We start from the raw sequence: 288,358 nt of genomic DNA on the forward strand, positions 1-288,358 counted from the left end.
AGAAGTACTTTCTTTTATTTATTTTAAACCTCCTGCCTATTAATTTTGTTGGGTGACCCATTGTTCTTGTGCTATGTGAAAGGGTAAATAACACTTCCTTATTCACTTTCTCCACATCATTCATGATTTTATAGACCTCTAGCATATCCCCCCCCCTCAGTCATCTAATTTCCAAGCTTCACAGTCCCAGACTTTTAAATCAGTCCTCATATCCTTAATCAGGTTTGTTGCCCTTCTCTGTATCTTTTTCTAATAGTTCCAAATGTTCTGTTAGCTTTTTTTGACGGCTGCACATTGAGTGGATATTTTCAAAGGACTATCCACAATGATGCCAAGATCTGTCTTGAGTGGTAGCAGCTAATTTAGGCCCCTTCATTTTGTATGTACAGTTGGGATTATGTTTTCTAATGTGCATTACTTTGCATCTATCAGCATTGAATTTCATCTGCCCTTTCATTACCCATTCCCATGGTTTTGTGAGATCCCTTCGAAACAGGGCTTTGGAGCTGTGGTCCGGCTCCGCTCCAGCTCGAGGCAAAAACCTGCAGCTCCACTGCTTCGGAGCTGCTCCGCGCTCCAGTTCCAGGCTGTGCTCCAAAGCCCTGCTTCAAAACTTTTCGCAGTCTGCTTTGGACTTAACTATCTCGAATAAGTTTGTATTATATGCAAATTTTGCCACCTCACTATTTACCCCCTTTCCAGATCTCATATGAATTTGTTGAACCACAGTATAGATCCCAGGGGATACTGCAGTTTACCTCTCTCCATTCTGAAAGTGACCATTTATTCCTAACATTTGTTTCCTATCTTTTAACTAATTACTGATCCAAGAGAGGACCTTCCCTCTTATCCCATGACTGCTTACTTTCCATAAGAGCCTTTGAGGGACTTTGACAAAGTTTTCTGAAAGTCCAAGTACACAATATCCACTGAATCGCTTGTAGTTGCCAGGATTGCCTCTTGAGCCTTTTTAAAAAAAAATGGTGTTACATTAGCTGTTCTCCAGTTATTTGGTACAGAGGTTGATTTAAGTGATAGGTTATTTACCGTAGTTGGTAGTTCTACAGTTTCATTATGGTCACTATTACTGAGCGTTTCAGAGATATACACCACTTGGACCCTTGCTTATATTCCCCTTAGGACTAAATCAAGAATTGTTCTCCCCTTGTGGGTTCCAGGACTAGCTGCTCCAAGAAGCAGTCATTATTGGTGTCTAGAAAACTTATATCTGCATCCGATCCTGAGTTGACATGTTACCCAGTCAATATGGGGATAGTTGAAATCGCCCATTATTGAGTGTTCTGTTTTTATAGCCTCTCTAATCTCCCTGAGAATTTCACAGTCACTATCACGGCCAGGTGATTGATAGTATATTCCAACTGTTATACTCTTATTCAAGGATAGAATTTCTATCCATAGAGATTCTATGGTACAGTATGATACATCTAAGATTTTTACTATATTTGACTCTATGCTTTCTTTCACACATTGTGCTGGTGAAGGAATGGCACTATCTACTCTGTCATTCCTATCCTGGGAATCCAATCCTATTCCTATCATTTTTTTATCCTGGTTTGTGTCCTTATTACACCCATTTTCTGTGATATCCTCATTGAATACTAGGCACTCAAGTTCACCCATCTTAGTATTTAGACTTCTAGCATTTGTATACAAGAACTTATAAAAATGTCAGGTTTCAGAGTAGCAGCCATGTTAGTCTGTATCCACAAAAAGAAAAGGCGTGCTTGTGGCACCTAAGAGACTAACAAATTTATTTGAGCATAAGCTTTCGTGAGCAACAGCTGTAGCTCACGAAAGCTTATGCTCAAATAAATTTGTTAGTCTCTAAGGTGCCACAAGCATGCCTTTTCTTTTTATAAAAATGTGTCACCTTTTAGTTGTCTGCCTTCATCTGATGTAATTGAATGGGACTTTTTTCATTTGACCCTTTCTCTTCAGTTCCTACCTGTACTTTATCAATTTCTATTCTCTCCTCTTTTCTAGGATATAGAGAATCCCCATTTATAGACTCTCCCCTCCGGGATGTCTGTCTGAACTATGTGCTGTTTCATACCTGTTGACTTTCCCCCACCCCTTTGTTTAAAACTCCTCTACCACCCTTTTAATTTTACATGCTGACAATCTGGTTCCATTTTGGTTTGTCCTATCCTTCCTGCATAAGCTCCTTCATTCCCAAAAGGTTCCCCAGTTCCCGATTAAACCTAAAATCCCTGTCCCTACACCATCATCTCACCCACACATTGAGACCCTGCAGTTCCGCCTGTATGACTGCCTTGCTTGTGGAACTGGAAGCTTTTCAGAGAATGCTACCATGGAGGTCCTGGACTTCTTAATCTCTTACCTAGCAGCCTATAATTGGCCTCTTTACCTCTCTCCTACCTTTCTCTGTTGTTGGTACCTATATGTACCACCACCAGCAGCTTCTCCCCAGCACTACCCAGAAGTCTGTCTAGATGTTGAGAGATCTGCAGCCTTTGCACCAGGCAGGCAATTCATCATTTGGTTCACCTGGTCATCAGAAACCCAGCTGCTATTATTATTATTATTATTTATTATTTATTTATTATTATGTCGTCTTCTTCTTCTGCTTCCCTGTCTCTTCCTAATAACTGGGTTTCCCTCCCCTGGAGAGGTATCCTCAGTGTGAGAGGAGGGCCCAACTATGGAATTGTTTCCCTCTACTCCAGTTTGAAGTTTTCCTTCCCCGAGACTTTCATTCTCCTCAACAGCACAGAAACTGTCAGACCAGGAATGGTACCACTCTGCTGTGTCCCTGAATGTCCCTATGCACCTCTGTCTCCATTAGCTCCTTCAGTTCTGCCACTCTGGTCTCAAGAGCCTGCACTCGGGCTCTGAGGGCCAGGAGTTCCTTATACTGAATGCACACATATGCCACCTGCCAACAAGGCAGGTAATACATGCTGCATTCAGTGCAATAAACTGGATAGTCCTCACTCTGCTGCTGGACTTCTGCCTGCATTCTTTTCACTTCTGGAGCTTTTGGGGTTTTTTTGGGGGGTGTTTATTGGCTTAACTTTAGAGAATGTTAGTGTATCTGGTTCTCACACTTCCTCTCTTAAAGTCCTTTGCAAAGCTCCTCTGGTCACTTAGAAGCTGGCTTTCTTAAACTACCTGTTCTTCCTGACTAGCCTCGCTCCCTAGTTAATGGATTAGGGATCAAAGTCTCATTAAGAAATTCTCAGGCTTGTCTAGCAGGCCCCCAGGCTCAGCACATGCCCCTCACCAACAACCACACTATATACTACTGTCAAGCAGCAAGCACACAACAGACAGACGACAAACTCACCCCAAGAGTCATATAGCTGCCCCTTCTTCACCACCTGAAGAATCCCTCACAAAACTCCCTTGTCTGCTGCTTCTGTTCCTGCATAGCTTTACACCTGCTGTATACTTGTGTACAGTCACCACGACTGTAGTAATTGCATATGAAAATACAGATTCAAAAGAAGATTTACATTTTGGACCTCATTTTAAAAATCAGATTACTTTATTTCTTTTAGATCAGACATAATGCTGCAATAACTTAATAAATTAGGCAAAAGAACTCACCATAAAACTGATAAATAATAATGCTGTACTCATAAATGAGGGTTTATTTTTCTGATCTTTGAGGTGCAACTTCATAAAATGAAGTATTGTCTTTTTTATCTGAAAAGCTTGGGATTCTTTCCTATGCAGAGCTTGTTAGTTAATTATATGAACAAAGTCATAGCCAAGGTGATTTTTGTACCGGAGTCCAACATATCAGGATTGTTAAGTGATGGGAATATAGGAGAAACCTAGAACCGGACTAGACTAACACATTTGTTGCGACATTCACAGTCACTCAAGCTTCAGACTTGAGTAGTGTTTAGCATCCTGCGTGGAACCTCTTCACTGGACTCAGGTTTACCATCGGCAGAGTAAAAAGAGGAATTTTGGATCTGGACTGCTTCAAAAGACCTTATTGAAGTGTCTTGGTGTTGCTCTTAGAAATTGGTAAAAACAGGGAACAATTAAAACAAGAACAATGAAGAAATACATATAAACGGTGTACAAACTCTGTTACTGAGCTTTCACTGAATAGTGTCTTACTGTGAGAGGGGTAAGGTATAGGCTAAGGAGCTTCACAGCATCTTAACTCTTCAGAACTTAATTAATTTGCAGATGGAAACACTTGAAAAAGCATTTCCACAGAGTTTTGGTGGTTTATTGCCTCAGTGAGGGTTTCTGACTACTGAGCCTCTGGGATGGTGCAACTCCTGACCCACCCAACTTCCAGCTATTGGATACACCCACTTTAAGAATATAAGAACAGCCATACTGGGTCAGACCAACGGTTCGTCTAGCCCAGTATCCTGTCTTTTGACAGCGGCTAGTGCCAGATGATGCAGAGGGAATGAACAGAGGGCAATTTATTGAGTGATCCATCTCCTGTCATCCAGTCCCAGCTTCTGGAAGTCTGAGGTTTAGGGACACTCAGAACAAGGGGTTGCATCCCTGACCATTTTGGCTAATAGATGATCTGCATATTGTATTGTCAATTTGACATCTGCTGGTTTCTGACTGCTTCTTTAATGTGAAGGCAGGTGGAGGCTGTCCATACTGTGTTGTGGCCAGAGTTAGGAAGGACCTGGGATAGAAGCAAGAGTAGCTCTGAGTTGAGACGAGGGGTTAGCAGCTGAGAAGATGTAAGCAGGAAGTGTGAGGCTGAGTTGCTAGATGGTGGGTAGGTAGGGATGTTTCTGTGCTCATTGAAAATCGTGGTGTATCTAGTGTGAGGAGAGGAGTCGTCTTTATTTTGAGAGGGATTAGAAGTGAGGAAAGAGGCAAGTAATTTGCACAGCAAAAGCTCATTCTTGCTGCCACGTAGTAGGAAATCTCTTAGTGTAATAACTTTCACAGTATAGAAAGCCGGTTAGTACTGGGAAGTGGCATGTAGGGAAGATATATTTTGCAGGATTAGAGAAGTTATTAGTGAGAGAGAACCAAAATCCATTTTAAATGGATGAAATGTATAACTTACTCATGAGAGGTTTCAGAGTAGCAGCCCTGTTAGTCTGTATCCGTAAAAAGAACAGGAGTACTTGTGGCACCTTAGAGACTAACAAATTTATTTGAGCATAAGCTTTTGTGGACTACAGCCCATTTAATCAGATCTTGACTCCAAACAAAGAGGCCCTGAAACTTATCCATAGCTCTTAAAGGAAGACTCAGAGTGGAGAGTACAAAAACCTAACTCTTAAGGTCCTGGTTAATGAGGAAATCGGAAGGGGCTTATGTGCACAAGAAATAGTTGTGGTCAATAGTTATACTGGTATAACTATTTCTGACAAGCTGTGAAACAACAGCAGCTTCACAGGAAAGACTCAACATTTTTTGCTAATTTCAAAGCAAATAACACCTAATTTTTTTTTTTTTTTAGAATTTATTTTTTGTCTGGAGCATTTCCAGGGGAATGAATCACCGACAGGAGTTAATAGCTTATGACTTCTCTTTGGGCCAGCAGTTCTGCCAGTTAGTCATTAATCTTTTCCAAGTAAATAGCCGTTCGGTGAGTCTACATGTGGAAACTCTTCCGTCTGAGTCCGTATTGAACCATGGGCAGTGACATGGTGCACATTGTCAGCACTTACACCATTATTTATAATTATTTATTAAGGGGGGAATGTGCTACCGGAATAGCTGATATTTAGCTCAGATGAGGTATATTAAATTGGGATTTTGCATGCTTCTGGTCGCTAAAGAAGGCTGCACAAATGTAGCAGTGTCATCAACATCAGTATCCTGGCCACCTTCCAGGTAAGGAAGTTATTTTTCTGCTGACCAAATAACACCTCCATCCAGTTTTAATTTGGTAAAGTATCCCTCACTTCCTGTTCTTTAGGATGCTGTGTACTTTTCAACTGGTGTTGTATTACTCCTGAGGTGGCTGCATATCTGTACTGCGTGAAGTGGTCCCTGTATACTGTTTGTAACAGTTTTAAATTGCTTTGGGATATCTTTGGATAAAAGAAGCTACACGTGGCAAATGTAAGTCACTGAGTTCATGAGTCTTTAATATTAATTAAAATATGGGTAAAATTTTCAAAAGTGCTAAGGGCTAGATTTTAAAAGATATTTAGGTACCTAAAGATGCTGAGAATCCCACTAGATGTCTTTAGATCTTTAGATCTTGCATCTTTAGATCTCTAAATACCTTTACAAATCTGATCTTAAATGATTTAAGAGCCTAAATCACATTTTAAAAGTGATGTAGGCACCTAGGAGCTGAAGTCTCATTTAAAGTCAGTGGCCCTAAATCACTTATGAAAATGCAACTTAGTCATTCCTAGTCATTTAGGAGCTTTTGAAGATTTTACTCCCTGTCCTTCACTTAACTGACTGCTTTTACAACAAGGATTAAGGTTATTTATCCAATGCTAAATGAAAGATCTCACTTGCTACTACTGTGCCGTACTCAATAATATAATTATTCTTCGAATGGCATACATCTGAGAGATTACTGAAAATTACAGTTGGCAAATAACTATTAATAGAAATTAGGTTATAGTGTCTAGCTTCCCCCGCATTTTCTAAATAACCTTTTCTGAAATCCTGAACCTATCCTTATGCTGTGAATGGGTTGATTTCTTCTACTTAAAGTTTCACTGGTGATTTTTCTCCCTCCCTTCCCCCACCGGTTGGGTGGCTGCCATTTGAAAAGATATCTTCAAGCAAAGAACACTCATTAACTCTGCTATAGGTATGGGAAGCTGTGCAGAAAGGCTAACATTTTCTTACAGATCTAAAAAAAATTTAGAACGAGTAAAAGTCTGGAGGAGAAAAAGCCTATTCATTGAATAGTCTTTCCTTTTTAGACCCAGTGACTTTTTAGTCTGGCTCTGACTTGAAAAGTTATATTTAAAAACAAAACAAAACAGCTGCTAGGCAGAATATTTAAATATTGCCCAAAGTGATGCCTGGCAGCTGTAACTGAATACTATTTCAAATGTTAAATGCCCAGTGTGTGGGTTTTTTTGTTTTTGTTTTGTTTAGATCCTCCCCAGATAAGAAAAATAACACGGGTCAAGAAGCAATGCCTTACAATTAGGGTTGGACAGATGAGATTTTATTGGTAAATGCCAATAAACGTTGATTTCACCATACATGCACAAACTATTTCCATAGATAGCTGAAATTTACAGATAGACAAAATAAGAAAAATGCTGCCTGAGAGCATACTAGAGTTTGATTTCACACTATTTACATTGTATATTTTGACAATGATGTGGACAATTTTGTGTTTTTAATGGTTATAAGGCTTTAACTTTTTGAATCTCAGTGTCTACTGTCACTAAATAATTGACACCCCACCATAATTTCCCACAACTGTGAAAATTGAAATACATAAATGCTTAAAACCCATAATTTTGCACAACTCTGAAAATTTAAATTGATAAAAATAGAAAAAATAATTTCAATGTCAACATTTCATTTTTTTTTTAATTCTGCCAAGTCTATTTACAATGAACAGCTCATGTGAAACAACAATATTTTAGGTTTGGAAGATTGTCTATGAGTGTGTAAATGAGAAATTCCTTTGAAGCTCTTGTGGTGCTACATAAACACACTTTTTTAATTTATTTTTTGGGGGGGAGGCTTTTGCAAAAACCTAAGGAAAGGCCTCCATGTTGTTAATGAGTCAGTTGACCTGTAAACTCCGTATGCTGCTTGCAGTTAAATAGGAAACCCTCCGCTTCATTGTTCTGTGTAATTGGTAGCACTGAGAAATCTCCCAAACATCTAATATTATGCAAGAGAGCTTGATCAGTTTGCGTGTAGCCTTACACACACACTCTGCTGCAGCTGCGCCACTGTAAGCTCTCTAATGTAGCCCTCTCAGAGCAATGGGATGGAGCTCTCTTGTCCACTTAACTACTATAGCCCCTGCGAACTGCAGCAGGAGAAGCTCTCCTGCCAACGTAGTCAACACTGTCGCTTATGTCGGTGTAATTTATGTTGCTCGGGGGGTGGTTTATTCACCCCTCTGAGTGATATAAGTTATGCTGACATAAACTGTAGTGTAGACATAGCCTCTGTGAATGCTATGCCAGGCATAACCAAGATGTGCATTCACAACCTGATATTGTGGTGGTTTTTGAAGCATTCATATTCTGGGAAGGATTTAAAAAAGATAGGGGAGAATATAATGGCCTATGTTTTCACATCACTGGCAGTAGTGCTGATTTTCTGCCTTATTTTCTTCATGTTTTTCCCCCTTGATTTATACCACAGTTTTTAATTGTGTATACTTGCCTCAGAGTATTCTGCTGTTAGAAATTCACTGTATTATATATGCAGAGCCAAAGCTTGTCCCATGGACTCTTATCCTTGACTTCAATAAGACCAGTATTTGGGCCAGATTTTATATTTTTATTACTTATACAGACACTTCATGCTGGCGTATGTGTGCATGCACCAGGAGATACACTTAAAATGTTCACACATCAGAGTACAAAGTAGATGTGCATAAATTGAACGAGAACATATTTGTCCCCCTTCTGTATCTTTCTGTTTCCTTGCAGAACCATTGCTGTTCAATAGTATTTCTGTTCAGCTGAATGGGTATCATTAGTTTATCAGTGTAGGTTACTAATAGGTCTAATTAAATGTACCAACAAAAGGATAACTGAACATTGCAGTTGACAATCTCCATCTTTGGATTTCTTCACATTTTAAAAATTTGATAGTTTGTTTAATTTTGTAATAAAACTGTAATGAATAATGCTTATTATATAATGCACAGTGGCAGTTTTTACTACATCCTTTGTACAGGATGTTGCTGTGTACTGTCTTCCTTTCTTGCACTTGCCCAGTTTTGCCTGCTGGTGTGCAGAATAGGACAGGAGTGGGTTCTAATCTGTCCTCGTTCCAGGACTGTGGTGTCTAGCACAGCTGTTAATGCTCTCATCCCCTCCAGTCCTTGCTAAACATGGTTCTGAGCCAAATCCAATGGCAGTCAATAGAAAGGCTCCCTAGAATCCCTTGAAAGGTCAGGCACTGGGAACCTGAGGCTTCAGATTGTGCCTGGGGCCTGTGAAGAGATAAAATGGGTGGAAGAATTCCTTGTATTCCAGGGTCGAAAGTACGTAGGAGTTTAGCACTTTTTTTTTTACCTACAAATTATATGCAGATAAGAGTGTCTACTTTTCACCTTCTCATGAGGGAGCTGAAAATATAAATGCACAATTTTAAACGAGTCCTTCTCTATAAATCCCTATAATTATGCACCAGATGCAGATTATATAAATGTTGACGGTATCTTGGTATTTGGCAGTAGTTATAGACTTTATTTAATGAGGCATAAATGTGACTTTGATTCAAAGAGCTGGAATATCATAGTAATAAGCTAAAATGGTGGTGGTGTAAATGTGATCTTCATGTGCTAGCCATAATCCAAATATAGGTGCTTTAAATAGTCTTGATTTCTTGTTAACTGATACGTGAAACAGTGAGTGAGGTAATATCTTTTATTGGACCAACTTTTATTGGTGAGAGACAAGTTTTTGAGCTTACATAGAGCTCTTCTTTAGGTCTGGGAAATGTCAGTGTCACAGCTATTACATGGTGGAACAGGTTGTTTAGCATATGTAGTTAACACATTTCAAGGAATCATTCAAGGTGAAGTGACCTATTAACACGTTCTCCAGATATAGGTGGGGGAAAACCTGGGGTGGGGTGGTTAGTGTGCTATAGATTGTTATAGTAAGACATAAATCCAGTTTCTCTAGTCACTCCATGAGTCTTAGTGTCTAACAAAGTTATGAATTTAAGCTCCCAGGCTTGTTTTCAGAAAGTGTTGTGCAGGTTTCTTTTGAGGATGGGGATAGAGAGGTCAGATAGAGTGATCACTTTGTGAGAAGTTTTCATCGACACATGATATGGTGCTTGTCTTTTATCATTTTTCTGTGCGAATTCCTTTGAGAGTAGAGTTTCACCCACGTGGTTGTTGCTGGGGCATTTAGTGCACTGAATGTGGTACACATGTTGTGATAGGCATGTGTAGGATCCATGGATCTTGAAAGGTGTGTTGGGGGCCGGGGTGTTGATCACCATAGCAGTGGAGATATGTTTACAGGTTTTGCATACATTGTTCTGGCAGGGTCTGGTGCCACTTGTAGTTGGTATGTCCTGGTCTGTGGGGAATTTGCTTCTGATTATGAGCTTGGATATGTTGGGGGGTTGTTTAACGGGCAGAAGAGGGGGTTTAGGAAAGCTTTGTTTCAGGATGTGGTCCCCATTGAGAATGGGTTGTAATTGTTTGATAATGCCTTGTATGAGTTTCGGTGTGGGCTGGTATGTGACAAGCGAGGAGTGTGCGGTCAAAAGCCATCTTATTTCTATATTGAAGCAAGTTCTGTTGGGGTATTTGGGTGGCCCATTTCATGATGTGATCCACTTCTCTGGTGGAGTGTCCTTGTTTGGTGAAGGTGGCTTTAATTTGTTTTAGGTGTATATCCTGGACTTTCTCCTTTGAGCTTATTATGTGGTATCTGAGTGCCTGGCTGTAGACAACAGATTTCTTGGGGTGGTTCCTGGATCTGTGAAGGTAGGTGAGGTGATCTGCGGGTTTCTTTTTTATAGTTGTCTATAAGGCTCCATTGCTGAAGCTGATTGTGGTGTCCAGGATGCTGGTGTGGGAGTGCTCCACAGAGAGTTTAATGGATGGGTGGTGGAAATCCCATGAGAGAGTTTACGTCATCTGTCTAGAGGAGGAAAATATCATCAATGTATCTAAGGTATATCATTGATTTTTATGATGCATTTGTCCAGAAATTCTTCAAGGTTACCCAAGAAGAGGTTTGCATATTGAGGAGCCATCCTGGTACCCAGGGCTGTTTCCATGGTTTGGACAAAGTGTTTGCAGTTGAATGAGCGATTGCTATGGGTGAGGATGAAATTAATGGATTTGGCAATGTTGATGAAATATATGAACCACTTATGAACCACTTATGCTAGACAATTTGTTCCACCTTGCATTTAGCAGTGATGCTCTGAGTAAGTTTTCTAGACCTGAAGAAGAGCTCTGTGTAAGCTCAAAAGCTTGTCTCTCTCTCCAACAGAAGCTGGTCCAATAATAGATATTACCTCACCCACCGTACCCCTCTAATTATCCTGGGACCAATATGGCTACAACAACACGGCATATGTGAAATTGTAAGAGGTTTTCAGGTTTGAGCATAAGCTTTCGTGAGCTACAGCTCACTTCATCGGATGTGAGTTAGTCTCTACGGTGCCACTAGTACTCCTTTTCTTGTTAGATTATAGATATTCAAGCCTGTCTGTAAAGGCCTGTACTCTAAGAATTTAGATGTATTCTTATCACTTAGCTAGTTATAGAGGTATAAAAGAGAGAATCAAAATCACTATCTGCTGGTGTAAGGGCCTTCTCTTACTGTGACAGTCTGAGGCCCTGTTCTTAGGCTAAGATCTTTGGATAAGCTGCAAAGGCAGCCATAAGCTGGGAAGGGAACGGTCACATCCTCACATTCCAAACTAGTCACATTGAAATAAGGTGATATTGGGCTGTTAGGCACTATCAGGACAGGATTGAATTCCTGTCACCTCCAGAGAAAGGGAAGAACCTAGAGGATGTAAAAGGAAACTTAGTTTGATAGCATCCTGTCTGACAAGAACTCACTTATCAATAGTTGGGATGTGAAATGCTCATTTCTGTGGTGTTCTATCATTGTAGTCCCCATTTCCCTATTGTTTATCTGTATAATCTCTGTGGTTCTGTGATTGTTTCTGTCTGCTGTATAATTAATTTTGCTGGGTGTAAACTAATTAAGGTGGTGGGATATAATTGGTTAAATAATCATGTTACAATGTGTTAGGATTGGTTAGTTAAATTTCAGTAAAATGATTGGTTAAGGTATAGCTAAGCAGAACTCAAGTTTTACTATGTAGTTTGCAGTCAATCAGGAAGTAAGGGGGGAATGGGAACAGGGAATGGAGGTGGGGAAATTGGAATCATGTTTTGCTGGTGGGGGGAAAGGGAACAGGGACACAGATAAGGCTCTGTGGTGTCAGAGCTGGGAAGGGGGACACTAAGGAAGGAAACTGGAATTATGCTTGCTGGAACTTCACCCCAATAAACACCAAATTGTTTGTACCTTCGGACTTCGGGTATTGTTGCTCTCTGTTCGTGCAAGAAGGACCAGGAAAGTAAACGGGTGAAGGAATAAGCCCCTAACTGTTACCATGCATCATTCATGTCAGTTTCACCTGTCTCTGGGAAGGGGACTGGGGAAATGTTCTGTCAGAAACCATCAGGCTGTCCTTGCCCCCAAATAATAGCTGTAGCAGTCACTTTTGCTTTCTCAAACAAGTTAGGGTTTTAATAATTCTCTTTTATAGTCACCTTACTATCCTAAAGAAAGAGGAAACATCCAACTGCCTCACTTGGGATCTTAGAGAGGAAAGCTTCTGTAAATGTTAGCTCCAAAAAGAGATTTCATACTGTGTTCTTAAAAACCACTTTCCCCACAGAGGATATAAATTACTTTCTAAGGGCCTGTACCTATGCCAAGTGAAGTCAAGAGTAAACTCCTGTTGACTTCAGTGCATGCAGGACTGGGCTCCAAGTTTCCACCTTGAGGTATATCACTAAATGTGTGACTTGTAACCATTTAGTTTTATCAGACTCCCAATAGTATCTTGTCAGTTACACACTGTGAGGTTGAAGTTGACAGTTAAAGTGGGAACAGACTGACATGCAAAAATTTTAATTTCCATTTGCTCTGTTTGATCCAACATAATTAAGCTATTTGTACAGTACCCAAAGAGTACTAGATATTCTGACAAAATCCAGGCGTAGAAAAATCTCTCACTCTAAGCTCAAAGCCAAAATGGCCATAGCATTACTTCTTAAATTCAGAATCTAGCTCATCAACTTTTATTTAAATTGTTATTTTTTATCCAGTTCTTCAAAAAGCTTTGGATTAGGTGCTTAAAGTCAATGGTGGTCTGTTTTACATTAAGAGAGAGTATTTGCTCAGTTTAGTTTTACACTGAGTAAAAGCACGGCAGGATTGTTTGCTCCTATGATTTGATTGTTACTTGAAACAGAATTGTTTGCTGTATATCTTAAATTCCCTTAAAGCTGGACTGCTTTTTGAAGTTGGACTTCTGTTTTGCTCAAAATCTGCTTACCCCAAGGAGAGAAATGGAATTAATTGGTTATTATTTTGTTGTGTGCAAATCTTCACCTTGATGCAGAGTTGTTAGTTGCAAGGTTAAAAATCTTCTGAAACGGGATTGTCTATTTTAGTTTCTTTTGTTCCTTACCCTCTCATAAGGCAATCAAATCCAAATTTCTGAGTCTGTTTTGATGTGCTCATTCTACTCCAAATTTGGCCTCTGTGCTCTACCGTATTTTCAGTTGCTGCCTCCATGACATCATGTAACCTGCACAATATCACTAGTATGTGTACATATTGTTTAGACTGTAAAAGACTTTTTGTGCATTTTGTGTTACTCGTTATGAGAAAGACACTGTGTAAGAATGGCCATACTGGTTCAGACCAATTGTCTATCTAGCCCAGTATCCTGTCTTCCAGCAGTGGCCAATGCCAGGTGCCCCAGAGTGAGTGAACAGAACAGGGCAATTTATTGAATGGTCCAGTCTCGGCTTCTGGCAGTCCGAGGTTTAGATTATGGTTAGGCTGCTGGTCTGCTGAAACCACTGCGCCTCATGCTGAGCAATATTGTCTCACTGTTTCCTCGTACTGCTGTCTGTCTGCATCAGCCCATTGCCTAATGTCTGATACTTAGATTGTAAGCTCTTTAGGGGCAAGAACCATCTTTTTGTTCTGTGTCAGCACAGTGCCTGGCACCATAGGGTTTTGGTCCATGATTGGGGCTCCCAGATGCTATGATAAAAAACAACAACCCCCCCACCATCACCAGCATATCTACTAATTTTGGGTGCCCAATTTGAGACAAGCAGGACCTGACTTTTCATTATATAGCACTGTGTTCAAAGCACATCTCCCCTTGACTTCAGTTGCAGCTCTGAGTGCTCAGCAGCTCTGCAAATCAGATCCCAAGGTATCTGTGACCCAGAGGCGGCTTGTTGCCAACTGGGAAAGGGTTTACTGTTCTTTCCAAGCAATGCCTGGCTCAGAGCTGACAAACTCATGACATCTAATACGTTGCTACCATGGTATGTAGGGCAGCATGTGAGGTTTCTACTGAAAAATTGTAACTTATCAATACTCACAGAATATCATGGTTGGAAGGGACCTCAGGAGGTCATGTAGTCCATCCGCTTGCTCAAAGCAAGACCAATCTCCAATTTTTGTCCCAGATCCCTAAATGGCCCCCTCAAGGATTGAGCTCACAACCCTGGGTTTAGCAGGCCAATGCTCAAACCACTGAGCTATCCCTCTCCCCTAATCATTGTGAGATGTATGTATGAGTAGCTATACTGAAAATAGAAAAGGAGTACTTGTGGCACCTTAGAGACTAACCAATTACATGGCTGCTACTCTGTATACTGAAAATTATGCCTTTATGGCCTAGAAGGGAAAGTGAGTCCTCAAAGAATGTGTCTCAGTGGTGGCTCAGTACAGCGGGAGGGAGTTGTCACCCCTCCTAGGCTAGCTGATTGTGTAATGTATTGCTCAATTGTCCACCTGTTCACCAACGCAGAAAAGTCAATGGAAAACAATCAAAGACAAACTATAAATATTGAAACCACTTGGAAGGAATTATGTGATAGTGAGGGGATCACCCTGTCTGTGAATAAAGACAAAAGACTGATTCAGTATATCACAGGTTGGAGAAAGACACACCGGAACCATTCACTGAGGAGGTACCTTGATGAGCAGGGATGATTCAAGAAAGTCTGGGCCCTAGATCCTTGGGGCTAGCAAGCACTGCAAAAGACTGAACTTTGGGGTGAGAATCTACTTCCTTAGATAAGAAAAGTAACTATTAGTAAGCATAGGCTATAGTTTGCATTTTATGGTTTTTGTTTTGTATGCAACCACTTTTCTTTACTCTCACTTGTTTCCATTTGACAGGTTTCAGAGTAGCAGCCGTGTTAGTTGTGCTGGAAATGGCCCAACTTGATGATCATACACATTGTAAGGAAAGTGATCACTTTAGATAAGCTATTGTCAGCAGGAGAGTGGGGTGGGGGGGAGAAAACCTTTTGAAGTGATAAACACCCATTTTGTCATGGTCTGTGTGTATAAAAACATCCTCACTGCATTTTCCACTTTTATGCATCCGATGAAGTGAGCTGTAGCTCACGAAAGCTTATGCTCAAATAAATTGGTTAGTCTCTAAGGTACCACAAGTACTCCTTTTCTTTTTGTTTCCATTTGAATCTCTATTCTTAAATAAATTTTGTTTTACTATAATTGAATGCAAGTGCTGTGTGTGTGATAGGAGTGGTGGTCTAAGGAAAAACTGGGAAACTGAGGTATACTGTTCCTATGAGAACAGGATCTGGGATTTCTGTGGGTATCCAGTGATCAGGGGCTGGACACCACAGAGGGATACTTTGAGGGGACCTAGGGACTGCAGTGCTTCTATTATTGACCTGCATGGCTGGCATAACCCAGAGGAGAGTGCTTGAGTGGCTGACAGGTTGGTTGTGTTAGGGAGCTAACACCCAAGTGGCAGAGGAAAGATTCCTTCTGCTGGAGGCAGGTGGCAACAAGGTGACTCTCTGCCCTGGGTGCCCTGAGAAAGTGTCACAGTATCAAGTTGGGCACCAGAAAATAAGGAACACATCGTTGTTAGGAAGGCAAGGCTGTATAGTGACCCTAAGTGATAATATTTCCCAAGGGTTTCCACCTGCTACCGCCTGATCCAAGACAACAAGGAGTCTGGTGGCACCTTAAAGACTAACAGATTTATTTGACCATAAGCTTTTGTGGGTAAATATCTCACTTCTTCAGATTCTTTTTACCCACAAAAGCTTATGCTCAAATAAATTTGTTAGTTTTTAAGGTGCCACTGGACTCCTTGTTTTTTTTTTTGTGGATACAGACTAACATGGCTACCTCCTGATACTTGATCCAAGACAGACTATGAAGTCTTGGCAGGTAATAAACAGTTCTTTATTGAAGAAGTGAGGTTACAAAACACTGGAGCTCTGCTGATCAGAGTCAGAGTGGGGTAACCTGTCCAACAGAACTCCAACAAGCTACCAAAAGAGTACAACTTTTATTTACAGCTATTTGACAATCAACAAAGATCCATGTGTCTATTAGACAAACAATCATTACTGTCATTGGCTAATCGGTTCCTTTTGCATGAATCATGGTCTGCATTTCATGTAACCACAGCTTTGCTGCGCTGTCTTCCATTACTGCCAAATTCACAAACTGTGGTTAGCATAAAGGTTGCCTTACTCAGTTTATGTTGGTGGTGTGCCAAGTGGTTTTGGCACACTGCCTACTCCTGGGATAAGGACAGTAGTTCTCAAACTTTTGTACTGGTGACTCCTTTCACATAGCAAACCTTTGAGAGTGACCCCCCCTTATAAATTAAAAACACTTTTAAAAAATATATTTAACACCATTATAAATGCTGGATGCAAAGTGAGATTTGGGGTGGAGGCTGACAGCTCATGACCCCCCCATGTATTAACCTTGTGACCCCCTGAGGGGCCCCGACCCCCAGTTTGAGAACCCCTGGATAAGGATGTCCTCCTGCACTTGCATGGACCTGTTAAGATCACCCAGAAAACAATTTCTCTTACAGTCTCTAAGTCAGAGGTGGGCAAACTACGGCCTGCGGTCCACATCCAGCCTGCGGGACCGTCCTGCCCGGCCCCTGAGCTCCTGGCCCGGGAGGCTAGCCCCCAGCGCCTCCCCTGATGTCCCCCAACCCCCGCAGTTACGCCGCTGTGTGGGCAGCGCTCTGAGCAGCGGGGCTGCCTGCTTATGCAGGGCAGCGCATCTGGCTCTGGCCAGGTGGCGCGACGGCCACACATGCTGCTCTGAGCGACATGGTAAGCGGGCTAGGGGGCTGGATAAGGGGCAGGGAGTCCCGGGGGGCAGTCAGGGCACAGGGAACGGGGCGGTTGGATGGGGCGGAGGTTCGGTGGGGGGCGGTCAGGGGACGGGGAACAGGGGGCGGTGGGATAGGGCAGAGGTTTGGATGGGGCGGTCAGGGGATAGGGAGCAGGGGGGGTTGGATGGGTCGGGGGTTTCGAGGGGACAGGCAGGGGTGGGAAGTGGGAGGGGCAGATAGGGGGTAGGGGCCAGGCTGTTTGGGGAGGCACAGCCTTCCCTATCCGGCCCTCCATGCAGTTTTGCATCCCGATGTGTCCCTTGGGCCAAAAAGTTTGCCCACCCCTGCTCTAAGCTGCAGTTACTTCTCTGACCACATCCTGCAGCTGAATTCTTATCAGCCCAACCTACAACCATTAGTGACCACCTTTGAAAAGTTTGATTTAAGTCAGTTGTCTAGGATTACACAAGAACTCTGTGGCAGAGGCAGGGATAGAATCCAATTCTTCAAGGCAATATGCAGCTGCATAACCATGAGACCATCCTTTATCTTCCTGTGATTCTCAGCCTCATTCATTACGTATCTTCCAATGTCCGCCACTAATGAGGAAGGGGGTCCTACAGACAACAGTAGCCTTTGGTACACAACCCCAGAGCAGGTCCATCCTGTGAACCAAATGAGGCAGGAGTCCGGGGGGGGGGGGGACAGGAAATAGTATGTGATCATGTAATTCAATACTGTATCATAATGTGTACACACAAGGCAGCCAAACTAAGGTTGCACAAGCTACCTTTTATTTTGACATATTCTAACTTTTGAGTGTTTGCAATCTTGAGCTGATCTTTAACACAGTTTTTGTGTGTATTTTCTTAGATTTTTAAAAATTTAAAATCAAATTCCGTCATGTAGAATGAAGAGAAAATTTATATATAAATATAATATAACTCTGATTTCCCATCTTTCTAGCTGTGGCAGTATCCTAAGTGCCTGAATGGCACAATTACCATGAAATGTGGACTCTGTTGTTTGAAAGCCCTTCAGTAAAGAAGGAAAAAATGCCATGGTTGTGAAAAATTCCTTAACTCCCTTTTCCCCTCTCCCCCCCCCCCCCCCCCCTTAAAACACACACACTTCACTTTTTTGGAAGGTTGATAACCAAACTTCTCATATGGGTCACTTTCATGTATAGTTTAAGTTACTGGTGTAATATTGAAGGACACAAGTCTTCATTGTTATATTCTATACTGGTTAGTGACTTTTGATATTCTCTACCTGTACTGTTACTGAGGGAGAGAATTGGTCTTCCACTTTTAGCTAGTTCTTTCTGAAGACAAAAATTTGGCAGCCTCTGGGTGAGTGTTTATAGGGAAGTGGAATAGGGAGCAGTGCACCTACATAAGAAACAAGCTGAATATAGATATGGTACTCCTTTGCTGAACTTAATACATAACAGGAGACAACATGGCAAGTGTCTGCCCATCAGGTTTGTGTAATAAATGTGAAGTCAGGGCCTCAGCTGTGATCAAATTGTAGGATGGAGGTAACCTTATTTATTACTGACCTTACATTAAACAGCTTAAAATGAAAAGATACCGATCTGTCAGATATCATGAGCGCTGAAGAAGAGAAGCCAAGACAAAAACTAGGGAACTGATGCTAAGGGCTTGTTTGCATGCAGACTTTGTGCACAGCTATAGGTCAAAAATGAACCTTTTAATGCATAGTAGCATTTCTGTGAAAACTGTAAACTCCTTTGTCTTCACTAGGATTCTAACTTGTTAAGAAAGCACCATTTTTTCCTGGTGAAGCCACTGAAGACACAGCCCTTGTGTTGGTACAGTTTGCAATGGGCCTCTAATCATTGTGGGGGCTCCAGGTGCTTCTATAATGCAAAATAAATGTGCTGAATTGGAAATCCATCAACAACATGAACTGCTTTACAAATCTATCCTTTAATTACCTAAATCTAGTTATTTTTCTAGTCTTTTCTGATATCCATAAAACTTTTTAAAAAAAGCACTGGTTCCTTTTTTTTTTAAAGCCATGTTTTCTGTTAGTTTATCCTCAGTTCACATCAACATTCACATGTCACTACTCCTTGAATGGTGTTTGACTGACTAATTTCTCCTCAACTGGAATGACATCCCTTTCACTAAAATAGCTGTGCACTGCTCAAGAAGACTGTTTTTTCAGATCAGTGGTCTTTCAGAGTCCTTTGCTGTTTCTAGTTTTATATGCTACCACTGGGTCATCTAAATTCTCAGGAAGGTAAAGACTTCCACTTCAAGTAATAGCTTGCACTGAAACAGCACTTCTCATCTTCAAAGTGCCTTACAAACATTAACCAGGTAGTACACTCATGATGTACAGATCTATATTTCAATTAGCCTTGATTTCACTCACCTGTTTCTTTGGTTTTGTATTTTTGGAGCCAATAAAAATATGGTTAAGCTCAAATTGTATGTATCTGTCTCCCCGCTCCCAAAAACTTGAGGCTTAGACACTTTTCTCTGGTGGATATTTAGACATCGTATGTGATCTCAACTTCATACAAATCTTGCATATTTTGTGCTTACCTTTCTTCATTCAGACTTTCACAGACACTTAGGCATTCCACTTGTGAATCAAATTCTTTGCCTTTTGAGGTGTTGAGAAGAACGTTCTCCACACTCCCCAACCCCTTTATCTCTGACTTGGATAATGTAAACGTAGCATAAAATGGTGTACAAGCCAGGGATCTTCAATGTCTAGACAAAGTCCTTAGGGGCCTGAAGTCTGAGTCAGTGTTGGATGCTCCAGGGACACACATCTGGCTGCGAGTGTAGTGTGCAATGAGGTAAATTTCAATATAAAATGATTGATTGAAAGTCAGGTCTTTAGTTGGCATACCTCAAGAGGGCTGGGAATTCCCCCCCTCCGGCCCCCCTCATTTAGCATTCTGCAAGGGCTTCTTGGTGTTTTGATAAGGAGTAGAACTACAACATTTTAATATCGGCCTAATGTTCTTACAGTATATCTTACAGTGGTGGTAACCTGGAAACTTTAGTTGTGTGTGCTTTCTTATTTGTTTGGTGACTGCATTTGATTTTTCTTTTTAATTGTAACTCTGAAATTAAAAAAAAAAAAGAGATTATCCTACCCAAGACTATTTCTTTTGAGATTCAAGAAAGAGCTCATGAAAATGGCTGGTTTGTTCTGATGTATCCATAAGATTTCTAATGAATCATTTATCAAATACTACTGAATTATTTCTAGTATTCAGTTCAGACCAAAAAATAACCACCATAAATCTTATAAGCAAGGGAAAAATGTATTCTTTCACACTGGAGGACAACATTGGGATAGGTTTCAGAGTAACAGCCGTGTTAGTCTGTATTCGCAAAAAGAAAAGGAGTACTTGTGGCACCTTAGAGACTAACCAATTTATTTGAGCATGAGCTTTCCTGAGAAGTGAGCTGTAGCTCACGAAAGCTCATGCTCAAATAAATTGGTTAGTCTCTAAGGTGCCACAAGTACTCCTTTTCTTTTTGCGAACATTGGGATAAACACAGTCGTGTTGTGTTTCCAGCTTAGTCTTTTTCTTTTCTTCTCAGGAGGATTCAGTGTACTGCCATTTTTAGATTCCTCTCTGCAACAAGCTGTCTGTATCTGAAAAACCCACCCTGTTATCAGGTGGTGCTCCTGTTGGAAAATGTAAGATGTGTCTTGCTGATTCACTGTCACAGGTGGCTTGTTGATTCACCTGGGAGATGGGATTGGCTGTCTAGGGAGCGAGAGAGGACCAAGCGTTGGACTAAACAATTCTTATTTAAAATCCTTTTCCCCCAGCTGCCTTTTGTTTCACTTTGAAATCATTCTGAACACACAACCAAACCCCAGAGAAGGGTTAAATTCTGAAAGATTGTAACTTACGGTGTCTCTGTTTTGAGCAAGGGTACTTCTTTCAGTGCTTTAAATGAAATCTGTCTTTCCCCTTGCTTATGTTCAGATGGGCACTCTGCCCAGAATTTTACTGCTTTCGTACTACTTTGACTTACTGTTATTTAGCTGATATAACAGTACTATACGTTGCTTTTTACAGTTTTGACCCTACAGTACCAGTTAAGGGGGAAAATATAGTATAATATTATTAGTTTCTTATATTTGTCAGATATGACCTATGAACAACTAAAGCTGTAGGACCTATGCTTACAGATAGAGTTCTCTGCCACAACATCTTGTGAAGGGGTTTACAATACTGTATAATTTTCTTGGGTGGGTTTGGAACCTGACTTACAGACTTGTCCCATCACACCCACATTTTTTCATGTGGATTGGCACTATTTTTCTCGGCTATTGGCTGCTCTGCAAAACCTGAGGGTTAAACTGATCTTGGATGAGCAAGCGATGTAAAATGCCCCACATCTCAGTACACACCAAACCCCAACATTGTGTAAAAGTTACATAGGTACAAATAGTCATTTGCATGCCCAGAAAAGGGCTTGAATTGCAGTGGTGTAGCCAGGCAATATTTTCAGATGCTTCCGGGGTGCTGGAGTTGTTGTGGAATCTTAGTCAGGTCAGACTAAGCATGACTCAGCTAGGCAAAAGTTCTTAAATAGAAGCCATTCATCATGTGTCCTATAGCCTGAGTCCCCCTCCAATACACGCCAAGCAGATACATGCTGAGCCATGGCAATAGCCACAGAGGGCAGCATCTTAATTCAGTGAAGGACTGGCTGTATGTTACCAGTTTGGCTTGTTGGGAAATATGCCTAGAAGGTAAAAACTGCAGATAAATGGTTGAGGTTCTAATGCATATATTTTTATCAAAGCTGTGGCTGAGGGGTGTAGAATAATAAACAGGGCCCATTGGAGGTGCAGGGGCTATGCAACATACGACTCACTCTTTTAGGGAGGTAAGAGTTGGCAGGCAGTACAGACCACTGTGGTGCTTAGTGTGCTGTTACTTATAATACCCAACATAGATAAAGAATGGGGAGATGAGGTGGTGGTTACAGTCGCAGACTGCAGTTACTGCCATTTTAAGATGTGACATTCACCTGAGATGCTGCCTGCCTCCACAGTCTCTCTCACTATGGAAAGGAGTTTCCAAGGAAAATCATCTCATTTAGTAGCTCGGTTTTTATCAAAACAAGCAGAGAAGGTAAATCAAGAAATAGAGCTGCATATCTTCCATATGAATTTGGTAGTTATGTTAGAATCAGAGACAAAGTAAGCAGAAACCTACAGAGGATAGTAAGACCTAAGGACTGAATTGTGGGGGACTCTGTAGAGGAGAGGCCTCCAACATGAGAGCCATTGCATAGACAGGAAGGAAACAAAGACACAATATAATTGTGAATACAAATACTGTCAGGATGACATTTTTATTAAAATGCTTGGCCTTAAGGTGGCTACACTTTTTTTTGGCTGATGAGCAAATTATTTTAATGATGTCATACAAAAGTAGGATTATTCATGTCTATCACAGTAATTTTGCTATCTCTTGCTTTACCTACTGCATCAAGGCTGCCGGTTTGTTTTAAAGTCTAAATATCTAAGTTAAACTTTCAAACTTAACTGAGAGTCTAATTTGCCCTGCAGTACCTTGTTGGAGGTGGTGATACATGATAAGGAAAGACCCCAGCATGATCATCAGATCCATGGATAAAGTTTGCAAGGGCTGGAAATTAGGGAAAAAATAGTTTTCATTAATAAACTAAGAACATTTCATATGGATTCTATTAAATCAATGAACACAAGGTCCGACTATTCCAGGTTTACAATCACTCTTCAGAATAGAACTATACTTTAAACAAAACCAAATCAAGATATAATTTTTTAAACTAACACTCTTTCCTGTGAATTTTCAACATTGATTTTTATGAGAGAAGTTGTATTGGGCTTCAGTATCCAAACACACTTTCATCTGGAATGCCAGTGTAACTGAGCAGATCAGCAGAATTACATTGCTAAATGTGCACTTTGAAATCAATACAACACAAAAGGTTTTTGGCTAGCATAATAATGATTTTTCTTAAAATGCCTATTTGATGTACCATTACAGTTTAGTAATAATTTGACCTACACAAGTGTTGGTCAATTGGAGTTTCTATAATGGTGCTATAAAAATTACCCAATTATTGTAAATGAGGAATAAACTATATATGGCACTTAAAAGAAAATAATGTTTTTCTTAATTCCCTGATACTCTACATGCACAAATAGTGTTCTAATAGTTTCACTCTTGGAGCTTTAATTTAATATATTTTAACAACCCTTTGATCTTTGACATCTTGGGACTGAATATATTGAAAAATGGTTTATAAGCTCTTTTTTGCATGAATGAAAACCAATAGAGCATATTTACAAAAGAATAATTCTTGTGGTTCTAATCACTTCTGCATGAGTGTGCAAATTTGAGTTTATCATGTATGTCTTTGTTATGAACACATTCTTACTGAAATGAGAAACTCAAGAACAGCGGCACGTTAATTACATCTTATTTTTGAGAATGGATAGAAGTAATGTATACTTAGTGTATTGAGCATGGCACAAGTAAATACAGAGTTATTGAAATTAGAGATGACAAAGACCCCTTAGGTCATCTAAGCCCCTGCCAGAGGTTATTTCCTACTTTTTTAATGAAGAATACTTTGAAACTGGTGTATGAATATTAACCCGTAATTGTTTTCTAGTGTCTGTCAGGGCTGGAATGTGGGCAGCTAGGCTTATAGTGTGTGTGGGGTAGTTTCCCACACCAACTGGGGTTCAGAATCCCAAGGTAAGGAACTAAAAGTCAGATATCAGGAAATAAGGAGGTCAAGATCTGGAGACAAGGGCTGTTAGCACTGGGTGAGTAGTCCTAAGCAGGGTGGAGCTCAGTTCTATAGATAAATTCCTGTTCCTTCCTGTAGTTTAAGTAGGGGAAGCAGCAATCAGGGCGCCAGTGTTTCACCAATAGGGGCCCAGTGGTGGAGATCCCTGTCTGAGCTGGACTTGAAGGAGTCCCAGTTCTAGCTGATGCCAGCAAGCTGTTGGATAGATGGTTAGAGTGGGATGACACCCTTGGTCCGGGGTTCAAGAATTGTGGGCCATGACATTGTCTTGACCAGTCACTTTTAAATATAGTATGCAGTGTTGTAGCTGTGTTGATCACAGAATATTACCTCACTCATCTCTCTAATTTTAAAGGTTGTTCTATATTCTGTAAACACCTGGGACCAGATCTTCAGCTGGTGAAAATTAGCATACCTCAATGGCTTTAGTGGAGCTTTGTTCAATTATACCACGTGGGAATTAGGCCATGTTGTCTACTGCTGCTGGGAAGCAAGGAGCTCTCAAGCTTTCATGAGACACAAAACAAGTTATATATTTCAGTTGTCTAAATGAAGATTTATTAGTTAAACAGTCCCAGGAAATTAGTCTCTAGATTTATGCTGGCATCTGGGATTGGTATTTAGCATATTTAAATAACATTGCATGTGCAGTGTCAGTTTCTGCCACTCTCATTCATGCTGAGTAGTACCTTTGTGAGTAGACCTGTTAAAATATAACAGGCCATTCTTAAGGTAAGAAATCAGTAGGACTACTTGTCAATTAAGGTGCTACTCAACATGAGTAAAGGTGCTGGAATCTGTCCCTTAATTACATGCTATACATAGGTTTTGGGATGTACAACAATATCATTGTGGAGAATGGGTGCTAGTAAGCTTTTTCATGTATTTCTTTTGACAATCTCATCTTCCCAGTTTGTTGCCAAAAGCAAGTTACTGTGCTGTTATCTCCACTGACAGCCTCCATTACTCTCAAAGATTCTTGTGAGGAAGAAAAGAAAAATATTTAACAACTTATTTTAGCCAATAATGAAACTGCATTTCTAGTTAATAAGCTGGTGCAGATGGCCTGTTTTCCTCTCCATCTAGCAGTGTAATGCATCACAAAGGAATTTAATGGAACTGAGACAAGAAAGCACCTGCCATCTTCAAAAATATCAGATGTAAATATAGCCTGTAATATAGTAATTGGGGCAGAATATTTTTTCTGCTGCTCCGTAAAATGGGAGACTTTTTGAAAGAGATTTTATGCAATGTAAATGTTATGAATTTATTATTCCCCATCTGCAATAAATATTTAATGTGTTGGGATAGCAAATATTGGATATTGGTTATAGCTGAGTCCATTGTTTTAAGCCTGATTATTTCTAATATATCAGGCAAAGCTCTTCCACTGTGTAGTGAATAATTCCATATATCTGTGAAATATGAGAGACTTGTCCTCATCTTCACAGATCTTCATGTCTGTCCCTTGCCTACATTTTGGCTCTCGTTTCCTCCTGCTTCCCCCTCAAGCTCTGTGCAGTCTCTAGTATGCTCTACTTAATGCTTCCTTTGTCTCCACCTCTTTAGATTGGGACAGTGCCTTCTTTCACAGCTGTCACTATACCGGGAATAGCCGCCTCTTTGCTTGAAGTGAAGCATCCTCCTTAATATTCCTCCTTAAAACACACTGATTTTGGTTCTTTGCATGATCACTAATTTCTGCTTAGTTACTACCTACACTTGCGGCCCAGTCTTTATTTAAAAAATAAATAAGATGAACTTAGTACAAAAATTTAAATGAAGGATCTGAGTTCTGTGGGAAAATGATGGTCTTCCAAGAATCCTTACCTTTTTTTCTTTTGTTTTCTTTTTTCTTCTCCCTTCCTTTAGCTACATCAGTCTGTTCATTCTTTGGTTTCATCTGGCTAATTAAAATGGCAAGCTCCTCAGGTGCAGGGAACTTCTCATTTTTAACATGTTTGTTAAGCATTGTGCATATCTCGGTCTGTGCATCTCAGTCTAAAGAAAATAAATCTAGTTAGTTTAAGAAAGAAAAGTTTCAGAGGTGACTGGATCACAGTCTACAAGTACTTTCGTAGGGAACAGACTTCTGAGAGTAGAGAGCTTTTTCATTTAGAAGATAAAGGCATAACAAGAGCCAATGGCTGGAAGACGAAGCTAGACTTTCAGGCTAAAAATAAGATGCTGTTTTAATAGTGAGAGTTATTAACCATCACAACAACTTACCTAGGGATGTCGTGGATTCTCTGTTGCTTGAAGTCTTTAAATCAAGACTCGATATCTTTCTACAGATAAGCTGTAGCTCAACCAGAAGTTATAGGCTTAATGCGGGAATCACTGAGTGAAAATTTTATGGTGTGTTATACAGGTGATCAGACTAGATGATTTGATCTTTAAATCTACAAATCTGACAGCCATCATAGTTTAAGAAGTAGCAGAAGATCAGGATGAAGGAGTCTTATAAAATGTTAAATCTTGAAGAAATGTGGCTAAAATATCTTTGGATGGATGCAGAGTATGAATTTAAATTTACTTTTGTCATATTCATGTAAAATAATTGTGTGTGTGGGTGTCATAAATATAAAGGGAAGGGTAAACACCTTTAAATCCCTCCTGGCCAGAGGGAAAAACCCTTTCACCTGTAAAGGGTTAAGAAGCTAAGATAACCTTGCTGGCACCTGACCAAAATGACCAACGAGGAGACAAGATACTTTCAAAGCTGGGGGGGGGGGGGGAACGGGACAAAGGGTTGTCTCTGTCTGTGTGTTGCTTTTGCCGGGACCAGAGCAGGAATGCAGGTCAGAACTCCTGTAAAGAGTTAGTAAGCAATCTAGTTAGATATGTGTTAGATTCTGTTTTGTTTAAATGGCTGATAAAATAAGTTGTGCTGAATGGAATGTATATTCCTGTTTTTGTGTCTTTTTGTAACTTAAGGTTTTGCCTAGAGGGATTCTCTGTGTTTTGAATCTGATTACCCTGTAAGGTATATACCATCCTCATTTTACAGAGGTGATTCTTTTACCTTTTCTTCAATTAAAATTCTTCTTTTAAGAACCTGATTGCTTTTTCATTACTCTTAAGATCCAAGGGTTTGTGTTTGTGTTCACCTATGCAAATTGGTGAGGATTTTTATCAAGTCTTCCCCAGGAAAGGGAGTGTAGGGCTTGGGGGGGATTTTAGGGGAAGCTCCAAGTGGACTCTTTCCCTGTTGTTTTTGTTAGACGCTCGGTGGCGGCAGCAATAAGGTACAGGGACAAAAGGTAAAATAGTTTGTACCTTGGGGAAGTTTTAACCTAAGCTGGTAAAAATAAGATTAGGGGGTTTTTCATGCAGGTCCCCACATCTGTATCCTAGAGTTCAGAGTGGGGAAGGAACCTTGCCAGTGGGTGATTCAATATTTGGGAACACTGGTTCCCTGAAGCATCAGACAATGTTACTATATAAAATATATAAAGTTCTCTGCACTTAATGTTCTCTAATTCTCTCTCATCCCCATGGTCACTGACACAAAGCAAAAGGGAATGTGGGCAGTCATATTGGCAAAGTGTAAGGGCAGATACTTGCGTGGCTTATAATTGCCTTTGTAACAGTGCTCTGCTTCAGAGTTTTGAGAACTCTGCCCCCTATGCTTGCAAAGTAGTGTTCTATCCCATATGAAATACATCGCTTTCAGTTTTCAGAGTAGCAGCTGTGTTAGTCTGTATCCGCAAAAACAAAAGGAGGACTTGTGACACCTTAGAGACTAACAAATTTATTTGAGCATAAGCTTTCGTGAGCTACAGCTCATACATGCCTCTGATAAAATGAGCTGTAGCTTACAAAAGCTTATGCTCAAATAAATTTGTTAGTCTCTAAGGTGCCACAAGTCCTCCTTTTCTTTTTACCACTTGCAGTGAATGCTGGAATGTGTGAGTGGAAACTTTGCTTTCTAGGGCCCACACAAGGCTTATGCACTAAACAAGTCCCATTTAAGACTTCAAAACAGGTCTTAAGTGGTGCATAAGCCTCTGCTCATGGTGTAAACTGGGCCCTGTGTGTACAAAACTGATTTGCTTGAATGTTTTTGGACAGCAAGCTCAAAAGGGCATTAGTTTGGCCTCAGTGAACACTCTGAGAATATTCTGTCACTGTTCACCTAGGTCTACTCAAGTATGCAGAATTCAGTGGAACAGACTTTGCAGGTATTTTTGTGAGGCCAAGAAGAAAACATGAAATAGTTAAGAACTGAATCCATAATGAATGTCATATATATTTCTACATTTATATAGTAAAAAGACAGGTAATGATGCAAATATGGAAATAACTTTTTTAGGGCTCAGTCCTTGCAGTCCTTTTACGTGTATACAACTCCCACTGAAGTCCAGGAGAAATTTGTATGTGATGACTATAGGACTGTGCTCTTACATTTTATTGTGATTTAGTAACCCTCCATGTATTCGCAAAAAGAAAAGGAGTACTTGTGGCACCTTAGAGACTAACCAATTTATTTGAGCATAAGCTTTCGTGAGCTACAGCTCACTTCATCAGATACATCGGATACGAAAGCTTATGCTCAAATAAATTTGTTAGTCTCTAAGGTGCCACAAGTACTCCTTTTCTTTTTGCGAACTAACACGGCTGTTACTCTGAAACCTCCATGTATTGTAACCCTAGTTCTCATTTAAGGTGTGCACACAACCTTCAATCTTCCCTTGCAAACCTCTACTACAATTTGTAATTAGAAATGTGAGAATGTCAAAAGATTCTCAGTTAATAATAATTCCTAGCTTTTATACAGCACTTTTCATCAGAAGATCTCAAAGTACTTTACAAAGGAAGTCAGTATTGTCCCCATCTTACAGATGGGGAAACCAAGGTTCGTCCAGAGCAATGAAGTGACTTGCTTAAGCTCACCTAGGAGGCTTGTGGCAAAGCCAAGAGTAGAACTTGGCTCTCCTGAGTCCTATGTAGTGTCCTAGTCATTAGGCCACTCTGCCTCTTAGTATAGGTATGGTTTACACAGGCACCCAAAAGTCTTGGATAACTATGAACCTGGGGGATCCCCATTCCACTTCCCTTTAGCTCCTCTTACAAGTGCTTTCCAACCATGAAAGGTCATGATTTTCCCTTCCTTTTATCAGGAACTTCAGGGTACATCTTGTGTTTCCTCTTTCCACTGAATAACCATTTTAGAGTTTCACTGAGGGCCACATTGTTCTCATCCCTGTCTAGTTGTGGATTTAAGGATTTCAGTTTGTTGAGCATAAGGTGAGTGAGATGCCAGATGAGGTAATAACCATTCCAATGGGTCCCATTGATCTCAGCCGCATATAAAAGGACTCTTTAATTTCTCTGCAGGTTACATTCCCAAGTGGCCCATGCTGATGCACATATTTGTGCTTGCAACATCCTTTCCCCTAATGCCTTAAGGGAGCTCCCAATGTTAGAACTTATGAAATTCCCCTTTTCCTAACTTGATATAAGATCTACAAGCTCATAGTGCACGTCTGAGGAAACTATGGAGTACCTTTAGATTTTAAAATGCTGAAATCCTTCTGGTTCCATGTTTTAAGCTGTCTAAACTAGTTAGAGAGAGAGAGAGAGTGTGTGTATGTACACACTCTGAATGATAACTACATACTGTAGGCATGAAAGACTGAATCTCAGTTCTCTTGCTCTGAATGTACAGTTGGGAGCAGATTAACTTTAACTATATCATTTTAGTCCAGATCCACCGTCATCTGCAGTTAAATATTCAATGAAAAGAAATGCATGTCAGTAGGAACTAAAACAAGCTATCTCTGAGCTATAAGAATGATTTTAACAAACCAGAAATGTGTACATTTTCCATAGCCTTATCACTCATTGGTATCTTGTTCAATTTTCTTAAAACTTTCAATGGACCCTTTAGGCTGAGACTATGTATGAGAAATTTCAGCCTGAAAGCAATCTTGTCCAAGTTAAAAGGGGTGAAAAATAGTGCTAAGAATGGAATGTCTCTTGCAGAATATTAACCATGACTCTGGACTGTAATTACCTTTAATTGATGAGAGTGCAGAATTTCTGTTTTGGAAACATCTTTAGACTTCAAAGTTATCACCCAATTAAGTTGAGTCCTCTGGTGCTATATTATTTGCTGTGCAGGGAGAGAAACAAACAAGGCAGGATTCATTGATTTAAAGGATAAAGGCTGTTTGGAAATGCAAAGGATAGAAATAGTTTTAAAATGAAAATTTATAGCTCACATTTGGTGTTATGTCACAGCCATTAGGAGGGGGAACTCTTGGGAGTGTCGGGCCACAGGTAGGACAGATGTAGGGACTACATCTGTGCTAATTTTTTTTTGTCTGAAACTTCTTTTAGCAAAATATGCAGATTTGGGCTGACCAAAACACTCAACACATTGTGTGTTGATCTTGGCATGTTTTGATACAAACGTGTTTTGTTTTTTTAATTATCAACATGAGCCATTCAACATTTCTGAAACAAAATGTTTGTTTTTCAGGCTAGAGTTGCAAGGAAACTTGGGCACCATTCGCAAAACTGAGGAGGTGCTTTCATGCATATAGATCCAATAGTTTAGTGGTTAGTAGATGTGCCTAGAATATGGCAGATGCAGGTTCAAATCCTAGGTCTTTTACTTCTAATTTTTGATAATTGCCAGTGAACTGAAAAATGAATTAATTGCACAGCTCTAATAGGGGATCTGTTTTAATAGGTGGTGAGCAGCCAGGACTCCAGCTGAAGTGAATGGGAGCTGTAGCTGCTTGATACAGCATGGGCCTGATATTCAGAAGTATTCCAAAGCCCTGACATGGGGCTACATCTGGTGGCTGATTTTGGATGGGGAACTGGCCCATTCCTGCCACCACTGGGGAAGTTGGTTCCAGAAGTTGCCTGAAGCAGTCTTTGTACTCAGGGATCACAAAGACGGTCATTGTGCCAGGCTCAGGAGTTGAGAAGTTAGAGAATGATTCTTGTGCCCATCTAACTCACCACCCATTTCACACCTGTGCAGGTATGGGAAAAGCTGAGTTATTGAAGTCTACGGCATAGTACACAGAAAGCAACAGAAGGACTTTTAACATACATAAAAGTTATCACAAATATTTTATGGAAAATCAAATTTAAAGAAAACTAAATACTTAATAGGTACAAATATACATAGATTTTCAGGCTGAGAGGTACCATTATAATCACTTAATCTGGCCTCCTGCATAGGTCAGATCATAGAATTTCATGCAATGAAGATGCAGGTCATAGAATTTGGTGCAATACTATCTTCATTAAGTTCAATAACTTCTGGTTGAATTAGAACATATCTTTCAGAAAGACATCCCACTTGATTTAGAGACTTCAGGTGATAGCAAGGCAGAATCTCTGTTGCTATCTGGCAGTGGACAGTGAATGTAAGTGGATTCTGACCACAAATGGTAAACCAAAAATTACTCTGATAAAGGGCAAATCCCTGTTGGCATAAAGCCAGGTCTTGCAGTTCTTTGAATCCTCTCCAATTTTTCAACGTTCTTTTAAAAGTGTGAACTGGACATGGTATTTCAGTAATAGTCTCACCAATACTGTATGCCTAAGTAAAACCACCACTCTACTAATCAACATTGCTCTGCTTGCTTTTGCCCTTTTAGCCAGTCGATTGCAGTAGAAGCTAGTTATCTATGGTGACCACTATTATATTCTTTTCAGAGTTGCTGCTTTCCATGATATATTCTACCATCCTGTTAGCATATTATACATGTCTTTTGTTCCCAACTGTACAACTTTGCATTTGGCTGTATTAAAGGATATATTTGATTGCACCCAGCTTACCAAGTGATCCAGCTGGCTCTGTATGAGTGACTTGTCCTTGTTGTTTACAACAACCAAATTAAAACTTTTAAAGAAAACATAATACAGAGGATGCTTTGGAATCTTTGAATAGAGGTTCCTATAAAAGTGCAACATGTTGTTTTTACAAATATTCATAGTTATTAAACAGCTCCCTAATAGATATAAAAGTAGAAAGGGTCAGTTAATAACAATTTTTTTTGTCCATAATGTTCTTAAAATAGGAACAGTAAAATGGGAATGTTCAGGGTCAATATACTCTATTATGCTTTCAGATAGTCAAAAAAAAAAAAAAAGGAATACAGAATATAATAAAATAAGCCAGGTCCTGAAGTCTTTACATCAGCATAACACCTATTGATTTCACTGATTGTTTTGCTGGAGAAGAACTAGTCTTATTAGGATTTAGGCTATTAATAATACAATAGAAAATCTGATCTATTCTGTTCTTAAGAACAGAATCTTTTGCAACTTAAATTTTGATTTTATGTGAACCTCTGCTGACCACATCATAGAGGCAATAAAATATTGAACCAAATTCCGTCTCTCTTTTCACACATATGGATGTCAGAAAACCTGGAGAATGTGTCTCTGTGAGGCAGGAGGGCCTGGGGGAAATGGGCAGTTGTTGTGTGTGGAAGATGTGGTCCAGGATCCTCTGCAGCCTAGTTACCCCACTCTGCAGGGCTTCTGCAACAGAAATCACAAAGGGCACAATGATGTAGGATTACTGTGGATAGTGGTGTACATACATGTGGCTTCCACAGCCTAGTTGTGGACCCTGTGCAAAGCTGCCAAACAATAGTTTTCTGCTCTCAAATGGAACAGATCATGTAATTGGTCCTTTCTTTGAGCACAAACACCTGTTTTGGGGAGAGTTAATCTACTTGCCAGAATCTGATTATATTGAAATTATTTGGGAACCTTTCCAATATGTCTGTCTCCATTCCTGTTTGATTTATTCTTACAGAGGATCCTAAATATTTCTTCCCCAGGTTTCCTCTGTTTTATTAGTATGGTGATTGAATTGATGGATATATCTTAAGCTTCTTAGTATTTTACACAAAGCCATGGTCTTAACAAAATCATTACAGCTAATGGAACTGGTCTGCATTTCAGTCTTTCTTATTTTGTGATCATAAAGTTTCTCTCACTAAATGTGCACGATGTATAGTATACAGAAATAGTCACCAATCAGTCTCTTTTCTGAACTGAGATCTGTCTTGGATACTGACATTGGGAAAAACAAAGGTGGATGGTTTCATAAATTTGTTGACCTTTCTATATGCCACAGTTGTCTCTGTAGATGAAGCAGTGGGTTGTATTTGTTCGTGCTCAATACACTGTTTATTACTCTAGATATGTTTTACTAAATTAACACTTTAAGTATTTAATTGCCTCTGAAATGGTTCAATCACCCAGATACATCAGAGGATCTATTGTGAAGTTTATTCTCAGCTAATGTTTATTCTCAGATTATAATGACTGGTTTGTGAAACATTTGTCACTTGTTCAGAAGAAAGGAAAAATCTTCTTTTGATAGGGTGGATAATTGACTGAATCATTGAGGTATCTCATTATTAGATGATGTAGGAAAGACATTGGGCTAAATTCATCTATGGCAGAAGTGAGAGAAATGTCACTGAAATCAAAGGAGATGAGCACTCTTACATCAGAGCTGAATTTGTCCCAGAAAGCAGAAGTGACACAGGTCTTTCAGACAAATGAAAAGTGTTTTTTGAAATGTCTTGGTTTACAACATCATGATTTCATACTAATACTCCAAAGCATCTAATGTTTGGGTTAATGTTTGATACTCACTCTGTGAGGCAGATGTTAAACTATTTAATCTTTAGAGTGCTCATACATTTAATTATGTGGTATCATCCCGCCATGGCACGCACATATATCCGGGATCATCCAATAATCTAGCTCTTTTTTTTATAGCATTTTTTTCCAATAGGCTTTCTTGGTCTCAGATTATCTGAACCCAGTATATTGTCCTTCATAGTTTCCCTGGCCACCATTGTTTCTTGAAACTTTTCTTGAAATATTTTGAGTTGGCAAAAGCAACATTAGATCCAGCAACTGAAGTGACTTTCTGATTTAAGGACAGTCGCCTTGTGTCCTTTAGTACACAGACACTTTGGTTTGACATTGGGTCAGAACAATGGTACTGTTCTCTCTTTGCAGAAGAAGGACAGAGGAAAAAGGCTTACCCTCTGTAATAGCATTGAACTACATAATGGAATTAGTGGAATGCATCCGATGAAGTGAGCTGTAGCTCACAAAAGCTTATGCGCAAATAAATAAATTTGTTAGTCTCTAAGGTGCCACAAGTACTCCTTTTTCTTTTTGTGAATACAGACTAACACGGCTGCTACTCTGAAACCAGTTAATACACAGTAGTGCATGGATTTTTCTTTGTTATGCAAAAGTTTTAAAGAAATCTTCTGGGGACTTGATCCAGCAATTAAGAAATAACAAGTGATGGTATTCTTAAATTTTGGGCTCACCAGGTAACTAATTTATAATGTATATGCATAGTCTCTACAGTACATGTGTGCTAGTAGGGATTCCCTTTGTACTTGAGGCCACTGCAGTGCCTCATCAGTCATATCACAACTGTTGAGTTAATACAACTCCCTTACAAGCACCAGAACTGGCTACTTTGAGGAGAAGAATGGCTAAGGAGCCATGAATGAATGGCTTTCTCACTGCATGTGTGACAATTTATAATGGTGCTCCAGCATATAAGGGATGATTAGATTCCTGCCTGCCACGTGACTGATCTGGCCAAGATTCTAAAGACAGAGGAAGCTGGGGCAAAGGAGGCTCCCCCAAAATAGGGTGACCATCCGTCTCGTTAATAAGCCCTATTGCAGGTGTCCCGCCTTCTTTTTAAAAAGCGGGAAAATTGCCCTGTATTTTCTGCTCCCCCTGCTGGTCTGTCAGTGGTCAGTCAGCGCAGCTCCAGCCGTGTCTTGTTTGTGGCTGGTGAGTGAGTGTGGGCAGGCGGTGGCTCATTAATGAGAACACATGGTGGTCTCAGGCCGGGTGGAAAGGCAGGAAGATGACACCTCAGGTAGGACGACAGGCAGCCCCATGTGTGAGGGGCAAGGGGTGTGTGTCACCCCTCACCATGTGAAACCTTAAGCAGGAGTTCTCAACTGGGGTCTGCAAACGCTTTCAGGGGGGTCACTGGGTACCCATGCTGAAACCTAGAGCCTGAGCCCCAGTGTCCCGTGTGGCTGCAGTCCTGATTCTCAGCACCCTCTGTGGGGCTGAAGCTGGAGACTTGGGACTGAAGCCCGCATCCCTGGTGCCTGCCGCAGGGCTGAAGCTAGAGCCGCGGGGAGGCTGAAGCCCCTGATTCCCAGCAACTGCCGCAGAGCTGAATCTGGAGCCGTAGGGGGAGGGGGACTGAAGCCCTGATTCCTAGCGCCCGCCATGGGGCTGAAGCCGGAGCCACGGGGCTGAATGCCCGAGCCCTGGCAACCTCTGTGAGGCTGAAGGCAGGAGCTGCGGGGCTGAATCTTGGATCCTTGGTGCTCTCCAAGGGGCAGAAGCCCCCTGAACAGAGTTGGGGGGCACCAGGAATGTTACCACCCCAAAGTGCAGTGCACATGAAGGGGTATCCCAGGGGCAGTTCCACACCCTCCACACATCCTTCTCTCTCTCTGCCCTCTGGCCAGTTTGGTGGCGGGAAGCTGGAGCAGGGCAGTGCCATGGAGCAGACAGCCATGGTGTTCCCTCCTCTCCTTAAAGAAGTATGGGCTGGATGAATGGACTGTAAGGTGGATAGAAAGCTGGCTAGATTGTCGGGCTCAATGGGTAGTGATCAATGCCTCCATGTCTAGTTGGCAGCCGGTATCAAGTGGAGTGCCCCAGGGGTCGGTCCTGGGGCCGGTTTTGTTCAATATCTTCATAAATGATCTGGAGGATGGTGTGGATTGCACCCTCAGCAAGTTTGCAGATGACACTAAACTAGGAGGAGAGGTAGATACGCTGGAGGGTAGGGATAGGATACAGAGGGACCTAGACAAATTGGAGGGTTGGGCTAAAAGAAATCTGATGAGGTTCAACAAGGACAAGTGCAGAGTCCTGCACTTAGGATGGAAGAATCCCATGCACCGCTACAGACCAAATGGCTCGGCAGCAGTTCTGCAGAAAAGGACCTAGGCGTTACAGTGGACGAGAAGTTGGATATGAGTCAATAGTGTGCCCTTGTTGCCAAGAAGGCCAATGGCATTTTGGGATGTATAAGTAGGGGCATTGCCAGCAGATTGAGGGATGTGATCGTTCCCCCCTGTTCGACATTGGTGAGGCCTCATCTGGAGTACTGTGTCCAGTTTTGGGCCCCACACTACAAGAAGGATGTGGAAAAATTGGAAAGAGTCCAGTGGAGGGCAACAAAAATGATTAGGGGACTGGAACACATGAGTTATGAGGAGAGGCTGAGGGAACTGGGGATGTTTAGTCTATGGAAGAGAAGAATGAGGGGGGATTTGATAGCTGCTTTCAACTACCTGAAGGGGGGTTCCAAAAAGGATGGCTCTAGACTGTTCTCAGTGGTAGCAGATGACAGAACAAGGAGTAATGGTCTCAAGTTGCAGTGGGGGAGATCTAGGTTGGATATTAGGAAAAACTTTTTCACTATGAGGGTGGTGAAACACTGGAATGTGTTACCTAGGGAGGTGGTAGAATCTCCTTCCCTAGAAGTTTTTAAGGTCAGGCTTGACAAAGCCCTGCCTGGGATGATTTAGTCGGGGATCGGTCTTGCTTTGAGCAGGGGGTTGGACTAGTTGACCTCCTGAGGTCCCTTCCAACCCTGATATTCTATGATTCTATGATTTCTCTCCTGCTGGCTGCTCCTCAGCTCCCAGCCCCCTTTTCTCATGAAGCCAGTGAGAGCCATCAGGATGGGGCTGATAGAGCCCTCAGAACAGGGACTGCATCCTGAGCTACCCCATGCCCACACACAGCCCCTAGCTACCCCCTCACTTCACCCTGAGCTACCCCCATGCCTGCACACGGCCCCCAGCTACCCCCCTCCCTGCACCCTGAGCTACCTTCTGCTCCCACACAGCCCCCAGCTACCCTCTTCCCTGCACCCTGAGCTGTTTTCAAACTTTTTGATCTGAACCCCCACCCACCTTTGAGTTATAATTTTTGGTTGTGCCTCCCTCCCGTCACAACCGAGACAGGCTGGGTGGCCTTCTGCAGCAAGTCAGGGGTGAAGGTAGCACTCCCTCCCCGGACCCGCCATGTAGAGATGGCTTGAGCCCTGCTGGCCCCTGCCCCCCCAAAATAGAAGTCAAACTACGCCTATGCCTGAGGCTGCCCCCCGGACCTCTGAGGCCGCTGGGCTCTGGAGTTTTATAGCACGTTGGCGGGGAGGGTACTGCATAGTTCTGATAGATTGCTGTTGAATACGAGCAATTTTACAAGGTGTCCCATATTCACCATAGGGAAATATGGTCACGCTACCCCAATGGGTGTATCTGCTTTCCCCTCAGCTGGAAAGGCTGGTAGCTAGTCCCTGTAGTCTGAAATGATTTGTTCTGTTTTTCAGTTTGTTTTTGGAAATCAAGCCAGCCCTGCGGAAAGGGATGTGAAGTGACTTTTATTTTTTCCTTCCCCAGGTGGTGAGTCTGCTCTCCAGCCAACTCTGTGTTTAGGGTCTAGAGAGCCACTAAAGCATCTAAACATTTTCCTGTTTCTTACTGTACTAAGATTCCAGTATTTGTTCCAAATAAGGGCTCAGTGTTGCAGATACTTATGCATGTGAGTAATTTACATGTTGGAGTGGTCCCACTGAACATGTGCATAAAGTTGATCTTGTGTTTGCAGGATCAGACCTTAAAAGAGCAAAGTGAAGTTTTTTACATGCATTATGATTCTGCATGGCATGTTTGGCATGACAAGCAATTCAAAGTTGCCAAAATGTAAAAAGAGTTTCCTCTGGTATTTGTCAGAGGTAGGTAAAGTCTAACTGGGTTGGGGCTTCATCCTGGGTTTGGGGTTTTATCCTTTGTGGCAGTTTGTCAATTCCTGATCTGGTGACAAATTGTTAAATAGCATGATGCAGTGCTTAACTTGTCAGGCTTGAGCCTTGGTACCTCTAGGATTGGCAGTTCAAAGCCCTGGCACTTCTGGGCTTTCCACGTCCGTTATGAATGTTAAAAAAGAAAAGAAAAGAAAGTGCTTGAGCCCTGGCACCTCTTCCATTACAAATTAAGCACTGGCGTGATGCTATCTCTCCGGTCTCTCTGCTTTCCCTCAGGATTATACCATAATTTTCTTTGCTGCTGTTGCTTTAAAAGTTTACCATGACTCTTGATAACCTGAGGAATTATCTTTCTCTCACTTGTGGCCACTAATTTGTATTTTGTTGAGAATGCTCTGGTTTTGAAATTTTTTGCATTTCATAATTTGTCTCCAATATATGATTGTGTGTATGTACATACTGTATCCACGAATATACACCCTTACGTATGTTAATGTGGTATATGCTTAGAACTTGGTCCTTTGAGTTCTAACATGGTCTAGTATGTGACCCAGTTATTAATAAATAATAATAATAATAATAATGAAGGTCCTAGCTTTACTTTCTACAACAGAGGAATACGTTTAGAGCATCATTGGTGGCAGCAGCTCCCACCTCCCACTTTTGAACTGTTGCCCATATTGGCCAGATGGCATCCCTAATTTGAGAGGGAGCCTTGCTGGAACTTTGGATCAGGGCGGTGAGTTTGAGAGGAGAATTCATTTATGTGTTTAGTATATCAGCTGGCATCCTGCTGTCTGCACCTGCTGTATCCTGTACTAGACATGATCACTAAGTCCCCAGGCAGGTCCAGCCCTCAATCAGGAAGTGAGGATAGCATCACTAAACAGAAGGCTTAAAATAACACACACTATGGATGAGTCAGTTTAAGGGGATTAAATACTTTACAAAGTTGTGTATGCAAAAATACCCATAAAACTCGGAACTTGGACAGTCGTATGGATTGGTGTTGTTTTGCCCTGGTAAGTGATGCTGAGTGTGAGAGGCAATGAGTTGAGTATGGAACATTAGTGAGAGAGGAAACCAATAGCATTCATTTGCTGCTTGTGTCGTAAGGATGGGGGGACAGATCGCCAGCTGGTGTAAATTGTCATAGCTCTGCTGTTGAGGTATGACATTTACACCAGCTGAGGATCTGTCCCATTGTCTGCTCAAAAGCTGTACAGCTCTATTCACAAGAGCCAAGCATTATGGACATAATTCTTATTCTTTTTGGACTGTGACTACTGAAGTCTTAATAGTATTGGAAAACAGTGATACTCCATATTCATTGCAACCAACTTCTTCAGTTGCTTCCTCTAAACTTTCTCTCAGTGTTGAAAAGTAGCAATTCTGGTCTCATGAAAGTAGAGCAGAAAAAGTTCACTAAACACTATCAGCTTATTAGATGGTAATTGTAACTACCCCCACCTCTGTTTCTGAAAACAAGTATCGCCTCTCTTGGATATAACTATTAGATGAAATTATAAAAGTGACTTAAAATTTGCACTCTGCTGTTCACCGCTATTACTCAGAACTTCACTGTGGCCGCAAAGATAATTCAGATCCTCTTGCTCTAAAAGACTAATCCTGCACTTGGTTCTGCAGCCATCAGTGCTCTGTTGGCAACAGAACTGGTCTGGCCCAAGGTCTCAGGCAGGGTCTGAGTGGGTGAGTGCATACCCCCTGTGACATGGAGTTTAGCTTTGAAGAGAGAAGGACATGCGCAGGCTGGAGAAGGGATGTTTTGAAGATCAGCTGCAAAACAAATGCTTCTCTTTTTATTCCTCCTACTTGGGTCTGATGGGGGAAAGGTGTCTGGAAGTCTTCCCTTATTCATCTGCTTAGTGCCTACCTCAGTTACTGAGTCTAAGAAGCAGACCGAGAATATATCTGTAGTGCAGAGACCCCCATAAATATCATTTAGTTGTTTGAAGTATAGAGGTTGACACACAGCTGAGAAGTTCTGATTCCATGTCCATGCATACTAGCCATTTCATGACAGTACTTACGCTAACTCCTCCAACATTTATTTAGAACATTCACTGCAGCTGGGATTTTAAATAACAAGCACATATTGTAGGCAGACAGGATGTTCCTGTGCACTGTATGTAGGCACTGATTTTCCTAATGGAAAACACGGAGAAGCCTTCTACAGAATATTTCTAGGAAATCTAAAATAGCTTCCAACAGGTTAGATCCTTTTCATAAAGGGAATGATGATTAAGACCGGAATTGGAAATATTCATAGATTGCAAGGCCAGAAGGGACCACTGTGATCATCTAGTCTGACCTCCTGTATAACACAGGCCATAGAACTTCCCAAAAATAAGTCCTAGACCAGATCTTTTAGAAAACTGTCAGTGATAAAGAATCCGCCACAATCCTTGGTAAATTGTTCCAAGGGTTAACTATTCTCACCATTAAAAATGTATGCTTTATTTCCAGTCTGGATTTGTCTGGCTTGAACTTCCAGCCATTGGAGTGTTATACCTTTCTCTGCAAGATTGAAGAATCCATTATTAAATATTTATTCCCCTTCTAGGTATTTATAGACTGTAAGGAAGACATCTCTTAACCTTCTCTTTGTTAAGCAAAATAGATTGAGCTCCTTGAGTCTCACCATATAATTGGGTAATAATATTTAGTGGTTTTTATAATGCTTCATATATTTAAAGTATTTGTATTAACATTAACAACATGCCTGTGAAGGAGGCGGGTGAATAATGTTAACTTCAACTTTGTCTGTTTTCCCATCTGTAAAATGCAGTGACTTGTCTAAGTCACACAGTGAGTCAGGGCACAGCCTAAATACAAATCCAGATCCACTTGACTCCCAAATCTATGCATGTTTCCTTCAGACCACAAAATAATAATAAAAGCACTTGACATCTTAAATATACTGCACAAACTGTTTGCTATAAGAACCATTTGGGGAGAAATTACTGAATACATTATCAAACAACAATGTTGGGCCAATGTTGGGAGGTTTTTCTTTTATCTGCTCTGAGTGTTTGTATTTTCTTAACTTTGTAATACTCCTTACCCTTGATATGTCCCATCCTTCCCATCAATGACATCTTTGCATCCTCCTGAAATGCTTTTAAATGGCATATTATTATTTTCAATTTTTTGCTTATTTATAGTGGCCCCACTTTAATATTTTTTATTGGCTATGACAAAGCACTCCCTAGGTCAATAAGTACCAGTGATTTTGGGGAAATATAACTTACAAAAAGGTCGAGAGCTTGCTAGTTACAGCTACGATAATAAATATCCTTTGATTTAAAACACTTGAAAAGATACTGTGAACTTTGATACAGACATCTATTATGAATCTTAAAATAGTGTTTAATTTGTGCAAATGTCAACTTCTAAAAAAGTTCTTAAATGTGTTACATTATCCAATTAGCTTACATTTTAAGTGACAGCAGAATGCAATTACCATACATCTAAGGTTTCCTCTTAAAAAAAATTCAGCTTTAAGCAACTGAAATGAAGATGATCCAGTGTAAACCAATTAAGGTATGTGTCTTTTTGGATTGCCTTGCCTTAGAATCCAATTTAATAGATCCAATTTAAGCAAAATCCAATTTGAGACATTTGTTGGTCTGCAAACTTCTGGCAAAAGAATGTGGATTATTGAGCAAAGAGACTTTCTAATTTTCATATTGATTCTCAGTCATTGACAATCTAATTTTAAAACCAGCAAAGACTGTGTTTCTTACCTCACACAGTACTTATAGTTAGAGATACGGATTGAGAATTAACTTTGAGAGGATAAAATATGCTGTACAACAATTTTACTAATGAGATGATTTATATTTGCATTCAATAAAGTACAAAACAAAGAATGCTATATTCCTTTATTAGGATTACTGGAATAGCGGTGCAATTTTCAAAATTTAGTCAACTAAAGTAATTAGGATATATTATCTTTCTCAAACCCCACTCAGCCACCCACACATACATAATGGCTGAGTTAAGACTGGAGTTGTTGGGAAAGGGGTTTTTCCTTCTCTAGTGTAGGAAATTTTGGCTGGGCATAAGGACCGTATTCTGCTCTGACTTACTTCCATCAAAGCTCTGACTTCTTGTGAACTTTTCTGAGGATAATTAGGGGGAAAGCAATGGTGGTACACTGCTGTGTGCTAAAAGGTAGAAAAAAATTGTCTGAAAGGTTTGCAGAAAGAAATATCTATTTCCTGAGCAAAATTAATTCTACCACCTTCTCTTAATCACAATTTCTTTTGTGTGTATCACATTCCTCTCCACTCTCTGAAATCCATCTGAGAATAGCTTTCTGATTTGATATAATAGGAATGGTAGTAAAGGCTGTTACTTGAGGAATTTGCCATCTGATTCTTAGATCGGGGTGGGCAAACTACAGCTTGTGAGCCATTTTAAGCTGGCTCCCGAGCTCCCACTGGGGAGTGGGGTCTGGGGCTTGCCCCGCTCCAGCTGGGGAGCAGGGTCAGGGACCGCTCCACGCAGCTCCCAGAAGCAGCGGCATGGCCCCCTCCGGCACTCCAATGGGAGTTGCAGGGACGGTGCCTGCGGACAGGGCAGTGTGCATTGCACCTCCGCATAGGAGCCAGAGAAGGGTCATGCTGCTGTTTCTGGGAGCCGCTTGAGATAAGTGCTGCTGGGAACCTGCACCCCTGAGCCTCTCCCCATGTCCCAGCCCTGATCCCACTACCACCCTCCAAACTCCCACCCCACCCCACCCCAGCGCCCGCACCCCCAGTCGGAGTCTGCACCCCTTCCCGCACCCCTGCCCTAGCCCTGATCCCCACCCTGCCCTCCGAACCCCTCAGTCCCAGCCCAGAGCACCCTCCTACACCCCAAACTCCTCATCCCCAGCTCCACCCCAGAGCCCTCACCCCCCAGCTGAAGCCCTCAACACACCCCACTCCCCAGCCTGGAGCCCCCTCCCAAACCCTGATCTCCTCATTTCTAGCCTGACCCTGGAGCTTGCACCCCCAACCAGAGCCCTCACCCCCTCCCACACTCCACCCCCAATTTTGTGAGCATTCATGGCCCGCCATACAATTTCTATTTGAAGATATGGCCCTCGGGCCAAAAAATTTGCCCACCCATCTTGGATGGTGGAAACCTGTTAGTATTAGCAGTGCTAACTTGCCTAAAATGATAAACTTCTATTCTCTCAGGTCATGAGAAGAATGCGTTTTCACACTTTTGTTACAGAATATTTTAGCTGCTACTGGAATGCTTATTCCAAGCTGATCTTTACTAATCAGAGTTACTCACTTTATACTTGCATTGTAGGATGTGTACTCTACAATAATCATACAGCTAACTGCCACTGTCACATGAAAGTCTCTATATAGGGTATATGTGATGGTGTGATAGAAAAGTTCTTGTCACTTGTTTAGGATGCCACAATATTCATTTTATAAATCTATATTTGTATTCAGATTTAAATTTTATTGGTGAGATTTTTCAGAAGCGCCCAAGTGAGTTAGGAACACAAGTCTTATTGTGGTTTCCCAGTATCATGTTCCTTGGTGATCCCTGTTGGGTCCTGAGATATTGCATAAAGTAGTGAAATTTCTCTGCATGGAAAAAGCTATAATTGGCCCTGGGCTGAATCATGATCATCCTGGGCCTAGGGCAGATATAGCCTGTGTGAAGAACAGAGGCAATTTCGCAACTGGGAGAGAGGGATAAAACATTTCACTGGCACGTCAGTTGAAATAATGGTATGACTGTAGTTTCTTATCCGTAAAATGGAGAAAATACTTCCTTTCTTTCACCCTTTGTTTCTTGTCTTATATAAGGTTATAAGGCTTTCAGGGCTTATATGAAAAACCCTAATGGGCCCTGATCTTGGTTGGGGTCTTAAGTCACTACTGTAATACAAATAACTATGAATATTTCTTTCTTCACTCTGTTCCTCTTGCTCTTCTTTTCTTTCCATTCCTTCAGCAACCACCTTCTTATGTATTTTCTTTCCATTGTTAACACGTCAAAAGAATAAAGAAAAGTGAACATGAGAAAAATAAATACATCATAAAGGAACATGGAAAAACGATTTGCTTGGTATATTATTGAACAGTACTAACATTAAAAAGATCTCATTTTAGTGAAAGATTTGTTGAGTTCATTACATTTTCTCCTCCTGCTTTGAGTAACTTCACTAAAGTCTGGGTAATGGGGGAAGAAACTGTTTTTCTTCCGGCATATTTTTGTTCTAGCATGTATTCTGTTTGCTGCAATCCAACAAAAGGTATGCACAAATATTGCTAATTTGCACAGCTAAGTTCCCCGCTTGCAAAGGAGCAGCAAAACTATCTCGCTTCAGGGATGGTGGCACAGCTTGGATATACCAATGGGCCCATTGCTGTTGGTGCCCACAGACTGTCATTGGAGAAGGGCATATTAAGCAAAGGGGCTATGACAATATACTATACCTGGTAATTATCATCAGTGGGGTTGTGTTTATATTTTCAGCACTTTTGTGTTCATGTCCATCAATGGCCTTTTCAACAACACATGCCAGGCTTTCTGCAGCGGCTATACCAGATGAAGTGATTCGTGGCCAGCTCTCTGAGGAATACTATCACTAAAGTATCTCCCGTTGGAGTGTTTGACACAGGACCTACGCTACATGCGAAGTTCATGTTACCCTGCTTCAATGGCTGGAGAAACTTGTCTTATCTAAATCCCCACTGTGTACAATAACTCAATGTTAAAAGATGCAACACAAAGGGGTAGAATGCAAGACATGCTCACTTTTTACCTAGTTGCTCTTTGCAACATGTTCATCCAACAGCTTTTCTTTAGCTGGAGCTGCAGTTGTGATTTTACACTCCAACACAGAACGTGGAGTGACAATTATGTCATGCAATGCAAAGGTTTTGGGATAAGCAGTGGTGGGAGATTTTGCATTTGCCATTCCTACACATTCACACATTTATCATCAAACCTTTAGCTGATCTTGTCCTTTACACTTATTACAGAACTTCAGAGTTACAAACTGTCCACACACCTAATTTGGAACCGTAAGTATGTAGTCAGGCAGCAGCAGAGACCCTTCCCCCCCACCAAAAGCAAATACAGTGCAGTACTGTGTTGAATGTTAAACTACTAAAAAAGAAAGGGAACATTTAAAAAAACGATTTGACATACTAAGGAAACTGTTTCTGTGCTTGTTTCATTTAAATTAAGATGGTTAAAAGCAGCATTTTTCTTCTGCACAGTAAAGTTTCAAAACTGTATTAAGTCCATGTTCAGTGGTAAACTTTTGAAAGAACCACAGTAATGTTTTGTTTAGAGTTATGGACACCCTCCATTCCCGAGGTGTTCGTAACTGAGGTTCTGTTGTATTTTCTGACCAATTTACACCAGAATAACTCCGCATAGAATTTAGACCCTATGTTATCTACATGACCAGAGAGAATTAATTAAGTTACTTGTCCTAGTATCTTATAGTATTATGACAGAGCAGGGAACAGAACTTGAATTTTTTGATGTTATAGAACTAGAGTTTGCTGACATTTTTTGGTTGGAGAGTTTTCCACTGGAAAAAATTGTTTGGCAAAATCAAAATGTTCAATAGGAACATATTGATTTAACTGAATTTTTTTATGGAACTTAACAGGTAGCCAAAATTTTTTATAAAAATATTTTTCATACTAATATTCAAACCTTTATATATTGTGGTAAACCCAGGACAAATAGCTACAAAAGGGGGGTGGTAATTAGTCCCAAGGGATTAAAAGGCCCCTCCCTATCCACTGAGGAGGGAGAACCCCGGGCCATAAAGTTCAGCTGGAAAAGGGGTTCAGCTAACTCCAACTACTTGGGACCTTTTTAAACCCTCCCCTGGGTAGTAGAAGGGGAAGAGTGAGGGAGTGAGAGGAGCAGGGAAGTTGCCAGTAGGCTGTTTGCAGCAAGACACCAGACCTTCCCAGTAGGGAGGCTGCACTTGCTCCCCAGAAGGGAAGGAAAACAAGCACAAGGGACTGACTGAGGAGAGGAGTAGCAGGACCCTGTGCCACCTATAAGGATTCACCTTGCCCCAAACCTGTGTCTCCAAGGCGAAACAGGACTGAGCCTACTGAGGCGAACAAGGTATTTTGCCACAATATAGAAAAATGTCTCACTTTTTAATCTGTCATTATGCCAACATTTTTTGATAGTCTTTCCCTCATGAAGAATGTTCAGGTATCTTTAATAATAAAAGCAATATGTTCCTTAAATATAATGCTCTACATATTTTGGATTTTACCAATGGAAATATTGCTTTTTTTATTATTAAAGATATCTCAACACTCTTTATAAGGGAAAGTAAGATAGGTAGAGGTACAATGTAAAACATTTTGATGTTATCAAATCAACATTTTCTTTGAATTTCTGTTCCACTCTAAATTTTCAAAATTTAGACTCTTTGTTTCAATTCAGAATGAAAACGAATTTCCATTCCACAAGAAATTCTGAGATTTACAAATTTGTTTTTCCAAACAGTTCTATGAAGACCTATGTTTCCTCTATTCAGAAATTATTTTTATAAAATCTACATGCTCATTTGTGTTGTCTGGAACCTGACTCTACCTATCCTTCCTTTACATACCATTGGTAGGCCCCATTTAAAGCTACATTGATTTTTGGCATCATTTGTCACGCTACCAGGCACAACATTTTCAAACCGAAATGTGATTTTTCAGATTAACCATGTCACTTTAAAGTTGGCATTTTGTGACTCTCTTGCAGCCTTAATGTTCTGAGTGTAGTTTCTTATGGATATAACAAGTGGTGTATGTGTATACACAGTGGCACAAATGCTCATAAAATGTAGCCAGACTCTCGTCCTTTATATTTAATACCATTTTCATAATCCTACACCACAGCAATTCCTCTTTTCTTTCAGATTTGTAGGCATACCACTTTCAAAACTTGATGCACAAGGGGAAATTATGAATCACCAGATATTCACTGTGATCTTTGCCCCAGACTAAATAGATTAAAGGTATTCTACTTGACATAGATACATTTATTAGTTTGAGTGTAACACAAAGCTCTTTTTAAGTGGCATCTAATCACTTCCCTCCCCGCCCCGTTTTTTTTTTTTTTAGCAGAAATACCTCTAAGGGAACTCATGTCAACCTCTCAAGAAATACATTTTCCCATTTTTTTTTTAACAGCACCAAATTGTACTTAGGGCATAGATACAGAATTATCTGTGATTTGATTTAAAATTCTAATTTTTCACTTGATACTTTAGTGCAATCTTTAAAAAAATCCTGTTGTGCTCTTGAGCATTTAAAATAATGCCTTCACTTATGAAAAATGCCTGGCATTAGGGAGCAAATGGCATCTCAGCGAGGTCTTAATCAGAGCAAACATTTCAGATTTTCTCTGGCTCTTCAGAGATTTATTTATATATATATAAAAAAAGCCAGCCTGTTAAGAAGTAGAGTCGATAAGGGAAATTTTTCAGTTTGTTCTGTAACAAATGCACTGTTGATAGAGAGAAATGAAAACCGTAAACTTAGAAAATGAACCCCAATATTTGAAGATTATTTTTGTACTATGCTTTATATGAAGTGGCAGGCAGAGAGCTGCATGAATACATCCTGTAACTTGGGAACTATAAGCAACAGATTCACTCAGTAAGGGGCAGATCTTCAACTTGTGTAAGGTGTTAACGAAGCTAGGACAACTTATGCTAGCTAAAGATCTGCTCCAGGGCCCTGAACCCGCAATGAGCTCTGCATGGGCAATCCCTGGCACCTGTGGGGAACCTCTCTGAAGTCAGGCACCAGGTAGGCATTTAGTCTGCCTGTACAGGTTTGCTGAAGGATCAGAAGATAGTTCCCCATGTTCCTTGAAGCTCACTGGGGCCAAAAATTCTCAACCCTGCATACCTGGCTCCCTTTCATCATCCCCCCTTCAAAGCTTTTTATGGACTATTTCTCCTCAATAGCCTTTATGATGTTGCTATAGTCCATGAAAATGGTGTTTGCTGTAAAAGTGACTCACTCCCTTATCAAGTTGCCCATTCTTTTCATGAAAAGGTCTAAAAGGAATTAATGAGTAGAACTAGGTGCAAAAACAAAGGCAGAAAATATGCCTGATTTTCAAAGGCTCCTTTGAAATTGTTGCATTTATGTATTTTTTTTCATATTTTGAAGAAATGTGAACAAGACTTGTGCAGTGTGTGCTTGTGATGTACCACCATGGGCATAGTGGATTGAATGCAAGGTTGGAATCAAGCCATGAACTCTTCAGGAGTCTGAAGTATTTAGCTGTATTTTCATTAAAATAGAACACCACTAGGTATTAGGAATTCAGGAATTCATGCTGGCATAGCGCACTCAATCACTGCCAACCAGAAGTTCTTGCTGGTTAATATAGGCCTGATCCTCAGTGCCCTGAAGTCCATGGGAGTCTGGATTTTTTGAGTGCTTGCTTTCACAGCCTTTCCACTACACTAGTAGTTTGCATTTAATTTCCTGTATTCTTTTATGAAGAAGATAACAAGAGATAATTAGCTTGCACAACTTACAACATTCTTTGACTTTTCCACAAGAGCTTCTAAGTTCCTTTTTCTGTAGATGTTTGTCTTGCACATTTTACAAACTTGGGCCTCCGTCATACAAAGGGATTTGCACATGTACACTTTTAATTTAAAGTCAATAGACAATTTTCAGGAGTGAAAGACTGCAATGCAGATGAATCCCCTTGCAAACTAGAGGTGATGGCTGGCTTATCAAGTGTCAGTTCTTTGAGCCATCAAGTGTGAAAGTTGTCTGCTGCAACCTGAAAATGCTCTGTGCATGTGTGCAGACCTACTAAAGTGCTCACTGGTAGACCTAACAAAATGACTTTGTATGTTAGGTACAGCTCTTTCATAGCAAACAAAGGCACTACTCCTGGTGAGTTCTTTGTCCTGGATACACCAGGCAAGAAAACAAGATGCAAGGGATGTGATTTAATTAGGTTGCAACTTTATTATTTTAACTCATCTGTGAACTATCAAGCAATAATTAAGTGCAGGTCATGATTCCTTCCTTGATTGTTTCCACCTGGTCAACCCTACACAACTGGTTCCTCCTTGTGGTGCTAGACATTAGGAGTTCCTATCCCATTCCTCAGCATCTTTAGGGGGTGCCTTCCCCAAGTGCACTTCTAATCCAGTTTTTATCAGGGAACGAGACCCTCTAGGGAATGAGTACTTGCCCTGGACACCTGCTAAGTTGCAATAATTTAAACCTAATTTCCTGACCTATCTAACAGACTCCCTGAGTTGCTGTGGGGAAGGTAGAAAAACCCACCCCACCTTATCACTTTCAGGTGACAGGTTCGTGTCCCAAGATCAGGCCCAGTATTATTCAAATTATTATATAGTTGGTAACCTCGATGTGCACAGCTGCCACATTCAACTATAGGAACTTTTCTATATTTAGCATAGTCACAAAAATGCCAACTCAAGTAGACAGAGGTACTGCAGAATGCAAACCCATATACTCTCACCATCCCTTGCAGAACAACCTCTGAATTGTGGGATATAAGACACCCCTTAAAGAACCACTGCTCCTTTCCCCCACCAGTTCAGACAAATTTGTCTTTGAGGTTGCATGAGGTGCAATAGCCATGCTAAATTTCAAACTGCAGCTGGGTTTTTTGTTGTTTTTTTTGCTGTAGCTCTGAAATGTATAGTTATAATTTAAAATGGGAAAACATGTTCCTTTCATCCCTTGCTGAATTAATGGGCTGAAGGGACGTTGAACATATTTATTCAAAAATAGCCATCCACCAGATTCTCAGATGTTGTAATTCAGCATATCTCCACTTACTTTTATGGAGCTATGTTGATTTACACCAGCTGAGGATTTGGCCCTAAGTATGAAAAAATTCAGCCTAATTGGGTATGAAAACTGTTTTGCAATGTTTTTTATAGCAGGACCTGCCACAGTCCTGCCACAGTGGGGGAAAAATACTGTCAACAATATAGAAAAAGAAACAGTGTATAGGCATTATCTGCGGAAGCACTGAAAGATAAAAGGTGCCGTTGAAAGGATTTTACCATTTTGTGTAGCTTGAGACCCAGGTTTTACATCTAAACAAATAACGAGGCAAGGAAACTGACAACCTAGGCTGGTAAAAAACAAACAATTATGCAACACTAGACTATGATTGCCTTTTCTTACATCAGGTATAATTTCCTCAAAAGATCTTGTGGAGGTGTGTGAAGCATAGGGTATGTCTACACTACAGAATAAGGTCGAATTTATAGAAGTCGTTTTTTAGAAATCGGTTTTATATATTCGAGTGTGTGTGTCCTCACAGAAAATGCTCTAAGTGCATTAAGTGCATTAACTCGGCAGAGCGCTTCCACAGTACCGAGGCTAGAGTTGACTTCTGGAGCGTTGCACTGTGGGTAGCTATCCCACAGTTCCCGCAGTCTCCGCTGCCCATTGGAATTCTGGGTTGAGATCCCAATGCCTGATGGGGCTAAAACATTGTCGCGGGTGGTTCTGGGTACATATCGTCAGGCCCCCGTTCCCTCCCTCCCTCCCTCCCTCCGTGAAAGCAAGGGCAGACAATCGTTTCGCGCCTCTTTTCCTGAGTTACCTGTGCAGACGCCATACCATGGCAAGCATGGAGCCCGCTCAGGTAACTGTCACCCTATGACTCCTGGGTGCTGGCAGATGCGGTACGGCATTGCTACACAGTAGCAGCAACCCCTTGCCTTGTGGCAGCAGACGGTACAGTACGACCATCATCGTCATGTCCGAGGTGCTCCTGGCCACGTCGGCTGGGAGCGCCTGGACAGACATGGGCGCAGGGACTAAATTTGGAGTGACTTGACCAGGTCATTCTCTTTAGTCCTGCAGTCAGTCCTATTGAACCGTCTTATGGTGAGCAGGCAGGCAATATGGATTGCTAGCAGTCGTACTGTACCATCTTCTGCCAGGCAGGCAAGAGATGAGGATTGCTAGCAGTCCTACTGTACCATCTTCTGCCGAGCAGCCATGAGATGTGGATGGCATGCAGTCCTTCTGCACCGTCTGCTGCCAGCCAAAGATCTAAAAGATAGATGGAGTGGATCAAAACAAGAAATAAACCAGATTTGTTTTGTACTTATTTGCTTCCCCCCCTCCCCTGTCTAGGGGACTCATTCCTCTAGGTCACACTGCAGTCACTCACAGAGAAGGTGCAGCGAGGTAAATCTAGCCATGTATCAATCAGAGGCCAGGCTAACCCCCCTTCCAATAAGAACAATAACTTAGGTGCACCATTTCTTATTGGAACCCTCCGTGAAGTCCTGCCTGAAATACTCCTTGATGTAAAGACACCCCCTTTGTTGATTTTAGCTCCCTGAAGCCAACCCTGTAAGCCGTGTCGTCAGTCGCCCCTCCCTCCGTCAGAGCAACGGCAGACAATCGTTCCACGCCTTTTTTCTGTGCGGACGCCATACCAAGGCAAGCATGGAGGCCGCTCAGCTCACTTTGGCAATTAGGAGCACATTAAACACCACACGCATTATCCAGCAGTATATGCAGCACCGGCGCCTGGCAAAGCGATACTGGGCGAGGAGGCGACGTCAGCGCGGTCACGTGAGTGATCAGGACATGGACACAGATTTCTCTGAAAGCATGGGCCCTGCCAATGCATGCATCATGGTGCTAATGGGGCAGGTTCATGCTGTGGAACGCTGATTCTGGGCTCGGGAAACAAGCACAGACTGGTGGGACCGCATAGTGTTGCAGGTCTGGGACGATTCCCAGTGGCTGCGAAACTTTCGCATGCATAAGGGCACTTTCATGGAACTTTGACTTGCTTTCCCCTGCCCTGAGGCGCATGAATACCAAGATGAGAGCAGCCCTCACAGTTGAGAAGCGAGTGGCGATAGCCCTGTGGAAGCTTGCAACGCCAGACAGCTACCGGTCAGTTGGGAATCAATTTGGAATGTGCAAATCTACTGTGGGGGCTGCTGTGATGCAAGTAGCCCACGCAATCAAAGATCTGCTGATATCAAGGGTAGTGACCCTGGGAAATGTGCAGGTCATAGTGGATGGCTTTGCTGCAATGGGATTCCCTAACTGTGGTGGGGCCAGAGACGGAACCCATATCCCTATCTTGGCACCGGAGCACCAAGCCGCCGAGTACATAAACCACAAGGGGTACTTTTCGATAGTGCTGCAAGCTCTGGTGGATCACAAGGGACGTTTCACCAACATCAACATGGGATGGCCGGGCAAGGTACATGACGCTCGCATCTTCAGGAACTCTGGTCTGTTTCAAAAGCTGCAGGAAGGGACTTTATTCCCAGACCAGAAAATAACTGTTGGGGACGTTGAAATGCCTATATGTATCCTTGGGGAACCAGCCTACCCCTTAATGCCATGGCTCATGAAGCCGTACACAGGCAGCCTGGACAGTAGTCAGGAGCTGTTCAACTACAGGCTGAGCAAGTGCAGAATGGTGGTAGAATGTGCATTTGGACGTTTAAAGGCGCGCTGGCGCAGTTTACTGACTCGCTTAGACCTCAGCGAAACCAGTATTGCCACTGTTATTACTGCTTGCTGTGTGCTCCACAATATCTGTGAGAGTAAGGGGGAGACGTTTTTGGTTGAGGCAAATCGCCTGGCTGCTGGTTACGCGCAGCCAGACATCAGGGCGGTTAGAAGAGCACAGGAGGGCGCAGTACGCATCAGAGAAGCTTTGAAAACCAGTTTCATGACTGGCCAGGCTACGGTGTGAAAGTTCTGTTTGTTTCTCCTTGATGGAAACCTCCCACCCCTTGGTTCACTCTACTTCCCTGTAAGCTAACCACCCTCCCCTCCTCCCGTCAATCACCGCTTGCAGAGGCAATAAAGTCATTGTTGCTTCACATTCATGCATTCTTTATTCATTCATCACACAAATAGGGGGATGACTACCAAGGTAGCCCAGGAGGGGTGGTGGAGGAGGGAAGGAAAATGCCACACAGCACTTTAAAAGTTTACAACTTTAAAATTTATTGAATGACAGCCTTCTCTTTTTTGGGCAATCCTCTGTGGTGGGGTGGCTGGTTGGCCGGAGGCCCCCCCACCGCGTTCTTGGGCGTCTGGGTGTGGAGGCTATGGAACTTGGGGAGGAGGGCGGTTGGTTACTCAGGGGCTGCAGTGGCAGTCTGTGCTCCAGCTGCCTTTGCTGCAGCTCAACCATACACTGGAGCATACTGGTTTGGTCCTCCAGCAGCCTCAGCATTGAATCCTGCCTCCTCTCATCACGCTGCCGCCACATTTGAGCTTCAGCCCTCTCTTCAGCCTGCCACTTACTCTCTTCAGCCCGCCACCTCTCCTCCCGGTCATTTTGTGCTTTCCTGCACTTTGACATTATTTGCCTCCACGCATTCGTCTGTGCTCTGTCAGTGTGGGAGGACAGCATGGGCTCGGAGAACATCTCATCGCGAGTGCGTTTTTTTTTCTTTCTAAGCTTCACTAGCCTCTGGGAAGGAGAAGATCCTGTGATCATTGAAACACATGCAGCTGGTGGAGAAAAAAAAAGGGACAGCGGTATTTAAAAAGACACATTTTATAAAACAGTGGCTACACTTTTTCAGGGTAATCCTTGCTGTTAACATTACATACATAGCACATGTGCTTTCGTTACAAGGTCGCATTTTGCCTCCCCCCACCACGTGGCTACCCCCTCAACCCTCCCCCCTCCCTGTGGCTAACAGCGGGGAACATTTCTGTTAAGCCACAGGCAAACAGCCCAGCAGGAATGGGCTCCTCTGAGTGTCCTCTGAAGAAAAGCACTCTATTTCAACCAGGTGACCATGAATTATATCTCACTCTCCGGAGGATAACACAGAGAGATAAAGAACGGATGTTGTTTGAATGCCAGCAAACGTACACTGCAATGCTTTGTTCTGCAATGATTCCCGAGTACGTGTTACTGGCCTGGAGTGGTAAAGTGTCCTACCATTAAGGACACAATAAGGCTGCCCTCCCCAGAAACCTTTTGCAAAGGCTTTAGGAGTACATCTAGGAGAACCGCGAATGCCAGGGCAAAGTAATCCTTTCACATGCTTGCTTTTAAACCATGTATAGCATTTTAAAAGGTACACTCACCAGAGGTCCCTTCTCCGCCTGCTGGGTCCAGGAGGCAGCCTTGGGTGGGTTCGGGCTCCAGGTCCAGGGTGAGAAACAGTTCCTGGCTGTCGGGAAAACCGGTTTCTCCGCTTGCTTGCTGTGAGCTATCTACAACCTCATCATCATCATCTTCTTCTTCGTCCCCAAAACCTGCTTCCGTATTGCCTCCATCTCCATTGAAGGAGTCAAACAACACGGCTGGGGTAGTGGTGGCTGAACCCCCTAAAATGGAATGCAGCTCATCATAGAAGCGGCATGTTTGGGGCTCTGACCCGGAGCGGCCGTTCGCCTCTCTGGTTTTCTGGTAGGCTTGCCTCAGCTCCTTCAGTTTTACGCGGCACTGCTTCGGGTCCCTGTTATGGCCTCTGTCCTTCATGCCCTGGGAGGTTTTGGCATTTCAAAAACTGGAACGGAGTTCTGATAGCACGGATTCCTCTCCCCAAACAGCGATCAGATCCCGTACCTCCCGTTCGGTCCATGCTGGAGCTCTTTTGCGATTCTGGGACTCCATCATGGTCACCTGTGCTGATGATCTCTGCATGGTCAACTGCAGCTTGCCACACTGGCCAAACAGGAAATGAGATTTAAAAGTTCGTGGTTCTTTTCCTGTCTACCTGGCCAGTGCATCTGAGTTGAGAGTGCTGTCCAGAGCGGTCACAATGGAGCACTCTGGGATAGCTCCCGGAGGCCAATACCATCGAATTGTGTCCACAGTACCCCAAATTCGAGCTGGCAATGTCGATTTAAGCGCTAATCCACTTGTCAGGGTTGGAGTAAAGAAATCGATTTTAAGAGCCCTTTAAGTCAAAATAAAGGGCTTCATTGTGTGGACGGGTGCAGGTTTACATCGATTTAACGGTGCTAAATTCGACCTAAAGTCCTAGTGTAGACCAGGGCATAGTGACAGTCCTCTGAAGAGACTTGCCCCTACAAAAGAGTAACCTTACCATGACTAAGGTCATTACTAAGTATCTCTTAAATTTAGATACAATAGTTAACTTTGCTTAATTACAAACCATTTCCTTTTCAAGTCTAGCCTATGAATTAGTTTACAGCTAAATATAACAAAGTGTGTGTGAAGAAATATTATTCAGAGGGACTCAAAGAAAAGTTAGAATTGGTAATACATTGATCTCCAGAATTCTGACCAGTTTGTTTCTGAAATAGTTTGAAGAATTCTCTGAATCAGAGAAACTTTCGCAGTTTACAGGCCACACTCATTTTTCTGTTCCAAACAGGACTTGTAGTGGACCTCTGATTGCAAGCTCAACTGTCTGTGGTGGCTTCATAATAAGGTGAAAAGCTGGAGTGGGTGGAAAAGGCATAATTCAGTGAAACAACTGTCAAAGGGTTGCGCAGACTAACTCTGAAGCTACTTGTGTGCTACACTGCTCAGCTCTGCAGCAGCCCGCTCAGTGGGACGATGGAGGCATTTCAGTTGTGGCAGGTGGGTCTGTAAACTCTGTGGATTCACTATTCTTCCCCTCTCATGCACGGATGCATCCGATGAAGTGAGCTGTAGCTCACGAAAGCTCATGCTCTAATAAATTGGTTAGTCTCTAAGGTGCCACAAGTACTCCTTTTCTTTTTGCGAATACAGACTAACACGGCTGTTCCTCTGAAACCTGTCATTATGCAAGGACAAAAAGTGTAACTAGTTTTTGTTTTGACTATACTATTCCAGAAGTCAGCACAACCTTAGAGACATCCTTCACCAATTGTAGATCGGACAGCATGTTAGCTAAGCATCCACAAGTTCATTTTGTCCATGTTCTCTGGGAATATGAATCTACCTCACACGTTGGCCAGCACTTGCGTGAGTGCCACTGCATGTTTGAGTTGCTTTCATTCACCACAACTTCTACCTCATTCCACTGGCTGCAGTTTGTGTTGTATCTTATTTGTTAAAGACTAAGTATCTTGCGGCAGTAATGTGAGAAGTTAGCTCATAAACTCATTTTCATCCATTACAACTCCGCTTTCCAGGACGGATAGTATGTGACAGTGGAGTAAAGATACGATGGCCGGAGCTGCATCCTTGTTCTCTGCAATACTTTAAACCTCCTTGTTTGTAATAATTTATTTGATGGTTCTGTAGAGAAGGAATTGTGCTTTTGTTCAGGATATATGTGCCCACCTGAGACCGTTTCCCACTGGATACTTCTAAATAACTACTAAAATTTTAAATGATCTGAGTCTCCTTTCCCCTGGGCAATGAAGGCAGAATATTAGAGAGAAATTCTGATGCATGGATTCTTCCTTTCACCTGTGGCGGTCCAACATATTGTTGGTTCTACTAAAAAGTTAAGTGCCTACTAAGAGAACTGCAGAGGATAATATTTTTAACATATAGTATGTGATGGGACAAGTCTCTCCTTGTGAATTAATTGCCTGTTTTATTTGTCTGTCTGACTTGAGGCTTGCAGAGAGTGGTACTGGGATGAGGAGAGAGAGAAATCTGCCATCCGTATAAAGGCCAAGGAACATGAACACATGCCATGCTCTCATCGTATCAAGTGCCAGGACAAGTCTTCAGGCCTGGAAAATGGCTACCTGAAGTATGTGTCCCACTGTCTCAGATTCCCCTGCCAGTTTTTACTAATCCTATTGTTAATGCTTGGCTTTTAATTCTGTACTAGCTTTCAGACAAAGTGAGGAGTGGTGATATTTTAAATGATTAAGTAAAGGAGCAGGCTGGTGTGCAAGATCCCAATCGTGAGGAATGGGGGGTTTAAGTGGGGAAAGCAGGAAAGTGGGGGAAACAAATTTGAAATGTTCTTCCAGGGTCATAAATCTGTCTGGGATTTGGCAACTCAGGCTCTTCACCAATCTCTGCTTTTGCCTTGCCATCTGTGTGCGGCATGTATGCTCCTCCTTGTTCTCAACCTGCAGTGAACCACTTCCTGAATTCTGTTACCTTGTGTGCTGCTGTGGTCTCATGCATCCTGTAGTGTAAATCGCCCTTAGCAGACTGCTTAAAAGCAAGCAGTGACAGAGCATGAATAATAGGAAAAAAGATCTCAGTACTAATGCTCCTTGAGCCATTTCCCCATCATTTACCTCCTTTACCATCTCTGTGTTGGGCATACAGCTTATTGTACCTAAAGCTTGCCTCTGTTTTTTAAACTGAAAGGAAAGGTAGTTCAAAATTTCATCTTAGTAAATTATTTGTGCATTCCCGCTGTTGGTTAGCAACACTTGAAAATTGATGATGCAGTTTATAATAACTCCTAGGTACATATTAATGAATTTTCCTCAACATTTTTAATATAACATTGATTCTTTTACACTGTAAACCCTTTGTATAGACTAAGTTACATTAAAATATTGTAGGATTTAGTTTATAACGTGTAGGTAAGAATGTACTGCCAAGGCGCACACAGCCAAAGCTTCAGAAAGTAGGTGAAACTTTTTCTGTGGCTCTTCATGCTGTCAGTAAAACTAAAATATTTGATGAAAAACATTGAAAGTGTCGCAAAGAACTGATACAAGGCAGAAAACCTGATTGCAGGTTGCTTAGAAACTGATTATAGGGTTGTTAGGTTTAAACCAGAGGATTTTGGAGTGCCGCTTCATGAATCACATTGTTAGACAACAAGGTTTATCACTGCTTTAGTAAGTTCACACTTATTTCCAATTTCAGGTACTGTATGACACAGAAGAATAGTTTGTAGTATAACATTATTCCCCACAGGAAAAATAATTCCTTATACTATCAGAATCATGTAAGACTCACTTTCCTCAAACACTGAGATTTCAGTAAGGAGGATTCTGAAATTCCACTTAAATTATTTTCTTAGTCAAGTTATAAGTTTAAACTAAATTGTTTTGGAAAATAAAGAATTGTGGGAATTGTGTTCTTGTGGATCCATAGGAAGAAGGCATAATCTTGGAAGTAAGGCTTAATTAGAACTAGAATAGTTATGTAAGACAACGGTGAGCCATGTGTTCTTAGCTGTGTATCTGGTGAATCTGATCTCTACACTATGAAATTAGGTTGATTTTATAGAAGTCGATCTTTAGAAAGCGATTTTATACAGTCAATTTGTGTATGTCCTCACTAAGAGCATTAAGTCGGCAGAGTGAGTCCTCAATACCGTGGCTAGCATCGACTCATGGAGCAGTGCACTGTGGGTAGCTATCCCACAGTCTCCACTGCCCATTGGAATTCTGGATTAAGCTCCCAATGCCTGATGGGGCAAAAACATCATCGGAGGCGGTTTTTGGGTATATACTGTCAGTCTCCCCTCCTTCCCTTCCTCTGTGAAAGCAACGGCAGAAAATCATTGTGTGCCTTTTTTCCTGGGTTAACTATGCAGACGCCATAGCATGGCAAGCATGGAGCCCGCTCAGCTCAGCTCACTGCTGCTGTTGTGAGCATTGTAAACACCTTGCGCATTATCCTGCAGTATGTGCAGAACCTGGCTAAGAGACGCCAGCACGAGGATGATTGGGAGGAGGACATGGACACAGATGTTCCTGAATGCACGGGATGTGGCAATTGGGACATCATGGCAGCAGTGGGGCTGGTTGATACAGTGGAACACTGATTCTGGGCCCAGCAAACAAGCACAGACTGGTGGGACTGCATAGTGTTGCAGGTATGGGATGAATCCCAGTGGCTGCAAAACTTTCGCATGCATAAGGCCACTTTCCTGGAACTTTGTGAGTTGCTTTCCCCCACCCTGAAGCGCAGGAATACCAAGATGAGAGCTGCCCTGACAGTTGAGAAGCGAGTGGCAATCACCCTGTGGAAGCTTGCAACGCCCGACTGCTACTCGTCAGTCGGGAATCAGTTTGGAGTGGGCAAATCTACTGTGGGGGCTGCTGTGATCCAAGTAGCTAATGCAATCACTGACCTTCTGCTATCAAGGGCAGTGACTCTGGGAAATGTGCAGGTCATAGTGGATGGCTTTGTTGCAATGGGTTTCCCTAACTGTGGTGGGGCGATAGACAGAACGCATATCCCTATCTTGGCACCGGACCACCTTGGCAGCCACTACATAAACTGCAAGGGGTACTTCTCAAGGGTGCTGCAAGCACTGGTGGATCGTAAGAGACGTTTCACTGACATCAACGTGAGATGGCTGGGAAAGGTGCATGATGCTCACATCTTTAGGAACTCTGGGCTGTTTGAGCAGCTGCAAGAAGGGACTTACTTCCCAGACCAGAAAATTACCATTGGGGATGTTGAAATGCCAATAGTTATCCTTGGGGACCCAGCCTACCCCTTGCTCCCATGGCTCATAAAGCCATACACAGGCAGCCTGGACAGTAGTCAGGAGCAGTTCAACTGTAGCTGAGCAAGTGCAGAATGGTGGTAGAATGTGCCTTTGGACATTTAAAAGCTCACTGGTGCTGTTTGCGGACTAGGTTAGACCTCAGCGAAACCAATATTCCCACTGTTATTACTGCTTGCTCCATAATATCTGTGGGAGTAAAGGGGAGGTATTTATGGCGGGGTGGGAGGTTGAGGCAAATCTCCTAGTGGCTGATTTTGAGCAGCCAGACACTAAGGCGATCAGAAGAGCACAGCTAGGCACACTGCGCATCAGAGAGACTTTGAAAACCAGTTTCATGACTGGCCAGGCTACTGTGTGACAGTTGTGTGTGTTTCTCCTTGATGCAAACCCGCCCCCTTTGTTGATTTTAATTCCCTGTAAGCCAACCAAACTCCCCCCTTTGATCACAGCTGGCAAAGGAAATAAAGTCACTATTGTTTTGAAACCATGCATTCTTTCTTTATTAATTAAAAAAAAAAAACTGACAAGGTAGCCTGGGTGGGGTGGAAGAGGAGGGAAGGAAAAGACTACATTGCTTATCAAATCAAAACTGTTTGAATGACAGCCTTCTGTTGCTTGGGCCATCCTCTGGATTGGAGTGGCTTGGTGCCCAGAGCCTCCCCTTGGGTTCTTGGGCATCTGGGTGAGGAGGATATGGAACTTGGGGAGGAGGGCAGGCGGTTATATAGTGGGTGCAGCAGTGGTCTGTGCTCTTGTTGGCTTTCCTGCAGCTCCACCAGATGCCTCATCATGTCCATTTGCTCCCCCATAAGCCTCAGCATCACCTCCTGCCTCTTCTCATAGCGCTAATTTAATGCTTTCCTGGCCTCTGCCACTGAATGCCTCCATGCATTAAGCTGTGCCCTGTCAGTGTGGGAGGACTGCATGAGCTCGAAAAACATGTCATTGTAAGTGAGGTTTTTTTGCCTTCTAATCTGCACTAACCTCACGGACAGAGATGAGAGGGGGAGCATAGAAACATTTGCACCTGAGGGGGGATAAAAAGGGAGAGTAAAATTTAAGATGATACATTTCTGAGAACAAAAGGGAGATTCTTTCACAATGAATCAAGCAATTCACAGGAGACAGCACATGTGCTTCAGGTACAAGGTCGCATTTTGCCTTTTATATTGAGCACCTGCCAGTATGGTGATACATCACACACAGCTGTGCAACAGAATTCGGTTTCCAGGCAGCCATAGTAAGCCAAAGGGTACGAGGTGTTGGCTTCTTACGCCTTCATAACATGTGGGAATGGTTTCAAACTGCAGTGCCATCCTTTCCCATAGCAAGCAATGCCGGTTGGGTTTCACATTTAAAAGGAGGGGCTGCGGTTTTCAGGTGGATGTGCAGCACACACCTCCCCCCACCCCACCATCTGGCTATTCTCTGGGATGATCCCTTTTAGCCAAGCGCAAACAGCTCAGCATGAACGGGGTCCTTTTACTGTTCCCTTACAAAAATTCCCCTATTTCAACCAGGTGACCATGAATGATATCACTCTCCTGAGGCTAACACAGAAAGATAAAGACCGAACATTGCTTGAATGCCACCAAAACCGAGGACCATTTGCTGCCATGCTTTGTGCTGCAATAGTTCCAGACTACTTGCGACTGGCTTGGTGTAGTAAAGTGTCCTACTGTGGAGGACGAAATAAGGCAGCCCTCGTCAGAAACCTTCTGCAAAGGCTTTCAGAGTACCTCCAGGAGAACTTCATGGATATGTCCCAGGAGGATACCCGCTCCATCCCCAGACACGTTAACAGACTTTTCCAGTAGCTGTACTGGCTGCGAATGCATCCCAATTCTTCAGGGCAAATCAAACATTAAACACTATATTGCTTTTAAACCCTGTACTGTAGTTACAAATGTGCACTCACAAGAGGTGCCTTCTCCAGCTTCAGGGTCCGGGATCCTGCCTTGGGAGGTATTGGCTCCAGGGTGATGAAAAGGTCCTGACTGCCGGGGAGAACGGATTCACTGCTTGCCTGCTGTGCATTCGTCTTCTCCTCCTCCTCCTCCCTGTCGCGTGAGACTCCCCCCTTGCAGGTGCCAATGGACAGTGGAGGGGTAGTGGTAGGGTCCCCTCCTAGATTGCCAGGCAGCTGATCATAGAAGTGGCATGTATGGGGCTCTGACCCTGAGCAACTGTTTGCCTCCCCTGTCTTTTGGTAGGCTTGCCTGAGCTCCTTAACTTTCACACAGCACTGCTGTGTGTCCCTGTTGTAACCTCTCTCCACCATGCCCTGTGTGATTTTGGCATATATATTAGCATTTCTTCTTTTTGATTGGAGTTCAGCCTGCACAGATTCTTTTCCCCATACACCAATCAGATCCAGTGTCTCCTGTTCGCTCCATGCTGGAGCTCGTTCGCGATTCTGGGGGGACTGTATTGTCACCTGTGCTGCTGAGCTCGCCACGCTGACCAAACAGGAAATGAAATTCAAAATTTCCCAGGGCTTTTCCTGTGTATCTGGCTAGTGCATTGGAGTTGAAAGTGCTGTCCAGAGCGGTCACATTGGAGCACTCTGGGATAGCTCCCGAAGGCCAATACTGTCGAATTGTGTTTGCACAACCCCAAATTTGACCCAGCAAGGTCGATTTTTAGTGCTACTCTCCTCACCTCGATTTTAAGAGTCCTTTAAGTTGACAGAATGGGGTTGGTTGTGTAGACGCATTCATTATAAAATCGACCTAACACAGCTCAATTTGACCGAACCCCATAGTGTAGACCAGGGCTGAATCTAGACTTCCAACTGGTTCTTCCTAGCATGTGGTCTGCTCTTAAAGGCACAGTACATACTCCAAATATCTTCCCTTTCCAGCGAAAGGGGTCCTTAACAATTTAACATAGATACCCAATGTTTCTCTACACATATCATAGCATAACATACACAGGTTTCAGAGTAACAGCCGTGTTAGTCTGTATTCGCAAAAAGAAAAGGAGTACTTGTGGCACCTTAGAGACTAACCAATTTATTTGAGCATAAGCTTTCGTGAGCTACAGCTCACTTCATCGGATGCATATACTCCTTTTCTTATAACATACACAGCGTTGTTAGCAGTCTTTCAGGTGCTCTGTGCAGCCTATTAGATCTACAAGGCACCACTTCAGTCCTTGTGCTACCTCAGGGGTTCTCAAACTTCATTGCACCGTGACTCCCTTCTGAGAATAAAAATTACTACATGATTCCCAGGACAGGGGACTGAAGCCTGAGCCCACCGGTGCACTGCTGCCCTGGGCATAGGTGCTGACTTCATGGGTGCTGCGGGGCTGGAGCACCCACGGGGAAAAATTAGTGGGTGCTCCGCACTCACCAGCAGCCAAACTCCCTCTACCCCCTCCTCTCCCGAGCGTGTCACGTCCCCGCTCCTCCTGCTCCCAGCACTTCCTGCCTGCTGCCTAACAGCTGTTTGGCGGTGCTTAGGACTTTTGGGGAGGAGTGGGGACATGGGATGCTTGTGGGAGGAGGTGGTGAAGAGGTGGGGTGTGGACTTGGGGGAGTGGGGTGGAATTGGGGCGGGGCCAGGAGTGGTGAGGAGGAGGTGAGCAGCCCTCAGTGGTGAAAGAATGCATTAAGGACTATTTAAAAAAGCTGGACATGCACAAGTGTATGGGTCTGGATGCAATGCATCCTAGGGTGCAGAGGGAGTTGGCTGATGTGATTGCAGAGCCATTGGCCATTATCTTTGAAAACTCGTGGCGACTGGGGAAGGTCCCACATGATCGGGAAAAGGAAAATATAGTGTGCATCTTTAAAAAAGGAAAGAAGGAGAATCTGGGGAACTACAGACAGGTCAGTCTCACCTCAGTCCCTGGAAAAATCATGGACCAGGTCCTCAAGGAATCCATTGGAGGAGAGGAATGTGATCAGGAACAGTCAACATGGATTCACCAAGGGCAAATCATGCCTGACCAACCTGATTGCCTTCTATGATGAGATAACTGGCTCTGTGGATGTGGGGAAAGCAGTGGACGTGATCTCTCTTGACTTTAGCAAAGCTTTTGATACGGTCTCCTACAGTATTCTTGCCAGCAAATTAAAGAAATATGGATTGGATGAATGGACTGTAAGGTGGCTAGAAAGCTGGCTAGATCATTGGGCTCTCAATGGGTAGTGATCGATGGCTCAATATCTAGTTGGCAGCTGGTATGAAACGTAGTGCCCCAGGGGTCAGTCCTGGGGCCGGTTTTGTTCAGCATCTCCATTAATGACCTGGATGATGGGATGGATTGCACCCTCCGCAAGTTTGCGGATGACACTAAGCTGCGGGGAGAGGTAGATACACTGGAGGGTAGGGATAGGGTCCAGAGTGACCTAGACAAATTGGAGGATTGGGCCAAAAGAAATCTGATGACGTTCAACAAAAACAAGTTCAGAGTCCTGCACTTAGGATGGAAGAATCCCATGCATTGCTACAGGCTGGGGACCAACTGGCTAAGCGGCAGTTCTGCAGAAAAAGACCTAGGGGTTACAGTGGACGAGAAGCTGGATATGGGTCAACAGTGTGCCCTTGTTGCCAATGCCAAGAAGGTTAACATTAAGGCTGCATTAATAAGAACATTGCCAGCAGATTGAGGGAAGTGATTATTCCCCTCTATTCGGCACTTGTGAGGCCACATCTGGAGTATTGTGTCCAGTTTTGGGGCCCCCTACTACAGAAAGGATGTGGGCAAATTGGAGAGACAGTCCAGCGGAGGGCAACAAAAATGATTAGGGAGCTAGGGCACATGATTTATGAGGAGAGGCTGAGGGAACTGGGCTTATTTAGTCTGCAGAAAAGTGAGGGGGGATTTGATAGCAGCCTTCAACTACCTGAAGGGGGGGGGTCCAAAGAGGATGGAGCTAAGCTGTTCTCAGTGGTGGCAGATGACAGAACAAAGAGCATTGGTCTCAAGTTGTGGTTTTTCCTAATATCCAACCTAGACCTCCCCCACTATTTCACTAGGAGGGTGGTGAAGCACTGGAATGGGTTACCTAGGGAGGTGATGGAATCTTTATCCTTAGCGGTTTTTAAGGCCCGGCTTGACAAAGCTCTGGCTGGGATGATTTAGTTGGGCTTGGTCCTGCTTTGAGCAGGGGGTTGGACTAGATGACCTCCTGAGGTCTCTTTCAACCCTAATCTTCTATGATTGAGGATACCTGATACTCGAAGTTACATGCTTAAACCCACACTCTCTCTCGCAAATTTTCAAACTGCAGACCATTATCAAAAGTGATAACTTCAGGGATTCCATGCATGGAAAGTATGGATTTCATGTGCATTATCACTTGTTTCGATGTGGTATTTTCTAAAACAACTTCTGGATAATGAGAATAATAATCCAAAATCAAAACATATCTTTACCTGCATATGTAAATAAATCTATACCAACTTGAGACCACGGCCTTAACTGTTCATTGTTTATCAGCACAGGTTCTTTTTTCTGTTTACTTTGGTATTTTTGACATGTTTCACACATTTTAATAGTTTTCTCTATCTCATTTGCAGCCAATACAGTATCTCTCTGGCTCTGCATTTACATTTCTCAATTCTCAAGTGTCCTTCATGTATTCTTGTGAGCATGTCAATTTGTAACAATTTGCCCCTTCTTTGCAATTGATATCAGAGACTTATGGTCTGTTTCTGCAACAATTGGTCTTCCATAAATGAACACATGGAGTTTTTATTTACAACCATACACTAGGGCTAAAGTTTTGTTTTCAGTTTGGGTTTAGTGGCTTTCTGTTTTTATAAGAACCCTGGATGTTTATACTGTCGGTCTGGAATGATCATCATATTTTTGTAGGAATGTTGCCGCTATGCCTTCTTTGGAGGCATCCGTGGACAATTTGGTCGGTCTCCTGCTGTCAAAATACCTTAGGACAGGGGCTCTGAGTCATTTGTTTTTATTAATAATAATAGGTTTTATTAATAATAAACAGAAAAAGAGTTATTGAATTGTTAAAAGACCATATACATTACAAATAATTGCAAAGTCCTTAGATCAGATTAGTAGCATTGATGATGAGTTTGCTGGTTTGCACAAAAGTCTCTCTGGAGTGATGCCAACAGGTCAGAATCCAAAGGGCATCTTAGATGTAGGTTTGTTAGTCTTTCCATGCATTTTCCAGGGTATTCCAAGTAACTACTTGGAACATCTCAGTCACATGTCTTAAACTGTCCCTGTTTAAAGTTCAGCAAACTAGAGATGGTAGGATGAGGCCTGATCATGAAAGGGACTTAGCATCTACAAGCTACTTTGGTTACATTGTGTACCTATATCCTGTTAGAAATTTACCAAACACATTTAGCATCTCCCTTAACTCATATTAGTACAAATGAATGGGTTAATGATTGCTGGTCTACCTACACCTTTTTGATATTCACATACAAGTGAAATGTCCTGATTATGATTACAGTGCCTCTTGTTAAGTTGTTACGGGCCATACGCAGGCTAGCTTGTTTGCCAGCCTCACAGTTATAGCGTGTGTTCTGCTAGGATCAATACATACCCCTCATTTAGTTAACCTTTCTCCCATGTAGGTAATTTCTCTAAGCCCAAGTTTATATCTATCTATCTTTAGGTGTAGACCTACAGCTCTAGGCCTATCCAGTGCTGTCTTTAACCTGTAATTATGTTCCCTTATTATGCTGCCCCAGATGAAAGTATCATCTATATGCAGTGTTGTGCCTTCAATTCCCTCAAATAATTTACTGCACCGTTCTATGGAAGACTTCTGGAGCAGACTTTAGACCAAATGATAATCTGAGAAAGCAATATCTTCCATATGGAGTAATAAAAGTAAATAATTTGGAGCTCCTCTCTACTAAGGCATTCTGCCAGAATCCAGATGATTCATTTAAATTAGTAAAATACTTGCACCAGCCATATCCCCCAAAATGTTTTCCTTGTTAGGTAACTGAAAGTGTTCCCTTTTGATATATTTGTTAAACTCCTTAGGATCTAGGTGTAATCTCAGTGTTCCATCCTATTTTTCTACTATTATTATTAAGTTCACCCATTCTGTAGGTTGTTCTTCTAATGTCTTTTACTAAATGATCCAGTTCTTTGAGCTTTTATTCCTCATACTTAGAGGAATCGTTCTAGGGACTTGAATGACAGGACAATTTGACTCTGTTAGTTCAATTCTATATTCAGGTGTTAGTTTTCCTGTACTCTCAAAAACATTCTGATACTGTTCCTCTATGCCTGTGTCCCTTATCCCTGGTACCACCTGTACTCTTTGGTCTTGGCATGGTTTTTACACCCAAAATAGGTGCTTTATTTTCTTAACTATTGCATAGTTTATTAATTCTTTTTGATAGTTTACCTTCACTTCTAGTACACATGTACCTTGAGTGGAAATGAGTTCTCCATTATAAGCTTTCAGTTTAACCTGTTTGCTCACCATTTTCCCTGTTTTTTCTTAAACTTTTTGATAATATCTGAAACAACATTTACCTGAGCACCAGTGTCTAATTCATAGGTTATAGGAGTCCAATCAGTCTCCAAATAAATTGTCCATTCATCTGTCTCCTCCTCTTCAGATACAATTCCTAAATAGAACTCCTCTTCTGTGTTGCTCTGTGCTCTTTACCTGGATTACTGAATTAGCACGCATGCTTTGCTTTTTGTTCTGTAGTTGATCCTGGTTGCAGATGTTGGCAAAATGATTGTATTTCTTACAAATATTACAGTGCTTACCAGAACTGGACATTGATGAGGTCTGTGTTTGTGTCAAACTCTTATGCAAACTTTGAAGTTGAGCTTTGCTTTTTTCATGCTTGTCTGTGGTTTTTGTTTTGCACTGACTTACTGCTTGCCATTTTTCTCTTTTTTGTCACTCTGTAGAAAGTGGCAGTGACTTGTTTTCCTTTCATTATTTTTATTCTGTTCAGAGTGATTTCTGCTGCTGAACAGTCTTACTGTTTTATCCAAAGTGAGATCCATATCTTCCAATTGTCTCTTTTGTAGCTTTCAATCTCTGATTTCAATTACAATTTGATCCCTTATAATTGACTCTAACTGTCCATGATTGCAGGTTTGGCTCATTTTAGCTTTTGCACTTTTAGGAATTTTTCAAAGGATTCTCCTTCCTTTTGTCTTCTAAGGTTAAATTTATACCATTCAAATGTACTCTTTTTCAAATATGTATTTAAGGTATGCAATACTCTTCAAATTTCTGCAAAATTGTTTCATAATTTGCAATATTTGCATGCTATTAAATAAATCCACTGCAACATTTAAGAAAATTGTTATCTTTCTCATGAAAGCCAGCTGCTGGTGTGTGTGTACACACACACACACACACACACACACACACACACACACACACTACCTTGCGGCTTTTAGTTGCTCCGTCTCCAAGATGACTTATTCATCACAAAAAGAAAAGGAGTACTTGTGGCACCTTAGAGACTAACCAATTTATCTGAGCATAAACTTTCGTGAGCTACAGCTCACTTCATCGGATGCGTACTGTGGAAAGTACACATCTTTTTATACACACAAACCATGAAAAAATGGGTGTTTACCACTACAAAATGTTTTCTCTCCCCCCACCCAACTCTCCTGCTGGTAATAGCTTATCTAAAGTGATCACTCCTCTTACAATGTGTATGATCATCAAGTTGGGCCATTTCTAGCACGAATCCAGGTTTCCGCCCCCCCCCCCAACCCACTCTCCTGCTGGCAATAGCTTATCTAAAGTGATCACTCTCCTTACGATGTGTATGATAATCAAGCTGGGCCATTTCTAGCACAACTAACATGGCTGCTACTCTGAAACCTGTCAAATGGAAACAAGTGAGAGTAAAGAAAAGTGGTTGCATACAAAATAAAAACCATAAAATGCCAACTATAGCCTATGCTTACTAATAGTTACTTTTCTTATCTAAGGAAGTAGATTTATTGAAAAAATATAGAATGTTTGTTCGGATCAGTGCTTCTGTTTTGATGACAAACGTTTGTGTATTTTGCCCAGCGCTACTCGTAATGTGAAAAACTGCAAGTGCTTCAGATAGTCGTGTATTTTGCACGTTTAGTGCACTTACTAAAGGACTGATGCTAAATGCAGACTAGCTGGGTTAGAGATAATTATAAGAAACAGAGCAGTCATTCACAAGAACAACTCTGACCCAAAACTCTTACTGAGCAATCAAGAAAAATTGTTTTGAGAGACAATTTGAAATTGCTTTTATGGTTCGTATTTGAGTATGTATTAGACTACAAAGCCCTTTCTGAATTTTGGCAGGAGTCTTTGCTGCTGTCTTTCAGAAAAGCAGTTCATTGACAAAAACACTTCATGACTGACTTCACAGTTCATGTGCAGCTTTAACTTTTAATTAAGTATATACCCCCCAAAGTTTTTGACATCCCAAGACAATATTTTTTTTAAGGTCTTGTTTACTTTATTTAAAGTAAGAGTCTAGGGAGTCCAGAAAATGTGTGTCCCAGTTTCCTTTTTCTTTCATCTTGGTTTGTGTAATGAAGGATAAACCATAAGGTATACTGTATGTACTGGAATACTTGCTGTGTATAATTATGAAGCTAGTGCATGCAAAAAGAATAGCTGTAGTCAGCATATTAGTCAAACCAACTATCTGCACAAAATAGTCGTGACCGTGTGCTTAGCAGGTACTCTTCAGATGCTGCTCAGTGACGTTAGAGGTAACATTCCTCTCACTTTATGAAATAAGTCATTTAAAAATGTGCAACAGTGCTGAGGCTTTGGAGAATTTACAGTTGTCTTTGAAGCACATAAAGGTTGCTTGTGATGCAGTTAGATGGGTTTATGAGTATCTCACTGAATGTTGTACAATCTTTTTTTCTTTGTACTATTTTCTTAGCCCTAAAGTAGTGGATTATGCATAGAAAATGTCCTGGTACTGCCACAATAAATAGATCAACTGAAAGGACACCTTTTGCCTAAGGTGTTTTTAAAACTGTGAATATGAAGTTGGATGATGAATTGAATAAGGTACTTCAAAGGATAGATATACAGTATCTGAATATGAAAAAGCATAAGTGCATGAGAGCATGTCATAGCAATATGTAGTGCTGGCTGCTCAAGGTGATAAAGCAATTTACTATTGTCCTTGCCACCAACAGACTATGTCAAATCTGGGTCTGATGCAGCTTTATTGGAGTATCTGTACAGTATAATATTTTGCAGTATGTATCAGTTGATATAAACCAAAGATAAATTTTTGGTTTTTAACTTCAACAAGTAAATCTATTCTTTTGATTTATTTTTGACAGAGGAGTTGCTGCTTTTGATTTTTTTTTTGGTTGATGTTTTTTTGGTTGACGTTTCTGAAAGGTATCAAGCTGAATGTTGATCCCAATTACGATTCATTTGTAGTTAGACCATATAGTGAAAGTGTTGTTTATGGGGACAGAATTTAAGATAAGTTGAAAACAATGTGAGTTTTGCCTGAGTACAGAATGAGCTAAAACAGAGTCAAGACTTCAGCCTTTGACTCCTGTATTTTAGCTGTGGACTAAAATGGTTCTTGCACATCTAAATTCTGACCAGGCTGGAATAGATCAATCAAACATGTTAAATATAGGCTCTAAATAAAAGTAAGCATACACTAGATAACATAAGACTTTTAAAATGTAAGTTTATAACACTCCAGCATTAGATACATTATATTGACAGGCAGGGCAGTAGCCAGGATTTTCAGGGTGAAGAGTAGAGGAATGGCTCTTTGCAGCAGACCCTACCTTGTCCTGGGATGACACATAATCTGCAGCCCCAGCAATCCCAGTCACACAGAGAACCTAACACTTCTCACCTTGTCTTTGACCCCCTGCCCCAACCCATAGGTATAATTGCCCCCCTCTTGTTTTTTCACACACACCTTTGTCTCTCATTCCTCTTTCCTTTTCACTATTTCTTCTAGTCTCTGCTTCCCCTCTGTTTAGCTCCCATTTTGTTCCTTTCCTTCTTTGTCCTGTTTCTGTGCTTCCCCCCCCTCCGCCCCCCATTCCATCCCTACTGTTGGTGTTCCCATCTCTTACCAGGTGTGGCTCAGGGCTATGGAATTTGTTCAATAGCAAGAGGGAGTGGGCCTGATTTTCCTGTCACTTATGCCATCAGTGTAACTCCATTGATTTCAGTGGAATTACTCCTGATTTACCAGTGTGTGAGAAGAGAATCAGGACTGTTATGTTCTTGGTAAATGGGAGCTGCTGCCGGCTAAAAATGCTGATACAATTATGCTGGAACTGGAACTCTAAACCTGATACAATCTCAAAATCTTTGCTACTGATTTTGCTATATTTTTTCAGGTCAGAATGGGAACGATAACACATTGTAAGTAAAATAGACTAGGAAAGAATATCCTGAGTCTACACATACTTCCTTCTCCTTCCCCCCCCCCTCCCAAAACTGTCTTTTGGGTGATCAGAAATAAGGATAATATAGTAGGTAATTAACTTTCACTGTCTGATCTTGTATGTATTATGAATTTAACAGTAGAAAAATGCAGTGGACCACATGGCTATATAATTGGTGGGAGTAGAAAAATTGAATAATTCTCTGAATATGCTTAGATCCTAGAACTTAAAGTTACAAGAGAGCATTTTCAGCTCTTCATTGTGGAAGGGAAAGTAGAAGACTTAGTGAAATATTTAGAGCCACTGTTCTGAACACATCTAGTAAACTTTGTCAAAAATCCCTGGGCAAGAACAGTTCTCTGTACATCTCATTTGGCAGCAGGGGTGTGTGCAGGAATTTAAATTTCACTGCTTTTGGAGGGGCTCTGTGCCTCTTCTGTTTGTTGCCGGGGGGGGGGGCGGCTGTGCACCTGCTTGCCCCTCTTGTGCATGCCCCTATTTGGCAGAAACTGTTTTCTGTGGTTTATCTTTTGACATCTCTAATGTACTAAGGTAATCAAGATGTTTAAAGGAAAATGCTTTTTTACCACTTATTCTGGTTTGGGAGAAAGCTAGAGAGTTAAAAAAAAATTGGAAAATGACACACAGCAACATTGGAGCTAAAATATCTGGGATATTAATGCCATTTTTAAATCATCAGTGGAAAATACTCAATAGGGATTGGTGTTAAATTTCAAAAATTCACAGGAATGGTTATGCACATTTACAAATTCTAGACACAAGTGCCCACAGTAACTGCATAAACTGATCCTGATTTACTTGACCTCCCAAAATTCAAACTAAAATCAGCTGAAGTTTTGGGTGGTTAAGAAATGCAGAATCAGGTTCTTAAGGAGTTACTACAGGCTGAATGGCTGTGGGATAATCTGATAGTTTTTATGATGCATTATTTTGATCAAAACAAACTAGTAAACCTGACCGATGCAAATTAGACAGCATACTGCTTTATTGTGGGATGGTGGTACACCAAAATTGCTTTTGCTTTGAGCAATAAATCAGACTGAAAATGTACAGCTATCTTCCAGCAGTATTTGTCGCATATAGGACACGTTTAGCAGACAAGGAGGCTAGTATGGAATATGACATAGAAGCATAAATGCAGGTGGTTAATGAAAATCAAACATTCTCTACTCACTAAATATAGAAGTTGATACAGAAACCTAAGGATGCAGAACTACAAGGGAGGATACTAGGGGAATGGCCAAAGACAAAGGCAGGTGCTTTATCCCTGATTCATCATTGATATCTTCATGATGAATTAACGTTTGTTGGTTTAATAGTTAAAATGGAAAATGAGTGCTTCCAGACAATATGAGGAAAGAAATGTTTTGTCAGGTTCATAAAGAAGATTGAAGTATGCAATAATGCAAAAACGGAGTGTGAGGAATCCTTCACTAGCCTTGTATAAGCACAGTTTGCTGACATAGCTGTGATCTGTTCGTGGTGTCAAATATGTTGGTCACGATAGCCAAAGGAGCCATAGTCCTCAATAAAAGACTGTAAACAGAAAGACCTTCACAAAATGTACAGATTAACCATTTTTACTTAGGAGATAAATACTTTTTACGTTGTGGTGGTAGCTGTGTGTGGCTGTTTTGAGTTGTCTTCTACAGGACTGACTGAGACAGTGATTTATTATTTGAAATCTCTCTGCAAAACTTGGAAACCTCAGACAATGGTACAAAATTTAAAGCTTCCCCAAAACACTTGGAATTTGAGCATGATACATAGATGCCAAAATCTCTCATGTCAAAAGGGTTAGCAGAATCTTCTGTTCAAAATGTCAGATATGCTCAAGAAAGCAGAAGATAAACAGGATCCTTCTTTGACTGTATCTGCAGTAGAAAGTTACCTGAGAGGCTAATCTGGAATAGACAACCCACTAATGAGTAGATATATGAAAACAATATTGTCATTTGCAACTGGATTATTTAAACGAAACAACTGTCCCTATTAATAAAGATGACAGGAAAGCTATTATAAAGTAACAATGAAGCTTTCCCTTTCTGAATGTGACAAGGAGGAAAAAAGGAAAACCAAATTCTGGTCAAAGAGAAAAATGCTCCCATATAATACAACTGCATAGTGGACATGTTTTTGGAAGAAACAGGATAATTATCTTGAAGATTCCAGAAAAATGAGAAGCACTCAGCTGAATATCGCCACATACAATAAATAATAACACCATTAGCAAATGATATGGACACTGCACCATAAGAAAAAGACAGCTGGTGTGAAAGATGAAAAGACCAAGCAAGTACTCTTTGTAACCAGCAGCAACAGTCAAGTAAAGACCTTTCAAATATAGTGATTTATTGTGTTAATGAGTGCAACATAGAAAGATCACTGCCTTTGGTTTTATACAATTAGTTTCCTATTGGTTTATAATTCTGACACCATTCCCTGCGCAAAGTAGCACCGGGTTCCACAAGTTGTCCCATTGGTTTTAGTGGGTCTATTTGCTGAAAAAGGCATAAATCAATGTCAGTAAGGGTATCCAGTCTGGCCTGATGTTTGTAGAAGTGTAGTGTTTGGTGATCGCTGCAGCCCTAAGAGACAGTCTTTGTGGTGGATTTAACCCCAGCTTAGCAGGTAAATAACAGAATGCTATTTTAACTCTTGCGTTCACCTCTTTCCACAGCTGCCTGGCTGTTGGACAGTCCTGTAGCACACTACAGTGCTAACAAACATCAGAGGATAAGGCCTTCACATTGCGCAACCTCTGTGGTGTCCAGTACAAACCAAGCACATGATTTTACAAAAACTGGAAGAGAAGGCTTATGCTCAGAATAGAGCAGTGGTGTTTGGAGCTGTCTGTGTTAGCAGCCAAATTAAAAATAGCTTCTCACCGTAAAGAGCAGTTATAAGAATTTTGAAGAAATTTGGATACCGTTTCTAGATACATTTGGATAAAAATGTTGAGCTGGCTCAAGGAATGCCAGACCTCCATTCCACCTAATCCTCTCCTCTTTTTTTATCTCTCCCCTCCGCCCCCCCCCCCACCCCAAACATCAATTCCACCAAGACCCTCCTCCACTAATCCTGGTCCTCTCCTTGCCTCCTCTTCCTATTCATGTATGTCTTCTCCTATTTTATTGCTCTTAATACCACCATAGCATGTTATGTCTAGGTAGTATTGTTTAGTTTTGTATTTTCTGGTCTTGCAGCTTTCACGAGTTGTAAAACGGCATAATTTCACAATTTTTTTGGAGATCCTGTGAAGTGTGTGTTTTTTGGAAACGCACATGCTGCAAGCCTTTTCTTTTTTTTGAACTTTTCATTGTTTCTTTATGAAAATCAATAAACATTTAATCATACAGAAGTGTAGTGTTCAAAATGTTTATGTGTGTGTATATGTGTGTGTATACATACACATGCACACAGACATACTCACATAATTTGTTACAGGTAGTATTAGAGGAGGTTATGGTTCAATTTGCTACGAATAATATTGATTACAAATGTACCCCTTTTAACAATTGATTGAACTGACCCTGATTCCTGCGAATGTATTTGTATTGGTTGAACAGTTTAGAAGAATAATTTTCTGCCTATGGATCATTCATGAACTGTTTGGTTTTTCTGTTCATTATCTGTGTTGTGATTGGATACCCGAGTCATGTGCTATTATATCATTCATCCTTTCAGTGAGCAGAGACTTCTAAACAGGAGAAGAAGAGTGAAGGGAATAGCAAATACTGAAAAGCAAACTTTTGACAAATTTTCAGTCTACTTATCGGACTTGGTGCTTTTATTTATGAAAATAGTCATAAATCAGGCTTAGTTTGTTTTGCTTTTTACTGTGTAACCACCTCTCCTCATATATAAATCATAGTCATCAGTGTAGTTAAGTAATAATGCCACTCCAGAAATTAATGTAGTTCTGTTAAAAATATTAGACTAATTTTCCAGGGAAAGATGTATTAAGCATTATAAAACAATTTTCTATTATGTTAGTACACAAGCTACCTCTGCTAGTCACAAAGTTCCTTTACTTATTATGTAACCTTAATGCTATATAATAAGAATGACCAATTAGCAATTTCCTGAACATAACAGGGCCCCTTTTTCATATCTAGATGATGTGCTATTTTTGCAGAAAGGGAACATACAGCATAAAATGGTGTTCTGACTATTGGAAGCAATGAAGTACATCTTTAATTTTCATGAGCATCTGAACATCTCTATATTTATAGTGGAACTTCCTTGATTCCCTAAAGGCTCAAAACATCAAGAGAGAACCATATGTATCTTTCATAATGTATACAAAATAATTCGCTTGAACCGGAGACCCCTACCATGGCATGTTTCTTTGTAGCCGCTGAAAAATGTGGCTTACAGAGAGTTACTGATTTTGTTTGGAAAGTCAGCATACAGATACTTTGTTTTATTTTTATAGCCTAGGTTGACTTGCCTGGAGACTTTTTTTTCCATTTGGTCAAATATTCATCTGTTTTCTTGTCTATTTATATTTGAGCATATGCAGAAAATCTAATTGAGACATTCCAAGCAACAGTAGAACAATACACTTCAGCCAACAGTGAAGTTAGATGTGAATAAACTCTTGTTTCCTAGAATTTATCTTTTCTTCGACTGTTGCGAGGAAATCCACAATTTCTTTTCATAGGGTACAAACTAAATTTCATTTTCTCAAACTTTTTAATTTCTTTCCATTCACCCATTGTCCATGACCTGATTAGTAAATTTTTATTAAGCATCTTTGAGGGGACAAACTCCGTTCTCTTCTATATTTGGCTGATGTCTGAAAATTAAGCTCTGTCTGCCCTGGGTATTTGTCTAGCATTCAGCTTAACTGAATATTTTACCCTTCCTTCTCCTTCCATATAAATCTATCTGTTTCTCTACTTCTGTTACTACTCCTCTTCCCTAGCCTTGGAGGAGAGGGTAATGCCTGCTGGCTCTTTCTTCACTTCCTCTCCCTTTGCCTCAAGATAGGGCATTGAGAGGTCTCCAGAGAAGGGCTGTACTATATGTGAGGCAGTTGCAGGTGATGGCATTGGTAATAATTCTGTAGATTATGGAGATCTTCCACCCCCATGTTGCTAATGAATAGAAAAGAGCAAGAACATGGTCAGATCAGATCACTTGTTGGATTTAGAAATCTTTGTTCTTTGCCTCACTTTTCCCTGATCCTAAAAAAGTTTTGGGCGCAATGAAACCAAATATCGCTATTTTGCACTGAAAGGATTCCTGGTTGCATACAAATTATCAATTATCTTTTGGTTCATCTTAATTTATGCACTTATTTTATAGCTGTTTCCTGCAGTATCCTTGAGAAACCTTATTGAATTAAGTTTAAGTATCTTTGGTGTCCATTATATTATATGAATGGTTTATGTATTATTGTGAGCCAGGATTGTAGGTAACATCTAAAGGGTAGGAGATGTGACCTATGTGAGACCAGGGTCACATATGGAACAATGTGGACTTTATTGGAACAATATGGTATACAAGAATGGACTCTTGGAACAAAATGTGCTAAGTGGTTTTCCTAAGGAATACTTACAGAGAATTTGTGTTCACCTCCCCTTATCTCTAATTATGCAAAAAAAACAGCCTTTTGCCCGTATGCATTGAGGAATGACCCATTGTCTGAGGATCACCTGTTACATGAGGCCAAAATCAAAGGCCCAAGCTGTGTAAAGGAAAGATTGAATTATTCATGGTTGTTCTGAATTTGAGACAGTTATACTACAGAGAAAAAACAGTTGTGGATTTTGGAGGACTGACACCCACCAGAGCATGAGTTTGGAGTTGGGGGTGATCTCTTAGCTTTTAGCATGAATGTAGGTTGTTATTATTATTATTATTACTACTACTACTATTATACTTTCTCTGTAATGCTTTCACCTTAAGAAAAGATATGTTTGCTTATAAAGAACCTGTGTTGTAACTTACAACTCCAGGCAATTATGCTGTGTATAGCCTTCTGAGAGAAAGCAGTCTGATTTGCAGGGGATTGTGCAGTTCTGGAAAAACCCTGGTCAGGAGGGAGAGACGTGCAGGTCTCTGCCCAAGGGAAGAGGCCCCAGCGCCCCCTCCCTCCTGTGTAGTTTCAGCTGACCACTGAAACTGACAGAGCAGTGCTAAGGACTGGTAACTATAAGATCCAGCTGCAGAACCTTTGGGGGCAGTGTGTGGAAGCATATGCTGATTTTAATGCTTAAATTGTACTCTCTGTAAACGTGGCATATTGCCTTATCCCCTTGAAAAAGATTGTGTGCATCTTATAAGACTAACAGTGATGCAATTCAATCTGCACCAGTCTTTCTGACATAAATCAAAACCCAGTGGTTCCTTGGGGGGGTCAGTGATGAGTTATTTGTTTTGAGCAGTCAAAACACTCCATGTGGCTCTCACACTCAACTTCAACACTGAGGTTCAGTGAAGGGTCTTGATGTGGTTCCACAGACAGTGTGGGATTTTAATCTTGTGTTTGGTGGGTTCTGCAAGTTATCATGCAATGGGTTCCTTGTGTTTGCATTGACATGGTGAGAAAGCGAGATGTCTGGGCAGCTCTTCTAATATATAGAGGCTGGATGTGTGACAGGACCAGGAGCCAGTCAACTGGAGTCAGTTTGAATGTCCCTGACACTCTGTGCATGGTGTTATTCAGTTGAGTATCAAGGAGTTTAGTGTGACTGCTAAGAGACCTGGCACACAGTATTCAGCTGTTGAATATACCAAGGTAATTCTTGTGGTTCATAGGGTCCAAGGACTCGAGCCCCATGATGTTCTGGCCAGTTTCTTGATAAGCGCGACACGAGACCTGACCTTATCATGGGTGTTCTCAAGGTGTTGTCAAAAGGTTGAACTCTGGTCCAGTGTAACTCTGAGATACTTTGGGTGAGCCTCATGGTTGGTCAGTGAAGCTACCTGGTCACAGAAGTTCCTCTTTGGGTGAAATCCTGCTTGCTCTGCTGAGAGGATGTCTTCAATAATGTCAGACAGATGGTGGAGCAGTGCCCATTCCAGGAACTTGCTGGTGGTTGAGAGGAGAGAGATGGGGTGGTAGCTGGCTGCATCCTCTGGGAGTTTTCCAGGCTTCAGTAAGGCAACCACTGTTGCTTGTTGTCAGCTTGTTGGCCCTTCTCCAGTTCTATGCATGGTGGTAAAAAGTGCCACGGCCATCCCCAACCCCATCTCCCCACATTCTTGAAAAACTCAGAAGGGATCTTATCAACCCCTGCAGCTTTCCAGCTTTTTGTTTTATTCCTAAATAGAAACCATTATCAAGGAGAAAGGATGTTTTTCTGGTTAAGGCAGTAGACTTAGGAATAAGGTTCAGGAAATCAGGGTTCAGCTCCCTGCTCAGCCACAAACTTCCTGTGTGACCTTGGGCACTTATTCACTCTGGGCCTCAATTCCCAATATGTAAAATGGTCCTTGCCTGTCTTGTAGTGGAATGCTTTTTCTGTCAGGAAATGCCAGTTCATCTAAATAATAACATTGTGCAATAAGGTGTCTATTTTGACAAAATTTAAATGAGAATCAGGCAGACCTCTTGCTCACCTACCTGCTTCCCCAGTTCCTGGCCCCTTGGTATCCCTGCTGCATAGCCAGGGTTCCCGGAGAGCATGTTTTGATTCGGAAGCACCAAAATGTTTTGGTAGGAAGAGCATTTTGATGATTCTGAAACAAAATATTCCAGGCCTATGAAAACTTTGGATTTTTGTCCCAATGTGGGATGAAATTTATTTTGAAAAACTCAGTTTTTCATGGACCTAGAAGTTTGTTTCCTGGCCATATCTGTCATGTCTATTTAGAGTATAATCTCTTTGTAGAGGAGATTCTTTTGCTATATGCACAATACCTGGCCCAATGGGGCCACAATCTCAATTGGTTTCCATAGGCACTACTGTAATACAAATAAATACTTATGCCCCTTTGGTCCAAACAGCCAAAATTCAGGGCTTTGCAGGATTGTTTCAATAGATGAGGAATCAGTGATGTGAATAGGTATATTTTTGGTTTAACATTGTTTAATTACAAAAATGTGCACAAAGTCCTGTTTCCCTGAACACATTAAAAAGAAACAGCAGGCAGTTTGCTTGCTTAGAAATCCCTAAGTCTGCCACTCCAGCAAGCTGTGCGCCCAAGAAGCTCGCTCTCTCTGTACAACCCCTGAGTCATGTTCATAATTCCTTCTGGCTTTCTCTCACCAACTCTCACAGCCATCCTACTAGCTAGTAACCGTTCTGCTAACCTCTGTATTTGCAACTAATGAAATTTCTCAGTCCCCATAGCTTAGCTCTGACTTACCATGTGCCTAGGGCTGTCTCACCATTGTCTGCAGCTGTTTTTACTACATAAAGGGGCTTGATACTTGCGTCTGTGAGACTGAAAGAGTTCTTGATGCAACTATTGGCTATAATGAGGTCTGTGATGGTCTTTGAATCCAAGATTCACTTGCTGGCAGCCATCAGCCTCTTTAAACATAGTAATAAATCAGGGAAGTAGGTGGAGGCTAGGAGAGCAACCTTCTTACAACTGTCCACCTTTCATGCAAGCAGTTCTATTTGCAAACTTCAGACAGCTGCTGCCCACAATTGTATTTTTAATAATTTACCATATCTAACAGGGAGGGAAAACAATCAGGAAATAGATTTCTGAGACAGGCTCAGGTCCACAGAGAGGATCCTGCTGTTGCTCCTGATTCTGAAGGGGATGATTCTTTGTCCTCACCTCTTGGAGGTGATGAGAATGCTGCCAGAGACAGAGTGAAGGTGAGAGGGAGCGGATGAAGTGGGACAACAATTCCAGTGCTCTTGCTAATTCTGACTTTCACATGTGAAAGGAGATAGCTTATAGGGAATTATGGTGCTAGATGGAAAGTTTTTTTTCTTTTTATTGACATTAAGGTTGTCTCTGCATTTCTCAAGTCGCTCAGGGGATGCCATCTTGCATGTTTTGGCCAGCTGTGAAGTTACAACAGTTCACTTTGCTTCGGATACCTACTACTCTATTGACTAAATATAGGTTAGGTGAGTGGCAGCTGCTCAAACTGTATCGGGAGGCAACTTGGACAGAGGTAACAACTATGTCTGGCAGCATTCCACGTTCTATATAGGTGTTTTCAATAATTCATACAGTGCAGTTAATCTGTGGGGGGAAAAAGACTCGAGTGAAAATATTGTAGCTATTCTGTGTGTGTTGGCATCAGGGAATGTCAGTGTGGTGCAGCTAGTGTGTAGTTGTGAATTCCACATAATTATTTTAATAATTTATATTCTCATCTGTTTCATAGTCTGGAAACTTACTTTTTTCAAATTTCTGCAAAATTGCTTTCCAGGCAATCTGATTTTCCATCTGAAAGATATTTTATGTTTATGTATTGATGTTTTCACTCAAAATTGGACCTATTTTTGACTTTAAATAAAAGTCTTGAAATTTTGGTTTTCCCCTCCAAAACTAGACCATTTTAAAAACAAAATGAGAATCTTGATTTTTGAGATGTTCAACTTTAATTTCAGATTTTTTGCACATTTCTAATATATCAGCACTAACATTGCATACATTCTAATTAACCATAAGCACGTACTTAAACCCATCCCTGTTCCACCCCCTGATTATGTGCTTTGCTGAATCAGTGCCCTAAACAACAACCAAATACTGAAAATCTGCCTAATTTCTGCTAGAGACTTCTGCTTGAGGAACTTCTTATGCTCCTTCCAGCAGTGTCTGTTTCTCTGAAACATACTGTGAAACATGTCTGTGGTTTGTTTCTAAGCACTGTAAATGTACTTTGTGCTTTGTACAGGAACCCTAACCAACAGGAAAGTTTTTTCAAAAGCCCTGCCAATGGCAAAAGGCGCATAGTTCAGATACCTGAAATAGAAATATTATTAGTATTAGTGAACCCTGTGCATTTACATAAACAGCCATTTCTCTTATTGAAATTAATTTTAGTGTGAACTCGATGTCCACATATAATGTCTACTGAGTAGCCTTCGTGTCAGTGAAGGTTGTGATCGCATCTGATCTCAGAAACTAAGCAGTGGGACTTGTTAATAATTAGGGCTCCGTGTCTGTCACAGAGGTCGCAGAAGTCACGGATTCTGTGACCTCCATGACTTCTGCAGCGGCCAGTTAGTGTGGCTGACCCCAGGGCTGCACAAGCAGCTGGCCCTGTGGACAGCCACACTGGCTGCTGCCAGAGTGGCCCTGGGGCCTGTCCACACCGGTCACTGCTTGGGCGGCCCCTGGCAGCAGTCCCCAGTGCGGACGGCCCCTGGTTGCGCCCCCCACCTGCAGAAGCCCCTCCCCCCAACAGCATCCCCCACAGCAGCTGCTGAGTATCTCTGGGGCAGATCTGTCTTATTGCTATTGATTAACTTCTGGGGCAAAAGAGGAGCACTTCCTTTGCTGTGTTGTATTGTGCTGGGCACTTGCCATCAAGTTTGTTAAGGCTCTGGGCTGGAAGCTGTGTTTTGGAACCTGGGCTTGGTTGCTGACTGTCTGGGCTAGGTTGTCCTGCATTTAGATGTGTTAGTGCCTGTTTTCTGTCAAGGGGTCCTTTTAAAGTGAGAGCAGTGCAGCTTGTGATTGGATAGAAGTCACTGAGTGAGAGGGTTGCGTCATCCATTCCAGCTATATGTGGGGCATGGATTTTAAAAAGCACACAGCTTTTCATTGGCTGGTGTCATAAATATAAAGGGAAGGGTAAACCCCTTTGAAATCCCTCCTGGCCAGGGGAAAGCTCCTCTCACCTGTAAAGGGTTAAGAAGCTAAAGGAAACCTCGCTGGCACCTGACCAAAATGACCAATGAGGAGACAAGATACTTTCAAAAGCTGGGAGGAGGGAGAGAAACAAAGGGTCTGTGTGTCTGTCTATATGCTGGTTTCTGCCAGGGACAGAACAGGAATGGAGTCTTAGAACTTTTAGTAAGTAATCTAGCTAGGTATGTGTTAGATTATGATTTCTTTAAATGGCTGAGAAAAGAATTGTGCTGAATAGAATAACTATTTCTGTCTGTGTATCTTTTTTGTAACTTAAGGTTTTGCCTAGAGGGGTTCTCTATGTTTTTGAATCTAATTACCCTGTAAGGTATCTACCATCCTGATTTTACAGGGGGGATTTCTTCATTTCTATTTACTTCTATTTTTATTAAAAGTCTTCTTGTAAGAAACTGAATGCTTTTTCATTGTTCTCAGATCCAAGGGTTTGGGTCTGTGGTCACCTATGCAAATTGGTGAGGCTTTTTATCCAACATTTCCCAGGAAAGGGGGGGTGCAAGTGTTGGGAGGATTGTTCATTGTTCTTAAGATCCAAGGGTCTGGGTCTGTAGTCACCTAGGCAAATTGGTGAGGCTTTTTACCAAACCTTGTCCAGGAAGTGGGGTGCAAGGTTTTGGGAAGTATTTTGGGGGGAAGGACGCGTCCAAACAGCTCTTCCCCAGTAACCAGTATTAGTTTGGTGGTGGTAGCGGCCAGTCCAAGGACAACGGGTGGAATATTTTGTACCTTGGGGAAGTTTTGACCTAAGCTGGTAAAGATAAGCTTAGGAGGTTTTTCATGCAGGTCCCCACATCTGTACCCTAGAGTTCAGAGTGGGGGAGGAACCTTGACAGCTGGTAAGGCTTGTGGCTGGTGAGACAAAGGAACATAAGAACGGCCATACTCGGTCAGACCAAAGGTCCATCTAGCCCAGCATCCTGTCTTCTGATAGTGGCCAATGCCAGGGGCCCCAGAGGGAATGAACAGAACAGGTAATCATCAAGTGATCCATCTCCTGTCACCCATTCCCAGCTTCTGGCAAACAGTGATGCTGAGGACACGATCTCTGCCCATCCTGGCTAATAGCCATTGATGGATCTAGCCTCCATTAATTGAGTTCTTTTTTTGAACCCTATTATAGTCTCGGTCTTCACAACATCCTCTGGCAAAGAATTCCAGAGGTTGACTGTGCATTGTGTGAAGAAATACTGCCTTTTGTTTGTTTTAAACCTGCTGCCTATTCATTTCATTTGGTGACCCCTAGTTCTTGTGTTATGAGGAGTAAATAACACTTCCTTATTTGCTTTCTCCACATCAGTCATGATTATATAGACATCTATTATACCCCCCCCAGTTGTCTCTTTTTCAAGTTGAAAAGTCCCAATCTTATTAAGCACGCCTCATACAGAAGCCATTCCCTACCTCTTAATAATTTTTGTTGCCCTTTTTTGAACCTTTTCCAATTCCAATATATCTATCTTTCTGAGATGGGGCGACCACATCTGCATGCAGTATTCAAGATGTGGGCGTATGGATTGATGTAGAGGCAATATGCTATTTTGTCTTATTCTCTTTCCCTTTCTTAATGATTCCCAACATTCTGTCCACTTTTTCAATTGCCACTGCACATTGAGAGGATGTTTTCAGAGAACTGTCCACAGTGACACCAAGATCTCTCTCTTGCGTGGTAACAGTTAATTTAGACCCCATCATTTTATGTGTGTAGTTGGGATTATGTTTTCCAGTGCATTACTTTGCATTTATCACCATTGAATTTCATCTGCCATTTTGTTGCCCAGTCACCCAGTAGTTTTGTGAGATCCCACGCCAGACAGGCACCCTGACCCTGAAGCCTTCCACCCAGGCCCTGGTCTTGATTTTGCAGGAAATTTTGCCTGTATATCCCTGCTGATGAAAGCCAGGCATGGGGAACCCACAGGTGAACAGGTGTCTATTGGTGGAATCCTTCAGGAAGTAGGTAAGAGAGCTGTAGGAGGAGGTGGCTCATCTGTGTAGCATCCAGGAGTGTGAGGACTTCATGGACAGGACACACATGGAGACATCTGGGTTGACTGCAGATGACTACATCAGCACCAGAGGAGGAAGGAGAACTGGACGCTCTGCAAGGAGGATATTGGCCGTTGGTCAACGTGGGCAGTAGACTATGCTCCCTCCCTCTAGGTCCCCCCTCCACCAAGGTGAAGAACCAGTACACTGTACTGGTAACAGGAGGTGAGGAGCGGACCCCAAAACTGGGAGGCTCATGGTCACCACACATGAGAGGAGGAGATGTAGAGTGCTGGTGGCCAGGAACTCCCTTCTGAAGGGAACAGAGGCATCCATCTGCTGAACTGTATGACATCAGGAACTGTGCTGCCTGCCTGGATTTGGCATCTGAAACATTATGAAAAGGTTGCTGAGGTTCATCTGTGCCTCTGACCACTACCCTACGCTGCTCATCCACATAGGCACTAATGATACTGCCAGGTCTGACCGTGAGCAGGTGAGCTGTGACTAGAGGGCACTCAGAGTGAGAGTGAAGGGCTCAGAAAGTGTTCTCATCCATCCTCCCAGTTGAGGGTAAGGGCCCAGGTGGGGATACATGCATCCTGAAGATGAATGCATGACACTGCAGATGGGGTCAATGGGAGGGCTTTGGCATTCCTTGTGGGATGCTGTTCTTGGAAGAAAGTCTGTTGGGAAGAAGTGTGATCTACTTGAACAAGAAGGGGAAGAGTACCTTTGCACACTGACTCACCAATTTAGCAAGGAGGGCTTTAAACTAGGTTCAAAGGCAGCAGGTGACAGCCTACAGATGAGTATTAAAAAGACGAACTTGAGAGAGGGTTAGATTTGGGGGGATATGAAAAATTACAGTAGGGTCAAAGGAGCAAAAAGAGGGAAATGATTGGGGAAATAAACAGGAAGAACTGAAAGTATTAGTACAGAAGCTAAATTATGATTTAATTGGCATCATAGAGACATGGTAGGATAAATCTCATTACTGGAATACTGATATAGAGAGGTATAGCTTGATCAGGAATGACAAGCAGGGTAACCAGGGAGGAGCTGTTGCATTATACATCAAGAATATATACATTTGTTCTGAGGGCTAGAAGGAGGTGAGAGAGAGACGAGTTGAGAGCTTCTGGGTAAAGAAAAAAGATGTAAATAATAGGGCTGATGTCATGGTAGCGGTCTATCAGAAAGCACCAAATCAGGAAGAGGAGGTGGATGAGGCATTTCTAGAACAAATAACAGAAATATGCAAAACGTAGGACCTGGTCATAATGGCGAACTTTAACTACCTAGACATCTGTTGGAAAAGTAATACAGAAAAACACAAAATTTCCAAAAAGTTTTGGGAATGTATTGGGGACAAAATTCTTGTTTCAGAAAGTAAAGGAAGTAACCTGGGGGACAGCCATTTTAGACTTGATTCTGATCAAAAGGAAGGAATTGTAAGCAAATCTGCAAGCAGAAGGCAATTTGGGTGAAAGTGATAATGAAATGACAGATTTCATGTTTCTAAGAAAAGGAAGGAGTGAGAGCAGCAGAATAAGGACAATAGAATCCAAAGAAGCAGGCTTTAGCAAACTCAGAGAACTGGTAGGTAAGGTGTAATGGGAAAAAAATCGAAGGCAAAAAGGAGTTTAGGAGAGCTGGCAGTTTCTCAAGGAGACAATTTTAAAGGCACAACTACTAGGCCCAACTTTCCCAATGGGAAAGAAAGATAGGATGAATAGTTATGGTTCCATCAGGAGTTCTTTAATGACCTAAAAATCAAAAGGAATCCTTCAAAAAGTGGAAACACGGACAAACTGCTAAGGCTGAATACAAAAGAGTAGCACAAGCATGTAAGAACGAAATCAGAAAGGCTAATACACAAAATGAAATACACCTATGAAGAACACAAAAGGCAATAATAGAAGATTCTTTAAATACATTCGGAGCAAGAGACAGATGCAGGAAAGTGTAGGTGCTCTACCTAGTGGTAAAGGAGAGCTAATAACTAATTACATCAAGAAAGCTGAGGTGTTCAATGCCTATTTTGCTTTAGTACTAACTGAAAAGGTTGATAGTGTGCTGAGTATCTGGTCAATATTAACAACAATTCGGAAGAACAGGATAAAGAACATGTAGATAGATATAGTCAGCAGGGACTGAGGAAATTAACCCTAGGGTACTTAAGGAACTGTTAGTAATCTCAGAACTGTTAGCACTTATCGTCAAGAACTCATGGAGGATGCAAACATAGTACTTATCTTTAGAAAGCAGAACGAAGCGGACCTGGGGAATTAGACCAGTCAGCCTAAGTTCATTACTTAGAAAGATACTGGAACGATTTATTAAATAATCAGTTTGTAATCACTTGGAAGGTAATGGGATCATAAGGAATAGTCAGCATGGGTTTATTAAGAGCAAATCATGCCAACCCAACCTAATTTCCTTCTTTGACAGGGTTACTAGTCTAGATAGGGGGAAAGCAGTAGATGTAATATATGCTGAAAAAGGGCTCTGTGAAGCTCAAAAGGTTGTCCGTTCCATCAACAGAAATTGGTCCAATAAAAGCTATTACCTCATCTACCTTCTATCTTTTAAATATCACATGACATTTTTCAAAATGGAATTATTTTAGCCCCACATTGGCCAAATTCTAGTCTGAATAAACAATTTTTGGCTTATCTAATACCCCCTGGCTTTTATTTATTTTTTTCTAAACTGTTTCATAGGGTTCTCTGCTTCCTGTCTTGTGTCCAGAATCTTCCCTCTGATACAGTATGTGTTTTCAGCTTAACTGAAGTCAAAGGGAGTGGAGTGTATGCATATTATTACTGTACACTCTTAAATAGTTGCAATATCCAATTAGTTGTGGATGTACTTCAGTAGTGGGTGAAGACGTTCTATGTGTCCAATCCTATGAAGCACTGAATGCCTCAAAGTTGCTGAGAAGCTTCCCTAACCTGAAGAATAGCTCCTTGAGAAAGAGGTGGTGTGCTTGTGACGCTGGCAGACCAGGTGCCAGTTCAAGCCAAGATCCCAGGCCTCACTGAACAGTGACGAAGGCATAGCTGGAAACCAGTCTGGCTTGCCTGGGTGTTAGTATAGTTTAAAATAGGTATTAGACTTGTAATGATGTGTTATAAGATGCTGCATGTATTATTCCTACTTATATCATCTGTATCCCATGTTATAAGGTAATGTTGAAATATTTGCTCTGTAACAATAAAAATGTTTGCTAAGACTGTAAATCCCCCACAGTCAGGGGAGAAGCATTACCATGTGTGAAATACACATTTACCACACAATGTGTTATCTTCTGCCCATCAGGAAGGACTCTTGAATCCAAGGGAGCCATCATGGAACACAGACTTTGTTGATAGCTTCCCCAAAAGTCCTGAAGAGGGTATGTGCCTAGGCCCTTGTCCCTTGGCAACTTGAACACAGGGAGAAGGGAATAAAAATGCATGTTAAGGAGAACTTCTTATTCCTTAGTTACTTGAAATCTGTGGGGTGAGGATTTCTAAGCATAAGCAAGGAGTCCCCAACTGTATAGCTTGGGTTAGCCCTAAAGGATAGACAGTCTGCGTAATGTAGAAATTATTACCTTTTGAAACCTGACTGTAATTCATTTGTGTGGGTATGCTTACCTGCTTTAAGCTTGTAAATAACGTTTTTTTTCTTTTTCCTAGTTATTAAATCCTTAGTTTACTATGGGATTGGTTACAAGTGTTGTCTTTGTGAGATCTGAGATGCAAACTGACCTGGGGTAAGTGACTGGCCCTTTGGGACTGGGAGTAACCTGAATATTTTGTGATCTTTGGTGTAAAGTGACCATTTATCACAAAGTCAAGTTGCCTGGATAGCAAGATAGATTTGATTGCCCAAGAGGATTGTCCGTGACTCCATGACTGTTTATAATGCCTGAAGAGTTTGTACTTGTTACTCAGTTGATGAAATTGAAGTATAGGACTCACAACCAGTTTGGGGGTTGTGCCCTGTTGCTTAACAGTCTGCCCTCCGGTTGGTATTCTCACCAGAGAGCATGACAGTGCTGTCTTTGTGTTCACCTCTTTACAAGTTTGTAAGTTGACAGAGTGTATAATTTGTTTAAATCAGGCTATTACAGTTTCATGTCACTTTCAAAAACACTATCTTACTTCCCAACAGTCAGTAATCTTTATTCATGGAAAAAGTGAAGAAATCTGTTCACAATGAGTTGTCCAGGGTGTATTTGCTTTTTATAATGTTAGCATTTTTTTTAAACCTCAGGTTGTGCCAATTTTCTCTTTCCTTGTTAAAGCCGTGTCCAGTGTAACTGACTCGGTCTCATGCTGAGTAAGTTAAATGCAGTTGCTGTTTTCAAACTCATACAGCTTATTCAGAAATTGAATAAATCATGAACTGTCAAGGTAGAGACAAGCTTGGCCCTTTCTGAAATTTCTCACTCTTGACCCCATTTTTAGAGACATCCCTTCTTCACAAGTTAACAAGTAAAATCTATTCAGGGACAAACTATTGGGAGTCTCTGTGTGTAAAGGTTTTGACAGGAAGTAGTAGAAGATGCATTTGAAAGGATCATTGAAAGGTCAGAACAATTTTTTTAAAGAAACAAAATAAAAGCATGAATTTTATGTGGGAATTGTCTTTGCAAAGTGCACATGGAAAACAAAACAAGGTTAAATTGATTTACAGCTTGATTTCAATGTATTGAATGTGAAAAAAATGAACATCTAAATAAACCATCATTCTTAATTGTCCCTGTGAAGTCCTATTTTCTATGGGACTACTCACACTTGAGTGTTTGCAGGGTTGGGCCCTAAATGGATAATTCAAGAATACACTCTGCGACCGAGAGGATCATTATAGCTTAGAAAGAATTTTTTGTTTTCTTTGTTTTGTGGCTTTTTTTAGTGGTTTCTGGCAGCTTTTATTGATATAAAAGCTGATGATTACGTGATTTCAGAGTGGCTTTGAATTAAACTGATTTGTGCCTGATGGTTGGTACCCTTTAAATATGTTATGTAAATCTTGTTGGTTTATAGTCACATCAACTTGTACTGTGATCGATCACTATGTAGGGTTTGGTCTAGTCAGTATTTGAATAGGGGACCTGTTCACTCCATACCAGCCTTGAAAGGGTTAATGAGGCTGAGAAGGGGGCCAGTTAACTTGATAGGCTGGATAAGCAACCCCTGATTGGGAATAGAGCCCAGCTGAGAAGGAACAGGTGGGGCTATGATAAAGCCAGCAACTTGGCAGCAGAAGGTGGCTGCAGAATGGAGTCCTTCAGTAACTCTCTAGCTGTAGAGAGGGAAAGAGGGGAATAGAATCCCTGGCCCTGTGGGAAGGGCATACCCAGAGGAAGGTGAAGAGAGAGCTTGAGAGAGACTAAATAGGAGCAACCCAGGGAAACAGCAGCTACGTTTGGGGTCAGTGCAGACCTTGGCTGCTGATTGTAGGGTTCCTAGGCTGGAACCCAGAGCAATGGGCAGGCTCAGATTCCCCTACCAGCCACTGGAGAAGTGGCACAGACCAGACAGTAGCAAAAGATGGCTAGGATGGTCGTCCAAGGGGACTTTAATACCTTGAAAGGGGAAGACTATAGTGACTTGGCTGGAGGGCTGAATCATGAAGGAGTACCCCAAGTTTCAGAGAATGAGAGACCACAGATGAAGAAAGGGGCATTGAACCTGAGTGGAGCTGATCTATAGATGCAGCCATAAGGAGGTGCTCCTGCAGTGAGTGTATTCCATGACAGGACCACAACTGGAGGCCTATGTGCTGCAGAAAGCACATACCATGTGATGTAAAACAGTAACAGGCATGATCTGGGGTTCATAGAAGCTTATAGGGATCCCCTGGGTCTGAAGTCTACATAATAGCATACCAAAAGGTGGCATGTTAGAGGTCTACCAACGGTCAGTAATACACCGCCCCTTCTAATTATTGTGAGATGTATGTACAGAGAAAATTAAGGAGTTTTAGGTATTTATTCTAAAAATTATGTTCTTAAGGTATGTCTGTTAAGACAGGTCATCAGAATGTAATAAATAGGTTCTGTTCAGGTTGGGTAGGAGACACAAATCTCCCTGCTAATCATTGTGTATTGTGCATCTTACAATGTAAGTCTATTTGTATACGGAGCCACAGGTTAAGATTGCCAAGTCAACAAGAGATCACAAACTCTGCAGGAAGAAACACAACAGAGGGATGTCCTGTTTCTGTTGGAAAGGTCTTGTTGTTTGATATTTACTGAAAGAACTGCTTTAGGTGTATCACAGAGGACCTGGTTTATCTTGTCACCTTTTTACATCAAATGCTACATTTTCACACAATGTAGTATCCCTATAGTTATAGCCCATTGTAAATGGTGATATATCAGCTGTTACTTGGAGTCTACTGGACTCCTTTAAGACATCTTCCAGTTGCTTCCAACATCCATGAGATAGTTGTGGCATCTGAGAAATCTTGGAATATTTATGACCAGCAATTGTGGCATTCCCTTTATGCCATTTTCTTTCTTTTAGTTTGGGATTTTCAAAAAATCTTAGAGGTGTAAAGCACCTTATATACCATTGAAATGCAGTGGGGTTGGGTTTCTTCCTTACAGCATCTTCGAAAAGTCCATTTGAGCTTGCATACTTTGGACACAGTTTAACATGCTCATAGCCCCAGTGCTTTAGAAAAGCTTTGCATTCTGTATTTGTGTTTATTGCAGGCTATACAGGAACATACTTGATCGGGAATGCTATGTCCTAGGAAGAAAGATGGTTCTTGTTCTTGGTACCTGACTTAAAAAAAGTGCACACAGTTACTCTGTGCAACATCCTATATCTGTTGCATTATACGCCTGCTTCCCGTCCACCACCTGGTTTGTTTCATCCATGTGTCTTTTTTTAAGATTGTAAGCTGGCTGGGGAAGGGGGTGTCCTTTACTATGTTTGTGAAAGCCTTGCATAATGGGACCTCAGCCTGGTTTAGGTCTTCAGGCTATATCAGAATATAAATGATAGATAATTAGAGCTGTTTTTTCTGAAAACGTTGACTGGCTTGAACATTTAAATTTGAATTTGGGGGGGGGGGGGCGATTTCAATCAGCTCTATAAGGGTTTGTCTGTGCAGCATTTTGGAGTGAGCCTCCCAGCCTGGTTGACAGACTTGAGCTAGTGGGGTTATGCTAGTTGTCTGGGCTGAATTGTGAGCAGCCTGTTGGCATCGAGTGAGGTGCTCAGTACCTGGCCTGAAGAGTTGAAGATCAGTCTGGGGCCAGGCCAGGTCAGGTCAAAACTGCAGAGTGAGTCTGTTGCCAACTTGAGAGCGAGGTAAGAATCTGAGTCAGACTGGGCTGGGGTCTTGCAATAGGGTCAGCAATTGTCCTAAGCCAAAAACAGCAAATGAACCTCAGCCTAGCTCCCAACCCTGACCTTCAAGGGTATGGGATCCAGGTGAGTTGTGATGAGCAGGGTCTGAGGCAGATGCACTCCAGAAGTCTGTATTGCCCAGACGTCTCCCAGAAATAGCTTCCTGATTTATATGGAAAGTATCAGCCAATCGGGGAATCAGAGAGGGTTGCTGCTTATGCCCCTCAGAGTGAGACTTCCTGCAAGGCTTAGCCTCTCAGTACTTCCTGGTGGCAATCCTCCTTGGGCCCCTGGTGATGATGAGGAAGTGTCACCTGCCTCAGACCCTGCAGTTACCAGTTGTAGGGTTCTTCTGCTAGTACTTTAAAAGTAGATGTATCGACAGCACTTTGAAGTTGTAGCTTGCCAGGGGGTTGGACTTTAAAGCCCAAGCTCCAGCCCGGGCTGCAACTTCAAAGCACTGTTTACAGAACTATTTTTAGAGCACTATTGGGAGCCCCACTCACCCAAGTCTGTTGACTTGGGCTGTGTGCACATGCCCTAACTGGTAAAAAAAAAACAAAAACAAAAACAAAAACAAAACAAAACAAAAAAAATCAACAAAGGTTTTGGGGCTGTGGAAGATCATAAAAATGGTCATCCTTCTTCTCCCCCCCCTTATAAAACATGAATGTTTGAAAAAAACTGAACCAATTTGAATAAAAATAATTAAGAAAGGTTGGTTGATGCAATTCTCCAGAGTTTTTTCTGGTATTTGATGAGGATCCAATTGCTTTTGTGACTGTTCTGCTCTATACATTTGATACACTTGAACGTATCAAATCCAGGTCAGCACACTGTGTGTTTAGACCAAGCTAGTAAAATATTTTGGTGGCTCTTCTCTTGCATGAGTCTATTTAGACTCAGATAAGCTTCAAGATTGTGGCATATGATTCCTTTTCTCAGTTTAACAGGTTTGTTTGGAACAAAATAATGCAGTACAATGGCTTTCTTTTGCAGTCTCTGTCTCATGCCATTTAGTATGTGATCCTCTGATTGCACAAATTCCTCTTGCTAATTTGTTCTCTCAATAAAGTATTATCATTCATACTAGATACCAAAATAATTGCATATCTAAAGGGTGGTATTTCTTAAAATGGGAGTTACTTTTCACTTTGCAGTACACCTCTCTTCAATAGTGCACTTACAACCAGAGCAGCTTGTGTCTGACTAGATAATTGGACTTTTTCAGCATCATGCATGCATATATATCTGATGATAGAAATGCCATCAAAAGAACTGACCCACAAGATCAGGAAAATCATTTTATCCTTTCCTATAATGATATTTTGCTTTTCCATTTACTCACTGTGAAAGATTACCAATCTTTCCAACAGAAGAGATGGTTGTAGAAAATAACATTGGATTGAGAGATCATGAGTTGGTTCAGGTTAAGTGGAAAAATAATCAAAAACAGGTCAATAACTAAGATTTCTTATTTCAAAAGGACAGACTTTGAGAAACTAAGGGAACTAGTTAGTGAAGATTACTGGATTGAAAAGCTCAGTGACTCAAATGTGGAGAAGGTTGGAATTTCTTTATCTTAAAGGTGCAAAAACTATCTGGAATTTGCATCCCTGGAAGGGGAAAGAACTTGTAGGGAAGGGGTCCATATCTAACTAGATGAATAACCACTTTAAAAAGGATATTAAGAGCAAGCAGAGAGCCTACAAGGAATGGAAGATGGATTGATCAGCAAAGAAAACTGTCTTGAAGGTGAGAAAATGAAAGGATAAAGTAAGGTTTGCAAAAAAAAAAAGTCAAGTTGAATTAGACTTTCCAAAGGAAAGTAAAAGAGAGAATAAAAAGTTCTTTAGACATACAAATAAGAGAACAAGAAAGGAAGTGGGGGTAACTATTTAGTGATCATGGGATAGGGATTAAGAATAACTTAATTATGTCCCCAAAACTAAATGAATACTTTGCTTCAATTTTCAATAAGAATGATAACATAACGTGGAGGACCAGGCAGGATGGATAATGGGACTAAGTGTCTAGAAATGGAACTTACCACATTTGAGGTGAAAGTGAAGTGCAGAGTTTAATGAGCTCAAGTCGGGGGTCCAGATAGTTTCCCCACAGGAATCATAGAATATCAGGGTTGGAAGGGACCTCAGGAGGTCATCTAGTCCAACCCCCTGCTCAAAGCAGGACCAATCCCCAATTAAATCATCCCAGCCAGGGCTTTGTCAAGCCTGACCTTAAAAACTTCTAAGGAAGGAGATTCTACCACCTCCCTAGGTAACACATTCCAGTGTTTCACCACCCTCCTAGTGAAAAAGGTTTTCCTAATATCCAACCTAAACCTCCCCCACTGCAACTTGAGACCATTACTCCTTGTTCTGTCCTTTTCTACCACTGAGAATAGTCAAGAACCATCCTCTCTTGAACCATCTCTCAGGTAGTTGAAAGCAGCTATCAAATCGCCTCTCATTCTTCTCTTCTGCAGACTAAACAATCCCAGTTCCCTCAGCCTCTCCTCATAAGTCATGTGTTCCAGACCCAAGAATAATGAAAGAACTGGCTTATGAAATTGCAGATCTGGTAGAATCATAGAATCATTGACTTTAAGGTCAGAAGGGACCATTATGATCATCTAGTCTGACCTCCTGCACAATGCAGGCCACAGAATCTCACCCACCCACTCCTGTAACAAACCCCTAACTTAGTCTGAGCTACTGAAGTCCTCAAATCATGGTTTAAAGACTTCAAGATGCAGAGAATCCTCCAACAAGTGACCCATGCTCCATGCTGCAGAGGAAGGCGAAAAAACCCCCAGGACCTCTGCCAATCTGCCCTGGAGGAAAATTCCTTCCTGACCTCAAATATGGCAATCAGCTAGACCCTGAGCATGTGGGCAAGACTCACCAGCCAGACACCCAGGAAAGAATTCTCTGTATTAACTCAGATCCCACCCCATCTAACATCCCATCGCAGGCCATTGGGCATATCTATCGCTAATAGTTGAAGATCAATTAATTGCCAAAATTAGCCTATCCCATCATATCATCTCTTCCATAAACTTATCAAGCTTAGTCTTGAAGCCAGATATGTCTTTCCCCCCCACTGCTTCCCTTGGAATTATGTTCCAGAACTTCACTTCTCTGATGGTTAGAAACCTTCATCTAATTTCAAGTCCAAACTTCCTGGTGGCCAGTTTATATCCATTTGTTCTTGTGTCCACATTGGTACTGAGCTTAAATAATTCTTCTCCCTCTGTGGTATTTATCCCTCTGATATATTTATAGAGAGCAATCATACCTCCTCTCAGCCTTCTTTTGGTTAGGCTAAACAAGCCAAGCTCTTTGAATCTCCTTTCATTAGACAGGTTTTCCATTCCTCGGATCATCTTAGTAGCCGTTCTCTGTACCTGTTCCAGTTTGAATTCATCTTTCTTAAACATGGGAAACCAGAACTGCACACAATATTCCAGATGAGGTCTCACCAGTGCCTTGTATAACAGTACTAACACCTCCTTATCTCTACTGGAAATACCTCACCTGATGGATCCCAAGACCTCATTAGCTTTTTTCATGGCCATATCACACTGGCGGCTCCTAGTCAACCTGTGATCAACCAATACTCCGAGGTCCTTCTCTTCCTCTGTTACTTCCAAGTGATGCGTCCCCAGTTTATAACAAAAATTCTTATTAATCCCTAAATGCATGACCTTGCACTTTTCACTATTAAATTTCATCCTAATACTATTACTCCAGTTTACAAGGTCATCCAGATCTTCCTGTATCATATCCCAGTCCTCCTCTGTATTGGCAATACTTCCCAGCTTTGTGTCATCCGCAAAGTTTATTAGCACGTTCCTGCTTTTTGTGCCAAGGTCAGTATACAAAGATTAAATAAGATTGGTCCCAAAACCGATCCCTGAGGAACTCCACTAGTAACCTCCTTCCAGCCTGACAGTTCACCTTTCAGTGTGACCCATTGTAATCTCTCCTTTAACCAGTTCCTTATCCACCTTTCAATGTTCATATTGATCCCCATTTTTTCCAATTTAGCTAATAATTCCCCAGGTGGAACCATAGCAAATGCCTTACTGAAATTGAGGTACATTAGATCCACTGCATTTCCTTTGTCTAAAAAAATCTGGTACCTTCTCAAAAAAGATCAAGTTGGTTTGACACAATTTACCTTTTGAAAACCATGTTGTATTTTGTCCCAGTTACCATTGACCACAATGTCCTTAACTACTTTCTCCTTCAAAATGTTTTCCAAGACCTTGCATACTACAGATGTCAAACTAACAGGCCTGTAGTTACCCGGATCACCTTTTCCCCCCTTTCTTAAAAATAGGAACCATACTAGCAATTCTCCAGTCATACGGTACAAACTCTGAGTTTACAGATTCATTAAGAATTTTTGCTAATGGGCTTGCAATTTCATGTGCCAGTTCCTTTAATATTCTTGGATGAAGATTATCTGGGCCCCCCAATTTAGTCCCATTAAGCTGTTCAAGTTTGGCTTCTACCTCGGATTTGGAAATATCTACCTCCATATCCTCGTTCCCATTTGTCGTCCTACCATTATCCCTAAGCTCCTCATTAGCCTCATTAAAGACTGAGGTAAAGTATTTGTTTAGATATTGGGTCATGCCTAGATTATCCTTAACCTCCACTCCATCCTCAGTGTTTAGCGGTCCCACTTCTTTCTTTGTTTTCTTCTTATTTATATGGCTATAGAACCTTTTACTATTGGTTTTAATTCCCTTTGCAAGGTCCAAATCTACATGGCTTTTGGCCTTTCTCACTTTATCCTTACATGTTCTGACCTAAATAAGGTAGCTTCCTTGCTAATCCCTCCTATCTTCCACTCCTTGTAAACTTGCTGCATTTTCTTAATCACCTCTCTGAGGTGCTTGCTCATCCAGCTTGGTTTACAACTCCTGCCTATGAATTTTCCCCCCTCTCTTGGGATGCAGGCTTCTGATAGTTTTTGCAACTTTGACTTGAAGTAATTCCAGGCCTCCTCCGCCTTTAGATCCACAAGTTTTTTAGTCCAATCCACTTCCCTAACTAATTTCCTTAATTTTTTAAAGTTAGCTCTTTTGAAATAAAAAACCCTAGTCACAGATCTGTTTTTGTTTATCCTTCCATTTAGTCTGATGTGAATTCGTTCATGATCGCTCGAACCAAGGTTGTCCCCTACAACCATTTCTTCTATGAGATCATCACTACTCTCCAAAACCAAATCTAAAATGGCATCCCCTCTTGTTGGTTCAGCGACTACCTGGTGAAGGAATCCATCAGCTATTGCATCCAGGAAAATCTGAGCTCTATGATTGTTACTAGCACTTGTCCTCCAGTCTATATCTGGGAAGTTAGTCTCCCCTGATCACACAATTCCCATTAGTATTTACTTCATTAAAAACATTAAAGAGGTCTCTATCCATATCCAGATCAGATCCTGGCGGTCTATAGCACACTCCAAGCACTATCCCAGGGAAGGCTCTAGTAGCTTTCTTCCTCAATGTGATTTTTGCCCAGACAGACTCTGTCTCATCCATTCCATCACTTCTTATTTCTTTACAGTCTACCTCATGATTGATGTACAATGCTACTCCACCACCTTTGCCTTTTTTTCTCTCTTTCCTAAACAGCACGTACCCTTCAATACCTGTAGTCCAGTCATGACTACTACTCCACCATGTTTGTGTTATCCCTATAATACCTGGTTTCACTTCCTGCACCAGTAGCTCTAGTTCCTCCATTTTGTTACCTAGGCTCCTCGCATTAGTGAACAAACATCTTAATTTTTGCTGTTTGGCCTCACTCACATTCTTTACCTGATTAGGCACAGACATTCTACCACCAGTATCACCTGTTAGGCTGGTATGTACACTACTCTTCCTCCTTATGTCCATTCTCCTACCCACAGCTGTATACTTTCTTACTTCGTTTTCTTCCCTCTCAATGTTAAAATCCGGTGTGGAGATTACCTGGACATCTCCCAACCATGTTCCCCAGATTCCTAGTTTAAAGCTCTCTTGATCAGTTGTGCCATTCTCCATTCGAGAAGTCTATTTCCCTCCTTACTCAGGCGAAGTCCATCTTGAGAGAACAGTCCTCTGTCCATGAATGCTTCCCAGTGGCCATACATCCCAAAGCCCTCCTTATCGCACCAGTGCCTGAGCCATCTGTTGAGCATCATAATCTTGTCACACCTTTGTTGCCCTTCTCTAGGAACAGGCAGAATCCCACTGAAGATCACCTGAGCCTCGATTTCCTTAAGTGGTATCCTGGTAGCAAGGATAGTTATTAAATCTATCAAATCAGCAAAGATATATTTGCTATTCTCCAGTCCTACAGTAGTACCTATATTTAAGAAAGGGGGGGGGGGGAATGATCCAGATGACTACAGATCCAACAGTAGTATGTAGAGATTTAGAACAAATTTTGAAGGGAAAAATGAAGACATGGAAAATGGGATAAAATGCAACCTGGGTTTACCAACAGTAGATCGTGCCAGACTAACCGAATATCTTTCTTTGATAAGATAAATGATTTATCATACAAGGAATATGTGGTAGAGTTATTCTATCTGGACTTCAGTCAAGTATTTGACATGGTACCACATGGGAAATTATTAGCTGAGCTGGAAAAGATGGAGATTATTACAAGAATTGTAAGGTGTGCTAGGAACTGGCTAAGAGGAAAAAGAGAACTATCAGGCTGGAGGGAGGTTCTTACTGGAATTCCTCAGGGCTCAGTCTTGGGACTGATTTAATTTTAATATTGTCATTAATCACTTTAGTACAAAAAGTAGAAGTATGTTAATGAAATCTGCTGATGGGACAAAGTTGGGAGGCATTGTCAATACACGGAGGATCAGAATATTAAACAAGAAGAGTGTGATAACTTTGAGGACTGGAGTAATAGAAATGAAATGAAATTTAATAGTACAAAATGCAAGGTCATGGGCTTAGAAACTAATAAAAAGAATTCCTACTATTTGCTGCGGGTGCATCTGTTGGAGTTGATAGAGGACGACCAGAAAGACCTAGGGGTATTAGTTGATTTGTAGAATGTCTGAACCACCAACATGATGTGGCTACGAAAAGGCTGATGTATCAAGTGAGGTATTTCCACTAGGTAATACTGTATTAATGGTATTGTACAAGGCACTGATAAAACCTTGTTTGAAATACTGCTACAATTCTGGTCACCCATGTTCAAGCAAGAGGAATTGAAACTGGTACAGGTACAGAGAAGGGTTATAGGATCATATGGGAAATGAAGAGCCTTTCTTATAAGAGGAGATTGAAATAATTTGGCTTGTTTAGTCTAGCCAAATGAAAGCTGAGAGAGGATATGATTACTTTCTATTAATGCATTATGGCAGGAGACTCCAGGGAGAGAGAAGAGCTATTTAAGCTAAAGGACAATTCTGGCACAAGAACAAATGGGTATAAATTGGTCATGAATAAATTTAGGCTGGAAATTAGGAGAGAGGTTAGATACTGGAATAGTGTTGCAATCTGAGTAATAGGGGCAAACAACCTAACTATTTTTTTTGATAAATTGCTGAAGAGGATAATATGGGAGGATTGTCTGTGACAGCAGAGGATGGGACTTGGTGTTTCAGGAGATCCCTTTTAATCCTATGCCTGAGTTTCTATCTTATTGTGGATTGGTATATTGATTTGTTAATTTATTTTTTAATGAATTACTGTTTTTCTTGCTTGCTTGTCCAATAAGGTCTAAGATGGTCATCACAGGGAAAAGAAGAGCTTAAAAGTCTCACATCTCATGAAAAACTTGAAAAACTATGCTCTTTAAAGTCCATTATGTTTCTCTGTAATTTTGTTTCTTTTTCTCATTTGTTGCTAGACATTTGCATGAAAGCAAGATCTTCATTAAGAGTTCATCTTTCCTTGCTATTTATTCCTCTGTTGAAGTTGTTTGTACTTTCGAGGACTTAACGGTCTAAGGGCCGATTCTTTCACTGTAGTACCTTTAATATGCAAGCAATCTCATTGTAATAAATAGGACTGCACACCGAATAAAGCACTGAGCAGAGGTTAGAGGGGAGAATCTGACCTCAAGAGACTTGTACTCAGTCGATAATTTCAGTATATCCATAAGGCGTTTGTCAGATTCCTTAATATCTCAAGTTATTTTGCTAGCAAGAATTACATAAATTCACATTTGATAATTGCAGCTTGCAGATATCAACATCACCATTCCAGTGGTTTGGAGATAAGCATTCACCCAGAGAAAATTGTCTAAAATTGCAGTCAGCTTGGAAAAGCACTAGGAGAGCACAGCTCTTTTAAACCTTTTTTATGAAGTATACAAGTTACGAAACTATATAGATTTGACAATGAAAGCAGTACGAATGGCGTACAGTAGCTGCTGTAAACTACCGGCAGTTAATTTTTCTGATGTACTCTGTTTTTTCACTTTAATATGTAGCTATTGTCTCAGGTACAGTAGTTTTCAACATTTCTGGTTTTACTGTTTAACTCTTCTTCACTTTTAAGGCGTTCTTCTGACAAGTTGGCCAGTAGATGTCCCTCTAATAAAACTTGTTTTCATATTTTCTTTTATTAGGGCAAAGCAGAGAGTGATTTTTAGAGTGATATTCTCCCATCTAACTGAGAATCTGGTGAGAAGAGAGCCTTGTCATTATAACAGCCCTTTTACACAGTAAAAAAATCTGTTCCAACAGAGGGAGTCGGAATGCCTTTACATTTTCTTCCTCTGTATTTATAGTAGAGAGGAAACTTGTTTCCTTAACTGTATTTAATTTCAGTATGATTTTATCTTTGGAAATGCAAAGTATTTGCATGTAAACTGTAATATGGAGCAAATAGACAGCAGAGGTGACTTTGTTTCATTCTCTGCAATACTTTTGTGTTAATTTTCCCTTTTATGTGAAGTTCTCTCCTTCAGTATTCCTATAGAGAAATTAAAAGAACTTGATTAAGGATTATAAAAGTATTGATTACTGCTGGCATACTGAAAGTATGCACAGTATTTTTACAAGCACTAGAAAATATGCTGTAGGGAACAATACTGTACAGGTATAAGGATGGAAATGTAAACTTGACATATCAAGTAAGTCTTTTGCATCTCAGGTTTTCTGTGATTCCATTATGTTCTACTATATTTTTAGAGTCTTGGTCAGGTCCTCTGCAGGACCTGTAGCTCCACCAAGTCATCTTTTGAAGGATCTGGCCTTTGGTCTTTTAACATTATAATAAGCTAGATTCACAGGCTATCAATCTAGATATTTATTTTTAAAATGATTTTCTTTCCAGAATTCTAGATAAATTGGTTCAGGTTTTTTGCATTAGAGCTTGAGGAAAACATGCAGTTCTCAAAGTTTCAAAGGCATGTTGATAACCTGTTGGCCAAAAATAGCTTAATTACCATACAAATTGTTTTGAAAACTGGTAGTAAAAAGAGGGAAGAAATTTTGTTGGTATTTAAAGTAACCTGAAATACTTTCTATTTTTTTTAGATAGCACTGTGTATGCACGTTGCCTGGTATTCTCATTATTTCTTCCACACAATAACCTAGCAACATTCAATATTACACATTTCAGCTCCACTTATACTTCCTTGATAGTAATGGCTGGGGAGGTTAGTTCTTTCATAGGACCTCATTTTAGCTATTTTATAGCTTTCTGGACAAAATGCCCACTAAACAAAACACCCTGTGCTTATGCCAACATTTTTATTATTTTCAGGGATGTTTGATAGCACTGAGTTAATCAACATGAACGAAAGGTTATATTGCTGACTATAAAGAAGTTCCCAATACACATGCTGTGTCCCAGGTTAATGGGGAGCTCCTTAAACTGAGGTGGCTACGTTTAACATTGAGGTACACACATTTTGAGCTTTGATCATGTCTGCTTTATATGGTCATTTACACCGTATGGGAGGTCCAGTGATATGGTGTTAACCAGGGATTTGAGATGGGGATTCAGTTCCCTGCTTGGCCACAGACTTTGTGTGACCTTGTATATGACACTTACTCTCTCTGTACCATCTGTAAAATGGGGATAATAATGCATCTCTACCTTGCAGGGATGTGTGTTAGGAGAAACACATTAAATATTGTGTGATGCTCATATACTATGGTATTGGGGATGATAACTTAGACTAGCAGCACTGACTAATTTCAGAGTCCCAGCATGCTCTGTTCTCAGTGTAAGAGTTGGGATGGATTTTCTGGGAGTGATCTTGTCTTTAATTGTTCCAGTGTCCTGGTCAGGATTCTGGAAAGGGTTATCCTTAGGAAAGTACAAGTCACATGTGCTTGTTTCACTTAGGTAGTCTGGAGCACAATCCAGGTCCCATGCAAGTCAACCGGAGTCTCTCCATTGAGTTTGATGGGAGTTGAATCAGGCCCATAGTCCCCTCTCATTGCTCTGCTTCTTCCTCCTCTCTGTCAGAGGTGGTTGATTTTGCTGCTGTCACACCAGCTCTCAGGAGCTGTCTGTGTCTGATTTCCTCTCCCATTTTGAAATGTAGCTCAGTGCCCAGTTTGCTTATAGTTAGTAAAACTGTCAGCCAGCTCCCCATACAGGCACTTTAATAACAGCTCTTCATGCTCTCAGGCCCCCTCTTCGCATGTTCTCATTGTAAAATTCCATTGTTGTAACTGCTGTGCAAATCACTTGCAGTGAACAATTTATTTAACATATTTAGCCTCTCTCTTGAATTCTCTGTGAATATCTTATGATTTTCTGAAATGTATTCCTCATTGAAAATTATTCCTGGGATCACACTTGGTCTGCAGGTCTTTATGTGAACAGTTAATTGCAAGGGTTCAATATTTAAGCGGTGAGAGTTAGTTTTGGTTAGATACATAGGTCATGTGGTATTTTCTGTTCCCTGACTGGATAAGTATAAGGCTTGAAGTTAGTTTTTGGATAGAAAACCTCATATTTGAAATCAAAATTTTCTCTGAGTATTAAAATACTCTTGGCACGTTAGAGACTAACAAATTTATTTGAGCATAAGTCACGAAAGCTTGTGCTCAAATAAATTTGTTAGTCTCTAAGGTGCCACAAGTCCTCCTTTTCTTTTTGCGGGTACAGACTAACACAGCTGCTGAAACTGCTCTGAAACTTAAAATACTCTGTTTCTGCAAACATCTATGCCACTTAATTAATTTGCTAGAATATTTATTTTGAGAGCAGAAGAGGCACATACGCAATTGAAGTGAATAAACAGATGATTTTTTTCCCTACAGGTGCTAAGCATTCACACTTCCTATTGACTTCAGTTAGAGCTGCGTGTGTTGCTATAGAAAAAAGAGCTTTTATATTTGTAAGGTATTTGCCCAGCTCTAAATGAGAAGCAGCTGCACTAAATACTACATGATAAAAGTAAGACATAATGACAGGCATTGCTATCTGCAGCAGTTAAGGTTGCCTTACACTTTTCCCAGATAAGACCCTATTTTCAGTTGCTTATAGGTCTGCCAAAAGTAATCCATTTGGGCTGAAATTGTCCATGCTACGTGTGTGTTTTAGGCTTATTATTTTTCTTGTAAAGTTTCAACTAAAAAGGTTAAGCCATGTCCAAGACAGATTTGGAAAAAAATGTTTTGCACATATTAAAATAAACACCCTTACAGTTGTTTCATTGAGAAGCGTTAGCATTTCCGTGCTTTGGAGCAGGCACTTTAAATTGGGAAGGGGGATTGTCCTTGTATCAGGAATGTGCCTTTTTCTTTCCCTGTGAAAAGTTTTCCAAATGTGGCCAACTTGTGAGTTTTTGAATCATTTCAATTTGCACATGCTCAGTAGAGACCTATTTCTTTGACTTTGGGACAGGCCACTTTTGGATAACATCCACTTTGGCCTGTAGGGGACTGATAGTTCCTTGATCCACCTGGTGTCCAAGGTAAGTCACTCTGTTTAGGCCTATTTGACACTTCTTAGCCTTAACAGTCAGTCCTGCCTTCCTTATGCGCTCAAAGACTTTTTGCAGATGTTCCAGGTGTTCTGCCCAGGAATCCGAAAATATGGCCACATCGTCAAGGTAGGCGACTGCATATTCTCCTGATCCCTCTAGGAGACCATCTACAAGTCTTTGGAAGGTGTGGGGGGTGCATTTTGCAGCCCGAAAGGGAGTACATTAAATTCATACAGCCCGAGATGTGTGGTGAAGGCTGACCTTTCCTTGGCGGATTCATCTAGCGGTACCTGCCAGTACCCCTTGGTTAAGTCCAAGGTAGAGATGAACTCGGCCCATCCCAGTTTCTCTAATGGTTCATATGTGCATGGCATTGGATAGTTGTCTGGGCGAGTTACAGCATTTAGCTTACGGTAGTCCACACAAAAACATATCTCCCCATCTGGTTTGGGAACTAGAACCACTGGAGATGCTCATGCACTGCCAGAGGGGCAGATTACACCCATCGGTAACATATCCTGGATCTCCCGTTCTATAGCAGTTTTAGCTTGAGGAGACACCCGGTAAGGTTGGACTTTAATTGGGTGAACATTACCTGTATCAGTGGAGTGGTATGCCCGTTCAGTCAGTCCTGGGGTGGCTGAGAACATCGGCGCGTAGCTAGCGCACAGCTCCTTGATCTGCTATCGCTGCATACGCCCAAGGGTCTTGGAGAAGTTCACCTCTTCCACACCACCAGCACTTTTCCCTTCATAGTGGACACCTTCAAGCCACTCAGCGTCGTCTCCTCCCTGGGCTGTAAACTGACAAACCTTTAATTCTCTGGAATAAAAGGGCTTTAGAGAATTTATATGGTACACCTTAGGCTTTCGGTTGGAGGTGGGGAATGTTATGAGATAATTAACAGCTCCCAGGCGCTCCTGGACCGTGAATGGCCCTTCCCACGATGCTTCCATTTTATGGGCCTGGAGCGCCTCTAATACCATGACCTGGTCCCCTACTTTGAAGGAACGCTCTCTGACATGTTTATCATACCAGGCTTTTTGCTCTTTTCGAGCATCCTGTAAGTTTTCTTTAGCAAGGGCTAAAGAGGTTCGGAGGGTGTTTTGTAGGTTGGTTAAAAAGTCCAGAATATTAGTTCCTGGAGAAGGTGTAAATCCCTCCCATTGCTGCTTCACCAACTGCAATGTCCCCTTAACCTCATGGCCATATACAAGTTCAAATGGTGAAAACCCTAAACTGGGATGTGGTACAGCTCTGTAGGCAAAGAGCAACTGCTGCAACACTAGGTCCCAATCACTGGAGTGCTCATTCACGAATTTACGTATCATGGCCCCCAAAGTTCTATTAAACTTCTTCACCATGCCATTTGTTTGGTGGTAAGGAGTGGCAACCAAGTGACTTACCCCATGAGCTTCCCAAAGGCTTTCCATAGTTCCTGCCAGGAAATTAGTTCCTGCATCTGTGAGGATGTTGGAGGGCCAACCTACCCTGGCAAAAATGTCTGCGAGTGCTTGGCACACACTTTTAGCCCTGGTGTTGCTTAGAGCTACTGCTTCCGGCCATCGGGTGGCAAAATCCATGAAAGTCAGTATGTACTGCTTTCCTCTGGGTGTCTTTTTCGGAAAAGGACCCAAAATATCCACAGCTACTTGCTGAAATGAAACTTCAGTGATGGGGAGTGGCTAGAGAGGGGCTTTGACCTGGTCTTGGGGTTTTCCCACTCTTTGGCATACTTCACAAGACCGGACATAGGTAGAAACATCCTTGCCCATTCCCTCCCAGTGGAATGACCCCCCCAACTGGTCTTTGGTCCTGTTCACCCCAGCATGGCCACTGGGATGATCGTGGGCTAAGCTCAAGAGCTTGGCCCAGTATTTAGTTGGAACTACCAACTGTCTCTGAGGATGCCAGTCTTCCTGGTGTCCACCAGAAAGAGTTTCCTTGTATAAAAGTCCTCTTTTTACAACAAACCTGGATCGATTAGAAGAGCTGAGAGGCGGTGGTTTGCTCCGTGCTGCCGTCCAAGCTCTCTGGAGGCTTTCATCTGCTTCCTGTTCTGTCTGGAACTGTTCCCTTGATGCTGGAGACATCAGTTCCTCATTGGATTGTTGACCTTTGCTTGGTCCCTCTGGAAGCGATGTAGGGGATGGGGCTGTTTCCGTTGACTGTGAACCGCTCTCTGCTGGGACACTATGTTGGGGTTCAGGCTCCAGCTGAGCCTCTTGTGTAGGGTTATGGGCTGCTCCTGGTTCAGGTTCGGTGGGGCCCTCTGGTGTAGAGGTTGCAAGTACTGGATTCAGTGCTGGCAATGGGTCTGATGCTGGTTGTTCCGTTGGTTCCGGTTCTGGGACTGGTTCCGTCTGGGTCTCTGGGACTGGATCCACTACTGCTGTTGCAGACATTAGCCTGGGGTCTGGGTCCATCACCTCTGACCGGGTCCTGGTAGAAGTTTCCGGAACAGAGCTAGGCGTGACGGCTTGTTTAGCCTGGCTGCGGGTGACTATTCCCACCCTCTTGGCCCGCTTCACATGATTGGCCAACTCTTCCCCCAACAGCACGGGGATGGGATAATCATCATAGACTGCAAAAGTCCACGTTCCTGACCAGCCCTGGTACTGGACAGGCAACTTGGCTGTAGGCAAATTGAAAGAGTTGGACTTGAAGGGTTGAATCGTCACTTGGATCTCTGGGTTGATTAAATTGGGGTCCACTAAGGAAGCATGGATAGCTGACACTTGTGCTCCGGTGTCCCTCCACGCGGTGACCTTCTTCCCGCCCACACTCAGTTTCCCTCCGCTCCAAGGGTATCTGGGAGGTATCTGGGCCTGCGGATCTCTGGTGAGATTCCGGTGCAATGAACTGTAATCTGTTGGGGTTCTTGGGGCAGTTGTCCTTTACATGCCCCAGCTCATTACATTTAAAACATCGTCCAGCTGACGGGTCACTGGGGTGAGGCGGGTTGCTGGAGAACAGGGTGGTGGGACGATAAGGTGTCTGGAGGGTTCTTTGGGAGGTAGGTGGGGCCTTGGGCGGCCCCTGGTAATAGGGTGTGGTCTGGGGTTGTCCCTTCTGGTCTCCGCTCCAACTGCTACCAGTTTTTTTCATCTCTGCCACCTCTACCCATCTGGCTCCAATCTCTCCTGCCTCGATTACAGTTTTGGGCTTCCCATCTAGGATGTATCTTTCTATTTCCTCAGGAGCACCCTCTAAGAATTGTTCCATTTGCATTAGGAAGGGCAAATTTAGTGGAGATTCAACACTTGCTCCTGATATCCAGGCATCCCAATGTTTCACAATGTGGTAGGCATGTCGGGTAAATGACATGTCTGGTTTCCACCTTAGGGCTTTGAACCTCCGACGAGAATGCTCGGGTGTTATCCCCCATTCTGACTCTCGCCTTGGATTTAAACAGTTCATACTTGTTCATGTGTTCTTTAGGCATTTCAGCTGCCATCTCAGCTAAGGGTCCACTGAGCTGCGGCCTCAGCTCTACCATGTATTGGTCGGTAGAGATGCTGTACCCAAGGCAGGCCCTTTCGAAGTTTTCTAAGAAGGCCTCAGTATCATCACCTGCCTTGTAGGTGGGGAACTTTCTGGAATGGAAAGTGGTACCTGGAGATGGATTGCTAAGGTTTGTTGGTATATTCTGCTGAGTCTTTACCTTCTCCATCTCCAGTTCATGCTTCCTCTTTTTCCTTCTCCTCCTCCACATGCTTCCTTGCCTCCATTTCCCTCTTGTGGGCAGCCTCCTGTACCTCTTTCTCCAGCCACATGAGTTCTATCTGTCTTTCATGTTCCTTTTGTTTTTCATCAGCCTGAAATCAGGCTAATTCCAGCTTTTGTTGAGCCATGGAGTCTGTCATCCTAACCTCTCTGTTTTTAACTAACTTTACACCTGAGGTTTAGAAATAAAACAAACAAAACTTGGCTTGTAAAATTTTGTTGTGCTGGAATAGGATACCTATTCTCTGATAAAAGAAAAGGAGTACTTGTGGCACCTTAGAGACTAACCAATTTATCTGAGCATAAGCTTTCGTGAGCTACAGCTCACTTCATCGGATGCACCCGATGAAGTGAGCTGTAGCTCACGAAAGCTTATGCTCAAATAAATTGGTTTGTCTCTAAGGTGCCACAAGTACTCCTTTTCTTTTTGTGAATACAGACTAACACGGCTGTTACTCTGAAACCTATTCTCTGATAGTGATTGTCAGCCCACAGAAAAAGACAATTACCTTTTGTCTCTGCTCTGGCCCCAAATCAAAGCAAAAAACCTCCAGCTACTTGGAAACCTGCTTTCCAGCAGCCCAAAGGAAAAAAAAGTTTCCTTTTCAAATCTGTGCTCCTTGTGAAAAAAAAAATCAAAATCCTAAAAAAAAAAAAAACCAAACCAACCCCTGCCACTTTTGTCTCCAGGCAAATGGGTAGAACACCCCCTATTTACTTTTAGGGGAAAAAGACCCTCAGGTTTGTGAAGACTGTGAATTTCCCTGCAGGAGGTTAACTACTCTGCCTCCAGGCAAAGAAAACCTGCAATTCACAAAGATAATCCCCTTTTGTCTCTGCTCTGGCCCCAAAGCAGAGAAAAAACTAGCTGCTTTCAGTTGGACCTCCTTTCCAGCAACCCCAAAGGAAAAAAAAAATATTTCTTTTAAAATCTGTTTTTCTGGTTCAAAAAAAATCTCAAAAAATTGATCTCAGGAGGATTTCAGGTTAATCCCACCACTCTGCCACCATGTCAAGGTTCCTTCCCCACTCTGAACTCTAGGGTACAGATGGGGGGACCTGCATGAAAACCTCCTAAGCTTACTTTTACCAGCTTAGGTTAAAACTTCCCCAAGGTACAAACTATTTTACCCTTGGACTTCCACTGCCACCACCAAACTTTATCTGGGTTTCTGAAAAAACATATTTTGGAAATGTCTTTCCTCCCAAAATCCTCCCAAGCCTTGCACCCCACTTCCTGGGGAAGGTTTGGTAAAAATCCTCACCAATTTGCATAGGTGACCACAGACCCAAACCCTTGGATTTAAAAAAGGGAAGAAGGAGGATCCTGGGAACTACAGGCCAGTCAGCCTCACCTCAGTCCCTGGAAAAATCATGGAGCAGGTCCTCAAAGAATCAATCCTGAAGCACTTGCATGAGAGGAAAGTGATCAGGAACAGCCAGCATGGATTCACCAAGGGAAGGTCATGCCTGACTAATCTAATCATCTTTTATGATGAGATTACTGGTTCTGTGGATGAAGGGAAAGCAGTGGATGTATTGTTTCTTGACTTTAGCAAAGCTTTTGACATGGTCTCCCACAGTATTCTTGTCAGCAAGTTAAGGAAGTATGGGCTGGAAGAATGCACTATAAGGTGGGTAGAAAGCTGGCTAGATTGTCGGGCTCAACGGGTAGTTATCAATGGCTCCATGTCTAGTTGGCAGCCGGTATCAAGTGGAGTGCCCCAAGGGTCGGTCCTGGGGCCGGTTTTGTTCAATATCTTCATAAATGATCTGGAGGCTGGTGTGGATTGCACTCTCAGCAAATTTGCGGATGATACTAAACTGGGAGGAGTGGTAGATACGCTGGAGGGGAGGGATAGGATACAGAAGGACCTAGACAAATTGGAGGATTGGGCCAAAAGAAATCTGATGAGGTTCAATAAGGATAAGTGCAGGGTCCTGCACTTAGGACGGAAGAACCCAATGCACAGCTACAGACTAGGGACCGAATGGCTAGGCAGCAGTTCTGCGGAAAAGGACCTAGGGGTGACAGTGGACGAGAAGCTGGATATGAGTCAGCAGTGTGCCCTTGTTGCCAAGAAGGCCAATGGCATTTTGGGATGTATAAGTAGGGGCATAGCGAGCAGATCGAGGGACGTGATCGTTCCCCTCTATTCGACATTGGTGAGGCCTCATCTGGAGTACTGTGTCCAGTTTTGGGCCCCACACTTCAAGAAGGATGTGGATAAATTGGAGAGAGTCCAGCGAAGGGCAACAAAAATGATTAGGGGTCTGGAACACATGAGTTATGAGGAGAGGCTGAGGGAGCTGGGATTGTTTAGCCTGCAGAAGAGAAGAATGAGGGGGGATTTGATAGCTGCTTTCAACTACCTGAAAGGGGGTTCCAAAGAGGATGGCTCTAGACTGTTCTCAATGGTATCAGATGACAGAACGAGGAGTAATGGTCTCAAGCTGCAGTGGGGGAGGTTTAGATTGGATATTAGGAAAAACTTTTTCACTAAGAGGGTGGTGAAACACTGGAATGCGTTACCTAGGGAGGTGGTAGAATCTCCTTCCTTAGAGGTTTTTAAGGTCAGGCTTGACAGAGCCCTGGCTGGGATGATTTAACTGGGAATTGGTCCTGCTTCAAGCAGGGGGTTGGACTAGATGACCTTCTGGGGTCCCTTCCAACCCTTATATTCTATGATTCTATGATCTTAAGAACAATGAAAAAAATTTAGTTTCCTTACAAGAAGACTTTTAATAGAAGTAAAAAAAGAATCACCTCTGTAAAATCAAGATGGTGAATACCTTACAGGGTAATTAGATTCAAAACATAGAGAATCCCTCTAGGCAAAACCTTAAGTTACAAAAAAGACACACAGACAGATATATTTATTCTATTCAGCACAGCTATTTTCTCAGCCATTTAAAGAAATCTTAATCTAACACATAACTAGCTAGATTACTTACTAAGTTCTAAGACTCCATTCCTGTTCTGTCCCCGCCAAAAGCATCACACAGACAGACACAGATCCCTTGTTTTTCTCCCTCCTCCCAGCTTTTGAAAGTATCTTGTCTCCTCATTGGTCATTTTGGTCAGGTGCCAGCGAGGTTACCTTATGCTTCTTAACCCTTTACAGGTGAGAGGATTTTTTCCTCTGGCCAGGAGGGACTTTAAAGGGGTTTACCCTTCCCTTTATATTTATGACACCATCCATTAGAAAATAAGAGCTTTCGATTGCTACCACATACTCTAAGGTTACATGGTAGCGATCCATAGATCTAGAACTTCCAACTCTGCTAATATCCCATGTGAGGAGTCAGTTTTGTTCCTCATAATGAAAGGGTTTTTTTTTCAATTTCTTTAAAGTAGAAAATTTCATTGAAACCCCCCCACTGCAATAAAAGAATGTTAAGGCTGCTAAATGAAGCACTTAAGTCAACCTTAATTTGCCCCCTTGCATATCTGCATTATGAAACATTCTTAAATTACATGATTTCATATTTTTTCCATAGGACCCTTGCCTCATTCAGTGCACAGGACAGACTGCTCTGGGAATGAATTGGGGGTTGTGTAGTGAAGGAGGATTGTTTGTGGGACCCTTGCCTCATTGGTTGCAGAAGTTGGAGGGTGTGTGATGAATCAGGCAGTGAACTGGAGAAAGAGAGGATGGTTTCATGGTTAAGGCAGTTGAATTCTACCCTGGCTAATTGGATCTATCCCTTCTTTGCCACAGAGTTCCTATGTCATGATGGGCAAGTCACTTAAATCAAACTTTTCACAGGTGGCCCCTGTGTATACCCCATTTTCTGGTTGCCCAACGTAAGTCACTTGTGTTCTCATTTGCAGGTGCTGGCCACTCTCAACTTCAGCTGAGGTCAATAGGAGCTGTGCCCTGAGCTTATAAAGTGCTATAAAACGCTACCTACTCTGAAAAATCAGAGTATCTTAAATTGGGCACCCAAAATTTATTGATACTTTTGACAATTGACTTTAATTTTGTGCCTCAGTTCCCTATATGTACAATGAAGATAATACTGCCTCACTTCATCAGGGTGTTGTGAAGATAATTCTTCACAAACATTAATGGAATTAGGATACTACAACGAGTGTAGCTGGGCAGGAAGATGCTGAGGCAATGTTTTATTATAAAATTTTGTAAAATGTAATAAAAATATTATAAACATTATTACACTCCCTCTTCCTACAACTCAGCTTTCCTCTTTGTGGAAGCACAGGTCAGTATTGTCTTTCAGATAGTGTCAGACAGAGTTAAACCTCAGGGCTATTGGATGTAAAATCAATAGATGTCAGTCAACTTCAAGGACAGAAAGAACCAAACAGTTTTAGTACGAACAAACATTTTTAATGCACACAAATATTGTAAATGGTATGAAACATTATCCATAGTCTTGCAAATATTATTTACAACTTTAAAATGGCTGTTAGACAGTAAATCTACTGGTGGTCCTTATACAGAGTCCCCTCCACCATCAGTGTTGCTGTTACATATATTCAGAGAAGGTTCACCATAATATCTACACTTCTGTACTTTTGTATGCACACAAACATATCACCCTCTGATCTTCTCTTAGAGATGACTTCTCAGTCTTTATAGAGTGTCCATAATATGTAGTGTGTGTCACCTGAACTCTGTAGAGCTTGAGAAGAACAGCAGCCTCTCCGTTCTTTTCCAAACATTTCAGAGACCTGTCAGCAAACAATCTGGGGATTTCCACACCTTGCAGCATTCTTGCCCTTGAGTAAATAGCTGACTAGTCTTAGTTGGCGGTGAAAGAGAAATTTGTAGCCTGTATCCAAGTGGTACAGGGATTGGGATAAGCATATAAAATATCCATTCTCTGGATTTCTACAAGGCTCTCGCTCTACAGAGCACTGTCATTCCCCCATAAATTCAGCAAAGGCAAGCAAGCGTTCACAAACCCTGCTCTCACTAAGTGCCTGTTCTAACAGACAGAATCCCATTTCAGAACAGTTAGCTGAAAGCTAACTGAAAGTTCACATACTCTGTAGCCTCTACAGGTGACAACTGCTATTCCTCTAGGCCCATAAAATACACTGCGGTAGACCAAGTATTTTCCTAATAATGGGCTTCTCCCGAAGTAAAGCTCTCACCTGTAAAGTGATAAAGGGACTGGGACCCAGCCCTCATGGCAGACATCTCTGGATCCTGTGTCAATCAACTACTAAGTCCACAGACCTGTCTGTAGTTCCAGTGTTTTTGACCACCTCTTCCCCTCTCCCAAGCACTGATTGGCTCAGCTTTTGGAGGGTGACCTGCTTGGTTGATTGTCCACAATGAAAACTTCCTATACAGCTTCAAAAACACTTACTGAGCATGTCCAGCAACTTCCACACCCTACTTCTGAATGTTTCTAGGCCCTTTTAGCTCAATTGCCCTGCCCTCTCCATGTGTGCAGACTGAAAGTTCCAACTAAAATCTATGCATTAAGGTTGCCTGGGTAATAATTTCAGCATTTCCTAGTTTTAGAGTTCTTGATTTGGCAAACTTAATATTCTTCTTTTCTTGGCTGTAATATTACAGAAACGTCAATTAAAATGTCTCTTTTGTAAAAGTAATGCTACTATACAACTCTGAGTTGCAGCAGTTCATGAAATATATGCAGTAGATATTTACATCGCTCTGCAGCACATGGTCAATAAGAGACTCAAATGTGAAATTCTCATGATTTTCTGTGAACTTTGACTGCTTTTTGAGATGAAATGGATAGTGCATAAACCAGGATGTAATGGGAAGACTATTTATTGGGTATCCATGGTACTGTAAAACTTTTTTGCACTGAACATCAGAACATTTTTCACAATGGACTCTAAAGACTCTGCAGCCTAGCAGAAAGTGAGGTATGATTTTGGAATTGCATCTTTCTGCTGGTTAAGCACTGAGGCTGTTTGTCCAGAGGGGGAAGGAGAGAGAGAAGGAGAGAGAGAAGTTTGCAGTTAATCTCTGTATGTGGGCAGCTAAAGACGTGATGCAAGAGGGAACAATGTGAATTTAACGTTCAGAAGCAAGAGCCACTGAAATCTAGTGCTGTGTTCAGGGATGGTTCCAGGGGTGGACAAGCCAAGTGCCTGAGTTAATACTTCAGACTAAGTTGCTTTCTAGAAACTGGGTAGTGGAGTTGGACTGTGATGCCTGAAAACAGGGATTGCCTGCATTCTAATTGGCCACCTTTATTTCAGGACTGGTTTATATGTAAATAACATAAATTACTTAGTATATAACCAAACTACACATTGATTTCTCATCTAGCATGAAGCTGACCTGCAAGTCCCTGTCCATCTGTTCTTGCCTGGCAGAGGGGTGATGCTGCTGTCAAAGTTAGATACCAGTATCAGAATAAGGGGCACCAGTATGTAAAAAAAAAAGAGGATACGCTCAAACTACAAGATAACTAATGTTTCTATACTTGGTACCCCACTCAGTAGTTGTTTGTAGAGCTACCTCTTCAATGGAATTCTTCTGACCTCTAGAGAATGAATGTGAAGGTGTGACATAGTGATGAAGAGCAACATATGAATCAAGGATTGGTGGTACAAGGAAAGTTTTTGGGATGCTTGGCCACCTGGGAGACATTCACAGAAAGAAGACTCTTCACAACTGATAGACTCCATCTGCGTACCTGGGGTATTAACCTTCTGGGATCAAGACAGACATGTTTGGTAAGAAAGGCTTTACATTAGGAAATGGTACGAAAAGGTTGGGATAGATTTGTGTAATCTCCACAACTAGTTTTAATACATAGGAGGAGGAAAATCAGGTAAGAGGATATAATAAGGGATGAAGGAACACTAGAGGGTAGGATTATTGACAGCAAAAGCAGTATGCCTAATCTAGCTAGGAAACTGTGAGGTCAGAGAGAAGCAACTGACCTATTTGTATACTAAATATGGAGGAGCTAGAACTAATGGTGCAGGATATGAAACTGGGTATTACAGGGATAACAGAAATATGGTGGAATAGCAATCATGACTTAAATACAGGTATTGAAGGGCATGCCTACCCTGTCCTTGGTCTTCCTCTTGCTTCTACTATATCACTCTTTATGTCCCTATCTAGTTTAATCTCATGTTGTGCCTTTCTAGTTTTGCCCTTACATACTTGGGGTTTGTGTTTTTGGTGGGGTATTCATCCTTAATAATTTGACCTAGTTTACTCCCTTTCTATGACTGAGTTTCAGATCACTGAAGATCTCCTGGTTAAGCCAGGGTGATCTATTACCATACTTCCTATCTGTATTAAGCATTGGGTTAGCTTGCCTTTAATAATGTCTCTTAAAAAAAAAAAACCACCTCTCCTGAACCCTTTTTCCCCCCTTAGACTTGCTTCCCAGGGATTTTACCTCCAATTCTGAGTTTTCCAAAGTTTACCTTCTTGAAGTCCACTGATTGTATTTTACTGTTTTCCTTCCTACCATTCCTTAGGATTATGAATCAATCATTACATGATCACTTTCACTCAAGCTAACTTCCACCTTCACATTCCCAACCAGTTCCTCAAAGTTGTCTCCATGTATTCAAAGAATTTGTTGGATAATCTGTGCCCTGCTGTACTATTTTCCCAGCAGATGCTTGGGTAGTTGAAGTCCCGCATCACTACCAAGTCCTGTACTTTGGATGATATTGTTAATTTTACAAAAGCCTCATCCACCTCTTCTTCCTCATTAGGTGGTCTATACAAGGCCATCACCTATCATGACATAACCCTTGTTTTTTACTCCTTTTATCATTACCCAGAGACTGTCAACATGTCTGACTCCCACTTCTATCTCAACCTCAGTGCAAATGTATACATCTTGGATATACAAGGCAACACCTCCTACCTTTTTTTCTCAAGCCTATCCTTCCACACCAATATAATATATTACATGCCATATTTTAGGTATATCTCATGACAATGAGTTAGGTAAAGTGAGTATGTCAGGCCTGACAACAGTTGTTCACACAGAATAGTGAACCACCAATGGTACTCTGTGTCACACCAGTCTCCCTGAATTGATCACATTAAGGTATTTGAGTTTTGCTTTTACCGCAGCTGTGGTAATTTCCATTTCTATAAACTCATTCCCATTAGCTATCCTGCCTTGTTTCCCCGTGTTCTACATCATCTTTATTGAAAGCAGAGGCAAAGTATTCATTTAATTATGAGCCATACTTAGATTATCCTATATTATCATCCATACTTAGATTAATCTCTAAAATATCTTCACTGTATAGTGACCCCACTTCTTTTCCTGTTCTCTTTATTTATATGGCTAAAGAATATTTTACTACTTGTTTTAATTTCCTTTGTAAAATCTAACTCATCTTAACTTTTTTTTTGGCAAGTCTCACTTTATCACTTCATCTTCTGAATTCCACAATGTAACTGTCTTTGCTGATCAGTCCCTTCTTCCATACCGTTTGTTTCCAATCTATAGCAGAGAAGTTAAAGTCTCCCATAATGATACAATTCCCAGTACTATTTATCTCTATAATAATAAAAAGAGCTCTAATCAGACCAAAATCCAACCCTGGAGGCCTATAGCAGATCCTTAACACTACTCCATTAAACCTTTCCAAGCATGATTTTGACCCAAACCAATTCTGTTTTATCCATGGTAGAGTGTAAAGAAATAGAAAATATCAAATTATTTATGTAGAACACTACCTCATAACTTTTACCTTTATTTCGATTTCTCCTGAACAATTCATGCCCTTCAGTACCTGTGTTTTCTTTGTCTCGGGGAGACTGTGCTTATGCATTGCTCACTGAAAACATTTTAATAACACAATTCAAAAACATATCCATATTACCCATCTTGAGTGAGTGAGTGAGTTATTACTTGTTCAGTCATAGAATCATAGAAATGTAGAACTGGAAGGGGTCTTGATAAGTCATTTAGTCCAGTCCCCTACATTGAGGCAGAACTAAGTATTATCTAGACCAGTGGTTCTCAACCTATTTACCATTGTGGGCCACATATGCAGCTCTCTATGTGTTATGTGTGAAGTCATCCTGTCTCATGAAGCCGGGTCAATGAACTTTGAGAGACACTTTTCAAAAGTTTAATGGACTATAAAGAAAGATGGAAGATAGTTTAAGAGTTCTCTGCCCCTAGGAAGACAAGAGAAACCAGCACCTTGTACTTCTGCGGAAGGTCTTGACTGATGGATGTAAGCCATGGCTTGAAAGATGAAGGGATTGGTAAGACATGCATCTTGAACCTAGACTGTAAGTTGTTAAGTCTTAGCTACTAGAAATGGTATTTTACTTTTATTTGCCTTTATCCATTTTTGTCTTTATCCCATATACTTGAACTCAGTTAAAATCTCTTTTTGTTAATAAACTTGTTTTACTTTTGATCTAAACCAACCCAATGCTGTGCTTGAATTGAAACAATTGTTAACTCTAGTTAAAGAAATAAGTTGTGCTTTTGTCCTTTAAAGGAGCAAGAAATCTTATTACTTCTGAGTGTTCCAGATGGTTTAGGGGAAATTCAAGCCTGGCAGTGTGTTGGGGTCACCTTGCAAATAGCATCCAAGGGTGGTGGAGACCAGGGTAGTGTGTTGTGTTGTAGGCAGGCTGCTGGGGTCACAGTGCTGAACCAGGGCTGCACAACATGCAAATGCTCAGGGAAGTGCATGCTTGTCTGGGCTGAGAGTCATAGCAGCAGAGCATTTAAGACACCCAGGGTAGAGGACAGGTGGGGACACAACCTCTCACTGGTCTGGGTTGAACCCCAAAACATCATAATGAGATAATCTCCATCACAGAATAATGAAAGAACTGGCACATGAAATTGCAGGTCCAGTAGCAAGGATTTTTAATCTATCAAATCAGCAGTGGACAAGGGAATAGCAAATGTAGTACCTATAATAAGAGGGGGTAAAAATGATACAGACAACTACAGACCCATTAGTCCAAACACAATAATATGCAGAGAATTAGAACAAATTTTAAAGGAAAAAAATAGAAACATGGAAGTAAATGGAAACTGGGATAAAATGCAACATAGATTTGCCAAAGGAGGACTGTGCCAGACTAACATGATATCTTTCTTAGATAAAATAGCTGGTTTCTTAGATTAAACCTACTGCATTTCTCTTGTCTATCTGGGCTTCAGTAAAGCATTTGACATGGTATCACATGGGAAATTACTAGATGATCTGGAAAAGACAGCTAGGGAATCAGTACAAGAATTGTTAAGTGGCTAAGGAACTGGCTAAAGGGGAGACAAACAACAGATTGTGCTGAAAGGAGATCTGTCAGGCTGGAGGGAGATTACTAGTGGAGTTCCTCAAGGCTCAGTCTTGGGACTGATTGGTTTTAATATTTTCATTCAGTATGGTCATGACACTGGTACAAAAAGTAGTAGTGTGCTAATTAAATTTGCTAATGAGACAAAGTTGGGAGTCCTTGTCAATACACAGGAGGTTTGGAACATTATACAGGAAGAATTGGATGACACTGAGGATTAGAGTACTAGAAATGAGATGAAATGTAAGAAGAAACTGCATGGTCATGCACTGTTAGAAATTCTTATTAGTCTCTCATATGCTGAGGATGTATCAGCTGGAAGTGACAGAGGAAGAGGAGAAAGTTGTAGTGGTTGATTGCAAGATGACTGAGTCAGGTGTATCAGGTGAGGTATTTCCAGTAGAGAGAGGGGTAGTATTACTACCATGGTACAGAGCACTGCTAAGACCTCATTTGGAATACTGTGTATATCTCTGGTCATCGATGTTCAAGAAAGGAATTCAAGCTGGAACAGGTACAGAGAAGGGCTAACTAGGGTGAGGAGGGGAATTAAGAGCTTATTTTATGAGAGACTAAAAATTTGGATTGTTTAGTCTTTAAAAAAAGATACTGAGAGGGGATACGATTGGTCTCTATAAAATACATCAGGGGAGTAAAACCCAGGGAAGGAGAAAAGCTATTTAAGCTAAATGACAATATTGGCAAAAGAACAAATGGGTAAAAACTGGCCAATGAATAAATTCAGGCTGGAAATCGGAAGAAGGCTTCCAGCCATCAGAAGAGTGAAGTTGTAGAATCAACTCTGAGTAGGAGTAGAGGGAGCAAACAACTTTAACTAATTTTTAGGTGAAGTTTGATAAGTTTATTAATGGGGTTATATGATGAGGTTTCAGGTAATAGCAGGGGACTAGATTTTATGGCCCAGGAGGTCCATTCCACTCCTATGTTCCTATACCTCACCTTACACTTGCAGGAGAATTAGGCAAGGCCTAACCTCCCTGACTTTTGTGCTCAATGAGGACCTCTAAACCCTTCCAGAGTACTACTATTCTGGGACACGCTCTAGGATAAAGCAGTGCTTGCTGTAGCAACATGGATTCAGAGTACACAACTTTGAATGCCAGTGCACTACAGCTTTACTTAAATAAAATGAAATCAACAAGAGCTAAAAACTGGCTTATTTTCTCACTCAGACAGTGACAATAAATATCTGAGTTGCTTTATAGTATTTAAAAGGTAGAGTGAAATGAGGAAGAATGCGGTCTTGTGGAACTGAGTTGTATACAAAATACACTGGGTTATATGCACATTGAAATCCTGTGGACCATTGATACTAAAGCACTACGAACATGGCCACCAGTTCTTTATACTGTGATAATTGAATGTCAAAAAGCTGGTAAAAATTACAGGAAACATCAGAAAGCAACATTCCTCAGACCAGAAGCAGAGAGTCATTGTCTGACCCTTGTTTAACTTACAATCAATACTTGAGATTTTAAATGATGGAAAATTGATGGTGAAATCATTCTTTCCAACAATTTATGGAATAATGTCAGTATGGATTTATTTACAAAAGTATTTGAATCTAGAAAGACTTTATTTAGCAGAGATTCTTCAAATGCTTTCTATTGGAAAGGCTGAGTCTTTGGGCAATAGATAAATGATGGCATGACCAGAGAAACCAGGGAAGCAGGTACCAGACATTTGAGAACAGCTAGCAGGGCATCAGACAAAGGGACTATGAAACAAAAGTAAATGTGGAGTTCAAAAATAAAAACAAAACCTAAAATACCCTGAGGTCTGCTCACCACAAAAATCTCATTTTATTCTTTTGACACAGACTAGAGCAAGACACAGATGATAGTCCATCAGCAATTTATAAATGGGACGTAATGTTTTATGTTATAAGCTGATTCTTTGGACTATGTACATACAAGAATATTTTCCAAGAAATATTTCCCTGAGAACAAATCAGGTCATTATGAGAAATCTCTGACAGTGGGCTCTTGTCATATATTAGTTACTGTTGCACTAATTATTGTATGGACTTGTTTCTTGTGCAGGAACAGTCATAGGTGTTGTGGGTAGGAGGATGGAATTTATCCCTTCAAAGGCAAGGGATGGTGGCTTCAGTACAGCCCTTGCACACCTGCTATTTCAGTCTAGAGCTGGTCAATTTTTTATTTAATGGATTAGATGAATAGCCACTGCCCATTTGCAGACTTATGCAGAGGGTTTGGACCATTGAATCTGCACAATTGGGGATCCAGTGTTTCCTTTCCAGTCTGGGTGTCTTTCTTGGCCTTTTCAACACTGACATGCAGGGAATGCACAGACCTCAAATGTGGCTTCCCCACCTGTGAAGGGCTCGTGTGATGCCTTGCTCCAGTCCCTCTGTGCTTGGATATGAACTTCACCCTCAAATTTTTCAGAATTGAGACAATCCCTCAGGGTAGGGAGATGGATTCAGAAGGGGGAATATCCAGGATTAGGTATTGAGGAGGAAAATTGGGAAAAGGAGCCAGAGCTACTTGAGTTACAATATTGGATTAGTTTTAAAATATAGACAATGTAAGAGAACTAACAGGTAACACAAGAGTAATGATTAAATTATGTTTTTTTGCTTTAGGCTAAGGACAAGGTGAAAGGAAACACTTTTGCCCTCCCCTTGTGATAATAGCTCATATTAGCATACAGGCTTTTTCTAATATTTAAAATTTTATATTTCAAATGGGTTTCCTCTTGATGAACTTCAATGTAACTTTTCCTCTATCGAGGCTTAGATTTCAGAAGATAATTATCTGACCTATTGCCCTGTTGCAACAGAGGAATGTTGCTGTAATTGCCTTGTTTGCAAGAATAAAATAATTGGTCTTTAGACTGGCAGAGGAGAAGGTAGAGATAATTAAATGTATCGTAAGTTTGAATTTTTATTTTGCTGATGGATAAATGTTTGAGCTACTGGCTTTGTTGTGCTAGGGTTTTCCCATTAGCTATTTTTATAGGTGGTTTTATATTGATTTTCCCATTAACTGGTGACATAATGTCTTTTTAAACACTTAGACTTTAAGAAGGGACCATCATGATCATGTAGTCTGACCTCCTGCAAATTGCAGGTGACAGAACCTCACCCACCCACTCCTGTAAGAGACCCATAGGACCGATAAGACTGCGCTGGTGCTTCAGAAGTGGGCCTTATGTGTCTGGATTTTTTATTTTGGGGGCTGGGGTTAGGCACATGGAAAATACTGAATATATTAAAATTGATGATTTAAATAACACTTTTTCAGCTCACTAATGATCTAGTTTTCTAAACTGATACTCGCTAACGATGACCTAATTGATTGACTGAGTTATGTGGCTACAAGATAGTCCTCATGCCTGATTTGTCCAGTCCTTGGAGGAAGGTGCAAAGTGGAACAGGTGAAATTCATAAACCGTAAGAATCAAGGGTAAAGCTGAAAAGCTTCTCTTTTTGGATCAACAATCCACCTGAAGGAAGACAGACATTCCAGGGTCTCCAAGACCATTCACCTTAGGGAAAGGAAGTCACAGCGTCAAAGAACAGGCCTTTCCTGCCTTTGACCAATCTTCTTGTGCCTGAACAATGACTACTACTACGAAATGGTGTGCCAGCAGAACATCACCATCTGGCTCGTTGATTGCAGCGCCAATGCCTACAGTACAACAGTTCAGAAGACTGCAAGAGCTGAAAAGTTTGCAATTCCCCTCGTACTGTCAGTGACCAGGCCATGGGAGGCTCATGCCCAGTGTTTAGTGGAAATCAGGTCTAAAGCAGGAATTGGTAGTTGGGAATTACAGTCCATGGTCAGAACAGCAGTCAGAGGCCAGATGCCAGAGCCAAGGATCAGAGTTGAAGTCAGAAGTGAAGAATTGGAGCGAGGCTCAGGTCCAGGTCCTGGAGTAAGGCAGGGGCAAGATTCGGTCCAAAGCAGGAACAGGGTAAGAGCAAGGCTGGGAACAAGCAAGCGCAGCAGCTATCACAGCCAAAGGCAAATTATTTGAACAGTCACTGAATTGGTGCTGCAGTTGCTGGGCTTAAGAACTGATCTGTTTATTCTTCCAACCAATCAGGCAGTGGTGCCAATCAGGGAGCCTACTTTAGGCCAGCTGCATTTGTTAGGCTGCCCAGAGACTGGCTCTGCTGCAAGTCCTGATTCCATCACCCATCCATGAAACACTCCGGAACACTCCTGCACCAGCATCAACTTCCCAGTCACAGGGATCAGCTTCAGCAATGGAACCCTATAAATGACTATATAGAAACCCCCCCACCCCACAGATCTCCCCACTTACTCCACAGATCCAGCAGCCACCCCAGATGCAGTAAGAAATCTGTTACCTACAGCCAGGTACTCAGATACCACAGAATTTTCTCCGAAGAGAAAGTCCCGGAGAGACACCTAAATATACTTAAAACCACTCTCACTTAACAAGGACACTCCACCATAGAAGTAGATCACATCATGGAATGGTCCACCCAAATATCCAGGAGAACCTGTTTCAATACAGGGGGAAAAAACCCTATTGATCACACACCCTTAGCTGTCCCCTACCACCCCACACTCAAACCCATATGGGACATCATCAAACAGTTACAACCCATACTTGATGGGGGCCACATCCTGAAAGAATCTTTCCTCCTCTTTTGGCCTTCAGACAACCACTGAAATCTGAATCATAGAAATATACAGCTAATCATTTATACATGGAAAATGCAGTTAATACATCAAAATAAAATGCAATAAACGATTATAGTAACTGGAAATGTAGCTATACAGCTGAATATTATTGGAGGGTTAGTTCAATATCAAAACCAACATTATAGATAGCTGTACTCACCTGATCAGTCAGAAATCTCATTGAATTTACAATGAATAGGATAGTACCTGTATTGCTAAGAGTGGCTATCTTATTTGACAGAGACCAATGCTATATGTGGCTTAGCTGTCAAACTGTAATCTATGTAACGTTAACCTGAGGTGTAATTAACACATTTTATTGATTCTAAGGACAGTGATTTACACTGTTATAAGGATTGATCTAGGCAAAGCTACTTTTGATTATTTCTGAATGATCATTACTTTCTTAGGGAAAGATTCTGTGACACAGACATGTTGTATAATCAAATCTAAGTGATCGAAACCTCTCTCTCTCTCTCTGGTTATATTCTTTCTTGCTTTCATGAAGAAAAAATATTTAAAAAAAAAGTTTAAAACAATCATTTTGGGTTTCTGTAATCACATTTGTTAGGAGGAGGCTGTGCTCTGCAAAACCCACAACTCCTGCTTCCTGGAAGAACTGCCGTCGTGTATTTAAGACTCAATCCCACAAGCATTCTAAACATCAGTGGAAGCTGGATTGGGCCCTGTGTCAGTGAAGGTTTTGGTCCTGCAATGTGGTGTCCAAGGCTGGATCTCTGCACCCATTTGGACTCCGTCAGAAATCAAAAAGGCTCTGCATGGACACAGGGTGTGCCCATCCCCCATGCATCATATTGGAAGATCAGGGCCTAAAGAAAATGCTCTCACTCAGATTATTTTAAGTAAGAAAATCTATTCAAAGTCATTTCATTTCACAGCTCCTACAATTAAACTTTTAACCCCCATATTGTGTTTGAACTTTTACAAGCAAGTAAACAAACACAGAAAATAAATAATACCAGATAAAATAAAACAGATCTTCCTACCTTTATAGTAAAAAGGCTTTCCAGCTATACATTATTTTTAAGATCCTGTTAAACAGTTTGGGCTTATCTATGCTCTCTAATTATGGCTAAAACAAATAATTACTTTTAAAAGGACCTTCAAGGTCAAGAGTTTAAAATATCTGTATACTCAGAAGTACTCTTTATCCCACATAAATCCTTTGCATTTTTATGGGCATTGTAATATGCATTGAAAGGAGACTAAAGCCTTTCATAATTTGAAGAATCTACATTTTGATGATACAAAATAAAGGCCCAAATTCTGCTCTAAAGTACACTAGTATAATCCCAGTGACATAAATGTATTTTCACTGGGTAGTGAAGAAGAGGATTTGGCACATAATCTTTAATTAAAGTTGACTGATCCTTCACCCTTAATTCCAATTAATTTCAGTTTAGCTAAAATCTTCCTTTAATTGGTAGGCTGCATTCTGTTCCAGCTCAATGATGGATTATGATTTTGGTGTTTTGGGCTGACACCATATGTGTTACTCCTCCCCCCTTCCTGGCATCCTATTTCCGCCAAGGACAAGAAGTAAAAATCTGTCTTCATCAATGCTACATATTATACGAGGTCTGAAGTGGGTAAACAGGCAAATCTTTAAGAACACATTGAACATAGTGTCCTGGGGATCGGGGAATCATGCAGTGGCTCATAAGAACAGCCATACTGGGTCAGACCAAAGGTCCATTTAGCCCAGTATCCTGTCTTCTGACAGTGGCCAGTGCCAGATGCCCCAGAGGGAGTGAGCAGAACAGGTAACCATCAAGTGATCCAGCTTTTGGCAGACAGAGGCATCCCTGCAAATCCTGGCTAATAGTCATTGATGGACCTATGCTCCATGCATTTATGGTTCTTTTTTGAACCCTGTTATAGTCTTGGCCTTCACAACATCCTCTTCCAAGGAGTTCCACAGGTTAACTGTGTATTGTGTGGGAAAAAATACTTCCTTTTGTTTGTTTTAAATCTGTTGACTATTAATTTCATTTGGTGGCCCCTAGTTCTTGTGTGAGAAGGAGTAAATAACACTTCCTTATTTACTTTCTCCACACCAATCATGATTTTATAGACCTCTATCATATCTCCCCTTAGTTGTCTCTTTTCCAAGCTGAAAAGTGCCAGTCTTATTAATCTGTCCTTGTACAGCAGCCGCTCCATACCCTAATAATTTTTGTTTCCCTTTTCTGCACCTTTTCCAATTCCATATATCTTTTTTGAGATGGAGAAACCACATCTGCACACAGTATTCAAGATATGGGGGTATCATGGATTTATATAGAGGCAATATATTTTCTGTCTTATTATCTATCCCTTAATGATGCCCAACATTCTGTTCGCTTTTTTGACTGCTGCTGCACATTGAGTGGATGTTTTCAGAGAACTATCCACAATGACTCCAAGATCTTTCTTGAGTGGTAACAGCTAATTTAGACCCCATCATTTTATATGTATAGTTGGGATTATATTTTCTAATGTGCAATTACTTTGCATCTATCAACATTGAATTTCATCTGCCATTTTGTTGCCCGGTCACCCAGTTTTGAGATCCACAGTCAAATAAATGATGGAGTCAACCAAAATGAAAAGGAAGCATCCTTTTTCAGTTTCCTTTCTCTTGATACTTACTCTCATTCACTGGTGTCTTGTGTGTTGGCCCATATGGCTTGTGTGTTAATATATCACTGCATCAGCTGTCTAGTGCTGTGAGAGGTGTTATTCCATTCCATCATGCTGCAAAATTTGTTGGACCTAGAGTTGTAATTTCTGCCAAATTTGCTGGAGTATCTTGTAACTTATAGACAACTTCTATTTCTTGAATAATTTCAAAGTAGCAGCCGTGTTAGTCTGTATTCACAAAAAGAAAAGGAGTACTTGTGGCACCTTAAGAGACTAACCAATTTATTTGAGCATAAGTTTTGTGAGCTACAGCTCACTTCCTCAGATGCATAAAGTGGAAAATACAGTGAGGAGATTTATATACACACAGACCATGAAAAAATGGGTGTTTATTATACACATTGTAAGGAAAATGATCACTTAAGATGAGCTATTACCAGCAGGAGAGTGGGGTGGGAGGAGAGAAAACCTTTTGAAGTGATAATCAAGGTGGGCCATTTCCAGCACATTTCCAGGAGTTAACAAGAACGTCTGAGGAACAGTGAGGGGAGGAATAAACAAGGGGAAATAGTTTTAGTTTGTATAATGACTCAACCACTCCCAGTCTCTATTCAAGCTTAAGTTAATTGTATCCAATTTGCAAATTAATTCCAATTCAGCAGTCTCTCGTTGGAGTCTGTTTTTGAAGTTTTTTGTTGAAGAATCGTCACTTTTAGGTCAGAAATCGAGTGACCAGAGAGATTGAAGTGTTCTCCAACTGGTTTATGAATGTTATAATTCTTGACATCTGATTTGTGTCCATCTATTCTTTTACATAGAGACTGTCCAGTTTGACCAATGTACATGGCAGAGGGGCATTGCTGGCACATAATGGCATATATCACATTGGTAGATGTGCAGGTGAATGAGCCTCTGATAGTGTGGCTGGTGTGATTAGGTCCTATGATGATGTCCCCTGAATAGATATGTGGGCACAGTTGGCAACAGGCTTTGTTGCAAAGATAGGTTCCTGGGTTAGTGGTTCTGTTGTGTGGTTGCTGGTGAGTATTTGCTTCAGGTTGGGAGGCTGTCTGTAGGCAAGGACTGGCCTGTCTCCCAAGATTTGTGAGAGTGATGGGTCGTCCTTCAGGATAGGTTGTAGATCCTTGATAATGCATTGGAGAGGTTTTAGTTGGGGGCTGAAGGTGATGGCTAGTGGCGTTCTGTTATTTTCTTTGTTTGGCCTGTCCTGCAGTAAGTGACTTCTGGGTACTCTTCTGGCTCTGTCAATCTGTTTCTTCACTTCAGCAGGTGGGAATTGTACTTGTAAGAATGCTTGATAGAGATCTTGTAGGTGTTTGTCTCTGTCTGAGGGGTTGGAGCAAATGCGGTTGTATCGCAGAGCTTGGCTGTAGACAATGGATCATGTGGTGTGGTCTTGGTGAAAGCTGGAGGCATGTAGGTAGGAATAGCAGTCAGTAGGTTTCCGGTATAGGGTGGTGTTTATGTGACCAGCGCTTATTAGCACTGTAGTGTCCAGGAAGTGGATCTCCAGACTAGGGACCGAATGGCTAGGCAGCAGTTCTGCGGAAAAGGACCTAGGGGTGACAGTGGACGAGAAGCTGGATATGAGTCAGCAGTGTGCCCTTGTTGCCAAGAAGGCCAATGGCATTTTGGGATGTATAAGTAGGGGCATAGCGAGCAGATCAAGGGACGTGATCATTCCCCTCTATTCGACATTGGTGAGGCCTCATCTGGAGTACTGTGTCCAGTTTTGGGCCCCACACTTCAAGAAGGATGTGGATAAATTGGAGAGAGTCCAGCGAAGGGCAACAAAAATGATTAGCGGTCTGGAACACATGAGTTATGAGGAGAGGCTGAGGGAGCTGGGATTGTTTAGCCTGCAGAAGAGAAGAATGAGGGGGGATTTGATAGCTGCTTTCAACTACCTGAAAGGGGGTTCCAAAGACGATGGCTCTAGACTGTTCTCAATGGTATCAGATGACAGAACGAGGAGTAATGGTCTCAAGCTGCAGTGGGGGAGGTTTAGGTTGGATATTAGGAAAAACTTTTTCACTAAGAGGGTGGTGAAACACTGGAATGCGTTACCTAGGGAGGTGGTAGAATCTCCTTCCTTAGAGGTTTTTAAGGTCAGGCTTGACAAAGCCCTGGCTGGGATGATTTAACTGGGAATTGGTCCTGCTTCAAGCAGGGGGTTGGACTAGATGACCTTCTGGGGTCCCTTCCAACCCTTATATTCTATGATTCTATGATTCTATGACTTGTCCAGGCTGAGGTTGATGGTGGGATGGAAATTTGTTGAAATCCTGGTGGAATTCCTCAAGAGCTTCTTTTCCATGGGTCCAGATGATGAAGATGTCATCAATATAGCGCAAGCAGAGTAGGGGCATTAGGGGACGAGAATTGAGGAAGCGTTGTTCTAAGTCAGCCATAAAAATGTTGGCATACTGTGGGGCCATGCGGGTACCCATAGCAATGCCGCTGATTTGGAGGTATACATTGTCCCCAAATGTGAAATAGTTATGGGTGAGGATAAAATCACAAAGTTCAGCCGCCAGGTTTGCCGTGACATTATCGGGGATAGTGTTTCTGACAGCTTGTAGTCCATCTTTGTGTGGAATGTTGGTGTAGAGGGCTTCTACATCCGTAGCGGCCAGGATGGTGTTTTCAGGAAGATCATCGATGGACTGTAGTTTCCTCAGGAAGTCAGTGGTGTCTCGAAGGTAGCTGGGAGTGCTGCTAGCGTAGGGACTGAGGAGGGAGTCTACATAGCCAGACAATCCTGCTGTTAGGGTGCCAATGCCTGAGATTATGGGGTGCCCAGGATTTCCAGGTTTATGGATCTTGGGTAGCAGATAGAATACCCCAGGTCGAGGTTCCAGGGGAGTGTCTGTGCGGATTTGTTCTTTTGCTTTTTCAGGGAGTTTCTTGAGCAAATGCTGTAGCTTCTTTTGGTAACCCTCAGTGGGATCAGAGGGTAATGGCCTGTAGAAAGTGGTGGTGGAGAGCTGCCGTGTAGCCTCTTGTTCATATTCCGACCTATTCATGATGACAACAGCACCTCCTTTGTCAGCCTTTTTGATTATGATGTCAGAGTTGTTTCTGAGGCTGTGGATGGCATTGTGTTCTGCATGGCTGAGGTTATGGGGCAAGTGATGCTGCTTTTCCACAATTGCAGCCCGTGCACGTTGGCGGAAGCACTCTATGTAGAAGTCCAGTCTGCTGTCTCGACCTTCAGGAGGAGTCCATCTAGAATCCTTCTTTTTGTAGTGTTGGTGGGAAGGTCTCTGTGGATTAGTATGTTGTTCAGAGGTGTGTTGGAAATATTCCTTGAGTCGGAGATGTCGAAAATAGGATTCTAGGTCACCACAGAACTGTATCATGTTCATGGGGGTGGAGAGGCAGAAGGAGAGGCCCTGAGATAGGACAGATTCTTCTGCTGGGCTAAGAGTATAGTATAGTCTGACGATTCTTCAACAAAAAAACTTCAAAAACAGACTCCAACGAGAGACTGCTGAATTGGAATTAATTTGCAAATTGGATACAATTAACTTAAGCTTGAATAGAGACTGGGAGTGGTTGAGTCATTATACAAAGTAAAACTATTTCCCCTTGTTTATTCCACCCCCCACTGTTCCTCAGACGTTCTTGTTAACTCCTGGAAATGTGCTGGAAATGGCCCACCTTGATTATCACTTCAAAAGGTTTTCTCTTCCCCCCACCCCACTCTCCTGCTGGTAATAGCTCATCTTAAGTGATCACTCTCCTTACAATGTGTATGATAAACACCCATTTTTTCATGGTCTGTGTGTATATAAATCTCCTCACTGTATTTTCCACTTTATGCATCCGATGAAGTGAGCTGTAGCTCATGAAAGCTTATGCTCAAATAAATTGGCTAGTCTCTAAGGTGCCACAAGTACTCCTTTTCTTTCCTTGACTCAAGTAATTCCTCAGGATGTCTAGGGATTTCTTATTTGGTCATTCTGTTTCCTCTGTTAGTCTGAAGCAGCTTATTGTACTCGATGAAAGAACAGACATAGGGGTAGAAACTCATGCTATTCTGTCATGGATGTCCTGTGTGATTTTGTGAAAAAAAAACAACAGTTTCTCTGTTTTACAGAAGTTAATTAACTTACCTACCTCAAATTGCGAGGACTAATTATGTTTATAGTGTTTTGAAAACATAAAGCTGACTATATGCTATTGTGATCACTCATGTATCACTCTCTTGACCTCTGTTTCCTTCACACTTCTGTCTTCTACTTTTTTTAGTATAGAGGCTGTGTCCCATGCTCAGTCTGGAAGTGATAGAATGGGATTTTCTAGCATGGTGTCTGCTTTATTGCCTACCAGGTACAAACTAAGCGATAAACCAAGGCTGGTCAACATTTTTCTATTACAATTGTTTATCCAACAAAGAAAAAATGGTTCTAACAAAATCTTTTTTAAAGTGTCTGCTTTCAATGGAAAATTTCAATATTTAATTGGAAAACTAATGTCCAAAAATCAAAATATTTTACTCTGAAATAAAAAATGTTGGATTGAAAATATTTAACAAAATAAGATTCTTCCATAGAAAATTTTGACAAATGATTATTTCCCCACTTTTATCTATAGGTGCTGGAACTAGATATTCCGCTGGCTTGAAGTGGTTTCCGTTATACAGAGGGTTTACGGTTTGATCCAATGGCTCTCAGCACTCCCACTATAAAAATTGTTCCAGCATCCCTGCTTTTGTCTAAACTTTTTGCTGGTTCACCACCTCCACCTTTTTTATCAGCTCTGACATAAAACCAAGCCATTTAAAGTGACAATTTTTTCAGTTTCACATTAGATTTTAGCGCTAGATTTCTCCCCGTCACAACGCTACATTTTTCACTTGTGCTGCCTTATGCACCCTTGCGTATCTAATATCAGTCAGTCCCAGACAAATACTTTCTTGAAGTCTCCTTCTAATTGTATACGTTGCTTTTAAAACAGTTGCCAAGGTACTGCAATTCTGTCAGTTTCCCCTAATTCCAGATTAACTGGCCTCTGCACCTTTTATTTAATCTTGTTTATGCTTATGACTTAATAGCAATGAGCCTGGTTCTCTTTCAGATAGAGTCTGATCCAGTGCTCATTGTTATAAATGGAAAGGCTTCCACTGATTTAACTGGGCTTTGGATCAGACTCCTACAGTGGTTTAACCTCATTGAGATTACTTTGGATTTATGCCAGTTTAAATGAGAGGAGGATCAGGCTCAACGTTATGCCAGTCCACTCAACCTAACATTCATACTCTGCTCAAATATCTCTAGAAGCAGTTTTTCTATTATTGCTCAGAACTGAGCATCTACTAATATGAAACAACCTAAGTCTATCTTGTCATCTCTTTGTAATGGCATTGATATATTAATGTGCATATAATTTTCCCTTCTTGCAAAGTGGCACTCCCCGCCCCGTCTCTTTTAAGGAGAGAGCACTTATGCCTATTCTATTTTGAAATAAACATCTCACATTTCTGTAAACTTCTTCCCCGTGCTGCTGACAGGTCAGTTCAGGCTGGCAGGCATATTTCCTCCTCACACTGACTGCACAGATGCAAATACCAGTCACAGGCTGAATTCTGAATCTCATCCCATTGTTCCCTTTGCCCTAGTCCAGATCTGCCACTGTCCTGTTTTGTCAGAGGCCAACTGGGTTATCCTCCATGACAGGAGATACTGCTGAGACCTTCCCTCTACCTTGAACTCCTCATGACTCCTGTACCACAGTGCTTGAACTGCTGCTGTTCTCTTGCAAGCTGATTTTCTTTGATTCCCTCCCCCACCCTCGCTTAGTGTTTATACAACAAAAATAAGAGCGCTAATTCCATAATATACAGTCAAGATTTTCATAGACAGTGATGTTTCCTTTGTGGAAGTTCCTTCGTTTGCCTTATTTATTATTAAATAACCCCAGAGAGCAGAAAATAGTTTCTAAGTCACTGTGGCTCCTATTCCTTTGGTTGTACTTTGTCAACTGCTAGTACATTTTCACAGCTAGAGTGGTAGGCTATTATATTGTAGTCATCTAACCTCAGGATTACCATATCTTTGTAATACCCAAGCCTCAGTGATTTATTTTTCTCTAAATGAGGTTTTATAATAGACAAAAAGTAACATATTGAATATTTTTACTTTGGGGTAGAAAATAATTTTCATGCTGTCAGCCCAGGCCAGCTTGACTCTTCTTAATCCTTTGTGTGCCTCAGGTTATACATAAAAGGAAGGCCAGTTTTAGCTATCATTCAATACATTTTAAAAAAAAAGCCAGATATTCTAGGATACAAAATGATATCTCATTTAATCTTGATAAAAGTCTCTTTATTATGAACTTGGATAACCACGCAATGCATTTGAAATATCCCTGTAGTTACACATTTTTCCTGTGCTGTGTGTTAACATTAAATTAGATTTATATATTAAATACATTTTATTGAGTTTATTGATTAAATTAAGTGATTATTTTTGAAGGAAACAACCCACCAACTCATACGAAGAGACCCAGGCTTTCAACATTTTTCCTTATCTTTCTACATTTTCACTGTCCTCATGGTCTGCTTCATGCTTTGCTTCCTCCCGAGACAGTGATTCACTAATCCACCTTTTCATCTGATTTTATTAAATGTTTTTCACCGTAAGTGAAGACATTTCATAACTCAAAAGTCAGGTTTTCTTCTTCATTTCTTTTAAACGGACTGGTTATGCAGAATGACATGCTCAGGCGTGGAACCATCCTTTGGTAAAATATTCTAATGAAACAAGCTCATCTCTGTTAATTTTTGCCTTTTGAAAGATGATGAAACTGATGAAATATTTCAAAATTCTCCAAGGCCTGGATTTTCAAAACAGCTCGGTGTTGGTCTATCTCCCTTTTAATTGAAGTTGATGGGAATTTAACCACTGACTTCAGAGAAAGCAGAGTTAGACCAATGCTGAGTACTTCGGAAAACGCTACCTTGAAACTATCACATGTGGATAATAGGCTACCATTTTGGTTATATAGACTTTAAAACATTGGCTAAGCTTGTGATCATCTACAAGTTAGATTGCTGTGATTACTAATTTATGAAAATGCACCTACTCTGACATCTTCCCATTTCCTCTCTCTCATTTTATTGTTTAGTCACCTTTTGCATATTGTCTGAATCCTGAATTGTGAGTTGTCTGGGAAAGAGACTATCTTTGTATTATTTTTTTGTTCTGTGCCTAGTACAATGGGCTCCTCTTCTGTGATTGAAGTCCTTAGTTGCTACAGTAGTAAAAATAAATAATACTATGAAGTAATTCTAAAATTGTCGTCTTTGTTGCTCAAATTTAAACTAGCTATTGAGGTAATTTCTGGAGCAGCCTATGAGAAATTAAGCAAACAATTACTCTTTGATTATGGAAGACCAGACTATGGCTGAAGATTGACATGCTGCTTCCACAACTGCAGTCCACACACACTAACAGGCAGTTATATTTTTAACTGTAGGCAAATTTCTATCAAAATAATTTTGTGGAGATACCAGAGCCAATTTTTCCTCTCAGCTACAGTGCTGCAATCCCACTGAAATAGGTGCTGTAGCTCATTAGAATCCTGCCATTTTGCTGGGGAATTAACTAGCTGGTATTCCAGTGGGGCCTCATCCAGCCCAAAATATTCTATAGTAGCGGGAGTGGAGTAAGTGATCTTACAGCGTACATATAAACATGCCAATTAATATATAATACTTATTTTCATTTGTTTTTGGTTTCAGTATTAAGGTTGCAGATAAGTAGACTTGTGGAAAATAGATTCCACACAAAAAGACATTTTGTTTATTGGAAGGAAATGAAAACAGGTAGCAGCTGCTGTGTTATAGCAGGGAGATGCCCATCTAACTGTAGTGACCGATGTATAGTTGGTAATCAACATTCATATGGTTGACAGAAACGAAGTTCTAGAAGTAAAAACTGTGCTGTCCTGGCAGTACTGTCAGTCTGAGTGCTTTGCTATCTCTGACTGCTCTGTTTCCCAATGTTCATGGTACGGAATTGTTTTTGCATTCACTTATCTTCAAAGAACTGAGCATATTAAACAGTCGGGAAGCTATGATTAAAAGAAAAACCTCAGAGGATTAAGAAAGAAATGTGCAGAAGCTAGAGTTGGTATGTTACTATTAATATTTGATCAATCTCAGAATTAATACGAAGTACCAGCAGGGAGGAGTTTTATAAAAATACTAAGTTTGTGTTTAGCTGGAGGCTCTGTATGGGTAAGAAGCTGGTATCTCTAAATATCACAAATGCCTAAGATGAGGAAATATGTCCTAACAGTGGGAGATAACCATTGGGTCCAAACAGAATCCTGGGAAGGGGTAAATGACTACTGAAAATACAGTCTCTGACCTAGATAATGCCCCTTGTGAATTCAAAAGGATATGGGAAGCCCAAGAGCACAGCAGTTTAAACAAGCCTCCTATCATCATGTCTAACCATCATGTGCTTACCTGATCTCATCTCTTTTGTATATCTCTACTAACTCCCCATGACATGCTAAACAGCCAGAATTAAAAACAAACCCTAAAACCAGGGAGACCAATACAAATCGTAGACATAGCGCACACTCCTAGTAATAACTTCGCAGGATCCTTATCTCTTGCTTTACTGATTTAGAGAATAATTTTTTTTTCAAAATTGAAAAGTTCAAAAGGGATACATAATGAGGGGAAAAATAGCTCAATTAGTTCTGACAGGTGGAAATGACTGCCTAATATAAATACATGAAACCCAGTTTCAACTGGACTACAAAAATGGAACAGAACATTATTCTCTGAATTGATTTGATTTAAAATGCTGCCTGAAGCAATTATTCAATGAGCTGTTTTCTGCTGATGGTCTTTACCTCCCACCATCTCCCCTAGATAGAACAGCAAAGAATATTAATCCTTCCACTGAAGAATGCTATCATATTCTTCTTCTCTTTTGGACTACCAAGGACTAACATCTATCTAAATCTGTATAGTGTAAAAAAATACCAATATTTTCAAAGTGTAACTTAGGGTTAGCATTTATTATAAAATCTGTGGAGCTATTACTGAGGGAAAGTAACAAAGGATTATTATTACACTCATTGTTTCCCAGAGAGAGTAAGGGAAATTGCAAGAACAGAATAAACTGATCACTCAGCAGGATAAGCCTTTTCTTGAAAACAAACATCAGTATTATCACTGCGTGTTGGAAAACCTTGCTTTACTGAATCTGGTATTTCGGAAAGTAATTTTACAAAACAAATATTTCTATTTATCAATTCTAGGGGCTTGTACCATCAAAATGCATAGGTACACTAGGTCTCTCCTTTGGCCCGTACCAGGTTATACACAAACTACTGCAGAGTGTTGGAGATGAAAATAAAAGTGTTAGTCAGTTGTGAAACAAAGGCTCATTAAAGGACTCATTTACAGAAATGGGCATCTCTAGTCTATTATGCACAAATTGCTTCCAGACATTCAAGAACTTGCTGAGAAAAGAAATCAAGTCATGTTGATTTTACGAAAGTTTGTCATTAGTTCTTTAGTACAATTAGGCAAACCAGAAAGGCTACCCTACTTAAGATGAATGACATGAAAAATATCCATTCTATCTTCTGTTTCATACATTGATTTGTTTCTAACTGGAAATGGCAGGACAAAATGTCATGCCATCCATATAGGACCGCTTGTTCTCATTTTTAGCCAATACTGATCTCCTTGCCTCCAAAAATGAGCCTTCCTTACCTTTGATATGTCTAGCTAGGTTTATAGTTGCCACCCTTTATATTATCGGCAAGCAGTGCTTAAATGAATACAAAGTCCATTTCATTTTTTAAAATCTTTGCCTTTTGAATTTCGTTCATTTCTCATATTAATTCCTCCTTTAAGTCATGAAAATGACTTTGGACACTCAGGTCTTAACAACATACAACAAGTAAAACAATTATTAAGGACCCAGTCTGCTTAACAGAACTAAAAATAAGTATAACATATTTTAGAAAATGGTAAAAAGTCTAGTTGTGTATGCTTCTGAGTTCTAATAACGAGTATATAATCAGAAATGGTTTGATAGTATTTATGATACGAGTTGTCAGTTAACAATAACCACACAACCGTGTTACTTTTCTATCCTCTTTACAGGACAAAAGGAACAGGATCACAAAGGTTGGTTTGATTTTCTGAATGAACAGTATCTAGACCAAATACCTGATGACAATTTCTTTAGTCAGGAGATTAGAGAGCAATAGCTTCAGTAAGGGCTGACCTTGAAAAAGAAAACAGAAGAAGCCATTAAATATAAACAAAAAATAACTTCTGTTATATTTGTGAGATTTATTTCATGTTAGTAATCCATGGCAGAGGAGATAAGTAACTAGGATTTCTCTCTCTCTCTCACACACACACACACACACACACACACACACACACACAATATTAATTTGCAGTGACAAGGTGTTGCTGGTACAGATGATGAAATTTGTGGACTTAATCTGAATCTTTTATCTCTGGCTTTACTTTATTTGTTCATAACACTAAATAGCCAATCAAATAAATGTTGAAAGAGAAGGTTCATGGGAAGCGGGGGGGGGGAGGAGGGGGAAAGGAGGGATGAGATCGGGAGCTATTAGAGGATCATAGGACTGAGGGGAACACACTGAAGCATCATATATTAGCCCATGTGGCCTGAATAAGTACATAGCAAATATATGTAATACTTGAAAAGCTTCAGAATCAGATATGTTAACAGAAATATCTCAAGTTTTAAACAACTGAATATATAAGTTAACCTTATAGCTCAAACCTGCTTTAGGTCAGAATTAAAAGTGAGTATGATAGTCTCATCATAGCCACCAATAGGTGTTTTATTGGCACCACAAAAATCATTATGCAGTTGAACACCATTGATATGGTCTGCTATAGAATGGTCCAAGTCTAGAATAAATGGGAGTTCTGCATGTCAGGACTAAGTGTTGGTAGTAAAGCTGTCTCTTCATGAGTGAACCCCTTCTATAAATAGTAGGTTTATCAATAGACCTGACTGAAAATTTTACAAAATTTAAAAAAAAATCCCATTTTTCAACCAGTTCTATCATTACCCTGCCAACATGCCCTCAACATTTCCTGAAATAACTAATAGCAGAGTGAGGGAGGTTTAATCTTCATGTCATACTGACTCTTTGCCTTTACTTAGCTCTTCTACCTTGACCCCATTTTGTCCCACCTCAGCTCTGTCTCTGATCTTTTACTCTGTTCCTGACCTTTCTCTCAGCATTCAAGTACACACATGTTCATGATCCCAGAGACCCTCCCTTGAATGTGTTTGACTTGCATACTACTATATTAATCCCTCCTTATATTTACCTCCTAGCCCCTTGAGCAAACCATCTATTACTGATTTCTTAAATTCCTGTCTTCTAGTTCTTTTTCCTCAGTCCACTTCAATCTAGCTTCTTCTTTCTCTGTTCTACTAAAAACAATGTCACTAAGAGCAATAGTTCTCATAATGCATTTGGCCACTTTTAACTTTACCCTTTTTCCCTCTAGGTCTCTGGAGCACAGCTTGAGCATTTGAGCTTCCATGGAAGAACACGATTAGACACCAAGATCTCATTTACAATTGTTTCCACATTATGAAGACTGGCAGATGTCATGTCCATTTTCATTTGAAACATTTATTACTGAAAAATAGTGAAAGAGTAAGTGTATCTTCCTTGTGAGATATTGAGTGATTAACTTAACAAAGAAAGATCACCATTATATCTACCAGAACCTATTTTTGGCATCCAATATGCTGAAGTCAACTTATTTACTCATTAGATCCTCAAACAGAAGCATCTCGTAATGGTTTCCCTCAATTACCTTTTTAAACACTTCTAGATCTCGGCACAGACTCTGCCCTGTTTCTTCCATGGACTTATCCATTTCTTGGATCATTCACTTTTAATCATGCTCTAGTCTTCCAATTTGAAAGTCACTTTAGCCAATTGGTCTAAAGTGTAACTAGGATTTTCCATGGATTATGAACTATAAGCCTATTGTAGTATCCAATTTAAATCTTGTATTCCTCAGGAACCCACCCTAATTCATGAAATACATCTCTATTTTTTCCAATAGGCCATGCACTTTAGGGTGTATTAGAGGCACTGGAACTCAGATATCTTTGATTGTCATTACTAGTTTAATCAATTTAAGATCCAGGCGTGCTCTGAGACCAAGCACTATTGGTGTGCCTCTGCTTACAGGATAAAACTTGGAGACCTTTTTAATTCTTTGTGCTTGTACTTTGCAGTGCAAATACCTTGCACATCCAAACTATCGCCTCCAAACCCAAATAATTTTTAGTTGGTGTCTGTACAGGGTTATGGGAGCATTAACTGTTTGTATACTTTTGAGGTTATTGCATTGACTTGTATGACGTTATATAATTTAAATTTAACCTGCTGCCATTACTCTCCAGTGATAACTTGTGTGAACACATAGTAGCTGCTGCTGCTATTCCTGATTTGCCCTTTTCCCTGTTTATGGCATATCTAGCTTTTTGCTGGATACTTACCTATATCCATTTACCCCAGACTCTCCTTTTCAGGCCTGCCATTTAGGTTTATAGCCTGCCTGCATGCTTCAGATTGTGTGATTGTGTTTGCCTGAAGCTCTGCAACTCTGTGTTCTCTGTCCTCTTTAGACAGTTTTTAGGGGAACTTGTGACGGTCTATGTGGTCAAGCAATGTCTACTGCTTTATTTGAGAAGCTTTCTTACTTGAATTACCAGATTTTCATGGATTTTGGAAGAGTTTGTTCCCAATGCTATCTTCCCCAAATCATTTAAACCATATTGGCAAATTCAGTCTCCAGCCAGCAACTTTAATTTGGCCACAAACTGTTTTATGGGTCCTGTTAGAAACTTCTGTTTTGTTGTAAAATATATAGCAGTAAACAGTGGGTTACCTTTTAGAATGACACATTCAAATATCTTATCATACACCCCAGCTCTGTTTCTTGAGCAGTCATTTCTACACCAGTATTATAAATATTTATATTATAAGTATCATAATCCAACCAGGAATTAGCAGGTACCAGCATTTTTCTTTTTATCTTTGGATTTCAGGGCATTCTTAAAAATTAGCTTGAAATTCTTCCTCTCCTCAGAACGTTTATCCTTTTCCAGTTCGTAATAGGCTGCTGGATTCCAGCAAACTCCATAAACCTGGCCAATCATTTTTTCCCCATAGGCTACTTCGCAATGGCTTTGTTTGTTTGTCTGGGTTCAATCTACTGGCAATTTTGCCATGAAGAAATGACCAAGTCAGAGACTGAGGTAAGGAGCAGATATTTTCAGATCATTTGCTCAGATTCTAATAAGAACCACATTACAACCAAGAATAGCACTTTTAGAATATCTAACAATGGATACAATCAGTTAATCAGATCTTGAAAGGTTATCTTTGCTATCTGGTGATCCTCAATACCATTACATAAGGGAGTTTGCATTGGTGTCACTTATATCTCAGTATACACTTCTGTTACTTGCTTTTGTGGCTGCTCTCCTGTCTCAGGGGTATAGTTTATACAAATATCCAGATGCAGTATCCAAATTCAGAGTTGATGTGTAAGGAGGATTGAGTAAAATTGTATGTGCATAAGAGGTATGTGTCTCGGTCAGTCTAAGACTATGTAAGTTGATGTAATATACATGTTGGGGACTGGAATATGTTGTAAATTACACCAGTTTAGATTTTCACGAGAATTACTTATGTTTAGACTTGTCTCTGGATTTGGTCTACCACATAAAAAGACTGTGAGGGTAAATCTTTTGCCATACTGATTCAGTCATCAGCTTTTATGCCAAATCTACCATAATGTTGACAACTAATATAGTTACGTGTGAATATGTATTTTTCTGATCTTGATAACCATCTACAGTATGAGGAATTATTTTAAAGTTTTGTCTATTAAGAGTTCAGCATTTCCTGAGGCTTATTCTGCACTCAGCATAACAATCTTTTGTTTGTCCTAAATAGTGCTTAAGAGATGGTTTATTATTGTGATTGTGATGTCACAAGAGGTTTGAGATAACTTCAAGTGTAGAATAAGCAACAGAAACAGATGAAAAAAGCTGTTAAGAGACAAAGATTATAAAAAAGTCCTTTTAAATAAAGAATAAAGGAGGGAAAAATGAAAGTAAATAAAAGCAGAGATATTTCTAAATAGAATGCTTTTAAAGTTTACCATTGAGCATTAGCTTAACATACAGTATACTTGTAGATATTCTTAAATCCTGAATGTTGTGGAATTGCTTTGATCAGAGTGCAATATTGGACAGGAACTCCTTGTTTAAGAAATTAGTTAATGATTCTTTTGCTATGATTCCCTATCTCATTTTTAAGAGAGTTCTCTTTATCTGTCTCCTCCTTTGTCTTGAAAATTATTTTGTAATGAAATTACCAGCTGTAAATTTAAATGAGCAAATTGCATTGTATCGAGCATCCAGCATTTCTTACTGTAAAGCATGACCATTAACATATCAAAAGTAATTGTGGTCTATGAAGCCCTGGTGATCACTAAAATTAAAACTAGTAGTATTTGAGTTCCCTTTGACATCTATAAATCAGGCCGTAAAATACTAAACTAAATCTACCTACATACTGTCACATAACCATACATTTTTCACATTAGAGAGACGTAATACCATGCAGGCTACGCACCCATTGTGTGTCTTCACAAAATAAGTTATTCTTGATCTTATCAAAATTTGTATATTGAATAATGATGACAAACAGCTATTAGAGAACAAGTAAGTTTATTATAATTATATCATTATCTTGTTGATTTTTTCCCTTATTAGAAAACTGATTTCAGGCTAATGCAGTGTTTTATTGACATTAAAGACAAGAAGCCAAATTCTGGTCTCAGTTGCACCATTGTAAACCTGAAATATCACCATTGACTTAAATGGAGAAGTTATTCGCAGAGCAGAAGGGGCCCTGGATTTTAAAAAAGTGTATGTAGTGCACACAGGTCACACGCCGTGAAAATGAAATTATTTGACTATGTAGTCACTTAGTTTTGGATTCATAGATTCTAAGGTGAGGCAAGACAATTATGATCATCTAGTCTGATCTCTTGCCACAGAGCTGCAGAATTTTTCTAAGTGGTTTCTACATTCCTGCAGCTCCCATTGGCCACGAACGGTGAACCGTGGCCACAGGGAGCTGCGGGGGAGTCGTGCCTGTGGATTGTCAACATCAACAAAATGTCTCGTGGCCTGCAATCAGATTACCCTGATGGTTGCCCACCACTACAGCCTGTGTGAGCTAGAACATACTTTTTAGAAATACATCCAGGCTTGATTGAAAAACTTCAAGAGATGGAAAATCCACCATATTCCTTGGTAAGTTGTTCCAGTGGATAAATACCCCCACTGTAAAAAAAAAAAAAAAAAAGATTCCTTTTCATAGAATCATAGAATATCAGGGTTGGAAGGGCCCTCAGGAGGTCATCTAGTCCAACCCCCTGCTCAAAGCAGGACCAATGCCCAACTAAATCATCCCAGCCACCGCTTTTTCAAGCCTGACCTTCAAAACCTCTAAGAAAGGAGATTCCACCACCTCCCTAGGTAACGCATTCCAGTGTGCTTCACCACTCTCCTAGTGAAAAAGTTTTTCTTAATATCCAACCTAAACCTCCCCCACTGCAACTTGAGACCATTACTCCTTGTTCTGTCATCCGCTACCACTGAGAACAGTCTAGAGCCATCCTCTTTGGAACCCCCTTTCAGGTAGTTGAAAGCCACTATCAAATCCCTCCCTCATACTTCTCTTCCAGAGACTAAACAATCCCAGTTCCCTCAGCCTCTCCTCATAAGTCATGTGTTCCAGTCCCCTAATAATTTTTGTTGCCCTCCGCTGGACGCTTTCCAATTTTTCCACATCCTTCTTGTAGTGTGGGGCCCAAAACTGGACACAGTACTCCAGATGAGGCCTCACCAGTGCTGAATAGAGGGGAATGATCATGTCCCTCGATCTGCTGGCAATGCTCCTACTTATACATCCCAAAGTGTCGTTAGCCTTATTGGCAACAAGGGCACACTGTTGACTCATATCCAGCTTCTCATCCACTGTCACCCCTAGGTCCTTTTCTGCAGAACTGCTGCCTAGCCATTCGGTCCCTAGTCTGTAGCGGTGCATGGGCTTCTTCCATCCTAAGTGCAAGAGTCTGCACTTGTGCTTGTTGAACCTCATCAGATCTCTTTTGGACACATCCTCTAATTTGTCTAGGTCTCTCTGTATCCTGTCCCTACCCTCCAGCATATCTACCACTCCTCCCAGTTTAGTGTCATCTGCAAACTTGCTGAGGGTGCAATCCACACCATCCTCCAGATTTCCAATTCTCCATTGAATCACACTTTCTTCTTTTCTACTATTTTTTAAAATTAACTTGAAGAACATGGATGAGTTCCATAAAATTCTCCCTTTCCTTTCTCTGGTCCAGTGTTGCAAGTGAAAGCCCAAGTAATGATTGCCAGTATTCAATTATTATAAGTCTGGAGTAGCTTTGTTGTGGAAGTTACTCTTTGCAGAACTATGATTGCTGGAATGTATGTATGTGTCAGAAATGTATGTTAAAAATAGAACAGTACATTTAGTAGTTCAATGGTTGCTTAAAATATGGTGAGAAACCAAGCAACTTCTGCTGATAAATATGAGTAGTAAATAAAATGTCAGTGACCACACAACATCCTAATTCAACTTTGTTTCTCTTTTAGAATAAATTGATTGAGGGAAAGGCACATATATTTTACTGTACTATAATTTGTAGCCTGGTCAGTTAAAAAATAACAAAACTCCGCAGCTATTTGGGGCTTCATTTTGACAATAGAAACCCAATTGACAAAAAATGTTTACATTAAAGCTGAACCACAGAGTGCTTTTTCTCAATTATTTCCTTGGCAAGATAAATATGCTTTTGTGTGCAAAATTTGATGATGTATTTCATTATCTCTGTAGATATAGTACATCAATAAGATTTTAATTAAGAAGTTCTTTGGTTATCTCTTCAGCAATCTGTTTGGGAATAGGACTGTAACTACTAGATATTGAAGACTCTTGTTTGTGATATTTCAACTCTAATTTAAAGTCAGTTTTCCCCCTCCCAGTCTCCTTCCCCCCCCCAAAGTTAGCATCAGAAACCTCACAACGAAGTCCTTAGGTGAAGTTATTTGGACTTGTTTCTGGTAATACTAACCCCTAAGACTAGATTCTATGATATGACATCACAACGTTAGAAAAGACTGTTGCTCCAATATTACTCTTGGAGAACATTCTGTAGTAAGTAACAGCATGTACACAAAGTGTCCTCATTTTGTTCAGAAACATTGCCTGAAAGGGAACTCTGGTTACCACATTCTATGCTATTTTTAGTGCAAAATGTAGTTTAAAGGTTTTTGTGTCAATGCGGGTCCATTTTTATCTTTAAGAGCTTTTCTATTTCCCTTTTGAAAGGCTAGATGAAGTATTGTTGATTAAAATTAATAACTTTCTATTTACAATTTGTTAAGCGCTGCTTATGTGCTCCAGACCATGTGGAATAGCACTGGGAAAAAAATTGACTATCCCTTGCCCAGGGAGCTTTCGATCTTTAAAAAACAAAACAAAAAAAACTTGCTGTCCAAAAACATCAAGACAGCACTAAAGCAGAGCCAATGACATTGAAAGTACCAACCAGATGAATTACATAACCATTTTGAATCTCTCCTACTTATACCACAACAGTGATCTGCAGTGGTTTTACAAATCCTGTTACCTGTGCTACTAACAATGATGCATACTGATGGGGTCACCACTTCAAAAATAGTTGAATTTCTGCTTTTAGCTTTGACATCATTCAAAATCCAGGCTAATCACCTTATCTCTCCTGACTTGATTTTTCAAACACTGAACGAAAAGAGCTTTTCTTCCAACCTCTTGTAACTAAACTACTGCACATCCCACAGAACCATTCAAATGTACAGCCGTCCGAGTTATGACTCTTCACCTTACTGAGAGATGGTGACTTTCATTAGAAAATTTTAAAATCAGACACAGTGGTGTTTCTTTCCTCACGTCTTTCCAGTCCAATCCACTCAAAAAACAACAATAGTGCTTAGCAGACATCAGGAAGATTATATATTTTTAAATGTAAAAAAAGATTGCATAAATATATATTTACACACAAAGTTCACAGATCAGGTTCTCAGCTGCTGTAAATTGTCACAGCTCTATTGACTTCAATCAGTGAAGCTATTATTTGAAGTCTGTGATGCTATGATAGTTTACATAAGCTGAGGATCTTCCCCCATATACATAATGCATTACTAAAGCACAATTGTATTCATTTTAGGCCCTGATCCAGCAAAGCACTTCAATGCGTGCTTTGCTTGGCTGATGGATAGGACACTAAACTGGGTGTCAGGATTTAATCCTGGCTCTGCTATTAATGTGTGATCTTGGTCAGGTCACTTCACATTTCTATGTCTCTGCTTCTCGTGGTCTCTTAAGAATGTAAGCTCTTTGGTGCGGGGATGGTCTTTAAGGCTTTGTCTAAACTACGCACCTTTTAGCGACACAGCTGTGCTGCTACAGCCATGCCACTAAAAGGCGCGCAGTGTAGCTGCTGTTTGTTGGTAGAAGAGAGCTCTCCTGCCAACAAAAAGCTTCCACCCCCAACAAGCGGCGTTAGCTTTGTCTGCAAAAGCGTTCACACCAGCACTTTTGGTTGTCAAAACCCTCTTTTTTTACACCCCTGAACGACAAAAGTTTTGTCATTCAGTTTCCAGTGTAGAGAAAGCCTAACGGTTGTGTGTACAGTGTCTACAATGGGGCTTCAAACTTGGTTGGGCATTACTGTAATATAAATAATAGTATTCTGACTGGCTTCAATGGAATGTTTTTAAGTACTTTTCTGGTTCAGGGCCTTAGGCAGTTGTTCTCAAAGTTCTTCCTTTGTGAACCATTATGTAAGAATAAGATCCTCTGATGGGCCATTTCACCTCCCAACACTCCATCTGCCATGGTTTTGTTCTCAATAATAATATAATACTGTCTTTCTCCTGTTTATTTAAACAACTCTGTGGAAGTGCTTTTTCTCCAAAACATTGTCTTTTATGTCTTTGAGCAAGAGAGAAATCTCTGAAATAACTACAGCACAGTAATTCTGCCTTGATTTAATATGCCAGGGAAGAACTCTGGCTTTGCAATGAACATATTCCTGTCATTACCAGTAATGACGTGAGAACAATCACTTAGTTTCTCATGGAAGAATGTTACTAGATGAAAGCATTCCTTAATTTTTCTTGCACATTTTAGTAACCACCTAATGTTGCTGTACCTCAGAATAAATGTTTCTTTAACTAATGGAAATGCTGACAAAAGTTCATTCAGTTCCTCTGAATCAAATTGCTCAAATCAGTCCTTTTAAATTATGCACTGAATTCCTCCTCATAAAAGAAACTTCCTCATGAAGGTAAAAATAAATGTCTTTCTCTAATTAACACAGGGTCTGATCCTGTCAGATGCTGAGCACCTTCTGCAGTGTGCTGAGCACCGCCATCTCAACAGCATGGTCGGGGAGCTAAAGGTGCTCAGAATAATTAAATATTGCTAGCAGTTTACAGGATATTCCATTAAGAATATATTCTCCTGCCGTTCTCAATGACAAAAGTAGGCATTCAATTTGAGTCTGAAGGGATGAATGTTAAAACATGCTGTCATAAATATGCCCTATTGTCTAGTATATTTTTCTTGATTTCAAACTCTCTGAAGCCCCTTGCTCACAAGACAGATTCAAAGCAGCAATAAAGAGTCAAAACCCTTCTTGCTCTACTCATGAAATAGTGCCACTAAGTCAATGCACTACTCGTGTGAGTATGACAAGTGGGATTTGGCCTAAAATTAGGACATGAAACTTCTTGTTTGTTGATGTATGTGCCTGGTTAATATCACAAAGCCAATGCGTATTTTGTATGAGTATACTGTAAGAATATACTGTAGCTTACAGAGAAATCATACGAGAATTATAGTGATACAGCAATGCCTACCAGAGATACTACATTGTTCTTAAGGACTATGTCCATGCTATCATTACAAGCTCTGGTTTGTGACAGTTATATATTGATATCTAGGAAAAAACAGTCTCTTAACTCCTAAGTATGTTTTACACTAACTGTACTTTAAATTGGTTCTGCCAGTGTTGTAGGAGGGCAAAAATTCACTTTTCTATAATACTTGTAATGCAACTCAGTATCTTCATTCTTTTATGAATAATACTTTACAGGCCACTAGTCCATAATGTACACTGCTACCTTTTGGTAATTGGGGGAGGACAAAGAATTATGCACAAATCTATTCTAAAGAGTTCATAAGGCTACTTGGCAGCCAGATTTTCATTATAGATATGACTTCAAAAGACCCATTACAGTATTGTCGGTTGATGATGTAGATATAATAATTGTTCCATTACAAAGCCTTCTTTGGCCCAATAGACCATGTCCTCACTAATGGGGCCATTACAGTCAATTGTATAAAGAGTAGAGAATCCAAGAATCAGTTCAAATAGGAACTGACTCAGATCTTTATTCAGCTTTTGAATCAAACTGAGTTGAGTCTCAACTCCCTTAACGTCTAGGATGACTGTGTCCCTAATTTTAAGGGACATTTTTAAATACAGGGCACACTTTGTCCTGCATTTCATCACTAATCATGCAAAGGATAAACATTTTGATTTTTGAATCACAAATAGAACTTTGTGGGGTGATGTTCATTAAAAATAAGCAGTTGTCTTATTTCTTGTTAACTGCGATCACAAACATTATCCCTTGTAGAGGTATCCAATACCTGGCTATCTCCAAAATTAACAGATTTTAGGATTTCCCAAGCATGCTGTGCATTCTGGGGCATCATCAAGAATGCTTCAAAGCATGACAAAGTGAAAGAAAGAAGCCATGTGTCTGGCAATGCCATTTCTGCTACATGGGTGAGGAACTTCCTCCACTGCACCCAAGACTCCTCCTCTTGGAAGAAGAGGGAAGGATACTGAACCCATCCATGAATATTCCTCCAACTGGATGCATTGCTTCAAAGCCTTTGAGAGAGTGGCCAGTTCTTGGGAGATTAGGGGGGAGATTAGGGGGGAGGGATAGCTCAGTGGTTTGAGCATTGGCCTGCTAAACCCAGGGTTGTGAGTTCAATCCTTGAGGGGGCCATTTGGGATCTGGGGCAAAAATTGGGGATTGGTCCTGCTTTGAGCAGGGGGTTGGACTAGATGACCTCCTGAGGTCCCTTCCAACCCTGATATTCTATGATTCTATGATTAAGTGGTGATTAAAAAGTAGATTCCAAGGATGTAAAGCTAGGCACACAAAATGGAGGCACTCAAACTTAGAGGCCACTTTTGAAAATTTGAGCCATAACTTCTCTGGATGTTAGTTTACCTTTCTCTAATATAGCTCAGTAAATCATAAAGTGCCATGAAAAATGGACCTGGATACATGCAAATAATTAGTAATTGATATGAATATTTATAACTATTTTTCACTGATCCTGTATAATTCTTCATCCCTGATGACATCAAGATTTAATGTAAGCCAAATTAATAAATTATATATTTTTTCTTTCATGATTCCATCATTGAGTTTTTACCATTATCAATTAAGTTTAACATTTATCCAGTACCATACCAAACATGTATGTAACTGAAGGGATGGATGAAAGGGTAAGATAAAACATAGTGGGAGAATAGACCCACTACATGAAATGATAAGAAAAACAGGATGTTAAAAGTACAGATTTGTAAGAGAGAGAGAAAGAAAGTTTTTCTTTCTTTCTATCAACAGATAAGAAATCAGGAGAATAAAATAAATGAAGTTCTGAGAGTACATGAAAATCGTGAAATGTTAATTGCTCATGGCTAAGAATAGAAGAGGAGAAGTGAACAGGAAAGAAGAAGCAGGGAGCAAAAGAAACGAATAACAATAAAAATATGAATAGTTAGTCAGAAATGGTCTCTGAATTGTGGATGTTCATCATCCCCTTAATAAGGAGATATGTCTCCTATTTGAAAGGTGACATTGAACTGAAGTAAAATAGAATTGTTTACCAATAAAGTGAATGTGCAATGTATCTTTGTATTCACATTAGTTGCTGTAATTTGTGCTGCTTTTTTGGTTAAATACTGTTGCAGATTTTATACCGGCAATTCATTAGAAATGATGGAAGAGGGATGTATTACTAAAATATCTTTCCCAAACAACAAAGCAGCAGGTGAGGATAATCCATCCATCATTTTCAATGCCATGTCTAATGGTATTGTGCAGCTTTTCAAGTGGTTTGACAAACAAACAATATTCCAGCTTTTCAGAAAAGCAGCTAAGACACTTTAAAAGCAAATTTTCTAACCCTATAAGCAATTTCCTTGGTGGAAAATCATTAGAATCGGAAACATTGTAATGATTTTGAATCAACTGGAGTTTCAGAAAAGTCTGTCTTAGTCTAGCCTTTGCAAATGGTCTTGTTATAAAAAAGACATGTAAAATGATATAAAAATTCTTATTTTTACAATGAAAATCACACTTTGAAAGCAGACCAGCTTTATATTGAAAAGGCTACATAATTTTTTTCTCTTCAGAGTTGAGGAAAAGTAGTTTAGTTTTGTTTTTTATAACATGAAGAGGGTATAGCAAATGTCTGCTACTTCTGAAGAACACATACCGGCACAGTATTACCAGAGTAATCAATGAACCACTGAAAAGGCTGTTACATTGACAAGTTTAAATTGGCTGCTGATATTGATTTGTAAAAGGAGATGAGCCTTAAAAATGGTAAATAATCATGTTAACTGTATTGACAAAAAGAGCAGTACAACAACTAGCTCGTTGATCCTGTGCAATTTAGGGGGTACTAAACTATAACTTCTGGCCCATTAAATAGTAGGTTGCATTGAAGCACTGTTTTAAATAAACTTTTAGTAACTGCTTTACCTCCTCTCTCTAGTAACTGCTCCCTCTGGATTTCAGCCTTGCACACTTAGTCTTTGAACATGTGAATTCAAGAATGAATGTTACATTTTCAGCAATCTAGGAGATTCGGGGAAGAAGTGGGAGGGGATTTATTATGTTTGCCGTCTAGTTTGATTAATTACTATTTATATAAATAATAATGCCTGAAAAATGGCATTCCAACTGAGAATAACAGAGAAGCATCAGTTATGTCTCTAATATCTCAATTAGAGAAGGGGAAACCTCGAGAGATGTGTTGCCATGTTGTGAACAAAAGAACTAGTCCTCCCTAATACTAACCCTTTCTCTGCCACTGTTTTCCTGTGCCATCTTGAGCAAGTCACTTAGGAGCAGATGTTTCAGAGAGTCACAGTCTACCTCCCAGTTCCGATGCTGCTCCAACGATGGAGAGAATAACCTTGCATGACTCCTATTTCTGGAGGTGAGTACATACTTCAGCATGGCAGACATGCACACTGGACACTAAATGGATACTGCCTACTCCCCAATGCCAAAACTTTTCTGTGATTCTGTGTCATTTACACTGGTGTTACAATGAAGTTAATCCTGATGCATGCTATTGAGAGAGGTAAAGGAGACATAATTTATCTAAGACAAACTTTTTAGGAAGAGGGAACTTCTCACTGAGAAATAGATCTTCTTTAAGATGGTCGTCTAGTGGCAAAACACACCATAATATGAACAACAATAAACGGAGTACTCTCTTTGGGCCAGATTCTGATAACCTTACTTACAGTAAGTCATTTTATTCTGTGAGCAGGCCCATTGACATACCTGAGCTTGCTTGAGACATAAAGTGCTACTCATTATGAGAACAAGTGGCATAATCTGGCCCTTTAATTAGTGAACATTTTCAAAAGCAACAGCAATATTGATCTCACTAAATACCTTTGAATTGTTGTGGAAATATATGGTCAAAAACAAATCTGGAGTTTGGCCACTCTTCATTTGGAGTTAACAATAATTTACTTTTTATATCTTGAATATTGATAAGTACTCATACTCATATAATTTGTGATTTTCTATTTAATATATTGAATGTCTCATTTTGGAAACCAAAAAAGCCACCTGTTAATTTGAATAAATATGGAAATATTTTTACATCACTAAACTAATTTTAGGATGCAAAAAAAATTTAAAATTAAAATAAAAAAATCCATAGGGCAATAATGAAACACAGACTTCTGGGTTTAAAATTCAGCAATATGAAATCCTCAGGGTGTAATCTCCTCTTGTTATATGTTTCCTGTAAATTTATGATCCTTGAAGCGGGATTTTTTTTTTTATTCTTCAAGTAGTTTCAGAATGCAGAATCACTCAGAGATGTCTTGTTTATTGTGGAAGCGATGCTAACGAGGGAGAACAAAGATAACATCTGATGCATCTGTGACTATTGCTGTCTTTCTATTTTGTTGAAAGCTGTATTGTTTACAGGATTATCTAGTACTGTAGTATTATTCACATTTCATCTGTCACCAGCAAGAATGCATTCCTACCTTATCCATTGAAGTTTCCTCCTCAGGATGCAAATGGAGAGATTCAATTTGAGGTGAGGACCACCAGAAAATTCATCATTTTATTAAATGAGACTTGCTAATTGTGTTCAATCTTCAGACTTAGTATTTTGTCACATATCATAAAATGTCATTTTAAAGGATTTAGGAGATGGAGTAGGCTTCATTTCTAAAGTGTGGGAAGGCAGGGAATGATTTTTGTAGTTGGAGAGTAGTTAGCAAAAATACATTTCTTTTATTTATGCTTCACTCTTTAACTTTTCCTTCACTTCACAAAAGGTTTGAAGAGTTTAAAAAATTCACCTGACTATTCACGAATTTGTGATGCTTTTTAATTAAAACTGACAGGCACATCTTAAAAAATGAATACGTATCTTATACACAACCCACACAGTTAACTGCACCCTTCATTGCCTTCCTATGCACTTGTCTGCATACCTTCATTCCGGAGCCCCCTTCCTTCTTTAACCATCTCACTGATGTGACCTACTCTGCTTTTGCTTCCTCCTCTTTCAAATTCTTCCTGAAAACACATTTCTTCTAGGGAGAACGTGGAGGGAGTTAAATATACTAATTCCCTAAAAAGAAAGGGAACAAAGATCTCTCTTTCTCCTGGAGCTAACACGTCACATACTTAACTTCAGTTCTCAGTCCCACGTTTGCTTCTCCTTCCTTCATCTGCAGTGTCTGCTGTTGGAAAAAAAAAAACATTTATCCATAATTATTGCATCTTAATGTGAGAATCAAAGATTATTTAGGAGTTGCTAGTCAGGCTTTTATTTGACTGGCTGGTATCCACCCAAATCCTCAAAGGTTCTGGATTCCCATTGCTTCTTGAAATAAATGTGACTCAGTCTCTTTTTATAAGTTTTATTAAAACACAGACAAAATAAAATCAAGAAAACATAGTACCAAAGCTAATTTACTATAATATTAATCTAAACTAACAAACCATTACACCTGTCAACTCAAAACCGAATCAGACAAGTTAGATTCAGTATTAAATCATCCTATTAGTTAAATCATTGAGGTAATATGAAAAGTACCGTATATTCTCGTTCATAAGCTGAATTTTTTTAGTTAAAAAGGGAAGCACCAGAGCAGGGGGTCGGCTTATGAACAGGTATAAAGAGGGAGATGTGGGAGACAGCCCTTCCCCTCCCCCCAACAGAGGGAGCAAGGAGAGGCAGCACAGCCAGCAGAGCCAGAAGGGAAGAGGCGAGGCCAGAGTCTCTTCGCTTCTGGCCATGCTGCTCTGCCCCCAGCCTCCGAAGCAGATGCAGCTCTGGGGCTGGCAGGCTGCAGCCGTGCCACTTGGCCCCGCCTCCCAGAGCAGGCTGTGGTTGCACTGCCCAGCCCGCCAGAGCATGCTGCAGCCGTGCCTCTGGGCCTAGCCTGCTGGAACATGCTGCGGCTCTGCCACCCGCTCTAGCCTGCCGGAGCAGGCTGCGGCCGCACTGCGCAGCCTGCCAGAGCAGCTCCAGCCAGGCCAGAGACATCCTCCCCTGGCCCTCCCCAGATAAGGTGGGAAGGGATGGGATGGGGAGAGTGGGGGGTCCTGGGCTAGGCGTGGGGTCATGTGGGGGTGGTCACTGGGGTTGCTTCCCTGACCCCCAGCTTCCCCCCCCCGCCCCCAAATTTCCCCACCATTTGTTGTCCCGGCCTGTCAGGGGAAGCAGCTGGCATGCTGGGACACTTTGTTTACTTAGGTTTACCTCTGTGCCTGTGGATGGTCGAGGTAAACAAACCGTCTCGGCCCGCCAGCGGCTTATTCTGATGGCCCGGGAGCCAAAGTTTGCCGACCCCTGAATTATAGGGCCGTCTTATGAATGGGTCATAAAGACAGGTTTCAGAGTAACAGCCATGTTAGTCTGTATTCGCAAAAAGAAAAGGAGTACTTGTGGCACCTTAGAGACTAACCAATTTGTTTGAGCATAAGCTTTCGTGAGCTACAGCTCACTTCATCAGATGCATACTGTGGAAAGTGTAGAAGATCTTTTTATATACACAAGGCATGAAAAAATACCTCCCCCCACCCCACTCTCCTGCTGGTAATAGCTTATCTAAAGTGACCACTCCCCTTACAATGTGTATGATAATCAAGGTGGGCCATTTCCAGCACAAATCCAGGGTTTAACAAGAATGTATGGGGGGGGTAGGAAAAAACAAGGGGAAATAGGTTACCTTGCATAATGACTTAGCCACTCCCAGACTCTATTCAAGCCTAAGTTAATTGTATCCAATTTGCAAATGAATTCCAATTCAGCAGTCTCTCGCTGGAGTCTGGATTTGAAGTTTTTTTGTTGTAATATCGCAACTTTCATGTCTGTAATCGCGTGACCAGAGAGATTGAGGCGTTCTCCGACTGGTTTATGAATGTTATAATTCTTGACAGGTGCTGCACATCCACCAATGTGATATATGCCATCATGTGCCAGCAATGCCCCTCTGCCATGGACATTGGTCAAACTGGACAGTCTCTATGTAAAAGAATAAATGGACACAAATCAGATGTCAAGAATTATAACATTCATAAACCAGTCGGAGAACACCTCAATCTCTCTGGTCATGCGATTACAGACATGAAAGTTGCGATATTACAAAAAAAAAACTTCAAATCCAGACTCCAGCGAGAGACTACTGAATTGGAATTCATTTGCAAATTGGATACAATTAACTTAGGCTTGAATAGAGACTGGGAGTGGCTAAGTCATTATGCAAGGTAACCTATTTCCCCTTGTTTTTTCCTACCCCCCTCTCCAGACGTTCTTGTTAAACCCTGGATTTGTGCTGGAAATGGCCCAACTTGATTATCATACACATTGTAAGGAGAGTGATCACTTTAGATAAGCTATTACCAGCAGGAGAGTGGGATGTGGGGAGGTATTTTTTCATGCTTTGTGTGCATAAAAGGATCTTCTACACTTTCCACAGTATGCATCTGATGAAGTGAGCTGTAGCTCACGAAAGCTTATGCTCAAATAAATTGGTTAGTCTCTAAGGTGCCACAAGTACTCCTTTTCTTTTCGGGTCATAAAATTTTTCCATTTTTACTTATCCATCTTTGGGGGGTCGGCTCAAAAATGAACCGGCTTATGATCAAGTATATATGGTAATCAATCCTTATACAAATTCTAGGAAAGTGGCTGGCTCTTCGGTTATAAATACCAACTGAAGAATTTGATCGAAGTCAAATCTATAATCTGAATGGTTAAATATCTTAATACTAAAGTCAAATTACTATATGTCTGAACCATAACCTCGGACCAATTATAAAGCTTCCTTTTTAGAATCCATTTCTTATGTGGTGGCTAACCCTTTCCCCTCTTTCCAACAGAGATACTATAATACATACCTTAATAGAACACTCTTGATCAGCAGAAATTTAACAACTCTTATTGACCAGTAATTACAGATGACAATCTGAAGTCACTCGTGACTTTTAGACATAGAACAAATTTTAATTAATACCTTTGAGATAATATTTAGGACTGTTTAAATGTGGGGTACTTTTCTATCAATTGCCTTCCCCATGTGGACTGTATAGGTACTCACACTCATGCACACACTTTCACTTTCACTTCCACATGCTAAAAATAACAGAGGCTAGAACCCCCCCCCCTTATGAATGCAGAGCAAAAGACAAAAAAGAAAGACAAGAACAATCAGATACTTAAGATAACGGCATTGTTGTATTAATATAGCTGGAACTTAGATGCCAAAGATGTTAATATGAACCAGTCATGACCCAATATTAAATAGTGTTAAACAAGGTTCAGAGTTTGGTATACAGAGATCTCAGCCTGCTTAGTACTATGGCTAGCACACCATTAACAATTCTTATAACCTTTTACTAAAGACAAAGAAGGAGAAAGTATTTGAAATATAACATTAAATAAGGCTTTCATTTTAACAGCATCCCTTGCTCCCTTTTCCTTTAGCTGGAGAGAGTTTTTAGAGAAAAAACATCCTTGTTTGACAGCCTCTTGACGGTATCTAAGATGATAATTGTCCTTTCTGAGGAAAAGAGAAGGTGTTAGTTGAGTTGAGATGTTGCTGCTGCTGCTGTTAAAATACAGTCCCATTTTCCAGATGGTTGGTGGGCTTCAGCTGGAGTCAGTGGAGGTAGTGATGTCATCTGGGTCCCCCTCTAAGGTCCGGTCTGGTCAGGATATTCCTCAGGGTCAGGATGACAAAGGCTTGGGGTTCCAGAAGACAGTTGGGGTGTCAGCCATGATGGCAAAGATTGCTCCAGTAGCCAATTTTTTTCACCAAAGTCTCTTTCCCTTCTTTATTTTGTCTACCAATTAGGCCTTGTTTCTGATAGGCCAATTTTGGTTCACGGATTTCTTGTTCCACGCTTTTCTTGTTTACCAAGAATGATTTTACCACAGTCCTTCAGTTATAGCAGTAACTTTTTGTTTGGACTAATTCAGTCTCCCTTTTGTACCTTTTTCTGTCAACAATTGTAGTTATAGGTTATTTCAGTATCTTATGAACTTAACATATGTTTTACAGTTGAACTCACAGTTAGGGTAAATTATTACAACAGGGTTCTCAAGCTCTTCCATTCTCAGTGTCTTCTGTGAGCTGGGACTGCAGTAAAGCAGGCAGATGGTGATGTTCTGCCTGCACATCACTTCTAACTAGTAGGGTTCCTATTTTAAAGCCTATCAAGGTGAAACCTAAACGAAAATTTTAAATTTTATACAGGGTTTGTATTTCCATATAAGCTATTCCTTTCACATTAGTATTGGTATTAACACTATTGTTTCATATTTTACATACAGAGGGCAATCGTAATTTAAAGGTATCACTGGTGATAACTGTAGGCAAATGATAACTTTTCAATGGAAACTGATCCATATGTCCTCAATGTAGATAGTAGGGGCTGTTACTATATACTTAGTATCAACTTGTAGAAGATTGAGCTTTTCCTCTTTCTATTCCCCCATGTAGATCTCTCTATTTCTTCATCTATCTTTATATGATGTTCAGCAGCATACCATCTGAACATCTCTGAAATATTTCAGAGTAATAATAATAATCATTGTCATAATCATAAACATCACTTCACATCCTGGCTCCCTTCACAAATCAACACACAGCTCTCCCGATTCTTCTTTTCCTGCACTGAATATATAAACAATATGGGTGATGTTTTCAAAAGCACCTAAGAAAGTTAGGAACCGAAAACCTATTTAGAAAAGTAACTTAGGCTCAGATTTTTAAAGTTATTTAAACATGTTCCACTCAGCATTGCAAGGCCTGAGTCCCATTTTCATAAGAGACTTAGGCTCTTAAGTCTCATTGACTTCCAATAAATCTTAAGCTGCTAAGTTCCTAAATCACATTTGAAAATGAGGCATGGGCTCCTACATCACTTAGGTGCTTTTGAAAATGCTACCTTATAGCTTAATTGTAAGGTTCGACACATTTAAATGATATTTCATTCTGACTGGATAAAAGAGACTCCTAAAATTTCAACAGGGACATCCCTATAAGTCTCCAAGTTGGTTTCCCTTTTATATCATGTAACTCCCTCAATATGACTGTACATTTAATTCTTTTTTTGTGAATGTGTAGGAAAAGGTCTTTCTTTAAGACACTACATGAAACAGGCAAACAATGACTAAAATGCCATTTAGTTCTGTGAGTATATACTTCAGGTGTCTTGACAAAAAAGGGTGTCTTCAGAAAAGCAGACTTTGACTCCCTCAGGGAACTGATGGGCAAGATCCCCTGGGAGAATAACATGAGGGGGAAAGGAGTCCAGGAGAGCTGGCTGTATTTTAAAGAATCCTTATTGAGGTTACAGGGACAAACCATCCTGATGTGTAGAAAGAATAGTAAATATGGCAGGCGACCAGCTTGGCTTAACAGTGAAATCCTTGGTGATCTTAAATACAAAAAAGAAGCTTACAAGAAGTGGAAGATTGGACAAATGACGAGGGATGAGTATAAAAATATTGCTCGGGCTTGCAGGAGTGAAATCAGGAAGGCCAAATCATACCTGGAGTTGCAGCTAGCAAGAGATGTTAAGAGTAACAAGAAGGGTTTCTTCAGGTGTGTTAGCAACAAGAAGAAAGTCAAGGAAAGTGTGGGCCCCTTACTGAATGAGGGAGGCAACCTAGTGACAGAGGATATGGAAAAAGCTAATGTACTCACTGCTTTTTTTTGCCTCTGTCTTCACGAACAAGGTCACCTCCCAGACTACTGCACTGGGCAGCACAGCATGGGGAGAAGGTGACCAGCCCTCTGTGGAGAAAGAAGTGGTTCAGGACTATTTAGAAAAGCTGGACGAGCACAAGTCCATGGGGCCGGATGCGTTGCATCCGAGGGTGCTAAAGGAGTTGGCGGATGTGATTGCAGAGCCATTAGCCATTATCTTTGAAAACTCATGGTGACCGGGGGAGGACCCAGATGACTGGAAAAAGGCTAATGTAGTGCCCATCTTTTAAAAAGGGAAGAAGGAGGATCCTGGGAACTACAGGCCAGTCAGCCTCACCTCAGTCCCTGGAAAAATCATGGAGCAGTCAGCATGGATTCACCAAGGGCAAGTCATGCCTGACTAATCTAATTGCCTTCTATGACAAGATAACTGGCTCTGTGGATGAAGGGAAAGCAGTGGACGTGTTGTTCCTTGACTTTAGCAAAGCTTTTGACACGGTCTCCCACAGTATTCTTGCCAGCAAGTTAAAGAAGTATGGGCTGGATGAATGGACTATAAGGTGGATAGAAATCTGGCTAGATTGTCAGGCTCAACAGGTAGTGATCAATGGCTCCATGTCTAGTTGGCAGCCGGTGTCAAGTGGAGTGCCCCGGGGGTCGGTCCTGGGGCCGTTTTTGTTCAATATCTCCATAAAGAAGGCCAATGGCATTTTGGGATGTATAAGTAGGGGCATTGCCAGCAGATCGAGGGATGTGATCGTTCCCCTCTATTCGACATTAGTGAGGCCTCATCTGGAGTACTGTGTCCAGTTTTGGGCCCCACACTCCAAGAAGGATGTGGAAAAATTGGAAAGCGTCCAGCGGAGGGCAACAAAAATGATTAGGGGACTGGAACACATGAGTTATGAGGAGAAGCTGAGGGAACTGGGGATGTTTAGTCTATGGAAGAGAAGAATGAGGGGGGATTTGATAGCTGCTTTCAACTACCTGAAAGGGGGTTCCAAAGAGGATGGCTCTAGACTGTTCTCAGTGGTAGCAGATGACAGAACAAGGAGTAATGGTCTCAAGTTGCAGTGGAGGAGATTTAGGTTGGATATTAGGAAAAACTCTTCACTATGAGGGTGGTAAAACACTGGAATGCGTTACCTAGGGAGGTGGTGGAATCTCCTTCCCTAGAAGTTTTTAAGGTCAGGCTGGGATGATTTAGTCGGGGATTGGTCCTGCTTTGAACAGGGGGTTGGACTAGATGACCTCCTGAGGTCCCTTCCAACCCTGATATTCTATTATTCTATGACATTTTGTTTTGCAAAAAGCAAATAATGTAACTTTTGTCACAGAGATAAAAGCGTATGGTCTGTGTACATTCAATCTAAGAAAATTCAAGGATGACTGATTACCTAAATATACAAGTAATAGCAACTCACACACTGTTATTAATTTGTAGATATAACCAACCTTTTTTTTAAGCTATGTTGGGATACACACACAAGCGTATGGGTAAGAGCTTGTCAAGACAACATATCTGAGGAAAATGGAAATAAAATGCAGCTATAGGAATAAGAGATGGAGAAGTAGTTAATGAAATAACAAGGGAACCCTCTTAGGGCCTAATCTTGCTCACCTTCTTGGGTGAATAGTCCTACTGTTCTCAGTAATCTCAGGGTTTCTTAGGGCTCAGACTTCACCACAAATCCTGAAGAAATGTATAATTGCAGTGTCCCAGTGGCAGACCATAAACAAAACTGTGTTGTGCGGGGAAGTAATACACACCCACTCTATACAGGGCTCAGATTACTTTTCCCTCCAAGCCAGTTCTGCTGACTGTTGCTTTGGGTGGAGGGAGGAAGCCAAAGCCTTTCCTATTTTTCACCTCTGGCTTGCCCACTCCCTGCATGTGAGGCAGAGTGGATGCTGTTTCCATCTCTTTATATCTAGTGGCATTGTGATTAGCCTGCACAGGGGACTAATACCCTCTTACTTCCCATAGCCAGGGTCACAACTGTGCCTATAGTGATTTGTAATAAATAAAACCCTCTTGCTTACCTATGCCACTTGACTCATGGGTAAGGTAAGAATTATTTGGCCCTTAAAGAAGAGTTAGGCTGTGAAGGAACCAGAATGGGATACCACAATGATTTTTTTCAAACAGTTCCAAGATTGTGTTGTAAATGAGATCTTTCTAACTAGGGACTTACATGGCTTCCCTAGTGCCTCCCAAGTATCTACACATAAAAATACTACTAAGTCTGCTTAAATTGATTTGCCTTGCCAGACAATACCTGCAGTAGAGCCAATATGTTATAAATGAGATTTCAGTCTATACCCATGCAACTCTTTAAGCAGCCTTAGTGGTAACAATAAGCTCTCTTTCTCTTCCGCAACCTAACCAAGTTGTAGAGAAAGTATCTTGATTGGTTTGTAGTTTTGGGGAGGCTGAGGTGTCTGTATGAAGATGATGCTGTGGAAAAGGGATGTTAAAATGGGGAGTGTTGCACCTGATGGTGAGGTTAATAATCATTCTTCTCCCACAAGCAGTGAATTCCATAGTCTAGACCCAGTGCTTGTGAAAGTTCTGTGTTCTGTACTCAGGAACCTCCCCCCTTAATATTTTCATGTGAATTTTTTTTCAGATGAATCTCTGGGATATGATGGGACTGGAATATGTGTTTTTACCATGCTAAGCATAATGGAGCCTCAGTCTTGGTCAGGGCTTCAAGGCTTAACTGTAATACAAATAATTAATAACAGTAATTTAGAATAGGAAAGAAAATTAGAAACTTGAAGAAAAGTACAGGTACTGTATGTGACAGATATGGCAATTTCCTGCATATCCTGAAGAGACCATACTGAATTATTTTAAAGTATCTTTGGTGTCTTTGTATTAAATGCAATGTTTGTACATTATTATGGGCTCGGACTTCATGAAACCTCTCTAGGAGGGGAGATGTGAGGTGAGGCCTGGAACTGCATTGAAAATGTGCCAGACAATAATGGACTTTTGGGAGAATAAATGTTAAGTGGATTTCCTGGGGGATAACTAGGGAGTGGTTAATACAAATTCCCCTACCTCTGGTTATGCAAAAATCCATCCTTTTGAAGCCACACCCTGAGTGGATCACTGTCTGCTGATTACCTGTTCCTGGAGACAAGATCAAAGGCCCAAGCTCTATAAAGAAACAGGCTGATCTACCAAGTTTGGGTTCTGGTTTTGAATCTGAGGCAGTTATGAACTTGTAACAGCAGGGAAAATCTAACTGAGGCCTGACCTCTACCCGAGGCCAGGGTTGGAGCTGGGGTGCCCTCTGGTAATATTTTTTGCATGTGTGTAGGTTCTTTTGTTGTTCTGAAATGTTTTCTCTGTAATGCTTTGACCTTAAAAATAAATGTGCTTGCTAATAAGGAGCTGTGTGGCAACTTAAAGCTTCTGGCAATACATGGGGCATAGCCTCCAGAGAGAAAGCAAACTGGCCTGTTAGGCAGTCTGACTTGCTGGGAATATCACAGTGTAGGCAAGGAACTGTGCAGCCTGGAAAACCCTTGGTCAGGCAGGAGAGAGACATGCCTGGTGAGATGTAATGCTTGAGGAGCCAGGACTCTAGGGTGGACTGCGGGTGCAGTTACCCTGAAACTGTAATGCTAAAGGAGTCAAATTACAGTAGCATCCGGAAAGCCAAGTGTTTCATTTCACACTTATTTATTGTAAACATTCCTCTACTTTTTTTGCTTGGATAAAGTCCATAGAAAAAAGGATTCAACACATTAAGGAATACAAAAAAATATTAGGTTATTGTAAAACAGATTTGAAAAACCACAATCATAGACACCCCCCCCCCAATATATTTATCTCCTTTAATCAATCAATCTCTCTCTGTCTCACACTTTTATTTTGTAAAAAAAAATACTTTTAGCTGGGTTACAAATGTTCAACTAGAATGACAAATGTACTCAGAATCAACCTTGGTTTGAGGTTGAGTTATGATTGTATTACATTTTGTGCCAATAAACTCACTATGGAGTTTTATGCAAATTGTTTCCAGTTGTCTGGATATCAATTAACTTTGGCATGCTGCTGTTCATAGTGAATTTTAAGTTTGAGCTTCCCGAGCTGACATTAAAACTTAACATTTACTCACAGTTACCATACAATGATAGCTGAGAAACCTATGAGTTTCCCTATGCTTACCTCAGAAAGCCCTTGAGTGCAAGTAGATTAAAACTTGTAATGGTGACACTAGAGTTCACCTGTAAAGGTAACTCATATGGCAGTCACTTGGAATTTTTCCTCTTTCTGACTGGCTCAGCCGATTCATGTGATCAAGAAAGACAACCATGCTCAATAGAAGTAATTTTCAGGTGACTTTGCAAAGATATCAGATATATTTTATTTGTGTTGTCTCATCCAACTGGAAAAAATAATATAGTCCTAGCACCTATGTCTGTTTGATTCTAGCCATATGCTAGAAGGTGACTTCCCTTTATTACCTGCTGTAAATATTTTGTGAACCTTAGTTTATATTTGAGCTGTTATTTTCAGTATGTCCTAGTTTATATGGGGAAAATGGTATGTGTTTCACTGATATCTGAATGTTCTGGTGTTGGTTCAGCCTGAAGTATAGTGTATAATTATTGGAAAAAGACCTGTACCTCTTGATTGTCTTACTGCCACATGTTGGATCTAGACAGACCCATATGGTGACAAAGTTTGGATTTTGGTGCATACTTCAACTTTGCAGGTGGACTCCCTGTGACAGACTGAAACAACCCCTTTCCCCTCAAACTCCGGGGGAAGTTTATTTAAAGATCTGAATGTTGAGATTTAAGTAATCTCTACTACGCAGAAGATACATCCCTTTGGTAACTTCCCATAAGAAAGAAGTATCTCAACATTACTACACTCTTTCAGATTCCTTAGCATTTTCTGTAGAAGGTCATACAGCTTTAATTTCCAACATGGTGCTGTACAAACCTCATCAGCAAACGTAGCTGAGTGCATGCACAGAGTCAGCACATCTTTAATCACTCTGACCATGCCCCCCTTTCTCAGCCAGTGCAGCACCCTTATTGGGTTGCACTTAACCGTATGAGCTAAGCAATGATCTCCCAGGAAGAGGAGAGGTTACACTTACTTTCCATGACCACTATTGTCAATTCTGGTGGTCTTTCAGGCACTGAGTCTTGCACCTGTCTTAAAGCTGTTATTAATCTTGCCCAAAATATAGAACATAACGGACCAAAATCTCTCCTGTAACAGAGCTCTGCTCAATTCAGGAGAAGGGTATATTTTGGCCACAGAAGACATGGTTATTACTCTCTGATTCTGAGGACTGACTCCAGGCATGACAGTAGTTCTAAGCTGTGCCACTGACATAAGGCCCTTAATAGGACTGACTGAAAATTTTCAAATTTTAAAAATTTCTGATGAAAACATGTACGTATTTTTCCTGATCAGCATTCCCATTCTTTGATCAGCTCTTTTCCTTAAGCAACCCCATGCCAGTGGAGGACAGGTGTTGCATAGCATAGCTGCATCATTCCCTTTTCAATGTGTAAGTGCAGACATAGGTGCATATGTGTGTAGGCAGGGATTTTTCTTGCATCAGGGGAATTATTTGCTGGGCATTTGAGGCCAGATTACAGGTCCTGTATGCCACTGTAGTGACCTATCACCTGTAAAAAAGATAATCTGGCCAAATGTCATCAACAGCTGATATACCATCTCTAGTGTCCTTTCCAGACATGGACACATATTTTTAGTGTATGAGTATGTGTGGACATTAGAACTTGAGGTCCAAAGATTTTTCCTCATTTTCAAAATAAATCTGTTAAAATGATTTAGCTTTGCCTCTAGCCTGTTTATATAGAATTACACCAGTACAGAGCCCTTATAAGTACAAGAACACACACTGGAACAATATACTATTTACTGAACCAAAATTGTAATAGCTAGAAAATATTGCATACTTACTAAGTAAAATTATGATAAAAACAAATTATCCCCATATCTGTTTTCTCATGATAAAGTGTGATCTAAATTAGGATCACCATTAAAAATACATAATCAATGCAACAATTATAAAGGAGAACAGATGGCATATTACTTAAAATCCTATTTCACAAATGAAACTGTGTGCATTAAAAGACACTAATTGCAACACTTTAATAATAATTGGCTGTAAAATCTGTTTATAGTCACAGTCTTGTTAACAGAATCTATAGAGATGAATATGATTAAAAGGAGAAAAGTGAAAGATATTCAGATTGCTTCCCCATACTACCTTCTGTTCGCTAAGGCCTTGTCTACACTATGGTGGCTATAGTGGCATAGATATGGCACATAGGTACACCAGAATAACCCCATAGTGTAGACCACTGGGAGCTGCGGGCAGCTGTGCCTGTGGACTGTCAGTGTAAACAAACTATCTCGTGTCCCGCCAGCAGATTACCCTGATGGGCTGAATGTGGCCCATGGCCTGCAGGTTGCCCACCACTGTAGCCGACAGCAAATGAACGGTTTTTTCCATTGCCATGGTTATGCCATCTTTCCAATAGTATCGAGGTTGATGGCAGCATTCTTCTGTCAACCTAGCTGAATCAATACTGGGGTTAGGCTGGAATAGCTACTGCATTCAGAGAAGTGGATTTTTCATAGAGTAACCAGAAAGCAAGTGTAAAAAATCAGGACGGGGTGGGAGGAAAATGGGCGCCTATATAAGACAAAGCCCTAAATATTGGGACTATCTCTATAAAATTGGGACATCTGGCCTGTCAAGATTCCTTCCCCACTCTGAACTCTAGGGTACAGATGTGGGGACTTGCATGAAAACCCCCTAAGCTTATTTTTACCAGCTTAGGTTAAAACTTCCCCAAGGTACAAACTATTTTACCTTTTGCCCTTGGACTTTATTGCTGCCACCACCAAGCATCTAACAAATATATAACAGGGAAAGAGCCCACTTGGAAACATCTCCCCCCCACACCAAATCCTCCCAAACCCTACACCCCCTTTCCTGGGGAAGGCTTGATAAAAATCCTCACCAATTTGCATAGGTGAACACAGACGCAAACCCTTGGATCTTAAGAACAATGAAAAAACAATCAGGTTCTTAGAAGAAGAATTTTAATTGAAGAAAACAAGTAAAAGAATCACCTCTGTAAAATCAGGATGGTAAATACCTTACAGGGTAATCAAATTCAAAACATAGAGAATCCCTCTAGGCAAAACCTTAAGTTACAAAAAGACACAAAAACAGGAATATTCATTCCATTCAGCACAGCTATTTTATCAGCCATTTAAACAAAACAGAATCTAACACATATCTAGCTAGATTACTGACTAAGTTCTAAGACTCCATTCCTTTTCTGTTCCTGGCAAAAGCATCACACAGACAGAGGGAGAACCTTTGTTTCTCCCCCCGCCCCCTCCAGCTTTGAAAGTATCTTGTCTCCTCATTGGTCATTTTGGTCAGGTGCCAGTGAGGTTATCCTAGCTTCTTAACCCCTTACAGGTGAAAGGGTTTTTCCTCAGGTCAGGAGAGATTTAAAGGTGTTTACCCTTTCCTTTATATTTATGACACGCCCCCCAAATCACAGATAGGGTGAAACACTCTAGGGGAAACAGAGTTAATAAGACACATGCACCTCTAAATATACTACCAAGTATATAAAGACTAACAATATCTTCCACATCTCAAGGATGATTTTAACCAGTTGATTCTGCAAAACTTTCACGGGAGAGTGCATCAGCCACTTTGTTAGAAGCTCCTGAGATGTGTTGGATGTCGAAATCAAAGTCTTATAGAGCTAAACTCCACCGAATAAGTTCTTTGTTATTTCCTGTGGCGGTATGAAGCCACTGTAGTGCAGCATGGTCTGTTTGCAGGAGGAAATACCATCCCCAAACACATGGGCATAGCTTTTCCAGAGCGTAGACAATGGCGTAACATTCTTTTTCACTGACTGACCAGTTGCTTTCCCTCTCAGACAGCTTCTTGCTGAGAAACACTACAGGGTGGAATTCTTGATCCGGTCCTTCCTGCATTAAAACTGCTCCCACACCACGCACAGATGCATCTGTGGTTACTAGGAACGGTTTGTCAAAGTCTGGGGCCCTTTGTACAGGGTCAGACATGAGTGTCGCTTTAAGCTGGTTAGAGGCCTTCTGACACTCTTCGGTCCACTGAACGGCATTTGGCTGTTTCTTTTTGGTTAGGTCTGTCAGTGGGGCGGCAATTTGGCTGAATTGCAGTACAAATCGCCTGTAATAACCGGCCAAGCCTAAGAAGGATTGGACCTGTTTCTTTGACTTTGGGACAGGCCACTTTTGGATAGCATCCACTTTGGCCTGTAGGGGGTTGATAGTTCCTTGACCCACCTGGTGTCCAAGGTAAGTCACTCTGTTTAGGCCTATTTGACACTTCTTAGCCTTAACAGTTAGTCCTGCCTCCCTTATGCGCTCGAAGACTTTTTGCAGATGTTCCAGGTGTTCTGCCCAGGAATCCGAAAATATGGCCACATCGTCAAGGTAGGCGACTGCATATTCTCCTAATCCCACTAGGAGATCATCTACAAGTCTTTGGAAGGTGGCGGGTGCATTCCGCAGTCTGAAAGGGAGTACATTAAATTCATACAGCCTGACATGTGTAGTGAAGGCTGACCTTTCCTTGGTGGATTCATCTAGCGGTACCTGCCAGTACTCCTTGGTTAAGTCCAAGGTAGAGATGAACTGGGCCCATCCCAGTTTCTCCAATAGTTCATCCGTGCGTGGCGTTGGATAGTTGTCGGGGCAAGTTACAGCATTTAGCTTATTGTAGTCCATGCAAAAACGTATCTCTCCATCTGGTTTGGGAACTAGAACCACTGGAGATGCCCATGCACTGTCAGAGGGGCGGATTACACCCATCTGTAAATATCTTGGATCTCCTATTCTATAGCAGTTTTAGCTTCAGGAGACACCCGATAAGGTTGGACTTCAATTGGGTGAGCATTACCTGTGTCAATGGAGTGGTATGCCTGTTCAGTCAGTCCTGGGGTGGCTGAGAACGTCGGCGCTTAGCTAGTGCACAGCTTCTTGATCTGCTGTCGCTGCATATGCCCAAGGGTCATGGAGAGGTTCACCTCTTCCACGCCACCAGCACTTTTCCCTTTGTAGTGGACACCTTCAGGCCACTCAGCGTCATCTCCTCCCTGGGCTGTAAACTGACAAACCTTTAATTCTCTGGAATAAAAGGGCTTTAGAGAATTAATATGGTACACTTTAGGCTTTTGGTTTGAGGTGGGGAATGCTACGAGATAATTAACAGCTCCCAGGCGCTCCTGGACCATGAATGGCCCTTCCCACGACGCTTCCATTTTATAGGCCTGGAGCACCTTTAAGACCATGACCTGGTCCCCTACTTTGAAGGAACGCTTTCTGGCATGTTTATTATACCAGGCTTTTTGCTCTTTTTGAGCATCCTGTAGGTTTTCTTTAGCAAGGACTAGAGAGGTTCGGAGGGTGTTTTGTAGGTTGATTACAAAGTCCAGAATGTTAGTTCCTGGAGAAGGTGTAAACCCCTCTCATTGCTGTTTTACCAACTGTAAGGCCCCTTAACCTCGCAGCCATATACAAGTTCAAATGGTGAAAACCCTAAACTGGGATGTGGTACAGCTCTGTAGACAAAGAGCAACTGCTGCAACACTAGGTCCCATTTATGAATTTATGTATCATGGCCCCCAAAGTTCCATTAAAGTTCTCCACCATGCCATTTCTTTGATGATGGTAATGGGTGGAAACCAAGTGATTTACCCCAGGAGCTTCCCAAAGGCTTTCCATAGTTCCTGCCAGGAAATTAGTTCCTGCATCTGTGAGGATGTCAGAGGGCCAGCCTACCCTGGAAAAAATGTCTGCTAGTGCCTCGCACGCACTTTTAGCCCTGCTGTTGCTTAGAGCTACTGCTTCCGGCCATCGGGTGGCAAAATCCATGAAAGTCAGTATGTACTGCTTCCCTCTGGGTGTCTTTTTCAGAAAAGGACCCAGAATATCCACAGCTACTCACTGAAATGGAACCTCAATGATGGGGAGTGGCTGGAGAGGGGCTTTGACCTTGTCTTGGGGTTTTCCCCACTCTTTGGCATACCTCACAAGACCGGACATAGGTAGAGACATCCTTGCCCATTCCCTCCCAGTGGAATGACCTCCCCAAACGGTCTTTGGTCCTGTTCGCCCCAGCATGGCCACTAGGATGATCATGGGCTAAGCTCAAGAGCTTGATCCGGTACTTAGTTCGAACTACTAACTGTCTCTGAGCAGTCTTCCTGGTGTCCACCAGAAAGTGTTACTTTGTATAAAAGTCCTCTTTCTACAACAAACCTGGATCGATTAGAAGAGCTGAGAGGCGGTGGGTTGCTCCGTGCTGCTGTCCAAGCTCTCTGGAGGCTTTCATCTGCTTCCTGTTCGGTCTTGAACTGTTCCCTTGATGCTGGAGACATCAGTTCCTCATTGGATTGTGGACCTAGGCTTGGTCCCTCTGGAAGCGATGTAGGGGATGGGGCTATTTCCGTTGACTGTGAACCACTCTCTGTTGGTGCACTATGTTGGGGTTCAGGCTCTTGTAAGAGGGATAAGGCAAATTGCCACGTTTATTGTAAATACAACAAAATATTCCTATATGCAATTTCTATATAGATTCATTCACACACACAGACATTCACACACAGGTTGTACATAAAGGTTGTTATAGTTACCAGCCTAGATGTTGCTCATGCCAAGTCACTGGCCAGGTGGCCTGGACATGAGAGTGGAGCCGAGTCGTTGTCAGATGCACATCCGATGCTCCTGGAGGGTTGTCATAGAACCAGACTCAAAGAACACAGTCCCTGGACCCAATTTTTATAGGTCTCAGGTTCAATACTAGTCTATGGAAGTTGCTTCATCATGCTGAATTTAGAATTGAGATGACCATCAATCAGCTCAATCAGCAGGTGGTACATCCATGATGGCTCCATAGAATCATAGAATATCAGGGTTGGAAGGGACCTCAGGAGGTCATCTAGTCCAACCCCCTGCTCAAAGCAGGCCCAATCCCCAATTAAATCATCCCAGCCAGGGCTTTGTCAAGCCTGACCTTAAAAACTTCTAAGGAAGGAGATTCTACCACCTCCCTAGGTAATGCATTCCAGAGTTTCACCACCCTCCTAGTGAAGAAGTTTTTCCTAATATCCAACTTAAACCTCCCCCACTGCAACTTGAGACCATTACTCCTTGTCCTGTCCTCTTCTACCACTGAGAATAGTCTAGAACATCCTCTCTGGAACCACCTCTCAGGTAGTTGAAAGCAGCTATCAAATCCCCTCTCATTCTTCTCTTCTGCAGACTAAACAATCCCAGTTCCCTCAGCCTCTCCTCATAAGTCATGTGTTCCAGACCCCTAATCATTTTTGTTGCCCTTCGCTGGACTCTCTCCAATTTATCCACATCCTTCTTGTAGTGTGGGGCCCAAAACTGGACACAGAACTCCAGATGAGGCCTCACCAATGTCGAATAGAGGGGAACGATCACGTCCCTCGATCTGCTGGCAATGCCCCTACTTATACATCCCAAAATGCCATTGGCCTTCTTGGCAACAAGGGCACACTGCTGACTCATATCCAGCTTCTCGTCCACTGTCACCCCTAGATCCTTTTCCGCAGAACTGCTGCCTAGCCATTCGGTCCCAAGTCTGTAGCTGTGCATAGGGTTCTTCCGTCCTAAGTGCAGGACCCTGCACTTATCCTTATTGAACCTCATCAGATTTCTTTTGGCCCAATCCTCCAGTTTGTCTAGGTCCCTCTGTATCCTATCCCTGCCCTCCAGCGTATCAACCACTCCTCCCAGTTTAGTATCGTCCGCAAATTTGCTGAGAGTGCAATCCACATCATCCTCCAGATCATTTATGAAGATATTGAACAAAACCGGCCCCAGGACCGACCCCTGGGGCACTCCACTTGACACCGGCTGCCAACTAGACATGGAGCCATTGATCACTACCCGTTGAGCCCGAAAATCTAGCCAACTTTCTACCCACCTTATAGTGCATTCATCCAGCCTGTACTTCTTTAACTTGCTGACAAGAATACTGTGGAAGACCGTGTCAAAAGTTTTGCTAAAGTCAAGAAACAATACATCCACTGCTTTCCCTTCATCCACAGAACCACTAATCTCATCATAGAAGGAGATTAGATTAGTCAGGCATGACCTTCCCTTGGTGAATCCATGCTGACTGTTCCTGATCACTTTCCTCTCATGTAAGTGCTTCAGGATTGATTCCTTGAGGACCTGCTCCATGATTTTTCCGGGGACTGAGGTGAGGCTGACTGGCCTGTAGTTCCTAGGATCCTCCTTCTTCCCTTTTTTAAAGATTGGCACTACATTAGCCTTTTTCCAGTCATCCGGGACTTCCCCCGTTCGCCACGAGTTTTCAAAGATAATGGCCAATGGCTCTGCAATCACAGTCGCCAATTCCTTTAGCACTCTCGGATGAAACTTGTCCGGCCCCATGGATTTGTGCACATCCAGCTTTTCTAAATAGTCCTGAACCACCTCTTTCTCCACAGAGAGCTGGCCATCTACTCCCCATGTTGTGATGCCCAGCGCAGCAGTCTGGGAGCTGTTCTTGTTAGTGAAGACAGAGGCAAAAAAAGCATTGAGCACATTAGCTTTTTCCACATCCTCTGTCACTAGGTTGCCTCCCTCATTCAGTAAGGGGCCCACACTTTCTTTGGCTTTCTTCTTGTTGCCAACATACCTGAAGAAACTCTTCTTGTTACTCTTGACATCTCTTGCTCGCTGCAGCTCCAGGTGTGATTTGGCCCTCCTGATTTCATTCCTACATGCCCGAGCAATATTTTTATACTCTTCCCTGGTCATATGTCCAACCTTCCACTTCTTGTGAGCTTCTTTTTTATGTTTAAGATCAGCAAGGATTTCACTGTTAAGCCAAGCTGGTCGCCTGCCATATTTACTATTCTTTCGACACATCGGGATGGTTTGTCTCTGTAACCTTAACAGAGATTCCTTGAAATACAGCCAGCTCTCCTGGACTCCTTTCCCCTTCATGTTAGTCCCCCAGGGGATCCTACCCATCCGTTTCCTGAGGGAGTCGAAGTCTGCTTTCCTGAAGTCCAGGGTCTGTATCCTGCTGCTTACCTTTCTTCCCTGTGTCAGGATCCTGAACTCAACCAACTCATGGTCACTTCCTCCCAGATTCCCGGCCACTTTTGCTTCCCCCACTAATTCTTCCCTGTTTGTGAGCAGCAGGTCAAGAAAAGCTCTCCCCCTAGTTGGCTCCTCTAGCACTTGCACCAGGAAATTGTCCCCTATGCTTTCCAAAAACTTCCTGGATTGTCTATGCACTGCTGTATTGCTCTCCCAGCAGATATCAGGAAGATTAAAGTCACCCATGAGAACCAGGGCGTTCGATCTAGTAGCTTGTGTGAGTTGCCAGAAGAAAGCCTCATCCACCTCATCCCCCTGGTCTGGTGGTCTATAGCAGACTCCCACCACTACATCACTCTTGTTGCTCACACTTCTAAACTTAATCCAGAGACACTCAGGTTTTTCTGCAGTTTCGTACCCGAGCTCTGAGCAGTCATACTGCTCACTTACATACAGTGCTACTCCCCCACCTTTTCTGCCCTGCTTGTCCTTCCTGAACAGTTTATAACTATCCATGACAGTACTCCAGTCATGTGAGTTATCCCACCAAGTCTCTGTTATTCCAATCACGTCATAATTCCTTGACATCACCAGGACCTCGAGTTCTCCCTGCTTGTTTCCCAGGCTTTGTGCATTCGTATATAAGCACTTGAGATAACCTGCTGATCGCCCCTCATTCTCAATATGAGGAAGGAGCCCTCCCCTCCCAGACGTTCATAGAATCATAGAATATCAGGGTTGGAAGGGACCCCAGAAGGTCATCTAGTCCAACCCCCTGCTCGAAGCAGGACCAATTCCCAGTTAAATCATCCCAGCCAGGGCTTTGTCAAGCCTGACCTTAAAAACCTCTAAGGAAGGAGATTCTACCACCTCCCTAGGTAACGCATTTCCTGTGCTTCCACCTGTGCTTCCATGATGACATGCTTTTTCTCTTTTTCCTTCTCCTCCAGTTTTTTGTCCCTTTCTCTGCCTCCATAGTTTTCCTGTGTGCAGCCTATTGTTTTTGTTTTTTTTTTTTGGTCTGTCTTGCTGCCTTCAGTTTTTTTCTGTGGGCAGCCTCTTTGGCTGTTTTTGCCTTGGGCTCTGTTATGTTTGCCTTTTTGTTTTTAACTAACTTTACACCTGAGAGGTAGAAATAAAACAAAACAAAACAAAAAACTTGGCTTGTAAAATTTTGCTGTGCTGTACTATGATACCTATGTTCTCTGATAGTGATTGTCAGCCTTCAGAAAAATCCTTAAAAAAACCCCAAAACCTAACACCTTTGTCTCCAGGCAAATAGACAGAAAACCCCTCTAGTTGCTCTTAGGTAAAAAAATCTTCTTCAGGTCTGTGAATTTCCCTGCAGGAGGTTAACTATCCTGCCTTTAGGTAGAGAAAACTCCAGCTCACAAAAGACAATTCCCTTTTGTCTTTGCTCTGGCCCCAAAGCAGAGGAAAAAAAAAATCTCTAACTGCTTTCAGCTGAAAACCTGCTTTTTAGCAGCCCAAAGGAAAAAAAAAATCCTTTTAAAATCCGTGCTTCTGGTTCAAAAAAATTTCAAATTGATCTCAAAATTATTTCAAGTTAATCCCACCACTGCCACCATGTCAAGGTTCCTTCCCCACTCTGAACTCTAGGGTACAGATATGAGGATCTCCATGAAAACCCCCTAAGCTTATTTTTTACCAGCTTAGGTTAAAACTTCCCCAAGGTACAAACTATTTTACCTTTTGCCCTTGGACTTTATTGCTGCCACCATCAAGCATCTAACAAATATATAACCGGGAAAGAGCCCGCTTGGAAACGTCTCACTCCCCCCCCCCCAAAAAAAATCCTCTCAAACCCTACACCCCCTTTCCTGGGGAAGGCTTGATAAAAATCCTCACCAATTTGCATAGGTGAACACAGACCCAAACCCTTTGATCTTAAGAACAATGAAAAAACAATCAGGTTCTTGAAAGAAGAATTTTAATTGAAGAAAAAAAGTAAAAGAATCACCTCTGTAAATCAGGGTGGTAAATACCTTACAGGGTAATCAAATTCAAAACATAGAGAATCCCTCTAGGCAAAACCTTAAGTTACAAAAAGACACAAAACCAGGAATATACATTCCATTCAGCACAGCTATTTTATCAGCCATTTAAACAAAACAGAATCTAATGCATATCTAACTAGATTACTTACTAATCCCTAAGACTCCATTCCTTTTCTGTTCCTGGCAAAAGCATCACTCAGACAGAGAGAACCTTTGTTTCTCCCCCCCTCCAGCTTTGAAAGTATCTTGTCTTCTCATTGGTCATTTTGGTCAGGTGCCTGTGAGGTTATCCTAGCTTCTTAACCCTTTACAGGTGAAACGGTTTTTCCTCTGGCCAGGAGGGATTTAAAGGTGTTTACCCTTCCCTTTATATTTATGACATGGTCACCCTAATTTTTCACAACCCTGAGAGCCATAGCTATGTCAGCCTAAGTTTTAATTGTAGACCAGTATCTTTGTGATGAGCAGGCCAGTATTAAGATAAACACTTTATTGTGAACAGGAACTATGTATGGAAATGAGGTAACAAAATTCCTACTTCTCTGTGTAGCTGCAGCCTGTGGCTGCCTTGTACTGGGCTGCTTTGTTTCTCCATGATTGTCTTTCACGGATGCTTTTGACTCTTCCACTTGTAAGTGCTCTTTACACAGTGCATGCAGCAGGAATGTTCTCATTTAGGACCTGACCATAATCCCATTGAATCAAATACGTTTAGAAAGGTTCTCTTCAAGAAGCTCTGAAGGTTTTATTAAATCTCTTTCTTACTGCCTTGCCTTCAAGTGTCGTCAGGATCTTAAACTCCACACTGAAATTCTTAGACCAAAAGGGTTTAGGAACCCTCTGGAGGGGGCAGAGCACTGACAAAAGAGATGGGCCAAACCAAAGTTTGAGGATAGTCAGAGCCAGGGTCTTGGTTGTTCTTATTATAGAAAGAAAGTTCAATAGCAAATTGATCTGAAATGCCTTGAAGTTTGGATTTGTTCATTTCTGGGATTCTCTGACTGAAACCAACCCATTGGACAGTTTTGACATCTCATTTGCCTCTTCTTTTATCAAAGGGGAAAAGATGTTCTTTCTCCAAGGTACAATATAAATCATGCTTAGAAACAGCTGTGTGGTAAGTCATAACTGGGGGCAAGTATGCTGTTTATAGCCTCTGAGGAGAAAGCAAAATGCAGACACAGGCCCAGTTAGGCAGTCTGGCTTGCTGGGGAACTGTGTGTTCAGGGAACTATGCAGCCTGGAAAAACCCTGGTTAGGAGGGAGAGAGATGCAGGCCTCTGCCACAGAAAGGTGACATATGGGAGCCGGAAGCCTAAAAGTGGGTGCCCTTGTTGGACCACAGAGGGGCAATACCTGTGCAGTTGTCCTGAACTGTGACAGAGTTGCCTAGAGGAATGAGCACAGTACTGCGGTCAGGATCTCCTGAATTCAACTCCTAGCTCTGCAGTGGATTTGTGGTGTGTGCTGTAAGCAAGTTGCTTCAAAGCTGTCTGCGTCAGTTTTGCTTTTTGTAAAGTAACAATTGGAATACAAACCTTACAATTGAGGTGTGACGATTACAGGGTGAAAGTACTTGACCATACATTTAAAGACCTGTGTAAAGGTGAAGTGTTTGTCCTAATGTCTTGTACAAAAAATTGGGCATTTAACTGAAGAAGAAATCTATCTATCTGTGGGGAAATCTTCTGTGTATATATGATTGGGATGTTACAAATATGTATTGTGGTTTTATACAGAATCTCACACTGCAAACAAAAATATTTGTAATGGGCATTCTATGTGTGCAGAAATACACACACACACAAGTGGAAAAAGACTTTTGTTTGCTGAAGCTGAATAACGTATGGTAAATGTAGTCTATTTCCATGAAATTATATTTGCACATATTAAATTTGCATATGGAGCCTGGCATGATCTACAAAAATCTATTCTGTAGCCTTTCCATAAAATTTGTACTCATTTTTCACTGTTAATTTTCATATGCTTCTACTGTATTCAGGGACTACATGGGCTCCATCTGGTGGCTAACTAAATACCTGAAAGTTCTTGTTACTTGGTAATTAAAGATTCATTGTAGTCTAATCAATAAAGTGTCTGACTTTAAAAGAATGCGGATTCAAATCCAGTTGAGGTTAGCTTTTCAGTAAATGTGCTATTATTGACAGGTTTGTTCAATTGTGGTGATATGGATGAATGAATTCTCACCTCTAAATCAATTTTCTAAATAAAACTAAAAGTGATACTGTATCTGATCAAAAGCACAACCTGAATCATTTATGAGAAGAAGCAAGACATTTAGGAAAAGAATAGTGTTTCCAAAATAAAATTCTGTAATTTTGTTTATGTAATTAGGATATCTTCCACCAGCCCAGGATACATAAACCCAAGAATGGTGGGAGGACGAAGTTAGTTTTGACTGCTTTTGAAGCATCAGTAGATAGAGAATTCCAGTCAGTGGATGAAAGCTGAGATATATATTTCTAATTCTGGTATTTTGTTCTGAGTGACATGACACCTCTCACCTCCCATGACACCTCTCACCATCGCAACATTGAACACCCAGGGTTGTAGGATGGCTCTCCACAGGTCCCAGGTGCTCTCCTTCCTTCGGGAGGGAGGGTACTCTGTGATTTTCCTGCAGGAGACCCATATGGATCCAACTGCCAAAGACAGTAGGCGGCTGGAGTGGAGGGACAGGGTCTACTTTAGCCATTCCACAATTTGGCAGGCTGGAGTGGCGACCCTGTTCTCCCCTGACCTACGGCCCGAGGTGCTAGGGATCACTGAGGCCGTACCGGGATGCCTGCTGCATCTCTGGGTCCGTATAGAGGGACTCGTGGTTAACCTCATTAACGTCTATGCCCCGACATCGGGCCCAGAGCGGCTGCAATTCTATCAGCAGGCGTCCGCTTTCCTTGGCACCTTAGATTCTCACGAGTGCCTGGTCCTGGGAGGGGATTTTAATACCACCCTCGAGGAGCGAGACCGCTCGGGGACCGAGCAGAGCCCGGCCGCTGCGGACACCCTCCGGGAGATAGTTGAACATCTCTCCCTAGTGGACATCTGGCGTGACCACCACCCGGATGACACTTCCACGTCCACCTTTGTCCGGGTGGAAGCCCATCAGTCGAGCCACTCCTGGTTGGACCGCATTTATTTATCACACTTCCATCTCTCACAAGCCCACTCCTCCAGCATTCGGCTGGCCCCATTTTCTGACCATCACCTAGCCACCGTGACAGCCTCCCTCTGTGCGGAGAGGCCGGGGCCGGCCTACTGGTATTTTAACAACAGCCTGTTGGAGGATGAGGGCTTCGTGACGTCCTTCCGGGAATTCTGGCTGGCCTGGTGAGGGCAGTGGCATGCCTTTCCCTCGGCGCGGCAATGGTGGGACCTGGGGAAGGTGCGCGCCAGGCTTTTCTGCCGTGACTACACCCGCGGCACCAGCCGACGGAGAAATGTGGCAATAGAGCAGTTGGAATGGGAGGTCTTAGAGCTGGAGAGGCGTCTGGCCGCTAGCCCCGAAGACCCGCTCCTCTGTGGAGCATGCCAGGAGAAGCGGGAGAAGCTCCGGGCCCTCGAGGACCATTGGGCCCGGGGCGCCTTTGTTCAATCCCGCATTCACCTCCTTCGGGAGCTGGATCGTGGCTCCCGCTTCTATGCCCAGGAGAAAACGAGGGGGGCCAAGAAACACATCACCTGCCTTCTAGCAGAAGACGGCACCCCCCTCACGGAACTGGAGGAGATGTGCGGGAGGGCTCGTGCCTTCTACGCAAGTCTTTTCTCCCCGGATCCGACCGACCCTAGCGCTTGCAGAGTGCTTTGGGAGGAGCTCCCTACGGTCAGCGCGAGCGACCGAGACCGGCTAGAGTTGCCTCTCACTCTGGCCGAGTTCTCGGAAGCCCTCCGTAGTATGGCCACTAATAAGTCTCCAGGCATGGACGGGCTGACTGTGGAGTTCTACCGCCTGTTTTGGGACGTCCTCGGCCCAGACCTAGTCACCGTCTGGGCTGAGACTCTGCAGAGCGGGGTCCTCCCTCTTTCGTGCAGGTGAGCTGTGCTCACCTTATTGCCAAAGAAGGGGGACCTCTGTGATTTACGAAATTGGCATCCTGTCTCGCTCCTCAGCACGGACTACAAAATCATAGCGAAAGCAATCTCACTGCGGCTAGGGTCTGTGCTGGCGGAAGTGATCTACCCAGACCAGACCTACACTGTCCTGGACTGCAGTATCTTTGATAACCTATTTCTGGTTTGGGACCTTTTGGAACTCGGGGGTAGCGACGGTCTGTCGTTCGCCCTCCTGTCCCTAGATCAGAAGAAGGCGTTCGATAGGGTGGACCACAGGTACCTCCTGAGCACTCTGCAGGCGTTTGGCTTCGGACCCCAGTTTGTGGGTTTTCTCTGGGTGCTGTACATTTCCGCAGAGTGTCTGGTTAAGCTCAACTGGACCCTGACCGAACCGGTCAGCTTCGGGTGAGGAGTACAGCAGTGGTGCCCCCTCTCGGGCTAGCTGTACGCTCTGGCGATTGAGCCCTTCCTCTGTCTCCTCCGTAGGAGGTTGACAGGGTTGGTGCTGCAGGAGCTGCAGCTGGTCCTGTCGGCGTATGCTGATGACATGCTCCTCGTGATCCAGGACCCTGGCAACTTGGTGTCGGTGGAGGCTTGCCAGGCCATCTATTCGGCAGCCTCCTCCGCCCGGGTCAACTGGGTCAAAGGCTCTGGCTTGGCGGTAGGAGACTGGCGGCAGGCGAGGTCCCTCCCACCCGCGCTTCAGACCATCCAGTGGAGTGCGGGTCCGCTGCTCTACCTCGGCGTTTACCTTTCTGCCACGCATCCCTCTCCGCCGGAAAACTGGGAAAATTTAGAGGGCGGGGTGATAGAGCGGCTCCGGAAATGGACGGGACTACTCCAAAGCTCTCCCTCTGAGGGAGAGTGCTGGTGCTTAATCAACTAGTCCTGTCCATGCTCTGGTACTGGCTCAACACCCTGGTCCCGGCCCCGGGTTTCCTGACCAACCTCCGGACATCGATTCTGGGGTTCTTTTGGTCAGGAACGCACTGGGCCCCTGTAGGGGTTCTTCATCTACCCCTGAAGGAAGGAGGACAGAGCCTGAAGTGTCTACACACTCAGGTCCATGTCTTCCTTCTCCAGGCCCTACAGAGGCTCCTCCATGGTGCAGGCAGTTCAGCGTGGAGCACGCTGGCGCACGCCATCCTGCGCCGCATCCGAGGGCTCCGATATGACCGGCAGCTCTTTTATCTCCATCCGGGAGGTCTTCTGCGAGACCTCTTGGGGCTGCCGGTCTTCTACCAGGACCTCCTCCAGACTTGGAAACTGTTTTTAACGACCAGGTCCATGGCGGCCACCGAGGGGGTAGATCTCCTCGCGGAGCCCCTGCTACACAACCCCCAGCTCCGTGTGCAAGTGGCGGAATCCCACTCAGTGCGCCAGAGCTTGATCCTGGCAGAAGTCACGAGAGTCGGAGACCTCCTGGACTATGACCGGGGAGACTGGCTGGATCCCCTGATGCTCACCCGGCCCATGAGGCTCTCCAGACCTCGCACCCCCCGGCGCGTACTTCAGGCGGTGAAAGCCGCTTTGCCGCCCGCTGCTCGAGCTTTCCTCGACTGGATCCTGCTCGAGGGCACGCCCCGCCCACCCTCTACCCCAGGCCCGCCAGACCTTTTAATTGGACCCCTGCCCCGCAGACCCAATCGACCCCCTCACCCCTTCACTGCGAGCTGGCTGCATGAACTGCAGCCGGTACGCTTCCAAACTGCACCAAGGAAACATCTATACATGCTCGCGCTCCACATCCTTCATGCCCTCACCCTACTGTCCCACCCTGACACAAAGTGGCGAGACCTTCTGCCATCTTTGGAGGGTGAGCAGTCCCGGTGGGCCAGCCTATGTTCCATCTTGGTTCCGAGGCCCGTCAGGGACATCAGTTGGCGGCTCCTTCATGGAGCTGTGAGCACGGGCACGTACTTGGCGTGGTTCACCCCCGTCCCAGATACTTGTCCCTTTTGTGGAGTGAGGGAAACCCTGGCGCACGTATATTTGGAGTGCGCCAGGCTGCAGCCCCTGTTCCAGCTCCTCACAAATCTCCTATTACATTTTTGGTTGCATTTTTCCCCTCACCTTTTTATTTATGCACTCCCCATCCATGGCCTCACAAAGTCATGGGATCTCCTAGTTAACCTCCTTTTGGCCCTGGCTGAAACGGCCATCTATAAAACCAGAGAGAGGAGGTTGGCCGATGGAGTTTCCTGTGACTGTGGGGCCATTTTCTGATCCTCGGTCCGTTCACGTATCCGGGCGGAGTTCCTCTGGGCGGCATCCACCGACTCCCTTGATGCTTTTGAGGAGTGGTGGGCGCTGTCCGAGGTTCTCTGCTCGGTGTCCCCATCCAGGTCCCTTTGTCTGACCCTTTGACTGGGGGAGAGAGTAAGGGACCCCAGCCCCAGCCATTGCTGCTGCGGACACCACCACCTTAGAATCATAGAATCATAGAATATAAGGGTTGGAAGGGACCCCAGAAGGTCATCTAGTCCAACCCCCTGCTTGAAGCAGGACCAATTCCCAGTTAAATCATCCCAGCCAGGGCTTTGTCAAGCCTGACCTTAAAAACCTCTAAGGAAGGAGATTCTACCACCTCCCTAGGTAACGCATTCCAGTGTTTCACCACCCTCTTAGTGAAAAAGTTTTTCCTAATATCCAATCTAAACCTCCCCCACTGCAGCTTGAGACCATTACTCCTCGTTCTGTCATCTGCTACCATTGAGAACAGTCTAGAGCCATCCTCTTTGGAACCCCCTTTCAGGTAGTTGAAAGCAGCTATCAAATCCCCCCTCATTCTTCTCTTCTGCAGGCTAAACAATCCCAGCTCCCTCAGCCTCTCCTCATAAGTCATGCGTTCCAGACCCCTAATCATTTTTGTTGCCCTTCGCTGGACTCTCTCCAATTTATCCACATCCTTCTTGAAGTGTGGGGCCCAAAACTGGACACAGTACTCCAGATGAGGCCTCACCAATGTCGAATAGAGGGGAACGATCACGTCCCTCGATCTGCTCGCTATGCCCCTACTTATACATCCCAAAATGCCATTGGCCTTCTTGGCAACAAGGGCACACTGCTGACTCATATCCAGCTTCTCGTCCACTGTCACCCCTAGGTCCTTTTCCGCAGAACTGCTGCCTAGCCATTCGGTCCCTAGTCTGTAGCTGTGCATTGGGTTCTTCCGTCCTAAGTGCAGGACCCTGCACTTATCCTTATTGAACCTCATCAGATTTCTTTTGGCCCAATCCTCCAATTTGTCTAGGTCCTTCTGTATCCTATCCCTCCCCTCCAGCGTATCTACCACTCCTCCCAGTTTAGTATCATCCGCAAATTTGCTGAGAGTGCAATCCACACCATCCTCCAGATCATTTATGAAGATATTGAACAAAACCGGCCCCAGGACTGACCCTTGGGGCACTCCACTTGATACCGGCTGCCAACTAGACATGGAGCCATTGATCACTACCCGTTGAGCCCGACAATCTAGCCAGCTTTCTACCCACCTTATAGTGCATTCATCCAGCCCATACTTCCTTAACTTGCTGACAAGAATAATGTGGGAGACCGTGTCAAAAGCTTTGCTAAAGTCAAGAAACAATACATCCACTGCTTTCCCTTCATCCACAGAACCAGTAATCTCATCATAAAAGGCGATTAGATTAGTCAGGCATGACCTTCCCTTGGTGAATCCATGCTGGCTGTTCCTGATCACTTTCCTCTCATGCAAGTGCTTCAGGATTGATTCTTTGAGGACCTGCTCCATGATTTTTCCGGGGACTGAGGTGAGGCTGACTGGCCTGTAGTTCTCAGGATCCTCCTTCTTCCCTTTTTTAAAGATTGGCACTACATTAGCCCTTAGAGGGGTCCTTTCCCCCCCCCCGGATTGTCCACCCCACAGCCTGCCCCTCTTGTTGGGTGCTTTCAGAGGAGGGAATTGTTGGTGACACTCGGGCATGGCACCAGGTAACTCGAGAGGGTGGAAGACCATGAGAGTCGATGAAGCCCCCTTGCTCTGGGCCACCAGGTAACTCGGAAGGATGGAAGACCACGAGAGTTGAGGAAGTCCCCCGCTCTGGGCCCAGGCAAGCTTGAACACTTCCCTCCCCTGAAGCTAATGAGAAAACAATTGTGATTGGTTGCTGTGTTACACATTGCATATGCTGCTGTTTTTACTTTGTAAGTGTGTTATGCAAATAAAAGCATCTTTTACTTAAAAAAAAAAATACTCTCCTATAGCCATCTGGCCCAACCCTGTCACAATACCTTTCAAATGAAACTTGACACAGAACTGAATGATCTGGACTGAGTTTATGGTTTCAATAATTGCACATTTTGACATAGTTTTAATATGAACAGGTGAAACTTGATGGTTTCTACTGTGTTTCTCCTTGAGATTTTGGGTTTCTTTAAACCCCCCAAATCACAGTTCAACACATAGTTTAAATGAGATGTGCAAACTCTCACATGCCTACAAAATGTTCATGTGAACTGCTATGGAGTGAAATTGATAAAATTTATGCCAAAGGTGTAATTATGCTGTATGGAATATCCTTATGGCTATTTATGGGTTCTTTGAAAGGAAGAGCTGTAGCCTAGCATAATCTTCCATCATATGTTTGAAAGGATTGGGGAAAGCAAGCTTATTGCTGTACTGTAAATATCCCCTTGTCGTTGACAGTGTTGAAGACTGCTGACAGAACCAGAATTATAAGCATGGTTACAGAAAAAAAAAGTACTTTCCAAGCATAGATATTTGTCTTCCATCCCTGGCCATGCAAACGTCTACCAGTTCCACTAGAGTTGTCTTCATCACATAATTCTCTGTCTGAAACTGATTATGGAAGGTATACAAAATGGAGTGAAAACAGATGTTGCTGGAATTTGCTAGTCACCACTTTGTTGTATCAACCAGGCAAGGTACCAACAAGCTTCAACAGGACTATATTTTCAAAGTGGAAACCTCTTTACCAAGCTGCTGCTGCACCCTCTGTAACTTTCTCCCAGCCTCTCAACTCCTCCCCCCCTTCCTGTTTCCTGTCCTTTCAGACTCCCAACAGCCAGTGCTCCCAAGTCTAATAATTACAAGCAACATCTAAACACCATACACTTTTACAACAATGTGGGCAGAGACGGGAAAGTTGACGACGGGATGGCACAATCATTGACTTTAAGATGCTCTTTTTTGACAATTTATTGAACGATTACATACTATAGGGTAGCTTGCAGATTGCATTTATGATCATAGTCACTACTAAGTCTGTGGCCAAGTGCTGCTGTTCTTTTACTAACCAACTGTCAAGGCTCTGTTTAATGGGGGTGACACAGCTATCCACTTGTGCTTTTAGAACTGCTGATTGTGTTACTGGGCTAGACTCTGCCAAGGAAGGTGGAGTGGTTGCTGCTTTCTGCCCTGATTTTGTTTCCTCAGGACTGGGAGGGCAATTTCTATGTAGGGACTCTCTTCGCAGTGAGGCGGCAAGGTCCTTACGGGGAAAATCCCAGTGGTTTTTCATGGGGGAAGAAGTTTAGAAGAATGAGTCTCTGCAGTTTCAGGCAAGCAGGGAGGGAGCAGAGGGGAATCAAACTCATGGAGCTCACGAGTGGGCCTTCTGTACGAGTGAATTGGACTGGAAATAGAATGTGTATATCAACATGGAAACACATTACTTCTTAATTTTACTATTTATTCTTTCTATTTTAAAACATCAAATCAATTAGAATGCTACAAATATCGTTAACTATGGATAATCTGCTTTTGCTGAAGCTATTAAAAGTAAATGAGCAATTTTGTCTATACCAGTTCTAGTTACATTTTATTACTTCTTAAAAATAGATTTAACTATCCATTTTATTTAAATTTAATCCTACAGAAAAGCAGTGATATCCATTAGTTCTCAGAACTTAGTCTGGTAAATGTTCCCTGGTTTCATTAAGCAGGAATAACTTAACTGAGTTAGTTTGTAGTTCAATTACATTTAAATGTATACAAGAACTGCTAAGATTGAAAGATTTTTTTTTTACTGAGTGTGCTATGACTGTCACAACCTGCTCTTATCACACTATCTGAACGGACACCAGTCTTTTGTGAGGGGGATCCCACTGCAGTTGGATGACCATCCACAAAGATGAATTCAACCAGAGCAGTAACAATGACAGTATATAAGGTATATCTACACTGCACACTCCGTTTGGTTGTGTGTGGAATACATACTCTACATGCTTCCCAAGCATGGGTATAATGAACAGTGTAGACGGTGATGCTCTGCTTAGGCAAGTAAAGACAGACCTGAACCCAGGATGTGCACTCTACACTGTTCTCTACTTGTCCAAACAGTACCTTCCCCATCTATACTGCTGATTTAGTAGTATAGTATTCCATATCTCCCTCCCTTCACTGCTGCTTTCCTGGGGCCAGAGCCATTCACTGATGTGTAGCTACACACTGCAGTGTGAATGCAGGCTGTTTTCCACTGTGGCATGTCGTTAACATATCCTACACATCGCTGCAAATGGTAGGCAGTGTAGATGTAGCCATAGTGAAACTCAATAAGAATTATTCAAGGAATAGACTCTTGATAGAACAAACTCAATGTCCTCAACCATTAAACCAAAAAATTAACAGGGGATGGGGTGGGAGAAAAGATTTTTTGCAAGGTCAGAAAAGTAACATTCCTATGTGGCAGTAAAAAAAAATAGTAATGTAAAATTGTCAGTTATTTAACTTAATCAGTGAGCTCTAGGAATTATCTCATGGACTTTGGAGTCAGGACTTCTGAATGTTATTCCCACTCTTTAACTAAGATTGGGCTTAATCCAAAACTCACTGACAACCATAGGAGATCTTCAATTGACATCCATGGTCTTTAAATAAGACTAACATAGGGTTGCCAATTTTGGTTGGATGTATTCCTGGAGATTTTATCACATGACATGATCTTTAATTAAAGATTAATCTTTAATTCCTGCAGACTCCAGGCCAATCCTGGGGGTTGACAACCCTAACAGATAACCTTAACCTCTCTGCGAGGTTATACACTAACACCTCTCTGAGGTATTTAACACTTAAGTTTATGGAGCCCACCTGCTTTATACTCCAGCATTTGTCTTAGTTTCTCCTGGGGGGAAGACATGGATCTCAGTTGCATACTTTGTGTTTCTACACACATGCAGAGAGCAGGGCTCAGCAACTCAGCTAGAAGGACCCAGAAACATCCAGGACAGGGGTGTGACCATTATCAGACATGCTAAATAGCTTTCTGAGGCTGTACAGGAAGTTTTCATTGTTAGCAACCAACCTGGCAGGTGACACCTAGTCACCCTCTAAGAGCTGGGCCAATCAGAGTGCAAGGGGAGAAAGGTTATAAATACAGGAGGTAAAGATAGCCTTGTGGACTCAGTAACATGGACCAAGAGATGTGTCTGCTTTGAGGGTTGGGTCACAATCTCTGTACTACTTTGGATGCAGGTCAGAGATATTCCAGCTTTATGTACTAGGGAAGCCCTCCATTAGGATAAGGTTTTGTCACCGTGGTGTCTTTTATGGACCTAGAAGGAGAGCTGGGAAGAAGCATTTGTTACCTGAGAGGCTACAGAGCCTGTGGAACTTGTATGTATCAGCTAACTGCTCCAAACTGGAATTCTCTCTGTTCGGCACTGGGCAGCACTTAGTGAGGTGAACTCTTGCCTGAGTTAGCTGGGCTTATGGGGAGACGGTGTCCTATAGAGTGAGAGCCTTATAGCAATAACTTTTTGTTTATACATATCTTAAACTAAAAAATCCCCAACATTTGATTCAGACCTGTCTCCCCCTATACATACCTATTCTATATAACCAGCATGGCCCTGCCACTTTTACTCTTGCCCTCCTCCTCCGTTCCTTCCATCAGTTTTACACCACCTTATTGCATTTTGTCTTAAATCAGTTCGCCAGATCTTCCAAACAGGGACTTTCTTTTTATGGCTACTGTGCCTAATGCAATGGGACCTCAATCCTGATTGGAGCCTTTGGCTGGCTATTGTAATATGAATAATAATTGGGTGTGAAAACATCTTTCTATCCAACAAATCCAAATTTATAACCGTGTAAAAGGACCCCTTGCCATAAGAATACATGGAGTAATTTTAATGCAAATAATATAATAAAATGAATATCTTGTTACGTTTCATGTTTAGTGAGTGGCAACAATATTTTGTACTCATTATTACGTTCTGGGATGGATATTTTTTAATTGCTAGAAAACTATTGGAATGCATTTAAATCTGGTTAATTTCTTATTTTTGCTTGCTGTTGCTGTGTAGTTTAATTCTTTCTGAACGTCAACAGAAATATTCCCTGCTGAGAGTGAAATTGATGGCACATGAGGAATACATGATATTTTCTTGCCTTACTTCATTGCCGATGTGCAGAAGTACTTAGCATATATAGTATGGATGGAAATAAAGATTTTTTTGATCAGATGCGCTTTTGCAGTCATGTGCAATGAAGACACGATGAAACTTGCCATGGCAGAAAATATTTTTCTTCACCATGTTTTTGGAGATGCATTTTTGCCATCCTGGGTTTTTAAATTTAACATTAAATAACGCATCAGTGATAGTATGCTAGAGAAATATTTTGTTAAGCAAATAAAAAGCTGAAAATAAAAGACACAGATAGAGTGTATTTAGTACTGTGACACCATTAATATTAAGAAAATTAAATATAAGAATCCTTAAAGCAACAGATTTTGGGGGGCAAGCCTTTCAAAAGCAATAAGTGATTTGGGGAAACTCAGTTTTTTGGGTACCCAATATGAGACATTTTAAAGGGGCCTTGTTATCCAAAGGTGGGTGCTCAGTACTCTCTGAAAATCATAAACTGTCTCAGATCAGGCACTGAAAAATGGAGGTCCCCAAAATCACTGGTCACTTCTGAATTTCATGATCATGGTCTTGTATTTTATTTGGGATTAGTTCAAGAATTGTTACTGGGACTTAGCCAAAGACTTTCTGAACAAAGTATTTTGGCTTATATACTGCTTCCTCCTTTAGTCTATTAGAAAACAACTCTATCAAACTGAAGCTTGAGTCTTTTTTGTTTGGAAATAGACCATAGCAGTTAGTTGATGTAATAATCCAGGCTAGTAAGAAAGGTTTCCCTTCAAGAAGACTTGAAAATCCTGGGGGAGGGGGAAGGTAAATTTAAAAAACCCAAAACAATCAAATGTCTTGTAGAGAACAGCTCACAGGAGTATAATTATGCTTGAATTATCAAAAAAGTTTTCTGCTTTAAATATTCAGCACAATGGCTGGGTTCAACACTTCCTGAAGAAGAAGGCAGTGGGGAAGAGAGTGAGTGAGCGAGCGAGCTGAGTGTCAGGAAGGTAAATATCTTGCAAGATGTGAGAAACTGACACTGCTGTGACTTCTCAGCTGAATGTAATTCAAAGAAAATTAATCCTCTCAAGCTCTTCCGTCTTTTATGAAGCTTACAACAGCAGGAAGAAAAGCAGATAAGTTAAAAAATGGATAAACATTAAAAATTCAGGCTGCAAATGAACACAGATAATAGTCGCAGCAGATGCTCAACTCCTGGTCAACAGCCAGTCAATTCTGATCTTTGTCTTTCTGAGTGCCTGTATCTGTTCCTAGTAATTTATACTTTGTGTTCTTTTCCACTGAGTGCCATTTGAAAGTTACACAGTTTCACTCTGTTACATGAAAAGTTAAAAGGAATAGTTAAGGATGGATTTTGTTGTTTTTCCTTTACAGTTCCTCCTTCGTTTAGCTGCACAGCATCAATGTTTTATATATCAGCCTCGCTAAAACAGATTTTTGAGTAACTGACTGACTTCTTGGATGTTTCCTTGTTCCTTAATCTTGATTTTTCCCTTCCCTCCCCCCATGGAATTAAGTGGTTTCATAGAAGCCTAATCCTGCCTGGTGCTGAACTCCCTTAACTCCCAAAGAAGGATCAACTCCTCAGGATAGCATTGATACCTTTGAGCAGAGATTAAACTGACTCTGACAGGGATGTTATTTTAAATAACAGACTGTAATTGAATGTAGCATGCAGTGCTGACCAGAAGATTGTGCTTTATCAGACATTAGCCCTAGCTAGGATGATCCACACATTTGTGACCTCCAACCTTAATCACTGTAGCTCATATCGAAAATGAAGCCACATACATTGTAAAAGCTCCAACTCATTCAAAATGCACTAACCTGTCTCCTTGACAGCACAGGTATCATGAACCATTCACCTTAGTATTGCACTGTCTGCACTGGGCTCTCCACCAACTAAATAGTTCAGATCCTGATATCAAAGCCCTCCATGGAAGTGGCCCTAGCTACCTGAAACATAGCCTCTGCATCTGTGACTTCCACTGACAACTGCAGTCCACTGGTGAAATGACCAACAAAGGGCGGCTTACGAATGCAGGAGAAAAGGTTCACAGGAGATGGAATTCTGCGGTACACAAGATAAGTTACTTATCTCAGCACATTCCATGCTAACTGAAAATTTTATCTCCTTGACCTAACTTTTGCTTAGTTAAAAACAAATAAACAGAAGGATTAACTCTAATCTAGTATTTTCTTCTATCTACAGGTGATGGGCACCAAGATAAGAACATAGATAGAATTTGAAAATTTAACACTTACTGTACTTAATACCCGTATAATAAAAAGGATTGAAAATAAATATAAAAAAATCAGTTTTTCTGAGTTGCTCCAGTGAGAATTTCTTCCTGTTGCTATGCTCATACTTTCAAATTACTAACTTGAAATATACAGCCATTATAGCATATAATATATGTGTATATTGTTATAGTAGATAAATGCCTTGATAAGATATTTGCATTCAAAAATGTGTACATTATACAAATGTGGGGAAAGATTATGTATGTACAGACACATACACATTGCATATATTTCCAGACAAAAATATGTTAATGGTGAATGTATCAGTAATTTAGGGTAAAATTTGTTACAGAGATGTTGTAAGTATCCCAAAAACAAACAATATCAATGCAGGAAATTCAGAGTTAAGGATAAACTTAAAAGGAGTCAAATGTGTTAATGAACCCAAACAACCTTAACTCAGGTCATAGTGGCACTAAGCAATAAATCATATGATTATGGTTGTCATTTTAATGTTTTTTGGTTCTATACAAGATAACTGATTTTTCTCATCGTGTCACTACTGAGCAGACCTAAGGTTGTTTGGCTGACCTAACTTCATATCCATATCTTCACAATTTTGAATTTCAGGACACTTTTTATTTGGTGCCCAAATATATATTTAGGCATCTAGTTTTAGGTATGTAAGTATTAGGGACCAGGATGTGGTCAATCAGGTGTAGGAGTCAGAGCAGGAGTCAGGGGAGGTAAGAGCAGGGCTGGAATAAGGCAGGAGCTAATATAGTCACAAACAAATGCTTTGAACAGCCAGCATGCTGCCGCTGGTCTTAAGAGCAGGTCTGTTGATCCCCTCAGGCAATGGGGTGATTGGGCCAATCAGAAGACTCAAATGGAGCCCACCTGCACTCATTAGCCTGCCTGTGGGTGGGGTGGGGATTAGGTTAGCAGGTAAGCAGGCTAGTTGGAGGTCCTTATTTCTGATGGGAAGTTTGAAAGTTTTGACTTAGCTCAACTATACATATCTGTGCTTTATTTAAGGGGTAGCTGGTATGCCTATTGAGGTGAATAAAACAGAATGAAGAAGTGAAGCAGCACATGAGAAATCTGAGGAAAAAAGGCCCAGTACTGTTTGCCCACTCAGAAATGATAAAGAGGAGCACAGCGAAGTCTGTCAACAGAACATCAAACAAAGATTTAAAGACTTGGAGCCAAATTGTGCTTTCAGTTACAGGTACACAACCAAAGTACAGTAAAAGGGTTGCACCTGTGAGAGTGCTGGAATAATTTGGCGCATCGAGTTAAAAATTCTAGTCTTAAATCCACACTGTAGTCTTCCCATCTAGGCCCTAGTCCTGTATAGATTTACTTATATAAGCTGTCCTTTTTGCTTGTTTGCTCAATTTGGGGGCTAGAAGATTAGTGTTGGGATTCCTTCTGAGACCTTTTCCACTCGACTTTTCCAGGACACCTTTCCCAGTTCTGGGACAACACTTCATCCAGTTCTCTGGGATCCAAAACATGCAGTTTGACTCTGGATTTCATTATTCAGGTTCCTTTATTTGGCCTACAGCAAAGCTAAACTGAGTTGATCCAACTCAAGCAGAGGAGGGAGGTATAGGGTGTATCACATATCCAAAGTTACAGAGACAACCTCTTCCTTTATATACTTATACACATTACATAGCATTTGCTATACATTAGATCATGCATTTTTGGATTGGTTTGGTTTCTTTGCAGCTGCCAGTCCCTGTACAGCGTGCTCTGTCCATGTGCCGCTCATATGGAACCTGATCTTTACCTTCCAGATTTGTCTTGTCCATAGTCCTTAACATCAGGGTGTTGCTGCTTATTTTAGTTAGCACAGATATCCTGACTCCAGCATACTGTTTTTCATGTCCCTATTTAAAATTTAAACTTCCATTTGCCTTCCCAATTATACCCACTAAGAAATGAGGCAAGTTACTTATGTCAAGCCAGGCCTATAGTTCGTTATATTGTAATGAAAGCATTTGGTGTGTGCAGTTGGTGTAAATGGGCATAGCTGCATTGAAATCAATCAATCAAGTTATGCTGATTCACACCAGCTGAGTGTCTGACAATCTATATTTAATAAAAATGAGAGAATTTTTCAGTTACTTTAGTGTCTGTGAATTAAATGGAGAGGATATTACATGCAGGAATTACCTTCACATTTATGCTTTTGACCCAAATAGAATATGCCAAGGTATTGAATAATACTGAAGTATTTTAGGTCAGTTTGTCATTTAAAAAATAGTTATAAAGATGTATATACTAGACAGTTAAATGTCACTAAAATGCACAATACTGTTGTTAATTATTGAAATCATGGAGAAAATTTTTCATAAAACAAAATAATGCATATCTGGAAAAAAATTCTATTGTCTTAGAAATTTCAGACCTGTAGAAGTTGCTGCTGTGTTATATTGCAGGAGCAAGAGAGAGTCCATAGAACTGAATTTCCTTTGCTAGCTCAACAGGAATGAATAATTTAGTGCATCTGACAAATAAAAGACTTTACCTTCAGATCGCACTGTGATATAAACTTCATCTAAAAGCCATCGTCTTAACTTTTTTCCTGTTAGATAAAAATTGGGATTCTTGGCCTTTTAGATATTATCAAGTGTAATATCTGTTTATATCTGTTATGTCCTCTATTGGGATTTGCACAGGGATGCACTCAATGGATCTAATAAGTCTTTCCCATCTCTGACTAGTAGGCTTCTATCTTGATTGTTATGAGTGGGGGAAATGGTTCCTGTCTGATGGACACTACTTGCCATCAGCTTTCTGGTTGCTAAAAGAATACTTGCTCTCCTAGTCTCCAGTGCTGCGGCGGGGGGGGGGGGGGGGGGGAAGAGGAAGAGACTGGCTGCTCACAAAGGGAATATCTATTCCCAGAAGTGCTAGCTTGAGTTCATTTATGAAGTCCTGCTAGCTTTTTTTTTATTTCATTCAATTTTAAGCCAACCTCTCATCCCAAGGTATTCTTGGAAGGAAACCAAGATGATAATTTAAGAGGTATTTAAAAATGGAATAAATTGGAGGTAAATAAATAATTCATGACTTGCCTGCTTTCAATCAGTGCTCAGTGTGGGCTTGTTACCACTCAGAACAAAAATTATTTTAGTTTTAAAAAGACATCCTTTATTGCAGAAAGATAAGCTTTATAAAAGATTAACAAGGCTCTAAATTCCATACACTATCTTAAATATATCATTCATCATCCAAATGTGTGTTGAAAGCTCTTGTAAGCTCCCAAATGCCAGGTGTACAGGTTTCTGGAAAAACTGCAACAAATCCAGTCTCGTTGTTCTGTGCTTTTTAAGTCAGAACTGCAGCCTGCTTGAAATGTGAGTTTTGGTTACTACCAGTCACAGAAATGTAAACTGTAATGTCTCCAAAGGAACATTTAAGTTCATTTGAATTTTAAAAGAAAATAAACAACTGTGTATTTAAAAGCATAGAAATACTTAGGCCCCAGTCCTGCAAACAGGTAGGCATATGAGTAACATTTATTCACGCAAGTAAACCCATTGAATTCAATGGCACTACTCACATGCATAATATTACTCTTGTAAGTATTTGTAGGATTGTGGCCTTGTTTAGTATATACTAGGGCTATCAAGCAATTAAAAATTAATTGTGATTAATCATGCAATTAAAAAAAATAATCTCGATTAATCACACTGTTAATAATAGAATACCATTTATTTCAATTTTTTGGATGTTTTCTACATTTTCAAATATATTGATATCAATTCTAACAATACAAAGTGCATAGTGCTCACTTTAAATTTATTTTTGACTACAAATATTTGCACTGTAAAAAACAAAAGAAATAGTATTTTTCAATTCACCTAATACAAGTACTTTAGTGCAATCACTTTATCATGAAAGTTGAACTTACAAATGTAGAATTATGTACAAAAACCCCTTACATACACTTTATCATAAAAGTGCAACTTACAAATGTAGTTTTTTTGTTACATAACTGCACTCAAAAACAAAACAATGTAAAACTTTAGAGCCTACAAGTCCACTCAGTCCTACTTCTTATTCAGCCAATCACTCAGACAAACAAGTTTGTTTACATTTGCAGAAGATAATGCTGCCTGCTTCTTGTTTACAGTGTCACCTGAAAATGAGAACAGGTGTTTGCATGGCACTGTTGTAGCCGCTATCACAAGATATTTACATGCCAGCTGTGCTAACGAGTCATATGTCCCTTCATGCCTCAACCACCATTCCAGAGGACATGCATCAGTGCTGATGACAGATTCTGCTTGATAATGACCCACAGTAGTGTGGACCGAAACATGTTCATTTTCATCATCTGAGTCAGATGCCACCTGCAGAAGAATGATTTTCTTTTTTGGTGGTTCAGGTTCTGTAGTTTCCACATCAGAGTGTTGCTCTTTTAAGACTTCTGAAAGCATGCTCCACATCTTGTCCATATGAATCTTTAGCACATCTAGCACATAAATATCTTGTGATGCCAGTTACAACAGTGCCATGCGAATGCCTGTTCTTACTTTTTCATGTGACATTGTAATTAAGAAGTGGGCAGCATTATCGTCCATAAATGTAAACAAACTTGTTTCTCTTAGTGATTGGCTGAACAAGAAGTAGGACGGAGTGGACTTGTAGGATCAATGGAAAATTTTAGTTTTGTTTTTGAGTGTAGTTATGTAACAAAAAAAACAACATTTGTAAGTTGCACTTTTATGATAAAGAGATTGTACTATAGTACCTGTATGACGTGAATTGAAAAATACTATTTCTTTGATCATTTTTACAGTGCAAATATTTGTAATAAAAATAATATAAAGTAAGCACTATACATTTTGTATTCTGTGTTGTAACTGAAATCGATCTATTTGAAAATGTAGAAAAACATCCAAAATATTTAATAAATTTCAATTGGTATTCTATTGCTTAACTGTGCAATTAATTGTGATTAATGTTTTTAATGGCAATTATTTTTTTTTTAGTTATTGCGTGAGTTAACTGTGATTAATCAACCGCCCTAGTATATAGTACACTGTATCTGACTCTCATAGAGGATTATTTTCAAAGTAGCATTATGGGATTCATGCAAAAGACTCCCAGTGACACGAACTTGAACCAAGCATCTAAGCCACCATTGAGCTTTGATAATTTGCCCGAAGAGGTGTATACAATTTTCCTTTCTGAGAAACAAAAATAAAGCAAAAGCACAGGAGATTAAAACATTCAAAATTTGAAGTGTTACATAAGAGTAACACAAAAATCAGCAAGAGAAAAAACAATTAAAGATGACAATATTTAACTCTTTCTGGGCCGAATTCTCAGCTGGTATATATGGGCTAAATTGTAAGCAGTGGTAGTGATGGTGCGAAGATGCTTCCCACCAGTAACATGGCACCTCCTGAAGCACAGGGGGAACACAGCTGCAGCAGCCTGTGACAGAGTAGAGAATGCACTTCCCAACGTATTTGAAAAATTGCACCCAGTTCTACTCACTACCATTTAGGTCAAGTTTAGAAACAAAACACAACTTGAGAATCAATCTCTTTCACCTACACTGAGGCCACTAGAATAGGCCCCTATGTTCAGATGTTGACTTACCACATTTTATCTCAGTACTGCAGAGTTTTTAACACATGTGCAATATTATAAATGGCAAATTCTGCAACAAGCTTAGACAGAACAAGAATAATGCAAAAGGCAGAGTCAACCTTACTCTTTGATTTCCTTATTTTTGTAGATTTGACTTACACATTTTGTTTCTTTGCAGAAAAAGTATATCACCCAGGAATTATTAAAAAAAATTGTGTCCATTTGGTGAGTTTGTCAATAAAATGTTGATGTCTCATTTCTAACACATATTATGAGAGATATTTGGTGATGATTCTGCTCTCTCTATAGCAAAATAATACTAACCAAGAAAGTCCTCCACAATTCCACTGATATTGTATATCGGCACCATAGAGGTCAAACGAAGTCTACATTATGTCTAAATTCATACCAAGTTCTCTATACAGGCAAAGTTTCATGAGAGTGATATTTAATTTGCTACTCTTCAACAATTTCTTGAAATGTTTTCGTTAGGTTCAGCAATGTGGAGGATAATTAAGTGGTAAGAATACAATTATTCATAGCAGGCAAAGAAGAAAATACTTGTAATGTGCAGAATGTTTAATTCTAAAAAAATCTCCATAATAGCATTTTAACATGCATCCTTCTGGAAAGCAAAGAATTTATCTGTTCAGGCTAAAAATGGAGTAATTATAAGCAAATGTGCTCCATAAATAATATTTCATGAATGTTAAAAGTAAACTTTAAAATGTGTGGTTTTGGGTCTTGATCGTTCAAAGCCTTAACTTTATGCACTCTGAATGAAATCCTGGCGCGGATTTCACTCCAGGGGGTCAGGATTTAACTCACTGAACAGCCTGTTGACTTCAGTACTCTCTTTAGGATTGAGGCCTTTGATTGCAAGTGTCTGAGGACATGAACCATGGGATTGATTCTGTTCTCACACATACTGGTTTTAGACTGGTATAAATCCATTGGCCTGAATTGTGTCTGACCAAGTGGCACAAGTGCAGTATTAAATGAGATAAGCAAAAACAGATGTATGTTGCCTTTGTGCTTTCCCGATCCTTGCTGAAATTCAGCCCCTGCCACAAATTAGGATAGCCTCAGCCTTGCTCTAAATTGTGCCCAGTTGCAACAGTAGCCAAGGATCATTGGAACATATCATCATCTGTCCATGCCCTTTTTCCTCAGTCTGGCCTCTGGCCATGCATCTATGCTGAAGGCTGTGAGGACAGTTGGATACTTCCTTTGAGCCAATGCATAGGTCTAAAATCAGTTTGAAAGGGATTAAGAAAATCTGAGGACATCACAGTTGCTTCACTGTCTCCTTTTCAAAACCCTTACTTACAAATGGGCAATAGTGTGTAAGATCATCAATATTGAGAGAGTTTTGTGAGCAATGGTCTATCCTTGAGAAAAGCAGGTACCCTGCTATCCTGTACACAAGTAATAACAATTTCCACCAACCATAGTTGAGAATATAAAAACAGCCATGCTGGGTCAGACCAATGATCCACTGAGCCCAGCGTTGCTCAGTACCAGGGCTTCAGGAGGAGTCTACAGCACAGGGCAGTTGGCGTGATCCACCCGTCTTCCTCTCCTGGCTTCTGGCAGTCCAAGGTTTAGGGTCAACCCAGGCATGGGGTTGCATCCTTGACCATTTTGGCAATTAGCTATTCATGGAATTATCCTCCATGAATTTATCTAATTCTTGTTTGAACCCAGTTATACTTTGGGTCATTATAGCACCCCATTGCAATGAGTTCCACAGGTTAATTGTGTGTTTTTTAAAAAAAAATACTACTTCTTTGTATTAAACCTGATCCCTATTAATTTAATAGGGTGACCCCTGGTTTTTGTATTATGGAAAAGAGTAAATAATGCTTTTCTTCCACACCATGCATAATTTTTTAAACTTCTATCATATGCCCCCTTAGCTGTCTCTTTTCTAAGCCAACAAGACCTAATCTTTTTAGTCTTTTCTTTTATGGAAGCAGTTCTATACACTTGATTATCTTTGTTGCCCTTCTCTGAACCTTTTCTTGTTCCAGTATATCCCTTTTGAGATGGAGAGACCAGAACTGGACACAGAATTCACTATGGATTTATATAATGGCATTGTGATATTTCATGTCTTATTTTCTCTCCCTTTCCTTATAGTTCCAAATATTCTGTTAGCCTTTTTGACTGCTGCTATTTATTGAGCTGATGTTTACAGAGAACTATCTAGAGTGACTCCAAGATCTCTTTCTTGAGTGGTAACAGCGAAGTTAGAATCCATCATTTTGTATGTATAGTTGGGATTACTTTTTTTCAATATGCATCAGTTTACACTTATCAGTGTTGAATTTCATGTATTATTTTGTCACCCAGTTTTGTGAAATTCTCCTGTAACTTTTCACAGTCAGCTTTGGACTTAACTGTCTTGAATAAATTTGTATCATCTGCAAACTTTGCCATTTCACTGTTCACTCTCTTTTTCAGATCATTAATGAATATGTTGAAAGGCGTAGTTTTCGATACAGATTCTTGGGGGACCCCTACTATTTACTTTGTTTCCTATCTTTTAACCAGTTATTGATTGATAGGACCTTCCCTGTTATCCCATGACTACTTAATTTCCTTAAGAGCCTTTGGTGAGGGACCTTGTCCAGCATGCAATTGGCAGGATCGCCTGTGGAGCCCTTTTTCAAGATCAGTGTTAAATTAGCTACCTTCCAGCCATCTGGTACAGAGGCTTGTTTCAGCAATAGGCTACAAATTACAATTAGTAATTCTGCAATTTCATATTTGAGTTTCTTCAGAACTCTGGAGTGAATACTATCTGGTCCTGGTGACTTATTACTGTTTAATTTATTAGTTTCTTCTAAAACCTCTTCTGTTGACACATCAGCGTGGGACAGATTTGTTGCCCAAAAAAGATAGCTCTGATGTGGGTTCCAATTCCAATTGGTTGTACCAATCAAGGGTAGTAGCCTGAAGCTTTGTCAGTCACTCCAGAAATGCACTGAGGTCAAAACTTATCCAGAATGGATATGACATTTGCCCAGAACTGTCACACTGAAACAGCCCGTCCAGTCTACTGAATAGGTGTATGTGAAAAATCCAGGCGTGGATAATGTTCAAGTACTTGCTACTGTGACTGCAAAGATGTTTCCTGTCATTTTTAATTCTGTATAAGGAATGCTAGTAGGGTGTCTTCTTTCTCTAAAACTTGAGCATGGTAGTATTGTGATTCAGTGCGAAAACAGAACTGATCTAGGCATAGTCTTCATAAAGACCAGGTCATAATAAGTTGGAATTCAAAACAGATGATTCTAGGAGGAAATAGAGAGCTTAATCTATCCTATGTTATGCAATGAGAAAAAAACATTTGTTACAAAATACCTAAATGGTCTATTGAATGCAAAAAAAAAGTTTAATCGAGGACTAGATGAGTTTCAAACAAAGAAATAATAAATGGCTACAAGGAGAAGGCAGGAGAGCTAAGATAAGAGAAAGAAATGGGACAAGCATGATGGACAAAGTAATATTTTTTTTCTTTTTGTAAGATTATCTTTAGTCATGGTTTCTTTCAGAAAGAGGGTTGAATGCTGACTGCTAGAATGCAGAAAAGGGAAAGTTAGACACATGGTTGTAATACATCTTTCAGTTTAAGATCTATATGTAACCTGCCTTTATACATTTTTCACCTTCCAAAAGAACATGCTACTTAGTTGCATTTGTTGGGCTGATTTTTTTTTAAACCGAATACTCAAACATAATGGGCCAAATTCACCCCTGGTGTAAGCTCATGGGCCAGAGCTGAATTTAGCCCATTCAGTCCACTTCCAAAATCCTTATTCAGTTCTTTCTTAGGCAAAGTTCCTTTAGGATCTCAGAAACTCAATCACCAGGGCCCAATGCTTGATGCAGTGCATTGGACATAATGTGTAGAATAATTTGTATGTATGCAATCAGCTAGTTGAAAGTCACTATTTACTCCTTAATTTTAACACATTTGCTGCTGCTGGATTTTCCATGGGACTTCCTTTAGGAGATAAAAAGAAAGGGATACCTATGGGGCTCAATTCTTCACTACCTTGCACCTTGTGGAATCATTTAAACCAGTACAAAGTGGGTGCAAAATGCTATCTAATCAAACTAGTAGGGGTTTACACCTTCTTTGCACAGACACAAGTCAGTGAAATGCCTCAAAACTTGTGGAGAATCTTGATGGGGCTAGTGGTGAAAGGGGGACAGTGCCAGGAGCAAGGGAAAGAGACACTTGCCAAGGGATACTAGGTAGCTCCTCCCCCAGGAGTCTCTGGCACCCATCACCAGCTGGGGAAAAGGGGTGCTGACTGGCCAGCATTTCCAAGGTCCCAGGATTTAGCCCAGCACAGGGGCCATGCAGAGCATCTTTTTGGCTCCCTTCTGCAGGACTGCAGCACCAACAGCAGTCCTCAAGACTTAGAGGAAAGCTGGTAAGGGGACAGAAGGACGGTGAAGAAATTTGGCAGCATGTGACCCCCAGAAGAAAAAAGGGGAGTGTCCATGTACCAGCAACGCAGATACAGGTGAGCAATTGTTTTCATGTTCTCTCCACAGGTACTAATGCGGAGACTGGACTAGATGATACATCTGTGGGAAGGGAACAGAAGGAGACTCTGTTGATTGGAAGGAATGAGATACTCTGTTCTAGGGATGGGGGTTCCATGACCACTGCTCCCAAGAGAAGGAGGCGGGTAGTGGTGGTCGGGGACTCTCTCCTCAGGGGGACTGAGTCATCTATCTGCCGCCCCGACTGGGAAAACTGAGAAGTCTGCTGCTTGCCAGGAGCTAGGATTCACGATGTGATGGAGAGACTGCCGAGACTCATCAAGCCCTCGGGTCGCTACCCCTTCCTGCTTCTCCACATGGTCACCAATGATACTGCCAAGAATGACCTTGAGTGGATCACTGCAGACTACGTGGCTCTGGGAAGAATGATAAAGGCGTTTGAGGCACAAGTAGTGGTCTCGTCCATCCTCCCCGTGGAAGGAAAAGGCCTGGGTAGAGACCGCGGAATCATGGAAGTCAACAAATGGCTACGCAGGTGGTGTCGGAGAGCAGGCTTTGGATTCTTTGACCATGGGATGGTGTTCCAAGAAGGAGGAGTACTAGGCAGAGACGGGCTCCACCTAACGAAGAGCGGGAAGAGCATCTTCACAAGCAGGCTGGCTAACCTAGTGAGGAGGGCTTTAAACTAGGTTCAGTAGGGGAAGGAGACCAAAGCCCTGAGGTAAGTGGGGACGTGGGATACCGGGAGGAAGCATGAGCAGGAGAGCGTGAGAGGGGAGGGCTCCTGCCTCATACTGAGAAAGGGGGACGATCAGCGAGTTATCTCAAGTGCCTATACACAAATGCAAGAAGCCTGGGAAACAAGCAGGGAGAACTGGAAGTCCTGACACAGTCAAGGAATTATGATGTGACTGGAATAACAGAGACTTGGTGGGATAACTCACATGACTGGAGTACTGTCATGGATGGATATAAACTGTTCAGGAAGGACAGGCAGGGCAAAAAAGGTGAGGCAGTTGCATTGTATGTAAGAAAGCAGTATGACTGCTCAGAGATCCATTATGAAACTGCAGAAAAACCTGAGAGTCTCTGGATTAAGTTTAGAAGTGTGAGCAACAAGGGTGATGTCATGTTGGGAGTCCGCTATAGACCACCAGACCAGGGGGATGATGTGGACGAGGCTTTCTTCTGGAACTAACGGAAGTTATGAGATCGCAGGCCCTGGTTCTCATAGGAGACTTCAATCACCCTGATATCTGCTGGGAGAGCAATACAGCAGTGCACAGACAATCCAGGAAGTTTTTGGAAAGCATAGGGACAATTTCCTGGTGCAACTGCTGGAGAAACCAAGTAAGGGCAGAGCTCTTCTTGACCTGCTGCTCACAAACCGGGAAGAATAATTAGGGGAAGCTAAAGTGGATGGGAACCTGGGAGGCAGTGACCATGAGATGGTCAAGTTCAGGATTCTGACACAAGGAAGAAAGGAGAGCAGCAGAATATGGACCCTGGACTTCAGAAAAGCAGACTTTGACTCCCTCAGAGAACAGATGGCAGGATCCCCTGGGAGAATAACATGAGGGGGAAAGGAGTCCAGGAGTGCTGGCTGTATTTTAAAGAATCCTTATTGAGGTTACAAACCATCCCGATGAGTAGAAAGAATAGTTAATATGGCAGGCAACCAGCTTGGCTTAACAGTGAAATCCTTGCTGATCTTAAACACAAAAAAGAAGCTTACAAGAAGTGGAAGATTGGACAAATGATCAGCGAAAAGTATAAAAATATTGTTCTGGCATGCAGGAGTGAAATCAGGAAGGCCAAATCACACTTGGAGTTGCAGCTAGCAAGAGATGTTAAGAGTAACAAGAAGGGTTTCTTCAGGTATGTTAGCAACAAGAAGAAAGTCAAGGAAAGTGCGGGCCCCTTACTGAATGAGGGAGGCAACCTGGTGACAGAGGATGTGGAAAAAGCTAATGTACTCACTGCTTTTTTTTCCCTCTGTCTTCACGAACAAGGTCAGCTCCCAGACTACTGCACTGGGCAGCACAGCATGGGGAGGAGGTGACCAGCCCTCTGTGGAGAAAGAAGTGGTTCAGGACTACTTAGAAAAGCTGGATGAGCACAAGTCCCTGGGGCCGGATGCACTGCATCTGAGAGTGCTAAAGGAGTTGGCGGATGTAATTGCAGAGACATTGGCCATTATCTTTGAAAAGGAGGTCCCAGATGACTGGAAAAAGGCTAATGTAGTGCCCATCTTTAAAAAAGGGAGGAAGGAGGATCCTGGGAACTACAGGCCAGTCAGCCTCACCTCAGTCCCTAGAAAAATCATGGAGCAGGTCCTCAAGGAATCAGTGTTGAAGACTTAGAGGAGAGGAAAGTGATCAGGAACAGTTAGCATGGATTCACCAAGGTCAAGTCATGCCTGACTAATCTAATTGCCTTCTATGACAAGAGAACTGGCTCTGTGGATGAGAGAAAAGCAGTGGACATGTTATTCCTTGACTTTAGCAAAGCTTTTGACACAGTCTCCCACAGTATTCTTGCCAGCAAGTTAAAGAAATATGGGCTAGATGAATGGACTGTAAGGTGGATAGAAAGCTGGCAAGATTGTCGGGCTCAACGGGTAGTGATCAATGGTTCCATGTCTAGTTGACAGCCAGTATCAAGCGGAGCGCCCCAAGGGTCGGTCCTGGGGCCATTTTTGTTCAATATCTTCATTAATGATCTGGAGGATGGTGTGGATTGCACTCTCAGCAAATTTGCGGATGATACTAAACTGGGAGGAGTGGTAGATACGCTGGAGGGGAGGGATAGGATACAGAGGGACCTAGTCAAATTAGAGGATTGAGCCAAAAGAAATCTGATGAGGTTCAACAAGGACAAATCCAGAGTCCTGCACTTAGGACGGAAGAATCCCATGCACCGCTACAGACTAGGGACCGAATGGCTAAGCAGCAGTTCTGCAGAAAAAGACCTAGGGGTTACAGTGGACCAGAAGCTGGATATGAGTCAGCAGTGTGCCCTTGTTGCCAAGAAGGCCAATGGTACTTTGGGATGTATAAGTAGGGGCATTGCCAGCAGATCGAGGGACGTGATCGTTCCCCTCTATTCGACATTGGTGAGGCCTCACCTGGAGTACTGTGTCCAGTTTTGGGCCCTACACTACAAGAAGGATGTGAAAAAATTGGAAAATGTCCAGCGGAGGGCAACAAAAATTATTAGGGGACTGGAACACATGAGTTATGAGGAGAGGCTGAGGGAACTGGGATTGTTTAGTCTCTGGAAGAGAAGTATGAGGGAGGGATTTGATAGCTGCTTTCAACTACCTGAAAGGGGGTTCCAAAGAGGCTGGATTTAGACTGTTCTCAGTGGTAGCAAATGACAGAACAAGGAGTAATGGTCTCAAGTTGCAGTGGGGAAGGTTTAGGTTGGATATTAGGAAAAACTTTTTCACTAGGAGGGTGGTGAAGCACTGGAATGTGTTACCTAGGGAGGTGGTGGAATCTCCTTCCTTTGAAGTATCTCCAATTAAGATACAGGGTTATGGAATTTGTTATTGGACTACCCTCAACAAAGAAAACATAGTTTATTTATGGAACGGATTTTTGCCCTGTTTTCAAATCCTGAACAAGGGTGTGAGATGCTATCTTGGGCAGAGAACTTGAAGTCTGTTAAATGCTTTGAGCATATTGAAAGGGCAGAGATCACCTTGGAGGTGGCAGCAGGGACATTGCATATATTGCAATGCCAGATTTCGTCTTATATCCCCTGAGTGTGGTACTGAAGAAGGCAAAGGGAGAATATAGGCTTATCCATCACCTGTCCTACCCCCAGAGCTCATTGGAAACTGATTATATGATGCCCAGCTGTGTTCTGTGAGATACTCATCATTTTATGCTGCAGTAGCCATGGCTAGGGAGTGTGGCCCTGGAGCAATGTTGGCAAAATGCTACATCAAGTCTTTCCGATTGCTTCCAGTGCATCCCGGGGACAGTAACTTGTTTGGATTTCAGTTTGAAGGCCATCACTATTTTGATAAAGCCATGCCAATGGGGTGCTTGGTATTATGTCCTGCTTTCAGAAGATGCAGCTCCATATAGGAGTGGGTGTTAGTGCACTGCATGATACAGGACAGTCTTATGCACAATCTTGATGTCATCTTATCTGCAGGAAAATTAGGGTCAGGCAACTGTGAGCATATGCTTCAGGCATTTCAGAAGCCAGCCAAGTGTCTTGGGGTCCCCCTTGCCACAGAAAAACAGAAGGCCTTGCCAACAGTTTAACATATCAGGGCATTGAAACTCCAAACTGAGTCCAGTTCTCGGTTACCTACGGAGAAGTTGGAATTGGTCAGGAAACTGATTGGGGCTCTCAAAGGGGCAAAGAAAATTACTCTGAGGAAACTACAGGTGGTCATGGAGCATTTAAACTTGGTTGCAAGCTGGATAGTGGCTCCTATTCAGGCATTTTATGCTTATCTGGTGTCTGCCTGTTCTGTGAAATGTGAATGTGAAAATGGCACCACTTTATTAGATTGAAGGAAGACTTAGAAGTGTGGGAAAGATTCTTGGAAGAGTTAGATGAGTTTCAATATGGTGTTCAGACTGGTAGCTCAACACTGAGTAGCAGGTAAAAGCTGATGCCTTAGGAGGTGTAGGTTTTGGAGTTTACTTTCAAGGTGAGTGGTGTGCAAAGAGGTGGCCAGAAAGATGTGTGGCTCGGGGTATTACAGGGGATATCAACCTTCATCGAGTTTTTCCTATACTGGTGGCAGTCATTAGTTGGGGAGAAAACTTTGAGAACAAGAAAATCAATTTGTGGTATGGCAACCAACCCATGATCCATATTGTAAAAACCCAGTAAGTTGCGAAATGAGGCTGGTGAGGGCCTTGGTTTTACATTGCCTGAAACTTATCATTTTTTATGCAGCACATGTCCCAGCAGCAGATAATGGTGTTACTGATGCTCTCCTGATATCAGAACGACAGATTTCGGCAACTCATCCTGTTGGCCAGCAGAGATCCATAGGCAATGCCCCAACAATGGTGGGACCTTGGCTCATGACAGTAGAGGGACTAGTCAGGGACTTGGTTGACCTGTAGACTTTGAGGGCCTATAAGGCCAGCCATTCAGAGTTTGCAGAATTTAGGGCCCAGGAAGGGCTTCATTTTGGGTGGGTCATACCCACACTCCAGGTTGCACAACATGTGGTGCCTTTGACCCACCGCAGAGTCTGCCTGGAGTACCCACTGCAGCTAGAAGGTCTGTCCTCCTGGAGTAGGTTGGTGGGATTCCCAGATCCATGTGGGCATTTCATAGTAAGGAAACTCTTAGAAGAGTAGCCCAGGAGGGGTGGGCACTGGAGGGATGACGGGTTACCCATAACACTGGAAACCCTGTCAAAGTTATCAAAGGCTCTGCCTGGGGCTCCAGCCATGGGTGGGAAGCCACTTTATTTAAGGCAGCATTTGTTGTTGACTTCTCTGGCAGTTTGAGAGTAAATGAGCTGGTGCCTATGGCAGCTGCAGACAGATCCCAGTATGTATTAAACAAAACAGAAGTGCAACTATCTGCAGGAGTAGTTTTTCTGTGCTTAAGGTACTCAAAAACAGACCAGAAGAGAAGAGGGGCTTATATGCTATTGAAGAAATGGGCAGATGAATGCTTGTGCCCTGTAAAGGCAATAAGAACCTCACTAAAAATCTGGGGCCTGCAGCCAGGCCAGTTGTGGTGATGGCAGCTTCCTGACAAGATATCAATTCAGCATGGTACTGGGAAAAGCTTGCACTACTGTGGTCTTGACTGGGTAAATTTGGTACTCATTCTTTCAGGATCATGGCGTTGACATCAGCAGCTGCAGAGGGTTTTGGCCTGCGGCAGGCACAGGTGAGAGGGCACCGGAAATCAAGGTGCTTAACTACGCTGACAGGAAGTTTTTCCTAAAATCCAACCTAAACCTGACTTGCTGCAATTTAAGCCCATTGCTTCTTGTCCTATCTTCAGAGGTTAATAAGAACATTTTTTCTCCCTTCTCCTTGTGACAACCTTCTATGTACTTCAGACCATTTCTCCAGTTTGTTCATTTTGAATTTTAATCCTATCCTCCAAAGCACGTGCAACCCTTCCCAGCTTGGTATTGTCCACAAACTTTGTAAGTGTCCTCTCTATGCCATTATCTCAATCACTGATGAAGATATTGAACAGAACTGGACCCAGGACCAATCCCTGCAGGAGCCACTCGTTATGCCCTTTTAGCTTGACTGAGAACTACTGATAACTACTCTCTGGGAATGGTTTTCCAACCAGTTATGCTCCCACCTTATAGTAGCTCCATTTAGGTTGTATTTCCCTAGTTTTGTTTATGAGAAGGTCATGTGAGACAGTATCAAAAGCCTGCTAAAGTCAAGATATACCACATCTACTGCTTAAACCCATCCCTCCTCCCCCGCATCCACCAGGCTTGTTAGAAAGAAAGCTATTAGATTGGTTTGATATGATTTGTTCTTGACTAATCCATGCTGATTGTTACTTATCACCTTATTATCTTATAGGTGTTTGTAAACTGAGTGCTTAATTATTTGCTCCATTATTTTTCAGGATACTGAAGTTAAACTGACTGGTCTGTAATTCCTCAGGTTGTCCTCATTGCCCTTTTTAATGATTGGCACTATTTCATTGCCCTTTTCCAGTCCACTAGGTTCTCTCCTGTGTTCCCTGATTTTTTGAAGATAATTGCTAGTGGCTCAGATATTTCCTTAGCTTCTTGAGTATTCTAGAATGTGTTTCATCAGGCTCTGGTGACTTGAAGATATCTAACAGAGCACAGGTGCAGGAACTACAGGCACCCCCCGGTTTTGTGCTTGGTCCTGGCTGCCAAACCAACGCCCAGGGTACCAGTGCTCCCAACCGAGCGCCGGGGTCCTGGCTGCCGCCAGCCCCACTCCTGGTTGCAGGACCTGCACCCCGGGCTCTGCTCCCAGCCTCACACGTGGGGTCCCAGCTGCAGGACCCACACTGGGGCTCTGCTCCCACCTCTGTGCCCAGGGTCCTGGCTGCAGGACCCACGCTCCTGGTTCCAGCCTTTACCCCCTTACCCCTGTTCATGTCCCACCACCCTCCTGGAACCATGGCCCAGTCCTGGCCCCAGCTCTGTGGAGAGGGGCATGGACAGGGGTAAGGGGGGGGTGAAGTAAAAAGTTTGGGGACCACTGGCTTTCAGCACCCCCACTGCAAAAAGTGTTCCAGTGCCCTGTAACTGATAGGTTTCAGAGTAGCAGCCATGTTAGTCTGTATCCACAAAAAGAAAAGGAGTACTTGTGGCACCTTAGAGACTAACCAATTTATTTGAGCATAAGCTTTCGTGAGCTACAGCTCACTTCATCGGATGCATGCAGTGGAAAATACAGTGGATTCTTGAATATAGTTTAGACTCTGACGTGCAACCTGAGACTTTGATAGTTTTCTGCAGCTGGCTGAAACTGGGGAGATTTATATACACAGAGAACATGAAACAATGGGAGTTACCATACGCACTGTAACAAGAGTGATCAGGTAAGGTGAGCTATTACCAGCAGGAGAGTGTGTGTGTGGGGGGAACCTTTTGTAGTGATAATCAAGGTGAGCCATTTCCAGCAGTTGACAAGAATGTCTGAGGAACAGTGGGGGGGGGGAGGGAATAAACATGGAGAAATAGCTTTACTTTGTGTAATGACACATCCACTCCCAGTCTTTATTCAAGCCGAAGTTAATTGTATCCAGTTTGCAAATTAATTCCAATTCAGCAGTCTCTCGTTGGAGTCTGTTTTTGAAGTTTTTTTGTTGAAGAATTGCCACTTTTATGTCTGTAATCGAGTGACCAAAGAGATTGAAGTGTTCTCTGACTGGTTTTTGAATGTTATAATTCTTGATGTCTGATTTATGTCCATTTATTCTTTTACATAGAGACTGTCCAGTTTGGCCAATGTACATGGCAGAGGGACATTGCTGACACATGGCATATATCACACTGGTAGATGTGCAGGTGAATGAGCTTCTGATAGTGTGGCTGATGTGATTAGGCCCTATGATGGTGTCCCCAGAATAAACATGTGGACACAGCTGGCAACGGGCTTCGTTGGGGTTCCTGGGTCAGTGGTTTTGTTGTGTGGTGTGTGGTTGCTGGTGAGTATTTGCTTCAGGTTGGGGGGCTGTCTGTAAGCAAGAACTGGCCTGTCTCCCAAGATCTGTGAGAGTGATGGGTCATCCTTCAGGATAGGTTGTAGATCCTTGATGATGCGTTGGAGAGGTTTTAGTTGGGGGCTGAAGGTGATGGCTGGTGGCGTTCTGTTATTTTCTTTGTTGGGCCTGTCCTGTAGTAGGTGATTTCTGGGTACTCTTCTGGCTCTATCAATCTGTTTCTTCACTTCAGCAGGTGGGTATTGTACTTGTAAGAATGCTTGATAGAGATCTTGTAGGTGTTTGTCTCTGTCTGAGGGGTTGGAGCAAATGCAGTTGTATTGTAGAGCTTGGCTGTAGACAATGGATCGTGTGGTGTGGTCTGGATGAAAGCTGGAGGCATGTAGGTAGGCATAGCGGTCAGTAGGTTTCCGGTATAGGGTGGTGTTTATGTGACCATCGCTTATTAGCACTGTAGTGTCCAGGAAGTGGATCTCCTGTGTGGACTGGTCCAGGCTGAGGTTGATGGTGGGATGGAAATTGTTGAAATCATGGTGGAATTCCTCAAGGGCTTTTTTTCCATGGGTCCAGATGATGAAGATGTCATCAATGTAGCGCAAGTAGAGTAGGGGCATTAGGGGATGAGAGCTGAGGAAGCGTTGTTCTAAGTCAGCCATAAAAATGTTGGCATACTGTGGGGCCATGCAGATACCCATAGCAATGCCCCTGATGTGAAGGTATACATTGTCCCCAAATGTGAAATAGTTATGGGTGAGGACAAAGTCACAAAGTTCAGCCACCAGGTTTGCCGTGACATTATCGGGGATACTGTTCCTGATGGCTTGTAGTCCATCTTTGTGTGGAATGTTGGTGTAGAGGGCTTCTACATCCATAGTGGCCAGGATGGTGTTTTCAGGAAGATCACTGATGGATTGTAGTTTCCTCAGGAAGTCAGTGGTGTCTTGAAGATAGCTGGAAGTGCTGATAGCGTAGGGCCTGAGGAGGGAGTCTACATAGCCGGACAATCCTGCTGTCAGGGTGCCAGTGCCTGATTTTTAACTTGTTCTTTCTCTGTTTTAGCCTCAGATCCTACCTTATTTTCACTGGCATTCACTATGTTAAACGTTGAATCGCTACTAAATCAATTTGGACATTGCATCTGCTTGTTCACTATAGGCCTGATCCTGCAAGATACTGAATGCTGGGAATTTGGATCACTCAGCACCTCTCATGGTTGGATCCATATAGATCCATAAAACAATATTCCCCAAATCAGATATGCTCAGCTAAGTAACCAAGACAAATCAATTAACTTATTATAGAGTCACATTGTTTCGTTCACAGTTAAGGTTTTAATATAGTTGCCAAAATTAAGTTCAGGGTGAACCTCCTTTCTACAGAATATTCCTTGTATGTTGTCTCACCCCTGAGAAGAATTTGCATGTATGTTAAATTTGAGGTTAATTGTAGAAACTGGTTTTGAATTATAAGACTTTGCAAAAGTGTTCATCATAGCCTTTATGGCCATTCATAATTTCAAAAATATAACTCTAGTTGCATTTGTTAGCTGGTGAGGTCTTCAGACTTTCTTTGAAGCCAGAAAGCTGGTGAATATCTGAGTTAAGGTTGTTGCTGGAATCTCAGTTAAATCCCCTGATTTACTAGCATTTGTTTGTGTGTGTTTTCCTTTTAACTAAAACATCAGCAATGACATTTTATAAAGAACAATATATCCTCATGCTAAATTCTATCTTAACAAAGATTTTGTCTGTAAATAATAGTCTCCATTTTACCGAGCTGTAACATTCTTTATCTGCTTCTCACTGACTTAAAAAAAACTATTTCCAAGGGTGATATAGCCATTTGTTTTTCTCAGCAGTATTTAAAGTTACCGTAACCTTGAAAGCAACATATTACAATAAAATATAGCTGCAGTATGTCTGTGAACAACAAAAGATACAACTGAAGCATACATCAGATGAGCACTAAGTTTTTCTGAATAGGCAGAATAAAATCAAGCAAAATGTGTTTGACACCTGTTAAAATATGCTGTTGGACCCTGATCCAAAGTCCACTGAAATCACTGGAAGTCTTCCCACTAGCTTCAATGGACTTTGAATCAGGCCTTTGTTTCCTAAATGACTGCAATTTTTTATATCTGAAATTATTTAGGTTACTGTCATTTACTAGGGGATAAGTTATGGGTACTTGGATGGATGGTGAGGAGAGCCTGAGAGGTGACGTAATGAGGCAGTATGCTTATCTAAGGTATACAGCCTCTGGGAGCTCTAGAAGCGAGTGCTTGTAGAATAAAAAGATGTACCGTCAGTTCCACTCTGTATTGCTTTTCCCATGCTAGTGAGTGGAGAAGATGCCAATGTAACCTACACATCTCCTGGGTGTGGTGTTCTGTCCCATCTAGTGGCACCAGACCACTTAGACAGAGAGAGAGAGAGAGAGAGATTGCGTCAGCTCTACAGCCTTAGCTAACAGCCAGTTGGCTTTTAGCTCATGCAGGAGAGGCTCATGCATTTAGCTTCAGAAAGACCAGGTTCGATCCCACCTGCCAATGACCGGGGTCTGTCGGTATTACAAGTTGGGGGCTCATCTGGGATATCAACTGGGAAGTCTCTGAAGCTCAGGGGTGCTTCCTCTGCTAGGGAGAAGTATGTAACCCACACACCTCCTGAGTGTGGTCTTCTGTCCCATCTAGTGGCACTGAGACCACTTAAAGAGAAAAAGAGAGGAATGAATTTGCTCTAGAGCCTTAGCTAACAGGCAGTTGGCTTTTAGCTCATGCAGTAGAGGCTCATGCACTAAGCTTCAGGAGTCCCAGGTTTGATCCTGCCCGACAATGACCGGCATTTGTCAGCGTTACACCAGCTCCTGCCAATGCTCCAAACTGCAGACATGCACCTCTTTTGGGATACGTAGCACTTTTGGCTGTGCTAACAGAATCCTCTTGTTCTCAGGGAGCGTTAGTAGCTGCATTAGGGCTGCTTCTTGCATTGGTGCATAGGCACATGGGTAAGGATCCTCACATCCCACCAGTGCATTTTCACAGGACCTGTTGTCCTGGATTTGTCCTAATTTAAGCTAATTGCAACCATATTATGTGCACTCAGACACTATGAATTAATGAAATAGAACACCACATAGTTAAGGGTTAATTTGGAGACAGGCTTTCAGAAGCAAGGTCAAAAATCTAGCTGCAGACAAGTAAACACGTGAGACTGAAAACCTTGGTGGTTGGAAAACCTTGAGTTTGGATGCCTCTGATGTTAGAAGTTTATTGAACGTTATGAAAAGTGATGATCCAGTAGGGGTCATTATGACCTATGCATTTTGTAGAAGTCAGCTACAAAAGATTAACTAATAGAATGTACTTTGGAGCCGTCCTCTGAAGCCATCTTGAGAGACGTTTTTCCTGACACCCTTTTCTCCCCAATGGGTGAGCAACTGGCCACTGTGAACCTGCTGTTAATTACTCAATACGGTTCCAGATGGTAGGTAAATATCTGGGATGTTCTAAACCTATTGCTTATACCTGGATGTGTTTAAATCTAATAAACTGCAGTGTTACACAAGAGCATGCTCACTTGCATTTAATCCTTGATCAGACAGAATTGCTGTATTCTTACTGATATATTCCTGACACCATCTGTAGTGAAATAGTTGCCCCTGCTGTGGGTTCTGAAAACCCTGGGTAACAGGCCAACCATAATTTGTCCCTACACTGAGTTTAGTTACAGCCATTTCATTCTCTTGCTTTCATGTCATTGCTAAAATGGTATTCTTTAGATCAATATTATATTCATTAACATCCCTTTTCATTTCTTAACTGCTTTCTTAAAATGCCGCTTTCTACCTTATGAACAGTAGAACTTGCGGAACTATTAATTGGCAATTTAGCCAAACAATATTGTCACTTTGAAAAATTCATTTGTGAACATGTTTTCTTTATTGAAGCAGTTCTATTGTTATACATTTTCATTATTTTTGAATAAATCATTCAAGAATTAACTTTAACATTATTAAACCATCTTCCTTAATGAGCATTTTAAGCAACAGTACTCAAACAACTGAGCTGTATCAGCGTCTGAATACAGAAATCAATCCTTGCATCAGTAGTTTGCTTATGCAGTAGAAATTCATGCTGAATAGGTTATTTAAGCATTGCCTAATATGACCCAGAAGGACAATTAGACAATTTCTTTGATCTAAATGAAAGATATGCAAGGGCTCCTTTAACTGGAAAATTGCTTCAGATTAAGGTTGTGTGAACTAAGCAGGCTTTTAAAAATATAATGCTGTCATCCTCTTTGTAAAAGGTCTAGTTTAATTGCAATATCAAAGAAAATAAGGTTTCATATTCTAACAAAATAATTATGTATTTACAAAGGGTAGGCTTTTCAGAAGAACCAATGGAAGTTGGGTGCCTAACTCCCTTAGGCACTTTTGAAAAGTGTACTTAAATGTCTGCTCCTCAGTCTGCAGATGGAAGACATGGTGGTTTCTTATCCCCCTCTTTCCTCCTCCACAAAAAGTAAATTTGTGTTTGTGAAAAATGCCTGATTCACAGCCTTAAAGACTGAAGACCTAGCCACAGAACAGGACCAGCATAAGCAGTTTTGATTGGGAGTCTGCACAAGGGTAAATTTCACCCTTACTGAGTAGAAAGAACAAGATGTGCAACATTCCATATTTTCCCATCTGGTACCTGGCTCCTCCCTCTCCCACCAAAAGAGGGTTAATACAATTTGACTGTGCTGAGATTATTCCTGATGGTCTGTGTTTTCATATTCTTCTGACAAAGAGCCATGCTGCAGTTCTGGATATTTGGCATTATGGTACCCTCCCATGTTCCCACTTGTTTTCATCTTGATTTTGTCATGCTGCTTTGCTGAACTGTTTTATGTCTTTTTATCCGATGTGGCCTTCTGGAAAACATCAACATTTAACCTTGTCTGCATATTCCTCCCATGTGATAATTATTGTTTTTATTCTGTTTTTGTTTTCTTGATTTATGCAGTAGCTCTATAAGAAATTTCTGGCAAATGATTTCCAGGGCTCTCCTTGGTCAGCAGTTTGCAAACAGTCATTCAAAACTCAATTAAAATGATGTCTCTCCCAATTGGCCTGGCGAAAATAATAGGAAGAATGTCTGTGCTTAATAGTTCTCTTCTTCAAAAATTCTTCAGATCCCACAGTTATAAATTGATGTCCATTGTTGGAGACTTTTTCCCTCAGACTTCCTTCCTGACAATTATTAACAAGAATATGATTACCGTTCTGGCTGTAACCTTGGGGAAAATAGGGGGCATCTCGAGCCACTGGATTGATATAGTTGATTACAGTAATAGTATATTGTCACTTGTGTTATTTCAAAAGTGCTGTTGATACTGTAGGAAACCTGTGCCTATGCAGAATCAGGTAAAGGAACTGGCTATAATGGCACCACATGTTTATCGTGCATCTGACAAGTAACAGAATTTTATAGTACATTAAACTTTTGAATCCTTCATATCTCTCTAGTAAAAATCGAGTCTTTGTTTTGTTAAGACATTTTTAAAGAAAATTGAAGTGACTTGAGTGGTTTCGTCAGAGGTATAATTAAACTATGAATACTGCATGTCATATACTGGGCCATATCCTTTGCTGGTGTAAATTGCTACAACTCCATTGAAGTCACATGTGTGAAAGAAATTGAGAAACATCTGGATAATTGTTTATCTGTTTTCTTCTTAGGTAATTTTATATTTTTTCTATCACAGGATATATCTTAAAAGATACTTTGAATTGATCTGCTGCCACAGCTCTAAGGCTTCTCTTTCCAATACAATCATACCATCATCATGCTGTAAGCAGTTACTGGAAAAGGATAAGTCAGAGAAGCAATCTGTGGCAATGTTTTTTACATTCTGGTTGTACTCCGTATCATATGTAAACGACAGCAAGATGGCCAACTGTTGTGCAATGTGTATTCTGGTTTACCATGCCTCTTTAAAAATAATATTGAAATGTTCAGTTATCAGACCCATAAAGTTGATTACATCCCCAAAGGTAACTGCGCTGTTTTCAGTTGCATGAACTTAGGCATAGGCTTCTTTTACAGCAGTGGTCTCCAAACTTTTTACGCCCAAGATCACTTTTTGAATTTAAGGGCAACCCAGGATCTACCCCACCCCTTCCCCAAAGGGAGGGGCAGAGTAGACCCGTCCCTGATTTTTTGTTTAAATCACTTGGTTGTGGCAGCAATACCGTTCAAGGACAAGGAAAGGAATTTGTGGCTTGGGGAAGTTTTTAATCTATGCTGGTAGAATATAAATTTAGGGGGCCTTTCATGCAGGTCCCCACATCTGTACCCCAGAGTTCAGAGTGGAGAGGGAACCCTGACAGCCCATTAAAAGTTTCAAAACTAGACTGTGCAGCATTTGTCCAGTAACAGTTATATAGTACATTGTAATCATGGTTGAAGGGTTTCAACAGAAGTTGCATAATTTGGAATAAACTTGGAATCCTCCTATGAGCTGAGGGGAGAAAGAAAGATTGCACATCTCCCTCTGCACAATGAAATTTGTTATTTGGACCTGCCCAAACTGGCTGGTCAACAATGGATACAATATATCATCATTTCGACTTGATATTAGTTTCAAAACAAACAACTAATTCCAGGACTCAATCAAAACTCCCAAGTCAAGATTCCAGGAGTTGTCCCAACATGATCATGCAAATCTATACAAAACATGGGCCCAATTTTTCAATCCTTACTTGCCTGAGTAGTCCTTATTGTTGTGAGCAATCTCATTGAAATCAGTGGAACTAAGGGTTGCAGAATCAGTTTCTATTTTAGTAAGCAAGGATTATGCAGTTATAGGCTCAGGAAAAAGCATCCTCAAATCAGGGCTTGATACCTTTTGCTCCTGACATGAACCAAAGCTCTTACCTGCTGCAAAATACATTTGCAATAAATGCAGTTTGAGAATGTAATTTATCTTCATTCCTTCCTGTCGTGTATTTATTATGCTGGAGGTTTTTGTTTTGCATGGTTAGTGCTGAAACTGTAGCAGATGACTATAATCACAGTTCATCTGAAACCACATGTTACAGTATGTCTATACATTTCCTTTCTAAAGTATTTCTATCACTGCCATTTTGTTTGCAAAGATCTTAGTGTCACTTCAGTTCATTGAAGAAGCTGAATGATGTTTAACTTTTAGTGATGCAGAAGGACCTATGAATTTGTAAGTGACTATTATTCAAATTGAATTCTCAAGCAGAACAGTAAAAAGTCTATAGATCACAACATTTTTACATATAAATTTAAACCAGGTGCTAAACTGTGACATCCAGAACAAAAACCGATATGAGCAGGCTCCTGTGTTTGTAATTTGGAATGCATTGGGCACTCTTAAGTTATAAAGAGACAATAATATAATGATCCTTCTACAGTATTAAAGAGATAACTGTTGGTCTTTGAAGTTATTTATTGATGCATTAACCAACTCATGATTTGCTCAGTGTTGTGAATGAACATTCCAGACAGATTTCCCTGCTTTGCTGCATTGACAGTATGGCAGGGTGCATAGGGCACTGATGAGGAAGGCGCCAGAGGTGCTCTATGAGTGGGATCAGCCCACCTCTCCGGCCCTGTCCATCACGTATGGTAGGGAGGAGGACTTTAAAAAGGAGGAAACTGCAGTCAGCTAGGGGGGAGAGATCAGCCTGAGCAGGAAATGGCTAGAGTGACTCATGAAACCACAAGAGGAGCTCCCATCAAGGAGTTCTCCACCCTCAGCTCTACAGGGAATGCAGCAAACTGCCAGGGTAAGCCTGACAGTATGAAGACGATTCAGCTACCCTACCAGAAGGACTCCTAGAAAATCACTGTGCAGACAGCCCCAAAGAAAGAAGGTACTGTTTTGCCTTTTCCCGTTTTAGTTGGCTCTTGGAAGAAATTATTCTTGGCTGCACTGGAACATTTGTTTTCCTTTTGATCCCCCATTGGAAGAGACATAATAAGGCCTCCAGAGGGTGGGGTCCCCTTGCAAGGATTAAAACTGGGGCCTGAACATAAGCCACACAATGTAGAGAACTGCGCATGGCCAGGGACTCCCACCACCTGGGAGAAAAACCTAAAGGGACTTTTTTTTTTCCAGACAGGTTTTCTAATTTTTCATCCTATTCTATCATGATTTTTTATTCATCTGATCACAGTTTAAGATTGAGGATATCAGCCAACAGAATTGAATTATTTTTAGTGCCCATATTTTATATCAGTGTTGATTTGCCATCATAATTCATTTAACACATATGGTCAAATAAAATTCTCCATAGATTTTGTTATCTCTTGAACGTTTTAAAGTATGCGATAATGTAACCCACACACCTCCTGGGTGTGGTGCTCTGTACCTTCTAGTGGCACTGAGACCACTTAGAGATTAATGAGTCTGCTCTACAACCTTAGCTAATGGGCATATGGCTTTTAGCTCATGCAGTAGAGGCTCATGCATTTAGTTCCAGAGATCCCAGGTTCTATCCCTCCCATCGATGGTCGGGGTCTGTTGGTATTACAATATGACATCACACTCCCACTTAGATCCCGCAACTGCAACTGCCTCATTTTTACCATGGCCTAGCACTTCCTGGGGGAAAAAGAACTTACAGGCTATATATGAAATCTCACTTTCTATAGCTTTTCTACCACAGCCTGGTACCTCTAGAGGCGAGACACCATCTCTCTCCATGCGTATGAGAACACTGAGTAGGGCCCAACTCCCACACTCAGAACCTGCTTCTGTGATTGCTATGGCCACCTTTCCACCATGGCCTGACACCTCTTGAAGGTTACTCTTGGTTGGATTTGGGAAAAGCAGCATGGAGGATGATTGATGTATAGATTTTCTGTATTAAGATATTGCAATAGCTAGGATATCTGGGGAGGGAGCTGTAGGTATGTTTCACATAAGATATCAAGCATAATCTGACAATTTAATCTTAAAAGTTTTCTGCAAAGCTTGTCTTTTTTTAAACACTACTTACATATTTGATATCCAATACAGAAGCACAAAAGTACTAATAGTGCGGTTCCACAAATCCAAAACAACATTGCCCATTCAATTTCATGCCCATTCAATTTCATTCCATTCTGTTATTTGACATACAACATTATACCAAACACACATTTTAGATCTTATGTTTTCTGCAGCTTTTAAAATAATTTTCTATTTTTGAGCAAGTGCACCTTTTACAGTTATTACAAGTCTGCTTGTTTGTTCTATGTCACATTACCCTTTTATTTTTCATTGTAAACTTTAATTTCCTTTTCTAATTAAGGTGCCCCATTCCCACTGGGCTCCTATTATTTGTTTCCATTCCTCTCCAGGTATACACCACAATTCATTTTCTTTTGGCACTATTTTATAGTGCCCTATTTCATTTCCCCAGGTGCTTGCATATATTACCAGATACACTTCTTGTACCTCTCCATTAGCTATACCGGAAAGGACAAGGGTGAACTGGCGTATATACATTAATGCACTTGCACCTCCCAAGTATCTTGGAATAATTAGTTAATATAGGAGTAAAACTCAATACCCAATTAAGTGTTTCTGGCCAATTACCGTTTCAGCTTTGTTACAAGATATCTCTCTTGTTTTTCCAATATTCCCCAGGCTTCTATGTACACACTTCTCAGGACAATACTGAACGGATATCTTTTATTTGTTTAACAATTTCCAAAAAGGTTTCCTCTAGTAGTTCACTTAGTTTCAATTCAGAGTATCCCATTTCTTGATCCATTCTTTCCTCTTGCCCTCCAGTATGTGCCGATTGTACTTTTGTACAGCATTTCTGTAGGGATTGTTCCAAGTTGTTGCCCACAGTAAGGTTTACTTTGGCTGGGACTTTGATTAAATCTGTACCCCAATACTGGAATTTAGACTTTCCAAAGCTTTTTTGGAACTTCCCCTCCCTCAGAGGCTACTTTTAGGTTTTGGGATTTTTTTTTTTTGGTATTACTTTGGTCTGTTAAGTGCTTAAACAGGGCAATTGAATACTTTCATTGGTAGGCTTGTTTTATGTTCTACACACCTGGTTCAATAACTATCAGTTTACATTTTTTTAAAAAGTGCATTAGAAGCAGGAAGCCTGCTAGACAATCAATGAGTCGACTGGGTGATCACAGTTAATCTGAGGAACTGTCCCAGATTGAGAGAGTTATTAAAGGAGGTGTTGTAATAAATAAATGGTCAGTGTTTAGAATAGAGAGAGGTAAATAGTGGTGTCCAGGGATCTGTACTGAAATCAGTACTGTTAAACATATTTATAAATGATCTGAAAAAAACAGTAAACAATGAGATGGCAAAATTTACAGATGATACAAAACTACTTATAGTGAAATTCAAAGCAGACTGCAAAGAGTTACAAAGGGAATTTACAAAACTGGGTGACTGGGCAAGAAAATGGCAGATGAAAATCAATGTTGATAAATGCAAAATAATGCATATTGGAAAATATAATCCCAATTATACAAAATAATAGGGTTCAAATCAACTGCTACCATCTAAGAAAGAAATCTTAGAATCATTGTGGACAGTTTTCTGAAAACATCCATCCAATATACATCAGCCGTCAAAAAACTAACAGAATATTGGGAATTATTAGGAAAGGGATAGTATAATATTTCCTGTTTTATTATCTATCTTCGTATATATCCATGGTATGCCCGCATCTTGAAAAAGAGGGTATTGGAATTGGAAAAGGGACAGGGGGAAAAAAACAACCAAGAAACATAAGGGGTCTGGAACAAGTTCATATGAGGAGAGATTAATAAGACTGGGAGGTTCCAACTTTGAAAAGAGATGATTAAGGAGGGAATATGATAGAGGTCCATAAAATCATGACTAGTGTCAAGAAAGTAAATAAGTGTGTCATAAATATAAAGGGAAGGGTAAACCCCTTTAAAATCCCTCCTGGCCAGAGGAAAAATCCTCTCACCTGAGAAGGGTTAAGAAGCTAAAGGTAACCTCGCTGGCACCTGACCAAAATGACCAATGAGGAGACAAGATACTTTCAAAAGCTGGGAGGAGGGAGAGAAACAAAGGGTCTGTGTCTGTCGGTACGCTGCTTTTGCCAGGGATAGAACAGGAATGGAGTCTTAGAACTTTTAGTAAGTAATCTAGCTAGGTATGTGTTAGAGTATGATTTCTTTAAATGGCTGAGAAAAGAACTGTGCTGAATAGAATGACTATTTCTGTCTGTATGTCTTTTTTGTAACTTAAGGTTTTGCCTAGAGGGATTCTCTATGTTTTGAATCTAATTACCCCGTAAGGTATCTACCATCCTGATTTTACAGAGGTGATTCCTTTACTTCTATTTCTATTAAAAGTCTTCTTGTAAGAAAACGGAATGCTTTTTCATTGTTCTCAGATCCAAGGGTTTGGGTCTGTGGTCACTTCTGCAGATTGGTGAGGATTTTTGCCAAATCTTTCCCAGGAAGTGGTGTGCAAGGGTTGGGAGGATTTTGGGGGGAAAGACTTGTCCAAACTACGTTTCCCAGTAAACCCAGTTAGAGTTTGGTGGTGGCAGTGGATATTCCAAGGACAAAGGATAAAATTAATTTGTACCTTGGGGAAGTTTTAACCTAAGCTGGTAAAAGTAAGCTTAGGAGGTTTTCATGCAGGTCCCCACATCTGTACCCTAGAGTTCAGAGTGGGGGAGGAACCTTGACAAAGTGTAAGAAAGTAGAGATGCTAGGATAATCAGAGAGGATGAGGAGATCCTGGTCAGCAAGGTTTGGAAAACATAGGTGCCCCTTGTTCAAGGAAGAAAGGAACTGCTCACTAAGGAGTTGGAGAGAGGAAGTTCATAACCACCAAAGGCAAGAGTTCACAGTTGCTTTCTGCAAAGCTAAAGATAAATAAGGATGGGTAGGTTGTGGCCACCAGAGAGAAGAGGACCAGGAGGAATTCCACATATCTAGTAGTTTCCAATCAATGCCAGGTCCTCACTGTGGAAACTGTGGAAGACAACTTTCAAGATCCAGCTGGTCTAAGGGAACAGAGAGATGGCAGCTTGGCCAAACCTGTAAGAAAATTAAGCTTGCCCACAAAGAGGAGATGGGCAATCCTTGTTGAGCACGCAATACTCAGAATTCTGCAAGGGACCAACTGACAACAGGACAGTGTCCTCTCTTCCCAGAGCCAGAGAGATCATTGTAAGATTGGGTTTGCTTCTGAATTCAATAGGCAAGGATCAAATGGTGATAGTTCATATTGGCACTAATGATGCTGATCGAGGGATATCTCAAAGATAATAGATTAATTCAGAGGAGTTGAAAGCATGTTAAAGAATAATGTTCAAAGAATCTTCTCAGAGATCCTTCCTGTCCCAGGAGCAGAAGAAGACAGAAGGCAGAAGATTCTGGAAGTGAACCACTGGCTAGTTAAGCTGAGTAGGGTGCACGGTTTTGGTTTTGTGGAACATGGTCCACCTTTTATGGGGAGACAGGACTACATAGTTTGGATGGCCTACACTTCAGTAGAAGGGGAAGCTATCTCCTTGGAGACTGGTTGGCTAGAGAAGTCAGGAAGGTGTTAAACTAATAAAGAGGGGGACGCACACAGTTAGCACAAAATCAAGATACTGAGAACAACATTATTCAAGGAACCAAAGAACATGAAGCTAACACGTTCTTTAATTACCTATACTCTAATAATAGAAGCCCAGGTAACAAACGAGGAATTGTTCATTTATTAGCACAAACTTGATCTAGTTGGTATTACTGAAACCTGATAGGATGATTCCAATTACTGAAATGTTAAAATCAATGATTATAACCTATTTAGGAAGGACTGAGTGGGCAAAAGGTGGCAGGGGGAGTAGCACTCTGTCAAAAATGGCATTATCTGTTTGAGTCACTGACAACTTAGAAGAAAATGATCTTGAATTCTTATGGGTCAATGTTCTAACAGATAAAGCAGGAGATGATGTATTAGTGTCTGCTACAGGCCGCCAAATCACATTAACGAATAGGGTGACCACCTCCTTAAGCAGCTTTATAATCATGGGAGGACTTCAATTTGAGTGACACATACTGGAGGTCTCATGCTGCCAGTACCCAAAGCATCCTTGGAATTTCTAAATATTATAGATGACAGTTTCCTAACTCAAAAAGTGTTGCATCCAATACTGGGGGATTCTATATTAGATCTTATCTTGACAAAGAGAGAAACTGATCACAGATATAAAAATTAATGATTACTTAGGTACAAGTGATCATGAGTTGATTATAATTGGGAATTGTTTAAGAAAACTTTACTAGATGCCTCAAAAAGCCACAGTCCCAGGACTGAGGAAGAAGGCCATATTGCTTAAAAAATCTGAGCTGGTTTAGAGGAGAAGAGAAGGCAGCTATAAAAATTTAATATATATATATAAAAACAAATGGAAGAAAGGGGAAGTCGATAAGAATGAATATAAATCAGAAGCTAGAAAAGTCATAGAAAATTGATAGGAAACGGAGAGGTAAAAAGAAAAAAAATCTATGCCTAGCAGAGTTAGAAAATAGGTTTTAAAGGTATATGAAGAACAAAAAGAATCCTAACGGCATTGGTCCATTACTAGATGAAAATGGTAGAATTATCCATAATCCACAAAGGTACAATTGTTCAGTAAATACTTTTGTATTGTGTTTGGGGAAAAACAGATGATTCAGTCATGTCATATATGATGATGATTTCCATTTCACTAGCATCTTGGGAGGATGTTAAACAGCAGCTACTAAGATAGACATTTTAAAATCAGCAGGTCCAGATACCTTGCATCCAAGAGTTTTAGAAGAGCTGTCTGAAGAGCTCACTGAACCATTAATGTTGATTTTCAATAAGTCTTGGAATGCTGGGAAAGTTCCAGAAGACTGGAAGAAATCTAATGTTGTACCAATATTTAAAAAGAATAAATTGGATGACTTAGATAATTATAGGACTTGCAGTCTAACATTGACCCCAGGCAAGATAAGGGAATGGCTGATATGGGCCTTGATGATTATTAGTAAAGAACTAAAGGAGAGTAATGCCAATCTAAGTGGGTTTACAGAAATTAACTTGATATCTTTTTTTACGGTATTACAATTTGGTGGGAAAAGTAATAGGGCTGAGGTAATATACTTAGAAATCTATAAGACCTTTGACTCTTTGCTTCATGATATTTTGATTGGAGAACTAGACAAAAGTTACTATAGAGGCAAAGTGTATGAAGTAATATTGTTTATTAGACCAAATTCTGTTGGTGAGAGAGTCAAGCTTTCAAATTTACACAGAGGTCTTCTTTAGGTCTGAAGAACAATTCTGTATGAGCTCAAAAGCTTGTCTCTCTCGCCAATAGAAGTTTGTCCAATAAACAATATTACCTCATACACTTGCCTCTCCCACCTTGTCTCCCTTATATCCTGGGACCAATATGGCTACAAAAACACTGCATACATAAAATTACTATGGCACACATTCAATGGATTAAAGGCTGGCTAACTGATAGGTCTCAACATGCAATTGTAAACAGGCAATCATTGGGTGGATGTGTTTCTAGTGGGGTCCCACAGGGGTCGGGTTTTGGCTCTATGCTATTTAACATTTTTATCAATGACCTGGAAGAAAACATAAAATAATCACTGATAAAGTTTGCAGATAATACAAAATTTGATGGAGTGGTAAATAACAAAGAGGACATGTCACTGATACAGAGTGATCTGGATCACTTGGTAATCTGGGTGCAAGCAAACATGTTTTAATACAGCTAAATGTAAATATGTACATGTAGGAACAAAGAATTTAGGCCATAGTTACAGGATGGGGGACTCTATCCTGGGACGCAGTGACTCTGAAAAAGATTTGGGGATTGTGGTGGAGAATCAGCTGAATATGAGCTCCCAGTGCAGTGCTATACTTGGATGCATGAAGAGAAGAATCTCACGTAGGAGTGGAGAGGTTATTTATCTCTGTATTTGGCACTGATGTAACTGCTGCTGGGATACTGTATCCAGTTCTTGTGTCCACATTTCAAGAAGGGTATTGACTAATTGGAGAAAGTTCAGAGAAGAGCCATGGTAATGATTAAAGGATTAGAAAACATGCCCATTAGTAACAGATTCAGTGAGCTCAATCTATTTATCTTAACAGAGAAGGTTAAGAGATTACTTGATTACAGTTTATAAGCACTGTGACAAAGTTCCTCCACTGCCTTGGTGGGTTCTGCACTTTTTGGTGGATTTGCTCACCTCAGAGGTTCATGGCAGCCCTCAGTTTGGTCACTTCTGCTAGAGGCTCAAACCTACCATTCACTCAGCTAACCTCATCACTGACCAGCATGTGGAAAATGGAGAACAGACTCTGTTGTCCCTCCTAGTGGGTCAGGGACAGGCCAGATCCTTTACCAAATTACACCTTCACTTCTGGTGTTGCTCAAAGACCAAGTCAACTTCTCCTGTGTTGAATCAGAAATTGCGGGGAACCCAGGCCCACCCTCTACACTGGGATTCCAGCCCAGGGCCCTGTGGATAGCAGCTGTTTACGTCTCCTATATCAGCTGCATGACAGCTACAGCTACAATTCCCTGAGCTACTTCCCCATGGCCTCCCCTCAGCACCTTCTTTATCCTCACTACAGGATCTTCCTCCTGAAGCCTGATCACACTTGTACACCTCAGTCCTCCAGCATCATGCCTTCTCATTCCCTGCTCCTTACACACCCTCCACTAACTGACAGGAGGTCCTTTTTAAACCAGGTGTCCTGATTAGTCTGCCTGCCATAATTGATTCTGGTATGTTCCTAATTGGCTCCAGGTGTCTTAATTAGCTTGCCTGTCCTAATTAGTTCTAGCAGGTTCCTGATTGCTCTAGTGAAGCCCCTGCTCTGGTAACTCAGGGAACAGAAAACTATTCATCCAGTGGCCAGTATATTTGCCTTCTACCGGACTCCTGTACCCCACTGGTCTGGGTCTGTCACAGTACCTACATGGGAAACAAATATTTAACAGGGTGCTCTTCAGTCTAGCAGAGAAAGGTATAACACAATCCAACGACTGGAAATTAAAGCTAGACAAATTGAGGTTGGAATAAGTCAGACATTGTTTGGCAGGGAGGATAATTAGTTATTGGAACAATTTACTAAAGGTCATGATAGATACTCCATTACTGACAATTTTAAATAAAAATGATGTTTTTCTAAAAGATATACTCTAGGAATTATTTTGCAGATGTTCTATGGCCTGTGTTATACTGGAGGGCAGACTAGATGATGAAATGGTCTCTTTTGGCCTTGGAATTTCTAAATCTGTGATTTTTGGGAGGGATTTTAAGGAGTAAGGTGAGAGTGTTCTTTAGAGCCTGAGCTTCATGGGGTTTCCTCCCCATGTTCCACTGAAGAGTCATCTGGTTTTAGTGGCAGAAAGGGAAGATGTTTTGAGGAGGGGATAAGAAAAGTACTGGGGGGAGGGGTTGTCTATTTTTGTATTTAGTGTTTCCTGTATTGTTTAATTGTATCAGATTTGGTGAGAGATTCCTTCTTTGTCATGGACCAGGCCAGTGATGCTCATTTGGGTTCCAGAGATGTTGGGGGCATTTCAATTAACTACCTGTCCATTGAACTTGTGTCCCTGTTGGCTGGTTGTTATGCTGTATGATTGAATATGACCATTCATATCATTGGTATGACCACTCTTATACAATTGCAAGAAAGCTTGTACAAAGTGTATTATGTAAGGTTTCAATGGAAAAGTTGTGATCTATCAAATATGATTATCCCAGTTAAATACAAAGATGATACATAGATCTAAAGTTATGAATATTGGCTATGCACTTGTATCTTACACATGTGTTGTATTCCTGAGTGACACCCACCAGATAGGATTTACATCAAGCTATGTGTTGATGGCCAATTAAGGACACTTCACTCTATCAATGGGCCATAGAAGAAACTCATCCTGCCCAGTTAGGTCCTCCTTCAGATGCCCCAGTACCAGGGGGCCAATGACTACCCACTGTGACTCAGCAAGCCATGTAAGGACATGTGATATGCTCATGTGACACTGGATTCCATCTTGCGCCAGTAACTTTCCACAGACAGAGGCTGTGAGCTTTGTTTGGGACAGTAAATTTCAGTGCACATGGCAGAGGATATAAAAAGCAACTGAGATAATCTCCATTTAGTCTTCATTTCCTGCTTCATTTCTCTGGACTGGATTTCTAACAAGGAAGTTCTAAACAAAGACTGATGACTGCCAATCTGTTTGGGTGATTGCAGTGAGATAATTGCAAACTCGCAGTTTATTCCATCACTGCTACAAATCTGATAAATGACTTTGTAATAATTTGTATATATATGATCTATTAACCATATGTAATTCCTTCTTTTCTTCTATTATTAAATATTTAGTTTTTAGTTACTCAAGGATTGGCATCAGCGTGTTATTGGGTAAGATCTGAGTTACATATTGACCTGTCTAAGTGGCTGATCCCTTGGGATTAGAAAGACCCTAATTCTGATGAAACTGGTTTTCAGTACCACTCATCATAAATTCCAGTGACTGGGTGGTAAGCAAAGGGCTGGAATGCCTAGGGAGACTGCATTTTGATGACTTGTTAACCAGTGTGATGATACAGAAGTTCACTTTTGTTACTGACTTGGTATAATCTAATGATAGAATAACCACCAGCTTGGGGTGAGTCTGCCCTATTTCTCAACAGTCTATTCTGAATTTGGTATTGTCAGCTGTGACCCACTGAAGCACAGTGACACTGGTAAAGGTCAGCAAGGAGGTAATGTGCATATAGTTGGTGGAGATAGTCAGTGTCTTTCTGTGTCAGGCATATAATGCCAACTATTCTCTAAAAGACCCCTACTCAAGTAACAGTTTTTTGACTTTGGCACCCTCAAAAAGATCAATATGCTTCTGAGATAAGTATAATGAGATAAAATATACAGTGTACTTTGGGGAAGTTTACAGAGAAGAGTGTGGAAATATTTGCCATTTTCAGATTTCCTTAACGTGGTTAGTTTGGGTTTAGACCTCGGTATGGAACAGAAATTGGAACAGTGGTGCTGGATGATCTACTTCTGGCTCTGGAAGATGAAAACTTTTATGCTGCTTTTGTTCCATCTGTCAGGAGCATTTGATCTGGTTGACCATAAAGTGTCAGTGGTGAGGTTGTGGTAACTAACAGGAGTAGATAAACCACTTTGTAGTGTATTTGCTCCTTTTCATGTCACAGAAATTAGAGCATGATTTTAAGTGTGTGTTCGTCCACCTGCAGGGTGTCCTTTGAAGTAAGGCACTGCAAGGTTCTACTCTGTTCCCCCTCTTTTTTGCTTGGAGGGTTAATAAGGAGGCATAGGTGATAGTGTCTGAAGTATGAAGACAATTTGAATTCACAGGTGTCATGGTGATAGGGGACATATAGGAACCTAGACAGCTACTGAGTTGTGTATCTCTCCTTTGGCTGATCCCCTTGGTGCAGTTGATACAAAAAGCCAGTGTCTGCTAAAGACTGTGGCTTGGATGAGAGCTAGCTGGCTGAGGTTCAATCTGGGTACAACTGAGATGTTCGTGGGATGGAGAGTGCAAATGGGATTATATGGAATTAACAGATATGTACAACCATTAGTTGTAAATTGGTTCACATCCCGGGTGCCCCAGGTGACACTGAGCCCCCAGGAGAGGATCTTCTGTGTACAGGTGGAAAACCAAGCCTTACAGGACTCAATGGATGAGCTTTGGGTGGAAAACTCTGCCCTTTGGGAACAGATCACAGAACTTCAAATGGACATGCCTTCCCAGGTCCTGTGTCCCATATCACCTTATGAGCCCAAACCCATGGTACTTCTACTAGAGCACTATGAAGGGACCCGTAGCAAGCTTCAAGGTTTCATGAACCAGTGCAGGCTTTATTTCCTGCTATGGCCCAATGGCTATAGGCCAGCAAAACATGACCTGCATATCTTGGGGGTGGCAGGACACTGTGACATTTTAACTCTGAGTTCTGCCAGGACATCTGCCTCCAGACTTCCAAACTCAAATCCCTGGAAACTCAGGTTGGACTCCTTGCCTGAGGTCCAGAAACAGGGAGAGGTGCTCAAGCAATAAGTGGGCTTTTCTGATGCTAGGTTTGACATCGCTGTCCCTGAAAAGTATCAAGAATTTTCAGAGGTATTCAGAGAACAAAATGTATTCACATGTCCCCTCCCCCCGATCCCCCTTCCCCCCCTTCGCCACCAGGAATATGACTGCCCAATCGATTTAAAACCTGGAGCTGAGATTCTGTTTGGGTGAATATACTCCATGTCATAGCCCAAATTATCCTGCCTTAAGGTGCACCCTGTATTCCATGTCTCCCTCCTTAAACCTTTCTCTGACAATCCCTTTTCCAAGTGAAAACAACTTCCCCCTCTGCCAGTCCAAGTCCAAGAAGAGAGTACCTTGTCCATGAAAACCTAGACTCCCAGACATGAAGTGGGAAGATATTGGGCAGAGGAGTGGTCCTGGGAACCAGTCCATTACATGCACATTCCCCAAAAGATCAGGGCCTTTCACAGAGCCCATCCAGATAAGCCTGGTTCCTGGGTATCCCAGGAGTGCTGGGTGATATCAGGACCACAGTACTGAACCCAGGCTTGGTGAGTCCCTAGACAGTATTCCTAGCTTTCACACCACTGTAATGCACTGAGCCATCACTACTGACCACTGGCCTTCGTGCTAAAGACCTACAGCCCCACAGCATTAAATGTCTGGCGATCTTATGCATTTTATCAATACTGCCAATGTATTGCAACTCTCAGTTTATAGATTGCTCTGATGACAGTTTGTAAATGTTTATTATGACAGTTATTCAGAATGGGCATATAACATTCATAACCGTTTGTGCCACTTTTAACATTACAGATAATAAAACTTCCTACTGTAGCATTATGTCCAGATTCAACACTTTATTTTACACAGTATTTACATGCCAGTGTAAGAAGCAGAAAGGCAGACCAGCTATTATCAAAACATACAGCACAGTAAACAAACTCAGTGACAAAACAGTGAAAGATGAATGTTCCTAAATTACATGCCCAGCTATTCTTGGGTTTCCCTGTCCCTCTGTTCTCCTTGGCCTTTCTGGTGCATTTTGCATGTGTGGGCCTTGATTGGATTGGAGTGGATGAATGCACAGGGTACATTTGTCAGTTCCATGTGCTACTGTTCATTGCCTGGGACACGGTCCAGCCAACCTCTGAAATGTGCAAAGGATGTATAGTCTGCAGGGCATGATAGCATGGAGGGGACTCGAGGTAGGAGCAGGAGCTGGAGGCTGCAGTCTGGTAGCCATGAGTGCAAGTAATAGCTTGAACATCAACTTGTGCTGCGCTGTCTTCGTCCCTTAACCTGTGGATATGCTCCATTAATCTGTCCTCCAATCTCTCATCATGCTGTGCAACCTCTGTCTCTTTCCACACTGCAGAAATACTTATTCTTTTGGTACTCAATTTGGTCTTTCTAAAACGCCATCTGCTGATTTGTTTGATCTAAAAGCTCTCCCATTAGCTCTTCTCAGACTCTCATTATCCTTGCCTGCTGGAGGTGGGTCGTCCTACCCCTCCTTGCTTCTGATTACATGCATTTCCCCTGCAGATGTGCAAGTGCCTTGAAAGGAGAAAGAAAGAGCACATTATGATCTGACCTTTGTAAAAAAAAAAAAAAATTCTGCTTTATCAGAGGGCTTCTTTAATTCAAAATCAGAAAAAACACTGGCCACTTCAGACGTCCTTTGGAGCAGTGCTGAAAGCTATCACCCATCGTTGTAAGATAAACATACAAAATTCAATTGAAATGATTTCTGCCTTATCAGTGGTCTCGTCACTACTTGTGGTTTTTTAATACTGTCAGGCAGTGCAAGTTCTGGAGAACATTAATATTCTAGAGATCCCGAGTAAGAAGCATGAACTTCTGTTCCAGACCAGCAGAAGACTGCCATCTGTGTGTGGGTTCAACCCTGACCAGTGAGAGATTGTGTCACCACTTGTCCTGTAACCCTGACTGTCTTAAAATGCTTTGATGCTGTACCTCTCTCTGGATGCTCTCAGCCTGCTGACAAGCATGCCCTGAGTGTCTCTGTGTTGAGCAGCTCTGGTTCAGCAACTCCAGAAGTCTGCTTGTTACATAACAACCACACTCTGGTCTCTAGTCATGGTTATTACTAGCCAAGTGACTCCGAATTCCCACAAACTGTCTGCCCTGAAATGTCTAGCTCTCTCCTGGACCATTTGGGGGAGTATTAAGGTCATTGCTCCTTTAAAGATACTAAAGCACAGCTTATTACTGTAACTGGAGTTAACAATCACTTCAATTCAAACACAGCACTGGCTTGGGTTCCCTAGAACAACAGTGGGATCAATGGCTCCATTTATAGCAGTATAATTCAGTGGGAATAATGTCCAGCTTGTCCTTGTAGGTGTTCCAGAGATTGGAACTTTACCCTAGCATCATTCATCCTGTCAGTGCATTCCATGTTTGTGTCTATGAATCTGCCCCTGTGGTCAACCAGGGACTGCATAACAATGGAGTAGTACCCTTTGTGGTTCACATACTCATGTGATCCTTGCAGCAGGCAACAGTCCCATCAATGCAGTTTGCAAAGCCCATTCCCTCAAAGCCAGCAATTGTTTCAGGAACATTTCTAGTGCCCGTCACCTTTGGGTACCTCACAGTCCTAATTGCCTCACAATCCTCCACCACAACAACCTCAACAGTAGCAATCTGGGGTAGCCAGGTTCCAGATGTCTATAGCGACCCATTTCTGGACTAGCATAGCCTCCCTCACGTAGGTGGCCTGAGGCAGGAGGGTAGGAGCAAGCTGATCACAAACCTCCAGGAATGTCTGCTGCTTCATGGGAAAGATCTAGATCCTCTGTTGGTCGTCCCAGGTCCACATGATGATGTGGTCCCAGCAGTCTGTGCTTGGGGCCCTGCTCCAGAAGTGCTAGCCTACATAGGGAGGGGGAGGAGCCTGAGGCTAAGCCATCAGGCAAGAGCAACATCAACTTGGTCACAGCTGGCACATCAGTATCCCTCTCTTAGATAGGACCTTTTGCAGCTCAAAAACTGCTTCAGAAATATCCACGAGCATCTTGCAGATGCTCTGCTTATGTCCCAAAATAGGACTGAGAGCATGAGGTGAAGAAATTATTCCACTGTGTTGGGATCCATGTTGATGGTGCCAAGTGTTGGGAGTGTGCAGACACAAAATGACTCAGCTGGATGTGTTGTTGGACTAAAACCACCCAAAGCCTTTCTGATCAACTCCTGCAGCATGGACGGACAAGTTCGCCCACAACCCACCATGAGCCAAACCCTACAGTGGTTTCAGCTGGTGAGGGTGCTAGGAATCCTGGGATAGAATGGTGCATGCCCACAGAGGTTGATGTGCTGTCTCAGATCTGCACAGTGCAGTATTGCTGTGCCCACACAGTTATGAGGCCTGGGTTCTCATGCAGTGTGGATGCTCAAGAGCAGGCCTGCAAACACCTAGTCTACAAACACTAGTCACACAGAGCAGGGCTTAGTGTGTTGTGTAGACATACTCTTAGAGCTTTCCCCCTTCCTCCTACCCTCTTCTGCACAGTTTAACACAGCTCAACCATAGCTGGGGATCTCGCTTTCTGTACTTTACTTTTTCCTCACTGCATTAAACCTTTCTGGAATCATTATTTCTAATTAAAAGGCAGACCTTTCAAAATACAGTGATATAGAAGACAGTTGGTTAACATATTCACTCATGTACCCTCTTTTCTTAAAGAAATAATGCATTTCTGAAGTTTATCTAAAAGTAAACCTAACTGCATCATGCTTTCTGCCAGCTGGCACTGCACTTTATCTTCACAATGACGGTACTTTGGATGATGTAGTTAATGTAACACATTATCAAAGTACTGTCTCTGTGGTGACAGATTGCTGTAATGTATCATCAAAGCCCCATCACTTTGATGATGTAGTATACCACCAATGTGTTTTTGCTAACTAACAATGAACATTCATTAGAGTAGATATAACTGCTGTTTATGAACCACTCACAAATGCAGATGATGAACAGTTATTGCTTATCTAGTTTTTATTTGGAAAGCTCACCAAAATACATTGGATCATCTACAGCTTTTTAAATTTACTATTCTATTTACTATTCAATGTACTATTCAAGCTTGATCACATGATAATTCAAATACCTTCTCCTCCCACACTTTTTAAAATGGAATAGGCCTCTGTAAATTTTTCTTAGTCCTAGAGCCAGCCTAAACATACTGTATCTTACAGCATCACTCAGCCTTTTCAACACTGTGGTCTCTGTTTTGTATGCTAATGAGAAAGTTGTCTCTCTCTCCTGTACTTTCCTTTAAAGTTAATATATTTCATCTTTTATATTTTCTCCTGAGTTCTTATAGGAGTTATAGCTGGATAATTGCTGCTTTTTAGGGATAATGTGGTTGAAGATGTAATCAGATGAATGAATTATGTTTCATTTATTGTCTACACTGAGGCACAGTATGAATATGGATAGTTTCACTTTCCTTGATGAGCAGTTTGACCAATGTTGTTTTGTAGTCAATAGTTAAAATAAGAAGAATTAGGGTATTTGTAAAACACAATGGACCATATGTTCTTCTCTTGGACACTGATATTTCTGTAGGGAAGCAAAGGAAAACAGTTTTGAAAAATTTTAACGAGTGGCTAGACCATGCAGCATGACGATTAAATAAAGCGTTGTGGGGGCGGGAAACTATAGAACAAACCTGCCAATTTATGACAAGGGATCATGATATGCTCTGTGAAAAAGCTACCTGCATATTGGGTGTGCACTGTTACCTGAGCATTACAACTGCAAAACCCACTGAAATAATCCAGAAGAGGAAGAAGCTGTCCTACAGCATAACAAATCTGCCTATGGGTTTCTGAGTGAGGTTTAAGGGATTGGTTTTGACCTAAAAAGCTCTAAATGGCTTATAATTTACCAGATAAGAGAGTGCTTCTCGCCTCATGCTACACTATGAAGTCATTCAAGATGAAGGTGGAATGTTCTCTTTGAGGGTCCCATGGCTTTAGAATTCTTTCTCCATATGGTTTCAAATACTCAATTTCTGATGGCCTCCAGGTCACACTACAAAGCTTGTTTTTTTCACCAAGGAATTTGAAAATGGAGAGAGAGAGGCAGGAGACTAGTGTAAGGATGGGGAATTGTTGGAGGAGGAAGAGTTCTTAAATTGCCTGGCTTATTTGGTGGTAGGTTAAAATTAAGTGTACTGCCATGCTTAGACTATTATTTGTGATGTTTTAAAAAGTTATATCAAGGGTGCTTAAACAATATGGGTAGGCACTGTTTATTAGCATGTATATAATTCTAAATAATCAGGAAATAAAATAAAAGGATACCTATCCATCTTCACATTGAAGCATCAAAAAATTTCTTTTTTTCCCCTCATACAGGTCACACAAGTCAATATTTTCCTTTTCTATAAAGGTTCTTCCATATATTCTCTTAATTTAGAAAAGTTTCTTATTTTGTTTTAGATTTTTAGAGTGTAGCTTGAGCAGTTATGGTATATGTGAGTTACTCCAAGCATATGCTTTTAGAGCCAAATCCTTATGCCAGCTATGGGCTGGGACAAGGTGAAGCCTGAGGATTTCTACAGAGCTGGTGGGGCAAAAAGAATGATCCATCTAGCCCTGGAATGGCAGCAAAGAATGTCCGCTCCTTTCCTGGATTGTTTGTCTAACAACATTAAAGTGATTGTGACTGGTTCTGAAAACCTCATCCATCATCCCTCAGTGATCTATATAAAATGTTCAACAAATAAATTGTGAAACAACTGCCACACTCAGAACTCTGTTTACCTTGAAACACTTGGCTCTGTAGTACTATTATTGGACATTAGACTTTCCGACTTAAGAACCATAGTTAAGTTATATAAGGACCTGGCTTGAGTAATTCTTTGGCTCTTAACTATACACTGTCCCAGATAGTGAGATTATGACCTGTAACTAATTTCTCTATATCTGCTCTCTCCCTCCAAGGACTTGTTAAATCTTTTTTATTAGAGCTATTAAATTCTCTGACACCTGAACGATTTAATCTACCCTGAGATGGTGTCAGCCTGTTGTGGTAATAGCAACAGAAAGGTTCCAACTGCTGGTGACTGGTGCTCTCTGTTTTTCAGTCTTTGAAAACTGTGTTCCATTCTTACATTTCACTTGTAATTTTCCTGGTGAATACTGAGGACAAGCACTAAATTAGAAACAAGACACAAGAAAAACTGTAATTTCACTATCTCTTCATGGTCCCTCAGTGATCTCTTCCACTCTGAGTATTAAAATAATCCTTTAATTGCTTCTATTCACTTCCAGAAGAATCCTCTACTTATTTTCAGTATAACTTTCCCAATAAGATTTTAGAGCTTTTGTGATTGGCTTCATCATCTTCTTTGTCTCTTTAATGTTTTGTACTATCATTTCTGTCATAGTTTCTTTTTTGTACTATAAGCATATTCTGTGTCTCAATAGGATTGCAGCAGTTCCTATATCTAAGTAGTCATACATATTTTATTGCTTTTTTAAATAGTACAAATGGATCCTGAATCAGAGCATGTATTTTCCTCTAACTCCTTTAGTTCTCTTCCAGATCCATACCTGTTACTTCATTATCTTAATCAAACCCTTTCATCAATATCTTGTCCATATTTTCTCTCCCAAACTCTGATGGATCTCAACTTTCCCTTGCAAAAATTGACACGGATATAGTCTATATGCTTGCATATTTCCTCCAACTTACAATTGCTAGAAAATTAAAGATAGTCAGACAATATAAATGCATCAACTTCAAGTAGTACCACAACAGAGAACATCTCATGGAACAGTAATCTGCAAGCCAGTGAAATACTTGGGTTATTTAACCAGAATTACATTTGAGAAAATAGTCAATCCTTACAGCTTCTGAGAGGATTATACAATTTAACCTAGACCTCTGGAATAGGAAAACAAATGGTCACTTTGTTTGATCACTATTGTTCTAAGATAGATGCTATGAGGTAGTAGAAGATGAAACACGAATTACTGCAAATAGCTTCATAATAGAGCTGATGGAGTTGAGAAGCGTGTTGAATTTTGAGGGTAAACCTCAAAATTTTATATGGTCATTTTGGCAAGCATTCAAAAGTTAAGATACACCTTCAAACCTCAACAGGCTATTAATTTCATATCAGGATTTATGGTGAAACCTCCAGAATGCAGACAGGATATACTGCAAGAAATGCCTCTGGCAGATAAAGTAGAGTTCCTCTTTTTAGTGAGGCCAGGAAGGTCAAGGGAAAAAGCTTGTTGAAACTACACAAAAAGTTTGTGTACAATGTTACTTTTTAAGGGCAGATTTTCATCTCACATGAACTTTGTTCACATTCCTCATTTTTGATGCACTATGTTAAATGGAAGGGCCCAATTTTTAAATCAAGATTGGATGTTTTTCTAAAAGATCTGCTCTAGGAATTATTTTGGGGAAGTTCTATGGCCTGTGTTATACAGGAGGTCGGACTAGATTATCATAATGGACCCTGCTGGCCTTGGAATCTATGAATTTGAATAGCTGCTTCACCTATATGTCGAGTACCTTCAGAATCAGGGCCTAGGAGAGCAAAGTAGTGACTCTGAATTCACAATGAATTTATCCCTAGTGGGACAAATTGCAAAGATTTTTGCAGCATCCCAAACAGAAAAAAAAAACCCAAGGGGAGGGGGCACAAAGCCATCTTTAAGGTTTTCCTTTCACTTGGGAAAAGTTTGTAAATCGCACTACATAGGAGGATCATTGCTTACACTTAATTAAATTGGCATAATGAGTAATAATTTTTCCCCTCAGAATCATCACAATGATGCAACTTCCATTGGCTCTACTCACCACATACCAACTCAATTGTCCAGTTACAGCAAAGTATTAATCCAACAGAACACATAGTTATAGAAAGGCTACCTTAAACAGATAGAACTTCTGAATGATTAAAATTCATCATATTTTTTTTCTTTTATCATCATGCTCTTTCTCCAAAGATATAGCAATTGCACTGGAAAAATGTAAGAATTGTAATACTTGTTATAGCTGGTAAGTTATCAATCAAATTAAAAATTAATGCACCTCAGCCATGTTTGCATCAATTTTGTGTTTGATTTCCAAGAACAACTGAATGATTCAGCTTGACAAGGAGCTTGTGGAAAGCAAATTTTAAGGTTGTGTATTTTAGCAAACTTTAAACAGATTCAAGCCAGAAGAGAACATTGTGATCATCTAGTTTGACCTCCTGTGTAATACAGACCACATAACTTCCCCTAATAATTCCTTTTGAACTAGAGCATATATTTAAAAAAAAATCCAATCTTGATTTAAAAATTGCCAGTGATGGAAAAATCCAGCAGGAGCCTCAGTAAGTTGTACCAATGATTAATTACCATCACCGTTACTAATGTATGTCTTATACATATGATTATTCTTCCTAGATGTGGGATGGGAGTTGGGACACAGCTTGACAGAGCAGGGAGGCAGAGATCCCAAATGCCTTGCTAGCACTCTGGCACAGAAGAAATTGACTCAAATAAGTATGTGAGTTCATCCTTCACAAGTAGGACGTGTAAGAACAGCACACATGATTACTATGAAGAGCAACCTTCTTATTGCAACAGGTGCCTCCCCTAAAGTTGGCAGCAGGCACCCCCATTTCCCAAAAGAACACCCCAACAGATTTCCATTTCTTTTCCCTCAACCTCTCTCTCTAACCAAATCCACCTGGAGCCCAGCTATTGGGGTTGGGGAAGCCCATTACATAATTAATTGCAAATTGAAATATAATTGGGGATATTGATTGTCCAAAGCTGAACTCTTGACTGGCTCTTTTGGATGATGTCCCAACTCTGCACCAACTTGCAGTGGTGCACAGTTGGGACCTCAAACAAATAGTAGCCAAATAAGGTATTGGTTTGCACCCTACACAATCATTTATTTCACTGCAGAACTGCATCCTTACACACACCATGTTTAATGGGCAAAGGGATGCAAATTATTAAACCTACTGTGGAATCTAGCTAGGTGCTGATAGCTACGCCAGTTTGCATTTGTACATTTGTTTTTAGGTGGTTCCTGTAGTCTTGGGTCCGGGATGCTCAGAGGGTGGGGAGAGAGAAGAAAAGGAAGAATCTGAGCTCTATGAAAAAGTGAATAAATCTCATCTTTGCTTTTATTAAGCTTTCCAAATCTTCCTCAGAGGGGTTTGGGTACAAAACAAACTGGCATTGAGCATAAAAGAACCATAGAGAAACATAAATCTAACTTATCCAAGTGCCTCATGATTCCTGCTACTGTGACCTGCTGTTGCTGCTCCCAGGGAAACTCTGGACGCCTAGAGCCTGCTGTTATTTGCAACTGCAGCTAGCGGAGAAGAGAAATTTAAAGGGGCAGTGTCTATTTTTTCATACTGCTCCTTTTTTCCCCACCAATAGGTACATTCCTCTGCAGTTCTGAGTATCTGAACAGTACCACAAACGTAGTTTGACAGGGCCAGTCAGCCATTTCTGTGACCAGCATTTCTTACAGGCTGATTGTTTTCCACCATTCTTGCTTTATTCACCAGATATCTCCAGCTTGCTTTCATGTTCAAAAGCTCTATCTGGCTTTAAGATAAACTCAGTAAGTTTATGGAGGAGATGGTATGATGGGATAACATGGTTTTGGTAATTAAATATTCATGGTAAATAGGCCCAATGGCCTGTGATGGGATATTAGATGGGGTGGGATCTGAGTTACCAGGAAAGAATTTTCTGTAGTATCTGGCTGATGAATCTTGCCCATATGCTCAGGGTTACCTGATCGCCATATCAGAGGTTAGTAGGTCAGTGGGTGGCAGGTTGGGACTACCTAGTTCTTAAAAGCCCTGTAGACCAGTTTTCAAGATCTGTGGTCTCTGACAAGGAGAGTATGGCCCACAGCATCTTCCTTATGTAGAGGTTATGGAGCTTGTGTGATAACACAGCTGTTCACTGAATACCTTTGATCCTCTTGTTTAATCATATCTTACAAAGACTGGTAAAGTGCCCATTTCCTTTTTATCTAATCAACTAGAGAGAAACATTTGTACCATTTATACATAAAATTAATTTATTGTGACAATGAATTATTGTACTTTAGTCTGGCATCCTACTGCTAGCAGTACTATCAAAGTAGGAGATACTAAAGACATTGATCAACACATTCACATGAGGTCAGACAGATTTTTTCCAAACAATGGAGCTTAACAGAAATTTAGAACTTTATGTTCAAAGGCACCTGGATCTGTTTGGTGGTACAAACATATTTCAGATAGTAACAGGGGGGGCTGCCCCAGAGGCCTAAAGACAGCCAGCCATGTTCTCTAATCAGTTGCAGCTGAGATGTTCCCTTTAAAAGAACTGCAGGAAAAGGGGGGAGGACCATCTCCTGCAGCAGTCCCTGGAATAGTGAGATTCCTAGTGAGAAGCTGTGGCAGTTGTGGCTGGATAGAAAGCCCCAGATGGAAGTTTTGTTTTCTTTTTGAGAGTTTGTGATCATTTGGACAATAAATGGAACCTAGAGGGAAGGGCTATAACTCATTTAGGTGTGGCTGATAATTCCTCAGGCTGGTGAGGAAGGTTGCCAGCTTACACAGGTAGTCTGACTGCCTAAACTGCCTTCAAACAAGTGCTTTCCACTGTCTTGAATTATGTTATTTTAAGTAACCATATGCTAAGCTCTCTTTGGGGTGCACAACCCCAACCATGCAACCATATATACATTTGAGAATTCCACTCTTAATGGCTTGACTTCAGGAGATGGATGCTACTCACAGCAATGTGACAACTAAAACGTTGTTTTCTCTGTACAAGCTTATTGTGCCAGGTCCTGAGCCAGCACAAAGCAATTAGAAAGCTGCTATATGAGGCAGCCAGGAATTACTGTGACATAGGGGAAGCCATGGGTAATGTAAAAGCCAGTGTAGCTGACTGTACATTACCTATTCTTCCCCTTCCATGTAGAGGTTTTCTGTGAAATAGATTGTTAGGAGTGGCCCATAGGAAGATCCACTATTTCTCATTACTCCATATACATGTGAGCCAGGTTTGGGGGGAAAAAATAGTTTATAACAGCACTGACTCATAATAGTGGTGTGAGAATACTTAAAATGGGAGTTTTCACACACTATCAACTTGAAATTGAGCTCCTCTGAACAAAAATGAGAATGTGACAGGTTTGAAAATTGACCATTTGAAAACTAAACTTTTTATGTGAAAAATAAAAAAATTAATTGAATTTGCAGAAAAATTAAGTTGGGGGGAGACATGAAGTTGTATTTAGTGGTAAAAATGTATTGTGAAATTTCATGGAAACACTTTTCTCACTTTCAACTTATTCTATCAAAACAGTATGTTAAGGTACAAAGTCAAAATTGTCCAACTCCTAAAGTTTGCAGGGAAAGGGTTCTCTTCCGCAAAGAGAGAAGAGTAGCTATCTTATAAGGTGCAGGAAATAGAGAGTAAAAGGAAGTAGACTATCGGTTTTGCAAACATACAGACAGAGCATGGTTTTTCTTAGCTGTACACTTGACATGGTTAGCACGAGAACTTTGCACAAAAGTGTGTTAGGATGCAGTTTTCAAATCAAAAATAATTTTCACCAGAGTCCTCCTCAGCAAGACCACATTTCAGTTTTTTACCCACAACCATTTTGGCATTAAGCTGGTCAAAAGAAGCTGCTCAGTTGTTTTTATACAGAGAAAATGTTTTTTTAAAAAAATTCATGTTCCTCATATTAAAGAATGATGGAACCTGTTTTGATTAAACTTTAGAGTTTTTTTTTTAAAAACAAAAAAACAAACAAACCTTCAGAAATAATTACCTTTGGGCAGAGACTAACCATGGAAAATTTCAGCCTGAAAGGCGTATACATTTCAGAGAATTCTTTACAACTGAAAATACGTTTTACAGTATTGTTTAAATCAAACACTTTCTCATTGTGTATTATAAGGCATGATGGCTACATAAACTTCCTGTTTATGTTTACTATGAAAGTTTAGCATTTTATTTTTAGCTCTGAGCTACTTTGAATTGTTTGTAGTATCTGGATTTTTGTCTAATATATGTCTGATATATGGATTAGATTTAAAAGGTTGCAAGCATATTAGTTTGCGGAAGCAAATAACTAGAGATATGAAATTCATTATAAGGTAACAGTCACTGGTATTAATCAGATCTTCATATTTTAGTCTAGAGTTTCATATGAAGACACCACAAGACAAGATTGCTATCAAAAACAGCTTTTATCAAAAGCAACTGTACAATCATCTTTAAAATGTTAATGCTGTTTCCTTTATATTATCTATACTTTTCATTAATGCATTATTGTACTGCTTATTATTCACCTTTGCATTGTTCATATACTTGATAATTTCTTATCTTATTTCTCATAGATTTTCTCCTTATGTTTTCCAGATACCTGGGACTTTTAATATCTGGGATTATTAAAATGCACTGGTGAGCAGTTTTCCCATATTACATATTCAAGTATGTGTGAAACAGTTTTTAGTGATAATCTGTGCACTGTATCTAATTAGATTTTCCCCCCTTATGTTGTTATACCAATCCCTTTATCATCTTTTTGCACTATTTCTGTATAGTTTTAATTCTAATATTTTTGTTTCTTTTCAACTTAACTTGTCTAAACTATACTAATTTATATTGGTTTTTCAAAGGTTTTCTATAAACTTTGTGCACTCAACACTTTTGTATAGATTTCCTCACTCCAACATAAAATGAGTGCATCACCCTTTGTAGAAAGAGAGCTCCACTTTGCTTCTAATTTATTTTGAAACGAAGTGAAAATTTCTCTCTCATAGACTTTAAGGCCAGAAGGAACCATCATGATCATCTGGTCTGACCTCTTAGGCCATAAAACCTCCCTCACCCACTCCTGTAGAGATCCATAATCTCTGGCTGAGTTACTGTAGTTTTCAAATCTTGATTTAAAGACTTCAAGTTACTGAGAATCTACCTTTTACTCTCATTCAAATCAGCAGATGCCCCATGCTGCTGAGGAAGGCAAAGCCACCCCCGAACCTCTGCCAATCTGACCTGGGTGGAAATTCCTTCCTGGTCCTGAATATGGTGATCAATTAGACACTTAGCATGTGAGTGAGACTACCAGCCAGACATCTGTGAAAAAAAATTCTCTGTAGTAACTCTGAGCACTCCCCATCTAGTGTCCCATCTCTGGCTGCTGGAGATATTTGCTAATAGCAGCAGTGGATGGGTTATATGCCATTGTAGATAAACGCGTCATACCATCCCCTCCATACATTTATCAAGATCAGTCTTGAAACAAGTTAAGTTTTTTGCTTCCACTGTTCTGCTTGAAAGACTGTTCCAGAACTTTATTCCTCTGCTGGTTAAAAACCTTCATCTAATTTCAAGCCAAAATTTGTTGGACGATTTACATACATTTGTTCTTGTGCCAGCATTGGCCCTTAATTTAAAGAACTCTTCTCCCTCCCTTGTGTTTACCCTATCTTTGGTTTCTAAACTGTTACTGTGTGAATATCAACCTATCTGTCTGAGTTGGGACCACATATGTCCTCCTTTGTGTGCTGTTGGGTCAGCCATGAGCAGGTGTGTAGTGTGGTGGCCAGAGAGGTGCTTTCTATTTGTGCTTTCTGATTTAGTCATTCATGAAGCACACCTATTTCAGAGTGACCTTGTTGTGATGTCCCTCTGAAATCACCCTGAACGCTTTTTAAAAAATCCTGGAAGAGACCCAGCTCCTAATCAAAACCTAGCCCTTTTTTGAGTAGTATACAGCACTCAGGGGACTTGAGCAAGATGAAGGGCTTGTCTACATCACAAATTGCTGCGCTGCAAGCCAGTGAGTGAATCTACAGCACATCAGCTTGCTGCAAAGTAATGATACTGCTACAGCACAGTGCAAGTCCCAGAGTATGGTTTATTGTACTATTACTTGAAGGCACAGTAAGCCAAGTTGCACATCAGGACTTTCACTGTACCATAGCAGTGTCCATGTGAGATGTTACAACAGAGCAAGCTGGTGTGCAGTAGATTCACACCCTGGCTTTCCATGGACTAACTTGGCATATGGACAACCCCCCACCCCCACAGTATTGAAAATGCCTTTAATGCCCAGACAGGCCACCCTACAAACCAACCCTTTTACTCACTCAGACTGTGAATTTAAACACATATACATACCATATTTGGCCTGAGTTCCTCTGTGTTGCTATGTTTACTGAATAAGGGATTCCTTTAAAAATGCTTTCTGTAACAATTTCATTTAATCTGCCTAAAGAAAATCTCAACACAAGACCAAACATAAAGAGTAAAGTATTAATTAAGGTTAGCAAAAGGTAGCCTTTCAATGCTGCAGTGTTTCCACTAGGTTGGTCTGCATTAATGCAGAGTCGATATGCTCTGCTGATTCAGTGCTATGTCAGAGCACTCCTATATGTTCCCCCTGGGATCTAATCTGAAGTGAAATTTACAACTATTGTGTCTACTAATTTTAGACAGCATGTACATTCCAAAGACCTATAGTAAAGTATAGTCTGTTGATGTTTAAATATAACCATCCAGAGTACATGTAGGTGAGGAGAGTTTGGGGGAGAGAAAAAGAAGGGAAAATGAAATAGGGAGGAATGAAGGAAGGAATTAAAAAATAAACAAAACAAAAACACACACACACACACTTACCCACTATGCAAGAGCAGAAAGTGCAGGCAGGGAGAGGAAGCTACTGGCATTCCAGGGATATAAAAATTAGTGGCTAAAATGGCAATGAGAGACTGTAAGTGAAAAGAACAACAAATGAACATTCAAAATAATGCAAAACAGCATCCATAGACATTGACCATTAATTCAAAATAGTAATTAGTGACCAGTCACCACAACTGAATTATTTGAGCATAAGCTTTCGTATCCGATGTATCCGATGAAGTGAGCTGTAGCTCACGAAAGCTTATGCTCAAATAAATTGGTTAGTCTCTAAGGTGCCACAAGTCCTCCTTTTCTTTTTGTGGATACAGACTAACACGGCTCCTACTCTGAAACACAACTGAATTGTTCCTGTTTAAAAGGGGCAATAAACTAACATTGATAAATCAGTTTTGGAAGTGCTAAAAAATTCCTCAACCCTTCCCACCCCCCAAAAAAATCTGAAGATTTTGTGAAATTCAAAGCCTTGTTAAGGTTTTCCGAATCCCTAATTTCAGCATGAAATAGAATTTAATACATTAAATTGAGAGCTGCTCATTTGCCATGGCAATGTGCACTTACAAACAGCTGGCTTGGGTAACGATTAACTATAGAAAGATGCAGTCACTCATTTTCTGATTTTAAAATTGACTTTTACTTCCTTATGTTGGAAGGAAAAATATTTTGACGTGAATGTCTTACAAGGGAAGCACGGTAATAAAATAAAAGGAGTACTAGTGCCACAAGTCCTCCTTTTCTTTTTGCGAAGACAGACCAACACGGCTGCTGCTCTGAAACCAGTAATAAAAGATGTCCTATAAATGCAGGCACTAGATGTCAGTACCTGGGAATTGATTAACAGATTCCTAGATTCTAAGGCCAGGAGGGACCATTTTGATCACCTGGTCTGACCTCCTGTATAACACAGGTCATAGAACTTCCTCCAAATAAATTCCTATAACAGATCTTGTAGAAAAACCATTTAATTTTGATTTAAAAATTGTCAGTGATAGAGAATCCACCATTAACATTGGTAAATTGTTCCAATGGTTAATTATTCTGTTAAAAAAGTATGACTTATTCAGCCTGAATTTGTGTAGCTTCAACTTCCAGTAATTGGACTGAGTTATACCTTTTTCTGCTAAACTGAAGAGCTTATTATTAAGTATCTGTTCCCCATGTAGATGCTTATAGACTATAGTTAAGTCACCCCTTAACCTTCTCTTTGTTAAATTAAATATATTGAGCCCCTTGAGCCTATTGTTACAATGCATGTGTATGGCTCTTCTCTGAATGCTTTCCAATTGACCAACATACTTCTTGAACTGTGCACACCAGGAATGGGACATAATATCCCAGAAGCAGTTATATCAATGCCAAATACAGGGGTAAAATAACCTTTCCACTTCTACTTGACTCTGTTTATACATCTGTTTATACAATACATCTGAGTATTGTATTTGTATTTTTGGGAATTTATGTCCAGCAGATTATCTACTACAATCCGCTAATCTTTTCAGAGTCACTGCTTCCAAGTCCCATCCTGCAAGTATGGCGTATGTTCTTTGTTCCTAGATTTACAGGTTTACAGCTAGCTGTATTAAAATTAAAAACTTGCACCCAGTTTACCAAGAAATCCAGATTACTCTGAATCAGTGATCTGTCCTCTTCATTATTTACTACTCTTCCAGTGTTTGTGTCATCTGCAAACATTATCAGTGATGATTTTAGGTAATTTATCACTACAATCCCTCGGCCACCACATCCCTTGGCCCGCGCCAGTTCCCGCGGCCCCCATTGGCCTGGAGCGGTGAACTGCAGCCAGTGGGAGCCATGATCAGCCGAACCTGTGGACGCGGCAGGTAAACAAACCAGCCCGGACTGCTGGGGGCTTACCCTGGTGGGCCGCATGCCAAAAGTTGCCGATCCCTGGTGTAGTGCCAAGAACTTACCCTTGCCGGACCCCACTAGAAACACATCTGCTCCATGATTATTCTCCATTTACAATTACATTTTGAGACCTATGAGTTAGCCAGCTTTTAATCCATTTAATGTGCACCATGTTAACATTATATCTTTTAGTTTTTTAATCAAAATGTCATGTAGCACCACGTCAAATATCTTATAGTAGTCTAAGTATATGACAACACTATTGCCTTTACCAATCAAACTTGTAATCTTATCTAAAGAAGTTAAGTTAGTTTGACAGGATCTATTTGCCATAAAACAGTATTGATTTGCATTAATTAGTTTACTCTTCTTTAATCCTTGATTAATAAAGTCCCTTATAGGTTGCTCCATTATCTTATCTGGGATCAATGCCAGACTGACAGGCCTGTCACTACCCTGATCATCCCATCCCACAAGCTAAAATGAGTCAACAGTGTAACGCTGTTGCAGGAAAATCAAACATCATTCTGGGATGTATTAGCAGGAGTGTTGTAAGCAACACATGAGAAGTAATTCTTCCGCTCTATTCCACGCTGATTAGATGTCAGCTGGAGTATTGTGTCCAGTTCTGGGCGCCACATTTCAGGAAAGATGTGAACAAATTGGAGAAAGTCCAGAGAAGAGCAACAAAAATGATTAAAGGTCTAGAAAACATGACTTGTAAGGGAAGATTGAAAAACGTGTTTTGTTTAGTCTGGAAAAGAGAAGACTGAGAGGAGACATAACAGTTTTCAAGTACATAAAAGGTTATTACAAGTAGGAGGGAGAAAAAAATGTTGTTCTTAACCTCTGAGGATAGGATAAGAAGCAATGGGCTTAAATTGCAGCAAGAGAGGTTTAGGCTGGACATTAGGAAAAACTTCCTAACTGTCAGGGTGGTTAAGCACTGGAATAAGTTGCCTAGGGAGGTTGCGGAATCTCCATCATTGGAGATTGAAAAGAGTGGGTTAGATAAAAACCTGTCAGGAATGGTCTAGAGAATACTTAGTCCTGCCATAAGTGCAGGGGACTGGACTAAGTGACTTCTCAATGTCCCTTCTAGTCCTATGATTCTAGACTACATTGTTTTTTTCCCCCAAATACAGAACAAAATATTTATTGAACACTTCTGCCTTTTCTTCATTATTATTGATTATGCCACCTTTAATGGACCAATACCATTGTTAGGAATCTTTTTGTTCCTAATATGCTTAAACTCTCTTGTTGTTTGTAGTGAGGTGCAGTTGGGCCCCTCTTAGCTGAATTCTCAGCTTCTGATTTATATTAATTACTTTCAACTCCTCTTTTCTCCATTTTTACATATTATTTTTGAAATTTGTTTATAGTTGCTGTCACTTCCCATCTAAACCAGGTCAATTTTTTAACCAATACAGCCTTCTCCCTCAGTCATGGGATTATGGATTTTTGGCATCTAGTAAAGTGTTTTTAAACAATTTCCAATTGTTGTTCACATTTTCTGATTCAGTATTTCCTTCTAGCTGATTTGGCTCATAATTGTTTTTAGCTTTGAGAAATTAGCACTTTAAAAGCACCATGTATAAATATCACTGGCCTGGTCTTTATTTTGTCTGCACATTATAAATTGGATCAAGCCATGATCACTTCAAGCTAAATTTCCACGAATTTTTAGTTCTGTGATCAGTTCCTGTTTATCTGTCAAGATGAGTTCTAATATAGAATTCTACCACATTGGATGCAACACGTTTGAGTTAGGAAACGGTCATGTACAATATTTAGAAATTCCAAGGATGTTTTATTACTGGCAGAATGAGGTTTCCAGCATGTTAGAGAGACAAGCTCTCTTACCCACAGAAGTTGGTCCAAGGTCTCTCACCCACCTTGTCTCTCTAATGTCCGAGGACCAACGCAGCTAAAACACTGCATATTTCCAGCATATGTCACCCCATGATCACGCAGCTTTTCTTCCTACACATTACACACTGGTATATATAGAGCTGGTTGTTCTGTTCCCTAGGGTGATTTGGTGATCTGTAGCAGACACCTATTAATACTGCATTTTGGGATTTATCTGTTAAGACATGCATTCAAGATTCTTTTCTTCTGAGTTAATCAGTGACTTAGAAACACAGAATGCCATTTTTGACTAGAGTACCACTCCCACTTGCCTTCTGCTCACTTGACCTTCCTAAATAGATTATAGCCATTGATTTTAACTTTCCTGTCATTGGAATCATCCCACCAGGTTTCAGTAATACCAACTAGATTGAATTCATGGTCATAAATGAGCAATTCCAGTTCCGCTTGTTTGTTACCCAGGTTCCTAGCATTGTTGTATGGGCAATTAAAGAGTTTATTTTCTTCAAGGCCTTAGGTTTCTTGGTTAGTTTTGTACTAAACATCTTGATTGTGGTCAGTGCTCATATCTTCACTTTTTTTACCCTCCCTTTTTGTTGAACACACTTCTGACTACTCTAGACAGCCTGTCCCTGAGGATATTGGTTTCCCTTCTACTGAGGTGAGGCCACCCAAACTATATAGCCCCCCTTCCCACAGAAGATGGACCAAAGTTACACAAAACCTCCACCCAACATCACTTACCTAGCCAGTGGTTCACTTCCAGAATCTTTTGCCTTCTGTCTTCCTTTGCTAGTGGGATTATTTCAGAGACGATCCATTGGACTTTCTTCAGCACACTTTCAAGGAGACAGGAAGAGACAGTAAGTCAAATATTAATGAAGGATATAGCTGTAGAATAGATGCTCATTATAGCTTGGCTATAATAGTGAAATTGTATTATTATTTGAAGTTTTGAATTTGCATTTGAATATTAATTGCCATATTGTGACCACCCCCCACTTAGTCACAACAACCTGCCAGTGGATTGTGAATAACTGCTCACCAGTTTGACTATAGAGTTCACAATCTGTCTTGGAGTGAAGTACACTTCTTGTTTTGAGCAATGTAGGGCGCTGTACTTGAGGACAAAAGGCTGAACTTAGATGTGTACCTGTGTCTCTTTTTTCATCCACCACTGTTGTGGCTCCTGCTGCTGATTGTCACACTGCTGTTGGTCAGTAGTAGTGGGCACAACAGGGCCTGACTGCTCTTCCTCTCTCTCTCCAGTCCTCCCATAGACCCTGGCTGCTGTTTATTTGCAAGCAATACTAGGTATTGTGACCTATGGTGGGAACAGAGTTGGGCTCACAAGATGAGGACCAACCAACATGATCTTAGCAGTGTCACTGAGGGGAGATTAATGGATGTCAGGAAGGCCATAAAGGAGGAGTTTGCTGTAATCAGGATGGGCAAGGAGGAAGGCTTGGACAAAATTTTTCAGTGTGAATAAGGGAAAAAAATAACTGGGGGAGGAGGCATACATTGAGGTCAATACCTTCATTAAATGAAGCTAGGATTTCACCTATAGCCTAGAGATGATCTGTAGGAAGGATGGTAAGATTTGGATATGGCCTAGAAGTGTGCAATTGAAGAGAGAACAAGTTAAAGACGACACTCTAAAGACCTAAGACACTAGGAGTATGGTTGTGCTGTCTTTGATTTTCACCTTCCTTCTGTTCATAATTGCATACTTTATTTTTCAATCTTTTCTGTCCCTCCTTCCACCCTATAAAGTAATGTGTGTTGGTGGGGGGAGAACCAAAACAAAAAGCAAAGCAACTATGTGAGACTGTATCAGCAAAAAGAAAAAGGAGTAATTGTGGCACCTTAGAGACTAACAAATTTATTTGAGCATAGGCTTTCATGAGCATCCGATGAAGTGAGCTGTAGCTCACGAAAGCTTATGCTCAAATAAATTTGTTAGTCTCTAAAGTGCCAGAATTACTCCTTTTCTTTTTATGTGAGACTGAGTGCTCAGGTATCAGTGAGCACTGAAAATCTTCATGTGCAATATAAGAATATCAATCTTGTAAAATGAAGGCAAGCAAGCAGTGAAACTTATTTTCTTACAGCTTTCTTTCTTCAAATTTCCCATCAAGTATTTCAGACAGTTTTCTAAGTTCCCTTTTTTGCTGTTCATTTTTAGACTGTTTTGGCAAGTTTTAAATAATGGATTCACTTTCCAACAGATTAATAGTGTTAGAATGATTAAAAAAAGCAACACCCATTGGGCAGCAAGAAAGGAAGAAAAACAGGAAGATGGCACCTTTGCTTTACTAAAATATAGTTGTGTGATAGAGACAGAGCTGATAGTAGTTATATAATCCTTAATCCTGTACTCCTAGCTAATCATTTCTCAGATTTTAAAAAACCTTTGCTTAATATAAAAGAAAAATAGATACTGTGGTGTGAACTATGAATCATATTTATTAGTTGTACTTTTTCTTAATCTTTCAGCTTTGGGACAAAGTGTATAGTGGCTACAGAAACTTTTACATGTAATAAGAAAATTATTCAGTATAAAAATCCATTAAAAAGAAATGACCTTCTTCAGAACCCGAAGCCATACTTCATTCTCACCTCCTACAAGCCCACTGAGCAATATACTTAACTTGAAGCTCCTCAGGTCAATTTCTTTCTTTAATATTAGCCTGCAGCTATGAACATGTGTTATTACAGAAATGAAGTAATGGAAAACCATCTTGATGTGAAAGCATATTAGAAATCACAAGGGAATTTGCCTGGAGCCATTGCATAACACAGCAGTGCACAACCAGAATACTAGCAATAATTCAGCTCCTTAAGGCTCACAGATTTACCTGATTTTGGTTCAATCAGCAGTATCTACCTAAACCACTTCAGCTTCTGTTGCTGCCAAGATTTATTATCAAATAATGAACATGCATTTACAGATTGTAGTATTCAGAGCTAGATAAAAACAGTAGAACTAAACTAGGACAATTCTATTTAATGCATTGCCAATTTAATTTGTTATGCCAAGATCAATTTCAAACTCAGGTGTAACAGAGTTTGAATAACCGATCAAAGCTAATATGCTAATTTGCTAATATATATATATATATATATATATATATATATATATATATATATATATATATATATATAATGTACAGAATCAAATGCACTTTAAGAAGTGCTGCTTGTAGTACTTTATAATCCATTTAGAAGTGTAAATGGATTTTTAAGAGGTTGCAAAACTCTCAACGTGTATTGTATCCAAGATGCTTCAGAAAGTCATTGCATCTTCCTGGATGTACATGCTCAACTTAAATCTTTGTATTTGTTTCTTCCAACTCTGAAAAGAAATCTATTTTAATTGAGATGTTATGGCAAGGACACATAAGGGCTAATTTTTTGTCATGGTAAATTGTATAGAAAGTCAATTTGGTCAGAGGAAAAAGTAGAAGTGGTGATCTTAGCGTTTAAAAAACAAACAAGAAGTCCACAGTCCCAGTTCACATACTTTTAATCAAAATGTCATTTAAGAGCTATAAAACGGAATTTAAAATAAGTAACTAATAGTTTACAAGAAGATTTCATTAATTTGTTGGCAAATTAATTTCCCAGGATTCTATTAATTATAACAAATATATCAAAAAATTAAACATGCCGATGATTGGAGCTCCTAGGTGCCATGATAATGTACATGAATAACCACCTTGTATATGAAATATAAAAGACAACTCCACAGAATTGTAGGTAATTATTTTACACTATATATTCTCATCCAGTGCTCTTGCCATGCCTAGAAGAATTCCATGTCGAATTAGATATATGCAAATACTATACATAATTTGATTTATTCTGAGAAAATGACACATTTTAGTTGTATATAGAATGGAAAACATAAGTACAGTTAGACATGTTTAACAAACTTGTCAGAGAAGACACAGTGAAACCAGCCATGCACTGATAACTCATTGGAAAGCCAATGTTTCTCATGATGTCCTTGACATGACAAGCATGACAGACTAAGCCAAGGCAAGGTCCTTCATAGGTTACAGCAATGACTGCTAAAATCATTAGATAAAGGAAGTTGTGCTAACCTCTTATGGATTTTGTCAAGCTATGACAATAGATGTATGTTCTCTGCCAAAATAGTATCAACCCTCAGATCTAATATTAAACAAATACATGCAACATTAAAATTGCACAGTTTAAACCAGACAATGTCAGGAAATTCAAAAATTAAGGGCCAAACTAATCTCTGGTGTAATTCCACTGAAGTGAACAGGGTTATACCATGGATATATATGGCACACTCTTTCAACAATAGCAAACGTTTGGCCATCCCATTCCTGCTCATCCTTTGACCTAGCACTCTCGCATGCATCCAACATTCTAAATCTGCAGTATGTAGGATCAAGCCCCAGATAGATTAAGGGTCTAATCTTGAACCATTGATATCAATGGGATTTTTAACATTTACTTCAGTGGGCACAGGATCCAGCCCAAGTGATTACAGAAATTACACCAATGTCTCCAAGAAGTCAGCCAATGACTATACATAGAAAAACAAATCATGCATGAGGGAGAAAACATGGGTGATGCAGATAGGAGGGTCCAGATTAAGAGGTGGCATTTGGGCAAACCTAAAACTAGATAAGCAGAGAGATGGCATATGAGATTCCTCTTCAAAATCAGTTTATGGAACTGATCTACTGTAACTATGAAAAAAGTCTCTGTGACCTGTGAAGACTGAGCCTGACAGAAGATATCACAGATTTTTAAAGATATAGTATGTAAATCAAGAGTTGGAAGTTGTGACTAGAGATCTGTGAATATTTCATACTCAAGCAGACTCTTGGCCTTTATCCAGTTCTAATTCTGTATGAATCATTTTGCAATAGCAAAATGTAATTGTTGGTGAACCATTGCAGTCTGACTTGAAATAGACAGTTTCCCCCTAATTAGAACTCTGAGTCCTGGTCCCAGGGGCAGGCAGGGAGAAAAAAAACCATTAGGAGGCCAAGGGATCTTGGGTCTGTGGTCCTATTTTAAGTATCCTGTAGTTTCCCAGCTTCTTGGAAGACAACACTCCTTAAAACCATAAATCCCAAATATGCTTCACTTACATTAATAGCAAAAATCCTATTGACTTCAATGGGAGCAGGTCTGAAAAATAAATTCTCCTAATCAGTAAAGCACTTAAGCAGATACTTAACTTTAAGCACATGCTTTAGTCTATATTTATTGAGCACTGTCAAGGTTCCTTCCCCACTCTGAACTCTAGTGTACAAATGTGGGGACCTGCATGAAAACCTCCTAAGCTTACTTTCACCAGCTTAGGTTAAAACTTCCCCAAGGTACAAATTAATTTTATCCTTTGACCCTGGATCCACTGCCACCACCAAACTTTAACTGGGTTTACTGGGAAACGTAGTTTGGACACGTCTTTCCCCCCAAAATCCTCCCAACCCTTGCACCCCACTTCCTGGGGAAGGTTTGGTAAAAATCCTCACCAATTTGCAGAGGTCACCACAGACCCAAACCCTTGGATCTGAGAACAATGAAAAAGCATTCAGTTTTCTTACAAGACGACTTTTAATAGAAGTAAAGGAATCACCTCTGTAAAATCAGGATGGTAGATACCTGTCATAAATATAAAGGGAAGGGTAAACCCCTTTAAAATCCCTCCTGGCCAGAGGAAAACTCCTCTCACCTGTAAAGGGTTCACAAGCTAAAGGTAACCTCGCTGGCACCTAACCAAAATGACCAATGAGGACACAAGATACTTTCAAAAGCTGGGAGGAGGGAGAGAAACAAAGGGTCTCTGTCTGTCTATATGCTGCTTTTGCCAGGGATAGACCAGGAATGGAGTCTTAGAACTTTTAGTAAGTAATCTAGCTAGGTATGTGTTTAGATTATGATTTCTTTAAATGGCTGAGAAAAGAACTGTGCTGAATAGAATGACTATTCCTGTCTGTGTACCTTTTTTGTAACTTAAGGTTTTGCCTAGAGGGATTCTCTATGTTTTGAATCTAATTACCCTGTAAGGTATTTACCATCCTGATTTTACAGAGGGGATTTCTTTACTTCTATTTACTCCTTTTCTATTAAAAAGTCTTCTTGTAAGAAAACTGAATGCTCTTTCATTGTTCTCAGATCCAAGGGTTTGGGTCTGTGGTCACCTATGCAAATTGGTGAGGCTTTTTACCAAACCTTGTCCAGGAAGTGGGGTGCAAGGTTTTGGGAAGTATTTTGGGGGAAAAGAAGTTTCCAAACAGCTCTTCCCCAGTAACCAGTATTTGTTTGGTGGTGGTAGCGGCCAATCCAAGGACAAAGGGTGGAATATTTTGTACCTTGGGGAAGTTTTGACCTAAGCTGGTAAAGATAAGCTTAGGAGGTTTTCATGCAGGTCCCCACTTCTGTACCCTGTACCATCCCCAGCATTCAGAGTGGGGGAGGAACCTTGACAATACCTTACGGGTAATTAGATTCAAAACATAGAGAATCCCTCTAGGCAAAACCTTAAGTTACAAAAAAGGTACACAGACAGGAATAGTCATTCTATTCAGCACAGTTCTTTTCTCAGCCATTTAAAGAAATCATAATCTAAACACATACCTAGCTAGATTACTTACTAAAAGTTCTAAGACTCCATTCCTGTTCTATCCCCGGCAAAAGCAGCATACAGACAGACACAGACCCTTTGTTTCTCTCCCTCCTCCCAGCTTTTGAAAGTATCTTGTCTCCTCATTGGTCATTTTGGTCAGGTGCCAGCGAGGTTACCTTTAGCTTCTGAACCCTTTACAGGCGAGAGGATTTTTCCTCTGGCCAGGAGGGATTTTAAAGGTGTTTACCCTTCCCTTTATATTTATGACAAGCACATACTAAGTTATTTAAACATTTTGTTTAAGGATATTCATTTATACCATGACAATCGCTTGATCCTCTTATATTCCTAATAAAGTGCCTTATACATATAGAGTCAATGTTTCTACTGACTTCACTGGGCTTTGGGTCAGATTTGAAATCACTTGTCACTATGCACTGTTTTCTGTCTCTTACTCTCCTAGTTTCCAGCCTTACCCTCTGGCACTGACATACATAATGGTTTGGTAGCCAGTCAACCACAGGAAGTTTAGGGTGTACAGAAGAGGGATTCTCATAAGAGCAGCCATACTGGGTTAGACCAAAGGTCCATCTAGCCCAGTATCCTGTCTTCTGACAGTGGCCAATGCCAGGTGCCCAAGAGGGAATGAATAGAACAGGTAATCATCAAGCGATCTATCCCCTGTCGCCCATTCCCAGCTTCTTGCAAACAGAGGCTAGGCACACCATCCCTGCCCATCCTGATTAATAGCCATTGATGGACCTATCCTCCATGAACTTATGTAGTTCTTTTTTGAACCCTGTTATAGTCTGGCCTTTACAACATCCTCTGGCAAGGAATTCCACAGGTTGACTGTATGTTTTGTAAAAAAATACTTCCTTTTGTTTGTTTTAAACCTGCTGCCTATTAATTTCATTTGGTGACCTCTAGTTCTTGTGTTATGAGAAGGAGTAAATAGCACTTCCTTATTTACTTTCTCCACACCAGTCTGATTTTATGGACCTCTTATATTCCCCCCACCCCTTAGTTGTCTCTTTTCGAAGCTGAAAAGTCCCGCTCCTATTAATTACTCCTCATATTGAAGCTGTTCCTTACCCCTAATAATTTTTGTTGCCCTTTTCTGAACCTTTTCCAATTCCAATATATATATATTTTTGAGATGGGGAGACCACATCTGCATGCTGACCATGGGTGTGGGCATATCATGAATTTATATAGCAGCAATATGCTATTTTCTCTCTTCTTAGCTATCCCTTTCTTAATGATTCCCAACATTCTGTTAGCTTTCTTGACTGCCGCTGCACATTGAGTGGATGTTTTCAGAGAACTGTCTAGAATGACTCCAAGATCCCTTTCTTGACTAGTAACAGCTAATTTAAACCCCATCATTTTATTGTATAGTTGGGATTATATTTTCTAATATGCATTACTTTGCATTTATCAACATTGTATTTCATCAGCCATTTTGTTGCCCAGTGACCCAGTTTTGTGAGATCCTTTTATAGCGCTTCACAGTCTGTTTGGAACTTAACTATCATGAGCAGTTTTGTATCATCTGCAAATTTTACCACAGTTTATCCCTGTCAAGGTTCCTTCCCCACTCTGAACTTTAGGGTACAGATGTGGGAACCCAAATGAAAACCTCCTAAGCTTACTTTTAGCAGCTTAGGTTAAAACTTCCCCAAGGTACAAACTATTTTACCTTTTGTCCTTGTACTTTTGCTGCCACCCCCAAACATCTAACTGGTATATTACTAGGAAAGAGTCCATTTGGAAACGTCTTTCCCCCCAAAATCCTCCCAAACATTACACCCCCTTTCCTGGGAAAGGTTTGATAAAAATCCTCACCAATTTGCAGAGGTGACCAGACCCAAATCCTTGGATCTTAAGAACAATGGGAAAAAAATCAGTTTCTTAAAAGAAGCATTTTAATAGAAGAAAAAGTAAAAAGGATCACCTCTGTAAAATCAGGATGGTAAATACCTTACAGGGGTATTTAGATTCAAAACATAGAGAATCCCTCTAGGCAAAACCTTAAGTTACAAAAAAGGTACACAGACAGGAATAGTCATCCTATTCAGCACAGTTCTTTTCTCACCATTTAAAGAAATCATAATCTAACACATACCTAGCTAGATTACTTACTAAAAGTTCTAAGACTCCATTCCTGGTCTATCCCCGGCAAAAGCAGCATACAGACAGACACAGACCCTTTGTTTCTCTCCCTCCTCCCAGCTTTTGAAAGTATCTTGTGTCCTCATTGGTCATTTTGGTTAGGTGCCAGCGAGGTTACCTTTAGCTTGTGAACCCTTTACAGGTGAGAGGATTTTTCTTCTGGCCAGGAGGGATTTTAAAGGTGTTTACCCTTCCCTTTATATTTATGTCAATCCCTTTTCCGGATCATTTATGAATATGTTGAATAGGACTGGTCCCAATAGAGACCCATGGTGGAAACGGCTATTTACATCTCTCCATTCTGAAAACTTCCCATTTATCCCTACCCTTTGTTTCCTTTATTTTAACCATTTACCAATCCATGAGAGGATATTCTCTCTTATCCCATGTCAGTTTACTGTGCTTAAGAGCCTTTGGTGAGGGATCTTGTCAAAGGCTTTCTGAAAATCTAAGTACAGTATGTCCACTGGGTCCCCCTTGTCCACATGCTTGTTGACCCCCTCAAAGAATTCTAGTATATTGGCGAGGCATGCTTTCCCTTTACAAAAACCATGTTGACTTTTCCCCAACAAATTATGTTACTCTATGTGTCTGACAATTTTGTTCTTTAATAGTTTCAACCAGTGATCAGCTGCCAAAATCTTAACGGGTTCCCTCCTCACCCCACGAGGGGGTCGTTGCCCACCCTGCCCCCTGGGACTTCTGCCCCATCCAACCCCCCTGCATTCCTTGACGCCCCCTCCCAGGACCCCTGCCCCAACCATCCCCCCTCCCCTGACTGCCCCCAGAACCAGGCAGAAGGGTCTCGTGGGCCACCGTAGTGGGTGCCCACCCCACCCCTAGGAGTGAGAGGCACCTGCCAGGGGGCGAGGTGGGGAGTCCAGGCAGTGCTTACCTGGGGTAGCTCCCAGGAAGCATCTGGCAGTTCTCTCTGGCTCCTAGGCACAGGGGAGCAGCTGCTCCCCCACTGATCACATGAAAAGTGGTGCCTTAGGTGCCGACTCCCTGGGTGCTCTGGGGCTAGAGCACCCACAGGGAAAATTGGTGGGTGCAGAGCACCCATAGGCAGCTCCCCGCGCCCTGCCCCAGCTCACCTCTGCTCCGCCTCCTCCCCTGAACCCACTCTGCTTCTCCGCACCCCCCCCCCAGCTTCCCGCGAATCAGCTGTCCAGTGGGAAGCTGGGGAGGGCAGAGAAGCAGGCCACGGCTTCCCGCTCAGGCCGAGGGTGGCGGAGGTGAGCTGGGGCAGGGAGCGGTTCCCCTGCGCACCCCCCCGGGTTACCTGCTGCGGCACGGGTTGCCCTCCTCGCCCCCCCCCAGCTCACCTCTGCCTCCCTGGGCCTGAGCAGGAAGCCACCGCTTGCTTCTCAGCCTACCCCAGCTTCCCACGTGAACAGCTGATTCACGGGAAGCCTGGGGTGGGGTGGAGAAGCAGAGCAGGGCGGCACATTCAGGGGATGAGGCGGAGGCGAGCTGGGGCCGGGGGTGGGGTGGGGAGCTGCCGGTGGGGGCTCTGCACCCACCAAATTTTCCCCTTAGGTGCTCCAGGGCTGGAGCACCCGTGGAGTCGGCGCCTAAGGCACCACTTTTGGCCAGTTAAATTTAGAAGCCCTTTTAGAACCGGTTGAACCTCGCAGAACAACCGGTTCTAAAAGGGCTTCTAAATTTAAAAACCAGTTCTAGCAAACTGGTGCAAACCGCACAAGCCGAGTGTCTATTTACCTAGGGTCTTGGTCTTCTAACCAGCCACAGCATTTCTCCAAACTCTCCTCTACTTCAACTCCTCCAAACTGCACTCTGCTCCAACTCCTTTTCCTGGCTGATTGAAGCAGGGGTTTTTTATCAGGTGACTAGTTTCAGGTGCTCTAATTGGCTTCAGGTGCTTTTAATTAATCTATAGAAACCTTTCTTCCCTCTACAGGGAATAAGGCTTCTCCTCATCCTGGGACTTACATATCTCTCCTATATCACTCTCCTGCTGCCTTCTGGCCATGCTGTATCACAAAGGTCATTTTGTTTAACCTACAATATTATATGTTTTCTTGGACTAAAGAAGAAAAGCTATTTTCTCTCAGCGTGAACCCCAAACTGATTTGGGTGGGGGTGAAGAAATGGATTGTTTTTCTATGAACTGTAATCCCTTGTTTCAGTGTTATTCAAAAATTTATATATAGAAAAGAATGCTATGGTGTGCCATGAAATTATTATGACAAGTAAAATTGCAATACCAATAGGTTTTGGAAAATATATTTATTTTCCATTTCAGAGTTATGTGAACATGGTGTATAGAATTTTACATTATTTTTTACTATGTAATCAATGAACTATTTTAATTCAGGGATTTGATACTTCCCTTCTTGTTCACAGCAAGATTACCTCTAATTAGTCAGTCTAATTTGCCTAAAGGTTTAAGCAAAGACTTTACAGTTTTTATTATGTACTTCTTTTTGCCAAGTCACAGATGTTGTATTCTTCTTCCCTTATCTTAATGTTTTATGAGTATGAGCAGGAACACTGAAAAATCACAAGAAGATAGTGAAATTTCAGGGAATTTTCAACTTGTGATGAAAACATGAAAAGGGCTAGAGGTCCTGAGTCACAAAGTGGGAAAAAAGATTGGGATTGAGAAAGTGCAGGGGGTGGGTTTTTTTGAGGTGTGCTTTGCTTTAGACTCATAGTCATCTCTAGATTAGATCTCTCTCACAGGGTGGATAATGGATTTCCTACCAAACTGTCTTTTTGGGCCCCGTTCTTCATTTCTTATGCACATAGAGCTCCTGTTGACTTATAAATGAGTTCTAATGCCTTGTTGTGTCAGATGAACCATTTAGGTTCTTGGTTTTTTTTTTGTACACTATACAAAATTTAAAAAAAGCATCTTTGCAGTGGTTTCTACAAATAAACATTTCTCAATACACTGTCAGATCTTATTACACAAATAACCCTACCCCCACAATGCTCTCGCTAACCAGTCTCCTCTTCCATCTGGCTCCCCTTCCTGCAGTTGTTTTCTTGGAGAAGACCCAACAGCCTGATTTATCTGCCCTCAAGGTGATGTCACAGGATTTCTGTGACATATGGTTTCTTCAGGATATGTCTACCACCCTGTCAAGGTTCCTTCCCCACTCTGAACTCTAGGGTACAGATGTGGGGACCGCATGAAAACCTCCTAAGCTTACTTTTAGCAGCTTAGGTTAAAACTTCCCCAAGGTACAAACTATTTTACCTTTTGCCCTTGGACTTTCGCTGCCACCCCCAAACGTCTAACCGGTATATTACTAGGAAAGAGTCCATTTGGAAACGTCTTTACCCACAAAATCCTCCCAAACATTACACCCCCCTTTCTGGGAAGGTTTGGTAAAAATCCTCACCAATTTGCATAGGTGACCACAGACCCAAACCCTTGGATCTTAAGAACAAAGAAAAAACATTGTTTCTTAAAAGAAGCATTTTAATAGAAGAAAAAGTAAAAAGGATCACCTCTGTAAAATCAGGATGGTAAATACCTTACAGGGTAATTAGATTCAAAACATAGAGAATCCCTCTAGGCAAAACCTTAAGTTACAAAAAGGCACAAAAAGCAGGCCAGATAGGGTGAAACGCTCTAGGGGAAAACAGAGTTAATAAGACACATGCACCTCTAAATATACTACCAAGTATATAAAGACTAACAATATTTTCCACATCTCAAGGATGATTTTAACCAGTTGATTCTGTGAAACTTTCACGGGAGAGTGCATCAGCCACTTTGTTAGAAGCTCCTGAGATGTGTTGGATGTCGAAATCAAAATCTTAGAGAACTAAACTCCACCGAATATGTTCTTTGTTATTTCCTGTGGTGGTCTGAAGCTGCTGTAGCGCAGCATGGTCGGTTTGCAGGTGGAAATGCCGTCCCCAAACATATGGGCGTAGCTTTTCCAGAGCGTAGACAATGGCGTAACATTCTTTTTCACTGACTGACCAGTTGCTTTCCCTCTCAGACAGCTTCTTGCTGAGAAACACTACAGGGTGGAATTCTTGATCCGGTCCTTCCTGCATTAAAACAGCTCCCACACCATGCTCGGACGCAGGGTCAGACATGAGTGTCGCTTTAGGCTGGTTAAAGGCCTTCTGACACTCTTCGGTCCACTGAACGGCATTTGGCTGTTTCTTTTTGGTTAGGTCTGTCAGAGGGGCGGCAATTTGGCTGTATTGCGGTACAAATCGTCTGTAGTAACTGGCCAAGCCTAAGAAGGATTGAACCGGTTTCTTTGACTTTGGGACAGACCACTTTTGGATAGCATCCACTTTGGCCTGTAGGGGGTTGATAGTTCCTTGACTCACCTGGTGTCCAAGGTAAGTCACTCTGTTTAGGCCTATTTGACACTTCTTAGCCTTAACAGTTAGTCCTGCTTCCCTTATGCGCTCGAAGACTTTTTGCAGATGTTCCAGATGTTCTGCCCAGGAACCGAAAATATGGCCACATTGTCAAGATAGGGGACTGCATATTCTCCTAATCCCACTAGGAGACCATCTACAAGTCTTTGGAAGGTGACGGGTGCATTCCGCAGCCCGAAAGGGAGTACATTAAATTCATACAGCCTGAGATGGGTGGTGAAGGCTGACCTTTCCTTGGCGGATTCATCTAGCGGTACCTGCCAGTACTCCTTGGTTAAGTCCAAGGTAGAGATGAACTGGGCCCATCCCAGTTTCTCCAATAGTTCATCCGTGCATGGCGTTGGATAGTTGTCGGGGCGAGTTACAGCATTTAGCTTATGGTAGTCCACGCAAAAACTTATTTCCCCATCTGGTTTGGGAACTAGAACCACTGGAGATGCCCATGCACTTTCAGAGGGGCGGATTACACCCATCTGTAACATATTCTGGATCTCCCATTTTATAGCAGTTTTAGCTTGAGGAGACACACAGTAAGGTTGGACTTTAGTTGGGTGAGCATTATCTGTGTCAATGGAGTGGTATGCCTGTTCAGTCAGTCCTGGGGTGGCTGAGAACGTCAGCACGTAGCTAGTGCACTGCTCCTGGATCTGCTGTCACTGCATATGCCCAAGGGTCATGGAGAGGTTCACCTCTTCCATGCCACTAGCACTTTTCCCTTCATAGTAGACACCTTCAGGCCACTCAGCGTCCTCTCCTCCCTGGGCTGTAAACTGACAAACCTTTAATTCTCTGGAATAAAATGGCTTTAGAGAATTAATATGGTATACGTTAGGCTTTCAGTCAGAGGTGGGGAATGTTATGAGATAATTAACTGTTCCCAGGTGCTCCTGGACCGCGAATGGCCCTTCCCATGATGCTTCCATTCTATGGGCCTGGAGCGTCTTTAAGACCATGACCTGGTCCCCTACTTTGAAGGAACGCTCTCTGGCGTGTTTATAATACCAGGCTTTTTGCTCTTTTTGAACATCCTGTAGGTTTTCTTTAGCAAAGACTAGAGGGGTTCGGAGGGTGTTTTGTAGGTTGGTTATAGAGTCCGGAATGTTAGTTCCTGGAGAAGGTGTAAATCCCTCCCATTGCTGCTTCACCAACTGTAACAGCCCCTTAACCTCATGGCCATATACAAGTTCAAATGGTGAAAACCCAAAACTGGGATGTGGTTCAGCTCTGTAGGCAAAGAGCAACTGCTGCAACACTAGGTCCCAATCATGGGGGTGCTCATTTACGAATTTACGTATCATGGCCCCCAAAGTTCCATTAAACTTCTCCACCATGCCATTTATTTGATGGTGATAAGGAGTGGCAATCAAGTGATTTACCCCATGAGTTTCCCAACGACTTTCCATTGTTCCTGCCAGGAAATTAGTTCCTGCATCTGTGAGGATGTCGGAGGGCCAGCCTACCCTGGAAAAAATGTCTGCTAGTGCCTGGCACGAACTTTTAGCCCTGTTGTTGCTTGGAGCTACTCCTTCCGGCCATCGGGTGGCAAAATCCATGAACGTCAGTATGTATTGCTTTCCTCTGGAAAAGGGGACCCAGAATATCCACAGCTACTCGCTGAAATGGAACTTCAGTGATGGGGAGTGGCTGGAGAAGGGCTTTGACCTTGTCTTGGGGTTTTCCCACTTTTTGGCATACCTCACAAGACCGGACATAGGTGAAGACGTCCTTGCCCATTCCCTCTCAGTGGAACGACCTCCCCAAATGGTCTTTGGTCCTGTTCACCCCGGCATGGCCACTAGGATGATCATGGGCTAAGCTCAAGAGCTTGACCCTGTACTTAGTTGGAACTACTAACTGTCTCTGAGGATGCCAGTCTTCCTGGTGTCCGCCGGAAAGAGTTTCCTTGTATAAAAGTCCTCTTTCTGCAACAAACCTGGATCGATTAGAAGAGCTGAGAGGCGGTGGGTTGCTCCGGGCCGCCTTCCAAGCTCTCTGGAGGCTTTCATCTGCTTTCTGTTTGGTCTGGAACTGTTCCCTTGATGCTGGAGACATCAGTTCCTCATTGGATTGTGGACCTAGGCTTGGTCCCTCTGGAAGCGATGTAGAGGATGGGGGTGTTTCTGTTGCCTGTGAACCGCTCTCTGCTGGGGCACTATGTTGGGGTTGAGCTCCAGCTGAGCCTCTTGTGTAGGGTTATCTGCTGCTGCTAGTTCAGGTTCGGTGGGGCCCTCTGGTGTTGGGGTTGCAAGTACTGGATTCAGTGCTGGCAATGGGTCTGGTGCTAGTTGTTCCGCCGGTTCCGGTTCTGGCTCTGTCTGGGTTTCTGGGACTGGATCCACTACTGCTGTTGCAGACATTGGCCTGGTGTCTGGGTCCATCACCTCTGACCGGGTCCTGGTAGAAGTTTCCGGAACAGAGCTAGGCATGATGGCTTGTTTAGCCTGGCTGCGGGTGACCATTCCCAACTTCTTGGCTGGCTTCACATGATTGGCCAAGTCTTCCCCCAATAGCATGGGGATGGGATAATCATCATAGACTGCAAAAGTCCACGTTCCTAACCAGCCCTTGTACTGGACAGGCAACTTGGCTGTAGGCAAATTGAAAGAGTTGGACTTGAAGGGTTGAATCGTCACTTGGATCTCTGGGTCGATTATATTGGGGTCCACTAAGGAAGCATGGATAGCCGACACTTGTGCTCCGGTGTCCCTCCATGCGGTGACCTTCATCCCGCCCACACTCACAGTTTCCCTCCGATCCGAGGGTATCTGGGAGGTATCTGGGCCTGAGGACCTCTGGTCTGATTCCGGTGCAATGAACTGTAATCTGTTGGGCTTCTTGGGGCAGTTGGCCTTTACATGCCCCGGCTCGTTACATTTAAAACATCGTCCAGCTGATGGGTCACTGGGGTGGGGGTGGTTGCTGGAGAACGGTGTGGTGGAACGATATGAAGGCTGGAGGGTTCCTTGGGGGGGTAGGTGGGGCCTTGGGCTGCCCCCGGTAGTAGGGTGTGGTCTAAGGTTGTCCCTTCTGGTATCCGCTCTAACTGTGACCAGTTTTTTCTTTTCAGCCACCTCCACCCATTTGGCTTCAATCTCCCCCACCTCGATTACAGTTTTGGGCTTCCCATCTAGAATGTATCTTTGTTTCCTCAGGAACACCCTCTAAGAACTGCTCAATTTGCATTAGAAAGGGCAAATCTTCTGGAGATTTAACACTTGCTCCTGATATCCAGGCATCCCAATGTTTCACAATGTGGTAGGCATGTCGGGCAAATGACGCATCTGGTTTCCAAGTTAGGGCTCTGAACCACCGACGGGAATGCTCGGGTGTTAGCCCCATTCTGACTCTTGCCTTGGCATTTCAGCCGCCACCTCAGCTAAGGGTCCACTGAGCTGCTTTCTCTGCTCTACCATGTATTGGTCTGTAGAGATGCTGTACCCAAGGCAGGCCCTTTCCAAGTTTTCTAAGAAGGCCTCGGTATCATTGTCTGCCTTGTAGGTGGGGAACTTTCTGGGATGGGAAGTGGTACCTGGAGAAGGATTGCTAGGGTTTGTTGGTATATTCTGCTGAGCCCTTGCCTTCTCCATCTCCAGTGCATGCTTCCTCTCTTTTTCCCTCTCCTCCTCCACATGCTTCCTCTCTTTTTCCTTCTCCTCCAGGCCCTTGCCTCCATAGCTCTCCTGTGGGCAGCCTCTTGGTTCTTTTCTACCTCCATAGCTCTCCTGTGGGCAGCCTCTGCTGGAGGCTAAGTACCCTGCCTTTAGGTACTCCAGCTCACAAAAGACAATTCACTTTTGTCTTTGCTCTGGCCCCAAAGCAGAGAAAAAAGAACTCTAACTGCTTTCGGCCAAAAGGAAAAAAAATTCCTTTTTAAATCTGTGCTTCTGGTTCAAAAAAATCTCAAATTGATCTCAAAATGATTTCAAGTTAATCCCACCGCTCTGCCACCATGTCAAGGTTCCTTCCCCACTCTGAACTCTACAGTACAGATATGGGTACCTGTATGAAAACCTCCTAAGCTTACTTTTACCAGCTTAGGTTAAAACTTCCCCAAGGTACAAACTATTTTACTTTTTGCGCTTGGACTTTCACTGCCACCACCAAACGTCTAACCGGTATTATTATTAGGAAAGAGTCCATTTGGAAAGGTCTCTCCCCCTCCCAAACATTACTCCCCCCCTTTATGGGAAGGTTTGGTAATTAGATTCAAAACACAGAGAATCCCTCTAGGTAAAACCTTAAGTCACAAAAAACAGGAATATCCATTCCATTCAGCACAGCTTATTTTCTCAGCCATTCAAAGGAATCAGAATCTAACGCATATCTAGCTAGATTACTTACTAAATTCTAAGACTCCTTTCCTGTTCTGTCCCCGGCAAAAGCATCACACAGACAGAGAGACAGGCTTTGTTTCTCCCTGTATCTTGTCTCCTCATTGGTCATTTTGGTCAGGTCCCAGTGAGGTTATCCTAGCTTCTTAACTCTTTACAGGTGAAAGGGTTCTTCCTCTGGCCAGGAGGGATTTTAAAGGTGTTTACCCTTCCCTTTATATTTATGACACACCCTCTCACTCTTCTAGGGATAGTTTGTAGCATTTGACCCCTCTTTGTCTCCTTGATTCAGAATATCTCCACTTATGTCCCCCTTTGTCCGTCTTATGACTATCTCCATAAGTCGCTCTTAATTACATCTTTATTTGTCCTTGTCCCTTTTGCTGCTGTGTCCTTCTGTATTTTCTATCCCCTAATGTCTGTGTCTTTTGTGCTCCCTTTCTCACATGATCTTGGGTCACCAGTGCCTCCATCATTCTGCCTTAGTGCAGAGACTGGTACCCTATGGTGCATTAGCCTAACAGGTCACCCCACCTATCTCTCCCTTAGTCACACCTCATTGCTCACACTTAGCAACAGGTCAGCAATGTAATGGCTGGGTTCTTTTCACCAGGATAGGTAGGAAGGTGATAACCAGAAGTTGGAGGGAACCTGCTGCTGGAATCCAGATAATGGTGAGAGTGGGAAGCTAACGAAGGGGGGGAAGAAGGAGGGATATGACTATAGCTGGCGACCCCTTCACTATATGGGGATAGGTGAACAGGAGGACTATGGAAGAGGTTCCTAAAAACAAGGGGAAGCTAGGGAGGAGAAGACCAGTTGAACTGTCAATGGAAGCTAACAAGACCAGACTAATAGCCGTTGTTGGACCTGTGCTCCATTAACTTATCTAGTTCTTTTTTGAACCCTGTTATAGTCTTGGCCTTCACAACATCCTCTGGCAAAGAGTTCCACAGGTTGACTGTGCGTTTTGTGAAAAAATACTTCCTTTCTTTGTTTTAAACCTGCTGGCCATTAATTTAATTTAGTGACCTCTGGTTCTTGTGTTATGAGAAGAAGTTAATAACACTTCCTTATTTACTTTCTCCACACCAGTCATGATTTTATAGACCTCTATCATGTCCCGCCTTAGTCATCTCTTTTCCAAGCTAAAAAGTCCCAGTCTTACTAATCTCTCCTCATATGGAAGCCGTTCCATATCCCTAATCATTTTTGTTGCCCTTTTCTCACATGGCAACTACATCTGCATGCAGTATTCAAGGTATGGGTGTACCATGGATTTAGGTAGAGGCAATATGATATTTTATCTCTTATTATCTATCCCTTTTTTAATGATTCCCAACATTCTGTTTGCATTTTTTATTGCAGCTGCACATTGAATGGATGTTTTTAGAGAACTATCCACAATGATACCAAGATCTCTTTCCTGAGTGGTAACAGCTAATTTAGATCCCATCATTTTATCTGTATAGTTGGGATTATGTTTTCCAATGTGCATTACTTGCATTTATCAGCATTGAATTTCATCAGCAATTTTGTTGCCCAGTCACCTAGTTTTGTGAGATCCTTTTGTAGTTCTTTGCAGTTTATTTGAGACTTAGCTATCTTGAGTAATTTTGTGTAATCTGCAAATTTTGCCACCTCACTGTTTTCCAGATCATTTATGAATATGTTGAATAGGACTGGTCCCCGTACAGACCTCTGGGGACACCACTATTTACCACTCTCTCCATTTTGAAAACTGACCATTTATTCCTACCCTTTGTTTCCTATATTTTAACCATTTACCAATCCATGAGAGGTCTTTCTCTCTTATCCCATGGCAGCTTATTTGCTTAAGAACCTTTGTTGAGGGACCTTGTCAAAGGCTTTCTGAAAATCCAAATATACTATATCCACTGGATGACCCTTGTCCACGTACTTGTTGACCCCCTCAAAGAATTTTAGTAGATTGGTGAGGCATGCTTTCCCTTTACAAAAACCATGTTGACTTTTCCCCAATAAATTATGTTCATCTATGTGTCTGACAATTTTGTTCTTTACTATAATTTCAACCAGTTTGCCCAGTACTGAAGTCAGGCTTACCAGCCTGTAATTGCTGGGATCTCCTCTGGAGCCCTTTTTAAAAATTGGTGTCACATTAGCTATCCTGCAGTCCTTTGGTAGCTTAGAAGGAATGGGAGAGCCGGTGGGTGAACTGGAGCCAGAAGGGCAGCAGTGGGGAGGAAGGGAACAAGCCTGCACCTGGTTTAGGTGAAGGAAAATGTCCTCCCTCCCTTCACACAGCAGCCCTTCTGGTCTCAACATCTACTAATCTCCCACTGAGCACTTTCCCTTCCTCACACTGCTGAGCCACTGCTCCCTGCTTAGCTGCTTTACCATGCTTCAGGACAGGCAAGATTAGCTGTTTTGTATCTCTCCCAGTCTTTGGATTACTCCTCAGATTCTCCCATTCACAGCAGCTGAGGCAGCTGTAATCCTCCCTTTTGTGCTACATGGAAGCTTCTAATGTCCAGAGGCCAATTTTTATATTTTGTTATTGGGTTGTCTCAGCTGCCTGGCACTCTGGCTGGAGTTGCAAACACTTGGGGCTGTTTTTAAATACCATGGACAATCCTTGCCCTGACAGACTAGTTGGCAGGTATGGAAACCTAGCAGTCAACAGCGAGTGTGTATATCTTGCAAGGTATTGTAACAATGTCACTGTGTTGGCTGGATGAGTGAGGGTTCCTGTGTTCACACCCACAGACAGCCCCAAAGGGTTTGAAACCTCCCAGAGGGAAAGGACCTCTGACTCAGGAGGTTCAGAGCAGTATCTGTACTTCCTGCCTCTGGGAGTGTGGGAAGAGACTCAGGAAAACTAACTCTAGCAGCTGGAAGGGGCACTGCATCTAGTCTTTACCCTCTCCCTGCTGTAAATGGATGTGGTTCATGTGCTTACTGAATTTGTGTCTGTGTCATTATTCTGGGGATCGTGCCTGTTGTGATATCCCACCAATACATGGCCTGCAAGGTCACATAATGAGTGAATGTGAAGGCAATGTCAAGTTCTAATGTCAAAGTCACGTGTAAGTGGTGGTGTTGGAACAGTTTGTACAGTGGGGGTGCTGAAGGCCATTGAACAAAACTGTAAACCCTGTATATGATGGAAACCACTTCTAGCCGCACTCCCAGCACCCCTAGTCCCTGCAGCCCTGTGTGTAAGCTATCACTCAGTACATTAATCACTGCCATTTTCCAATGTAGCGATTAGATATCCAGGGTGAAATCCTGCTCCCATTGTGGTCAGTAAGAGTTTTGCTATTGATTTTAATTGGTCCAAGATTTCACTCCCAGTATCTAACTCACTTAAAGCACGTTGAGATACTGTTACTTAAGCGGTGCAGTATAAAAGTAAATTCTGTTTTATTCTACTTGCGGGCTTCCAGACAGCAATACACTCTGAGATACAATGCCTGACATTTTTTCAAACCAACGTGGCTCAATAATGAAAGGAGATCAGATTAATCACTGCCTAAACAACACTAGTCTTGAATGTACTGATTTGTAAAATAACTAATAGACCTATAGTACTTTTCCTAACCAAAATCAAGTGTACCACAGCAATCTGATTTGTTTGTTTAATGCTATTTACTTTTTGAACTAAATGGTGGTGGTTGTTGCTAATGTTGAGAACCTTGCATGCAATTGCTTTGGCATAGTGATGAGAAGAATGAGTTCTATGAAGGACACAGCTTCTGATTTATGTTGGAATACAGCATAAAGTCCTATGATTTAAGCATAAAGGGTACAGATGTACAAATGTTTACCTTGGAGCCATGTATAATTTTAATTAAAACACAAAGTCCTGTCTTTGAAACCGCTATTGAGTTCTTCCTCAGAGTCATAGAAAATGAAATCTCAAACTTAGAAATTATTTGAACAGAAGTTTGTTTTGCTCTACTGCTAATCTTAATAGACTGCAGGTTAGTCCCATTTATACTTTTATACTGATCTTCTTAAAACTCATTCTATGATCACTTTTGTTCATGTTTTAGCACCTAGCTAATTCTGATTAGCATTACAATCCATTACAATAAATGCAGTTTAATCAGAACTTGCAAATGAGCCTCAACCAAATCTGCAAATGTGCAACCTATAATCAGCTATTTTGCTGACATTGCTTTAGCAGCAGTATTGTCAAGCACAGCATGAATTAGCTGTATGTATGAATGGCTTTAGGACATGTTTGATACTGATTTAGAGGAGAATTTCCATAAACAGCAGTTAAAGCTTAATTAAAAGTAAAAACCCTGTAGTATGCTTTTAAGGGTGAGCAATCTTTGCTAAATTAGTGATGAGAAAATCTGTCCAACTAATCCTTTTTATTTTCTAAGTGACTGTCATAAGCCAAGAGCCCCTTGCATTCGCTATGTAGACATTTGTTATAGATTCTATCATGATAATACATGTATAATAAGTGTAATATCTGCATACCCCATGTGCAGCAATTTATTCAGCCTTTTTGTGAAAAGTTGACATGTGTTTACTTTTGGCATTGAGCATCTTGTGCTAATTAAAAATGACTTAGCACTGATGACCGTTAAAATAATCAAGATCTGGCTGAGGAACAGTTGGGGAGAATTTTAGTTTGCTTAAAATAGCTGGTTTAAAAGAATATTCAAAGCTTTAAAAAAACCCAACAACTTTAAGTTGAAAGGCTTGTTTAAATAAAAATTTGAATTTTTATATAAAATGGATAGAAAAACAGTAGTGGCAATGATATAAAAGCCTCATTTGTGCTTATGATGGAGAACAAATTCATTTAGATCAAAGACCACAGAAATAAAATAAAACTAAGAGGCTAAAAGGAAAACCATCAAGAATCCTGAGATCTAAAAGTAAGTGGGGGAAAAAAAAAAACCCATTGTCAGTGAATAATAGGAACAAAAGTTTGGCTCAGCCAGAGATTGGCCTGTTCGAAATGTTTGCCTTTTTTCCTGTGGGTCCTTTTGCCAAATTTTCAGTAGAAAGAGGCAGATTTAAATTCCTTAGGAATATTAAAGTTTTATTTAGTTATATTAAAAATGTACCCATCTGGGATCTGAACTGGAGACCTCCAGAATTAAATGTCTGAGAGTAAAATTTTGGCCCACTGAAGTCAATGTCAACGCTCCTCTTGATGTTAATAGGGAAAGGACCATCAATGTTAACAGGGAGAGGATTTCACCAGATGTCCCCACAGCTTGAGCTAAACAGCCACTCGAGGTCCCTGGTGGCTGAAATAGGCTCACACTCCCTGTAGGCTGGGCACAAAGATTATAGCATAATACTCATTGAGCAATGGGTACACATACATATACAAAACATTAATAGAAATCAATACAAGTTGGACCAATGTCCAGAAACACAGTTCAGTGCCCCATCCCCACACATGCACACACTGATATTCTCTTAACAAACCCTCATCAACATTCAGCATACCTCCCTAGCAAAGACCCTGCAGGAAAATATTAATATTGACAATGTTTAAGTCAGACAAAGAATACATTTTAAATTGAAGAACATATTTTGCCTACAGGTTGTAATGTTGATAAATGATGATTTTAATCAAAATTCCAAAATAAAGTAACATTCAGGAAGCAACCTATTTAAATGAGAGACGGTTAATATTATTTATAGAGCACAATCTGGGTGCGAGGTAATTTACCCACAATTGGAAGAAGAGGTCCCCACCACAAAAATGTATTTCAAAGATGTTTTGACTTTTTACATGAGGACAAATCCAGAATGGGTTTACTTGCCTGCAGCAGAGCTAAAAGTCAGAGAAATACAGCTCGACTGCACTCGTGGTCTTACTGAATCAATTTGCAATTACATAACTTAATGTTAAAAAAAAAAAAAAAACAACCTCATCCTAACTTACAAATAGGTCATGCCCCATATTGGCCTATACTTCAACTAGTTTATCTTAATCTATGGAGCATTTTTTTAAAATGACCTTCATCACTGCATCAGTGCTGATTTATACTGCCAGTAAAATATTTTTATCAGTTGCTTATTTCTGCTGATGCACCAATGTCGCTGACACAACTCTCTATTTTGGGGATTGCTTTCGAAATTTAATTCACCCATTTGTGCCCATTTTAGCTTTGCAAGCCAAGAGCATTACATGGGTTGATGATGACTCAGACAGGTGGATGTGGGGGACACATATAGCTTTACACCTTCTTTATGCCTCCCTGCATTCTGGGAGCAGCCCCATCATTAGGCTGAGTGGTTTATGATGGCCTAATAGGCTTATACAATGTACATTTAGCTGCAACCATCCCATGGGATTGTTCTGGGAACTTCGAATAGCTGCAGGGCCGTGGTGCTAGTCCAGCCAGGTATCTTTTCTCCCAGCTACATACATTATAGGCAAAGTATACTAGAGATACAGAGATCCTGCAAAAAACCCTTTAGGAACAGCCACGCTTGGGAGAAAACTTTGTTTTTATGTTGTCAAGGCTGGGTTATGGGCAGAAAGACCTGGTGGTCAGAGTCCATAGTCAGGAGTTGACAGTCTGCTGACTCAGGATACTGGGAGATCAGAGGCAGGAAACAAACTTGGGATCAGTAACCAGAGTCAAGCCAGGTCAGGGTACCAGGGGGTCCGTGGTAGCACACAAACTGGAGACCAGAACCCAAGTCAGAGGTCGTGAGCCAAGCCAGTGCAATGGGAGTAGGGGGCACATGGTATGCTGTCCAGAGTAGGGTGGATCCCAGTTGTTCAGACAACTTCCTGTTGCTAGCATAAGTAGGGTCAGTGGGCAAATAGGCAGCTTTGGGACTCCATCAATAGGATGCCGGGGTGGAGCGTCAAACTATGGCTGGGGGTCATGGATGCTGGGTCAGCAGTTGTCAGCAGGTTGCCAACTGGGAGGTTGAAGTGTAGCTGTTCCTGTAAACCTTGGTTTGAGGCCCAAGGGCCATGACACACATTGCTATTAAGTTTGCATTAAAAGCAAAACCTAGGCTCAGAGGAAATTTGGACCATTTCCAGTGGCTGCTGTTTTAGGAGTAAGGTTGGAACTGTACTGCTTCAGATTTTTGCCTGACTTGCAAAACTTCTTGTACAGCTCTCTTAGTAGCTATTGCCTTTCATCTTACTTTTCTCAGTACTTAGTCATGCTGTTTATGTATGCTGTGTCTTCAGGTTCTAATGTAAGAAACTTCTGACTCTATTAAATTAAACATTCTGTAGTTTTAAAAATAAAACTAACTGTAGGAGTTCAGCACTCAAGGCATGACAAGAAAAACAGGGGCATTCATTTTACAACTAGAAAATAGGCCAACCTGCATATATAGCTTTCCCTAACAGCTCTTGGTAACTCTTACATTTTTTTTTATTCTAACCTATAAACAAAAGTTTATGTAAATACCCAGATAGAGGCAGATATAGAAACTAGCAACCAGTACCTGCTTTCTATCACTAGATAGTCATCCAGCAAAATAAGAGAAACAGCACCTGTACCAAACTGCAGCAATCCATTCAGATACAATATAATATTAATCACTATGTTAGAAACAAAAAGCAGAGTAAGGTTCACAGTGATGGGATGTAGCTGATAAAGGCAAGAAAGTATTTAGGATACTGATTTACTTGTCTGTTTAAGCTCTTTACATTTTTGTGATTCTCCCCACCCCCATCTTTTAATTTCATTCTACTAGATCATGGAGTTTAGACTTTGTTCCTTTTCCCTTATATACTTCAGGTCAGTCTATTGGGGGGTTAAAGCACTTTCTGCTAGTAACAATGAATAGATAACTTTCCTTTTTATGTCAGCAATATCTGTTGCTGAATGTTTTCATCTTAACTAGAATCTTTCTATCATGCCTGTTCCAAAGCAGAAGAAAAGCCAATCGCTTTTCAGAAAACATACCATACTTCCTTTCATTTACTGCATGATTCCTAAAGGAAAATTAGAACGTTAGAATTATTTTACTGATTTAAAGCATAAAAAATTTGATTTAAGAACTGACTTCTCAAAACACTGTTATTCAATAACAGTTACCTCAGAGATGAGAAATGACCATATATTACCCTTTGGTCATAGAGTACAGTAGTGTTACATTAGTCATCACTGTGAAAATCTTTTTACTTCAATGAGGTATTCATGCGAACATGAATTTCACCTTGAAATATTCTCAAACTCTTACAGAGTTTCAGCAGCTGTTGGTTTAGTTAAAAATCCATGAGGTCTGGTATGAAGTGACTTCATGAAGTGACTTCTGGTATGAAGTGACATTAGGAAGAGGCTCTCATTTAAATAGGAAAGAGTGTGGTAGAAAGACACTATTCTACTCTTTAATGAACATTATGCCAGTTATTTATGTAATATCATTGGGAGTCATCAGATGGTATTATAGTTAGTTTTAGAAGTTCTTTTCAATTGAATGTATAGGCAGTTAGAGAGAAATTGGGAGAAAATGGTATGTTGTTACTTAAGATGCAATTCTTTTTAGAAGATATGCAAACTTCAGAAAAGGTTTCTTCAAATGTTTAAGTCTCTGGAAGGATTCATACGTAGCTCAGAACTGCTTCTGTCACTCACAGAGACCAACCAAAACAGTATGTAATGTCAAAAATATTACGATTCAGCGGACAACAATTGGTATCAATGTGTAGTAATCCACCTATGTATCAGTTCATCTAACCATCCTATCTAAATATTTATACTGTGCTTGTCACTCTAGTGTCTGAATGTCAGCAGGCTAAGTTGTTACCATATGGGCTAAGGGTTCCCAGCATCCCTTATGATTATGTCAAGGAAATCAAAAGGTATATTTGGTTTTGAGTATATTAAGCTTATGTAGGATGCCTAAAAGAAATGGAAATAATGTCAGGGTCATTACCTATTTTTACAGCTGCAAGGGTTGTTTTTAAGAGGATACATGCTTGTTGGGTAAATATTACTGAACATGCTATTTGAATAATAAGTAATGAAATGTCCCTACCACAGATGGCAAAATGAAATGATTGGTAAAGACATGTTATATGACAAAAACACAAAAGAAGTAATCCTAGAATCATAGATGATTAGGCTTGGAAGAGATCTCAGGAGGTCATCTAGTTCAACGCCCTGCTCAAAGCATTGTAATAGCAGGTGATGATAAATTACCACAGAAACTAACTGATAACCAGACTTTTTCTAAGTTGGAAACTTGGAGTGTATTCAGGGCATAATGGAGCCTATGCTGTCGAGACTATTGACCACAAGTTTGACATTTGCCATTGGTTGGACATCTCTAATTATGCAACTAACCATAAAGTATAGAAAAAAGTAAAGAAATTATCTATAAAACCTATAGAATTGTAAACCAATTCAGACCAGTGCAGGCTGCAGTCTGGATGCCGGGCTGTATTTGTGCTGATTAATCCTAAATGTCCAATCTTTGATTATAAAAGCCCAATTGAGTTGGCTATTTCATATCTCATTAATTATCTAAAATATCCCATCTGTCACTGTAAATAAACCAAACAAATGGATGCAAAGTGTCAGATTCTGATCTCAGTTTCATTATTATGAATCTTAAGGAACAACACTTGTTAGGGGGCTTATTCCTTCGACCCACTTACTTCCCTGGTCCTTCTCGCATGAACAGAGAGCAACAATACCCAAAGTCCAAAGGTGCAAACAATTCGATGTTTATTGGGGTGAACTTCCAGCAAGCATGATTCCAGTTTCCTTCCTTAGTGTCCCCCTTCCCAGCTCTGATGACACAGAGGCTTCCCATTTCCCCCTTTAGCTAAACATGATTCCAATTTCCCCACCCGCATTCCCTGTTCCCATTTCCCCCCACACACACCCACCCAGTTCCTGATTGACTGCAGACTATATAGTAAAACTTGAGTTCTGCTTAGCTATACCATAACCAATCATTTTCCTGAAATTTAACTAACTAATCCTAACACATTGTAACATGACTATTTAACCAATTATATCCCACCACCTTAATTAGTTTATACCCAGCAAAATTAATTATTTTGCAGCAAACAGGAACAATCACAGAACCACACAGAGATTATACAGACAAACAATAGCAAAGTGGGAACTATAATGACAAAACAAGTGAGGATTTCATATCCCAGCTATTGATAAGTGAGTTCTTGCCAGACAGGATGCTATCAAACTAAGTTTCCTTTTACATCTTCTGGCACTTCCCTTTCTCTGGAGGTGATAGGCATTATCAGGACAGGATTGTATTCCTAACAGCCGAAAAGCACCTTATTTCAATGTGACTAGTGTGGAATGTGAGGAGGTGACCGGTCGCTTCCCAGCTTATCGCTGCCTCTGCTGCTTAGCCAAAGGCCTTAGTCTAAGAACAGGGCCTCAGACCGTCACAGTAAGAGAAGGACCTTACACTGGCAGACAGTGGTTTTGATTCTTTCTGTTATACTTCTATAACTAGCTAAGTGATAAGAATACACCTAAATTCTTAGAGTATAGGCCTTTACAGACAGGCCTGAATATCTATATCCTAACAACACTGATTTCCATGATGTTACTTTAGATTTACATTGGTGTTATGGAGATCAGAATTGGAATCTATTCGGCTACTGAATGCAATATAGTTGCATCAGGAAAGAATCTGGCCAAATGTCTTATGGCTACATCAGCTGACATGGCCCAAAACATCACACAAAGTTCTTCCAACATCACTAGTGTGTTATGGTACTTGCCATTAAAAGGTTTACAATTTTGCCGTTGTGAGCAGATAACTGTACCACATTTTAAAAAATGTTGTTATAGAATATATCTAAGGAATGTGAAGAATACCTTGGAGGCATCAATTATTTCCAGAAATATTTGGAAGTGTGATCATTCTAGGCACTGGACCCTTCAGTGACCTTAGCAGGAATGAAAGGCTCTTCCATATGGAGCTCATTGCAATATCAGGCCAAAGAGTTCATAGTGGTGTTCTGAAACTTAATAGATCTCCCTTTTTTCTAATTTATTTTAGAGAATATTTATTTGAATGTGAATATGATCTGCTTCACCACTGCCAAATCCTTGTTTCTGGGGTTGTTAAGGAGCAGCCCCAAGATCAACAAATCAGGCTTTCACTACTTTGATTTTGAAGCAAAGAGAGTATGACTTTTCTAGATATCATTAAGAGATATCAAGCATGACTTTGCTTATAATTTTGCCTGTGCCCTTTTGGATATCACCAGCCTCCACTTGTTGCCAGTACTACTAGCTGAAAAAACAGGTAAAGACAGTCTGTCAGATCTGGCTTAAAATGCAGCCATCAGGCTTTGCATCCTTAACTGCTATTTTTCTCTTACTTAAGTGTTGTTAAAATTAAATTATATCCACACATTGAGGTTAGCAGAGAGCCCTCATTAACTAGATCTGGATAAATAGTGAGAAAATATATTTGTTGAGTAATGTATTCTGAAAATATTATGGAGTTTGTTTAATAAATTATTCAATTAATATTATTTGAGCAGTTCTTCTGTTAACTATGTCCTGCAATTGACATTGGTGGTGGGGGCTAAGAGGTTGTCCTAGTGGAATGGTTCCCAAACTTTTTTTTTTCCTTGGGCCACTTGCAAATGGCTGAGTGTCTCGGCGGACCACGGAATGATCTTTCCAAACGTTGTTTGTACCATTAGCTAACTATTGTAAAGCACTTTGGATAAAAGCACTATATAAAAAACCTTAATAATAATTAACGGTTTTTTGTTCTACAAATAAAAACACACAACTCACATTTTAATATCAGTAGTCTTACCTTTCTAATGCTATAAACTTGCCTTCCCTTTTTCCCTGTCTGGCCCTCTTCTATTGCAATTGTAAAACTGAAACATTTTTGAATGCCTTCTTGATTATGATATTAATTAATAATAATTATGATATTTTAATTATTAATTAAATATGAAGTCACCTTTCTGCTTTTACTCTTTTCTATTAGGAATATTAAGCATCAGGAATATGTCAGCCTGGCAGTAATTAATTTGATGTAATTTCATAGATAGTAGATGTTACTGAAATCCATTTGTGTGAGTGAAATTGTGCCATTTTTGTGCTCTATGAGAAGTCATTATGTTTTTTTTTAAAGAATAGAAAATGTGCTACCAATTTCCTTACTAATTTCCTTGCTAATTGTTACGAGAGCCACCTTTATAGCTAAATGATAGAAAGGCCAGTGTATGGGAAGACAGCTTTTGAAACTTGCATAAAGTTATTTACATGCCACTTTGAAACTATTGCAATGACCAGTAACTGTGTCTGGCGCAGGAAGTTTTATCATCGCTAGCAATAAATGAACAAATCCAATTAAGAAAATGTAAGACTGCACAAATTTGACAAGACAATCCAGTCAGCTTTCAGTTTTATAGAATCAGCAACTTTGGGCAGGTACACATAAAACAAGTATAAATAAATTATTCCAGAAATAAGTCATAAAATGCCATTGTTTAATCAATGACAAAGATTTGTCTAAGGAGCTAAATTATTGTACAAATTCCACAGCTTTTATTCAAAGCACAGCTCTAAGTACCTGCATTGCTTAGTAAGAGGCCTGTATAAATACTATACTTTATTGTCAGTGAGGCAAACATATTAAAAGGCTTCCCTATATTTTCCACAAATTTTGTTCTCATAATACATAATGAAGTTATGAATCCCAAATGGGAGATGTGAGGGTGATTTGTATCCACCTACAAGCACCCCCACTGCTTATCATTGGTTTTAGGGGAAAACACAAGATATTTAAGTTGCTTTAAATAAAAATTTGTCTGTAACTTGTTAGTGTTAACATAGAGATTCTGAAATAATATGGTTACATAAAGTCCACTGATGGGGAGACAATTTAAGGACTGTAAACTGTGCAAAACCCATGACTAATTTGTGATACTGTACTCCTATTGTGTAAATCCTGTGAAAAACACAAGTGGTAAATATTTTCCATTTCTTTAATGGAATAATGGCCCTTGACATTAGTTTTGTTTATAAAATAATTCCATATGGATGCAGTGAACTGAGTACTGAAATATTGTAAAGCAGTAAGAGTTGTTCACTGGGACATATATTGTAAACTCTTATTTTTGCTGGAAAAAATATATTTTTTCCTTAAACGGAATAATCACTCATGACTGCAAAAATTGTTTGATTTGATAATTTCTGAAGATTTTAATTTGATTTAATAATTTTAAAAGTAATATTTTACCATTCAGAATAATAATTCTGGGAGATTAGTTACTAGTTATTCTAGTCAGGAGGGTTGTGATCATCCTTTTACCTGATCTATGGATTGTGATCAATTATATTGATTACTTAAGAATTCCCAGTTAATACCCTGAGGTTTGATGGTTCTTGTCCCAATATCAGGCCTTGTAAAATTACTGTTCAGTTGGGAACCCCAATGTGCACGGTTGCAACATTCACATTTGGGAAAACCCTTCTATTTTTCTAATAGTTGTATTAATACAGTTCTCACAGTCACCACCACTCTGCCCCAGCATGGTAGGCAGAGATGATATAGAATGCACATCTGAACATCTACATCTCATTCCTTGCAGAACAACCTGAAATATTAGTCATTAAGTTCCTCATCACCATCTCCTTCCTCATCACTATTGCCAGTGGTCATCATCCTGGCTACAGCTCTCACTCCCAAAGCGCACAGGCCGGGATACAACTTTTATAATGTGTTAGGCTGATGCCACTATGTCTAATGCCATATTCAGTAGGGATTTCTCCTCTTTTCCTTATTTGTATTCCCTCACTGTACTAATGTTAGGGTGCCCTTCTCTCATAAGTTACTAGGCCCTTTACCTCAAGCTTATTAGAATAAACGTCAACTAGTTACCATGGCACTCTTATGGTCAGACATCTGCGGATGTTCCTAACTTAAAATATCCCAAGCCGGTATAAACTAGAATCCTGTGGCAACCTGTTAGCAGTTTAGTCATTATTGCATTCTCTTAGGATGTGGGGTTACTCCTGGTTAAATGTGTATGCTAAGGCTGTATGGCCATCTGCCCTGTTTAGCTAAGCAACTGTTTTACATGCCTGAAGTCTGTAGGCTCACTGTTCTACTGCCTTAACTTATGCCTATGCCTAAGACTTACCTAGAAAATACCTATACCCATAGGTTATGACCCAGATTTAATAAATCGCCTGGAATAGCTGTTTATTATTACAACAGTTTGAATTATATCCATTTTCTCTACTTGCAAGTTGATCCTAGTTTCTACAAATGTATTTATTATTTTCAAGTATCCATTGAACAGATTAAGGCCTCAGTTCAGCAGTTATTTAAGCAGGTGCCCATCTTTAAGCATGTGAATAATCCAGGGGGAATACTCTCGTAGTTAAAATAAGGCATGAGATTAACTGCCTTGTTGAAGGGGGACTTTGCTGAATAGAAATGTGACAATTGTGCTTATGTGCTTGGCTTAACTGAAATTTAAGAGAAAAGTTTCCAAAAGCATCTAAATGATGTAAAAGCCGGAGTCCCATTTTTAAAAGTGACTCATGCTCTTAGGAGCCTAAGTTTGATAGGATGTCACTGGATTTAGGTTCCCATGTCACTTTTGAAAATGGGACAGAGCCTCCTAAGTCACTGAAGCACTTCTGAAAATTTTGCCTATGGTTCTTTAGGACTTGACACACAGCCCACTGAAGTCATGGAAAGACTCCCAAAGAAGTCAATAAGATGCTGCGTGGGTTGAGGGGTTCTCTTGCAAGGATTATGGCCTTATGTCTGTATTTTAAACTGTATTTAGGTGCCTAAGGATACAGATAGCCCCCACTGGGATTTTCAAAAGTGTCTATGCACCTAACTTCCATCGATCTGAATGTGAGTTAGAGCCTAGATATTTTGAAAACTCCATCAGAACACTATCTGCTCCTTTAGGCATCTAAATTCTTTTAAAAATCTGTCCTTCAGTGCCTAGCTCCCATTGATTAGAACCAACTCAAATGAAACGTTTTGGCATTTCTGAATTGAAAGTTTTTGCAACTTTTCATTCAGTGAAAACAATTGATATTTTGATGTCTTCTTTCTTGGACAAAAATAAATGTCAAAATATCCTTCAGGATGGAAATCTCTGTGACCAGCTTGATAACTGAATATGCACATTAAGTTCAAATTTGTACCTGAAGTTTTGCACTTGTGATTGTGCACCTGTAAATTTTTTCAAAAACCTGACTCTTAAGGTTTAGCTCATTGAGAACAACATTGGCTTTCTACTGACTCCATTTGTGAAATTTGCAGTGTATTTGTGCCAAAAGTTTAAAATATTGACATTTTGCAAGAGTCTGAATATAGATTCAGACCAGCATGTAGCAAATGAAAATATTAATGCTATCTATAAACAAATGTTATTTTGGGGCACATTAAATTATGTTTGGCACAAGTTTGGTGTTAGGATATAGATATTCAGGCCTGTCTGTAAAGGCCTATACTCTAAGAATTTAGGTGTATTCTTATCAGTTGGCTAGTGTGATAAATATAAAGGGAAGGGTAAACCCCTTTAAAATCCCTCCTGGCCAGAGGAAAAATCCTCTCACCTGTAAAGGGTTAAGAAGCTAAAGGTAACCTCGCTGGCACCTGACCAAAATCACCAATGAGGAGACAAGATACTTTCAAAAGCTGGGAGGAGGGAGAGAAACAAAGGGTCTCTGTCTATATGGTGCTTTTGCCGGGGATAGACCAGGAATGGAGTCTTAGAACTTTTAGTAAGTAATCTAGCTAGGTATGTGTTAGATTATGATTTCTTTAAATGGCTGAGAAAAGAATTGTGCTGAATAGAATGACTATTTCTGTCTGTGTTTCTTTTTTGTAACTTAAGGTTTTGCCTAGAGGGATTCTCTGTTTTGAATCTAATTACCCTGTAAGGTATTTACCATCCTGATTTTACAGAGGTGATTTCTTTACTCCTATTTACTTCTATTTCTATTAAAAGTCTTCTTGTAAGAAAACTAAATGCTTTTTCATTGTTCTCAGATCCAAGGGTTTGGGTCTGTGATCACCTATGCAAATTGGTGAGGATTTTTACCAAACCTTTCCCAGGAAGTGGGGTGCAAGGGTTGGGAGGATTTTGAGGGGAAAGATGTGTCCAAACTACGTTTCCCAGTAAACCCAGTTAGAGTTTGGTGGTGGCAGTGGATATTCCAAGGACAAAGGTTAAAATTAATTTGTACCTTGGGGAAGTTTTAACCTAAGCTGGTAAAAGTAAGCTTAGGAGGTTTTCATGCAGGTCCCCACATCTGTACCCTAGAGTTCAGAGTGGGGGAGGAACCTTGACAGCTAGTTATAGAGGTATAAAAGAAAGAATCAAAATCACTGTCTGCCAGTGTAAGGTCCTTCTCTTACTGTGACAGTCTGAGGCCCTGTTCTTAGGCTAAGGCTAAGAGGCAGCGATAAGCTGGGAAGCGACCGGTCACCTCCTCACATTCCAAACAAGTCACATTGAAATAAAGTGCTACTGGGCTGTTAGGCATTATCAGGACAGGATTGTATTCCTATCACCTCCAGAGAAAGGGAAGTGCCGAGAAGATGTAAAAGGAAACTTAGTTTGATAGCATCCTGTCTAACAAGAACTCACTTATCAATAGCTGGGATGTGAAATCCTCATTTCTGTGTTATTCATAGAATCATAGAATATCAGGGTTGGAAGGGACCTCAGGAGGTCATCTAGTCCAACCCCCTGCTCAAAGCAGGACCAATCCCAAACTAAATCATCCCAGCCAGGGCTTTGTCAAGCCTGACCTTAAAAACTTCTAAGGAAGGAGATTCCACCACCTCCCTAGGTAACGCATTCCAGTGTTTCACCACCCTCCTAGTGAAAATGTTTTTCCTAATATCCAACCTAAACCTCCCCCACTGCAATTTGTTCTGTCACTGTAGTCCCCATTTCCCTATTGTTTGTCTGCATAATCTCTGTCTGGTTCTGTAATTGTTTCTGTCTGCTGTATAATTAATTTTGCTGGGTGTAAACTAATTAAGGTGGTGGGATATAATTGGTTAAATAATCATGTTACAATATGTTAGGATTGGTTAGTTAAATTTCAGGAAAATGATTGGTTATGGTATAGCTAAGCAGAACTCAAGTTTTACTGTATAGTCTGCAGTCAATCAGGAAGTGTGTGGGTGGGGGAAATGGGAACAGGGAATGGGGGTGGAGAAATTGGAATCATGTTTGGCTAAGGGCAGGAATGGGAACAGGGACACAGGTGTAAGGCTCTGTGGTATCAGAGCTGGGAAGGGGGACACTAAGGAAGGAAACTGGAATCATGCTTGCTAGAAGTTCACCCCAATAAACATCGAACTGTTTGCACCTTTGGATTTCGGGTATTGTTGCTCTCTGTTCATGCGAGAAGGACCAGGGAAGTAAGTGGGTGAAGGAATAAGCCCCCTAACATTTGCAGAGACAAAAAAGTGTTTATCATCAGATTTTTTTGTGGCCTCTGTAAATAAATTGGTGTCTGCAGTCAAAGTCACAGAGTGCAGGTCTCCAAATGAGATATCCACCAATAAAATTACTGCTATTTCGAATTTGTGAGTAGTCTTAGCAGGGGGCAAAAACCTGATTGTATATGGAAAATGAATTTTTCTCTTTTCCCCACAGATTAACCCCAGTATCAGGCTCATTGGCAGGGTAGTGATGTGAAGTTTGCACTGCCAAAGCCAGAAATGTACCTATTCTATGCTAAAGGAAGGACTTCATTCTTTAGTTGAGTTGTCAATATCCATTTATATTCACTTTCTATTTATAAATAGTTTACCAAAGATTATTAAATGATCGATTGGTGTTTTAAGCACCTTACAGACAAGAGATGGTTATAAACACATTGGTAGAAGGGATTATAACTGATTATAATAAGCCATTTTTAAAACCAACCCATTGATCTGTGGGGATCTAACAGGTTAACCATTTATTAAAGCATCTATTAATAATTTATTAACCCTTTAAGTATATTTGTTTTTAAATGGAATCTGAATATAAAGTCTGATGAGTTGCTAATCTGACACCTTTCACGAGCATTAAATTAACATCTAGAACAACAAAACCACTCTTGGTTATAACTTCAAAGTCTTCCTTCAAAGCAGTTGAGCAGAGAGATGATGATAAATGTGGCACTTGTTTGGTGACTAACAGAAGTAACAGCAGTAGAGATCTGTGGAACAATTTGGCTCTCAGTTATTCTTAAACAAAAATCATTGAAATGAATTGTTTTACTCCAGTTTAAATGCTTCCTTATGTTTTTTTAAGCATATGCATTTTTCTCATGACCCTACAGAGGAATGATAACACTTATCTTTGCTCCGACCCCTTTTTTCTGTATGGCTCCATTTGCACTACAAGTATCATTTTGTTTCTGTAATTCAGGGTACTTCTAAATTTGAGCTGGGAGGCGTGATTCCGAGCTTGCACAGATGTACCTGCTTGAGCTAGCACCTAAAAATAGCAGAGCATCCACAGCAGCAAGGCCTGCCATCAGGGCTAATTGTCCTGAATATAATCCCACCCACCCAGGCACATATTCGGGTGGCTAGCTTGAGCAGACCTAGTGCAGGTACATCTATGTGGGCTGGGAATCAGACCTCCAGCTCCATTCTCCAAATGACCTGAAGGTTAGTGGTGGGTGGGTGGAGTTTTATTAATTTATTTATTTTTGGCAATAGCTTGAATTTTTGTAATTTACTTTACAAAGTTTTCATTTCAAAAAGATCTTTTGAAAGACTGGCCTCCTTTTCCATTGACATTGGCACTTTAGTGCAACAAGAGAAAAGGAATGTGGGACAGACCACTTTGCTAAATAAAAGTCAAGTACAGCTTGCAGCTGTAGCCTTTCTTTATTTTCTGTCTATAGGCTAGAGTTATATATACAAGGTTCTAGGTGGAGGGATGTCAAAACAAAAACAAACAGAAAAACTAACCTCGCAGCAGGCTTTTAGACTTAGCAAAAGCAAAGATGCTGTGTGGGGACAGACTGTGGAACCTAGAGGAAGTATGAATTCAAATGCAAGTGAATCAACACTGCTGCTTCCATGCAAGCTTTCCTTGTGTTCTGCAGACAGCTGTCTTCATGCTTATACTTTAGGCACCTTTATAGTTATACTTAGCACATACACAGCACTTTCCACCCGTAGATCTGTTTTATGCAAAGGTGGCAAAGCTCATTTTATAAATGAGGAAACTGAAGTAGAATCACACAGCAAGTCAGTGATACAGAAGAGAGAGCGAGACTCAAGTTCTGTTGATTTTTTTTTTTTAATTTGCAATAGCTGTGGCATATGTGTACTTGAACACAGAAGCTGCACGTGTATGTTTTGTGTAATATAGTGTGGCTGGATGATCAGTATTGACCAACAGATAGTTGGACTGAATGCATCAATTCTGAGCATAGATGTCATGGAAAAACATTAATTTGGGAAAACAAGATCTGATAATTAACAAACCAGGGTGAAATCCTTGCCCCATTGAAGCTAATAGAATAATTGAGTTGAATGTGGCCAGGATTTCACCCTGGATCATCTTCATTGGTAGCTGGCTTGAATATAGACTAAGATGGTAAAAGTTGCCTGGTTGGTAGAAATGAGACCAAGATGGCCCCACCAACTTGTGAACATATTGACTCCCCAGCCTATCTCAGTCCTGACTAGCAATGGCTCTTGTTTACATTCCTGTTGCAGGACTGTCAATATTGCTTTGAAGCTTGTGTGATGTGGACCAGTGTCTATAATGAACTAAGAGTTTGGAACCATGACACTTACTAGTTGCAATCAATGTAAAGATTTGAATCTGAGTTTTAGAGGTGAAAGGCTAGTTCAGTTAAAACTCTGCATCACTTTAGTCTTTAGAATGATGTTTCTTTGACTCCTTTCTGATAGAGCGGGGCAGGTCACCTAGACCCCTAGTCTTACAAATAACCTCTCCACAGTAAGTTAAAAACTTAAACTTACAAATACTTTTTTGTGGTGTTTTTGGCTAATCATTATTGTTGTTGTTATTTTTTCTGAAGCATAAGGGGAACCCATGAAGTAGCAGTCTTTGTTTAGTTCCTGCCAGTGTCAATTACTTAAATTTGCATCCTTTCATTTGGTGTGGTTGAAAAACTATGGAAAGTCAATAGATTATAAAAGTGTATAATTGTATCCATTAATGCAGTGTATTTCAGGATGGAGGAGAAAAGTTACTTGTCTTAGTTCTAAATTGACTTTCTGTAGCTATTTCATATTTGTATTATTTGTACTGGGTTTTGACTACATAACAACTTTATTTGCAACAGTGTGTGAACCTGCATGTATCCAGACCTACAATACTGCCTGACTGTATTTACATCCATCCATTCTCGGAAGATCTGAACACTTATCCCAGTGTGCCACAGAGCAGCAGTAACCATATAAGGCAATGAATTCTGAGATGTCATACTTCACAGTTTGCTGGGAAGAAGGAAGACCAATAAACACAAGTTTACACAGTCATGTTTAGGAGGTTTTGCCATCTACCCAGCAAAATAACAGTGGATCTAATTCCTCTACTCCCTTACTGTAGGCAAACTTACAGAATATATCTAGAGAAGAGGACATTTCTGTGAGGTTTTACTCAGTGGGATTTTTTTTTTCAAGAATTGGTGCTTTTAAGAAATGGGTTTTCCCACTGTCCCTTAGAAATAGGATGCACATTGCATATTCCCCTCTCTGTTTCTGGGAAAACACTCCCTGCTCCCCACTTCCATTCTTTCAATAGAATTATGTCTTGAATGCTCACTAAAATCAGTGAGAGTAAGATCACTCAGCATGCAGTGCCTCCCATGACTAGAGTCACAATGATTTTCGTTATTTAATTGTTCTGCCAAAACCAGACATTTATGATTTAAAGTAAGGAAGAAGGCACACTTGAGGAGGCTTATGTCACAAGGAATCCCACTTTTCCATTGCTGCACCATAACAATGGGCAATTCTGTCTGCACGCATCTGAACATAAAATTCCTATTGTAGAGAGACATGGTAAATAAAAGGTTAACAAATATTTTAAGGATTTTTACAAGGGAAACACTTTTATAAAGCCTTTGATATTAAAACTTTACTACACTTCTGAAACCAGCTGGCATAGGCAATATTTAGGTTTTAATGCAATGGAATTACTTGTTTTGAAGGAGACTAAAACGTAAATTAGAATAAGTCAAAGTCTTCTTTTAGTGAGGAAAACATTATGATAGCAGAACAGACAAATCATCTTTGTATATTGCCTTTAGACTTGAACTTCTTTGAATTTTCATTGCTAGCTTTATCTTTCTGAGTTAATGAAAACAATTCAGTGAATTTCATTTAAACATAGCCTCTGACTAGTATTATTCACTATCTTTATTAATATTGAACCAAAATTACTATTATGATGCTAGCATTGATTTACATAGCATAAATCTTCTCTGTGACCGTGCTTTTAGCTTAGGCATCTTAAAACATTTAAGATGTTAAGAGGAGGAAAGGACAGGTATACCTATCTATTTTTTGTGGTTTATTTTAATATCAGTCAGTTTTCACATTAACTTCCTTCTTATGTTCATCATCTTTATGTAAAAGAAATTCTGACAAAATTCTGGTACTCCTAATTTTAGACATTTAAATTTCAGTGTCCTGTATCAGGGTGCACCAGCTTTGTCAATCCTTTGTATAATTTAGAAAATATTACATCACCTTGATGTTGTCTTTCCAGTGAGAAGAAATCCAGTTCCTTAAGGGGTAGATTCTGATATACTTACCTTGAATAGTACCTTTACTTCAGTGGAACTACTTATTGAGTAAGAGTGTCAGAATCTGGGCCTAAAGTGACCAACTGAACTCAGGGTATTGGCATTTGTCCCTTAAACTTCTTTCAGAGCTTAAATACCTGACGAGGAATCCTTCCCTAACTTTCACCACATTCTTGAAGTAATAGGGTACCATGAAGTGATTGTCACTGACACTTAATACCCTCTTGCTTACCCTCTTGTCCTCTTCAAGAGATTGTGTTTTTCCTGTGATAGTGTGACCAGTATGGCACATATTCCATATGTGGTCTAATAAGAAATATGTATAGCAACAATCATACCTTTTCTATATTATATTCCATCCATCTGCATATTCAAGTTAGTGTTTTGTTTGTCTCCTTTACTGTTGCTGTGCTCTGTGCTTTTAGTTAAAATTATTTTCCATAATAACCTTCAAATTCTTTTCCTGTTCACTGTGCTGGATGATCGGTCAATTTACCATACATTCTATAGTTTATTTCCTTGATCCCAGACTAATTACTTTACATTTTTCTCTACAATGAAACACCTTTGCCATCTATTGGCCCATTCATCTAAAAGATCAAAATCTGGCTGTTTGTACAGTTCATTCTTATTTGCTCTACCTTCAAATTTCTGTATCATTTGCAATCTTGAACATCATGACCTTTGTCCCAGTCGTTTATATGATATATATGTATTGATCAACAGAGCTCCTAAAACCAACCTCCAGATTGCTGCTGTCACAAGCCATTCCCATCATTAAGAATGAGCCATCCATATCAGCTATAATTTCTCTAGTACTCTTGGAACTAGTTTTCCTATCCACGCCTTAATAATTCATTCTGGTTTGGATCTTTATCAAAGACATTTTGTACATCTGAATGTGCAATATTCATTGAATTTTACCTATTTATCATGGCAATAATATCTGCAAGGACCCTCACAGGTAAGCTGTGAATGACCTACCCCTCCTTTAATCTGGGCTGGCTATCCTTCCTTAAAATATTCTTCTAGGCATTGGATCATTCTAGGAGAGCATTAAGATTTAAGGAGCTCCACTCCCTTTCCCATGAAGGGGCTATGTGTAGACATAATTCTAATCTAGTCCAGTGACTAGTAGTTCATATTTAGCTGGCATTCATTTAAGATGACCTGCATAACTCAGTCATGGCTTCACCACTCATGAGGATGAGGCTGACCCAAACTCACAATGATAGAACCATTGTATCATGCTTCACCATTATGTATTTTATATAGTGTCTAATCTGTCTTAATTTTTTTATTCTACCTCACCCATGCATTGTATATGCATTAGATATGGTGATGATTTAAAAATATTAATCTTCAAAACCAGTAAAAATATAAATAAAAATTAAATCTTATGCTGGCCTTCATTGTTCAGATACTGCAGTACAGCAATGTACTTTTAGTAATGTACAATTTTTAGTAGAATATAGTACTTTTTAGCACCACATTTGAAAGAACAGAATATTACAGAATTGGTTTATCCTGATGTGTGTGTGTGAGGGGATTGTAGTATTTGTTTTGTGATATGTATATATGAAAACGTGAAAGCTATATCACACACTTGCATTTTGACATACTTTCTTGCTGTGCAAATCGTGGGCAAAAAGTAGCTGTATGTGATGCTTTTCACTTCATTTACATGTGTATATAGCATGCATGTCCCACTGAAAGTTTGTGTGGAAGGGGTTCTTGATGACAGAAGTTGTGCAGTAGGTCTGGATAATGCAGAGCCAAAGTCAATTTTGGGCTGCTACCATAAGTCAATTTTCTTTTCTCTCCTTGAATTATGGGGCTTCCCACTTTATACCCCAGAGTGAGAAATCATGTGAATAATTTCACATTCAACAATGGAAATCACTACCGTAAATAATTATTTAATTTTGGTAAAGTTATACATAGAGTTGACATTTAGAAATGTCAGTACCTGTGGGTAGTAAACATCCATTGCTTATTTTTTCTTTTTCTTCTATGAAAACTGATGCATCTCCAACATATTTATTAATGGAGAATAGGATTAATGTATTTAATGCATTGCCGCTGACCTATTTGATTCCCCCTCCAATTAGTTTCTTTCTTCTCTCTTCCATCATCTGGATTATGTGTTTATGTGGAGGATTGATTTAGTTTGAGATTTTACATTCATTGTTAAAGAAATGGGAAAATGGTACTTAAATGTGCCACTGGGAGACCCAAAAGTTGATACACTGTGAAGGATGACAAGTTCAAGGGAGAAGATGAGTAGTTACCATTTCAAATTTAATGACTCTAATAAAAAAAAAACGTAGTCAGTGACTACCAGAGAACTGCCACTCTGGAGCATAATCCCTCCCCCACCAACCATTACAGTTACTCAATATAAAGATCTCACTAAAATTTGCTGATGGGATTAAAATATTGCTGCTGGTTACATTAGTTATCATCATTGTGTGATGTCAGGTAATCCCATCCCTTCTCTTCCCTCCGCTCTACTCCAGTATTTAAACTGAGGAATTTGCAAAGGGTATCAAAAAGCCCTTGCAGGGGATTCATAGGACTATCCACCCACAGAAAAGTGCCTTTTAACAAATACCAGAGACAGAAATTAGTTCTGCAGAAGTGTTTTGAATTTATCCTTCTTGCCCACACATGCAGAGGTTTTGCCTCATTCCTCTGCATCCACTAACACTCCGTATTGCAGAAAGTCTCTCTTGACTCTATTCAATATTTCTCTATTTTTCAGCACTCTTTGGCCTGGGCTGGGCTGGAATTACCAGGAGAACAGTCTCACATTATTCCATTGCTTTTCCTTTTGGTTCCTGGCCAAACCAGTAAAATATAACAGTGAGTGAAATTGTGTAGAAGAAAAAGGTATCTGGGCTGCAGCAACTTCCCACGCAGTAGCCTCAAGAGGAGACAGACCCCCGGTACTGGAGTCCCTTCACCTACACCAACAAACAAAAATAAAAACATCACAGAGGCACTGTTCCAAGGAACAGGTGGCCGTTAGATGCCTAACGCTCAGGTCAATGGGACTCAGTTGCTCATGGTCATTTGTGCATTTGAAAATTTCCGTCAGTACTTCCAAGGGGTTTCAGGTTCTATCAAGGTAGTGGCATTCAGCACTTTCAATGATGGGGTCATTAGTTCTTTGAAGCCTTTTTCTCTCCTGATTTATGACTCCGTTTTGGAGCTGTCGTGCTGATTGAGGGATACAAACAGTCTCTTTAACCCTCTCTGAGTTTGGCAGTCAGAGAGAACCCATCCCTTCCTTTTGGCTCTGCATTAGCCCCCTGGAGAAGCTCAGGGTTGAGTAGCTAAGTGTTTGCTACACTGCTGCCTCTGGAAGTCTGTCTTTCAGGGTTTGCATAAGCCTCAGGAGGATAGGCAAATGCTTATGTGTTTTGCTCAGTAGGGATAGACTTGCATGCATAAGTTTAAGAACATGCTTAAGTGCTTTGCTGAACTGGGGTCTAAATGTGGAATTCTAAAATATTGTTAAGGAGTTGTAATTTGCCTTGCAAAGTGATTCTGAAGTTATACCACAACGTCTAGATGTATTTAGATAAACCTTCTGGGTCAAGAAGAAGTCTAAGATTTTATTTCTTGGTGTTATGTCTAAGAAGCATGAAGACGTATATTTAGCTGTAAAAATCTAGTTAAATATTAGGCAATGTTTATAGTACATAAAGCTTCTACAGGGTGAACGTGCACAAAAAATTCTAAGCCACATATATACAGAGCAAAAGGCCAAGCAATATAAAACACTGTATAACAGAGAAGGTCACATTATTGCTATAAAACACACAATAAATTTCATGCACAGAAATATTTCAGACAAAGATATCTGTGCATTTGTCTTTTGAAACCAGACAGGGACAAAAAAGAGATTGCCTTCTAACCGTTAGTAGCATATCACATCATTTGGAACAGAAAAAATCACAACGTTGATTTACCAAAATTGTTCGGTATCCTGAGTAATAAGCAGCTAAGGCCACTCCTACTTCAGATCTCTTAAGAGTGAACAGATTTACAGAAAAGTGAGCCTGTTTCAGAAATTTTGAGAAAATTCTGAAAGTATTGAAAACACAGAATAGCAACCCTTCATGCTTGCTGGTCCAAAGAAGTCACTTTAACAAATCACACAGTGTTCAAGTGATATGTGCTAGAATTGCATTTTGATAATACTGTAGAATCAAAATAAAATACAACAGCAGAGAAGAGCTGAAGTAGAAAGGCCACCTGCATGCACTAGGAAATTACCTGGAGTTTTCAGGATATATGACCTGTCAATTTCTAGCAAAACTTCAGGCTGAATGTTCAGTTCCATAAATTACTTGAGTGACTGCAAAATATTTTGTCCTTCCTCTTTTCCTTCATTGAACTTGGCTGAATAAACCCTTTCCATTTTAAATGCATTCTGCTCCTTGCCTGGTCTGCTCACATAAAAATCCTCCCACAAGAAAATAATCAATCAGCCTACAGTTGATTTTCTCCTGGTGGCTCCAGGCTTCTTTATTCTTCCAATCTCCTGCTCTGAGTTCCTTCTAGCCCAGACTCATCTGCACATATTCCTACTGTGGACCTCTGCAATATTCCTCCATTCCCAAACACAGATACACTTTAGGTCCTAGTCTTAGCCAACACTCAATATTCTGCCTCACTGATTTCTTTATAGCTATTGCAGTTTTTTCTTACTTCTCCTCCTGTAATTTATTTATCATTAACAATCTGACAATTGGTGCAACTATTTGATCTTTCCTTAGTCTGCTTATGCTCAGCCCTGCACAAAGGATAAGGATTGTCATTTCCTACAGGCATTTCCTAGTTTTACTTTCCCTTTTAACAAATGAATAGGTTCTCGTGCTTTTTACAAAATAGATGTGCTTGCTTAGCTTACCAAGTGTGAGGGTTTATTTTTGTTTTTTTCTTGAAATTATTTTAGATAAGGAGATGAAAATAGACTAGGTAGTCCTCACTATGTCTTTAGATTTTCTCTGTAATGGCTCTTTTCTCCAAGCTAGTTTAAGATAGACATACTGCATGTATGTTAGAGTTTCCAAGATGGAGGGAGAAAAGTACCAATATACAAATACAAATCCAACTCCAAACCATAGGAGATTAATCTAAAAAAAGACTTTAGGATTCAGTCCAATGAGTTCTTGAGCTAACAAGATTAGTTGTTAGAGTACAGAGTCTACTCTGGATAGCTTCTAGAATCGCAACATTCCAGAAATTTTCTTGACTGGACAATATTTTTCTTTGAAAGCTACCAACTTTGGGGTGGGATCTGAGAACCCAGGAAAGAATTTTCTGTAGTTTGTGGCTGGTGAATATTGCCAATTTGCTGAGGGTTTAGCTGATCACCATATTTGGGGTCGGGAAGGAATTTTCCTCCAGGGCACATTGGAAGAGGCCCTGGAGGTTTTTTGCCTTCCTCTGTAGCATGGGGCACGGGTCACTTGATGGAGGATTCTCTGCTCCTTGCAGTCTTTAAACCACGATTTGAGGACTTCAAAAGCTCAGACATAGTTAAGAGGTTTTTCACAGAAGTGGGTGGGTGAGATTCCGTGGCCTGCGCTGTGGAGGAGGTCGGACTAGATGATCATAATGGTCCCTTCTAACCTTAGTATCTATGAACCTATGAAACTGCAAACAGCTACTCGCCCTGCCCCCTCTTCTCCCCCACGCAGAGTGATGTTTCCATACACTTTTCTACAACCTTGGTAAAAGATCTTTTGGGCTGGTATTATATAGGTGTATGTTTCTAATGACCATAGCCATTTCCACTCTTAATGTGTCTGTTCGTTTCATCATCTCTTTTATTTAGTGGAGGCGCTGGACAAGAGTGTTCCCTCCGCTGTTTGATGCTCTCCTTGATTCTCATTGTTTGGAGAGGCAACAGCAAAGACATTGTGTTGTTTTTGCAAAAAGAAAAGGAGTACTTGTGGCACCTTAGAGACTAACCAATTTATTTGAGCATGAGCTTTCGTGAGCTACAGCTCACAAGCTCACGAAAGCTCATGCTCAAATAAATTGGTTAGTCTCTAAGGTGCCACAAGTACTCCTTTTCTTTTTGCGAATACAGACTAACACGGCTGTTACTCTGAAACGTGTTGTTTTTGGTGATGTACTCCATTGTTTTTCTGCAAAACCTGTTTTGTGATTTTATTCATTCATTATATTTGAAAGGTTTTGCAGTAGAATAGCAGTAACCTCTGGCAATGGGTAAAGGAGATGCATCTTCAGTAATATAGCACATTCAGAAAGAAATGTGCAACCAGTGTGCAAAAAATAATGTTCTTTAAGTACTGTGGCTTCTGATGCAGTGAAATGAAATTCTTGCCTAGACCAGAAAAGCAGTGCTGTGCTATACTTTAGCTGAGCACACAGAGATACAGTTCTTTGTCTTTCTGATATATCCTACAAACCTCTCTCCTCCCCTCCAAAACCCCCCCCAAAACAAAAAGCAACAATTAAAGATAGTTTCCCTACAACCCATTCCTCCACATACTGCAAGAAAAAAACCCAGAGAATAAATCTGCTTTAAAGATAAGAACATTCACTGTGTGATGCTTTCTTGGGGAGCACAGGACTGACAGTCACCATGTAACTCCAGTCTGTTGGCCGACATAATCTCCTCAGAAGCTCTGCCAGCTTTTTCTTTGCATTGCAGGTCAACACTTGGTATACCCTAGCCTCAAACCCCTTTGAAGAATGTACCCCTCTAGTAGCCAGCCCCTGTCATTCGATACTGTCCGAAATAACCAAATTCACAGTCTCCAAAGAGACACTGTGCACACCAGCTTGCTTGAGTCATCTGCGGATTCACCCTTTCCTTAATACCGCTGCACTGAGATGTATTTATAATAAAACCAAGAAAAAGTTTATTAATAAAGAACAGGGATGTAAAGGTTCAAATGAGTAGAGTATGGGGAATAAGAAGAATAGGTTACATAAAACAAAAATATAACACCCTTCTACTAGACTAAAATTGAATTCTAGGAAGCTAATCTTTTCAAAAGCAATTTCTCACCTAAAGTCTTTTCTGCAGAGCTTGCCGGTTCTCAGTCAAACCAGGATCCCTACATTCACAAATCAGACCCATCTGGTACGGGTGTTCCTCTGTGAAATGAATACCAGGGTGTTGTCCTTGTGCCTTCTCTTATAGTCCAGTAAACCTTTGAAATGCATTACTTTTGTTTGTTCTCCTGCGTGCTCAGGGTGACCAGATAGCAAGTGTGGAAAATCGAGACGGAGGGTGGGGGGTAATAGGAGCCTATATAAGAAAAAGCCCCAAATATCGGGACTGTCCCTATAAAATTGGAACATCTGTTCACTCTATGTGTGCTGGTGCCACATTCCCATGTCAACCTGCTTTTCCTGTTGATTTTACATGGAAATTGGGCTTTCTTTGTGTTGACTTCATAATGCTTAATTTACTTCAGAGCCATGGTGGATAGATGATTCCACCCTTTGTCTGGAAAAACCTCCTTGTCAACCCTGCCAGGGACACAAGATTCTAAACATATTTCAATACACACATACATACTTCTTAGATATCACCTGTACATGCATCCTGCAATCAGTAGGAGGATCATTATGGTGCAAACTTCAATTAGACACCTCACATGCCCTTTCTGGGTAAATACTATGAAAGCAGTGTGTTGAGTGTAGTGAGTTTGTCAGGCTTATTGGAAGTTCCTGAAAGAATAGTGAACCCTTTGCCAGTTGGTGTTGATGGGCTCTTAGTGTGAATGAAGATTATATCCGAGCTGTTTTCTGTTTTTCATTCATTGATACTTCCACCTTTTTAGTTTTCATTTCTATTTTATATTTAGTATAATAAAGTTTGCTTTTGCATTGTTACAGAATGAATTAAAAACTTGATGACCTTGGTACAACAGAAAAGGCAATTCTAGCAGAATTCTGCTAATTAAATATGATTGTAGATTTGAAGATGCACAATTGTGCTGATACAGAATTTTTCTTCACAGAGTATTTTTCATACTTTAGGAAATGCTATCCTTTAAACATGAAACTGACTAATATGGTGATTTTGCTCCTGGAGATAAAAAGCTAAGCATCTAATACATTTATAATCATTAACGCATGCTTTAGACTAAGTAGTCTAGAATAATGCACATACTATCAGAGATCCAAATATGAGTTTTGTTCCAGTTGCATTAGTCAGCAGTTTATACACTATCAGCAAAATACAGAATCTACTGATTTCTAGAAATAGTTTCTGCTCTGTCATATCTTATGTTCACTTGGCCTCAGTGGTAAAATAAACATGAAAACACATTTGTGTGAATAAACTCAGTAGTACAAAGTGACTTAATCACTAATGACACCAGGCACATGGATAATGTTAGCAAGGAGCCATGTCAGCTCACAGCTTTTATAACTTAGTCTCAGCATGGGACTCCACGAAGCAAGCTGTCTGCTAGTTTCATTACATTATTTGGTAATTATTTTGTGTTATGCACCAGTGTACATTCTCAGAGAATACTATGTTGTTGCTAAAGCAGAAAAGCATTAGCTGATTTGAGAAGTCTTTGAGTTAGTTCTAAAGGGTGATGAACTAAGAGAAGCCGAGGAGTACTTGTTAGTAACTGGGTAACCTGACTCTCTCAATATTTCTGAAAATGAAATCAGGTGTTCAGCATTTGAATCTATAAAAAGCTCCCTTGAAATGAGAAGGAAA

General features: G+C 41.1%; 1 long non-coding RNA gene across 1 annotated transcript; it reads left to right on the top strand.

The window, feature by feature from the left end:
* The first annotated feature begins 5,623 nt into the window (after positions 1-5,623).
* LOC142071777 (uncharacterized) lies at positions 5,624-147,363 on the top strand. Its single transcript, XR_012667971.1, has 6 exons — positions 5,624-5,823; positions 5,909-6,054; positions 134,042-134,065; positions 135,446-135,597; positions 137,131-137,216; positions 147,264-147,363. It is a non-coding gene; the product is annotated as an uncharacterized LOC142071777 (long non-coding RNA).
* Positions 147,364-288,358: the final 140,995 nt, after the last annotated feature.

The sequence above is a fragment of the Caretta caretta genome, chromosome 4, assembly GCF_965140235.1.
Source record: "Caretta caretta isolate rCarCar2 chromosome 4, rCarCar1.hap1, whole genome shotgun sequence".
Taxonomy (NCBI): domain Eukaryota; kingdom Metazoa; phylum Chordata; order Testudines; family Cheloniidae; genus Caretta; species Caretta caretta.